This window comes from Palaemon carinicauda, chromosome 3 (genome assembly GCF_036898095.1).
Source record: "Palaemon carinicauda isolate YSFRI2023 chromosome 3, ASM3689809v2, whole genome shotgun sequence".
Taxonomy (NCBI): Eukaryota; Metazoa; Arthropoda; class Malacostraca; order Decapoda; family Palaemonidae; genus Palaemon; species Palaemon carinicauda.
In genome coordinates, this window is record NC_090727.1 from 125,750,495 (window position 1) to 126,000,494 (window position 250,000).

Here is a 250,000-nt window from a genome sequence, read left to right on the forward strand (position 1 = left end):
CTGTTTACAGGAAAGAACGCTGACACTTGACCAACCAGTAAAAATTGGACGGTCTGTGGCTCGTGCCAGACCATCTACGAGTAACGCCATTTTTGATTGCAAAGTTTTGTCTAGGAATCATGCTCTTCTGTGGTACGAAAATGGCAAGGTGAGGCTCTTGTGTGTCATAGTTTTGCATATGTTTAGTTGTAAGCTCTCATGGGTTTTTAGTATATACAGGAAACTAGGTGTAAAATTCTTTAGATTTTTATTAATATTTCCTCAATACATTATACTTCTCTCCTTTTTCCACCAATCTTTAATTTTTCTAAGTGCTTTCTTTATTTATAGTTATATAATCATGTTTTAAATGAAATCCTTATCATGATTTAGAAAATAAATCAATTGATTTAACATTTTAAGGGGGCGGTAATTGCAAGGAAGTTTTATTTTGGTTCTTTTAAGCAATTTTTTGTACTTTTGCCTGAAAATACTTTTATGACTAATATATTTTTTGGAAAAGCTTTGAAATAAAAGTAACGTTTAGAAGAGAGTTGATATTGTCATTCGTCGACTTACTGTATTATGTAATGTAATTCACCAAACAAATAAGATAGAGTACCAAATTCTCTGACAATTCATACTTGATTTATTGCATCACACAGTTGAATAACATGCTGCTTTGTGAAGTCTGTTCTCTAGTATTTACATGGGAATTCTGTGCTAAACACCTTTTAGTGCAATGTGTTGGATCTGAAAATAAAGAGTTATCGGAAAGATAACATTATGATTAGAAAATTTCCATTGAAATGAATGCTTTTACAGTAATTTTTTTTTTTTTTTATTTGATTGTTTAAATGTCAGTAAATGGCGGTTTGTAGGACCAACACTTGCAGAAAGGATCAGAGCTATTGCATATTTCCTTTAAAGCTTTCTTGTCATAAGTAACATTTGTACACAGTTGTAAATCAACATTTGATAATAGAAGTGTATCTGTCTATGAATTATTTATCATATAGAAGAGCTAGCGTTTCTTTAGACAACTTTTTAATGTTCAAGAACACAAGGTGTTAGCATAAAATTGATAAATTCACTTACAATAATAATTTTGCTCTATTGAGGGCCTAGAAAAAGAAACGGTTTGATTAATTGCCTAATCATTCTGGTGGGAAATATAACTTATTTTTCTCTTATTCCAGTTTTACTTGCAAGACACCAAGAGCAGCAATGGCACCTTTGTTAACAATCAAAGGCTTAGCAAAGGCTCAGAGGAATCTGCGCCAAGGGAAGTGTGCTCCGGGGATATTGTACAGTTTGGAGTGGATGTTATGGAGAACTCTAGGAAAGGTGAGATAATTTCAGTGTTTATATTTACGTATGCTGTATACAGATGCAAAATTTAGGGAGAAAGAGAACATATATTTTTTTAGCAATGTGCTTCAGTATACCTTAGATTGAGATCATTACTGATCATGGAGAGTCTTGTCCTTTGAAATGATATTTGTGAATTCAAGAAGTAAAATCAAAGAAGGAAAGAATTGTGTGGGATTGTTTACTTACGTACATAATTGTACAATTTTTCTCATACTTATAAAGTCCTTTATTTGTCTATAAACTCATTGTATATGGACACAGTACATGGCAAGTACTGTATCTATGTAACAAATATAGTACAGTACAACATTACAAAACTATTGTTTTATTTGATATATTTCAGTTACTCATGGATGTATAGTCGCTACTTTGAAGTTATATATGCCTGATGGACAGGAAGCTAAAGCAAGGTAAGAATGGAAAATGGTCATTATCACCTATTGTACAATTGGTTCCAGTATTATTGTAAAATTAGTTATCTAATATTGCATAACTATTCACTAAGTTAGTCTTCATATCCTGACACGCATTGTGTTGTAAAATAGATTGTCTTTTTTTTTTATAGTCCTTCAACAGTAGTTGGTGGGGCAGTCTCTAGTGTGTCCGCTCAAGAACTGTATCAGTTACGAACCTACCTTCAAGAAGCACAACATCGTGAACAGCAGATTGAAACCAAATTAGCTGCCTTACAGCGCCTGGTTGCATCAACTCAGGTAAGGCTATTGTTAAAGTAAGATGGTTTACCTTTAGATTACTTAATAAAAAATGTCCGGTTTTATGTAACTAGTTATAGATAAGAATATACAGTACTGTCATAGCAAATCATAGGTGTACAGGGTAGTTGTAAATTTTGGATCACAGTCAGTTCTTCACAATAACTGTGTGAGAAGTTTTAATAAATACATCAAATATTGCTACCCAGAAAGGTATACTGAAGATGAAGCTAGCACTTGTTTTGATAAATTAGCCAGTAAAGCTGGCACAATGGTCAAGCAGGTTCGTTGAGGCTCAGGAGCTTTCATGATACTGACAATGACAATGACTAATGACTGGGTGCAGAAGGACTTTTACACTAGTTACCCAAAACTACCAGATTCCATCCAAGAAAAGACATAATGCACAATAATACTGTTCAAGACAACACAGGGATATGTGAGAATGTGAAACTTGGAACAAAAAATTAACAGTAAAGCATGATTCCATTCAATAGTATATGTTACAATTCTGACAAAATCCTGTTCAAGAATTTTAACTTAACTAATATTCTAAGTTTACACAACCTTATGATTTTGGGAAGTGATTTGTATTTTTTAATTTTATGAACATTTTAAAACAGGAATCTCTTTATTACTCCTGTGAATTAAGATTTGTTGTTGGCCAGGTTACACTCAATACATTTGTGATTTTATCTTTTGGTTACAGGAGGCAGCTACTCATAGTTGGAATGCTATGATAGATGAAGACAGACTACTTCAACGCTTAGAGACGCTAGAAGGTCAACTTACTACATATGCTAAGGTAGGATTATTTTTATTTCAGTCTACTATGCATATACTGAGCAATAAATTCTTAACTTGAGTGTCATTATGGCGATCTTTGCTTGCCTTTTAGTGTTTTAGACATGAAGAATTTAGCCGGAAAATCTTTTGAATGACAAATGCCCGGTTATTTTAAACTGTAAATGATGGCAATTTATTGTTAGCCATTGGATGCCATGAACCTGTAGCTGTAAACTATATTACTGTATTATGATTTTGTGACCTAACAGAAGGCCAGATCTCCAAACCACCTGTTAACCTGGAGGGTTACACCATTGAGATTACGTTTGTAAGTGGGTAACTAATTGCCTTATGTTAATCAAGAAAAAGAGTTGTTCCTACAACAATACAAACCCTTGCCCTTTATTAAGAATATGTTTTCAGCTTACATGGAACTTGGTTATTAAAGTTTATTAGGAGGTATCGGGTGGTGGGAAAGTCCCGGACCCTAGTACAGATGTACCTCCTACGCTGTCAACTGTGTTGATATTTTGGTTTTTCATCTAGTGTATGACTAGCTGTTGTGCAAGGGGATTTAAGGAAGTCTTAAGGTTTTGCAGTTTTCCCTATAACTGTAGCTGGCAGACAGTTTCTCTGTTAACTGCTGGTACACTTTATAATCCTGTTTCACAGCATTCGTTATGCTGTTTGTTTGTTCTCTAGCCGCACCTTCGTCTCTTACCACCGACAGCAGATTCACACATTCATTGTACTTTGAGCACACTGCACTCAGAAAGAAAAAGGGCTCCATCCTTGCTTTCCCCTTTTTGGTGGATAGTCCTATAAGACTGATCAATAAAAGTTATATATGGTATACAGAACTTCTACCTTTTATCTCCTCTTGAGAGAGACAGTGTTGCCAAATTATTAACTGAGGACAAAGAAGGAGTCGATGAGAGTAGGCATTATAGTATTTTGCATGCCCATTATTTTACTACTACGCATTAGTTTGTTACTATGTGCCTGATCTGTTTATGATTACGTGCCCCTGTGGGAGTGCCATCTCACCTGTTTGGGATCGCGTGCTTTTACTGGATTTCCACCGCATTTGCTTTTGTTTGCGTACTCCCATTAGTACACCAGTATGCATTTGTATGCTACTATGTGCTCACATGCTACTAATAGTTCGCCATTGGAATTACACTCCTATGGGAGCTCCATCTCACTTGTTTGTATGATGCTCTCCTACTAGAGCGCCACCTCATCTGTTCGCAATCATGCTCTCCTATGAGAGCGCTGCCCCATCTGTTCGCAATCAGGCTCTTCTACGAGTGCATCACCTTATCTGTTCACAATTATGCTCTCCTACAAGAGTTCCACTTCATCTGTTTGCAATCATACTCTCCTATGAGAGCGCCACTTACTCTGTTCGCAATCACTTGCTCCTGTGGGAGCGCCACCTCACCCTTCCGTGTGCTCCCATTAGTATGGTACTGTGCATTGGTACAGTATGCTATTATGTGCTCACGTGCTGCTAATGGAGCGCCACCTCATTTGTTTGCAATTCTGTGCACCTACGGTAGTGTCATTTCACCTATTTGCGATTGTGCTCTCCTTTGGGTGTGCCACCTCATCTGTTTTGTGATTAACTTATTAGTAATCACTCTTGTATGTAAGTACCACCTTACCTATTTGTGATTACACTGCGCGCTCCTACATCTGATCTTGTAATTTCATGCTCCGAAGGGGTCACCACCTCACCTGCTTGCTATCTCATGCCACCTCAACTCCTAGCAATCATATGCTACCTCACCTTGGTGTAAAAATACAGCATATATTTTCCTGTGTCAGTAGCCTTTCTGAAAGGTAGAAGAAGCAGTTCATAGCAAGGACCTTGAATCTAAGCAGCTACAACTTAAATCTCTCTTCCTTTCCTCCCTAGTAAAACACCTAGTGGGGCAAGAATGACTTGCCTTCCTTTTTTTTGGGAGATACCATGACTTAAGTACAAAACTGTATTAGATAAAGATCCTGAAATGCTGTTTTGGTTGGGCTTCATGTGAATGGAACCATCTCGATCGTAGTCACACGAAATTAGAATATCGGATCTAACTTAGCTTTAAGGAAGAACTGTCAGTGGGGCATGTGCTAAAGGCTGGATTCTGGAAGTGCCAGGCAACCTTTACAGCTCACTATTCAAGGGAGTATACCCACAAGTCTTTAGATACGTGTGGTAGTTGCTCAGCAGGTTTTGTGGCTTGCTCTATCTCCTTATTGGACAAGGAGCATCTTTTCTAAGATGACAGTAATGATGTTAGTTTAGGATAAAAGGTGGAGTATATGACCCTTTTTTCTTTTTGTTCCCTCTTGGGGTGCAGCAGTCATTCTGTTATTTTCTAAATAGGATGCTAATGTGGGGGAGCTTTCATTTTGAGCAACTATGCTATATAAGTCTGTTATAGAAGTATCTCCCTCTTCTGCCTTACGATTGGGAGGATGGATAAAACATAGGATACATTACTCATACCTGGCCATATATTTTGACATCATATCCTTCTGAGGATAAATTATACTGTAGGTTCTTCCTCAACTGTCTGTCAGTGGACAGAAACTTAGCCCAATCCATAAGAATCTATTCTTAAGTGTTGGGATGGGAGGAATCAACACTCCCACACCTCAGTCAGGTCCGAGTGTATTGACATTTTGGAATTTAAAACCAACTAGTTTGTTATAGGGGCTTCTTCCCCCTCTAAGAGTAGGTCATTTATCCTGCAAGCCCTAATTGAAGGTCAAAGTGTCTACTCGGTGCACTGGGTGTGGGACAGGGCTTCTACTGACACCTCGTTATAGATTTTTACAGTTGAGTTCCAGCCAAGTTGAAAACATATCCTATTAAAGGTTTTGGGTTTGTATAGTTAGGAAAATAGAAATTACTTTAAATTTGGGATTTTTACTAGTTTTGCAAATCCATATACAGAATTACCCGAAGATAGTGTACGAGAAGAGATGCGCCGTTTGTTGGACGAGAAGTGTCAGTACGAAACGACTGCCAAAGAATCCCTACGACGAGTTTTGCAAGAAAAATTAGATGCTGTTACGAAATTAGCGGACTTAGAGCGGTAAGTGGTAGTGTAAACATTGTAACTACCATTGGATATTTGTGTAAAATACAGCGCTATACAATTAATTTTAATAAATGCCAGGAAGAGGTGTTGTGAGTAAAATTACTTTGTGATGAGGTTTCATTCATTTGGGAAGAAACTTGCTTATGAGGTTGTGCATTATATTGAGACTATGGCTAAATAATGATGTAATTCTTGTGGCAGTGTATTTTAGTTACTGAAAATGCTAAAGTTTTATTTTTCATTTTCTGTTAATTTTCCATTTCTCAGAACATTAAGTACCTCAGAAGATGAATTAAGTCACCTCAAGAATGTTTGTGAGACGTCACAAAGGGAGCTCAATGAGATGTTGGAGAAACAGGCTGCTCAAAATGAACAAGTGTCTCAGTTGACAGAAAAGCTAAAGGTAAGCTGAGATATCCTCAAGCTATGCAGCCTGAGATTAATGAAGTTTATTCATTTATTTCATACGAGATTGATTATGATGTCATTTGTGTTCAGATAATTAACATGATCTTGCAAATGCTTACAGGCAGCGGAAGACCAGTTGAAGGACACGGAGGAAAACTACGAGCAAGAGAAAAAGGAGCTTACAAGTAAGCTTTCAGAAAAATCAAGTGAAGAAAATAAACTCATGGCTAGAATAGAGAGTTTAACTGCAGAAATTGACTTCACAAAAGAACAATTAAGTGCCATGAAAGCCAAATATGAAAACATCAAGAATGGGGAAATTAGTGGCTTGATAAAGCCCTTGAAAGACTCCACAAGTATGTACAATTTTTTTTTCTTTTTTTTTCGGTTTCTTGGTTTGGTTTTATAAATTTGTTTCTCTTACTCTGTCCCCCACTAACTTTCAGTACAGTATTGTAATGGCACAAAAAACTTCTGCAAGTTGCTAACAAAAGGCTTTCAACTTTACTAAAAGTAGTTTAAAGTTGTCCTTGAAAAATTCTCTCTCTCTCTCTCTCTCTCTCTCTCTCTCTCTCTCTCTCTCTCTCTCTCTCTCTCCTCTCTCTCTCTCTCTCTCTCTCTCTCTTTCTCTCTCTCTTTCTCTCTTTCTCTCTCTCTTTCTCTCTCTCTCTCTCTCTCTCTCTCTCTCTCTCTCTCTCTCTCTCTCTCTCTCTCTCTCTCTCTCCTCTCTCTCTCTCTCTCCTCTCTTTTTTTTTTATTTGTCAATAATGAATTCCTCCCCTTGGGGGTTGATAAACAAACCAGGTGAGACAACATACTAGATATTGTGCTAACAACGGAAGAAATTTAGTATCCAGTGTTTCATTAAGGAAAATGTTGGCAAAAGTGACCACAAAATAGTTAGGTTTCAGGTAAATATTTCTCGTCTAAAAGAGGAAAATTATAAAAAAGTTAGACTACAGATGTAGTAATTGGATGAAACTGAAGGAATACAGCAAGAATTCAAAATATGACGAAACAGGGAACATCGATACAATATTGTACTCCTTTGTAGAATTATATTAAGAAAAAAGGGCCAAATGTGTACCGCATGGAAAAATTTTACCAAATGGAACTCCACAACCTAAGTGGTTCAACAGAGAAATAGCCAATGCAATAAGATGTAGAGACAGCAAACATAAATAAGTGGGTCCACAGTCTTCAATTCATGAAATTTCTGAGCACAAGAAGTTAAGCTGAAAAGTAGATAAACTAGTTAGAAAGGTCAAGATCTATGAAGAGAGAAGAGTGGCCTCAGCCAGGAAAGAAAACCGAAATTAATTTTTTTGCATATGTAAACAGTAGAAAACCAATCAAAAACAACATTAGCCAATTAAGAGATTCGGAAGATAATCGTATGACAAGTGATTTGGAAAAAAGCCAAACTGATGAATGCATATTTCACAACTGTATTCACTAGGGAAGAATCTACGACTTCCCGAACCAGCTATCAAATATGAAGGGCCCCAACCATTTAATAGAATCACCTTTACAACGGATGATGTCAAAAAGAAAATAAAAGGACTCGGTAAGTCTAAAGCACCAAGTCCAGATGATATTCATCCAAGAGAGTTTATAGAACTAGAAAAAGAGATAACCCCACTTCTACAAAATGTTCGAAAGACAGCCAACGAAAGAAAGGGACCACAAGGATGGAAACTGGACAATGTTCCTCCAATCTACAAGAAGAGCCCAAAAGAAGAACCTGACAACTATAGACCAGTGTGTCTAACTTCAGTGCCTTGCAAAATTTTTGAATCGATTAAAATAGATTCAATAGTAGACAGCCAACATGGTTTTAGATGAAAAAGATCATGTGTGACCAAACTTTTGGAATTTTTCCACATGTTTAGCATTGATGACAAAAGCATGGAAATAGACATCATATACCTAGACTTTCAAAAGGCTTATGACAAAGTTCCTCATAAAATATTATTGGTCAAAATTAGAGCTAAGGGAATCATCGATGAGCCAGTTGAATGGATCGAAGATGGGCTAACAAACAGAAAACAGATAGTTGTAATAAATGGAGAAGCATCAGAGTGGGCAGCTGTTACAAGCGGAGTACCAAACTAGCTCCAACACTAAGGCAATTTGGATATAGATGGAGGATGGAACGTTTAAACTTATTTGATCTACAAACTCGATGACTAAGAGGACAGTTATAAGAGGCATTAAAAATTCTTAAAGGCATAACAAATGTAGATTAAAACAATCTATTCACGATAACCACAAATCAGTCCAGAGGTAATGTACACCAACTGGAATTGAAAAGATACACCACCTACTCAATATGGCAATTTCTTTACATACAAAATAGAAAATACTTGGAATAGACTCTGTAGTAATCAGTAATACGGTAAACAAGTTTAAGAACAAGTTTGACAAGATCATAAGAACTCTCTAAATGCTTAACTAAATCGCTCTACCAAAGAGCAAATGGTGTCTCCGTGGATGGACTAAAAAGTCTTTGAGACATCCAAAATCCTTGTAACTCCTTGTAAAACACACTCTCTCTCTCTCTCTCTCTCTCTCTCTCTCTCTCTCTCTCTCTCTCTCCTCTCTCTCTCTCTCTCTCTCTCTCTCCTCTCTCTCTCCTCTCTCTCTCTCTCTCTCTCTCTCTCTCTCTCTCTCTCTCTCTAATTTGGTGGTGAAGGATTAGTCCAGGATTGCTCTTAGATAGTAAATTATACCCGTTACTGTATCTCTAAGGCTTATTTATGAGATGTTTTCCTGATCTTCCTCACAGCTTTACATTTATGTAAAGGAAATTTGCATGATCTTTTATAAAAGCTATTTATCTTTTCAAGGCAAGGTTATAGGAATGGCTCATCATTAGCTTCAATTGTTCAACAATTCATTGGTAATCGTATACAGAAAACAGGTGTGGCACTTCCTAAATTGTTCTTTTGTATGGATAAATCTGTCAGCAATGGTAGGCCTGCCGGTTAAGCTCTGTCTTTGGAAGAGTAATCGTTTTATTTATACTCGATGCCTCTCTTTGGATGTTATATCTTTTATTATATTGAAAGACAAGGTTAGATATTCTTTCATGTGTTAATTAGCAAATGGGTTCTTAGGTGCTAGTATTTTGCGTTACCTCTCAGACAAGACTTTTCAATATTGTTGGCTTGAAATCTTTTTCAATGGTAGTTACTTTAAGGTGTACATTTAAAAAGAAAAATTTAATTTTTTTTCCTTCTAAAGGTGTTGCAATTATTAGATAGAAAGTAGAATATGATTTTATGAGTCTTATAGCTATCCATTCCTCTTTACTTGTAGTTTTGTTTGTTCTCTGCATGCTTTGACTTTATCACTACTCGCTCTCCTTGGCACAGTTATGTTTAGGATGTTACAATCTTTCAAACCAGGCAGAATTTTCTTCTTCCTATAACTTTTAAATCTCTTCATTGTGATCTTAGTCCATATATGCATTCTAGTTTTGTTAACTCTTTCTTTGTTTGACTTTTTACCTTGATGAGAAGTGTTAGGGTTAGCTGTTTGTGTGTTGAAAATGTTTTCTCCTCTTTAATGCTGTACTGTTTAGTAATACAGTATTGATGTATTTTGACAGTAAGTATCACTCACAGTAGGCTCATATGGTGTACATAGAAATTTCTATGGTTTGGCTAATAAAAGGTAATTTCCCTTAATGTTTTAGTATTTGCAATCAACTTTATTACAGTATTACAGAAATATTGCTGTAATTATGCTGATTTTGTTTTTATATTATAAACTAGTTACAGTATACAGTTTTTTTGCATTCTGTATTCTTATGATTTATGCAGTACTGTAGAAATTGTCGTATATCATGTTGCATAGTGTACAGTTTTGCACCTTTATTTTCCTGCTCAATATTGCACTGGTTTTGCTAGTGGCTGTCTACTGTAGGTTAGTATATAATTATTGTTAAATAAAATGTATGCATGACTGCTATAAAGTTTTATATCCTGGAATATTCAAGAAGAGAGTTTATTGATCTATAACATCTTGAGCACTTCATTGCTGACGTCACTCAACTTCTTGGTACCATATCTTAGCCTTCAAGTTCAAGTGACATTTGTGATGATGGTATTGGAAAATTTCAGTGTTGTTCTCAGTACCTGAATTTCCAGTTTATTGGTTTTACTCTTTTTTCAGAGTACCATAACCCTAATTCTGTCGCATTGTTATCGTGTCACACTGCTACGTATCAGAATTAGTTTAGTGTTCCATCTTCATTGTCGAGTTGTGGAGCTGTCAGGGGCCATGTTGCTGATGGTCGTGGTTGTAATTTTAAAATTCTGCAGTGCTACCCTAACTTTTCATTTCTTTATTTTGTTAGCGTGGTCTTCCTCGCTGCCTGTAATTTTTTATTTGACAATGCTTCGATCTTTATTTTATACTGTATACTCTTATTATCTTTTATTTTGCCTTATTTTTTTTTGACTCAGACAATTCATTTTGTGGAAGCTTTGCTTGTGAAGTCAGGGGCTTTTGGGTTTGTTCCATGAGAATGTGCGCATGTTAGAAATAATGATAACACTGCAGCCTAAAATTTACAACTGTATGAAGATGCATAAATGTGAGAGAATAGGCACTATTAAACTATATTTAAACTCATTCCAACTGGAAGAATTATATTGTTAAAAAGGTTGAATGCTATTCTTATGATTTATTCTATATGTTTACAGCAGCCATGAAATTGGGTCTGTGGATGGGGATGTTATAGAAACATTATTATGTTTTCTACAAATGTAATTTGTAAATTAACGGTTTTGATCGAAATGTTTGATGGCATATCTTTAGTTTATGTACATGCCTGTATTGTAAAATTTTGCAAGAAAATTCCATGTCAGCCTCTTTAGTTTTAGGTTTAATTTTTCCTTGTTTTTTTTTTGTTTTTTATAGATATTACCAACTCTTTAAAATTGGAAGTAAACGAGACAAAAGGGGAGACTCGCTTGGAATTTTAATCATAGAGGATTTTGAATAGCTAGCATGGGTGGTAAAAATATTTCACTTGTACATTCATGATTAGTTGGACTGAGATTACAAGGTATTTAAGCTAGAACAGTGTACAGTATGCCAGTTTCCTTACTATACTTACAAACAGGAATAAGGAAAAGATGGTATTGGATGCAAAAATGCTGTAATGTACCACACAGTACGGAAAGACTATAAAAGTCCTGTGGATAAACCCAGTTACTCAGTACTCACTAGCCTAAAACTCATAAATCTAATCCATTCCTCTGTAGTTGCTTAAAGAAAAACTTATCACCGTACATCAGTTACATGATGGGATTTTGTAAACCTAAAAATTAGCCTGGGATATTTAAGATATTTTCTTATGGTAGCATATATGTTTCTATAACAATCATTTTGTACATTACAGCAGAGTTTAAACAGATTTTCAATATTTCAGGTTTAGACTCGTTAAGTATAGAATCTTCCGAGGTTAAACAGGCTTTGGAAACTACGCAAAGGGAAATATACACGCTTAAAGACCGCCTTCAGGCCGCTCAAGATGAACTAAGGCAAGCCGAGGCAAATGTATCTCAGCTGAAACGTAAGTACCGGGGCAGTTTATCTATGGATGTATGGTTAAACATTTGAGTAAGTGCATGAATAGTTGCCCTGTTAAATGACTTTTGAACTAATATGAAATTAGAAAATTCTGTAATTAATATTTGTTAGGTCTTGTTTTTAAAAAGTATTGTGTACTGTATGATATACCGGTAGTTTTTTAATTTTTCATATGTCAGTGATCATATTTTTACGTTGAATTTACCTCTTAAGATTTCATGGTAGCCAAGTGTTCATAGCATATGAGGTGTTTCCAGTTGTGTATGCGTGTATGTTTTCAGCTAAGTGTTAAATTCACATGGATAGTTTTTGGGTGTTTTGTATTTTTCAATATTTAACTTAGCCAGTGATTATATAAGCTGCAGCTCTGCTGCTCGACAGAAAACTCTACGTAAAAAATCCGCCAGCGATCGCTATGCAGGTAGGGGGTGTACTTCAACAGCGCCATCTGTCGTGCAGGTACTCAGTACTCATTGTAAACAAAGAACTCAATTTTCTCTCTGTCGTGCTACCGGCAAGACCTACTAATTCGCTGTAGCTAACTGGATTTGTTTTCACAACTATTTGGTGAAGTACACGTTTCTAGTTTTGAGCTTTCGCTGTGCAGGCTTTCTCTTCAATAAATCCTTGCATTCTTTTTTTGATATCGGATTATTTGTTGATGACTTTGGATAGTTTTTGAATTCCCCTTTGACCAATTCAAAATGGCTGACCCTTCTCAAGTCCCAAAATTCAGGAAGTGTAATGCTAGGGACTGTTCAAGGCGTCTTCCGAAGGCCTCTATCGATCCTCACACCGTTTGTTCCAATTGTCGGGATAAAACCTGTCAATTGGAAGATCGATGTGAGGAATGCGTTGGGCTTTCGGAATTCGATTTTATCCAATTCCAGAAATATACACGTAGGCTAGAGAGAGATAGAGTCAGGAGAAGTTCATCTCGTTCTGTTGATTTTTCCTCTCCTCATGCCCCACAACCTATTCCTTCCCCTGTAGTGGTTGCTCCTAATCCCCCTTCTGGCACTCAGGAACCTTCGATGGCTGATATGATGCGTGCCATCCAAGCTCTGGGTGAGAGAGTTGAGTCCTTGGCTAGTGACCGTAACCAGCTCATGGCGGACGTCAAGGAGCTGAAGTGTAAGAGTGCAGTGGGAAGTGATAAAGTGAGTGATAGTGTTGTGGATAGTGTTGCGCTTGAGGGTTCGTCTGTTCGTGCCTGTCGTCCTGCTAGTCCGGGACCTCTTGCAAGCTCCCAAGTCCAGGGGAGAAGCAATGTCGTACGACCAATGGGTTCGAGAGGCTTTAATCAGCGAACAGACGTTCCCTCCGTGGTTTCGGGCGTATCTACCCAAGATCGCCCCACCCACACAAAGACGAGAGAGCCCATTTATACCTCGTCTTCGGAAGGTGTTTCACGCAAGAAACCCTGGACCAAGGTCTCACGACCTCTTAAGCGCAAGTCGGTCCCTTCCGCGCAAGTCCAACGGCCCAGTTGTAGCCACTGGGTCAGTTCGGACTCGCTGCAGTCTTCCGATGACTGCTCACCTCCTAAGAGAGGCAAAGCGGTACCGCCTCAGGCAGTTACACCGTCTGTCGCCGCACCTGCTCCTGCAGACCCTAAGTGGTCTTTGCTGCAGACCATGCAGTACCAATTAACGTCTCTGATGCAGGACTTTCGTGCGGAGATGGTTGCTGCTGCACCAACCTCTTGCCTACAACCAACCACGGTTGTGCGTCCTGTGGACGCTGAGGCGACCTTCTTGCGCACTCCAGCTGAGAGAGTCCCGCCACCCATGCGTTCCAGTGTACCCTGCCAGCCGCATGTTGACGTTCAGCGACGCACGGAACCTTCCGTTGACGTTCGCGAGGTACAACAACCGTCAGAGTTGTTTTGTTTTGACGCGGTGCGTCAACCTCCGCAACCCAGTGTGGTTGCCTCTGCTCGCCCACATCAGACTAGACAGTCTGGAGTAGACGCTGTGCGTCCCCGCGCTGCTATGGTTGTTGCCAGCTCACAGACTGGGCAACAGTTCCATGACGTTGCGTCCGGTTCAGTCACGCGTGCACCCGTGCGACCGGACTCAGCTGACCAGCCGATACCTACTCCATTGCCGCTTCCTCCTCAATTCTCGGATGATGGACTCTCTGATGATGACGATGCGGCACACGTTGATGAACCACATTCGGACCTTGACGAGCCCAAGTCCACGCAACCCTCTTTGGACTTTAGAAAAGTTCTTGCTCTGTTCAAAGAGATGTTTACGGACCAGTTTGTGTCTGTGGCTCCGCGCTCTCCTCCGTCAGAGTTTGCTTTAGGTACGCAGTCATCCTCGCCTGCCTTTACTAGACTCGTCCTCGCACGCTCGTCCAAGAGAGCTTTACGAGTTTTAGGAGATTGGATGCAGTCCAAAAAGAGTCTAGGGAAGACAGCCTTTACGTTTCCCCCTGCTAAACTCTCTTCCAGATCGAGCGTCTGGTATGCCACGGGAGAAGTTCTCGGCTTGGGAGTTCCTGCCTCTGCCCAGGGCGACTTCTCAAGTCTTGTAGACTCTCCCCGCAGGCTAGCCATGAGACGCTCTAAGATATGCTGGTCTCCTTCGGACCTAGACCATCTGTTGAAAGGAGTATTTAGAGCCTTTGAGGTCTTCAACTTTTTGGACTGGTGTCTGGGAGCTTTGAGCAGGAAGATCTCCCCGACTGAGAAGGAATCTTCCTTGCTCATCATGTCCTGCATGGACAAAGCCATTCGTGACGGATCTAGTGAGCTTGCGGCATCGTTCGTATCCGGAGTCCTCAAGAAGTGTGAGAACCTTTGCTCTTTCCTGTCAGCTGGAGTGACACCGTGTCAAAGATCAGAACTTCTGTTTGCTCCTCTCTCTAAGTGCCTTTTTCCAGAGGACTTGATTAAGGAGATTGCTGCTGCTTTGATACAGAAGGACACCCATGACCTGGTTGCGTCCTCTGCCCGCAAAGCCACCCCTTTGCCTACCTTGTCAAGACCAAGGATGGACACTCCAGCGTCCCGATTTATTCCGCCCTTTCGTGGCAGAGCCTCCAGCAGAGGAGGTCCTCGTGCCGAAGGGAGACGTGGGAAGAAGAAAGGAACCAAGTCCTTTAAAGGCAGAGTCTGACTGCCAGCTTCTTCAGACAGCAGTGGGAGCCAGACTCAAGAACTTCTGGCAGACCTGGGAGAAGAGAGGCGCAGATGCACAATCTGTGAAGTTGCTCAGAGAGGGGTACAAGATCCCGTTTGTACGAAAACCCCCTCTAGCAACGTCTCCCATCGATCTCTCTCCCAGGTACAGAGAGGAAGACAAGAGACGAGCATTGAAACAGGAGGTGTCTCTCTTACTAGAAAAGGGAGCGGTAGTCAAAGTCCTGGACCATCAAACCCCGGGCTTCTACAACCGTCTCTTCTTAGTGGCAAAGAAGACAGGAGGGTGGAGGCCGGTGCTAGACGTCAGTGCGCTGAATGTCTTTGTCACAAAGCAGACGTTTGCCATGGAGACCACAAAGTCCGTTCTAGCAGCGGTCAGAAGGGAAGACTGGATGGTCTCTTTAGACCTAAGGGACGCATGCTTTCACGTCCCCATCCACCCAGACTCCCAACCTTTTCTGAGATTCGTTTACGAAAAGGTTGTCTACCAGTTTCAAGCCCTGTGCTTTGGCCTAAGCACAGCTCCTCTTGTGTTTACGAGGCTGATGAGGAATATAGCCAAATTCCTTCATTTAGCGGACATCAGAGCCTCCCTCTATTTGGACGACTGGCTTCTAAGAGCTTCTTCCAGTCGTCGCTGTCTGAAGGATCTAAAGTGGACTCTAGATCTGACCAAGGAATTGGGTCTCCTGGTCAATATGGAAAAGTCTCAAGTGGTCCCATCCCAAACTATTGTGTATTTAGGGATGGAGATTCACAGTCTAGCTTTTCGGGCTTTTCCGTCGGCCCCCAGAACAAGTCAAGCCCAGTTATGCATCCAGAACATGCTGAAGAAGGAACGATGTTCAGTCAGGCAGTGGATGAGTCTGATAGGGACACTATCATCCCTGGAACAATTCGTATCGTTAGGAAGACTACACCTCCGTCCTCTTCAATATCACCTAGCTGTTTACTGGAAAAAGGACAAGACGCTAGAAGCGGTCTCGATCCCCTTTTCCGAGAAGATGAAGTCTTCCCTGACTTGGTGGAAGGACAGTATCAGCCTCAGAGAGGGTCTGCCCCTGGCTGTTCAGACTCCCAACCACGTTCTCTTCTCGGACGCATCGGACACGGGCTGGGGCGCGACATTAGACGGTCGGGAATGCTCGGGAACTTGGAATTCGAGTCAAAGGACAATGCATATCAACTGCAAGGAGCTACTGGCAGTTCATCTGGCCTTGAAAAGCTTCAAGTCTCTCCTTCAAGGCAAAGTGGTGGAGGTGAACTCGGACAACACCACGGCTTTGGTGTACATCTCCAAGCAAGGAGGGACCCACTCTATGACGTTGTACGAGATCGCAAGGGACCTCCTCACCTGGTCAAAAGATCTAAACATTTCGCTAGTAACGAGGTTCATCCAAGGCAACTTGAATGTCATGGCAGATTGCCTCAGTCGGAAGGGACAAATCATTCCAACAGAATGGACCCTACACAAGGATGTGTGCAAGAGACTGTGGGCCACATGGGGCCAGCCTACCATAGATCTCTTCGCAACCTCGATGACCAAGAGGCTCCCAATATATTGCTCACCAATCCCGGACCCAGCAGCAGTTCATATAGATGCCTTTCTCCTAGATTGGTCACATCTAGACCTATATGCATTCCCCCCGTTCAAGATTGTCAACAAGGTACTGCAGAAGTTCGCCTCTCACGAAGGGACAAGGTTGACGTTAGTTGCTCCCCTCTGGCCCGCGAGAGAATGGTTCACCGAGGTACTTCGATGGCTAGTGGACGTTCCCAGAACTCTTCCTCTAAGGGTGGACCTTCTACGTCAGCCACACGTAAAGAAGGTACACCAAGGCCTCCACGCTCTTCGTCTGACTGCCTTCAGACTATCGAAAGACTCTCGAGAGCTAGAGGCTTTTCGAAGGAGGCAGCCAGGGCGATTGCTAGAGCAAGGAGGACATCCACCCTTAGAGTCTACCAATCGAAGTGGGAAGTCTTCCGAAACTGGTGCAAGTCAGTATCAGTATCCTCGACCAGTACCTCTGTAACTCAAATAGCTGACTTCCCTTTATACCTGAGGAAAGAAAGATCTCTTTCAGCTCCCACTATCAAGGGTTACAGAAGCATGTTGGCATCAGTCTTCCGTCACAGAGGATTAGATCTTTCCAACAACAAAGATCTACAGGACCTCCTTAAGTCTTTTGAGACCACGAAGGAGCGTCGTTTGGCTACACCTGGTTGGAATTTAGACGTGGTACTATGATTCCTCATGTCAGAAAGGTTCGCGCCGCTACAATCAGCCTCCTTTAAAGATCTCACTTTAAAGACACTTTTCCTGGTTTGCTTAGCCACAGCTAAAAGATTCAGTGAGATTCACGCCTTCAGCAGGAACATCGGATTTTCATCTGAAACGGCTACATGTTCTTTACAACTTGGTTTTCTAGCCAAAAACGAGCTACCTTCTCGTCCTTGGCCGAAATCGTTCGATATTCCAAGCCTATCAAATATGGTTGGAAATGAACTAGAAAGAGTCTTATGCCCTGTGAGAGCTCTTAAGTTCTATTTAAGACGAACTAAACCTTTACGAGGACAGTCAGAAGCTTTATGGTGTTCTGTTAAGAAACCATCTTTGCCTATGTCAAAGAATGCTTTATCCTATTTTATCAGACTGTTAATACGAGAAGCTCATTCCCATCTGAGTGAGGAAGACCAAGCTTTGCTGAAGGTAAGGACACATGAAGTTAGAGCTGTCGCAACTTCAGTGGCCTTTAAACAAAATAGATCTCTGCGAAGTATAATGGACGCAACCTATTGGAGAAGCAAGTCAGTGTTCGCGTCTTTTTATCTTAAAGATGTCCAGTCTCTTTACGAGAACTGCTACACCCTGGGACCATTCGTAGCAGCGAGTGCAGTAGTGGGTGAGGGCTCAACCACTACATTCCCCTAATTCCATAACCTTTTTAATCTTTCTCTTGAAATGTTTTTATTGTTGTTTTTGGGTTGTCCGGAAGGCTAAGAAGCCTTTCGCATCCTGGTTGATTTGGCGGGTGGTCAAATTCTTTTCTTGAGAAGCGCCTAGATTAGAGGTTTTGATGAGGTCCTGTGGTATGGGTTGCAACCCTTGATACTTCAGCTCCTAGGGGTCGCTCAGCATCCTAAGAGGATCGCGAGGCTCCGTAAGGAAGACGTACTTAAAAAGGCAGAGTAATTGTTCAAGTCGACTTCCTTACCAGGTACTTATTTATTTTATGTTTGTTATTTTGATAACTTCTAAAATGAAATAAAAAATCCTTAGCTCATAATTATGTAAACATTTATTGCTGGTCTCTACCCACCCCCCTGGGTGTGAATCAGCTTATATAATCACCGGCTAAGTTAAATATTGAAAAATGTTATTTTGATAATAAAATAAATTTTTGAATATACTTACCCGGTGATTATATATTAAAGGACCCTCCCTTCCTCCCAATAGAGACGCAGTGGACCGAGGAGAAAATTGAGTTCTTTGTTTACAATGAGTACCGAGTACCTGCACGACAGATGGCGCTGTTGAAGTACACCCCCTACCTGCATAGCGATCGCTGGCGGATTTTTTACGTAGAGTTTTCTGTCAAGCAGCAGAGCTGCAGCTTATATAATCACCGGGTAAGTATATTCAAAAATTTATTTTATTATCAAAATAACATGTTATGATTTTTTCTAGCCTATCCTAGAAATGGAGTTGGTTATATACTTGAACAAGATTTTCTTTTATAAACATTTAAGTGAAACATGAATGGATTGTTATAAAGATTTCTTATCAATTGTTAGCATTCGGCGTTATATTTAGTAGCTATTGAATGTATAGCTAAATTTTATCATAACTCATGAACACTATGAACACTGCCAATCAGACTCATCACTAGATCAAGGATTTTATAAGAAATCTCTTTACTATGTTTTCAAGAATATTGAAAGTAGTGATATTTCAACTGCCATTATTTACTGGATCTGGTTGACTAATATTGTTGATGGTGGTATAATGGTAATCTGTAGAACATAACTGGAAGGGAAATAATCATAACAATGGAATCCTGAATACATTACAATATAGATAAATCTAAAAAGTTACTATGCATTTGCATGCATATTGATTCCTTACTTTTAGGTATTTACTTAAGTTTTGACATTTTAAGGAAAAATTTTGTGAAAGGAAAAGAGAAGCCTTAAAAGATGACAATATTGTTTTTCGTTATAAGATAATGAAGGCATTGATAGAGTCCTGCAATTACAAGTGTGTTAAGTATACATGCAAACAAATAATGGAGTGTGCTGTATGTTATCCATGTGCACACTGTACATGATTAGCATTCCTTAATAACACTGCATTTGTTTTGGTAGTTTAGTTCACTCATATAAACAACCATAATACAGTACTGTACATGTTTCCTCATTTGTGTCTAGTGTTAATGAAAACCACAAATATGTTTTAACTGTGAAGATTGTTTTAACTGATGTGTGTGGTGTGATGTGAAATATATCCCCAAAAGAGTAACACACTTGCGCATATAATATACTATAAAATCAAGCACTTGCAACAAGCAGAAAAAATGCATACAATCTTAGTACAGTACTCTTCCTGATTATAAGAAGTTGAAATTAGAGAGTTTAGTTTTTTCTACTTATGTAGATAATTAATCCAATGAATTCACATGTCAAACAGAACAAGAAAATGTAAATTTTTTGTAGAAATTATCTATTTATAGGAGAATGGATTTTGCTAAAAATTTCCATCATCAATATATAGGTTTTATCATAGTGAATAGAAGCGGGTTGGCACTCATATTCATATGTAATTAAGTTTTAAAAGGGGGGATTATATATAGTACAGGTTCTTAGTTTTTGAAATGGTGTGTGAAAATGTAAGAAAACTTTTGAAATTAATACAGTATGTGACATTTTGTAGAAGGCCCCCTTTTTATACTGATGAATATTATGTAAGGTTTTGGAAGAAGTTATTTTTACAGTGGTAGATGCCATTACATTTCTTTTCATGGTTTATTTTCCTTAGCACTACAGTATGCACTTATTCTTATTTTCTTTTCTTACTTTAAAGTTTAAAGTATAGTGATACAGTAAAGCCTCGGTTTGAGAGTAACCAAGTGTGTGACCAAAATTTTTAATAGAATTTTTGTCGGTCAGTGACTCAGCGAAAGATATACCGGACAGTGTGCAAAAATTTTGCACCATAGTACAGTACTAGGCCGATGATTACAGTATGTACAATTGCCCATCTTAGTGATTACATTCTACTTGCTGGGTATTACTCTATGAAGAAGCATGACCACATGTGTGTGTATTCCTTAAGCAATTTGGCTCTATGTTATTACTTTAGTGCAGTGGATTAGAGAGTTATGACAATACCCTCAAGATGATTAAGAAAAGTGGTAAGAAGATGATTACAGTTGAACTAAAAAAATAAATTATCAAGTAGCCTGAACAAGGTGCACATTGTTGACCTTGAGAAAATACACAATTGTACAACATTGATGATTTGTACAATCTTGAAAAACAAAGAAGCTATCAAAGCAATAAGTGTTGAAAAGGGTGCTGGTATTAACAAATAATGTCCTCGTGATTTTAGATGATGTTAAGTTGCTTCTTGTTGCAGTTAGCAAGTGATACTGCCAAAAACCATTTTTGTGAAAAAGTAAAGTCCTTATACTGTAGCTGATTTTGTAAAGAAGGTGCCAGGTGCATCTGCAGAGCAAGAAGAAAAAATAAGATTAAAGGGGATAGTTCGAGAATTTTACGGAGAGAGCTGGCTTCCACAGTGTTGTGCTACACTGAGGCAAGCTCCGATGTCAGGGCACCACAAGCATTCATTGGCAATTTTAAAAGGGTTTACAATTCAGATAAGACTTGGTTGTTTTGGAAAAAGATACTGAAGGGGACAACAAAAGAGAAGGCAATTCCCATTAACAAGCACATGTAGGATCTTTTTATCCACCTATAATGTGCCAATGCCAATGGAAATTTCAAAATAAAACCACTCCTGGAATATCACTCGGAGAATCTACAAAGTAAAGAAGAATACTCTGAACATCATGTAGAGGTCCAACAGCAATGAACTATTCTTGTTCTTTGAGCAGATGAACAATGTTTTTGGTCTTGAAATCAAGGATACTAATAAAGCCTGGACTGGGAGACTCCAGGCTTTATTAGTTATGGATAATGCTGGTGTCCCGAGGGGGCCAATCTTACCTTCCAAGGGTTTTGTAAAGATCATTTCCATATTGTCAATTGCTTCAAAATATTTGGCTAAGCCTGGGAAGGATTTACCTGGAGAACTTTAAATTCTGAACACGGTTTTTTTAGGGGAATGAACCTGAACCCCTAGTGGATGCAGATAATGATGAAATTGTGTCTTTGAGGAGTATAGTGAGGAGGTTGGAGGTGGACCAGGATGATATCAGGGAACTGCTTGAGGAACATTACGACTGAGGAGCTCATGGAATTGCACAGGGAGCAGCCGCATGAGGCTGTGGAAGATATTATATTTGAAGAGGAGCAGGGATCAAAGGCCAATCCTCTCAAATATACTTGAATAAGGGAGATTTAAAAAATGTGGGAATCTAAAAAATTTTTTGAAAACCATCACTAAGATAATGTTATGGCAGGCAAGTAGCCAATAATTTATAGAATAATTAACTTTAAAAAACCTTCAAGTTAATTAAAATGTATATTTATGGGCATGAAGAATACATAGAGTGAATTTCCTTTATTTTTTATGTGAAAATTACCTCAGGATATGAGCATTTTGGGCTGTGAGGTCGTCCCCGGAATGAATAGAATTCGTATACCGAGTCTTTACTGTATATTGGTATAATTATTTTCAAACTTGTCTGGTAGTTTCATGGTTGTCTACTTGGATCAAATATGCATATATTTTGAGTTAGTTTTTCATGCAGGGTTTTTTATTTTTTATTTTTCATGCAGGTTTTTTTTTTCATGCAGGTTTTTTTTTTTTTTTTTTTTTTCATGGAGGGTTTTTTTTATTGTAATTCCATTATCATCCTTATCCAAATGGATAACTTGAATGAGTGACAGAACCCTCAAAGTTAGAACCATGCAAAGTATTTATTAGAAAACTTGCTTATTTGTAACTCAAATGGCTATTGATTTTTATGGAAATATTGATTTATTCTAAAGTAATACATGCTTATTTCAGTAACTTTACACACTGGTTGTGCTTTGTTTTTTGTATTTTTTATTGATTTTGATTAGCAGCTTATAGCTTGAAAGTTTTGATCTATAAGATTATGCAAGTTAAGTTTATGTAAATTATCTTAAGAAGTTCATTGCCTTCCTCCAGTTTTGCCTTGTTAATTTCTTGATAATTCTGTCAGTAATGCGTTTAGCCTTTGTATATTCAGTACAGAAATATAGTAATAATAATGAAGCTTGAATAGAAGTGTTTGATTTCATTTGAAAATAGTAATATGATAGTACCTGTATAATGTTTTTGGGTGTAAGTTTGTTGGTCTTAGTATGCCTGATGGTTATTCTTACTTTGCTTGTGATGAATGGAAGTAATGCCAGTGTTAATTTGGTACTCCTAATGCTGACGGACATTGAATGTCTGTGTACTTTAGATGAAGCTGAGCTGGCCGACACTGCAGAGGCAGGATGCTTGAGCACACGGGCCCGCCTCCAGGGTGAGTTACTCCCTTCAGCTTGGAATTATTGTTTTTTTTATGCTTTATTCTTAGGTTATCCTTGTATTGTATAGATTTATGTTTGTTGCATATGCTTTTGTATCTTTTATTTTTTTTTTTTTTATATTTTAAGAGCATATAATTATGCTGTAATGCTTGTAGTATTAATTTGCCTCACAATGGGAAGTGTTATAACAGTTAGTATATTATAGATTATTTCCAATTTCTCAAGGAAACTGAATATTTATGCATTTTTTTATTTAGTTTTTGTATTCTTAAAAGCTGTAATTTTCCACGATTTATTTTATCGCAACTCCACCAATCACTTGCACACTTATTTGGTCTTGAATGCCCTTAGACTGAATAGTTTTTTTTTTCATACCAGAACGTCATTATCCATGTGTTACCTTATCTCTGCAAGTAATTTTAGCTACACCAATCTGTTAAATCAAGATGGAAATGGTTCCTCTAATGACACTTTACATCAATCTACGTCATTTCTCATTTCATTATGCAACCAGGTTTCAGTTACTGCAGTTATCCATAAATGCTTGTGATATTTATTACAGTATCTTGGCTTTCCCGCCTAAATTGACATTTATTTGCATATATTATTGAAGGGGCTTTGATAAAACAAACTTTTTATTCATACTGTTGGTTTTTTCATATGTCCATCAATCCTAAAGTAATTTCCATTCTTCCAGTCCCAATGTTTTCTTAATCCTATTTCTTAGATACTTGAAAAGTGAGGGATGTGATTGGTGGATAAGTGTTCTGTGAGACAACCATTTTATATGGAAAAAATATTGAGTCAGGGATCATTCAAGTACAAATAAATGCTTATATGAGTGATTGATGGGTTTGTATAAAAAGACAAATTTTCTGTGTGTTTAAGAAATTGGTTTTGTTTATAATAGTAAAACCTTTATTTCAACCCTATTAGTTATGTTATTTGACTGGTATTATTAAGTTATTCTTTAATGATAGCTTTAATTATTTTTATGAACCTTACCTTTGGATTATGAGCTATTAACTAAGAAGTGACATATTTTCAACTGATGGAAATAAAGATACAGTAATAAATATAAAAATGTAGATTATATAAAATCTATTTTAATGTCCTATTCCCTTTTTAATTAATTTAGCCTATAAAAGGCAAAACAGTAGATGATGATAAAACAGGAACACAGTTTCTGAGGATATCCGATCTTCCAAGGTTTCTTTTTTCTCTGATATCGGAGCTTTGTAATAATGGAAGTAAATAAGCAGTTTTACAATAGGTGTCACAGAAATATCTCCGCAAATGCAATTGACAATGGTTGTTTTCTTTTATACCAGCAACAGATGTTTTCTATAAGATTTGAGAACGTTCATGGGATTCTTTACACAATAAGAAAGACTAGACATTGACAAAATTGGAGAAATTACCAGAAGCTCTTGTTTTAGAATACAATACCTTTGATTTACAAATCATGACATTTTTATCTTAACATAGATACTTAATATTTCAAAACAAAACTTTTCACATGTACTATAACATATACAAATTTAATTTACATGTAACAATGAATATTATATTTCTACGTCATCCTGTTCCTCCCACACTGGGCTTAATTCATACACATGAAGTGTTCCAGACACGAAATAGGGATATTCTCAAACAAAAAGACTTCCATCAACCAGGAAATTACTTTCTACTTGGTCTTAACCAGAGAAACTTCAACACCTCTGGCATTCCTCATAATTACTTAGCAGTCTCTCCAATTTCAATTATGATATTCTAATTAAGCATAATATCTTAGAGTGGATTGGCTCTCTTTAGGAAAAGTCTATTATGATTTTCCCATTAAGCATATATCTTAGAATAGATTGGCTCTCTCTAGAAAAAGGCAATTATGATTTTCCCATTAGGCATATATCTTAGAATAGATTGGCTCTCTTTAGGAAAAGGCAAATTATTATGATTTTCCCATTAAGCTTATATCTTAGAATAGATTGGCTCTGTTTAGGAAAAGGCAATGATATAAGCTGTTCAGTTATAAGGTGTATACATTTGCAGTTGGTATGTTTTTGTTTAAAAGGTGGTTTTTGTTTTTATTTGTTTGTTTTATTGGTTTAGTTTTTGTACCCACCTGATGAGTGAGGTATTCAAATGTAATATTAATGAAATTACATGGGATTTTACCCTAAAATATGTTATTTTCAAACATATCTTCTAAACAAATAATCTTTGTCCCTTACTCCCCATTTTTCATGGATTATGGTATTTTTTGCTTGTTTTATGAAGCTCCCATGACATAAGTTACACTGATATTCTGTTTGATGGCATTCTTCATGTTTTAGTCTATGCCTATCACCTGTCTGGGCAATTGACATGTGAATTAGGTGCCGTCCATGAGGGGAAGGCTTGTGTAGAGATTTGGAAAGTATTATTTTGAATTTTAATGAGATCTTGAGGTCATTACTTCTGATTTAATAGCTTATGATTTGAAGTTCATTATGGAAATAATAGATTTTAATATAAAGATACTGTTAACGATATGCATACTGTATATATTACTCTGCAGTCTGGTTATTCTTTTTTCCCTTTTTCCTTCCTTTCTTCCTTTGGTACTTTAGTGTAAATCTTTGTTGTTTTCCATTTTCATTAATACTGTATTTTAAATTCTTGAGAGTGATAATTGACACAGTGGATCTCTGTAGGGATGTACCACCTACTACTCTTTATTCATTACTTATGGTCTCTTCATGCTTAGCTTTTTATCTTTTTCAATATTATATTATGTATTAATCCAGTTTTCATCCAGGTGAGCCCTATTTAAGTCTTGAGTGGCTAATATTGTTTTGATAATACAACTATTGGTTCATTTTTTTAAACAGAGGAACTCTCAGAAAATAAGGCAAGGACTGCAGTCAGCATGGCCTTGACTGAACATCTTCAAGATCAAATAGCAACACTAGAAAATCGTTTACAGGAATACCAAATTATGTCTGAAACCCCCAAGATTTACGAAGACCTTGATGATGAAAACACTCCTACATTAGTTAGAAGAAAAAAGGTTGGAATCTAATTTTGTTTGTTAATATATACTCTATATATTATGTGTTTTATGGGTAAGGACACTTAAATTCTAGATTTGATTTGGAAGTCCCTTGTGAAACACTTTCTTTTTTTTTTGTAAGATGTTATGAACTTTTTTTACTCAGAACTAATTATATTTACAGGACACAAAGAAAAATAAAGACAAACTAAATGAAGATGATGATGATGATGCAAAAGACAAAACTTCGAATGAATTATTGGACGATTCCATGGAAGCCGACACGACATTGACTATTATTCCAACTAAGGAATCTTGTAAGGTCAGTGTGATGAGAATGATATGACAGCGATACAATTTATGTTAGTGATGGTATTGTACTTAGCTATAAATTTTTGAATGAAACTGTTGGACATGTGTTTCTAGTCAAATATAATTTGTTATTTATGGAATGTGTATGAATACTTTTTGAGTGTTATGAACAATCTGCCTCTGATGTTTCAATGTACTGTATACAGTATATGCTTATCTCTCTTGATATATAATAGAAATCATTATTTTCTTAAGGGACACTTCTAGCTTCAGAATCATGGAAAACCTATTTTGTTTAAGAATTTTACATTGAAATGTTTATACATTCCTGAATATATTTGAACTAGATGTGCTGGTTAAACAAATTTGAATTGTTCCTACGAATTTACAAAGCTTTCATCCTTTAAATAGTGGGTATTGTTTTCAGTGCTAGCTGGAATGACTGTTGGAATTGTTAATGGGGTTAAGGATAAGGGTGAGCATGGGCGAGAAACCACACCCCCCACTTGTCGGAAGTTCTTTGGCTTTTTTTTTTTTTTTGGTCCTTAACAAGTACAGACATAGTGTTGCACTCTTAATTGAACTTTATACCTTCACAGATACAAACCTTCGTTCTTTACTATTGATATAGATATCAGCGCAATTTGGCATGTGGTTCCAAAACTTTTAACAAAGTCTCAACAACCATTCCTGTTGTTACCAGTGGTAGCAGGTAGAATTTCACTCATCTTCCTAACTCTTAGATCTTAGCCATGTTTGGAGACTGACTTCTTCCACATTCACTGGCTATGGCAAATGAAACTTTTACTCCTGTGATTATTTCTGTTGATGCTTGCATCTAGGGATTTTATCCTTGAGTTGGAGACTTGATTAGCATTAGGATTTCAATAACTCCTTAGGTTGGTTAAAGGTGAACAACTGTCAGCTAGGGGCTTACCTATACCTCCTTGGAGCTAGACTAACTTGATATCTTTAGAAAATCTCTAGAGAGGAATTATATTCCGTCTGTCTACGACCATCCAACAGCGGACACACGCAAGCAACTAGCCTCATATTAAGTGCTGTTAATCAATGTTTGCGACCAATTGTCTGACTTGGTCAGCAGAGCTTTTAACAATTTTGGGAGGTTCACTTTATAAGCTTCCTCTCGGCACCCTCAGGCACTCAAGTGGTAGTTGGCCTTTCACTTAGGTGATATGCTTGCCTTTTGCTCCCTCTCAGTCTGCCAACCTTTTGGGTTCAGAACACAGATGCTACCACTACCTGCTGTCCTAGCGTGGTAGTTTATCTATCCATGCAGCTCAGAAGTGTTCTCACTTTTCTGATGAGAGAGTGCTCTAGTTCTTCGGAGCTCCTAGGTAAGCTTTTAGCCTATCTCAGTGGATGATGGCATTAGAGGGAAAAGCTAGCCTTTCACCTGAGAGTTTGCTTAAAGCAAGCTCTCTCTCAACCCCTCGTGATGCAATTAAAGCTCTAGTTAGTCTGGGTCATGGCACCAAAGGTGAAAGTTATCTTTTACCTGAGAGTTTTGCTTAAAGCAAGTGAACTCTCAACTTCTCATGATGTGATTTAAACTCTAGCAAGCCTGAATCGTGGCACCAAAGTGAAAGTTTTCCTCTTACTGGAGAATTTTGCTTAATGCAAATGATCTCTCAACTCCTCATTATGCAATTCATGTTCTAGTGAGCCTGCATTGGGGCCCAGAAGGTGAAAGCTTCCATTCACCTAGTGTTTTGCTTAATGAAAGCAATCTTTCAAGTCCTCATGATGCAATTCAAGCTCTAGTAAGCCTAGATCACAGCACCAAAGGTGAAAATTATCTTTCGCCTGAGAGTTTTGCTTAAAGCAAGCGAACTCTCAACTTCTTGTGACGTGTGTGTGTGTGTGTGTATATATATATATATATATATATATATATATATATATATATATATATATATATATACATACATATGTATATGTATATATATATATATATATATATATATACATACATATGTATATGTATATATATATATATATATATATATATATATAAAATAATGTATATACAGTCAGCGCGGATCGGTCTGTCCGGGTAGTGGGCCGGACACAGCGTTCCGCGTAAATCGGAGGCATGGGGTTTATCGGGGAAAAAATCGACTGGGACAAATTGACTAATTGGCATCTTTTTATACAAGTTGGCATCTACATATCTGCGTAGGTGGAAGCTAGTCAGTGTGTTTCCTGTAGTCGTGGAGTGAGGTTGTGTCAGGTTGAGAGGGCCGAGTTGCAATCGTTCTTTTGTGAGTTCGCGTGGCATTTTTGTCTATCAAACCCCCCCCCCAGTGATGTCTAGACCCCGTACAAGTCACGATGACATTGTTAGTGATAACCTGTCATAATTTAGGTCTGCAAATGAAGGAAATAGTGAAGAATACTGGCGTGAACGAGAGAACAGTGAGACGCTTGGTGGCCAAGTACAAAGCAAGGGGTAGCTCCGAGATCCCTTCTCACTCCCAGGCTGGTTCCCCCCCCCCCCCCCCCCCCCCCCCCCCGGAAGATTCCTGATCGTATTTTAGTTATTTTAAAGCGAAGCCTAGAAGAAAATCCAACATTAAGTGCTTAGCAACTGAAAGAACAGAACCCTAAATTGTTGAGCGACGTCAGTGTTCGTATGATTCAGGAAAACCTGTCGAAGCGCCTTGACTACGAGAAAGTGATCGCGAGAAAGAAGCCCGCTTTAACTGAGAAACAAAGAAAGAGTAGGGTTGCTTTTGCCAAGACATACAAGGATTGGACCTTGGAGCAGTGGCGAAGTGTCTTGTGGAGTGACAAAGCGACCTTTTGTGTGAGTGAGACGACCGGGAAAAAAGTGTGGAGGCGAAAGGGGTCAGATCCTCTTAAGCCTAATCTCACGGCCAAGACAGTTAAGCACCCAGCATCGCTTATGGTCTGGGGTTCGCTTGCCTACGGTGGTGCCCAAGCCTTGTTGTTTTGTCTAAAGGCATAACGGTTAATGCTGACCGCTATTTGAGCATTTTGAAAGACAATTTAGCGGATTGTTTTGCGGCTACAGGAGCGGAAATTTTTCAGCAGGACGGTGCCCCTTGCCATACGGCTAAAAAAGTGAAAAAGTGGCTGGAAAAAAGCGAAGTGAACTATATTCCTGATTGGCCAGGTCAAAGTCCTGATATTTCGCTCATTGAGAACCTTTGGGCGATAGTTAAAGCCCGCCTTCGTAAAGAAGTGACGACAAACGTGACACTTCTCGAGGCGGCGCTCCATAAGGTGGGGGCGGAAATACCTGCCGAAATACTCCAAAACCTCGCCGATAGTGTTCCTCGACGACTTTTGGAGGTCAAGAAGAGGAAAGGCTACCCTATAGACAAGTAGCAGGGATATTGGTGAGTGTTCAATTAAATTTTTATTGATTTATATTGTGTATTAGTGTAGATATGGGGGGGGGGACCAAAATGAATGCACGGCGGATGCTGCCCGGACAGACCGACCCGCGCTGACTTTATATATAATGTATGTATGTATGTATGCATAAATATATACATATACATACATATATATATATATATATATAATATATATATATATATATATATATTATATATATATATATATATATGTATATATATATATATATATATATTTATATATATATATATATATATATATATATATATATATATATATATATATATATATATATATATATATATATATATACAGGTATTGCTCGACTTACGACCGAGAGATGAGTCTTAAGTCGAGTTGGCCGTATGTCGAACTAGAAAAGTGAAGTTTCCGTAGATTTATTTTGATACGTTATGATTCGGCAATCATCTGGATCATATTTTGTCAATATTTTCTTACTGTATCATTATTCCATTTTCTTGTTTCATAGGATATCATATGCTCTATAAATGCATTATTGTATTCTATTCATCAATTTTGGAAGCATTTTACAATCGAGTACTGAAAATTTTGTTTACCTTTGGTTATGATCAGCTGATCTGAAAGTGCCGCTACCTACCGTATCAAAATATGGCGTACATACGTATGGCATATTTTTTTATCATTTCTTAACTTATTAGAAATATCTTCATGATGAATATTACATCAACGCCAATATGTTACAGGAAATCAGTTTCCATACAGTTCGTGTATTCATTAAGTATAATGCGAATTCGTTGTTGCTCTTTCTGTGTGTGTGTGTGTGTTCGCTCTCGCAATCGCATACGGGTAGTTCATTTTTGAAGCTTCATACAGTATTGTAGTTCAATATTAAGCCTTTATATTTCATTAGACATTACTGTGTTTAATTGTGGTTTATTAAAGAACGTTTATATTTTATTTTTCAATTTCTTGAGCATATCAATAATCAACAAATACTTTTAATTTACTTTCGGTTGGCATCAGCTGATCTCAAGGTCACGCTGCCGTATTACTATTATGAGCACATATATATAGTGCGAATAACACTGACTTATATAATTTTCTTGACATTCGAAATTTCTTCATAATGCATATTACATCAGCGCCAATATGTTATAGGGTATCACATTTTCCATACAGTTCGTTTATAGACCTTATTATTAGTTATAAAAGGAATACGCTCTCTCTCTCTCTCTCTCTCTCTCTCTCTCTCTCTCTCTCTCTCTCTCTCTCTCTCTCTCTCTCTCTCTCTGTATTTTGTTTTTAATTCAGTTGTATCTTCATATTTTTTTGAAAATTATTAAAAAATTCTATATATCATTATTCGATGTTTCGATTATGGGAATAGTAACGCATCGGAAGGAAATCACTTGATTTGCTTCTCGCCTTCCGCCAGAAATATGACGTCATCAGACTTTTTTCTTAAATTTACGGTAAGTTATACTAATCTTATAACTAATGATACTGACCACTAAAACACTTGATATCGTTACTGGGTGTTTCGATGATGGGAATGCTGTAATAAGATTACTCGGTAAAAATGCAAGGAAATCATTCGGTTTGTCAGCACGCTTCCGCCAGATTCATGACGTCACAAGTCATGTGACGTACAGTAATCTCTACAAAGAATGACTTGCAAAATATGTAAATTAATTTTCTTTGTTTCTTGCAAGAAATGAAAAGAAAATACTAACTTAACAAACAAAAGTATTTTATTTCTATAATGTAAAAGGAAATATATTATTCTCAAGAAAATATTTGCCCCAATAGTATATTTTCTTTAGATAAACATCGGTCCATTATCAGAGATTAAAAAAACTAGCGTACAGTCAAATTTACGCTACGCAGTACTCATGACAACCGATACAGACCCTCAAAATACTTTGTGTCGTTATTTAATATTTCGATAATGGAAATACTAATGTTAATCGTTAGCCTATTGGAAGGAAATCACTGTATTGCCCGGACGCTTTCCGCCGGTGATGTGACGTCACCAGACATATAATATGAACTCGACAGATATTAAAACTTTTCTTAATGTATTTTTAACTGAAAATAAATACTGAATATTAACAATAAAAGAAAATAATAATTTACCAAGATAAATCAGTTTATATGTATACAAGAAAATAGATTATTTTCAAGGAAATATTCGTCCTATTTCCGATAAACTTGTGATGTCATCACCCTGATAAAAATTGTCGTAAAGTCGAATAGTCGTATGTCGCATAGGTCGTAAGTCGAGCAATACCTGTATATATATATAAAAATTTTTTCATCTTATGGTTAGCTCTCTACTTCCCTCGAGTAAGGGGAGATAAAGTAGTGATACCCTGGTGAGAAGGGTGTGTGGATGTATATGTGTGTGTGTGTGTTGTGCGCATGTATATCTAAGTATAATTTGCCGTCATTGTTGGCGGGTCGTACACACTAGTATTTTACACAAGTATATTAGTATTATTAATCCTTTCCATGGGTAAATGTTTGCCTACTGTCATAATTTTCATTTATTGGCATTTTTCGCAGAATTTGTCATGCAAGTGTAAACTGTGTACTTCATACCAAAAACTGCAATTATCTAGAGTGTATTTGTCTAATGAACTAAATTTATGCAATATTCTCTCTCTCTCTCTCTCTCTCCTCTCTCTCTCTCTCTCTCTCTCTCTCTCTCTCTCTCTCTCTCTCTCTCTCTCTCTCTCTCTCTCTTTCTTGTCAGGAAACTTACATTTAGTTTTATGTCTTTCGATGACTATCTGTCATGCAATTGATACGCAATCACATAATCACATCACAATGAATACAGAACTTTTTACTTTGCACAGAATCACAGGGCTTTACTATCATTTAGTGTAGAATAATAATATAAAGTAAATTCTGAATAATTATTATATCATTTCATAAGGAATAGAAAGTTTTTTTTTTTTTTTTGAAATACCAACGAAAATAAAACAAACTTGAAAAATTAATCTTGTAATCTGCAGCAAATCAAATAAACATGAAATTGTAGGTAATCATAGAATAGGTGTGCATGTAGCTACTGAAGTTCTATCCCCTGCCTCGTAGTGAAAGGTTAATTTAAAGGAGTACCCACGAGTCCATTGATGCCTTTGTTCTTTGTCTTGTTGTGACTGCTTAAGTAGTTGTGAAGTAAGCCTAGCTTCCATGCGAGACAGTAAGCATCTTGTCCATGGTAACACATGGGTGTAAGTTTGGAATGAAGGTAGAATGACCAGTTCTTTTTCTTCATTCTTTCTGCCCTTCACTTGGGTTTGAAGAGGCTGAAACGTTACTTGTTGGATCTGACTTGATGCCGGTAAAATACAATTCGGAGTTCTGTTCAATAGAATCTTGAAAATGATCTCCTCTATCCTCCCTAGACAAGGGGGAGGATGGTGGAATATATACCAACCTGGACTGCTATCCCCTTGGTGGTAAAGGATCCTTCCTTTAACAATGTACCAATCTTCTTAGACAGACCATGCCCTATCAGTTTATTCATCCAAGGAAGAAAAAGAACCAACCAGTTTATTTTTGGGGTGACTTGCAGACCACAAATCAGTGAGTATCCTAATTTAACGGATAAGATGTTTACAGTGTACTGTATGCATGTAGGGACAAATAGAAAATTTTAAGTGATGATCTTACTGGTTGGGCAGCAGAGCTTCTTGCCCTCGCTCACCACCTGTCGTTAACAATTTCATCCGCCATTCCAGCTCATGCTGAAAACAATATACCCTATTGTATTTAAAGGACTTGTGTTCATATAGCTGGTAAAAATACAAATTACTTTTAAAATTAATTTTACTAATTTGGCTGGAACCATTTCTAGCCAAAAAATGTTGAACATTACCAATAGTTTACACTAAATGAAAATACATGTTTAGCCAGATTTTACTGTTCTCTACGCCCCAAAAACAAAGGTTGAAAATAGGAGAAAATTATTCTTTTCTCTACACCGACACCTTTTGGAGTTATGACAATTTTCTTCAGATATTAAAGTAATTCTCATCTCCCACAACTGTCAGAAAGAGCCCAAACTTCTTTAACTATAATTTTTTGGATACTGTACATGTTTTAGCTTGTGGAATAGCAAATTTTGTTTCATTATAGGCATAATAGAATAGGTATGCTAAGATTATTTTATGGCAAATTAAATCTTTCTTTTTTTTACCTCACCCTGCGTATGCTGTATACAGTAGAGTTTTTAAGTTTATACTGGAATGTAAATTGAAAGAGCTAAGAATTATAGTATTCTAATTGGCTTTTGAGTAGTAATACTTGAATATTTTAATCCCCATGATAGCTAGTTACCACAGGTAGTCATCAACTGACCGTTATAGGGACTGAGAGACTCGTAACTTTCTGGACTTGTGCTGAACTTAAAAAGTGAGGTATCCATAGATTTAGCATAATACTGTAATGATCCAAGTCTTATTTTATTAATATTTTTTTACTGTATATCATTATATTTCATTTTCTTGGTTCATAGGATATCATATGGTTTATTAAAGCATTTTTAAATTCTATTTTTCAATTTTGGAAGTATTTTAACAATAAACAATAGTTATAGCCTATTTTGTTTACCTTTGGTTGTGATCATTGATCCCAAGGTCCCGCTACCATATCGAGAGAATCCGCACATACAAATAACAAGGGATTTTGTTTATATAATATCTTGACATTTGAAACTTCTTTACGATGAATATTACACTAGCACCAATATGTTATAGGATATCATATTTTCATACAGTTCATTTATAGCCAGTATTATTAGTTACCTTACGAATACATTCAGTGTGTGTGTGTGGGTAGTTTATTATTAAGGTTTCATACAGTATTTCATTTTTAGTGAATTATCAAGTCTTCATATTTCTTTAGACATTATTGTGTTTAATTTTGATTTATTAAAGCATGTCTGCATCCCATTTTTCAATTTTGGAGGCATTTCAATAATCAACAGTTACTTTTGTTTTTCTCTTGGTAGTCATCAGCTGATCTCAAGGTCATGATAACTGTATTGCGATTATGCGCACATATAAATAACAAGGAGTATTGTTTATATAATTTCTAAACATATTCAAAATATCTTCTTTATGAATATTACATCAGCACCAATATATTATACTGTAGGATATCAGTCTTCATTCAGTTCATTTATAGACTTTTATTATTAGTTATCATATGAATATGTTCGTTCGCTCTCTTTTCAGGACTTATCTTTGGACGTTATTAGATATACTTGGTATCGTTGCAGGATTTTTCGATAATGGGAATACTGTACAGTACTGTACTAATATTACTTGTTAAAGTATGAAAAGAAAATGACTTGATTTACTGGCACGCCTTCTGCCAAAATCAGAATTATCATTTGTTGTTGGGTGTGATGAAGGAAATTAAGGAGAAAATTATAATTATGAGGCTTAACACAACTGGAATGAAAGAGGAAGCATGTAAATAATTTACCTGATAAGATTTTATCATCGTGCTATTTGCTATTGACTTGCATGTATCCATTGTTGTACAAGTAGAGAAACTATATAGCTTTAACATTTACATTTAATTTTATAAAGTAAGGATTTTAAGTGTTAAATTTAGTGAAACTTTAATAGTAGACTATAGGAATTTTTTAGTGTAGAATGTTTCCACTCCTATTGAACTCATTATTTATAATACTTGTATTCTAATCATGATTGATGGTAATTTTTTTTATTGACTTAATGTTAAACTCCTTAGGTTAGGGAATTCTTTGGAAATATAAGTGGATAAAAGGTTTTACTGAATAATGTGCTTAAAGCTGTGTGAACTATGCTTTTTTTATTTTATTTTTTAGATAATTAAACATTGTTCTGAATCTAGTTTTTCAAATGAAGCATCTGATCTAAGCATAGTCCTTTTTAATCTATTCCAGGACTCCAATGTAAATGGCAGTTTAGAAGATAAAGAAGACAAAGATCTTGAACAGGAGTCAACTTTACGATCAGACATTCTCAGGCTTCAAGGTAAGAGCAGTCGTAACACATTTTGGAGAACAAGAAGACAGTAATACTGTACATACATTGGTGTTGTTTTAAGATTCTATATGATTACAATATCTTTGTTTTTATCAAATGGCTGATAGTCTCTAAGAATAGGAGATACAGTACTATACATTTGCATTTATAGATTATGATTGTGCTACTTTTCTTTAAATTGAAGTGAGTACGCATGCAGTTTATCAGAATAATTGAAAATATCCGAGAAAATTTGTATAAACTAGATAATGATATTGCATTATTTCATATTGCTTCTCTATGTTCTTGCTTATGTTGACTCCTATCCCGGAAAATTAAACACTTTTCCTGTTTTATTTCCTTTCAATAGGCTTAGGCCCTCTTGTATTGAGACAAAAAAGAGGCTAATGGCTATAACCATAACCGTGGCATATGTAGGCTGTACTATCTTTTGTCTCCAGGTCTCTGCATCAACCTTTCTGTAGCAGGTCGACTTTACCCCATTGTAGATTCTCCCGTTCATAAGAGCTTTTTTTCACTTATTGATTGTAAGGGCAGTCTTCTAGTTTCGTTAAGTACAGCTGGTCCTTCCTATTCGCAGGTTCTATCCTAGCGGATTTGGTCATTGCGATACAGACAACTGTATAACCTACAAAATAAACGATAAAAAACACTCTCTCTCTCTCTCTCTCTCTCTCTCTCTCTCTCTCTCTCTCTCTCTCTCTCTCTCTCTCTCTCTCTCTCTCTCTCTCTCTCTCTCTCTCTCTCTCTCTCTCTCTCTCTCTCTCTCTCTCTCTCTCTCTCTCTCCCTCTCTCCTCTCTCCTCCTCTCTCTCCTCTCTCTCCTTCTCTCTCCTCTCTCTCTCTCTCTCTCCCTCTCTCTCCTCTCCTCTCTCTCTCCTCTCTCTCTCTCTCTCTTCTCTTTTTTTTTTTTTTCCCAAGTTACTGTATTACAAACTTTAGTTACAGGTGGTTTGCTACCAAGGGTAGACTAAATATTGATTTTAGGTGATTAAATTAGTTTATTTTTGGTCTATTTGTGACACATCTCTTTCCTTCATTCACCCACCGCCACCAGAGGGTGGGAATCAGCAGTATAAACATTAGGGGAAGCTCATAGAATAAATTTCTAAACTCGCTTGAAGCTCATATACAGGTCATACAGGCCCACTCTCTTTCCCACTGACTAGTGATGTAAAGAGGATAGGGATCAATTTTGACCTTCAAAGAGACGAAAAAAAAAAACTGTCCTGATTATCCACGCCACAGTTACTGTATTACCATTAGCATCTAGATGATCTCATTACTACACTAGAGGTCTGAGAAAGCCAAAATTTTTCAATATTTTTTTTTGGTACAGATCAATATAAGCAAGCTTTGATAAAAATCAATATAGACATCAGTTGAGTATATAGATAAATATTTTGTTATTAAAATTCAATTTTGTTTAAGATTTGACTGAGTCTTATTTTACTTTTGCTAATCTTGAGATCATTTTTGTCATTTTATAAAGACTGAATAGATGAGAATTAGATATTTTTTTGTCTTAATTTAGATTTGCAAGAAACCATTTTGAAAGCTCTTAACTTGAAGCCATTAGTATAGAATTATGTAAAGTTTACTGAATGGTGTTGAGAGATTAATGGATTATTAGGAAAAAAATATTAGCCTTCACAAAAGAAACTGGAAAAGTTTGTATACTTTTCTTTATGCTCTTTGTAAAAGTGTTAGTGTTAATTGCTGATTCTCTTCACAAAGGACTAGGAATTGTGATACAGTACAGTAAATATATATATCATTTAATTTTTTCTCTTTCTCTATTCCATTTTTAATGTATATGCACAAACTTTTAAACTTTATTTTTCACTTCACAGAACTCTTGGAGACCAGCAGGAAGGCACAGGAATCAGCAGATAAAGAAGTAGCACGGATCAGAGACGAGTTGGCTCAGGCATCCACTGCAGCTATCACTGCTTCCCACGAATCCTCAAATTTACGTCAGCAGCTAGCGGTGTGTACAGCACGCACTTTTCAGTTATGTTCTTTCAAGCATGAATAGTTTTTAGCACTTTTTACTTAAATGGATTGCCGATGGTAAGGAGATATAATTATCATTACAGTGGTTCAGGTTAAACAAAAAAAAAATCATTACAGTGGTTTGAAATACTTTAGAAAAATACATTTCAAGGGAACACAAGCGGCGATAACAAAAAACCAAACACGGATAAGAATAAATAAATGTCGCTACTTAGAAATCCCTAACAGACAAATATAATACTCAACTTGGGAGCAGGGATCTCTAAAATGTCGGACATCTTCAAAAACACAAAACAACACAGAGCAAAATAAAACACGTCTGACCAACGCAGGTGCTGATAGAAGAATGAAGATAAGGGGTGGGGAGATGTAGGGGTGGAAGGGGATGTTGATGAAGGAGAGGTTTAATTGGTGAGGGATCTATGGTCATGGTTCAATCATGCCCCAGTTTTTTATACTGACACTCAAGAGTGAGCGTGCTAGTTTTATTCCTGGCATTCCATGCATCTTTTTTTCTCTGGTATATTCAGCAATAACTATGCCTTAGAAATGGTGCTAGAGGAGTATTTCACTGGGCGACACAGGTTCCTCGCCCAGAAATAGATTTTTCCTTCGTCAAAATCTCTTTTCAGTGCAGTGGTTCAAATTAAACAAAAAATAGGGATTATCTTTTATCATTACTATACATACATACTAGTTAGTTTAACCCATTATATTAATGCCAATTGATGCACAAGGTTTTTGTAATTGAGAAAGTATAGTACTGTAATCTAGTTGATTGAAAAATAAAACTTGATTAAAGTAAGTGGCATCAGTACATCTCATGTGGTATACTTAAAGATCTTTGCTATAACCCTCTGTCCCTAAGCTGCACTCACTTTTCAGCCTTCTGCTATACCTCAGTTCCTGCTTCCTTTCTTCCATCTTTTTGTCCAGCCTCTTAACTTTCCATTCAAACTGCCCTCCCATCCCCAGTGTCATGTCTTCTTGCCCAAATACATAAATCCAACCCAATCCTATTCATAAAATTGTGGTTTACGAACAAGACTGCCCAAAAACTACCGAACCAATTTCAATGAAACTTGGTGGACACGTGGGGTACAACCAAAGGCCAAAGCCATTAGATTTTGAAGAAAATGTATTGAAGTATAAGTACACGCTGGAGTTGAGAGCAAAATAAAACTGCTTGGTATAGCCAAGGCATGCTCTCTACCGAGTGCCACTCTAGTTACATCATGTTCATCAGTTTTTATTCCTTGTTGAAGAAAAAATCATAAAGGCCATTATTTATCCTTTCAAACTGTGACTAGTCTGCTTGAACTTCATTGATATATGATAATGAAATACTTTTTACATGATCCAGATATTTTGTTATAGTTATTGTGAAGATTCACCTTCAATTTCTCCCTACAAAGAGTATTGTTGAGTAATTGCTGTGGTTCTTTTTATCAAATATAGAATATAGAAGTGTTGCATAATTCATACATTTTTATTTTCCTCTTTTCTCAGGCAAGTGAAGCTTCGATGAGTGAAAAAATAAAGATGGTTGGATCTCTGCAAAGTCAAGTTTGTCGACTGGAAAGTTCTTCCGAAGAGGTTCATACACACCTGTCAATGCTCACTTCAAAGCTAAAAGAGGAGCAGCTTAAAGCTCAGAGGGCAGAGGAGGATGCTCTATTATTGCAAAGTAAGCTTTATTTATTTTTGTTAGTCATTAGTGGATGCTTCGCCATGGTCAATTTAATTTTACTGAATATAACATTATTGCTTACTTTGTTAAGAATGCCCCAGCCACTTTGAATGAAATCGTGTTGAAGTTATGTCAGGTTGTTTTGTGTAGGCTTTAAAATTCTATGTCACAATAACAAACAAACATTTTCCATGCTTCTGTTTTGTTGTTTCCTATGACATTGTAATTATGCATATTAATATTGTGAAAATACTTAAATATCGGTCATCAGATAATGACCAAGTATTGAACAGATCTAGCTAAGAAATTGTCAAAATTTCAGCAATTCCTGCTTGTCCTATTATGTAGATTGTATAAAGCAGCGATTTATTAGGTTATATATTAATTTTATTCTCATAAGAACTTACCCTTCAGGCCAGTCCTTAGACTGACTATTCTGGCCATCTCTTAGAGGGTTAAGAATGCACTTTTGGTGGTCTGGTTATAGTAATTTTTATGACATGAATTATGGAAGAATTTTCAGGTAATTTTTAAATGTATGAAGACTACATACGCAAGTGATTTTTAGTCTTAATTTTGAATGTTTTGTATGTAAAGCTTACTGAGCCTTATATTGCTAATATGAAGTATGGGGACTATGAAAGGTATCTGTCTTTTTGAAGTTAACTGTTATCTTTAGTTATTTAAGGAAATTATTTTCTAGAATTAAAATAATGAAGTCCAACATATCAGTAAAACCACATGTGATATTTCAAGTGTGTCTCAAAAACAATATTTGGAGCTAAATCCTGTAGATACTGAGAATAGTCAACATTTTCAGAGAATCCAGTCATTGAAACTTTTGTAGACCTTTTATTGTTACTACCCTAGGGAATCTTTTGAAATAGATTTCTAGGTTTGATCTTTTGTAATTTTTTAGTTCTTCCTATGCAAATACAAATCCTCGCCTTATAACAGGAGTGAGTTTTCAGCTTGGCTTGAACTTTACTGTTAAAATTTGTAGCGAGGTGTCCATAGCTGCTAGTGGTTGGTAAGCCCTGCCTCCGAGCCAGTATACTTGAGTAACCATTTTGTTTTCAGCTGCTGGAGAGAATTGTTGGCAGTTTGTTGTATGCAAGGCTGATTAAGAAAGGTTTTGCAGTTTTTCCAATAACTATAGCTGACTAACTTTTTCCTGTGTAACCTGTCAATATACACTTCTTTTCTATTTAACATCATTCTGGTTGGTGATTATTCCTTTGTGAGTGTGTACTGGTGATAATGATGTCATGATGTCATCTTGATTGAGGAAATGGTACATCGTTACACACTGTCAATGGAAGGAGAACTTCAAGTTACTCCTTCACCTCTGCCACCCAGGTCTTCACCCTGCCAGTTTAAAGGAAAAAACCTTACTATTTGTCAACCTGTTAGAGAGACGGTGTTTCCCAAGATTCCCAGTGACTCCTTCACCAAAAATTAAATTAGAAATGAGACGACTCAGAGAGATGATGAGGTAATGCTCCTACACATTGGCGAGCTACCATGTGTAGAGCCTCACCTGTTGGTGTACTCCTTTAACTGTTTGCGCGTCCTTCCATAGGTGTGCCCTCCTCTTCTCGTGTGCACGCTACCACTTCTACAAGAGTTTCCTAACTTATTGGTGTGCTCCTCATCTGTTTGCTCGCACACTTATTAGTATTGCCATTAGCGTGCTATTATGTACAGTATATGCCCTCACTTGTATGAGGTCTCCTGCAGGAGTGAGTCCTTAGCTACTCGCTTTTGCATGGCCCAGTCTGCTCGCACGCATGCTTCACCTGTTCCTGCGTGCATTTTTACAGAACCACACCCTCATCCACTTGCACTTGGACTTGTGTCCTTCTACTGCAGCACACCCTCTATTTCACCTGCTAGGAAGCTACGCTTGCCTTCTTCTGAGAGCTCGCGTTAACCTTCCGGTAAGGCAAGAAACTTGATAGTTATGTGTTTGCCAGTGCATTTCACAAGGTGGAAGAATATTTATAGGGAACATTCCTTATGCAAAGATATGTATTGGTATGTGATGCAGGGGCTTACATACCGGCTACCTATACTCTTTTCTCACAAGAACAAGTAAGTACAATACCGGTAGTAATAAGGGCCTTGGCCTTCTCTCCCATTCTGGTATGAATCCTCAATGAGAACAGATATTGGTACACGCTGTTTGGCAACCATTGTTGTTCTCGTACCAGATGTAGTGCCCTCATATAATTGCTGTTACTAACCCCGAAGGGGAAGACATTGTCTAAATATGTTAATCACATACATATACCAAGGCACTTCCCCCAATTTTGGGGGTAGCCGACATCAAACAAATGAAACAAAAAAGGGGACCTCTACTCTCTGCGTTCCTCCCAGCCTAACAAGGGACTCAACCGAGTTCGGTTGGTACTGCTAGGGTGCCACAGCCCACCCTTCTGTTATCCACCATAGATGAAGCTTCATAACGCTGAATCCCCTACTGCTGCTACCTCCGCAGTCATCCAAGGCACTGGAGGAAGCAGCAGGGCCTACCGGAACTGCTTCACAATCGCTCGCCATTCATTCCTATTTCTAGCACGCTCTCTTGCCTCTCACAACTATCCTCCTATCACCCAGAGCTTTCTTCACTCCATCCATCCACCCAAACCTTGGCCTTCCTCTTGTACTTCTCCCATCAACTCTTGTATTCATCACCTTCTTTAGCAGACAGCCATTTTCCATTCTCTCAACATGGCCAAACCACCTCAACACATTCATGTGCACTCTAGCTGCTAACTCACTTCTTACACCCGTTCTCACCCTCACTACTTCGTTCCTAACTCTATCTACTCGAGATACACCAGCCATACTCCTTAGACACTTCATTTCAAACACATTCAATTTCTGTCTCTCCATCACTTTCATTCCCCACAACTCCGATCCATACATCACAGTTGTTACAATCACTTTCTCATACAGAACTCTCTTTACATTCATGCCCAACCCTCTATTTTTTACTACTCCCTTAACTGCCCCCAACACTTCGCATCCTTCATTCACTCTGACGTACATCTGCTTCCACTCCACCATTTTCTGCAACAACAGACCCCAAGTACTTAAACTGATCCACCTCCTAAAGTAACTCTCCATTTAATATGACATTCAACCTTGCACCACCTTCCCTTCTCGTACATCTCATAACCTTACTCTTACCCATATTAACTCTCAACTTCCTTCTCTCACACACCCTTCCAAATTCTGTCACTAATCGGCCAAGCATCTCTTCAGCATCTGCAACCAGTACAGTATCATTCGCGAACAACAACTGATTTACAGTACCTCCCATTCATGGTCATTTTCGTCTACCAGTTTCAATCCTCGTCCAAGCACTCGAGCATTCACCTCTCTCACCACTCCATCAATATACAAGTTAAACAACCATGGCGACATCACACATCCCTGTCTCAGCCCCACTCTCACCGGAAACCAATCGCTCACTTCATTTCCTATCCTAACACATGCTTTACTAAACTTTGTAGAAACTTTTCACCAACTCCATATAGCCTCATTACATTCCACATTGCTTCCCTATCAACTCTATCATATGCTTTCTCCAGATCCATAAACGCAACATACACCTCCTTACCTTTTGCTAAATATTTCTCGCATATCTGCCTACTGTAAAAATCTGATTCATACAACCCCTACCTCTTCTAAAACCACCCTGTACTTCTAAGATTGCATTCTCTGTTTTATCCTTAATCCTATTAATCAGTACTCTACCGTACACTTTTCCAACTACACTCAACAAACTAATACCCCTTGAATTACAACACTCGTGCACATCTCCCTTACCCTTATGTAGTGGTACAATACACGCACAAACCCAATCTACTGGTACCATTGACAACACAAAACACCTATTAAACAATCTCACCAACTATGCAAGTACATTTACACCCCCTTCCTTCAACATCTCAGCTCTCACACCATCCATACCAGATGCTTTTCCTACTCTCATTTCATCTAGTGCTCTCCTCACTTCCTCTCTTGTAATCTCTCTCTCATTCTCATCTCCCATCACCAGCACTTCAACACCTCCAACAGCAATTATATCTGCCTCCCTATTATCCTCAACATTCAGTAAACTTTTAAAATATTCTGCCCACCTTTTCCTTGCCTCCTCTCCTTTTAACAACCTTCCATTTCCATCTTTTACTGTCTCTTCAATTCTTGAACCAGCCTTCCTTACTCTCTTCACTTCTTTCCAAAACTACTACTTATTCTCTTTGTATGAATGACCCAATCCCTGACCCCACCTCAGGTCAGCTGACCTCTTTGCCTCACTTACCTTGCACTTTACTTCCACATTTTTCTCTCTATCTTTCATATTTCTCTACACTATTACTCTGCAGCCATTCTTCAAAAGTCCTCTTTTTTTCTGTTAATATGTTAATATTGTTAATTTTTATGACAAAATTAGTTGCTATGTTTCTTTCATAAATTAACTTGTAAGAAATTTTATAAGGTTTGGGCTTCTACCGAAATGTCAACATTCTTATTGAAAGTTATTTTCCTATTTGGTTTAAAGTCACCCTTTTTTTTAATGCTAGAGCTAGTTCCATACCGTCTTGAAACTCATCCGGCTGGCTTTCTTTGTGACCTTCCTCCTATTTTTTTTTATTTCATGTTAAACTTCCTCAGTGTTTACATTCTACAAAACTGTGATTGCCTACGCAATGTTAATCCTATCTCAAAAATACTAGCCCTGGGAAACACTCAAATAAGACCTAACCATGCATTCTACTACAGTATTCGACTTTAGTCACGTAACTGTGACAAGAAGGATTTCTGAGTATATAAGAACTATATATACACCTAGAGTAGTGGTATGTACCAAAAGAAGAAATATGTTCCAAGAGAATCTGAATGTACCAAGAGAAGTGGTACTGTACCTAGTAAGAGAAGTAGTACGAATCAAGATTGTACACAGCACTGAGTGGCTCATGATACAAGTGCTCAGGTGCTTGTTTTATAGTACTGTACTTACCCTTGTACAAAGTCAAGCTTTCGTTTTCTCAAATGGAAGAAAAGGTCCTTCACCAACTCAAGTAAGTTGGACATTTAATACATTCTTAGCTTCTACGTGAGGCGAGAGGTTACGTACCAGAAATGCTTGCTTGCTTTGAAAATTTTGATTGGTACAAGGTTCTAGTGTTTACCTCGTTTGCTCATTGCTATGTGATCAGACACTTCATGTGTGTATTTTAATGACCTTGATTCAAAGAACTTTTGGCATGAGCTTTGCCTTTTTTCTTTCACTACATGATACGATGGAAGAGGAACCTAGGACTGTTCTCATTAATTGTACATATTATGAGATCTTACTTTACAAATGCCTAGGTTTCCTTGTGTCATGGCCCTTAGTATTGCATCTTTGGGGGAACATTCTGATCATGTTATCTCCATTTAAGACAGGTTGCCTCGTGCTTGTCCTCCACGATCAGCGGCTATGTGCAGTGATCAGGAAACATGTAATCGGTTGACATGATCTGGAACCTTATGGTCAGTTAGCACGCTCGGGAACCTTACTATCACACACCATTATCGGGAACCTTATGATCCTGTACAGCAATTGCAAATCATACGATGGGGAACTACATTATTTGGAGTAACGATCTGAATTTACATTTGTCTCTTAAGAGTTTGTTACCTTTGAATCACAAGGAAACTAGTTCACCTGTTGTCATTACCTGTACCTTCACAGGGCTTATGCTGGCGAAAAGGAGGAGGAAGAAATCACCGAAGCACTGGACAATCAATATGATGTAGTATTTCGAGACTTAGGCCAATTCCTTGGCATGGTTTTTTGAGAGACGTAGCACTTTACCAAAAACCAAACCGAGGAAGGATTTTCATTACAAGATACAGGAGCTCATACTTCTGTTACCAGTTTCCGGTCGGTCTCATGTGACACCAAAGCATGAGCACTACCTGTCAGGACATTTGCAGCAGCCCTCTTCCCTCTCCTGCTTTGGGACATTCCTGAGACACTTCTGTGACATAGTTGCTCAAGATCTTACGACCCTTCAATACTACTACTCAATCTAGATCTTCCATCTAGACCTTATATCTTGGTTATGCTTTACGGGATGGAACAGATGACTTCTAAAATTTAATCTCGGCACTCCTAAAAGCACTGCTATGCTACCTCATCGCTATCGGCTGTTGGTAAGGATCGTCTCCAACCAAGTTCTCGTGTATTTATTTGAGAAAAAAGTGCCAGAGATGACTGCCTTTAGGGCAACTTAGCATGGCAGTTCTAACTTCCGAATAAGTTAAGTTATGCAGACATCCTCACCAATCGTTTGATCCAGAAGAGTCCATGCTGAAGTTAGGGACCCTGATGGAGAATCTTGTACGAGGACGTGACGTCCTGACACCCGAGCTGCCAGGGAAGCTACTTTCATTGCCAGCCTCCGAGCTGCATCGGTTTTTGATTGCTTGTGATTGCAGGTATGCACTGCACTAGAACTCAATTGTTTGTCAAAGCCCAAGTACAAGGAAGTACACAGATTTGAGCTAATAAAACTACAAAAATAATGCCCTCACGTGCCATTCAATTGTCCCGTGGGCCATTTGGAACCCAGAGAAAAGCAATACTGTTGCCTCTTGCTTTGCCAGAAGTTGGAGTCAAGAGAGCTTATGTCCCTTACAGAACACATTGGTATGAGAGCTACACTCCCATCCCCACGTAGGGAGCAGACTTCAGAAGGTAATGGGGGGAAAAGGAGAAAACAGGTCTACTCTTCCACCAATTAGTTACTGTTAAGGGCCCCGGCCCTTCAAATATAACTATTCAGAGATCCCGATTGGACTGTTAGCACCAAGGTCTTTAATGCTTCTCCAGTCTCATCCTCTCCTGGAAAGGCTCAGATAGCACTCTGTCTTTTTACCAGTAAGCTGGCCTTCCAGCTAGAATGGTAAAGTAAGGAAAGGCAGAAAGGATCATGGAATTCTATGACTTCTTGCAGCTCTTACTAGCCGGTCAGGATGACATAATTCTGACAATGTGACGGACCCCCATAGCTGTATTTGCTCGTGATCTACTAGAACCTGTCCCCTACTGTCTGAAACAGAGGCAATAAGAGGGCTGCCCAATAAATCCTCCTACAGCCTATTCTTACGAGTGGAATAGTCGAGAGAGAATTGGAAACCAGTCATCGTTCTTTCTGCTTGGTTCCCCAACGCCATTCAAGAGAGCTACTGCTACTAGCATACAGTCCGTGTTAAAACGATGACCACTCCCTCCCTGAAGACCTGAAGAATGCTCACCCTCTGGTCCATTCCTTCTGTCTTACAGGAGGTTTTCTCCACTTTGTCTTTGTAAAAAGTAGCTACCAATTCAAAGCCTAGTGTGCTGGGCTACCACTCACCAAGTATTTACAAATCTTTTGAGCACTTTTAATTGGCACTCTTGGTACTGACTTTTTAAGGTGATTGCCCCTTTCTGCTGTCCTAAAAGGGAATTTCTTCAGGATTGAGACAGATCACTTGCTTCTTGTCTTGATCTTTGGATTAGAATTTACAGGAGAAAATTCTTTAGGACTCCCATTCAGGGTGGAATATCGTGAATACCTTTGCATGACAGTTGCAGTGTATAGACAACGGTTCCCGCACTGTCTTCCTGATCGACAAAGATAATGCCTTCTGAGACTATCTCTGTCAACGAGAAAGATAGTTCTGCATGGCTTCCTCCCCAGCAATTGCTCATATAGTTCGTGACGTTTCACAGGTTAACCATAACTTTCCTTATCTTCGTGTTGGGTGACAACAGGAATACCAAGGTGATCTACACTAGTAGTTGCATGACAACTCCGTTGTGAGTACTCATCTCCTCTAGGAATCTATTGTCCACAGATGTAGTGGAAGAGGAATGAGGATGTGATCGGCATAAGGAATGCACCTGCTTCTCAACCTGCTGAGAATGCTGGCAGTGCTTCTGCTTTCAATCATTCCAAAAAGTTTGATAGACTACTGGGGAGTGATGGTGGTCAACTCCTTCCACCCGTGTCCAAAGTTACAAAGGTGCCTCATTCATAAACCTTTCTCAAGTAGGTGCACTCTAGTGAGTAGAAGACCCAATACAACTGTGCAAGGATCTTTTAGGCAAGAGTACTGTTTTAGCAAACACATTGTTGCATGACGGAAAGACTGTGAATCTGCTCGACATTCAATAGGACAGGAAACTCCCTAGATTCTCTTAGTTGCAGACTTTCTGCAATGTCAGAAGACACCTTCCAACATCAGTGAATCCTAGATGCCTTTCTGCCCCTTTTTCCCTCGTTTCTGAGATTCCTCAACAATTGGTTTAAGATATTGAGATTCAAGGGAAACTGATCGCTCCCAAACAATCACATACCAAATTTCCCCAGATTAGCTATTTGACTTTCTTCTTTCTCTGGGGAAGCTCCTCAGTTTAATTAGTAAAGATACTGCTCAGTCCCCTATCCAAGTATTCAACTCGGATTCAGACCCGAACACTTCATGAGAATTTACAAGGCTCTTGAGGAAGGTGATGTTTTGAGGTGACAATCTTGACCTCCTAGAGAGACTAGCTGCTTGGAGTAATTTTACGAGTCCTCAGGTCTCTTAAAAGGACCAGTAATGTGAGTGAGAAAACTGCATATCTCTTCCTCTCACTAGTCATTCTGAGGGATAAGTTTCCATTGCCTTGGTTCAGGAATTTGTGGCAAGTACCTAGAATCCAACTAACCATGACTTCAATCTTTCTTCCTCACCTCACTTCAAAGACTACTAGCGGTGATAAAAATAACTTGCCTTCCTATTCTTGGCAGGGACACCATGAGTCATCTTTCTTTAGAGAAATCCTGAAACTCTGTTTTGTTCTGACTTCATGGAACAATCAAACATGCACTCCCACAAGGGGATGAGAGGACCACCCTGGAAGCGACCACACGAAGCCAGAATACCAGATCTTCCCTTGCCTTTAGGAAGGACCTTTCAGTGGTGTAAATGTTAAAAGCTAGGGTCTGGAAGCACCAGGCAACCTTTACAGCTCATCATTTGTATGAGTATACCCACAAGTCTTTAGATATGTTTTCATTGGGACCTGTGGTAGTTGCTCAGCAGGTTGGTTAGCTTACCTAGCCTCAAATGAGACAAGAGATATCTCCTCTGAGATAATGGTTGTGATGTTAGTCTATGATAAGAGCTGGAGTGTCTGGCTTTTTTCTTCTTTTCCTTTCCCTCCCTTTTGGTGCAATGGCTGCACTGATATCAGCTGAATTGGATGTTAATGCTGGTTAGCTTATATACTGAGCATCTGTTCTATACAAGCCAGATAACATCCTTATGAGGGAGAAGGTGGATAGAATTTAGGACACATGGCTAATTGGTCATGCATTTGACATTATATCCTTCCGAAGTTATAAGTTTTTCCTTGACTGTCTTTTGCTCTACAGGAACCTAGTCTAACCCATGAGAATCTATTCTCAATTGTCGGGAGGTGGTTTGAATAAAAACTTTTGCATCTATACAGTTTCAGGTCCAAAAGTTTATTATTGACATAGGATTTTAAACCAGCCATTGTCAATATAGGGTCTTCCTCCTCCTAAGAATGAGTTTCTTATTAATGGACGAAGGTTTGTATTTGTTCAGGAACAAATCACAATTTAAAAAATTTATTTGTATTTTTCTTAACTTTACAAACTGTAGTCGAAGGTTAAAGTTGCTACCCGGTGTACTGGCTGGGGGAGTGTTACTTCCCTGCCACCCATCAGTAGCTACCGACATCTTGTTATGAATTTTATCTGCCAAGTTCTAGCGGAGCTGAAAACATACTCCCATTAAAGGACCCTGGTTTGTATAATTAAGAAAATACAAATTACTTACAAAATTTGTAATTATCTTGATGATTAGAAAGATTACTGTACTTTATATACTAAGATTTGGTATATGCAGAATCCATACTTTTAGTACTTTGAGTTTAGTTGCTGTTTAAATTTCACTTTGTTTTGTGAAAAAATAATATTTCTTTACCTTTCAGAAAAACTTCATGAAGCCGAGGAATTGGCAAAGCTTAGTGTTCAAGAAGCAGAATCACTCAAGAGTCGGATAGCTAATCTAGAAGAGAGGCTGCAGTTTGGAGAAGGTTCACAGAGTACTCCCCTTATTCTTCCGCCTGCCCCTCCTAGATACCCTCATCCTGGCAGCGAAGTCTCGAGAGAAGAGACACTGACTGAGAGTGAAAACCCCCAGTTAGCCCCGGAGAATATTTCCAGTTCTTCGGAAGCTAATGTAAATTCAAGCACATTACCAACTAGTTCTCAAGTTAGCTCTTTAGATGGTGCAGAATCACTTCCTCAGAAAGAAGCAGAGTTAGGAGCTCTGAAGAGCCTACTTGCAAAATTGCAAGATGATCTTGCTAAAACTAAACAAGAATACAAAGCCCTCAAGGATAGAGAGGAGTCTTTAGAAAAATTGTTGGATTTGGAGAAGAAAAAGATAGTTTCAGGACAGGAGTCATTAGATGGAGTCATACCTTCCATTTTGAGTGTAAGTGGTAATATTATAATCTAGCTACAATACTTGCTTGAATTACGTTGTCTTCACTGGACCCAAATGGTATTAGCACTTTTTGTAATTAGGCAAAACAGTGCACTAATTTTTTTATGTGTATTAAGTATTTACTTCTTGACATTTTTGTGGTGGAAATTGGAAATGAAAGAACTATAAGTACCCTGTACTATAATTTTAGTAACTAATATTGTAACTTCTTGGATAAAAAAGGCTCCTTACGGAAGTACAGTACAGTAACTATAATCTCCAAGTTGGCCAAGCTTATTTTACCCACGTATATCTGATGAATGCTGTATATAAACATGAACCAAGTCTCTGTACAATATAGCACACACAGTACGCTCAGTTCATTACTAAGAGTTAATCATATAAGGGGAATGGTCAAATTCTTTCAGAATCTTCAGCAGTTTTTTGCATACAGTTATTGATTTTTAAGAATTCAGATTCATTATTTGTTCTTATCCCAGTCTAGTTATTAAAACTTCAGATAACATAGTAGATAGATCCATTAAAATGAGGAAGGTGGAGATATATTGTCATTGATGTGTAAAGATAATTGTTTAAAGATTTCTTTTTACAGATCTGCATTTTCATTTTAACCAATCTCTCCACGGTTTCAAAATTGAATGAAGATTTTAGCGCAGTTAGTTTGATATGGTTAAATTACATGATATGATGAAGTTATTTTATCTGTGAAATATGTTAATGCAAGAATTTTATTTTTATTTCATGAAGTGTCACCATTTTTTCAGTACATTCCACATCAGTGTGCCCAAACCAATAGAGGAAATTTACCTAATTTAATCAATCCTGTTTATTTATAGCTATGTTCTCAAGTTGTAATGTTTTGTTTATACTGTACACCATTGAATTTATCTTTCAGGATGGCGTTGTGTCGGATAAATTAGAGGAGCTTCAAAAAGAATTATTCTCCCTGAGAGAAGAACGAGATGATTTGAAGAAGAAGTTGCATGTTGTAGATGAAGAATACCAAGTTCTTGGAGTCCAAAATAAGATGGTAAGTAATTGCACATTCTTCAGACTGGTAAATTTTTTTGTTTAATTCCCAGTTATCTTAGGTAGATTAGCAGTGTTCAGAAGCTTTCATCAAGATTAGTGTATTTTATATTTATACATTTTTCATGTTGGAAAAAATATCATTTAAATTTAGATTACCATTTGTGTTTTTTATTTTTCAGCTGTTTAAAATGTGCATTACTTAGCACTCTCTTAGCTCTTATGTGTTGTCCAATAGGGAAACTTATTGTTCACTATCTTGCATTTAGTTTTAAATATTTTACCTTTTAAATAGAGAACTATTGCATGTTTTTAAAGTTAGCTTTGCTCATGAGCTTTCATTCTTTGGATTTCTGCCATTATTTTTGTTAATAATTTCCCTCTTGCCTGAAAAGAGAATTGATAATGAGGGAACACTTTCATTTCTTTTTATGTTTTCCCATTTGCCTCAGCCAAGTCGTCTTGTTGTTGGATGTTTCCGTAATCCAAGCAATAGGTTCTATTCTTTCATTTTCTAATAGAAATACTTTTATGTCTTTAATATAAGATCACAAACTCCATTTTTATGTACAACATTTTGAAATAGAATTTTATCATGAAATAATTATTGTTGTCCAATGGTCTATTGCTTAGAATTTTTGCTATAATTTTTTATTCATATTTGACAATAATCCACATATGAATGTTACTTATTTCTTAAATTCATGCATATGGTTATCATACAAATACTAAAAAACCTTCAGCTTTAAATAATCCTTTTTAATTTGAAAATTCAAGTCTTAGAACATCCAGATTTTACAGATACTGTATAGAAATATTTGTTAAGTAACCACCAAGGGCAAGAGATCAGTAAAATTCTATATGTATGGCTTTGCAACCGAGAATTCAATAGATGCTCATCAAAGAAATTTCATTTATTAGATTATTAAAAAAGCTAGAATATTAGTAAACTCAAAAATAATTTTAATGGTTCCTTTTATTCAAACAGAGTTGACAAAATTTCTTTGATTATGTAAACATCAATGACAAACGATCAGATGGGTCGATGAAAGACGTTTAACACCTGCTATCCTTGACTGTTTTCCTTTTCTCACATTTCTCAAGATAACTTTAAAGAAATATCAATCTTTATTAGGCAACTGAATGTGGAGGCACTATTCATAACTTAACTCTTGGAGATATTTATCAAGCTTTAAGTTTCATTTTTCTTTGACGTGCTCTGGCATGCTGCTTCTATATTGACAGTTATCCTTTCCAGTAATATGTTTACATGCTGTGGAATGGCCGGTATGATTAGCTTAAGTGTTAAGCAATTGTAATCACTCTGTAAATGACTGTTTGAAGATGTTTTATATTAGCTTCAATGTCTAAAGTTCTAAATTTTAAAGATTTAACTTGGCTTGTAAATGGCTCGTTTGATAGAATATTATATTCGGTATCCTAAAATCCTAAGTTATTAATGTTCATGGGAGTTGTTAATGTAATAGCTTTGTAGATATTTATTTGAATTTTTTAAATTAATAAATCTTATACTATTTTAATCCGTTTTTCAGTTATTGAATATGGGTAACATACTATTGATGTTAATGTTGATTAATTCACATTTTCACAATTTGCCTTTTAAATGTTTAGTCGTTTGCAGCAATTCTGAACTTTGTTTGAATTGCCATTTGCATTAGAGTATTGTGTTTAGGTATTACGTTACAGTTTTTGAGTGGTTACATTTGCTTATAAAAGATTCTTAGTTCAACATACTTACCTTTAGAATACTCCAGATAATTACCTGTTTCTTTGCAAGATTTACATCATATTACTAGCTAAACTACAACCCTAGATAGAAAAGTAGGATGCTACAAGCTCTAGTGCTCCAACATGGAAAATAGCCTTGTGAGGAATGAAAATAAGGAAACAAATAAACAATATATAAGTAATGAATAATAAATATAACATATTTTGAGATCAGTAACAATGCTAAAATATATACCAGTATGTCATATATAAACTTTGGAGAGTCTCCTGTCAACTGTTTACCATAAAAAACATTTGCTACAACCTTGAACTTCTGAAGTTCCAGTGATTCAACCACCAGATTCTGAAGAACATAACACAATCTGGTCCCAGCAGGGGAAAAAGCTTCCAGAATACTGTGTAGTGTTGCCTTATGATGAGGGAGTCAAAACTGTTGGAATTAACTACATATCTAATACTGTGCACAGGATGGTACCATCTGGGAATATCTGAATGCAGAGGGTGGTCAGAATTATAAAAAAAAATGTATGCAGCATGCATAAATATATAACTGAATAATAGTGCCAGATATTTATGTAAAGTCAAAAGATACAAATTTCAATAGATTGCAAGTGTGTTTGTCCAACAAATTAAGATGAGATTTAGCAGCTGAAGACCAAGCAGTTGAACAATACTCATAACAAGGTAGAATGAAAGAATTGAAATATTTCTTCAGGATAAATTGAAGAAGAAACAGACCAAATGTATTTCTCAAAAGTAAATATACAATCAAGAATCGCACCTGAAATTTTAAGAGGTGTAGATAGTTAAAGAAACATTATCAATGCAAAGATCTGGATGTTGAAGAGTCACTGTCATGGACCTACTTACAATCATACTTAGGAGTTTTGTTAGGGTTCAACTTCATACCCTATAATTTGCACCATGCGCTAAAAGTAGCATCATCTGTATATGCGACAATCTTGTTTTCTAGATTAAACCACATAACACATGTCATGTATATATTATTTGAAAAGTAATGGGCCAAGAACACTACCTTGAGAACGCCAAATATTACATTCCTATGTTTCTACCAAATATTATATTTCTAGGCTCACTATGGTGCCCAGCAACAACTACTCTTTGTAGTATGTTCTGTAAATATTCAATAATGATATTAGGAAAAGACCCATCTACTGCCAACTATTCGAGTTTGAAAACAAGAACCTCATGATTAACACAGTCAAATGCAATCATACTAAATTCCTGACCACATTTGAGGGATTTCTGTACAGCATTGAAAAATGTAAGGTCATCATATGCTCCAAGACCTTTTCAAAAGGTAAACTACAAACTAGGGAACAGATCACTTTTAGCATACTTATTTAAAAAATTTTTCCAAAAGCCGTTCAAAAACTTTAGATAATACAGGAGTTATGAAAATGGCAGTAATCAGCAGGGTTATAGCTACCATAAACGCATATACCTAATGTAGTAAAATTACAGATACTCCAAAAAATGCAAAATAACTGCTTCTTGCTAACTTGTGAAAAATAAAAGACAACATAGGAGTTAAGAAATCTGCAGCTTTTTTAAAAAAACAAAGGAAAAATACCATTTGGGTCTACACATGCATAAGCATTAAGATCCATTGAGAGCATTTTAATTTCTCAGGACCAAAAAACTAAACTAGTTAGTTTAATCTCAGAAAAACATAAATGAGGAAGATAAGAGTTTTTCATTACATCAACCAAAGGGGTTCCTTTTCATTTGGGCATTGAGTGACAGAGCCATCAAGTTCAAGTAAAGGAGGGACTGAGTCTACACCAAAGAGTGCAGGTTTAAGGGTAGACCACCATTTATGTTCGTGGGTTTGTACCAGAAAGGGTTTTTTTTTTATGGTTAAATTGCATTCCATTTCAGTTGAAGCATAAACTCTGTGCAAAAGCTTTAACCTAAGTGTTGTTATTCCTAGTCAAATCTGATCTGTTACTATTCTAAAGAGGATAGGCCTCCTTCTTTTCCAAATAAGCATGTCTACAATCACTATTGAGCCAGAATTTCTTTCACTGTATTTTAGCACATGCAAAGGGATATGCCTATCAAAATTGTTGACCAAACTCATCCAAGAGAACAACAGGCTCAACACTTTTATATAACTGTGACCAATTCAAATGTAAAAGATCACTCAAAATGCTATTCCAGTATGCTTGAGATTTAATGTATTTCTTACATGAATATGACATAAGGGACAGGCTGCTCAATCTTAATTACTAACAAATCCAAAGCAGGATCAGATGTCCAACTGGAAAACAAGCCTTACTTGTTTTAACACCAGGCGTGTTTGTGTGTACTATGTCCAAGCTGTTTCAGAGGCAAAGATCAGTGCTCTCAAGTCTTGACAATCGTTATGAGAAACAGAATTTGACCACGCTCTATGGCGAGCATTGAAATCTCCAACAAACTCAAATGAAGCCTTTATGTCGTATTCTTATATCTTGACCAGAGTGGTAAGAAGACAGTCGAAGATAGAATCATCCATCTGGATTCCGATAGATAAAATTTAAATAAAACTAGTTGTACCTGGCGCAGACTTTTATGACCTGAATGTCAGGACATCAACATGCATAGCAGGTCTTCTGAGAAGCAGGGTACTCGGTCCTAATATGCACTGCCAATTCCCCTAGCCCTGTGAATGGCATCCTGTTTTAAATTACTGGTTTTCTAAAAATTGATGTGGGCAGCTTAGATGAGTGCTTCATTTAAGAAACCAAAGTTTCTTAGGATAATAGAATATCTTACTATCAGTAGGCCACTGTATGGTCTTTAATATTCCACGCAGTCCACAAATATTTCAATACATTAGACAACATTGGCAAAGTCTAGCACATATGGTCCCTGATTTTGTTTAATGTCTCATATAGAATAAGAATTAAAAGCAATAAGAAAGTCGCATCATACTTGAAAACAAACTTAACAATTATGACCGCCGGGCACATGGCTATTTATAAAATAACTCATAGACTAAAGACAAAATGCCAGATAAAGTGGTCAACATTGCAGAGCTGACACCATGCAAGGCTTTCTACCCTCCCTGATAACCACTTCAACTGAAGGGAAGACAGTAATGATGGTTTTGAAAATAAATACCAGATAGGATAGGAAGATAAGGACAGATAGGGAATAAACAATTTCTGGATAAAATACCAGCCATCCATGGCCCTTCTATTAAGCCTGCCTATCACGCAATATTACAAGAGGAAGAGAAAACAGATAGAAAAGTATATCAGTATACCCTCAAACTAGAGAACTCTAACCCAAGATATTGGAAGACCATGGTACAGAGGTTGTGGCAGTACCCAAGACTAGAGAACAATGGTTTGCTTTTGGAGTGCCCTTCTAGGAGAGCTGTTTTACCATAGCTAAAGTCTCTTCTACTCATACCAAGTGGAAAATAGTCATTGAATGATTGCAGTGCTGTAGTTACCACTTTAGTGAAGAAGAATTATTTGGTTAGCTTAGTATTGTCAGGTGTATGACGAAAGAGGAGAAAGTGTAAAGAATAGGCTAGATTATTAGGTGTATGTGTAGGCAAAGGAAACATGAGCTGTAGCTAGAAAGCGATCCAATGTAATACTATCTGGCCAGTCAAAGGACCCCATAACTCTCTAGCGGTAGTATCTTAACAGATGGCTGGTGCCCTAAACTCTTTAGTGGTAGACTGGTAGTATCTCACATAAGCATAATTGTAATAGTATTGGTCTTTAATGTAAAATTAGGCTGATCTTTCTTGAGCATAAAATGTTAAGTTTGTGTTCTGTTACAGTGTGGACATTTAGTGCCGTACAGTGTTGAAACACTAATGAGGCTTTATTAGAAGTGTTTTTCTAAATATTTTATATATTAGTACAGTATCTTTCAGAAAATGTAGATGTTGATTCCAGGTAAATAAGGTACATTCACCTTCATTAATGAATGGAACTGAGCACAAACCTTCACAGCTGAAACTACTCTATAAGCCATGACATCATGAATATTAGAAGCTAGGAAGGGGAGTCTTTAATGGATTTTTTAATATGATTTTACCATTATATTTTAGAAACATTTATTAGCACTAGGGTTTAGTGTCGTCTAATCAGAAATCGTGATCTGTCTAAAAGTTTTCTAAATGACTGCTGAGGACGAAAATACTTTTTGTAATCTTTTCTACCAATCAAGTTTTTTTCTCTTCAGTATTGTTTTTATAGGTTAGGTAATATACAGAATATATGGCCTTTGAGGTTATTTAAAGTTAGTGATAGGAAAGTCATGGCTAAAAATAAAATTTACGAAGTTTGTTAGAGGTGAATACAATAGTGAAAAATAAGAAAAAAATACAGGTAATTTTTCAAATGAGATAATTACATATTTTGAGTTTTCTACTTCCAAGATGTTTTACTTACTTTATCTCTAACTTTATGATGGATAGATTAAAAAAAATCATCTAGGATTCAGAAAAGGCTGGCAATTCAGTGTTTGCACTGGGTCTCAGTGTATGGGGAAATGATCCTGTTTCCTATATGTGGTAATTATTATTATTTTAATTGTTCTAGAATAGATTGATGAGGCAATCGAGTCACAGTTCTAAATCCTTGAAAAATGGGTAAATTTTTTTTTTACCAATTAGTAAAATTTTAGCAAGATATGGTTGAGGAAGTCGAGTAGCCAGCTGGAAAGAGACTAAGAAAACAAATGAGAAGGAAACTGCAATGAACAATGTAGGTGGTGCCAAATTGACAGTAACACAAATTGTGTACAGTACTCAATGCATGGTATGTTGTTGGTGGAAAGTTACCTACTCGCAGGAATCTACCCTGTACATATTTATGTATAGTTCACCAAACGTTTAGATGGGTTCCACAGTGCACAAGAAGAGTTGGAAGATCCAGGCCTATATGGCTGAGGACTGTGAAGCATTAAGTAGATGATGAATGGAAAAGTATTGAATTAAAAGCTCAAGATAGAGATACTGCGAAATCTAACCGAGACCCTTTGTGTCAATAGGCGTAGGAGATGATGATGATAATGAGAAATTTTAAAACAACAGCAGAGACAAGGATAGGATGACATATCAAATTTTCTCAGACATTTTCATGGCAAGATCATTAAAGATGTACTGTACAGGATTACAAGAGAAGGGATGAAATCTGTAAAAGCTTCTACAAATACATGCTGCCTGAGTCTTGTATATAGGTCATGTAAATGATGATGATTCTTCACAGAATATCAGGATGCATAATGTTTAAACAAGTGCATTTTATTTGCAATTGCCATATATTTCTGGTTTGAATCACACTAATAATCAAGTTAATTTAGCTAGGAAATTTATATTTACATATTTTGTATTACATCATTAAAAAATGAAATACAGTATAGAATTTGGAAGCAAAAGATTCAGGTAGTTATTTGCAGGATGACAAAGTGGAAGTGTGTGAGGCATCCTTCAAATATAAGATTCTAAACTTTCTCTCTCTCTCTCTCTCTCTCTCTCTCTCTCTCTCTCTCTCTCTCTCTCTCTCTCTCTCTCTCTCTCATATATATATATTTCATTCATCCTTGAAATCTTATCTATCCTAATTTTTTCCCTTGCATCCCCTTCTATCCTCCGTTCAGTCAAAGGTCTTTCACCGAAACTGAAGGTTGCACATGCTGGGGCAAAGTGGACCACACTCTGATATTTTGTTTTTTTATTGATTCTTCCCCAGATGATCCCAACTTGGGTCATGGTAATAGTGGTGATGGCTCTGGCTCTCGGATCTGAATTTCTCCCAAGCCTTATCTAGAAAAAAATGCTGTTTTATTTATTTTATATAAGTTTTTTTGCCTCCTGTTTTTATTTGTCTTTTGTCATTATTTTTATATTTGCTTTTTTCTAATCACACTTGGCTTGTTATTCTTAAAAAGAAAGAAAATATGGAATGAGCAGAGGCATGTTAATATTTTCAATTGATTTATTCTGTTAGATATATTATTAAAGTGCCAATATAATATAGAAATGTATATATGTCTTTGTATAGTAAGCTTAGTGTACAGTTCTTTAGATGTCGATTTCAAGTAATTCTTTGATAGTATAGGATACTACAGGTTATTGTATACACTTCCTTTTATGTATTGTATACTTGTCAGTGTAAATTATCCGTGTATATAATATATATATAGCAATATATTCTGTAAGAAACAAGCCTCTTTAGAGTATATATATAAAGTGAAATCCAAGCACAACTGAGAAGTTTAACTGAGCCTGGCGATATTAGCCATATTAAGCTGGTATGATGAGCCGCCGAAACGGCTGCTGCATTAGCTCAACCACAAGTCAAATAACAGGTAATTGTTTTTGCTGGTTTTGTGTATGTTGCTAAAAACTGTTTTTTGGTGTGTGCAAATGTGGTTATTTGGAAAATTTATTAATGAACAGTATTTGTATCAATTTAGGCCAAGCTGGTTATGGGTTTTTTTTTTAATGGAAATGCACTGTAGGTTAAATTGTAAATGTTGGAACCTTCATGTTTTCAAAATGCCTAAAAAATAATCTGACCTGTCATTGTTCAGTACGCCAACGTTTGCTATATCATGTAACTATTCTCCCTTTTTTAGAGCAGTGTAATAAAAGTAGCTTACTAAAAAACTGAACTTCGCACAATTTCTTACTGAATGTGAGGGCTGTTGTATTCATTTCTCTGAACCTCCCCAGCATTCATGTGGCTTCTCTCTTAAAGCTGGTTAAATGTCAATGTCTACCCTTAAACTAAATATTCCTGATTTCTTTCCTTGTAATTGCCCTTCCCCTCAAGTGTAATGGTATCATACTGTATTGGGATATGATGGTTTATGGCAATACTACCACGTGGGTAGATCATATCCCTTTCGCTTTCAGTTCTCTTGTCACCTCATGTCCTTCCTAATGTCAATACCCATTCTCCAGATTGTGATTTTTCGCAAGGAAGTTTCTTCAGAAACCCATTTTAATTGTTTATAGCAAAAAGTAACTCTGTTCAATTTGGTTGATACAGTATTGCACATCTTTTTAGTTTCTTGTTTATGAAAAATTCTTTCCAGTATCAGCAGTTAAAGTCTACCTTCCAATGCTTAATTCATTTCTTAAGCATATGTGATTAGACTTGTCATTCCAAGATCATCAAGGATTTTTTCAGAATTCAGAGGATGGGTATCATCAGTATGTCCTATTAAAGTTTTGTAAGTACATTATACACAAATAAAAGGAATTCAATTGGGAACAATGGGCCTAATTTGTCATGATTTAGTGATCAAACTCATTCCTTACAGAGGCATTTTCCTTCCTACTAGTCCCCTGATCTTTTTGTCAAGGGTTGAAACTACACATGGTGAGGAGAGGATTGACCAGTGGGAACCAATAGATTGTTTGTTCATATGCAGTAACTGGCTACAAATCAGCATCATCTTTCAGTACAAAAATTTAACATTTTGTGATAAACTGAATGAGTTTTTTTTTTTGTTTAATGCATGGATACTTTAATAAAAAGAAAAGAAAAAAGTATAAACAGGAACATACTTCTCTAAAATTTTGAAAAATTATATTATTGAGTTCGTGCTAGAGAATCGGTCATATAGATACATCGATGTGAAGTCTGAACAATGACAGGTTTTTTTATGGACACTGTGTATATAGCTCATAAAGACTTTTGTTTTGTTTACCTTACAGTGCATTTACCTGACCATTATTTTAATGTAATTGATACACAGATGACAATAGTAATGTATGTTTTAACATGTGGAAGGTAAGTGATCTTTATTTTATATTAACATCATAATTAAGGCTTGGTAATAGTTCATTCCTTTCCCTAACATTTTAAACAAGAAGTACGTAGTTTTATTATAAGATTATCTTATTATTTCTATGAACCTTTCCTGGTGTTCATGTTGCTGCTTCGCCAGAAACTTTGTTTAATCGACACAACCGTAAAACTTTAAAATGTTTGCATTTCTTTCCCTTTAACAAATACATGCCATTTACAGATACTCTAGTGGTAAGTGGTAAAAGGCCAAAAACTGTTGTCCAGATCTTTTTTACATACTGTGCATAAGGATGTCTTCCCTTTGTTTTGTTATTAATATTCTACTAGGAATGTCCCTGGGATTTGTTTCCGAGAGATCCACGTTCCCATTATGGATCGTGGTGGGGTATTCCTGTGGTTTAAGTAATTATTGTGAAGTGTGCGTTTCACTCACGGTACCCCTCATGGAAAGTATGTTTTAGTGGTTGCTAGTCATGTTAACAGTTCAAAGTATGAAAGGAAACTTGCTGTTAGTTCAGGGGAAAAGCCAGGGAAGACTAGTCTAGTTGAGTGTAGCAAGAATGACAACAAAAATGACACGTCTCCACCTTTGTACAATAGACAAATTCAGCCATTTTTCAATAGTGATGTTCTGTACTTCACAATCTCTTGATATCACTTGCTTTCTCCATTAAAAATCAAAAGTCCAGTGAATCCTCTTTTAAAAGTGGTAATTCTGGTTGATCACACCTTGTTTCCAAAACTAACTTAATATTAATGTTAATAGCATTTCCTTCAGTAAGGATTCTGAAAGTAAAATGCACATAACAGATTCAAAAGGCTCATAAAGAGTTTCAAATTCTTTGAATACTTCATTTCCTTTTACTTCTAAATCCGTGCAATACTGCAATCTTAGTCACGCTATAAGACAATTAGATTGTGAGGCGAAGACCGAATGGGTAGTCTTGATCCTAACATCCCTTCACTTCCCAATCACACATATTACCTATGCAGATGACATGGCATATCGAATAATTTCTTAAGATTCTTATGGGGTGAAGGAAATTTCAGCAAAAGGTGATTGTTTTCATCATGTTTCAGGTGAGAGTTCTCCGTTCGCTTGCAAGTTTGACCGCAGCTTATCACAAATCATAATTAGCAGGGTAAATATAGGTGTTAGTACATTTACGACCAAAACAAGTTTTTTGCGCCACATGCAGCTGCCTCCTTTTCAAATAGTAAACAAATGGAGAAATCAGCTGATTTTTCAGTGCTCATCCTATGGGAAGATAAGTAAGAAGAAAGCTCAAGAGATAGACTATGAATATGGGGAAGTATTGGCTTTTCAAACTTGGCATAAAGTTATTGCTCAGAAATACCATAATGAATTGATGAAGTTAAGTTTGGAAGCTTCCTATTCTACCTAATCTGAAGAAGTGGCTACTTCCAAGATGTTTTACTTACTTTAACTCTAACTTTGATGGATAGATTGGAATAAATCATCTAGGATTCAGAAAAAGGCTGGCAATTCAGTTTTACGTATAATACTTAGGCCCACTTTAACATAAAGATATGCTGATTTGTACAAGACTAAGCTTGTCTTAAATTTTGGTTTGATTGCCCTTCTTGACCTAGTCATTGACCCTCATGAAAAAGAAAGTCTAAATTCAGGTTAATCATGATAGTTAACCCCAGAGATATTATTTGTAGGTAAGCAAGTAAAGGATCAGTCTGCATTGGTAACAGGAAATTACTGGACCTAGAGTATGCTGAAGACACTATTCTTATTAGCAAAACGCCACAGGACTTGCAAAGCTTGCTTACCAGAATGCATGAAATATCACATGAGGTTAGGCTCAAGATGAATAGAAGATAGACAGAGTATGCAATGGAAGATGAAATATCATTGGAAGGAGAAAGGATTAATGAGGTGGAATCATTTAAATATTTAGGAACTATGATCGCTAATGCAGGATCTTTAGAATTTGAGTTTAATGAAAGATTAGAAAAAGCAAATCAGACAATGGCTTGGTTAATTAAAATTTGGAAATCGAATTGCCTGAAATTACATAAAAATCAAGCTAGATCAATTTAGTGAAATCAGTGTTACTGTATGGATATGAGTCGTGGTATGACACTGGAACAATATCCAACAGATTTTGTAGATTTGAGAACAAAGCCTGCAGAAGAATATTGGGAGTTAAATGGCAGGACGGGATTAGAAATGAAACAGTAAGAGAGATTACTTGTGCCATAATATTATGTGGATGAGATTATGGTGAGGGGTAGGGGGAGATGGTTTGGGCATGCTATTGGCTCTTTACAAGAGAGATTAGGTCGCCAAACTTTCAACTGGGCTCCACAAGGCACTAAAAGAGTTGGAATGAGAACTATGAAGCGTGAAGTAGGAGATGATGAATGAAGAAGTATTGATTTAAAACCTCAAGATAGAGACGACTGGCAAAATCTAACTGAGGCCCTTTGCGTCAATAAGCGTGGGACGAGGTGATGATGATGGAGGAAGTAATGAGTATGATTGAATATTTCCTTTGTAGATTCTATAATAAGGGTTATTTCTAGTCTCATAGAAGAAAAATTTTTAGGACATCAGAATTTGGAGGTAATTTTAGATTATCTGGCCTGCTTAGATAAAACTGTGTTATTTAGAACCACCTGGGTGTTATCAGCCTTGTGTGTTCTGCGATTAAAATAAGGGAACAGATATGTACATCTACAGTACAGTATAGTATCGGAGAGAGAACAAAAAAACTAATTTCTACGCCTATTTTGGGACCTGTTCTGGATGGAGTTAATATTAATAGATTACTAACTGAAGCAGAGAGCAGAACTTAACCAATGTCTTTAGGTCAGTGTCTTGAATAGTCCACCTTTCACCTATGGATCAAATTTCTCAACCTCAGATGTGCCAACAAGGAGGCCCTTTCATTCGAGAGTTAGCACCACAGTAGGAATTCTAACGATCTGAAAACATTATCGAAGAACAGTATTATAGTCCGTAACACTGAATTCCAGTAGGGGGAAGAGTCCCACTTCATTCCCATTTGGGAAAACATGCAGCCAGGCCCTTGAGTACTGGCTGTGCTCAAAGAGGACTCCTGAATTCCTTTTAGCTTCAACCTTCCCTCATCAAAGAAACCAGGTCTGTATCCAAGTTATTTTATCAATACAGCAAAAGCTCAGATGCTACAAATAGAAATTGTGAAACTTCTAGAGAAGGATGTGATAGAAGAGATCAAAAAAGCCTTTCCTGGGATTTTTCAACAGGTTATTCCTAGTTCCTGAAAGCTTAGAAGGCTGGAGATCAGCTCTGGGTGTCTCAGCATTCAACAAGTTCACTATGCTTACAAAGTTCTGGATGAATACATCCTTAACAGTTCTGGGAGCGATCTAACAAAGATTGGATGTTCTCGATAGGCCTATTGGATGCAGGTTTTCAAATTCAACTAAATTCAAGGAAACACCTTTGCTTTGACAGCGGATCAAAGGTGTATCAGTGCATATTTTGGGCTCACGGTGGAGCCCCAGATGTTCACCAGAATAGTGACTCCATCTGGAAATGGTTAAGATTAGTAAAACTAAGAATTCTTTTGTACCTGAGTGATTGGCTAATTTTAAGCAATTTATTGAAGAGGATTCGAGTTCTACAAGTTTGGTTACTCAGGTTGTTGGATTGGTTGGGGAGCCCAGTCAATTTCAAGAAGTCCCTCTTGGCTCAGAATCGGAAGATTCTATATTTGGGCATGGTAATAGTAGGTTTTTCTGTTGGAAAAGAGGATCAATTCTTTTCTCTTGCTATAAAAGTTCAAAGCTCTGAAGCCCATTTGGTGGATGAGGCTTCTAGGAACCATGGCCTCCTTAGGGAAATTTATCCCACTGGACTGCCTGAAAATGAGTTTTTCACTTTTGTCTCGAGTCACATTGGAACAGTATGCCGATTAAGATGCCGTGACTACTCCTATGATGTTAAACCATCCTCTACTTAGTTGGTGGCGCAATTAAAGTCGTTTGTCACAAGGAGCCTCCTTGGAGTTGATAATCCCAGATCTATCTCTGTTTACAGATGCATCACAGGAAGTGTGGGGAGCAACTCCAAGCCTTTAACATCTCTCAGGGAAATGGACCCTACAGGAAACAAAACTACTTGTGAAATGCCTAGAGTTTCTAGCAATATTCAAAGAAAATAGCAGTAGGGAAGGTGATGTTGTTATTTTTAAACACTACAATGCCACTAGCCTATGTCAAGAACCGAGGTGGTTCAAGATCTCCATCCCTGTATTGGATAATAGATGAACGGTTATTATGGGCTAGTCTGAGAGGAATCAGACTACTGTAGTTCATTCCAGGAAAATCAAACCTATTAGCAGACCACCTCAGCAGATTTTGCAAATAAATAGTCTGTGAATCTGTTATGGCGAGAGATTTGGAAGTGGTGGAATCATTAGAGCATAGATATGTTTGCAACATCACTGAAATAAAATCTAGATGTTTTTTGTTCACCTGACCCAGATCCCTTAGCTTGGATCTTTATGCATTCTATTTGCCATAATTCGGCAGGTGCTAACAAGTTCTGGGTCTCTGTGAACAGCAGGATAACTCGGGGAACAGAGAGAATGGTTCACAGATCTGTGGCCCATGTTGGAGCATCCCAGGTTTCTGTACAAAGTCAATCTGCTCAAACAACCAATCTCAAAAAGTGATACAGCTAAACCCATCTCTGCTACATCTGACCGCATCGAGGATATCCACAATATCCTCGGAAACATAGGGTTTTCTAGACTGTCTATTATTGGTTCTAGAAGACAGTCCATCAGTAATGTATCCAAGACTTTGGAAGATTCATTTGGATTGATGCAAAGCTAGATATAGGTTAATAAATACGATTGGCTTGGTTAATATTGTTATTTTTTCTGTTTCTTTTGTATGACAGGAAACTTTCTATTTCAGCCATTAAGATATAATAAATACTTTTACTCAAAATTATCCCTCTCTTTCCTTGAATTGTGCCCACCTTCAACAGTGTGTAGGCAGGCAGCAATATGGACATAAGGGGAGGTTCATAGAGATAAACAAATTTTAATGATAAGATTTTTTTATCATTTCTATACTCATCTTATGTTCATATATATGCCCACCCACCTTCCCGCCGACTCATTAAGAGGTAAGGATAATTTTGCCTTTGAAACTGAAGAGACAGATGTGGCGTGGTAGTTCTGGGCTTCTAACCACTCAAAAGTTTCATTCCTTTGTTAAGGGCATATATTTATTGAAGGGAAAGAAAATGGGAAAATTTCAAAATTTTACGAGAAAGTGTCGGTTAAACCAAGCTTCTAGAGAAGGAGCAATATGAATATCAGGTGAGTATAGAAATAAATTTTGTTATTGAAATAATGTTTTTGGAAAAGTTTGAGTCCATACAACCGTACACTTTTGAATAAACATTTTATGCTTTATTTTACAATTGTCAGGGAAAATATATAATATCAAGTTATTCCAGTAGTAATTATTTACTGTATTACAAAAAATGTTAACTAGTATTCTTATGCATATATAATACTATGCTTTGAGTGCCAGCTTTCAACAAGATGAAGTAGAAACGAAAGTTTCTACTGCATATAAATACCCTGTCCAGAAATTAACTAATCACCAGATTGGTGGTGTGAACAGAAATAAGAGTACTTACTTTTTTCTCAGTCTGGCTTCGATTTTATTGATATTATAAGTATTAATAGGATTACATTGCTTCATGTGAGCTTGGTATTGTTGTAATTGATTTTTTATTAATTCTGTTTTACAAACTTTTTTTGATTGGTTATGTTTTAGTTCAGTTAGGTATGGTGCCAGTCTTTGCCAGATCTAGATGTGTATCTTTAAGCACAACCATACATTAGGTGTAGAGGTAAAGTATGTGATTTACAGAATAGTGTGAAGAATGTATTGGTTGTTTTCATGATTGATTTTTAGTTTTTCTTAAGCTCAAAATTAAAAAAGAGAAATATAAAGCTCAGCAAATAACTGAAAGTCAGATGCATAGTTCGGTCTCTAACAACGGTTAGGTAGTTAAAGTTACTGTATGCTCGCTGATCCTTCCCCTTTACCTAACTTCATTCCATCCTGTTTCCTCTTTCTCCAGAACCTTTCCTCGATCAGCTAACATTAGAGCTAAGCATTGATGAATTATAAGCTTTTTAAGGTAGGGGCTGTGCTCACCTCCACTTGCCCATCTCTTGTGGCAGGTTGGTGTGCATTTGCACGTTGTTAGTGATTCCACCCATCTCAGCTCTTGTGTGTGCAAAAGGGAGAAATATGTTAGATCTTCTTTGGATATTTGATTTTTGTTAGTGGAATTTTATAGGTTGGTTAGGTCTTTCAAGACTTGCTTTTCAATAAAGAAAAACCTTGATAAGCCTCTTGAGACATTTAGACTTCCTCAGGCTTTTGTCCTCGATTAGGTATTCCAAAATCCTCCAACTTTCCCTACTAGCTTGCAGTCAAATGTCTCCAGCCTGAAACGATTTCTCTCGGCAATTGGCGTGACTATTCTATATTTTTGAGCCCTCCCATCCTAGATGATTTTAAATTTGTCGCTCCAACTGGGTTTTGAGGCCTGGTTTCTGACAATCTTTCTACCTGCACTTCAATTTTTGTCGGATAGTGGTCTTTCATCCACTTTAAGACTTCTTTTACTACCATTTAAAATAAGACTGCTGCTCATATATTTAATATTATTCTTGTTAGTGAAATCTAGATATAATATTTAAATATTTATTTGGTCATCTTTATGATCTCATTGATTTTTTTTATCCTAAAGAGCTAATAAGGAAAACCAATTATCTCATTGTCCTTGCTACAGCATAAGGACTTCTGAAGTGCAGGTATGGTCACACTATGCTGACATCACTTCTAGCAAGGCAGTTTTATTTCTCTTAGCAGACTTCCGAGTCAAAAATTACCATGAAGCCAAAGGTCTGTCCACATGTTGCCCTACATGCCTTGAACTCGCTTGTGGATAGGACATGAGTGAGAAGTCTCTGTGCCTTGTGTAAGCACTAATGTCTTATTTGATTAGAACCTTCCAGTGTGAAGTTTAGGAATAAAGCATGAATCTTGTTTTGTTCAATGAGGAAGGGACCTTAATGAAAAGTTTTATAGATATGGCACTTCTTAATCTGGATGAAGCCTTTTTACCTTTGTTAAAGGTAAAATCATATATTAAAGGGGTTGTTGGCCCTCTTAATTTTGCAAAGAACTTCTTCCTAGAGAAACTTGCTGCTCAGTGGAAGTGCAATTCTGTGTATATTCCCTTTTACAATATTTTGAAGATTCATATTTTTATGATTTGAGCCAGGCGTTAGGTTCCTTAATTGCTTCTGGGGACATAATAGCTTGAAATATTATTTCTGGGCTCAAGTCTTTGGTAATATAGATGTACACATTGCAGCATTTAGGGGACATAATATTGCATCTTTTGAGATTTAAGTTTGTTATTAGGCTGTCCTTTTATTTTGGACAAAGTCCTGAGTACAGAGACTAATACCCTTACTAATACAGTTAGTAAGAATTATCTAGAGTGCCTTTCAAGCCACTTGCTTTTTGAAGAGAATACTATGTCTGGCCACATCCTCAATCTAGGGCAAGTTTAGGCAGCTGAAAATTTAATTATAGTTAAGAATAATTCAATGAATTCTCTCCTTTATATGTCTTGTGCACATTCAGGGGGGATTTAGATATCACACCTGTATATTGTACTACCCTTGAATGTGGTAATCCACATATAAATTCTTGGGAAGATTCATAGATACCCTCCAGCTTCCTCACAATCTAGTGGGATTAGAAGTAGACTGAGAGGAGATTGTAAACATGCTCTAGGACTGTTCACAGTACTGGCATCCAGTGTTGAGGTGGTGTTAACTCATGGTTAGACAATTCAAATTTCTCAAAAACTTTTGTGTCCACCGTCTTGTCAAAAGCTGGCTCTTTAAGCTTATAGGCATATGAATATTGGTTATGTAAGGAAATAATAAATTTCACCATGAAATTTTATTTTTTACTGTTCTTAAATCGATATCTGATACAGTATTTGGAGTAGAAATTTTATTTAGACTTATTTTCTTCTAAAAAATATGTATACACCACAAACAATTAGGTAGTAAAAGGTGTAGGGTACATAAGAATGATGCTTAAAATGAAATAACATTATCAGGTATCAAAAATTAATTCCTTGGCAATAACAACAGTAGGTACTTTTATACACAGGGAATAATGATTTAGATACACCCTTTGTAATGCAAGTAATTTTCCATGAATTATATTACTGAGGACGTAGTTCTATTTGGGGCTACCATCGTCAATTATCAGATATGATTTTCCGAATTTTGTTGGAAATGTGCTGTGTACTTTTCTTAGGTAACTAATGGTTGTGCATCTTTCAAGAAAAGTACTGTTAATTTAAAATTCGTTTGCAAGTCCTGTAAAATTAAAACCTGTCTTGCAATTTAAGTTGCATAAGAAAGTATTTGGCTATCTAACTTGCAGTTCAAGATAATTTGGCCTTGCAAGTTATAAGCATTCTTTTGAAAATGGCTACTAATTTTGTTTGAGGTTTTTCTTTTATTTCTGGTGTTCTTTCTATGAGAAACTAAATTCATTAATACATGTTTTTCAATTTGTGTTTTTAATTTTTATCTTTGATTTTTTAAGAATATTATTTAGATAGATTTTGTAAATTGATATGTACAGTATATTTCTATTATCTTTATGCCAAATATCTCTAATTATTTGTAACACGTTCAAAATTAGATTTACCTTCCTTTTACTTTTACTGTTTTAATAACTTCTGCAAGTTTTTAAAGTGCTTTATCTTTTTAGTTCTTTTTTGTTTTGCTGCAAACCCCTCTAAACATATATTGTACTGTATTGAATATATTGATCCAAGATGTTATCATGATCACCAGCCTTTTGTCTGTCAGTCAGAAGAAAGTAGTTATACTGTGCCTATTAGACCTCCGGTATGTGTATTAATTGATTACCTCACTTTGTGTCGACCCGTTGCTACTGTTTCCAAAATGTATTCAAGGTCATTTTGGTCTCATTATTAATGCATTTTCCTTTGCTTATCATTCAAGATAACTTCAAATTAGTTTTTTCTGCCCCTGTCACCTTAGTGTGTGATGGAAAGTTATATATACATTAATTAGGTAATTTAATCACCTTGTTTGGTTTGCAGGCACCATAAGGAGTAAATTATTAATAACTACCTTTTTCATATTTTGATGTTGCTGATATTTCTATGAACCTCTCTTGATGATCATATTGCTTCTTCTCAGGAAGGTTGGCATAATCGACTTTTAACACATAAAAATTTAAACTTTTCCCTCTTTCTTCCCTTCAGTAACCACATGCACTTAGTAAATGAATGAGCATTCTAATGGTAAGTGGTAAATGACACACCATTTCTTAATTTTCATAGTTGCTGGAGACTGGTAAGATGATTGTTTGCGTATTACTGCGCATTAAGAATGTCTTTCCCGAGTTTTCTTAGCAGTTACTATTTGAAGTATGCACAGGAATTATTCCTAGAAGTGCGTTATCCGCATTCCCCTCGTGTCGTGCCAAATACAATACTTTGATTTAATTTACATTATGAAAAGATGTTTCTCTCATGGTACATCTTATGGGATCGTACGTTGTAATGGCTGCCTGTAAAGTTAATAGTGCAAACTTTGAAAAAGAAAACTTGCTGTTAGTTTAGTGGAAAAAGCCAAGGAAGGCTAGGCTGGTCGATTGTTGTGGGAATAGCAACAATAATGAAGTTTCCATATGATTAGCCAACTTTCAATGGTAATTGAGCTTCATAAGCTCCTCACATCACTAGCTTTCTTTGTTTAAGTTTTAGAGTTTAGTGAATCTTCTCTGGAAACAGTAACTGTGGTCCTACCCCCCTGTTGCTTTTTATGGGTAATCACTTCTAGCATTTCTATAATTTTTTATTGAGTTTTAATGAATTTTCCTGCTAGATTTGTTACCATTCTTACATAAGGAAGACAGTCTTTATTAATAAAGACATATCCTCTGTCCATTTAAGTAATTATAGTATTACAATTTAAGTTATCTAAGCTACTAGATTTGTTATTTTTTGTATAGGGAAAACACACTATTAAATACAGTTGTGGAGAATACAACATGGTAAACAGAACAACTAACATTAGTTTTCATAATTGCCGGAAAAGCTAGACAAGTTGATGAGTAGATAAATTAGTTATGTTTTACGGAGTGGATAATGATATGACGGGCAAATACTCTCTTAACTGTCAAGTCAGTTATGAGTTTTTAGATCTTAGTTTATTTAGATTCTTTTGTTATTCTCAGGTCAGTGAGCCTACTGATATACAAGTCTGACCTACCTGTTCGGTTGCTTATACTAGCCTGACTTCCATAGTTGGGTCTGGCACTCTAGTTACCTACTGTAATGTTCTTTCAGTAAGGGTTTTGAATGTTCACTGTGTCTTACAGAGTCGTGTTTCTCTCGTACAGTCTCCATTTCTTTTAACCACTTTAGATCCTTATGCAGCTAAACCCTTTAATTTTCCGCATACTGTACCTAGTCGCTAAAGATGGGTGATCATGTTATGTTCAGGGTGAGTGACAGTGCATTTCTTTTCACTTGCAAATCACAGGGTTGCTTTAGTTAGGTAAATTCTAACACGAGTGCTTTTATAACCCTTACAAGTCTGCTTATGATGATGTGGATATTTTAGTGGATTATTTGTACTCGGGGAAGAACTTTAGTCAAACTAAGAAAAAGCTCAATTTGCATTGTTACATCCCTATTTTTCGGGCGGTGACATTGCGTAGAATATGCGTTTCATTCAATAGTCTCCTTAGAAATGCATAATTAATGTGCCATTTGGAAGCATGTGCAAGTAGTTCTAAAAATTGTTAAAACTACCTTCTAAACATCTCAATTCCCCATTTTTATTGTGGATGTCTTTGTATTATCACTAATGAAGTACAGTATAGCTGTTATTTTAATTTCATTTAGTCTCTTAAATCTTTGCATCTTGTTATTGCTTATTTTATAATGTCCTCCTTCGAGTACATCATTACGCCTATTTACTACATTGTACATATGCAGACTGTATTAATTTTTTTACTTTCTTAGCAGGTAATTCTAATGTTTTAGAATTATTTATTTAAACAGAAAAGGCAAGGTGCATTGATTATAGAGGGAATGATGGCACTGCTCTCTCTTCAGGCTTTGTTTTTGATGCATAGTTTCTGCTATAGGGTATTAGGATTTAAAGGCCAATATCTTCTTTAGTGGTACCTCAGACATTCATGTAGTTCTTGGTTTGGAGTATTATTTCAAGCTCTAACCTAACTCCTCAAATAAAAACTAGGTGCTTTAATGCACTTTTCTGTAAAGTCTAGTGATACACAGAATCTACCAGATCCAACTTATTATCATTGGGCCTCGATTCTCTGTTTACTTTGCTCTTCAATAAAGATAACATTGGTCTCCCACTTTTCTAGCCAATCTTTTAGCCACCTAGAATTTGCAGGACGTTAACCGATATGGTAACCTAGATCCCTATATCTCTCCTCTCGATATTGTAAATACTTCCAGTACTCTGTTTTACCTTATTTGCCAACATATTTCGATACTGTAATTTAGTTGTACAATTGAGAAATAAGAGTGCTTTACATACCCCTACAGTTTATCATGATTCAGTAGGTGTGAAACAAGGTCATGTCTGCAAACAGCAGAATGATGTTAATAGCCTTTCTGACCATAGAAGGAATAGTTCACAGAACTGCGGCACCTGTTGTAGCAGTGTTCAAAAATGTTACTATACAAAGCTGTTATGCGCAATCAACTTTTCTTAAAGGTGATTCATCCAAATCCATCTGTGCTACATCTGGTCAAATTGAGACTATACACTGTATCTTCAGAAACAAAGGGTTTTGAAATCCTCTGACTGTCTTATTATAGGTTCTGAAGACAATGTAATTTTTATTTTGATTAGTGCAAAGCTAAGAGTTCTGTCAGTAACTAGTTGTATCTGGGATTTTGTTAAATGTTTTATAAGAAATATTCAATTTCAACCATTAAGGGATTTAGTCCAATGCATAATTCCTTGCTCAAGCATTTGGGAATTAGATATGTTCCTTTCACACATTATAGTGATTGTATTATAGTATATCGTTCAATATTTTAAGGGTTACAGTAGTAAGGATATTTTTGTAAAATTTTGTTGTGGTTTTTCAGTATTTAAAAGAAATTCTATTTGTCTTCATACTTATATTTCATATTTTGAAATCTATTTTTTGTATTGTTTCTGAATTTTGAACTTTTGGAATATTTCTATTAAAGATCTCATGGTTAAAACCCTTTTCCTGTTGGCTACTCAAGTTAAATACACAAGTGGGATAGTCTGTTGAAAAAGTCTGGGAAACACAAGATGATTTTGTCCCTTTTGTCTTCATTCAGAGCCAAAAAAAATTATATTAAGGCTAAGAATTTGACTCAAATTTTTCACCTTTATTTTCTTGAAAATGGATGAAGTATTCCAGCAAAAATAGGTTTATTTGGCTAGTAAGAGCCATTCAGTATTATTTGGACAATATTTCAGTTATCAGAGGTAGCATCCTTATTTTGTTTTCTGGGATTAAGGTCACTAATCCCCAATGACCTAAAATGCGATATCATTCATAATTTCAAATTTGGTCGCAAGGTTTGAAAGTGAAGGTACTGTATATGATTGGAATAGGCCATCAATTTCTTAAATTTTCTAGAAGTCTTTCTTTGAAATGAGTTTTAGCAGCAGCTCATTGGTATAACAAGTGAGGTTTTTGCTATACATTATCTTAAAGAATCATGGTTTGCCTATGAAATTTGCTAGGTTCTAATCCCCATCATGGCTGCAAAGCCATGGTCTTGAATAATTTCTAGTTTAGTTGATTTTTAGCTCTCTCTCCCACTGCCCCATGTTGTCAGAGGATAGGAATAATGTTGACTTTGAAACTCAGGTGACAAAGAGAATGGCGTGTCAGTTACCATTTACCACTAGATTGCTCATTCCTTTACTAAGTGCATGTGTTTTTTGGATTAAACTTTTAGGGGTTAAGATCAATTAAGCCAAGCTTCGGAAGAAGCAATATGAAGATTAAAAATTTTATTATTAAAATCGTCTTTGCTATGTTGGTTCAAACCATATTTATTGCCTCAAACTAGATTCAAGTAAATTTCACACTTTATTAACATTTTGCCTATTTCTTGTTAGGAGAATCCATTTTCAGGCATTGCATAACATTGACTACTCTACTTATTGAGTAGTTAGAGTTCAGGATTGTGTTCCATTTGCTAGATAACTTTTTCCATTTTTGTGTGAAAAGGCCCATGTTGTGCAGTATTGTATCCTCCTGGGGATGAAGGTTTTCTGAACTTTTAATTTATTTTCTATGCTATATCCTTTTTGCTTAAATATGTCTTCTCATTTAATTAGCTATTCATGCATTTTATAACAAGTTTTGTATCAACAAATAATGTTTTGGAAACCTAAAACTTATTTATCATTAGAACCCACTAATTTTAAGTTTTGTTGCCATTCCATAATATGAGTCATACTTTCCTCTTAATGTATTAGTTTTTTGTTTTAGTTTTTTTACAGCACAGAATTCACCCCGTCTATACCAGAATTCTTGCTGTCTGTGGCCACAGATGATGAGACTTGTCATTATGAGACGAGGAATAATGCTACATCTTTTATTCATTTCATATAAAGCAGAAGTACACAAGTTATTCTTAGTTCTAAGGTTTGCTTTTAGCTGACCATTTGTTGGTCGACAATCATGAAGGAATTGAAACTTTTTGCTAACTTGGTTGCAGGACTTTGTGACCGTAGTTCTCTGACTTTTATAGAACATGACCGTCAAAGATTTTTGGGGAATAATCTTAAGTACTACTTTCCAAACCGTACATCCCTTGTAAATCTAGCTGCATTTACGATATTTCAGATGCCACATCATTTAAGGGGTCTTTGATGTCTTCATGTTTTCTCTTACTTAATATCTTTATCGAGAAAATTAAGAGACATTATGAATTTTAGGGCTTACGATTATTATAGTGTTCTATTTTATCGCAACAAGGAATATTTCTCAGGTCTGTGTCCTAAGGAGATATCAACCCCTGTTCTCTAATGCCTTGAAGGAAATTTCTTGATCATTCATACTTGTGCTTTCTTGTATGAACTGGAAATTTTTTGCCTTGAAGGAAATTTCTTGATCATTCATACTTATGCTTTCCTGTATGAACTGGAAATTTTTGCCAAGTGGAGACATCGTTTCCTTCACTGTTGCTCAGAATGTCATGGTCATCTATCTTCATTTCATAGAAGGTTACTCCTTTGCATAGGTTGACACCAGTGGTGTCAGCGAAGATCATATAAGGAATTGTTACTCATTCCTGACTTTTCACAAGGATTCAGGTGACTGGTAGTCAACACCAATATAAAAATTTTGCCTTTCTCGCACCATTAAATGAACCGTCAAAACCACTGGTCTCTTATAATAAGAAATGCCATTTAATAACATAGCGAAGCAGGGTAACATTTTGCTCTCATCCTGGCTGTCTATTTTTAAAAGTATAATTAATGTCAAAGTTGATAGAATAATGTGTATGCTAAGTTCTAGCACATTTTTATCTTTATTACTGGTGATTTGGCTTACCTCCACTTGTGCTGGTAGTCACAATAGGTATTTCCACTTGGGAAGAGAAATTATGAACTCTGATCATCATTTGTCTTCACTAATCATTCATGGGTACTAAATAGCGAGATGTAGTCTTCTGAAGTATTGTTTACAGTACTCCTTCTCTTGAAAGTAAGGGTTATTTTTCAATCCTGGGGGAGTAAATTCCAGGATTTTATGAGTTTACTACACAGTAATGAAATCTACAGAATTATGTAAGCACTGGAATTATATGGAATCAATTAAGTACTTGAAACCTTCAGAATTGTGCAGACTAGAATTCTACAGAATTATGTAAAGACCAAAATTCTGCAGAATTGTGTAGACAATTTCTGCAGAATTAAGCACATATTGGAACCTTCAGTATTTGTGCCTATTACTCAAAGGGTTATGACAAACCTTAAAATAAGTAATTTTATATAAAGTTAGGATCATCAATATGAAAGACTTCCTGCCAACCCTGTCAATTTTATTCCCCCACTTAAAGCTGCCATAAAGAGTGAGGTTTTTGTTTAATACATATATTTAAGGGTCCAATAGGTAAACTAAAATTACATTTTGGTTGTCTTTTGTGGCTGGCGATAACGGCAATGTGGTGGACCAATTGATATGATAAAAAGAACAAATAGTTTCATTTATTTATGACAAGGACTTTATTATAAAGGTCAAAGCCATAATAGATTTTGTAACCCATTTATATTTTCTTGTTTCTTTAAACAGGCCGTGGCACTGAGTGTATTGCCATTGTGCATCTTATTCTTGGGCTTCATCACTGCTTTTTACGACACAATCTCAGCCATCACTGGAACTACCGAGTACCACCCACCATCATAGATGTGGCTTTGGTGTTTGGGAATCTGGTATGAGGTGAAAAGAGAATGACTAATATATTAGTGCAGTTTGGATGCCATAAGCCAGCTCATTTTGCTATCATCATGATCACCATTATCATTTTCATAATGTAAAGCTTCAGAAGTGTCACACTCATTGTTCATGTCACTAATAACTGCCATTTTATATATGTATCTGAGCAAAGAAGGGTACATTCATTTCATGAAATGGAATCACCTTTTGTCATTGATGGTGTTGATGATGGCATAGCATTCAAGGATCTGCAACCCTCAGGGAATATGCACACAAGGAATCTAAAAAAAGGTGTGCGTTAAGCTACTTGCTGTGTGCCAGGTCTTATTAATGCAGCAGCATCAGACCCTCATTTGTTGGCATTTTCTAGAATTTGTTTGAAAAGTTATGAAGTATGGATCTGTTAACAGATTAGAAGAATCTACCTATTTGCATGCAGGTAATGTTAGTTCTGATGTAATGTATCTTAGCATTTTGCTTTGGATGTAAGTCACTTGTGGCATTGTTATAGTACAAGTTCACTGAAATGTGATTATCACAACCATTTCATTTAATTGATGTCCCTTCTTCTTTCCTGTTTTAGTCCTTGAATTGGAAACAAAAGTTAAAAGGGATATCTTGACAAAACTATACATGAGCGAGAAATGTATGGATATTCATCACAGTACTTCCAGTTTGTGTGGTCTAGGTTTTTCATACTATTTTCTATGCTCGTCATCCTTAGGAGAGACTGCTATGGAAGAAATTACCGCTAGAAAGAATACCAAGATTTGTTATTACTTTTTAATAGAACCTTAATATATGTGTCTGATAAAAGGATTTATTTATTGCACAAATTAATGTAAGATTTATCATTTCTTATATAATCCATATTATACTGTTATGTTGATAATTTAAGATCATCTGTTGCAGTGCCACTGCAACTTCCCGTGGTATGTTTATCTGTTGAATTAGTATTTTTCTGAAAATCCTTTGTTTAAAAGTTCCTGCTGATGAACAGTTGTAATAGCTGCTTTCTCTAAATGATGGTTGATAGTTTTATTTTTTGTATTTCTGTGAAGGATGACATGTCTGATTATTTTTGAGTGGTGTTTCTATAACACACTGTTAAAGATGACTCAAAACAATTCTACAGAATTTTTCCAGAGATTTAAGTATAAATTCTTGGTTTTCCATAAAAATTTTCGTACTAAAATAAGGCCACATGTGGACAACTTTGGTAGGTTCAAGAAATATAAATTTTTTGGGGTATTAAATCATCTAGGAAATGCTATCGACTTTGACCTGTATCCCTTCAAGTTGTGTTCGTTATGTAAAATGCCCAACCTTCACATGATAGCATTAAAATCTGCTTTAGCCATTATGCTCTCATTCAGATATGTACTCGGATTTTATATAATGTTTTAGTAGTTATTAATATTTCAAAAGATTTATTTTATAATTTGATACCTTGATTGTCTCTCATTCTCCAAGTGTGTGTAAAACTATTTTAGAAATAAACTTTATCAGCAAGAGTTGAAAGAAGTGGATCATAACAAAATGATCACCATAAAGTAAAAATCAAAGCAAATATTATTCATGTACAGTAACATTAGTTTGTCAGAAAGCATATGAGGTTAATGTTAATATTTTGAAATGTTGTTTTTTGTCTTGTAACTGTAATACATTCAGCTTTTTCAGGCTTCCAAGACATTGTTCAGATCTCTTTGATTGATGGCCTTGTTACTGGGGAGGGATGCATGTAAGAAGGTGAAAGCGCTTTCTTTTAAGTGCTTAAATGAGGTTTACACTTGAATTCAGAAACCTTAGATGCAAGTCTTGAGTAATTATTCACTGTAGATGTCACTTTTAGCTTCCGAGGCATGGTGAATAATTATGCCCTTATACATAGCTGTTATGCTTTTAGTTTATGCTTGTAAAATTTGAAATCACTTCCCTGTCATGTTCACTATAATGGAATCTTTACATAGCTAATCGATAAGTTTTTGTTTTACACATGCCTTATCAATCTTAGAAAGGTTTGCGTATAGGTTTCAAATTGGGGACAATCAAATATTGGAACTATTGCTGTAAGTGATAGATGATTATGTTTTCAGATTTCCTAATTATAGTTCTAAATCAAAAGGTAAATTGTAACTTACTATTTTTTGCATGTATTATAACATTAACAGCTAGGTAAGCTTTTGTTCATAGAAATTTACTGAGAATTTATAGTTTTTTTTTTTTCTTTTTACAAAACCACACTTAATTTCAACGACAACTTTATAGTAGAAGTAAAATCACAACTGGTGAAAGTGTTACTGTATATTGGTAGTATTGAATGAAATTCTTAGGTTTTAAGACTAAAAGGTTTAAATAAAGTTTAAGGCATAGCATTATTTAAGGAGGGGATGTAAGGAAAAGAGAAAGTATTCAGCACCATCCTTTATGATTTTGGTAGGCAATGTGTAACACTTCAATTATGTTTTCTAAATGCTTGAGAAGTAAAAAAAAAACACGATTCGGGGAATATACATCAACTATAGGTATTACATTGAACTTTTTAAAAGCTTGTACCATCTCTAAAGGTGAAAATAACAAGGCAGTGTATTTGATCAAGTCATACAGATACAATTGTATCTTAGTTGCAGGAAATAATTGAAACATATTCCTTATTCTCAGAGGAAAGTTAGGCACTTGCCAAAATGAAATATGATAATCTTGATTTTTTTATTTTCCAAATTCCCTAGGATGTATAATGTTAGTTATTTTAGTGTGAAATTTCATAAATTCCATTTTATGAAAAGTGGTCTTTAAAGTTTTATACAAATAATGATACAGTATTTAGAATATCAGACAAGGGATTTTATATAAAGTATTATGTTGGGAGGAATATTGTGTTGAACAGACTTCAAAGCAAAAATAGTAAGGAACATATTGGGGTACTATTGTGCAATTTATTCAGCACTACAATTACAGGATCGTCCATAAGTGTCATAGTGCTATATTAGAAGAAGTTATTTAGAACTGAAATATTTACACTGGATGTTATGGCTAGAAAACTTGAAAACATTCAGCTTTGTCGGAAGATTTCCAAAGCATAAGATTTTTCCTTCTTTCTCTAATTTTGTGGGTGTTTTCACATGAAATCGTGTCTTGGAAAGCATGAACAGTTTAATGCCATATATATATATATATCTATAAATCATGTCTTGGAAAATGAATAGTTTAGTACTGTATATATAAATAACTGCTGCAGTAACTCCCATTTTGTTGAAAATGGGTATTGAGCATGCAAGTTCTGACCTAGTCCTTAAAATAGCTAAGAAAAAGAAATTTTGACAGGATTTTGTCTATAACTGCTTGCCAGGGAAGACTGAATTGAGCACTGAATGAAGTTGGGCAAAGATTTTTCATTGGTTTGCATTGATTATGTGTGCAGAAGGCATCTTTCGAGTGAGATTAAACTGCTTCCATAGGTGTAGTGGAGATAGAGATGCAGTTACAAAGCTTAGTCTTCCACATCTGTAAAGGGGCTCATTTGTTGGAATGAATAACATCTTATCCCATGGAACTGCCTTGCAAATATCAGTCACCTGGAATGTGGTATTCTTGAGATGTTGGTTTCAGATATTAAATTCCATGGCTTGTATGCACATGCAAGAGCAGTATGAGCAGTTATAAGATTTTTTGATTGAGTCATTGATTTTAATGAAAGAAATGTTCATGCTTGCAAGCTATGAATTGTTCTAAACAGTAACGTAAATTCTGGCGAAAGTTGTCAAGATTAGAATCATACCATGATGAATATACTGTATGTACCATATGTATAGGCAGCAAGTCCTATGTGCTGGTATGATGATTATGCTTTGTATCAGCTCATATTACTTTTGATTCACCTGTTTTGGCACTATGTGAAATGTTTATAGGTGTAGCCAATATGTTGCCGTACCTGGTTTTTTTATCTGTGATAATGAGTGTTTATTAATGCTGTATCCTACTTGTGTTTCTTGTGCCTTTTTTAAACAATTCTTTTGTTCTTAATAGCATATTGGTTACACCATCCCAATTACTCAATTCTGTAGGTTAAATACTGAAAAAGATACCAAGGTAGCCAGTTAACCATTAAAATTGTTTAGCAAAATGCAAAGCCATCTGCTTTGACCACTTGCTTCTATTTTTACCTTTTTTCCCCATATGAAGTGTATAATAATAGAATATTGACATTTCTGGTTCAGAATGGTGTCGGAAAGGTAAGGGTGACTTGTACATATATAGTATATACACATCTGCATATACTGTACTCTGTATACAGTTGCTAAACTACCTTTAATGACCCTCCTGAATTGCACTTCATATAGGATTTTAGGACCTAGTCACTTATCTGGTATTGCATTATCAACCCCCCTCCCCATTCATTATGATTGAAGTCAAGTCATGTATAGAAAATATTGTCATAGTTTTTTCTTGTATATAAAACAACAGATGGTCGGTGTGGCCCAGAGTGTATAAAGACGGAGTTGTATACTGCCATATTTCTGTAGTATATATATATATATATAAATATATATATATAGGACACTTTGTTATTGAATTTTTTGTCATGTATAAATTTACTTGTATTTCTTGTTTACTTCATACGATATATTTTTGGTCTTCCCATGGAAAAGTTTCTTTCTTATTAAGCTTGGGAAAGGCTTTTTATGCATGACCCTATTTCCTATGAGTTTGAACTGCCTTTATACATACATCAGTCTGAGAAGTCAGTTTTCTGTGGTATAGAACATGCCCTTTAACCTCATTATATAAGTCACAAGTACAGTATGTAATATTAGCACTTTTTGTAGAGTTCATATAAAGTATGTTGTTCTTTTTCAGTAAAATCACTTGTACAAATAAAGAAAAGCACACAGAGGCTACCATAACTGGCTGGTTTCAATAAGATGTTCAGTGAGTAGTAGTGTTCTGTGTTCAGTTATAAATAATAAGAACAACCTTCAAACCTATACTGTAGGTACTTTGTAAATGGATTGGTTATCTACTTCAATAATAAAATATTTTTGCTCCTGCTTTTGGGAAATACTTCATTATCACTTCTTTATTACTATTATAAATAAGATATCAAGGGAGAAGAGTATTGTTTGTATTATTTACTATATTTTTTCTATTTTTCTTTGGATCATCAAGAAACTGAATTGAAAAGTACCCTATGAGGCCCTGATTATTTTATTTGAAATGTTCATGACAGACTTTAAAAGGTACAGAAAAGGCAAATTTGTTAAATTTAATACCCATGTCAGTCTACATGTAATTAAAAAAATTGTAGCATTTCATTGGACCCGAGTATTTTCTGTGGTAAATCACATGTCTCTTAAGCAGATATGAAATGGAATCTTGTACAGAATAGCATTTATTCTGATTTATTCCTACACGAATACAAACTTTGTCTTTTATATGGATTTACTCCTGTGTTGATTTTCTATGACCAGACAAAAGATAAAGGGTTGCTTAACTGGTAACTATAATAGGTTGCAAAGCAACTGCACTGCCTGACAGTGCTACACTGCTGCGAGGCAAGCTTCACTCTTCTGGTCATCCTGTAAAGTGTATCTCTCCTCTAACTGCTCTACAATTACATTTTGCGCTCCACACTGGATTACCCTTACAGTGCTTTCTGTGATTTTTTTACTTAATGTCTAATTGCTAGAGTTATGCAGATTTCCTACAGCCGTGATGGTTGTCACCCTCGTGGCACCTTCATGAGTTGGGTCGAGGTAGATCCATATCTCTACTATCCTTCGTGCTGTGGTAAACGGTGTTACAGTATACTGAATCTCCATGCGAGTATTACAGAGAGTAGCTGTTCTCCCAGTAAGAGAAATATCATTCCTGCAAGAAATGAGCTACGAGGAATCTTGTCCCTTCCTCGTCTTCTTGTATCTTGTAGCAGTAAAAAACACAAGCTCTCTTCTGCGATGACTGATGTTCACCACTCCGTTCCTGCTTTTCCTGATCTCTTAAGGATTCCGGTAACTGATGATGAGGGCCATGATATACAATTAGCTATTGGAGTTATCACCCCCATGGACAGTGATCACGAGGTACTCAGAGATGGATCCCCTGGTTACGGCCTCTGCACTCATGGTGCTTGATCAAGTCTCATTGTCTTTGATACCCAATTATTCTGATTAACACAGATTTTCCTTGCCTCCCATTTATAGAAGTACTCAACAGTGAACTGTTTATGGTGGAGTTTCTGCAGGATAACTTTTCGCTTTGTCAGTGAAAGCGTTGAAAATCTCCACTTGTTCCCTCATGAGAGCAATAAACTCTTGTGTTGAGACTGCCATTTCCCCCCATGTACCAAGGCGGCCATTGGAAAATCCCTATTTTCCACCTACATGTTCATGCGAGTCTAGATTGCCTTGTACGCTTAGGGGTCCTTGGCATCACTCTCCTCATAAGAATTCCCCTGGCTCGTCCCAAATTCTCCACTTATGTTGACGTTGTTCAGACCTTTTTGGTAGCATCCAAAACTCCAATTTTTGTTGGACCATATTATCAATGTAGCTTCCTCTCTGTACAAACAGTTTACAGAAGGCCAAAGTATCAACCATCTCTACTCGTGCGTTGGTGCTGCACGTGTCAACGAGTATCACGGTTCTACCACGTACCGAGGCTAACATGTCTGTAAGTGAAGCCATTTCAGTTCAAGCTGACGTCACGGAATGTGCTGCCATTCCAGCACGTGAGCGTATTCCTCAGCACAATGGCTATGACGCCATTCCACGTCATAGAGATTAATGCGCCGAGTGTGCTATCCTTACCTAACTACACTTCTCAGGAATATAATACCAAGTCAACTCAGGTTGAATACTGTACCAGATAGCTTTTACCTTGAGAACTCAAGTACCCCATTTGGATCCTACATATTCAACAACTAAACATCATAAAAATAGTCTGCTATTTTACCTTTACAGCATATGTCTTCTGTTCATGGAATTACACATTCTATGGAACAATCAATTATCTGTTTCTGGTACTTCTAAGTAGAAGGTTAAGAATAGAAAAGAGCCCTGGAGGTATTACCCCCTTTTCGTCGTAGGAGGCGCCCTAAGTGTTTTTCTCAAAAAGTCTTGCTTGTCTCACAGGTCGAGCTCCCTCCTGCACCCTCTCATGGTTATAGAGGTAGAGTTCTTCATCAAAGGTGAGAACATGATTTCCTCCCAATCTTTCTCTGTCCCCTCCTCTCATCATTCATGAATGATCTACAAGAGACTAAGGACACGCAGGGAAGAATTAATTGAATCCTCCGGTGCTACTCCTAAGAAGGAGTCATCCCTTTAGTAGTAATAATATCTTAAAATAATTGGAACATGTTGTAAATGGTTAAGTTTACTGGGTTTCATGAACAGTTAAAGTAATTTTGTTCCAACACGGTTACTTACCTAGAACTACCTTCTTAGGAGTTACTGGTTAACTTTACCTAACCGACCAGCTTTTTGTATAGTTTACCCCCCTCTTCCCGTTTTCTACAGGGTCAACCTCTGGCAGTGTGGTACGTGCCCTGAGGCGACCCGGGGTCGGGCAGCGTGCTAGCTCAGGTCGAATCGCCAGTAAGGTTCTGGTCGCGACGTGATAAACACCTCGCCGCGCTCTCTCTTACCTTGTGCGACCCTTTGTGTCCCCCGATCCTTTGTGCTTACCGCGTGTTACCCACGTGTTTCCATTTCACTTTCCCTTTACATCCTTGTGTCTCTTGGTGTGTTAGCTTTGCGTTATGGAGCATCCTTGTCGTTGCCCTGGGCCTGTGGCTGGGAAGTCTTGCGGGGCTTTCCTTTCCAAGTCTGAGGTTGATCCCCACTCCTTGTGCTCCACGTGTAGGGGGAAAGCGTGTTCCCCTACCTCTACGTGCCAGGAGTGTGCTAATTGGACTGAGATCCAGTGGGTGCTCTTCGGAACGAAGAAGAAGAAGGCAGCTAAGAAGTCGCCTAAGGACTCCAGCTTATCTTCGCCTGTGGGTTCGCCAGACGCCTCGGCAGACCGTAGCGCCCGTCCTTCTTCCCCTACCCAGTGTAGGGGACGAGGTAAGTCCGTTGCGGGGAAGAGGCCCATTGCCCTTCCCCAAGAGTCTGATATTCCTGTGGGGGAAGTGTCCAGTGTGGGGCAGGCATGTGTGGGGCCTGAGTGTAGTGCGGAAGTGTGGGTAGGAGGCGAGGGCCTGGTGCCGGCAGGTCCCGTCGCCTCGGGAGATACAATGTGGGGTAGACCGAGTGCTGATACTTCCCCTGCCTCGTGGCGTGTTTCAGGTGCGTCAACCGCCGGGGGAGACACGGAAAAAGGTAGTTCGTCGTCTTCGGACCCCACGTGGGTGGCCCCTAGGACTCCCTTCAGGTCTCCCGTTAGAGGAGAAGAGGATGTGGAGAAATGGCTCTGTAAAGGGCTCACGCGGTCCCCTCCAGCTCCCTCGGCTACGCTACCCCCTGTGTTTCTGCAACCGCCCACAGCTGAGAAACGACGTGAATTTCCCCCCGCAGTCTTGGACGTGTCGGCCGGTCGGAGAGCTCCGTCCTCATCCTCGTCATCGGACTCTTCTTCTTCTTCGTCATCAGAGGACGAGGACAGGAACCTTAGCAAGAGGAAGAGGGAGAAATCCCGCAAGAAGAAGAAGTCGTTCCCGCTCGAGGCATGGTAAGAAAAGGTCGAAGTCCTCTAAAAAGAAAGCGAAGAGGAGTAAGTCCAAGGACTGGGTGAATGTCACAGTGCCCCGGAGCGAGCTGTTTAGGTTTTTCACAGCCGCAGCCGCTTCCGGGTGGCTCCCTACAGCCTCGCCTTCTTTGTGTCACCCTCCTATCTCCTCCTTCGGACCAGCCGCCCGGCAAGAGGGCTCGAACCGGGACCCCCGTGTAGTGTTTAACCCAACGGTAGCCTCCGCCCCTTCTTCCCTTAGGAAGGATATAAGGAGTATGAAGGAAGGCTTAGCGTCGACCACGGGCACCTTGTAGGCCTTCCTTAAGCACCAAGGGCGCCCGTCGGTCCGCATGGATCCCCCATCCACGGAGCCCCCCGTGGAACAAGGTACTCCCATGACGGATGCCTTCGTTTCCACGGGGCAGCCCATACCACTGGCAGGCTCGGAGGGCGTTGGTACTCCCATGACGGATGCCTTCGTCCCCACGGGGCAGCCCATACCACTGGCAGGCTCGTCGGGCGTTGCTTTTCCCACCGTCACGGTGTACCTCCGTACGGAGGAACTGGTGACGGAAGACCTGGTTGAAGGAGAGGAGTGCTCGACTGACGACATCTCCTCCTACCGTAAGGTTTTAGCCCTAATTCGGAGGCATCACCGGTTGGACGAACCCAAGCCCTCAGCTACAAAGGCCGTACTATCCGGACTGTCCAGGATGATCGACAGTCCGGTACAACAAAAGCCATCTTTGTCTCTCCCTCTCGCTCAAGACATGAAGTTGGGGATGGAGCAGATTGATGAATACTTAGCAGGACTAGCAGAGGCTCCCAGAAGCCAGAGTTCCTCCAAGCTTCTTCTGGGCCTGAAATCCCAGAAGCGCTTTTACGTTCCCGAAGGGCATCGCGGTGGTCCCCGTGCGGTAGAAGCAGCGGTGACCGTGCTGAACCAGGGAGCCTCGGAAGACAGGGCCTCCACTGCCCCCGTGTGCTTTTCCCCATCAGAAGCATCTATGATGGAGGACATGGCTCAGGACCTGGTCTACGTGTCCTCCTGGTTAGATTGGTGGTCGTGCGCTTTGGTGGGGTTTCAGGCATCCCACGACCTCTCCCTACCAGAAAATCAGACCATGCTGAGGGATCTTGTAAGCTCTGGGGGCAAGGCCTTTAGGTTTTTATCATCCCAGTCTCTGTCGATGGCTTCGAACTGGGTCCTGAGGAAAAGGGATACGGTTCTGAGCAAACTGGTGAGGAAGTTGCCGGACAGAGAAGCAAGGAGGCTGAGGAATTTCTCCGTGTAGGGGAATGACATTTTCCCCATCAATTTGGTGGAAAATACTATGGAGAAGGTGAGGAAAGTGAGAGAAACAGATCCTAGGCCCCCCCTATGAGGAAGGCCACGTTTAGGAGAGCCCCAACGGACGTCCCTCACCCCTCACAGGCCACACCCTTGCTGCCCCAAAGAGAACCTCCTTCAGCCCCTTGGCTTCAAGCCTCGCAGCAGCCCAACCGTAGGGCCACCGCAGGCCCTCAGTCAGCCTACAGACCCTCCTACGGTAACGCTAGGAGGGGTAGATCTGGCCGCTCCTCCAGAAGAAGGTAGGAAGAGAGGCCCCCTACTCCTTCAGGAGCCCCTAGTAGGGGGATGCCTCAGTCATTTTTGGCAAGCATGGCGGGATCTCGGTGCGGATCCCTGGACGGTGACGGTCCTGAAGGAGGGCTACAGACTCCCTTTCCTAGAAGAACCTCCCCCTCTCATCCCAGCCCAGAGGGACAAGTGGCTGGTTCCAAAGGACCCCTTGAAGAGGTCGGCGCTACAAGAGGAAGTAGCGTCCATGATCGACAAGGGAGCTTTGGAGACAGTGGAGAACCCCGGCCCGGGTTTCTTCAGCAGGCTCTTCCTTGTGGAGAAATCGACAGGAGGGTGGAGGCCAGTCATAGATCTCTCAGCCCTCAACAAGTTCGTCTCAAAGACGGACTTCAAGATGGATACCCCCAAGACAGTGATTGCAGCCTTGAGGGAGGGGGATTTCCTCATGTCTCTCGACCTCAAGGATGCCTATTTTCAAATCCCCGTGCACCCCTCCAGCAGAACGTTCCTCAGAATCAAGTGGGAGTCCAGTGTCCTGCAGTTCAAGACCCTGTGCTTCGGCCTCGCGACGGCCCCGCAAGTGTTCACGAGAGTGTTCGCCGCGATCTCGGCATGGGCACACGAGAAAGGCATACGTCTACTCAGGTACCTGGACAACTGGTTGCTTCTTTCTGCCTCAAGGGAACAACTGAAGGAGCAAGGCGTTATGTTGCTCGACCTCTGCAAGGTGTTAGGAATCACGGTCAACCCAGGGAAGTCCCAACTAGTCCCCAGCACCAGGATGACTTACTTGGGGATGGTCCTGGACACCCAGTTAGTAAGGGCCTTCCCCTCAGAGGAGAGGTTAGCCAACCTAGAACGTATCCTTCAACCCTTCCTGACGGGACAACCCAGGAGGGCCAAGGACTAGCAGAAGTTACTGGGTCATCTGGTTTCCCTGGAAAAATTAGTACCGCAAGGGAGACTCAGGCTCCGCCCGGTACAGTGGAATCTGAAGAAGTCGTGGACCCAAGGCAAGGACCCCCACAAAATAGTCCCAGTCCTCCCGAAGACGAGAGAGACCCTTCTTTGGTGGAACATCAGGTCAAACACAGAGAAGGGAATGCCCTTCGCCTCCGACCCCCCGGAGATGCTGTTGTTCACGGACGCATCGAAGGAGGGTTGGGGAGCGCACCTGCTAGGAAATTTGACAAAAGGGCAGTGGTCCAGCGGGGAGGCGTCTCTCCATATAAACATCCTGGAGATGGTAGCGGTTCTGAGGGCGTGTCGACAGTTCATACACTTCCTGCGAGGGAACACTGTGGTGTTAATGTGCGACAACGCCACAGTAGTGGCGTATGTAAAGAAACAGGGAGGCACGAAGTCAAAGGTTCTCTGCGCCCTAGCCACGGAACTGTTAGAGTGGGCTACAGAAGAAGGGATAGAGCTGACGGCAAGGTTCATTCCAGGAAAGAGGAACGTGCTGGCCGACGGCCTCAGCAGAGCGGGTCACGTGATAGGTTCGGAGTGGACCCTACACCCGGAGGTAGCTCGTGCAGTCATCCTACTGCGGGGCTCCCCAGTGATAGACTTATTCGCCACACGTCTGAATGTCCAACTCCCCGTGTTCTGTTCTCCAATCCCAGACCCGTCAGCAGCATTCAAGGACGCCTTCCAACATCCCTGGGACGGTCTCGATGTGTACGCCTTCCCTCCCTTCAGTTTGATCAGGCAAGTGTTGAACAGAGTGAGAGTGTCGTCCAACCTGTCGATGACTTTAGTAGCGCCCTGGTGGCCGGAGAGAGACTGGTTCGCAGACCTAAAGGAATTAGCTCTTTGTCCTCCTTGGCCGCTTCCGGACAGGCCAGACCTCCTGCGTCAACCTCACTTTCACAGGTGGCACGAAAACCCTCGATCCCTCCGCCTTCACGCGTGGAGGTTATCGAGAAGCTCCTGAAGAAAGAAGGATACTCATCGAGAACCGCGGCAAGGATGTCGGGTTATCTACGGCGTTCCTCCGCGGTAGTCTACCAGGCAAAGTGGGCAGTCTTCCTGAAGTGGTGTGCGTCCAAAAACATCAGGCCCTTAGGGGCGTCGATCCAAGACATTGCAGACTTTCTGGTGTACCTGAGAGACGACGTGGGTTCGTCCATCCCAGCCATAAAAGGAGTTCTAGCAGCCCTAGGTCAAGTCTTCCTCCTTAGGGGCAATGACTTGGGAGCCTCAAGGCACATCTCTATGCTCATCCGCAGTTTTGAGCAATCATGTCCCCCCCCAGGAGGTACGGGTTCCGCAGTGGGGACTAGCCAGAGTTCTCAAAGTTCTGTCAGAGCCACCCTTCGAACCTCTCAGGGACGTACTAGACAGAGAACTCACCCTTAAAACAGCTTTTCTTTTAGCCCTGGCCTCGGCGAAGAGAGTTAGCGAGTTACACGGCCTCTCTTAAGAGGTCTCACACTCCAAAGGGTGGAGGGAAATTGTCTTTAGGTTCGTCCCTAGTTTTGTGGCGAAAACGCAGAACCCAGCGTGTTGGGATCCTCGGTTTGAGGGTTTTTCGGTGCCAGCCATCCCTCGATCCGACAACTCGAAGGATCTACTCTTATGTCCCGTGAGAACAGTAAGAAAATACCTGGAGAGGACTGCAAAATACCGCCCTCAGATCAAAAATTTATTCATCTCAACAGGCCGAGTGAAGAAACCGGTCTCGAAGAATTCTATCTCTTTCTGGCTGCGACAGGTGATAAGGAGGGCCTACGAGGCTTCTGGGACTCCTCTCCCAGGAAAACCAAGACCTCATGATATCAGGGCTCTGAGCACCTCTCTGGCTTTCGAGAAAAACATGGCTGTGGGTAAGATCCTGAAGGCTGGGACCTGGTCTAGACAGTCCACCTTCACGGAACACTATCTCAAAGATTGTACGAGAAAATCCTTGGACAAGTTTTCCATTGGCCCAATCGTTTCGGCCCTTCAAGAGATCTAAGGTCATAGCCCCAGGGTAACCGGGGGTGTTAATGCCAAGAGACACTAGTTCCTTCCTTAACCTTACCCCCCCCCCCCTTTTCTTTCCTTCCCCGGATCGAACGGGCCAGGAAGATGTTGAGAAGACCTTGATCACTGAAAGGAACACCCTTCAAGAGGACATGTATCTGAGTTGGTTTTGAAAAGGTAAGCCATTTAGACACTAAGTGAGTTTTTGGATAGTTTTCCCCTCTTTTCGTGCAGTTTTCTAGTGGTCGTGGAACCAAGACCTCCTTAGAGGTTCCCTCTCTCGCGTGCCTCCCCGTCGAATCCTGATCCCTGCAGGACACTCTCACCTCCTAAAGTGTAAGTCTCCTAAGAAGGTAGTTCTAGGTAAGTAACCGTGTTGGAACAAATCACTAATTTTTAAGTAATTTGTATTTTTCCTAACATACTTACCTAGAACTACCTTCGGGGTATGGCCCTCCCATCCTTCCCCGAGAACCTGCAAGATCGAGTAATACCTATTCCAACGAAACTTACTGGCGATTCGACCTGAGCTAGCACGCTGCCCGACCCCGGGTCGGCTCAGGGCACGTACCACACTGCCAGAGGTTGACCCCGTAGAAAACGGGAAGAGGGGGGTAAACTATACAAAAAGCTGGTCGGTTAGGTAGAGTTAACCAGTAACTCCTAAGAAGGTAGTTCTAGGTAAGTATGTTAGGAAAAATACAAATTACTTAAAAATTTGTGATATCTAGATAGTTATTACTGTATAATGATTATAAATTACTTTTTTTGGGCTCAAGCCATGTCGTCCTGATGGAAGTTCCTATAGGGTAGCTTCCCAGGGTATATTACAACTACGGCGATATTCCCAGAGAATTTACCTTAAGGTACCCAGAACTCTAACTCCTGGAGCGAATATCCCTAATAAAAGAACCAGGGATATCGCGAAATATCAGAGGACGTATTCTTGACACGCCACATGGCAATCTGCACCCCGAACAGAGATAACACTTCGAAGGGGTCAATTGGCAAGAAAACGAAAACGAGAAAGAAAAAGGAGAGCCGCTCGCAAGGCTCTCTCTTCTCCCGTTTCGTAAGCGTGCATTGCGCCGATCCTGGCACCATCTGTATTCCTTTTTGCGTAGCTTAACAACTCGGTGTTTTTTCCTGTGTTTCTCGCAAAATCTTGGATTTAATCAAGTTATGCTTTCTCCAACTTCGTCTGCCTCTGATAAGTTGAGTATTATTTCTTAGTCTGAGTCTGTGTTTGTCTGGCTTGGGGTAGAGTCTCCCTCGCTAATCTGACACAGACATAGGAGGCTTAACCTCCTTAGGTCACTTCCGAAGGTTTCTGTACGAGATGATTCCTTCTTCTTGTGATCTAGCAGACTAGTCCTTGTTGCTGTTCTCGGTGGCGAGGATAAGATCCTTTCCCTGGGAGTAGCAACACCTTCCTTGCTTTGGTTCAGTGGGGGTTGGCAAGTATTGCTGGCCTCCCTCCTTGGATCTCCCTTAGGCTAAGATGAGTTTTCTTGGCTGCGGGTGATTCTTTACTAAAGCAAGGTTGGTAGGACCCTCTTCGTCCCTTCCCCCTCTTTTCTCTGTAATGGCCTAGCCGTTACAGTGCTGTACGTCATTCTACATCTGGACCTAGTATAGGTTAGGATGTGGAGTTGACTCAGTCCCTTGCCGGCCGGCAGAATGTGCCGGCCGGAAAAGGTCTTCTGCTTTGAGTGCTGCCCGGACCTCCCTTGGTCCCTCATCCATGTCTGTCTGTAGAGCCTGACGACATTGGTCAAGAAGCCTGAATTAGATTCTCCCCTTCCTTGTATGCACTCTTTCGGATTGCCGGGCTTTGAGGTAGTACACTCTCTTATCCCGGCATCCATTCTGTTTTCTTCTAGTGTTGTACCCTAGCAGGCTGCCGGCCTATGTGGCCGGCAGTCGGACAGTCGGAGTTCTCTGGTTTGCCGGCCGGCACATGCATTTGAACCAGCGTTCTGCCGCCTTATAGCTGTTAAGTAGTATACAGTACTTTAAAGCTAGTTATGGTGAGTGCCGGCCGGCACATTACCTTCTATACTGTACCAGTATTCTTCAGTATAGCATATACTGTAGGGAGAAAACTATAGTATAGTATTGTTACAACACTGTGTTTTCTAACACTTTTGTGTTGTCTTGCACAGCCCTTTGGTGTTGCCTTACAGATAAGAGAGTGAGTTCTTTCTTTTCTACTATCCGGTATTTTAAAATCATACCTTAGGTGTGAGCTACACCTGTTTCCTCTGGAAATTTTTCATTGGTTACTCTAGGACAGATTAACGATTTTTTTGGGCTCAAGCCATGTCGTCCTGATGGAAGTTCCTTAAAGGCAGCTTCCTAGGGTATATTACAACTACGGCGATATTCCCAGAGAATTTACCTTAAGGTACCCAGAATTCTAACTCCTGGAGCGAGTATCCCTAAAAAAGACCTTAGGGATATCGTAAATATCAGTGGACGTATTCTTGACACGCCTCATAGCAATCTTTACCCCGAATAGAGTTAACACTTCGTAGGGGTCAAATGGCAAGAAAACGAAAAACGAGAAAGAAAAAGGGGAGAGCCGTTCGTAAGGCCCTCTCTTCTCCCGTTTCGTAAGCGTGCCCTGCGCCGATTCTGGCGCCATCTGCATTTCCTTTTTGCGTAGCTTTACAACTCGGTGTTTTTTCCTGTGTTTCTACCAAAATCTTGGATTTACTCTCATATTATGCTTTCTCCAACTTCTTCTGCTTCGGATAAGTTGAGTACTATTTCTTTTATGTATAAATGTAGGCTCTTGTTTAAAATAAAAGTATTTATAAGAGTTATCTTGATACAAGAGCTGTTGCCTGCTGGAGGCGTCATGGACGCTGTCGCTCGCTAGAATAGGATTTATTTATTAGCAAGAGCGACGTTCCCAGCCCCCTGCGCTTTAATAATTAGCTGCTTAGCTTATTTAGGAATTCTGTTATGATGCGTTAGTAGTGCGCCTGGCGAAAGTTTTGCCTAGGCTGACCAACACTAGTCTTCGTAGCCTAGTTTTTGGTCCTTGTACTTCCTGCATGATAATTAGTCTTCCAAGTGTGATTTTAGATTGCTTAAAGCGTTAGGCAACGTTATACATACAGCCCTTTTCGAGTAATTTCCAAGATAGTATTGGAGTGAGTTTCGGTGATTTAGGTAATCGATTCTCTTAGTGCCTAGGCTAGGTTGTCTTAGGTCTTGATAATATTATCTGTTTCCCCGTTTGCTCCCTTCTCTTCGGGGAAGGGGCAAACCCTTTCCCTCTGTTTAAGCCTTAGGCTTAACTCTAGTGGTTTGTTTGAATTAATTTTCAAATATAACTATGCTGGAGTAGTACTGTACCTTCCTGCTCCAACTGAATTGGTTCAGAGGGGGACAGTACAGCAGTGTATTAGTCTGAGTCCGTGTTGGTCTAGCATGGGGCAGAGTCTCCCTTGCTGCCTGACACGGGCATAGGAGGTTTATCCTCCTTGATTCACCTTGGAAGGTTTTGGTAATTATGATCCCTTCGCTCGGTGACCCCTCAGACTTGTCCTCTTTGCTGTTCCGGGTTCGGGATATGTTCCCTTTCCGGAATAGCAATTCCTTCCTTGCCTTGGTTTAAGGGAGGCAGCCAGTAGTGCCGGCCTCCCTCCCTGGATCTCTCTGGCTGAGATGAGCTTTCTTAGTTTGGAATGATCCTTAACCAAGGCAAGGTTGGACAGGACCCTCTGTCCTTCCCTTCTAATTTTCCGTTTCCCTTGTGTCAGTCGTCTCACATCCGTACCTAGCATAGGTTGGGATGGGGAGCTGACGTGGTCCCCTGTCGGCCGGCAGAGAGTGCCGACCGGCAGAGACCCTATCCTTTGAGTGCTGCCCGGTCCTTCCTTGGTCCCTCAACCGCTGCCGTCTGTAGTTTCAGTAAGCTGTGGTTAGGAAGCTTGACTTAGTGTCTCCCCTTCCTCTCGGCACTCTTTCGGGTGTCGGGCGCGGAGGTACATAGCCTCTTAGCCCGGCACCCATTCTGTTGTCTTCTCTTGTGTTGTCCTTGCCGTCTGCCGGCCTAGTGGCCGGCCGCCGGTAGGGGGGTGTTCGCTAGTTCTCTTGCTGTCGGTCGGCGGTGGTCTTATGCCTTTGCTGGCCTTTGCTGGCCGGTCTCCTTGCTCACCTGCCGGCCGCTTTGAGTGGCGGCCGGCAGCCGGGCGCTACCTGGGGTGGATGCCAGCCGGCAGGGTTTACTCACCGCTGCCGGGCCGGCCTGCTACATCACTCGGTTGGCCGGCCACTAAGAGTGATGGCTGGCAGCTGGGTGCCAACCGGGTAGCTATGGATCGGCAACCACTACCGACCGGTTCAGGCATAAGAACTGGAGTTCTCCCCCGTCTGGGTGATCCTAAGTTGTATACTTGAGACCTACCCTTGGAAAAGGGGGTGGGGGTGCTGACCGGCAAGAGCCGGCCGGCACACCACCCTCATGTACTGTATCAGTTCTTCCCTGTTTAGTGTCTTCTACCAGGGGAGAACATGATGTAGTAGGTTACAACACTGTCTTTTCTAACTTACTTGTGTTGCCTTGTACAATCACTTGGTGTTGCCTTACAGGGATGAAAAGAGAACTCTTTTCATCTTTAGCCAGAATGGTAAAATCTTACCTTAGGTGTGAGCTACACCTAATTTCCCTCGGGAAATATGATCTTTGGTTATTCTAGCAAAGACTAACCATTTGATTTTAATGGCTGGTGGGCTTCCACAGGTGATTGTGGGGGATTCACAAGTATGCGTCTTTTCCTTATTCTTTGTGGTCTTGCACGACCCGTTGTTGTTGGCCTTACAGATAAGAAAGTGGGTTCTTTCTTGTCTACTATCCGGTATTTTAAAATCATTCCTTAGGGGGGGCTACACCTTCTTCCTTTGGAAATTTTCCATTGGTTAATCTGGCATAGATTAACTATACGATTTTATGATTTGGAAGGCTACAACAATCGGGTGTGCGGGAAATACAAGGATGTGTCTTTCCGTTTTGTTATGCTACTGTGCATATCCAGTGATACGTAGTTCACTTGATACTCATGGAAATTTCTTCTCTTTACAGGAGGACCATCCGTAGTGCGGATGTATTTCTGCAACGTCCGCAGTAGGGCTTCTGCGGACATGGTTCTGAAGGAGACGTGTGGCATGCGCTGTCTCCACGGATGTTCTCCGGTATTGGGTTCCCCAGGTATGTTTCATATGCACTAACCTATCTATTGAGGTTTTTTCTTTTCGCTTCGCTCAAAATCCGTTTTCGTCTCCCCTACAACGGTGGATTCAAGGGATATAGCTAGGGAGAAGCTTCGTACCTGGGTGAGGGGCTTTCAGAAGATTACCTCTGGACCTTATCTTCCAAATGAGAAGATGAGGGCTTTCTTTTTCTAGGGCATCAACTGTTACAGTGATTCCCCAACCTCAAGAGGAGGTCCCTTTATTTCAGATCCCGTGGATGCTGAAGTCACGGTCGCCTTGCTTAGCATCCAGTTGGACGACAGGATGCCAGACGTGTCCGAACGTCTGGAGGAAGACCTCCTGGCAGAAGGCCAGGATGAAGTTCGAGCTCCGGACAAGGTAGCGGAAGAGGCCGAGAGAGGTCGGCTGCTCCGGTTCAGGTCCTTCAACCTGCTCCCTCAACATCATCTGCTCTCGCAGTAGAGCAGGCCCTCCCTCCATTGTTGGCTTGATCCAACAAAGGTAGAGGGAGAAGAATGGGAAGGCAGCTGCATTGTAACTGCAGGGGCACATCCGGACTGCTAGGTCCGGTGGAAGGAGGTACCAGCTTCAAAGGAAGAGACAGAGCCGAAGGAGGTCGTAGTGATAGACCATGCTAGGCTCATGCCTTGCTTTCTTCTTCGATGAAAGATAGGGGCTTCATGAACTCAAAGGTAGCTGTATTTGAGTAAGAGGCTCCCTTCCTTTGTGTCCTCTCCTGCCACAGCCTTCTCCCTTTTTCGCTGAAAGGGTTTGCGGCGGTTTTGAAAACAGTCGAGGCTGGCAAGCCTTTCCCCTCCCTGCTGGAGTGTAAACCCTTGTTGCTGGCCTTTAGAAAGGAAGATTTAGTAAGCAAAACAAGGACTGGAAGGACGTCCATCTTACCTTCTCAGTCCAGATGTGGGAGGCGGATTTTGCCGGATGCCGGTTCGGCGAGATCCTCTCTAAGCTGTCTGGCTTTCTTTTGCGGAGAGAACTCTTGACAAAAGAAAGACTGGCTGCCTCTTTGTCTCTTCAGTCCACGTTTGAGACGATGACAAGTGATCCCAGGGTCCATGAAACGTTCATGGTTGTGATCAAGACTCATCTGGCCACTGTGACGAAGGATCTCTACAGCTCCGTCAGGGCGAAGAGAACCTGTAGGGAATTCGTGTTCGCCCGGGCTACGATGAGGCACGAGCCAAGGAAACTAATCTCCTCCAACAGTTGGGACAAAGACCTTTTCCCTAGTGAGTCGGTCAAAAAGGTTGATAGGGCCACCATGGACGATAGAAATCTTCTCCAGGAGTGGGGCCTGTCTACCAAGAGAAATTCTTCCCCGGATGGGGTCCCCAACCTTGGAGGAAGACTAAAAGGATTAGGATACTTTCTCGGCCAGCTAAGTCAAGTAGACATCAGCAGCAACGGCATTTGCTGATGCCCTCAGTGCCCCAGATGGTGGCAAAAAACCCCGACCACACTTCAGTGGGTTCCCCAATTCGTGTCGACACAGTCTCCGGCATTCAACCCATCGTTCGAAGGTCAGTCAACTGCCTGTCGAACAAGCCTAGAGGAGCAGCCAGAATTTCGTCTAGGCGCCCCTCAAGGAGAAGGGGTTTCATGGGTGGTCGCGGTCAGAGAGGCAAGACCTCAGGACAACAGTCCGAGCGAGATGATATTGGTAGAAGGGAGTCTCCAACGCTTTTGGGATCGGTGGACCTTCGATCCCTGGGTCCACAGCCTACTCAAGAAGGGACTGGGCTGGAGCTGGTACAGCACTCCATCCCCATACCCTCGGCGTTTTTCCGATACTCCACCCCCGTTCTGGAGGAGTTCATTCATGAACTGTTAGAGGAAAAGTGATCCGAAGGGTAAAGTCCATCTAATTCCAAGGGAGGCTGTTTTGTGTTCCCAAGAAAGACTCGGAAAACTCGGAGTCATTCTGGACTTGTCGCCACTTAACAAGTTCATAGCGAACTACTGGTTCAAGATGCTAACAATACAACACATAAGGACCTTACTGCCCAAGAGGGCATTTACCGCCTCCATAGTTTTGTCAGACGCCTATCGGCACGTTCCAATCTATTGTCGATTCCCCTCCTACCTAAGGTTAAGGCTACAACGAAGACTATACGTCTTCAAAGCCATGCCTCTCGGGCTTAAAATAGCCCCAAGGATTTTCACGATGCTTGCGAACGTAGTTGTCAGTCAATTACGCCTAAAGGGAATTCAGGTAGTAGCCTACCTGGATTTTTGGCTGGTGTGGGCAGCACCCAGGACAGAATGCTTGCAAGCTTCCCTGTATGTGATCCATTTCCTAGATTATCTAGGCTTCAAGATCAACAGGAAAAGTCTCAACTTCCTCCATCTCTAAGTTCCGGTGGGTGTGAATCCACTGGGACCTAATGTCACACCGTTTTCTCCGTCATGGCGGAGAAAAGAAAGGAGATAGCTGGTTCTGTCAAGAGACTTCTAGATTCCGTATGGATATCAGATGCGAACTGGAGAGTGTACTGGGGTCTCTCCAGTTTTCTTCGGTGACAGACCCGGTGCTAAGAGCACAGCTAAAGGATGCAACCGGAGATTGGAGTAGTTATGCATCAGATGCGCGAAGAGATCTGAGAAGACCAGTTCCGCTTCGTCGAAATACTCTTCTCAGGCCTTGGTCCCAAGCCAGACTCCTTAGGAAGTCGGTTCTTCTTCATCCACCTCCCCCGTCGGTGACGAGTCACTCAGACGCCTCGAAGGAGGGATGGGGAGTTCACTCTCATCAGAAAAAGGCCCAAAGGTCTTGGTCCAGTCTATTCAAGACCTCTCACAGTCATTTTTGAGAGACTATGACAGTCCTTCTTTCCTTAAAGAAAGTCTCCCCGCATCGCTCGATCCACATTAGGTTGGTGCTGGACAGCGGGGGAGTTGTGAGATGCTTGAATCGACAAGGATCAGGGTCGCCACCTCTCAACCAGGTGATGTTGGCCATCTTCCGATTTGGGGGAAGAAGAAATGGTACCTGTCAGCAGTTCACCTTTAAGGAGTCCGCAATGTGACAGCGGACGCTCTATCCAGGTTCACACCGATAGAGTCGGAATGGTTCCTAGACGCAGGACCATTCTCCTTCATTCTGAGTCAAGTCCCAGAACTGCGGCTAGACCTCTTTGCGACGAAAGACAACAAGAAGTTGCCCCTGTTTGTGTCCCCGTACGAGGACCCCTTGGCGGAAGCAGTGGACGCGATGTCCCTCGACTGGAACAGATGGTTCAGGATTTATCTGTTCCCTCCTTACAACCTTCTGTTGAGGGTCCTCAACAAACTGAGATCATTTAAGGGAGTAGCGGCAGTAGTGGCCCACAAGTGGCCGAACAGTGTGGGGTTCCCTCTGGCATTGGAACTACGATTGGAGTTTCGACCGCTACCAGATCCAGTTCTGACCCAGTGAGTCCAGAAGTCAATTGTCTGCGCTTCATCACAGAAAACCCGGACCCAGCAGCTCATGATTTCTTTCCTTAACAGGTGAGAAAGTGTTTCGGGATTTCGAAAGCCAGCATGGACTTCCTAGAGGATTATAAGTGCAAACCTTTTATAAGGCAATATGAGTCATCTTGGAGAGAATGGGTAGCCCTTGTCAGACGAAGATTCCGCAGGAGATCACGACGGACTTCTGCTTGTCTTTCTTCATCCATCTCCATGGTTATGGATCGGTAACTAACACGATTTTATCATGTAGGCCTGCTTTGACAAGACCCATTCTATATGCCTTCCAGGTCGACCTCGCTAACGAGATCTTTTATAAAAGTTCCGAAAGCCTGCGCTAGGCTCAGACCTTTAGCACCTCCAAAGCCCAATTCATGGTCTTTAGAAAAGTTCTTCATGTTGCTTCGCTGTTGAACAATAAGGAGTGTGCGTTAAAGGATTTGACCCATAAGTTATCCTCCTTTTTGCACTCGCGTCCGGGGCCAGGGTTAGTGAGACCATACCCCTCTCGAGAGAGGAAGGTCATGTTCAGTTCCTGGATGGGTGAACTGAACCTATTTCCGGATCCTACGTTTCTCACCAAGACCGAGTTACCCACCATCAGGTGGGGTCCCTGAAGAATCTGCCCTCTGAAAGAAGATGCATCTCTATGTCCAGTAGAATGCCTAAAGGTCTATCTTCGTAGAACTCAGACTTCAAGGATGGCCATCTGGCCAGGGGAGAAACGTCAGGCTCAAAATTTATTACTGAAACAACTCAGGGCGAAAATCACATATATTATTCGCAGAGCGGATCCTGACTGTTCACCCACAGGTCACGATCCGAGGAAAGTTGCTTCATCCTTAAACTTCTTTAGTTGTAGGGATTTTGGACATTTTCGTTCGTACACTGGCTGGAAGTCTTCCAGAGTGTTCTTTCGTCACTATGCGAAGCAAGTGCAGCAACTAAGAGGTTCTGTGGTGGCAGTGGGTTGCGTCGTTAACCCTGCTGTTTAACTCTGCGAGGAACAGTAGCTTAATTGGGACAATTAATTCCAGGGTGAGTATGTAGTCACATGTTGTACTACAAACTATGTGAGGGTACTGGGTGACCCACGTTGACTGTTCCACTTTCAAAGGTGAACCCAGCATAAGTGCAAAGATGTGTGCCGAGCGTTTCTAACGCTAATGTGACTGATTAGTAAAACAGACTTTTGACTTTGATACTTTGGTATCTTAAAAGTGGCTCCAATGTTTTTTCTTTCAGACAAACAAGTTTCTGTTTACTATCATACTTATGCTTAAAGTTTTAGTTATCCTCCTCTTATATATAGATATATATATATATATATATGAGTGTGGTTAACCTGTTTGTTTATTGTCTGTCAATAAATTGGTTCTTGAGAACCTTGCGTCTCCTTCACCTGTGAGCATTCATTCTATGTATATTTACCCGGGGATAATTCTAATAGAATGTTCCCTTATGCAAGCTAATACTGCATTGGTTTATGCTTCCCCTTAGCTGGAGGACTCCATCCCATAAAGGGATGGTGACGGATTTACGAGTTTCCTCCTAAGCGGATATGAACCTTTGCCCAATACGTGTTTTGAGCGGAGGACTGGTCGATATTTCATATTGACACAGTGATTCTTTTCGAACTTCGCTTACCCAGTATGGGGTGAGACCACTATACTTGCTTGCCTGGGGTTCATACTTAGATATATGTACTCTTCGAGACTTTCCCAGAGTCTAGTAAGACTCTTCCCTGTTGGGGGCAGGAAGCTCTATCATGGTTTATGATTAGTTGAAAAGATGTATGACGGTAACATCTTAGGTCTCTAGGTCGCGTCGACTGGGGGAAATACTTCTGAGGAGTACGGCACATTTTGAGAATCCACAGATACAGTAATGCTCTGGTATACTTCCATCAGGACGACATGGCTTGAGCCCAAAAAACGGATTTTGAGCGAAGCGAAAAATCTATTTTTGGGTAAGATAGCCATGTCGTCCTGATGGACCCGCCCTTCCCTTTCAATGAAAGGGCCGTAGGACCCCTCCCTACATACAGTATCTGTAGCACCTCGTGTTTCGCTACAAGGAATGCAGATGGCGCCAGAATCGGCGCAGGGCACGCTTACGAAACGGGAGAAGAGAGGGCCTTACGAACGGCTCTCCCCTTTTTCTTTCTCGTTTTTCGTTTTCTTGCCATTTGACCCCTACGAAGTGTTAACTCTATTCGGGGTAAAGATTGCTATGAGGCGTGTCAAGAATACGTCCACTGATATTTACGATATCCCTAAGGTCTTTTTTAGGGATACTCGCTCCAGGAGTTAGAATTCTGGGTACCTTAAGGTAAATTCTCTGGGAATATCGCCGTAGTTGTAATATACCCTAGGAAGCTGCCTTTAAGGAACTTCCATCAGGACGACATGGCTATCTTACCCAAAAATAGATTTTTCGCTTCGCTCAAAATCCGTTTATTATCTGGAAGGCTGCAACATTTGACTGTGCAGGAAACACAAGTGTGTGTCTTTCCTTTCTGTTTTGTTATGCTAAACTGTGCATATCCAGTGATACGTAGTTCACTTGATACTCATGGAAATTTCCTCTCTTTACAGGAGGACCATCCGAAGTGCGGAAGTGTTTTCTGCAACGTCCGCAGCAAGAACTTCTGCGGACATGAGTTATGTAGGAGGCACGCAGCATGCGCTGTCTCCAAGGGTGATCTCCGGTATTGGGACCCTCAGGTATGTAGCGTGGGCTCTAACCTGATTACTGAGGCTTTTGATTCCCCTAGGACGGCGGAATCAAGGGATTTAGCTAGGGAAAAGCTTCGTGCCTGTGTAAGGGGCTTCCAGAAGAACACCTCTGGACCTTATCTTCCAAGTGAGAAGATGAGGGCTTACCTTTTCCCCAGGGCATCAGCTGATACAGTGATTCCCCAGCCTCAAGAGGAGATCCCCCTAGTTCAGATCCCGGTGGATGCTAAAGTCGCGGTCGCCTTGCAGGACATCCAGTTGGACGACAGGATGTCAGACGTGTCCGAGCGTCTGGAGGAAGACCTCCTGGCAGAAGGCCAGGATGAAGATCAAGCCCCAGACATTGTAGAGGAAGAGGCCGACGAGGCGTCGGCTGCTCCGGTTCAGGTCCCTGAACCTATTCCCTAAACATCGTCCGCTCTCCCAGTAGAGCTGGGACAGGCCCTCTCCTCCATTGTTGGAATGATCCAACAAATGCAGAAGGAGAATAATGAGAAGGCGGCTGCAATGGAACTGCAGATGCAGAAGCTTGCAGCATCACGTGGGCCCCAGAAGAGGCTCAACGTGAAAGACCTTCCCTTGTGCTCAGATGCTAACCCGTGGAGATATGCTGAGCACATGCCGATGACGATCGGAAAGATCGTCATGTCGGATAAGTTGGGTTCAGTTCCCCTAGAGGAGGTGGAATTCTGGCCCAGCAAAGGGTCATATCCGGACTGTTATGTCCGTTTGAGGAAGGAACCAGCTTTAAAGGAGGAGACAGAGCCGAAGGAGGTCATAGTGATGGACCATGCTAAGGCTCAAGCTTTGCTTTCATCTTCAATGAAAGAGAGGGGCTTCACGAACTCAAAGGTGGTTGCATTGAGTAAGAAGCACCCTTCTTTTGTGTCCTCTCCTGCTAGAGCCTTCCCCTTTTTGCAGAAAGGGTTTGCGGCTGTGTTAAAAGCAGTCGAGGCTGGCAAGCCATGCCCCTCCTTGGAGGAGTGTAAACCCTTGTCGCTGGCCCTACCTATGGACCACAAGGACTGGAAGGACGTCCATCTTACCTTCTCAGTCGGGAAGTTGGAGGCCGATATTGCCGGACGTCAGTTCGGTGAGAACCTCCCTAAGCTGTCTGACTTTCTTTTGCGGAGGGAGCTCGAGACGAAAGAAAGACTGGCTGCCTCAATGTCTCTTCAGACCACTTTTGAGACGAGGGCAAGTGACCCCAAGGTCCATGAGATGTTCATGGTAGTGGCCAAGACTCATCTGGCCACAGTGACGAAGGATCTTTACAGCTTCGTCAGGGCGAGGAGAGCTTGTAGGGAGTTTGTGTTCGCCTCGGCTGCGGTGAGGCACGAGCCAAGGAAACTAATCTCCTCCAACATTTGGGGCAAAGACCTTTTCCCTAGCGAATCGGTCAAGGAGGTTGTTGATAAGGCCGCCACGGAGAATAGGAACCTTCTCCAGAAGTGGGGCCTGTCTATCAAGAGAAAGTCTTCCCTGGATGAGGGTCCCCAACCAAAGGGGAAGACTAAGAGGACTAGGCTACCTTCTCGGCCGGCCAAGCCATTTAGACAGCAACAGCAACAGCAATTGCCGATGCCTTCAGTGCCCCAGGTGGTGGCACAAACCCCGACCACATTCCAGTGGGTAACCCAAGCCGTGTCGACACAGTCCCCGGCATTCAACCCAACGTTCGAAGGGCAGTCAACTTCCTTTCGAGCAAAGCCTAGAGCAGCAGCCAGAGGCTCGTCTAGGCGCCCCTAAAGGGGAAAGGGATTCAGGGGTGGTCGCGGTCAGGGAGGCAAGACCTCAGGACAACAGTCCAAGTGAGATGATACCGGTAGGAGGGAGACTTCAGAATTTTCGGGATCGGTGGACCTTCGATCCCTGGGCCCACAGCCTACTCAAGAATGGACTGGGCTGGAGCTGGTACAGCACTCCACCCCCGTACCCTCGGTTTTTCCAACGCTCCACCCCCGTTCTGGAGGAGTACATCCAAGATCTGTTGGAGAAAAAAGTGATCCGAAGGGTAAAGTCCATCAAATTCCAAGGGAGGCTGTTTTGTGTTCCCAAGAAGGACTCGGAAAAACTCAGAGTCATTCTGGACTTTTCGCCACTCAACAAGTTCATAGTGTACTGCAAGTTCAAGATGCTAACACTGCAACACATAAGGACCTTACTGCCCAAGAGGGCATTTACCGTCTCCATAGATTTGTCAGACGCCTATTGGCACGTTCCAATCAATCGTCGACTCTCCCCCTACCTAGGGTTCAAGCTACAACGAAGACTATACGCCTTCAGAGCCATGCCATTCGGGCTAAATATAGCCCCAAGGATTTTCACGAAGCTTGCAAGCGTAGCTCTCAAACAATTACGCCTAAAGGGAATTCAGGTAGTAGCCTACCTGGACGACTGGCTGGTGTGGGCAGCATCCAAGACAGAATGCTTGCAAGCTTCCCTGCAGGTGATCCAGTTCCTAGAGTATCTAGGCTTCAAGATCAACAGAAAAAAGTCTCGACTTTCTCCATCTCAAAAGTTCCAGTGGTTGGGAATCCACTGGGACCTAATGTCACACCAATTCTCCATCCCGGCGAAGAAAAGGAAGGAGATAGCTGGTTCTGTCAAGAGACTTCTGGATTCCGAAAGGATATCAAGACGCGAACAGGAGAGCGTACTGGGTTCTCTCCAGTTTGCTTCGGTAACAGACCCGGTGCTAAGAGCACAGCTAAAGGATGCAACCGGAGTTTGGAGAAGTTATGCATCAAACGCGCGAAGAGATCTGAGAAGACCAGTTCCGCTTCGTCTACGTACTCTTCTCAGACCTTGGTCCCAAGCCAGACTACTAAAGAAGTCGGTACTTCTTCAGCCACCTCCCCCGTCAGTGACTATTCACACAGACGCCTCGAAGGAGGGGTGGGGAGGTCATTCTCATCGGAAGAAGGCCCAAGGGACTTGGTCCAATCTATTCAAGACATTTCACATAAACTTTCTAGAAGCTATGGCAGTGCTCCTTACTTTGAAGAAAGTCTCCCAGCGTCGCTCGATCCACATAAGGTTGGTGCTGGACAGCGAGGTGATTGTGAGATGCTTGAATCGATAAGGATCAAGGTCGCCACCTTTCAACCAGGTGATGTTGGCCATCTTCCGATTGGCGGAAAAGAAGAAGTGGTACCTGTCGGCAGTTCACCTTCAAGGAGTCCGCAATGTGACAGCGGACGCTCTATCCAGGTTCATACCGATAGAGTCGGAATGGTCCCTAGACGCAGGATCATTCTCCTTCATCTTGAGTCAAGTCCCAGAACTGCAGATAGACCTCTTTGCGACGAAAGACAACAAGAAGTTGCCCCTGTACGTGTCCCCGTACGAGGACCCCTTGGCGGAAGCAGTGGACGCCATGTCCCTCGACTGGAACAGATGGTCCAGGATTTATCTGTTCCCTCCTCACAACCTTCTGTTGAGGGTCCTCAACAAACTGAGATCCTTCAAGGGGGTAGCGGCAATAGTGTCCCACAAGTGGCCGAACAGCGTGTGGTTCCCTCTGGCATTGGAACTACGGTTGAAGTTTCTACCGCTACCAGATCCAGTTCTGACCCAGCGAGTCCAAAAGTCGACTGTCTGCGCTTCATTACAGAAAACCCGGACCCTGCAGCTCATGATTTTCTCTCCCTAGCGGTGAAAAAGCGTTTCGGGATTTCGAAAGACAGCATAGACTTCCTAGAGGAATATAAGTGCAAATCTACTAGAAGGCAATATGAGTCATCTTGGAGAAAATGGGTGGCCTTTGTCAAGGCGAAGAATCCGCAGGAGATCTCGACGGACTTCTGCTTATCTTTCTTCATCCACCTCCATGGTCAAGGGTTGGCAGCTAACACGATTTCAACGTGTAAGTCTGCTTTGACAAGACCCATTCTATATGCCTTCCAGGTCGACCTCGCTAACGAGATCTTTAATAAAGTTCCGAAAGCCTGCGCTAGGCTCAGACCTTCAGCACCTCCAAAGCCCATTTCATGGTCTTTAGATAAAGTTCTTCATTTCGCTTCACTGTTGAACAATGAGGAGTGTGCGTTAAAAGATTTGACCCAAAAGGTTATTTTCCTATTTGCACTCCCGTCCGGGGCCAGGGTTAGTGAGATTGTAGCCCTCTCGAGAGAGGAAGGCCGTGTTCAGTTCTTGGATGGGGGAGAGCTGAACCTGTTTCCGGATCCTACGTTTCTCGCCAAGAACGAGTTACCCACCAACAGGTGGGGTCCCTGGAGAATCTGCCCTCTGAAAGAAGATGCATCTCTATGTCCAGTAGAATGCCTAAAGGTCTATCTTTGTAGAACTTCAGACTTCAAGGGTGGTCAACTATTCAGGGGAGAAATATCAGGCTCAAATTTATCACTGAAACAACTCAGGGCGAAAATCACATATTTTATTCGCAGAGTGGATCCTGACAGTACACCCGCAGGTCACGATCCGAGGAAAGTTGCCTCATCCTTAAATTTCTTTAATTGTATGGATTTTGAACATCTTCGTTCATACGCTGGCTGGAAGTCTTCCAGAGTGTTCTTTCGTCACTATGCAAAGCAAGTGGAGCAACTAAAGAGGTCTGTGGTAGCAGTGGGTTGCGTCGTTAACCCTGCTGTTTAACTCTGCGGGGAACAGTGGATTTAATTGGGACGATTAATTCCAGGGTGAGTGTGTAGTTACATACTGTGCTACAAACTAAGTGTGAGGGCACCGGGTTGCCCACGTTGACTGTTCCACTTTCAAAGGTGAACTTAGCATAAGTGCAGACATGTGTGCCGAGCGTTTCTAACGCTAATGTGACTGATTAGTAATACAGACTTTTATAACTTTGATACCTCGGTATGTTAAAAGTGGCACTTATGTTTTTCTTTCAGATAAACCAGTTTCTGATTACTATCATGCTTATGCTTAAATTTTTGGTTATCCTCCTCTTATATATATATATAATATATATATATATATATATATATATATATATATATATATATATATATATATATATATATATAATTGTTGTTAACCTGTTTATTTATTGTCTGTCAATAAACTTGTTCTTGAGAACCTTGCGTCTCCTTCACCTGTGTCAATTTATTGATAATAATTGAGCATTCATTCTATGTATATTTATCTGGGATAATTCTAATAGATTGTTCCTTTATGCAAGCTAATTTTGCATTGGTTTACGCTTTCCCTTAGCGGGAGGACTCCATCCCCTAAGGGGACGGTGGCGGATATACAAGTTTCCTCCTACGCGGATATAAACCTTTGCCCAATACAGTATTGAACGGAGAACTGGTCGATATTTCATATTGACGCAGTGGTTCTTTACAAACTATGCTTTACATAATATAGGGTGAGACCACTATATTGGCTTGCCTGTTATTCATACATAGGTATATGTACTCTTCGAAACTTTTCCAGAGTCTAGTAGGACTCTTCCCTGTAGGGGGCAGGAAGCTCTAACGTGGTTTATGGTTAGTTGAAAAGATGTATAACGGTAACATCTTAGGTCTCTAGGTCTAGTCGACTGGGGAAATACCTCCGGGGAGTACGGCACGTTTTGAGAATCCACAGATACAGTAATGCTCTGGTATACTTCCATCAGGACGACATGGCTTGAGCCCAAAAAACGGATTTTGAACGAAGCGAAAAATCTATTTTTGGGTGAGATGGCCATGTCGTCCTGATGGACCCGCCCTTCCCTTTCTATGAAAGGGCTGTAGGTCCCTTCCCTACATACAGTATCTGTAGCACCTCGTGTATCGCTACTAGGAATACAGATGGCGCCAGGATCGGCGCAATGCACGCTTACGAAACGGGAGAAGAGAGAGCCTTGCGAGCGGCTCTCCTTTTTCTTTCTCGTTTTCGTTTTCTTGCCAATTGACCCCTTCGAAGTGTTATCTCTGTTCGGGGTGCAGATTGCCATGTGGCGTGTCAAGAATACGTCCTCTGATATTTCGCGATATCCCTGGTTCTTTTATTAGGGATATTCGCTCCAGGAGTTAGAATTCTGGGTACCTTAAGGTAAATTCTCTGGGAATATCGCCGTAGTTGTAATATACCCTAGGAAGCTACCCAATAGGAACTTCCATCAGGACGACATGGCCATCTCACCCAAAAATAGATTTTTCGCTTCGCTCAAAATCCGTTATATGGACCATTGAGTTCCAATTTCAGACTTGTACACCTTACCAAAGAAACATGAAAATTGGAGCCAGTTCAAGTTATAAAAACTGAGCCTATAACATGTGCAAATTCTTACATCACGGAGTAGTTATACCTGGATCTTCTGCTTTTGACAATGTACAGTACAGTATAACCTAGTTTTTATGCAAAAGCACTTTCTGGCAATCCACTATTCAATTTCTGGGCGAGAAGCTTAAACTTTCCAAAAATGATACATCTCCAGTTTCTCCAAAAAGGTTTGTCTACAGCAATGGTCGATACCAACTGTATTCCCCCTTTGACTGGTTTTCATGTTGCCATCCCTAGGCTGTTGAGACCTTGGATAAGAACCAGCACCTTGATGAATATCGATTACGTTTCTGGATTCTCACCCTTCGCTGGAGATGATCCAGCATCGGTAGTAGCTGGGTCCAAAGTGCCTTTAGGGAGTGGAGAAGTCTCGCCTTGCTCCGACCGTATCTCCTTGGGGGCTAGCCTGTCTATGTTCTGGCACTTGGACATTAACCCAATGATAGTGGGGGCAATGGAACTGGTTTCCCTCTTATTCCTCCTTTTATCATCATTTGCATAAGCCTTTGGTGACATGGAAGGGGACTTTACCTCTGAAGGGGTCATGGAAGGAGGCCGAGCAGACCTGCGATTGACTGCTTGTGTTGGTTTGTGAAGAAGTTCCTCAAAAAGATCTGCCTAATACTTTGACTTGGATTCTTTTCTTTTCTTTTCTTCCTTGCTATTTATCTAAGTGTGACTGTTGAGGGGAGGGGCATCGTGTTGCTAGAACTTTGGGTAATTTCTGCATCTGTTCCCGTGGTTTTGGGGAGAAGGGGAACATCTCTTTGAACACCCTAGCATCACAATTGATTAAGCAATCATTTGATGAATGAATCGTTGACAAAATACACCTATAAACACTACTGGCAAGCGAGAATTTTGGACTAGGAAAAATTTTAGAATTGGCAAACAAAATACAGTAATACCTTGACATACAAGTGTCTCAACATACGAGAAATTTGAGATACGAGGAAAATTTCAAGCAAATTTTTGCCCCGAGATAAAGGACAAATTTGAGATACGAGGATACGAGACAGTTCCCTATGTGGCCACTAAGTGGCCGAGTGTGCGAGAGGCTGCTCACAAGGACAGCATCGCTCGCCCTTTCCTGTCGGATCTCCGTCGCGTGATGTTATCTCCGAGCATCAGCCGTAGTGTTTGCATTTTTTACGTGTTTTTTTTTTCGCTAATCAGTACAGAATTATGTGAATAAGCAATGGATCCAAAGCAAGCGAGTGCAAACAAGGGTAGTGAAATGAAAAAGTGTATGATGACAATCGAGATAAAGCAAGAAATAATCGAAAAACATGAGAGTGGTGTACGAGTGACAACTGGCTTGCCAATATGAGCGGAGTACATCAACAATATGTACCATCCTCAAGTTGAAGAATGCTAAAAAGAAGGAAATCAGAGACATGTTAGCGAAGTGGCAGGAGTTTCTGATTTTATGGAAAATAGGTACCCGGACAAGTTGGCGTGTGGTCGTGCGTTTGCTATTTGTGAAGACACTTGTATACATCATTTTCGTAACATTTTGAAGGGGAGACAAAAGCAAACATCCCTAGATAGGTTTCTTTTAAAAAGGCCAGCAAAAAGTGAAGGTGAAAGTGAGTTAAAAAGCGAGGCAAAAAGAGCCAAGGCAGAAGAAGAAAAGTAAAAAAATGAAAATGAAAAGAAAATTAGAATTAAGTTTAGTGTAATGTTAGATTAACATTTATTTTTAAGTGTGTGTACAGTAAGCTATTTTCATTTAAGTTAAATTTAAAGTTCAAGTTATGTTATGTAGTGTTACAAAAGTGTAGAGTACTGAACGTGTTGCCATTAAGTCTCCCTCCTCCTCTGCACACACCGCCGTTAGCCGCCACCGTCTGTCTCGAAGGTAAGAACTCCATAATAATGTCACATTTATTGCACATCATAACCAGTACAGTACATAGGTATTTGTTATTTTGTGAGCGTAGGTTGTGAATTAGAACAATAAAAAATATGTTTTTCCACTGTAATATACTGTTTTTAGGTGTTTTTCTCAGAGGGTGGGAACAGATTAATTATTCTTTAATTATTTTATATGGGAAAAATTGATCCGAGATATGAGCGAAATGACACAAGATCTTGAGTCCCAGAATGCATTAAGCTTGTATCTCAAGGTATTACTATATATAGTACAGGATGCATCCAAAGAGATGTATAGGTCCATTGTCATTGCTATCCCCAAAGAAACCAAATGCCAGAGTACAGTCTACGCAGGACCATCAGTTTAATGAGCATAACAAAAATAATGTTAAGAGTAATACTAAATGGGATATAAAGTAAAATAAAATCAAAATTTGCAGAACAGTATAGATTTACAGAACAGAAAGGTACCAGAAATGCAATATTTAACTCATGTTACAGAGATGACAATAGAGGTAAAGAAAGATGAATTTATTATGTGTTTTATATGCTTAAAAAGGTATTTGTTAAAGTTAGACTCCCAACTTATAGAAATTTTAAAAAGAGCTTAAACATTGACTGTAAGGACATTTGGCTAATTAGCAAACTTTAAGGAGTTGGGAAGCTACAGTTAATATCAAGAATATAACATGGAGAAATCTTACCGAGAGGTATATTGGGTATGGAAGGATTCAGAGTTGAAGATAATATAAATATTTGATTTATAGATGACACTGATAATAGCTGACTCCGAAGAGGAACTCCAATCACTTTTTGACACACCGAGAATGAGAACATGGGACAAAAAATCAACATAAAGAATTCAGAGGTGGTAGTAGCATGAAAAACCTGGAACCTCCAAATTTCAACATTATAATGGAAGAGCAACAATAAAACGGATGCCTTTGTATATCGAAGTGGTAAAACACATAATGCAAGGTGTAATAAAGAAATAGAAAAAAAACCCTATTGACAAACAGCAGGATAGAGATTCAGACACAAGTTACAGCACTGAAAACCTATGTATGGTCCACAATTACTTGTAGCTCAGAGATGTCGACACTAAACAAGAACTTGTAAAATAAAATAAATGCAGCTGAATAATGGTTTTACAGAAGAACGTTGAAGATCCAATGGACAGAAAGTAACAAATGAGAAGGTATTGAAAAGGAGTGAACAAGAGAGATCACTTCTAAAAGTGATGAGGAGGAGGCAGATGGAATTTCTAAGACCTGTAATAAGAAAAAGATTGAACTTTTGTGCCTTACCGGTACAGGAAAGATAGAGGAGAGAAGTGCAAAAGGCTGGCAAAGGAAAAAAGTTTGTGGACAGCTTACTAGAGGATGTAAATGAAAATTTAACAATTGGACAATTTATACAGTGCTAGAAACAGGACCAGGTCAAAGACATGGCACCTAGGTAAGGTAATCTTCCATCTACACAGTAATGTAATACTTTGAGCCTATACTCAATCTGGTTTTACTAACGACCCATAATTCCTGCCACTTTAGGGCCCATACCCCCAAAACTCCATCCTTGATTCATAAAACATTTGAATGTGATAACTCATCTGCATTAGTCTGATTCAAACTACAGTTATTCCATGAGTCAAACTAATTCACAATAGGTAACTGGTTGGTTTAGTTTAAGCTACCTTTATGCTATAGCATTGGACCCTTGTCTTTAGCTTTATCAGGTGAGATAAGGTGAACCTCTGGGCTCTGCCTAATCAACAGACACTAATCCACATTACCATTAATATATTTATTAATTGTAGAACATATTGTGTTTATGAAAATTGGTCAAATTCAATATAGTATGAACCATATGTGCAGCTACATGGATGTGAAATTCTTGAATGATTGAGTTTTTGATGGAAAAGATATTCAAATTGTTAACAGTTGATAAACTGATTTTGATAAGATTTTAGTACACTGATAAGAGAAAGCAAAATAAATAATACAGTTCAGTACAGTACACAATGACATACAATATACATACTATTATTATTATTATTTGTTAAGCTACAACCCTAGTTGGAAAAGTAGGATGCTATAAGCCCAGGGGTTCCAATAGGGAAAATATCCCAGTGAGGAAAGGAACAACAAAAAAATAAAATATTTCAGGAAAAGTAACATTAAAATAAACAATTCCTATATAAACTATAAAAAATTTAACAAAACAAGAGGAAGAGACATAGGATAGAATAGTGTGCCTGAGTGTACCCTCAAGCAAGACAACTCTCATCCAAGATAGTGGAAGACCCTGGTACAAAGGCTATGGCACTACCCGAGACTAGAGAATAATGGTTTGATTTTGGAGTGTCCTTCTCCTTGAAGAGCTGCTTACCATAGCCAAAGAGCCTCTTCTACCCTTACCAAGAGGAAAGTGGTAATCTCAAGTGTTGTCAGGTGTATGAGGATTGAGGAGAATATGTAATGACTATTTGGTGTACGTGTAAGCAAAGGGAAAATGAACCGTAACCAGAGAGAATGATCCAATGTAGTACTGTCTGGCCAGTCAAAGGACCCAAAACTCTCTAGCAGTAGTCAATGATGAGATAATACTCAAAATATATAAGAAATTTACTGTATTTGACTCAATAATTATTTAGAAATAGTAACTAGATAATACAATGATATAAATTTATTTTACAATATGTACATAGTTTAACTTGTGCTTACTTCAAATTTAAACCATCATAGCTCACAGCTTTCACTTTAAATTGGTACAACGGGATGCAATTTTTCGAACTTGGAAAATACTGTGGTCCATAACCAGCGTTCAGCCAAGTCTATTGGAAAAAGGGCTACCCAGTCATCTCTGAAAGTAAAACATATTGAATAGTCAAATATTATTTCATCAATAAATATTACAGCAAATAATGAATAGTTAAACAATTTTATCAATAAGTAGTAAAACTACATAAATACAAAAATTCTCTATTGAAGTTAGATTTAGTATATCTTAGGGTGTGTCCACACGACTGGGCAGTGCCTGACATGCAATTCTCCTTATTGGAGAATGAGAGCGAATGGCAATGATTACCGACGTCAGGAAGCGAGAATACTTTGGGCAAACAAATTCAATGCTGTGTTTGTAGTTCAGGCAAGGAATGGTGACATTGGCAGACACACGCTTCCAGAAGTAACATGGTAACTATAACATCTGTCGATATTGGGAAGCAACACTGACAAACCATTTCGATTTCAGCCATCAGTGAATGTGCAAGTTACTGCTGGCTGGACTTTTTGGCAGAATTTTCCAACAATTTTGTCTTTTTCTTTTCAGCGTTTTGGTTTATGTGGCCGTTATGTGGAAATGTCTAGAAGTGTTGTTGAAGACCTGCAACACTTATAGGAGCACTCTTGAGCTCCAAGTCAATCAATCAATCAATCCTGAGACAGATCCTCATCGGTTGTACCCTTCATGAAGATGGCATGTCTGTTCTCAAGTTTCAGTGGCCATCCTCTCCCACTGGGAGAAGTATGGCAGGAGGAGGAAGAAGAAGCATGAGAGGGATTCTTGTTCTTAGGAGTCGTCCTCGAAGTCGAAGGTGGCGGATTGTTCCAACCCCGGTACTTTACTTTCCGACCCATCTCCTTTGGTTTCCTCCGGGGACCATATGAGCTAGAGTGGTGACCCTTTAACTTTTGAGCAAGCACAGAGGCAAGAAAGTCCTTCCGTTTTCCTTAGTCAAACGATGGGGCCTCTGAGGAATGATGCTCTTCATTTGCTGTGGTCCTCCTTGGGTACCCAAGGTTCCCCCCATCATAGGAAAGACTGCAGCAAGCCCTTGCTCTGAGACACCTTCCAGAGGTCATCGCCCATTCGGTGTCGGCCCAGGAGTCCCCAGCCATTGCCCCATCTTGCAGAGGAGGAGTTTGACCTGCTTCACCGGAACTTCATTCGCACCCTTCCGAAGTTTGGAAGCCTTCATTGCGAGCACATACCCTTCACCCTTCCAAGAAGTCCCCTCCTGTTGAACACCTTACCTCTTCAGAGCGTGCTCTCTGTGTTGCTGCACAACGTCGGCCTGAGTTCCTCTTCGGAGAAGAATTGTAGACCTGCTCGTCATAGGCAGTTGCTCTCTTCTTCCAAGGACAATACTCCAACGAGATGACAGACTCCGAGGATTGCAATTTCTAGACACCGAGCATCTTCCACGAGCGCCTACCCCCAATGCCCTTCTTGTCGTGGACCTTCCTCACAACTCCAGATGCCCTTCTAGGAGAGCTTCTACATCTGACTCTCCTGATGCCCATGCTTCATCTAGGCGCAACTGTTCCAATGCTTCTCCTTTGGACTTCCCTGATGCCCCTGCTTTGTCTTCACTCACTTATCCTGACCCTGCTCCCTATTGATGCAGAGCTCCTTTATAGTATGCAACTTCCTAGTGCACTTCTCCAGGAAGCTCCACCTCTCCTCTTCATGCTCGTCAACTGGATGCTCTTTGAGGCTCCTGTCTCCACATCAATCTTCAGATCAGCCCTACTCTTCACTTTCGCCTGCAAGATCTTCACTGGGACATGTCTCGCCCCCTCGCTCCTAGTGACGGACTTCCTCCAAGCGCGCTTCATATAGCCATTCCTATGTCTACAAAGTAAGGCTACTCAAGGCATTCACCACATCGGAGCGCTTGTATCCCTCTCTCATGGTAACAAAGCGGTTTTTGGACATATCCTCTTTAGAAGATAGCTATCATTCCCATCATGGATGTTCCCCATCTGATCACGCTAAGCGTTCATACACAGAACGTGCTTTTCATAGCTCTCCTTTTCGTGCCAGGCACGAGGATCACAATCGCTGACCAACTTCAGCTAGAACTTCAAAGGGCTCTTCACTTGATCATCACAAGCTCACATCACCAGATCACCATAGGTGCTCTTCTCTTGAAGAGTGAAGTCCAGAGCAAATGGGCTCCTTCTAATCCAACTTCACCTGAGAGGTCTTCAAAATCACGCCCTGGGCACACGGAGTGCTCTTCTTCTAGCAGTATTAGACATCCTATGGAGGATCAACCTTTGGCTCACAAGTAAGGACCGGTCTCCAGTTCTTGCGAGACACACCTCAGGTTAAGTCTCATCTCATGAGCCATCACCTTTTGAGGAAGGATCTCTTCAGCAATACGCCTAAGCAATATTGGGATCGTCTAAGTGGAAGAATCCAGTTTCATTCTGAGGAAGGATTTCTTCAACAACACTCCCAAGCAATATTGGGATCGTCTGTGGGAGAGACTAGTTTCTCCGCTTTCATCGCCGGACAGTCCCCATTAAGCCCAATTCCAGGTGTAATACGGATAGTGTGCCAGTTACACCCCCGAGGTGATACCAACGGTCAGACCCACATGGGAGTCACTCTCTCCTAAATAGATTTCCTTGTTGGACAGTTATCGTTTGTCATCAATTAAGTTCACAGCAGAACACCCGCCTTCCAAGAAGCTGAGGACAGATATTTGACCTGCTCATCCCCAACAAGACAACATAGCTCCAGAAGATAGGAGAACTTTATTTAGCCATCTCCATCCCTTTGCAACCAGTGCCAACAGGAGGGAGAGCAAGGACTGGAAGACCATCCCAAAGGTTTTCCAACCACTGGATCCAAGACAGTCTCGACAGCTTCAGGTCTCCTGTATCACAGATCAAAGCAAAGACCCAACAGCTGGCTGCCCTCCTCTCATCTGTCCAGGGAAGAAAACCTCTCTAGGGATTGGACAGGAATGTTCACAGAGGAAGAGGATGCAAAGTTCGAGTTGGAGGATTCTGAAGGGGAGCTTCCTCAACCAGTAGTACTGAAATCACCAGACGTGGAAGAAGGCGAGACGTATTCAACATTCGTCAAGGTCCTACACTATATCAGAAAGGTAAATGGCCTAGAAGAAGCTGTCTCTTCCACCTCGAAAGGCAGGAAAGAAACCATTGGCCTTCTCAATCACATCCCAAGTAGAGAGAGACCTAGACTTGAATTCCCTTAGTCAGCCTTAGCCAAGGACCACTTCGATAAGGTGGAGTCTCAGGTCCCTGAAAATAAGGACTCTTTGAGGGCAGGGGGATCCTCCTGCTTGATTCCTGCAGCTGTTACTAGGCAGAGAAAATATTGTAGGATACAGGGGGCTCTCCCTTCCCTTTTGTCCACTAGACCTTGCAGTTGTAACTTGGACAACGGATTGCTCAGAAGAATATCTTGCAGTGGTTCCAGTTTCCTTCTTGGCAACAGAGTCGTCAGGTATGGAAGTGATGGCCATGGCTACCATGGAAGCAGTCTCTTGGATCGACAACTGGTCGGGTACAAACGGATCGGCCGCCGAAAAGGACATACTCTATAAAAATCACAAATTTTAAGTAATTTGTATTTTTCCTAACAGTACTTACCTCGAACTACTTTCTAAGGAGTATCTGGGATTCTCCTCCCAACCGACCAGAATTTTGTTTAGTTTCCCCTATCTCCATTTTCTATAGTGGGTCCCTCTGTGGCGGATGAATACGCGCCCTGCGGCGACCCAGGTCAGTGAGCGCGCGTGGCCAGGTCTCGGTCACCAGCCCTCTCTCTTTTTGACAGCAGAAAAAATAACGAAGACGACTCGGGAATCTATCCTGCACCGTGCAGTGTTCTTTCAACAACCTCAATCTTCTACATCAAGACACAGAGTAAAACAGACTCAATCATCCCAGCCTTGAAAATCAGCTCAGCAAGATGGGATCCACCTGCAACAAACCATTCTTTAGAACTCATTAGCACAATCTTTCTCATCGCACCAGAACCAAGTCACAGTAGGAGATGGAAGAAAGGAAGAGACAAATGTCATCAATAGCTAGGGCATTTTCACCCTCCATCCTCACCACCCGAAGTCTGCAGGCCAATGGGAGGAGGTGGTGGTTCCATGATGCGGAGAGATAAGACGGTGCAGGTCCTTCGATTCGGTTACCTCCTCCCGTTCATCAGTTCTCCCCCTCCTCTAACTCCTCTTAATTCGCTGACATAGTCATCCTATTGCCAGGGGTCAGCAGAAGATCTTGCCCTGCAAGCAGAAGTTCAAGCCACGTTGGAGAAGAGCGCACTTCAAAAGGTCGACAACAGCTCCCAAGTATTCTTCAGTAGACTTTTATAAGGAAGGCATTTGGAGGCAGGAGACCAGTCATCAACCTCTCAGCTCTAAATGTTTTTATACGGCAAACATCATTCAGGGTAGAAACTGCAGCCATGGTCAGACAAGCAATAATGCCTCAAGACTTCATGATCACCATGGATTCGAAGGACACGTACAGTACTTCCAAAACCCCCTCCAGGAAGTACCTGCGAGTGATAGTAGCCAGAAAGGTGTTTCAATTCAAGGTCCTGTTCTTTGACCTGTATATGCCACCTCATGATTTCAAAAAGATCTTCAAGATTGTATCCTCATGGGCACTTGCCAACGGAATTCGCCTGCTCTGCTATCTAGATGATTGGCTGATGCTAGTAGAATCAGATGACAAACTTCTCCTCCTAAACAGTTCTCTCATTTTGTCAAGATTTGGGGGTCATAATAAATCAAGAGAAGTCTGTCATAACTAGCCCTCAAGATCAGTGTATTGGGGAATGGATATACACAGTATACGGGAAAGTTCCAGGGAAGAATTTCATGCATGCAAAACATAGCTCTTCCCTTCCTGCAGCAGTCCTTTCTTCAGTACACCAGTGGCAAAAACTTCTGAGGCACTTAAACATCATTAGAACAATTAGTTCCCGGAGGCAGATCTCGTCTTCAATCCTTGCAATGGTTGTTAAAAAGATCCCGGTCAAAGCATCTGGATATTTTGCTCTTTTTATTACAGAAAGAGGGAGAGTCCAGAAAGGAGCTTTGATGGTGGCTGGAAAAAACAAACCTACTGTACTGAAAGGATTGCTCTCTTTTGTTACCTCCACCAGAATTCTTCCTCTTTACAGACACATCCAGAGAGGGGTAGGGAGCTCACCTCGGTCAGCACATGGTATCAGGTACCTGAAGGGATCAAGATTGCTAGGAGCACATCAACATCAATAGAGATGAGTGTGGCCACTTTAGCCTTCCAGGAATTTGGCACTCTTCTGGCAGGACACTCGAGGGTGTTAACAAGCAACAGCATCACCGTGGTGTCCTACATAAACAAACAAGGAGGTACTATGTCTCTACAAGTGTGCCATCTATCCGTGAGGACTCTCGAGTGGGCAGAATTCAATGTGATTATGTTGTTGGCTCATTTCCTCGTGAGCAAAAGGAACAAAGTAGCAAACAAATTGAGCAGGAAGACTCGGATAGTTGGGTCAGGTCTTCACGTCCTTGAATAGTGACATACATCCGGACTTTGTGAGGTTCTTTGACAGTGGATCTGTTTGCAACCTCTCTGAATTGCAAGCTACTGATTTATTGCTTTCCAGTTCCAAATCCAGAAGTAGCTTTTGAGGACGCATTGCAGCATCCGTGGGATGGTCTTGACACAAATGCTTTTCCGTAGTTTTGCCTATTAGAAAGAGTCCTAAATGCCTAAACCAAGTTCAAGCAACACCAAACCTACTGAGGCCTCTCATAGCACCAAAAAAGGTTGTAGATGGAGTGGTATTTGGACCGTCTGCTCTTCCTAGTACAAAACCCCTAGAGAATTGCCCGGTTTCCCTTACCTACTATGCCAACCACATGTCAAGATCTTCTAGAATGAGGCATGATCCCTTGAGCTTCACTCATGGAGGTTATCCAGATTTCCTCTCAGAGAAAGGCTTTTCTTGAGAATCTGCGCAACAGATGTCTGGATACCTGTACCTCAGCAGATTCTCGGCAGCAGCACACCAGGCTCCAAGAAGAGCCTCCGTTCTGTTAATCGCTGATTTTTTATTCCATCTGGAAGTTGAAACTCTGCTCCGTTTCATCGGTAAAAGGCTATCGCTCTGCCTTCAGCCAAGTGTTTGGACTAGGGAAATTTCAATGCTCATATGAAGTTTTCAGCAGATGTCCTCCCCAGTGTTAGTGAGAATTTGTCCTCTGAATAACTAAAATAAAACTTCTCAATGAATCAAATTACTACCTTAGAATCTAAATACTACATTTGATTCCAACTAAGTAAATTAGATTCAGAAAGGTAGAAAACTCAAAATTCCAGCTCAATGAATTATAAGAAGAAAGATTGAAAACTCAAAAGTAATTAGGCTAAAAGATAAAAAACCATTTAAGATAAAAAAAAAATTTCTTGTTCCTCAAATATCATAAGAATTTAAATGACAATGTTTAGTGTAAAAAGCTTTCTTGCTCTACTATGTATCAACCTGTTAAAAAAAAGTGGGAACCAACCCCTCTGCAACCTGAATGTCTAAACTAATACATCTTCGCAGAATTGACATTACCTATGTACTCATCAGGGACCAAATCTTTGGAAATAACCAAGGCCAACAGCCTCCACAGGAAACAAAACTCCCAGCAAAATGTTCTTGAGGTGAAATCACTGAGAGGATTTTTTTTTAGGAAACAATTGCAAGTTTTATATGGTAAGTAAATCTTCAAAATACCTATAGAGAATAAAACACTTAAGTTCACAATACTTTCTGTTTAACAAAAAACTCAACTCGCAAACTTTACAGATGTGTGCGGCTGCCTAAGTAGTCCAGGAATTTTGCCTTCTTACAGGACACTCGGTGGTGTTGATGAGCGACAACCCCACTGTGGTGTCCTACATAATCAAACAGTCATTTGAATCTCACCTTAATATTTAAAACTTCCAATGGGTAATTTTGTATAAAATTCCTTGTTAGACAGTTGTAAGATGGCTCGCTTGTACAAGTAATAATGTGCGCCACCCACTGAAAAGAAAGATAAAAAATAACTAATCATCAGAGACCTAAATAAAAAAATTTTCTCCTGATTTTCCAGGCCTTTATCACTTACATAATAAAAATACTATAATAATTAGTATTATTGCTGATATCAATATCATTAATTACAATCATCATTATTATAATTACTTTTTGTTCCTATACGAATACAAACCATCATCCTTTACCTAGAGAATAGATAACAGCAAAGCTGGAGCATGGCAGTTAAGTTTTAACGAGGTGTAAACAACTGACAAGTATAGTACACCTATAAATAATGGGGAGGCAATCAGCCCCGCCAGCTCACTGACAACTCGCTTAGATTTCAGCCTTCAGTGAATGCACACCCTCTCACTAGCTGGAACAATTTTGGCAGAATTTACTATTGCTTTTTCTCTTTCCAGTGGATTTGCTTCTTTTGGTGATGCTACTGTACTTATGTAAAAATGTCTGGGAATGTCCCTAAGACCTGTGGCACTTTCATGAGTGCTTCAGAAATGGATTCTCATCAGGTCTGTACTCAGTGCTGAGGGCATGCATGTACATAAGTGTCACCATGTAATGAATGTCTTGAGTGAACATCCTCCCAGTGGGAGAAGTATGACAGGATGAGGAAGAAGCCTAAGAGGGATTCTTTGCTTTCTAGGTCATCCTCAAAGTTGAAGGAGGCTCGGCAGGCTTCTTCCATCCCCAGTACTCTTCCTTCTGATTCTTCTCCTTTGGCTTCCTCCAAGGACTAATTGAGCAAGTGGTGGCCCTTCAACTTTAGGGTAAGGGAGTTCATTCGTTTCCCCTAGAGAAATGGCAGGCCTTACTTCTCAGGGGGAGCCTTCTTTGCTTCCGAAATCTGATGATCCCTAGCTACTGTGGCCCTTCTAGAGTATCAAAAGTTCCCTGTTGGAGGACAAGCTGCAGAAAGCCTTTGTTCCACACACTTTCAAGAGATCATCGACCCCGTCAGTGTCTGGTCAGGAGTTCCCGGTTGTTGCCTGTCATCTGCAGAGGATGATCTTAGTCCTGCCTCTCTGGTGCCCCATTCCTGTCCTTCAAAAGAATGGAAGTCTTCGCTGTGGGCCAGTTATCCTCGCCCTTCCAGTAGTTCTCCTGGTGAGCATCGCTCTTCGGGACATGTTTGCCAGGTTGCTGTGCAGCCTTGGCACGATTCTTCCTCTTTGGAGGAGGATCGTAAACCTGCCCTTCCAAGGTGGTCTCTTTCTCAAAGAATGACTTGCCACCCAGATGACCTTCTAGGATCTCAGACCTTCGCCATCGCACTCTTCCATGAGTGCTTCCCTCATTGTCCATTTCATTGTAGACCTCCTTCGCCTCCTCGCAGTTCCAAACGCACTTCTAGGCAAGCTTCGCTTTTGGACTCTCCCATGAACCAGGCTTCTGTTTCGTGCACTTTGCGCACTCGTTTCAGTACTTCAGCTGATCCTGCTTCTCGTAGATCCAGAGTTTCGACATCGCAAACAACTTCCAAAAACACTTCTAGGTGAGCTTTGTCTTTGGCTCTCCTATGAATCATACTCTCTCTCTTGTGCTTTGCACGCTCGTTCTAGTGCTTAAGCTGATCCTGCTTCTTGTAGATAGAGTTTCTCCATCGCGCATCGTAAAAAATCTTCCTGGCAATCTTCTTCTAATATTTTTAACCAGCTTGGGGTAGCTGAAGAGTATATTTCACATCTATAACTAATTTTGGAAAAAATCAAGGCCTTGTATAATTTCAAGTTAGTATTGTGGTCTGCCCCCTACAATGTATGGGACAATACTTTTAAAAGACTCAGAGCCTCAACACATTTAGCTTTTAATGCTTTTAGGTGAGAAACCCATGTAAGTCTACAATCAAATATCAAACCTAACACTTTAGCATCCCCTACACATGGGATCCGTTGACCTTTAATGTATATATCCGGGTATGGATGTGCTCCCCGGATACGACAGAAATGTACAATAGTAATTTTACTTGTCAAGAACTTAAATTCATTCATATCGGCCCACTGGATAATTTTGTCAATTGAGAGTTGTAGTTTTCTCTCAACCATTGCCATTCTAGTTCCAGCAAATGATATGGAGAGATCATCCATAAATAATGTTGAGAGAACATCCCGGGGAATGGCTGAGGATATCCCATTAATTGCTAGTGCAAAAAGGGTTACACACAGCACACTACCCTGAGGAACTCCTTCTTTCTGGCATTTATTCTCTGATAAGTGTTTCCCCACTCTCACTTCAAAAACTCTATTTGAAAGAAATGCCTGAATAAATAGTGGCAGCTCTCCTCTCAATCCCAACTCATGAATTATTTTAAGTATACCATATCTCCAAAGTGGTATCATATGCCTTTTCAAGGTCAAAAAAGACTGTCACATGGTGCTGTTTGGAAGCAAACGCTTCACAAATAGAGGACTCAAGTTTTATCAACACATCAGTCGTTGAGTGCATTTTTCTGAATCCACACTGAATTGGTGATAAAATAGCCTTCTTTTCAAGGCACCACATCAGCCTTGCATTGACCATCTTCTCCATAATTTTACATAAACAAGATGTCAATGCAATAGGTCGGTAGTTTGCTGCTAAAATCTTGTCCTTACCACGTTTTAAAAAGGCTAAAATAATGGCTAGTTCACAAACACTTGGATAACTATGTTCATGCCATATTCTATTAATAATGCTTAAAATAAATAACTTTGTATTAAAATGTACATGTTTAATCATTGCAAATGGAATTCCATCGGGTCCAGGGGCTGTATCGTTACAAGTGGAAAGTGCCAAATCATATTCTCTTTCAGTGAAAGGAGAATTATATGACTCTTCCCTTCCTGTTGCAAAATTTAAAATTTTCTTTTCTTCAATGCTCCTGTACAGGTGACCAGGAGCTGCTACACTTGCCCAATACATTTGAAGAATGGTCAGCCAGGGCATTGCTAACTTCATTTCCTTCAGTCACATACTGACCATTCACTTTCAACACTGGTGGTAGGTTTGGGGTAAATTTGCCTGCAATCTTTTTTATTTTCCTCCATACAGAAGATGGTGGTGTTCTACTATTAATGGAGAAAACAAAAGCCATCCAAGATTGGTGTCTAGCTTCTTTCATGGCACGACGGAACTGTGCTCTACACTTTTTGTATGTTTTAAAATTTTCATCCGTACAGCATCTACGCAATCCTACATAAAGGCTCCCTAAATTTTAAACCCTAAGTTTACTAATACACTTAGAGTGAGGTTGTCATAAGTTGCCAACGGCCTCTCCTTGTTGCCAGAGTTTTGGTTAGAATGTTCCAGCTTTGTACTCTTTTCCATGTTTCCCTTTCTTCTTGGTTCTTTTATGCTGCTCTCTGCTTACTTTTATTATTTCTCTTATCTTAGGTAACATTGGCCTTGCTATAAAGTTCACGAGGACATTGTGAAAACACAATGTACATATGAACTGCAAGTAAGGAAACACACATGCATCATAACTTCTATACGTCTGGAAACTCCGGCTGGTCTTTTGTGGATCGTAGTTTGTCTTCACCTACCCTCTATCAATGCCTTCCATCTCTGCCAGATGTACAAGATTTCAAAACATAAGTGAAAAAACCTCTATATATATGCAAAAATAAACACGCAAAGTCAATTCTGTCAAACTCAGTCATGCAGATGACGCAGTAAGGATGATGTCATCATCTAAAGACCTCTTTATCTTCATTATTTGTAAAAATAATTGACTGAAACTTCTGGAGAGCATGTATGACATGTTTCTGCATACTGGATATAGAAACAAAACAATTTTCTATTTTTCAAAGTTGTTATATCAAAAACCATAGCAGTCAGTCCCCTTAATCGTCAACTTTTTGTACTACCTCTGTACGAAATGGGACAACTCATCGCCGCCATCTCATCGCCAGCCAACTCTCACCGCCAACTCATCTCCGGCCCAACTTATCCCCGGCCCAACTTATCTCCAGCCCAGCTCATCTCCAGCCCAACTTATACCCGGCCCAACTATTTGTAAACAAAACTACCGAACTATGAAATCAAAGTTTGTCAACAAAAACGTTAGTAATTTTTAGCCTTTCAACACATGACGACAATTACTCAATTACCAATTACAAACAAATGTACCCAAGTATGATATCAGATGTTTGTCAACAAAAACGTTAGTAATTATTAACCTTTCGATATATCACTTTCAGTTTTACATTCTTTCAGTAAACCCATTACAAAGGAGACAATTTTAAGTCAGAGAGGCAAAGCAAAATTTTCTCATGATGGCTATTTGTTCATTTTCGACAAATTCAGCAAAACCGCCAGCAATTTGATGTTCTGGAAATGTGATCAGCTCGGCAGGTGTAAAGCGAGAATACACACAAGATTTGGAAACGTAGATAAAGTCTTGAATACTCACACCCATGACTCTTCACCGATAAAAGTAGAAGTAGAAAGGACAACTACAAAAATTAAAACCAGAGCTGAAGAGACGATGGAAAACCCAAGTGTAGTGATTAATGAAGTTTTATGTAATGTTCCCCAAGCGGTGCAAGGATCACTCCCGAATTCGACGGCTCTAAAGAAAACTATTTGTCGGGAACGGAATCAGATTAGTGCCTCTCCGCCAAATCCAGTTGACCTAAATCATTTAGCAATCCCTGATGAATATTCGACCTACGAAACAGAGCCAAACCAGAAGGAAGATTTTTTATTAAAAGACAGTGGTCCCAGTGAAGATAGAATTTTGCTATTTGAAAGGAGAAGTTGGTTGCAACATTTGGTATGTAGACGGAACGTTTAAGATTGCTCCCACGCTATTTTCTCAGGTGTATATTGTAATGGCTAAAAAAATCAGGTGTCATTCCAGTGCTTTATGCTCTATTACCTAACAAACGGAAAGTTACATATTCAAGGCTATTTAAAATGATAAAAGAATGTCAACCAACAGTAAACCCAAAATGGGTTGTATGTGATTTTGAAATTGCAGCATTTTTGGCAATCAAGGAAAATTTTCCACAAGTCGAACTAAAAGGGTGCTTCTTTCACCTTAGCCAAAAGATGCAAAATCACACTGCAGCTTTGGGTCTAAGTTCTCGCTATAATAACGATAGCCAGTTTTCTTTACAAGTAAAGATGATACTGGCGCTTGCATTTGTACCTGTCAATCATATTGATTCATATATTGATCTCTTAGCTGATGAATTATCCCTAGAGCATGTGCCAATCTTGAACTGTCTTGAAGATAATTATATAGGTCGGATAAACAGACATGGAAATAGCAGACGTGCACCACTCTTTCCATTGGAAATGTGGAATTTGTATTTTCGAACTTTGAATCATGAAGATAAAACAAACAACCATGCAGAAAGAGCGAACAGAAGATTACAAATGGAATTAGGAATGGAACATCCTACACTCTGGAAATTCATAAATGCACTTAAAAAAGTTCAGAAAGGTAGAGATTTTTATTTGGAATCACTTATAGCAGGCAGTTCACCACCCGCCAAATTAAAAAAGTACAGGGATACTGATTCCCGCATTCTTAGAATTGTCCAAAATTTTAATGAAAGGACTCCCATTAAATATTTAAGAGGCATTTCTCGTAACATAAAATAAATTTTTTTTTTCTATATTTTCATGGATCTTTTGTCTTTAATTATATGGTGTTTAGTGTCATGAAAGTCATACTTGATTCTGAATAAAGGTGTTTTTAATATTTACTGAATTTCATTAATCACTGCCAGGAATGAGTTGGGCCAGGGATGAGTAGGCGGCGATGAGTTGGCGGTGATGAGATGTACCCCATTCCCTCTGTAAGGAGAAAGTCTGCTCTATTTCAGCAGTCAAAAGTAGAGATCAGGGGAAATTTCCATGCTTCTTCAGAGCTTTGAGCAGCCCTGCCCTCCAGTTGAGGCAAGTCCACCATCTTGGAATGTAGAGAAAGTCTTATGTTCTCTGAAGACAGCACCATATGAATCGTTTAGGCAAGCCTCGGAAAGGGACCTTACCCTGAAAACTGTTTTCCTTCTCACTGTACCCTCAGCTAAATATGTTAGCGAGCTCCACAGACTTGTTCAACATCATCCATTCAAAAGGGTGGAGGCAGGTCCCGCTCTCCTTCATCCCTGATTTCGTCACTAATCTTCAAAACCCTTCAATCACCGATTCCAGATTTCGACAGTTCCAGATTATGAGCCCTAGGGATGTGATGATGATCCTGATTAGCTTTCATTGTGAACTGTGAGAGCACTGAGGTGCTATCTCAAGTTTACGAGGGCCATTAGACCTTACCTACAGCATTTCTTTGAGAGCATGGGAAGATCAAAGAAAAAGATTTCCAGAAATACGATCTCATTTTGGTTGAGAGAGGTTAGCTCTTGAATGCTCACTTTGCCTTCCATGGAAGGCACAAGTAAAAGTTCATGACATGAAAGGTATTAGTACCTCTCTATCTTTTAAAAGAAATTCTCTGTTATTTAGGCTCTTCGTGCAGGTGTGTGGATGTGTCAGATGACATTCAGTGTTCACTACCTGTGGGATATAACTGACAGGTCCCTAGACAAGTTCTTCTTAGGGCCTGTTGCAGGTTTTCAGCAGGTGGAATAGCTATATCTCCTCTTACAGGACTAGTAACTGTGAATCGAGGGCTGAGGTTGCATATATGACTGGGATGGAAGTAAAGAAAATTACTTGTCTTTTCATTTCCTTTAATCTTCCTCTCTCTTGTGGTAAAGTATTAAAAGACTTCACCAGCTGGCCTTGATCTCACACTCGGGTAAGCCCATTCTGCACATTGCTATTCCTCACTCAAACACGTGACTTTTCCCCACACTCCTTATGAGGAGGGGAAATTTTCCTGCCATCACCTGCCCCTGAGAAAGTTCCATGCTTCACTCTATGCGAGTTGAAATGTGGGCCGGCTGAGGATGGGGATGTGGTTGCCTTCCCATTATTGCTATGTAACTACTGGTCGTTTTTTTACACTTATTATAATTTTTACTGCTGTTGATTACACCTCGTTATAATTTTAACTGCCATTGATTACACTTAGTTATAATTTTAACTGCCATTGATTACACTTAGTTATAATTTTAACTGCTGGATTCCAGCTTCACTGTTATCTTTTGTCCTAGGCAAATGACTAAAGTTTGTATATTTAGGAAAAATACAGATTACTTAAAAAATTTATATTTTGATTATCTAAAAGTTAAATCTTGAAAGCATTATACTAGCTTGAAAGTTTTCTATCTTAGTTATTTAACAAATTCATTACTGTGCAATTTCATATAAATGTAACGAATGGATACATGGAAAAAGTTGAAGAATGACAAAAACATAAATTTTTATAATAGAATGAATTATTTCAATACTTAACCATGAATCTCACTACTGCTGTATCCCCTTAGATCCAACAGCTCAAACTTAATATCAAAACTCGTCACCAACCTGGAATGCGGTTGAACACGAAAGTCAGGCTGAGAAGCAGATTTAACCTGTTAAGCGTCACCCACGTGATAAACCGTTCACCAGGATCTACTCGGTACCGCCTTCAACTGCATATTCCGTTCATGACTTTAACTGCCTTTATCAAGTCATCAGTCTCGTGATAATACGTTTACTCGTATAGTAAGTATAGGATCACACCTTGGCAACACTCTCAGCATATGGGGGCTGTAAACAGAAACTTATATGAGGTCTGGCAACTACTTTTCTGAAGGTAGCTTGATGTTAGAAAACTAGTTTCCTTTCAATGCGCTTCGGGCGTTAATGCGGATAAGGTTGTTTGTTGTTCCTTTAACAATGAGTGGTCAAAAGATGAAGGTTATTTCTTTAGATGAAATAAAATGATATTCCTGTTGAGGAATTTAATAATTATAACTTGTTTGATAATGAGAGCACTAGTTCTGAATCCTACAGTGATGAGGATATTGAAGAAGCAAAGTTTTCTTTCGATGCCGAGAGCAAAAATGACTTCTCATTGCTGAATGACAGGACAACGAGATTTCACAAAACTATATAGGAAAGGAAATGCCAAAAAAGAGAGAGAGAGAGAGAGAGAGAGAGAGAGAGAGAGAGAGAGAGAGAGAGAGAGAGAGAGAGAGAGAGAGAGAGAGAGAGAGAGAGAGAGAGAGAGAGAGAATAAAGTGGATAAATAATGTACAAATGTATGACGAACATATTTGAAAACTATACAGGAAACGATATGGAGAAAAGAGAGAGAGAGAGAGAGAGAGAGAGAGAGAGAGAGAGAGAGAGAGAGAGAGGGGAGACTTGTCCCTATGCTTTTATTGCTGATCCTGCCGTAAGATTTACGATTGAAGATAAAAAGAACCCATTAGAATATTCAGTATTATGTAGCCTTTTGAAATAAAATAATAGTAGTATTAATTGTTTTTTTTATTCCACCATTTAATTAATATCCCTACTTTTAACTATAAATATGAATTATTAGCATAAAGAAATGATATTAACTTTGAAAAACTATCATTCGTGAAATGACCGCTCAGGGCGAAAAAAGCGTGACGGTACGTTGGCGGCAACCTGGTCCAGGGGGGACACTTAACAGGTTAATTGCCAGGAGACCGTACATAATACCCTATGCCCAAGAATATTAGTTCTCCATGTTAAGCCAAGTCAGCACTTAGACCATAAAATTACCTTAAAAAGTATCCGAACATGTCCAGACCAAGTTTAAAATATTGATGATCATAACACTTACGATCCAATAAAATTGCTGTCAAAAAGAGTATGACCTTGATCGATAAATATTGTATTTTGTCCACATCTGTGACAGACAGTATTCACAGTACTGTATTTTCCAACAAGAATTTGATCTTGAAATACAAGCTCCTTAAACATCAATTGTCTTTTAAAGTATATTGTTTGTAGACCAATGTGTTAATTTCAAATACTACTCAGCATACTGTATGATTAAGATTTTGATGTAAAAATTTTTCATAGGTTTTGTATTATGTATAAATTAATAACTACAGCATTCAAATAAAAGAATATTTTTGTATAATTTAATTGGCTTACCACCATTTCAGCATTAGATATTGATTGATTGATTTGAGGTTTTCTGGCATCCTGATCTCTAAGGTCATTAATGCCGATATCATTTATTAAAAATAAAGAACAAAAGAATATTCAATTAAAACCATAGAAGAAAAGGTATCTTAAAAGTTGAATACCTTTCAGAAGACATGCTTCTGAAGTAAAGCTAAAAATACCGCTAGCATGGTAGGACACATCATGTCCAAGAATCTTGGCAAGGATGAACCTGCCATCCTCACCTCGAGCCTCAAACAGATATCTATTTCTTTTACTACTATAAGTGGGGCATTCGGTCAACATATGCCTCACTGTCAAGGGTACCAAACAGTCGTCACAATATGCCTGGTGTTAGCCCGTAAGCCGATATTAATGTGTTAACCGAGTGTAAGCAATGCGGAGATGACAAAGAGTGGTCTTCTACTTTTAGGGCATAATGTTATACTTCCAGGGGGATATAACATTCGTTACCTCTCGCATCTTATTTTCAACCAAACCATCCCCAGTCTGTTGCCAACTATAAGAAATCAAATTCTTAATGTTGGGTAAAAAATCATCACAAAGAATGGGATACCTTCTTGGTCGCAACTCAGCAGCAGTATTCTTTACGAATAAATCTGCCTTCTTGTTTCCAGACACACCTATGTGAGCTGAAACCCAGAAAAATTGAACTGTTATACCTCTCAGTCCAATAAATTCTAAATTCTTTAAAACTAAAGGGTTACTGGAATTAAAAACTTGTAAAGCTTGGAGGACACTTCTTGCATTACTAAAAACAATAGAATTAACCCCCTCTTCCAACGCTATTTGTTCAACAGCAGATAGTATGCTGTATATTTGGCCATAAATATGGAAGCTGTTAGGAAGTACACCTCTACAATTAAAAGCATTACTATATACTCCAAATCCAATGCCAGCACCAGATTTGGAGCTATCAGTATATATAAAAGTTGATTCCTTATGTTCTGCAACATGTTCCATAAAAAGAGACCTGGATTTTAAGTCGGTCATATTCTTTTAAACTCCAATAAAATACTTACAAAAACATACCTCTGGTAATTTCCATGGAAGCATTGATGATACCTTAAATGGGAGCACTTTATTTCTAACTATCTCAAGACTGTTTATCAATTGTTTTACCCGAAAACCATAAGGTTGAGGGGATTTCGGGTGCATCTCAAATTACGTTGAGTGCTTTACAAGATTTGCAGTCTGACCGGCTAAAAATTAGGAAGACTTTGCACCCTAAACCAATTCCTAATAATAGAAGACTTTCGGTAAAGGTTTAACAGTAATTCACCAGTGTTAACAAGGAGGCTTGGAATAGGCGAAGTTCTAAATGCTCCTGTTACCAATCTTATACCAATATGGTGTAAAGAATCTAAAATCTTTGGTTGATTCGGGGTGGCTGAGGAGTATATTTCACACCCATAACTAATTTCTAAAAAAAATTAAGGCCTTGTATAAACTTTAAAATAGGTTTGTGGTCTGCCCCCAATGATGTATGGGACAAAACTTTTAAAAGCTTCAAAGCATCAAGACATTTTGATTTTAATGATTTGAAGTGAGAAATTATATTTTCATATTAAAATAAATTTCTGGGCTCTGACCTGTGCCGCCCAGTGAAATACTCCTTTAACATCATTTCTAGGGTAATAACTGCTATGAATTTTACCAGAGAAAAAATTGTATAGGAATGCTAGGTTGAACCCAGCTCGCTCACCTATTAAGGTGTCGGTATAAATAACTGGGGCGTGATAAATCACAACCAGAGGTCTCGCACCATTTAGATAACTCCTGTCAACATCCCTGAACAGCGAGGAGCTGTTCACCAACCTAACTCCAATCGCTACTACGAACGAGCCCACCCACGCTAGTGACGTCACTCCTTTTCATAGCACCTGCTTGAACGCTGTTATTCTTTTGTGGTGTGTGTTTTCCTTTGGTCTACCCAGGATTTATCCCAGGATGTCGGATTCTACTGTTACTCCACATAAGTTAAGTACCAGATCTATGAGTTTTGAGTGTTTGGAGGTAGTCTTGCCCTTGGTTTTTTTTTTTAATTATCCCAGTTTTTATATTGTGACCCCGATCGGGTCCGCCATGCTGGCTGGCTACCTCCTCTCTCTCTCTCGTTCTTGACGCTTAGCAATCAGTCTTCTATACTGATTGTTTCTCGTCCTGAACTTTCTGGGTATCCACGGTTCACACCCCGTGTTATTTTATGCTATGGTATTTGTCTGTTATTATATTAACAACTAGTTATGATATTACGATATCTTGTTCATTAGGTTGGCATGCCTGGTCGCCTTCGGGCGTTACTAGTTCTACTTCGTTTACGTTTCACGTAGTTCAGTGAACGCCTCCACAAGCTACCGGAGTCCCTAATCAAGATAAAGTTTGAGACCCGGTGTTGGCTCAGTAGATCCATTAATTCTACTGCTCTATCAGAGATGACCGTTGCCACTTACGACGAGGAACCTATCTTTAAGGTCCTCATGAAGTCACTTCTGCAGACCTTATTGATCGACACATATGACTTCCATAACGCCAGATTCCGTTGCCGACGTTATGTATTGTCGGAGGCTACTATTCGCCATGAACCTAATAGGCTCATCAAAGCCCAGGTCTGGCGTCAGGACCTCTTCCCGGAGGATATGGTTAACACTATCCTCAGCGAGGCAGCTCGAGTTAACCAAAGCCTCAAGATTAGGTGGGGTCTAGTTCCCAAAAGGAAATATGAGTCTCCCAGTGCTCCAGTTCGTGGCAGGAAGAGGTTGAGGCCCTTCCACTCCTCACAATTCAGACAGCCTCTTCAGGTAGTGCAACCTGTCCCAGTCCAGTCTGTCCCTGTTTCACAGGGCTCCCAGCCTTCTACCTCTAAGGGCCAACCCCAACAGCAGTATGTGTTGGTTCCTCAAACACAAGTCGCATCGACTTCATTTGCTGCCTCCCCGGCTTTCAACCCCACTTATGAATCTCAAGGTTCTTTCCAAGGCTACCAGCGCCACAGAGGCTCCAGAGGTGCCTTTCGTAACCGAGGTAGCGGAAGGGGTTCCCACCGAGGCAAGACTTTCCGCGGAGGCAGAGGTGGCAAATCTTCATCAAGCCATTGAGAAGTTGCAGGTAGGAGGGAGACTATACAAATTTCGGGACCACTGGAAGTTCAGCAACTGGGCTTCCAGCATAATCTCCAAAGGTCTGGGGTGGAGCTGGCTACAGGGACCCCCTCCACCAAACAGTTTCTACCAACTCCCGACAGAAGAGCTATGTTCATTTACAAAGGATCTGTTGCAAAAGAACGCAATCCAAAGCATGCGTCGCTTAAAATTTCAAGGTCGCTTATTCAGTGTGCCAAAGAAAGGCTCAGACAAACGAAGGATAATCCTGGACCTGTCTCGTCTAAACTCCTTCATTCGTTGCGAAAAATTCCACATGCTTACCGTCTCGCAGGTGCGGACCCTACTTCCCTGTGGGGCCGTCACCACCTCCATCGATCTTACAGATGCTTACTATCACGTTCCAATAGCAAGGCATTTTCGCCCCTTCCTAGGCTTCAAGCTGGGCAAACAAGCCTATACTTTCAAGGTGATGCCATTCGGGCTCAACATAGCGCCCAGAATCTTCACCAAACTAGCCGAGACGGTGATTCAGGAACTTCGAACCCAAAGGATTCAAGTAGTGGCTTATCTCGACGATTGGCTGATCTGGTCGAACAACGTCCGGAACTTCCACTCGGCGACGCACAAGGCCCTCTCTTTCCTTCGACGTCTAGGATTTCAGGTCAACCTTGAGAAATCCCGCCTGGTCCCGGAGACCAAGTTTCAGTGGCTGGGGCTACAATGGGACCTCAATTCCCATACATTGTGCCTGCCCAAAGACAAAAGGAAGGAAATAGCGAGGAACACGAAACAGTTTCTCAGAGACAAGTTGACATCCAGACGGAACCAGGAAAGAATACTCGGTTCCTTACAGTTCGCCTCCGTCACAGACATCGTCCTGAAGTCCAAACTAAAGGACATAAACAGAGTGTGGCGTCCCAGAGCAACCAAGAAACGTCAAGACAGGCGAGCTCGCCTTCCCCCAATCCTGAGGAAAAGTCTGCAGCCTTGGACGAAGGTCTAGAACCTTTCCAAGTCAGTTCCCCTGCAATATCCTGTCCCGGGACTCGTCGTTCACACAGACGCCTCCCTCACAGGGTGGGGAGGTTACTCTTAACACAAGAAAGTCCAAGGGTTATGGTCTCCGATATTTCAACAAATGCATATAAATGTCCTAGAGGCCATGGCAGTCTTGCTTACCCTAAAACGTCTCAGCCCAGCCAGGAATCTCCATATCAGACTGGTCCTCGACAGCGCAGTCATAGTTCACTGCATCAACAGAGGAGGCTCCAGGTCAGCCCACATAAGTCACGTCATGCTGGCGATTTTCTCCATGGCAACATCATACAAGTGGCATCTGTCAGCAGTCCACCTGGCGGGGGTCCGGAATGTAGTGGCGGACGCACTTTCCCGGACGACTCCTTTGGAGTCGGAGTGGTCACTGGACAATCGATCCTTCCAATGGATCTCATCTCAGGTCCCGGGTCTCCAGGTGGATCTGTTTGCGACGGAATCCAATCGCAAACTAAAATGTTATGTAGCCCCCAACCTGGACCCTCAGGCTTATGCCATGGACACTATGTCAATAGACTGGAACACTTAGAAGACGATTTATCTGTTTCCTCCGATAAATCTCCTGCTGAAAGTACTGCACAAGCTCAGATCTTTCAAGGGCCGAGTGGCTCTGATAGCCCCCAACTGGCCCAAAAGCAACTGGTTCCCCTTGTTACTAGAGCTAGGTCTCCGCCCCCGGCGGATACCCAATCCTGTCCTACCACAGGTAGTACAAACGCGCAATGTGTTAGCTTCCTCAAGGATTCTGAATGCCTTAACTTTATGGACTTCATGAAGTTCGCAGCTCAAAAGGATGCAAACATCGACCCTCTGAATACCCTATTCCTGGAATCCGACAAAAGAGAATCCACTCTTCGTCAGTATGACTCAGCCGTCAAAAAACTGGCAAAGTTTTTGAAAGACTCACAAGTTGAGAAAATGACGATGAACCTGACTGTGATATTCTTTAGAACTCTCTTTGAATCGGGCCTAGCAGCCAACACAATTACCACGATCAAATCAGCCTTGAAAAAGATCTTCCATGTCGGTTTTGACATTGACCTAACGGATTCATGCTTCTCTTCCATCCCAAGAGCTTGTGCCAGATTGAAACCATCAACTCGCCCTAGCGCAGTTTCTTGGTTCTTGAACGATGTCTTAAAGCTAGCCTCTGACACTTTGAACGAATCTTGTAACTATATGGCATTGTTAAGGAAGACACTTTTTCTTTTGAGCCTCGCCTCTGGCTCTAGAATCTCAGAATTGTCGGCCCTGTCTAGAAACCCAGGTCATATCGAGTTCCTCCCTTCGGGTGAGGTCCTTCTCTCCCCTAACAAAGTATTCCTGGCTAAAAATGAAGATCCCCAGAACAAGTGGTTTCCCTGGAAGATTGTTCCACTTCATCGGGATCCATCCCTGTGTCCAGTTACCACCCTGAAATCCTACTTGAGTAGAACTTCCACTACTTCCACAGGGCCCCTGTTTATTAGAGAGAATGGAGGAACTATTACCCTTAAAGGAATTAGACAACAAATTCTTTATTTTATTAAACAAGCTAATCCCGAGTCATTCCCACACGTCCATGATATTCGAGCTGTTGCTACTTCAATTAACTTTTTTCATCATATGAAATTTGATGAGCTCACAAAATATACGGGTTGGAAGTCCCCTAGAGTTTTTAAACGCCATTACCTAAAACCTTTAGAAGCTCTTAAATTTGCAACAGTAGCAGCTGGGAATGTAGTTCCTCCTGAAGGCTATGAGTCCTAATTACAACGTCTTGCTCTGTCCTCTTTCTCTCCTGCCTGGCTTTCTTATTGTCCCTACCTGGTTTAGTTATCCTTTGCCATACGCCCCTATGGTGTATTTATTTTATTATTCATTGATATGTCCTACCAATTGTTTTGGTTTCATCTATGCTTAATCCCTCGAGTTGATTTTATTTTAATTTTGATATGTATTTTGCTATATTCACAGTTCTGCTTGTTCTATTACCATCCCTTTATGGGATTGTTTACCATGTATTGATTAATAATTTTATCTTGTGGATTACTTACCTTCGGGTTACTTTATTATTGTTTTCAGTGGATATTCTCCACTCATAACCATGTTTATCACTCGCCTATGGGATTCCTATCCCTCCTGTTTGTTATTAATGCCACCATGTACTGTATTACTATTTTTTGTGTTATTTTCTCCCCAGGTAGTTAGCCATATTGGGTCCCTATTCTCTGGTAGTATTTCACTGGGCGGCACAGATCAGAGCCCAGAAAAGGGATTTTGACGTAGGAAAAATCTATTTCTGGGCGAGAGACCTGTGCCGCCCAGTGAACCCACCCGTCCCTCCCTTCCGGGCCCCAGTTTGGGGTGCTATAGGAGTGACGTCACTAGCGTGGGTGGGCTCGTTCGTAGTAGCGATTGGAGTTAGGTTGTTGAACGGCTCCTTGCTGTTCGGGAATGTTGACAGGAGTTATCTAAATGGTGCGAGACCTCTGGTTGTGATTTATCACGCCCCAGTTATTTATACCGACACCTTAATAGGTGAGCGAGCTGGGTCCAACCTAGCATTCCTATACAATTTTTTCTCTGGTAAAATTCATAGCAGTTATTACCTTAGAAATGATGTTAAAGGAGCATTTCACTGGGCGGCACAGGTCTCTCGCCCAGAAATAGATTTTTCCAAGGTCAAAATCCCTTTTTTTAACATACTTACCCGGTGGATATATATATATAACTAACATCTCTGACGTCCGGCAGGAATTCAAAACTCACCGGCGATCGAAGATTGGGTTGCTAGGTGTACAACTAGTGCCACCACTCGCCAGGATACTGGAACCATTCCTCAAGTCCTCAGGTCTTCTCTGCCCATAGGGTCTCTAGAGGGGCGGAAGGGAGGGAGTTTAATTATATATATCCACCAGGTAAGTATGTTCAAAAATTTATTTTAATATGAAAATATCATTTTTAAACATTTAACTTAGCCGGTGGATATATATATAGCTGATTGACACCCTTGGTGGAGGGTAAGAGACCAGCAGTAAACATCATAGGAATATAACTCAAGAGTTTTGATAAAAACAAACTTAAGTGTTCGTACCTGATAAGGAAGCTGACTTTTATGATTCTCTGCCTCATTAGTCCGCTATCCTTATGAAGCCCAGCGATCCACTCAGGGGGCTGAAAAACCTCTAAGAGCTGTCATATCTGGGGTGACCACCCCTATGACAGGACCTCAACCAATACCCTTGATCTGGGCGCTCTCAAGAAACAAGTTTGACCACCCGCTAAAATCAAATGATTGCGGAAGACTGTCCCAGTCTCCACATACAACCAAAAAGACAATAGTTTCAAGAGAAGAATAAAGGTTTTAGGATTAGGGGAATGTAGTGGTAGAACCTTCACCCACTACTGCACTGGCTGCTACGAATGGTCCCAAAGTGTAGCAGTCCTCGTAAAGAGTCTGGACACTCTTTAAATAATGTGAAGCGAACACAGATTTACTCCTCCAGTAGGTTGCGTCCATAATGCTTCCTAGGGATCGATTTTGCTTGAAAGCCACTGACGTTGCCACAGCTCTGACTTCATGAGTCTTTACTTTCAACAATCAAAGGTCAGTCTCACCGCAGTGAGCGTGAGCCTCTCTAATTAAGAACCTGACAAAATACGATAAGGCGTTCTTTGACATCGGTAAGGAGGGCTTCTTGACCGAACACCATAAAGCCTCAGATTTGCCTCGTAGATTTTTGGTTCTGACAAGGTAAAATTTAAGTGCTCTCACAGGGCACAGGACTCTCTCTATCTCGTTACCAACCACATCTGACAGGTTGGGAATCTCAAAAGATTTTGGCCATGGATGAGAAGGTCGCTCATTCTTGGCCAAGAAACCAAGCTGCAAGGAGCATACTGCCTTACTAGTACAGAAGCCGACGTTCTTACTGAAGGCATGAACCTCACTAACTCTCTTTGCGGTAGCAAGACTCACTAGAAAAAGAGTGTCTTCAGAGTAAGATCTTTAAAAGATGCTAAGTGCAAAGGTTCAAATTTCTCAGACATAAGAAATTTAAGGACAACATCCAGGTTCCAAGCTGGCGTCACTATCCGATGCTCCTTGGAGGTCTCGAAAGACTTGAGAAGATCTTGAAGGCCTTTATTGTTCGAGAGGTCAATGTTCCTGTGTCTGAACACTGCAGCTAACATGCTCCTGTAATCTTTAATGGTAGAGGCAGAAAAGTTACGTTCATTCCTAAGGTGTAGCAGGAAGTCCGCGATTTGAGCTATAGAGGTATAGGACGGGGAAATAGAGGTGACCTTGCACCAATCTCAAAATACCTCCCATCCGGACTGGTAGATCCTGATGGAGAAAGGATCTCCTTGCTCTGGCAATAGCTCTAGCTGCCTCCTTCAAAAACTCTCGAGCTCTAGAGTCTCTCGATAGTCTGAAGGCAGTTAGACGAAGCGCGTGGAGGCTTTGATGGAACCTTTTCATGTGAGGTTGCTGGAGAAGGTCCAACCGTATTGGCAGGCTTCTTGGAATGTCCACCATCCATTGATGTACCTCGGTGAACCATTCCCTTGATGGCCAGAGGGGAGCAACCAACGTCAACCTGGTCCCTTTGTGAGAGGCGAACTTCTGTAGGACTTTGTAAAGGATTTTGAAGGGGGGAAACGCATAAACTTCCAGGTGAGACCAGTCCAGTAAGAACGCATCGATGTGGACCGCCTCTGGATCTGGAACTGGAGAGCAGTAAGTTGGAAGCCTCTTCGTTATCGAGGTTGTGAACAGGTCTATGGATGGACGTCCCCATATCCGCCATAGTTTCTCGCACACCTCCTGATGAAGAGTCCATTCTGTGGGGATGACTTGTCCTCTTCTGCTGAGGCAGTCTGCCATCCTGTTCCTTTCTCCCTGAATGAATCTTGTAAGTAAGGTGATGTTTCTCTCCTTCGACCAAACTAGGAGATCCCTTGCAGTTAAGTAAAGGGACTGCGAGTGGGTCCCGCCTTGCTTGGAGATGTAGGCTAACGCTGTGGTGTTGTCTGCGTTTACCTGCACCACCTTGTTTCGAATCAGTCCTTCGAAACTTTGCAAGGCCAAAAGAACTGCTAGAAGCTCCTTCTGGTTGATGTGAAGCTTTACCTGGTCTTTGGACCAAAGGCTCGAGCACTCTAGTCTGTCTAGTGTTGCTCCCCACCCCGAGTCCGAAGCGTCTGAGCAAAGCACATGGTCTGGGTTCTTGTGTGCAAGAGAGAGGCCTTCCTGAAGTTTGAGATTGACATCCCACCATTTCAGGCAAGTCTTGACCATTTCTGGAAGTGGAATGGACACTGCTTCCAAGCCCTTCTCCTTGTCCCAATGCTGGTTGAGGTGAAACTGGAGAGGGCGCAGATTGAGTCTTCCTAGGGAGACAAACTGCTCCAGTGACGAGAGTGTTCCCAGCAGACTCATCCACATCCTTACAGAGCAACTGCGCTTTTTCTGATAAAGACGAATCTTTAAGAGAGCTTGCTCTAGTCTTGTGGGCGATGGAAAAGCCCGAAAAACTAGACTCCGTATCTCCATCTCCAAATAGAGAATAGTTTGAGATGGGGTCAGTTGCGACTTCTCCTTGTTTACTAGGAGATCCAACTCCTTCGCTAGGGCCAAAGTCCATCTGAGATCCTTCAGACAGCGATTGAAGGATGACGCCCTGAGTAACCAGTCGTCTAGGTATAGAGAGGCTCTGACACCTGTCGAATGCAGGAAGCTCGCCACGTTCTGCATGAGCTTCGTAAATACAAGAGGAGCAGTGCTGAGACCGAAGCACAGAGCTCGAAATTGGAACACTTCCTTCCCATACACGATCCTTAGATAATGTTGGAAGGTCGGATGGATAGGGATATGGAAGTATGCGTCCTGGAGATTGAAAGAGCCCATCCAATTGCCTTCCCTTACTGCTGCCAGAACAGACTTGGAAGTTTCCATAGTGAACTTTGCTTTCAGGATGAATACATTAAGTGCGCTCACGTCCAGCACTAGTCTCCAACCTCCTGGGTTCTTTGGAACTAGGAAGAGGTGGTTGTAAAAACCTGGAGACTGATGGTTTAAAACCTTCACCACAGCTCCCTTCTCTAACAAGAGGGACACCTGTAGGTGCAAAGCTTGTCTTCTTGCTTCCTCTCGGTATCTGGGAGAGAGATCTATCGGCTTTTGAACAAGAGGAGGTTTCTTTACAAAGGGAATTTTGTACCCCTCCTTCAACAAGAGGACAGACCATTGGTCTGCTTCTCTCCTCTCCCAAGCCTGCCAGAAGTTCTTCAATCTGGCCCTTACTGCTGTCTGAAGTTGTGGGCAGTCAGACTCTGCTACGACTTGATCTGGCTCCCCTCCTTTTACCTCGTCTTCCATCAGAACGAGAGTTGCCTCTGTTGGAGGCTCTGCCACGAAAGGGAGGAATAAACCTAGAAGCAGGGGTATCCAACTTCGGTTTGTTGCTTGAAAACGACGACGGTAATACCTTGCGAGCTGTTTTAGAAACTAGATCATGGGTGTCCTTTAAGGCAAGGGATGAAGCTATATCCTTCACAAGATCTTGGGGAAAAAGAGAACGAGAGAGTGGTGCATAAAGAAGTTCCGACTTCTGACAAGGAGTAACTCCCGTAGCTAAGAAAGAGCACAATGACTCTCTCTTCTTAAGAACACCCGCAGTAAAAAGAGCAGCAAGCTCATTGGATCCATCTCTTACTGCTTTGTCCATACAGGACATAATCTGAACAACAGACTCATTATTAAAAGCAGACACTTTCTTGCTTAAGGCTCCAATGACCAATCAAGAAAGTTGAAGACTTCAAAGGCACGGAAGACCCCCTTGAGCAGATGGTCAAGTTCCGAGGTAGTCCATAATAGTTTTGAGTGTCTCATGGCTAGACGACGAGGAGAGTCTACCAGGCTTGAGAAGTCCCCCTGGGCAGAGGCAGGTACTCCCAAGCCGAGAACTTCTCCTGTGTCATACCAGACGCTCGAACGAGAAGCAAGTTTAGATGGAGGGAAGGCAAAGGTTGACTTGCCAAGACTTCTTTTGGTCTGCAACCATTCTCCCAGCAAACGCAAAGCTCTCTTAGATGACCGAGAGAGCACCAATTTAGTAAAAGAGGGAGCTGTAGCAGCCAACCCTAAAGTGAATTCTGAAGGAGGCGAGCGTGGAGCAGCAGGAACAAAATGCGAAGGAAAAACTTCCTTAAAAACAGTCATGATCTTCTTAAAATCCAAAGATTGTTGGGCAGATCTAGGTTCCTCTTCTTCAGACAAGATACCCAAAGGTACAGCTGTGGAAAGGGGATCATCCGCTTCCTCCTCAGAATAAACTTCATCCGAAAGTTCGATGTTCTTACGAGGTGGAGAATCAACAAGAAGTCGGGATGGAATAGCTTGACAGCTTGCATCAACCTGCTGATGAGTAACAGGCAGAGGATGAAGGTCGACGTCACGTCGGGACTGCATCGACTGACGTTCAACATCACGTCGAAGCTGACGATCGGCGTCACGTTTGGCAGCATGCCGAACACTAGGGGTCACGTCAGCGTGACGTGAAACTTCGCGCTTAGAAGTCTGATGAGAAGAGTCACGCTTATCAGAACCGTGACGCTCCGCAAGCGAGGGTTCCTGTCGATCAGGGGCTGGACAGTAAGACTGCATTAAGTGGACAGTTTCGACTGCATGTCCTACAGCATGCTAAAATTAGGATCTCAAACACGAGGATCAGAACGTGACTTCAGTAACGTCCATTCCGCAACGTCAGTGAGAATAACGGGAGCAGCAGCACTCACATCACGTCTGGAACGTCCAGACGAAACTGGACGTTGACTTTGTTCTGAAGGGACCAATTTCCTCTTGAGAGGTCTGGAATCCTGACGCCAGGATTTCTTACTGATGTTAATGTCTTCGGAGGATGAGGAGAACTTAGTCTCACCTCTCCCATGATAAGGGCGATCGTGACGAGCAACGTCAACCGCAACTCGTGAAGGAACATCTGTTCGTGGGTTAAAACCTATTGTTCCCTTTCGTCGTCTGACATTCCTTCTCCCAGGGGTTGGGGAGCTTGAAAGAGGTCTAGGACTGGGTGAACGGCAAGTATGAACAGACGAACCCTCCGCAACACTGAACACATTTTTTTGCACTTTTTTCATTGACACTGTCACTTTTTAACAATTTAACATCGGACATAAGCTGATTCCTATACGTAGCAAGCGATTCGACCTTGGCACCAAGAGCATGAATCGCCTTCATCATGTCCATCAGTGAAGGCTCGTTAGTGCAAGTAGGGGGTTCAGAGACTACCACTACAGGGGAAGGAAAAGGTTCAGGGACATGGGGAGAGGAAAATTCTCGAGAATGAGAAGAGCTTCTTCTGACCCTATCTCTCTCTAACTTACGAGTGTAATTTTCATACTCAAGCCACTCGGTATCTGATAAAATTACACACTCATCACATCGATCCCCTAACTGACATATCTTACCTCTACATTTGTTACAAATAGAGTGGGGGTCGATGGAAGCCTTTGGAAGGCGGGTCTTACAGCCTTTAGCACATTTCCTATACACAGGGGAAGGGTAAAAAACAGTCAAATCAAAAAGAGTTTCAAGAAAAGTCGTAAGAAAAACCAACCAAGCGAAAGCCATTAACCAAAAAACAAGTACTTCACCAAAGCTGTAGAAAACTTGACGTTAGCGCGAGCAAGAAAATTTCAATGTTTACGCCACAGCGGCAGAGAAGAACTGAGGGCTTGAGGAATGGTTCCAGTATCCTGGCGAGTGGTGGCGCTAGTTGTACACCTAGCAACCCAATCTTCGATCGCCCGTGAGTTTTGAATTTCTGCCGGACGTCAGAGACGTTAGCTATATATATATATCCACCGGCTAAGTTAAATATTTAAAAACCCATGTTAACCTGCAATCAAATATCAAGCCTAAAAACCTAGCTTCACATGCACATGTGATCCATTGACCTTTGATGTACATTTCAGGGTTTGGATGTACTCTCCAAATACGACAGAAATGGACAACAGTAGTTTTGATTGTCAAAAACTTGAACCCATTCATATCAGCCCACTGAATAATGTTGTCAATTGCGAGTTGTAGTTTTCTCTCAACCATTGCCATTCTAGTGTGATGTAAGGAAAGGAATTTCACATTGAATAAGTTAATATATGCACAGTATGTGATTAGCTATTTTGTAAGTTTCGTTTGATAGAGAGACAAATAAATTTAATTGATTTCATAAAAAGTGAGACTAGAATAGAAAAGAGAGAGCAAAGTGGTAGTGAAAAGCCATTATGCGTTAAATGTGTACCTTGCAGTTTCGCTAGACAAAACGGGATGTCGGGCACAGCACAAAACTATTGGCTCATTGCCACGCGATGTTCGCCATCATCGGAAATGTTGCAGAAAAGCCGGTAACAATGACATCACTAATACGTCAGAAGAGAGGACCAATAAAACACAAGAATAATCACATGACGTGACGTAATTACCATGCCTTGTATTGGGCTACTTATGACGATGGTGTGATAAGAGGAGCACACTTTTTCCTCTTAACCAATCGCCGAGAACAGTTTCCCCTTCTCCCCAATCCTGGGGCAAGGCCCCACACCAAGTGCCGACATGACGGGCACTTTATAAACCTCAAGAAAAACAGTCAAGTTGGCCGCAAGAAGAAACAAGAGAGAACTCCAGCTAGAGAGAGGCGATGTAGGAAGGATTTATCCAGACGAGGTGTTGATGGGTGGGCACCAGTTGAAGACTGAGTCCCTTCCTGCCCAAATAAGGGAACTCATGGATCCAGCAACCACAGCCATTAGACGTTCCAGTCCACGGTTGTAGCCCTCCACTCTTCAAGAGAAATTGTGTTATTCCAGTTTTGTGTTTTTAATTAATTCAACATGTAGAAGAGAATTGTAAAATTGTTGTACACCAAAATTCATTCAGTAAAGCAAAGAAGTAACCGGCATTTTACCTGCACCCCTATCTCTTCAGGGTCTTAAATAAATAAGTAAATAGTGCACTGAATAAATTACAGTAATAATTCAACATAACTCTTAAAATAATAACTAAAAAAAAATATTATAGTGAAGCTTGATATTGAAATGATTCTGCCCCAAAATCTTCACACTAGCTCCAGCAAATGATATGGAGAGATATTCTACAAATAGTGTTGAGAGAATATCTTGAGGAATGACAGAGAATATCTCATTAATTGCTAGTGCAAATAGGGTTACACTTGGCACACTACCCTGGGGAACTCCTTCTTCCTGACATTTTCTCTCCGATAGTTTCTCTCACTCTCACTTGAAAAAATCAATGAGAAATAAATTACTGAATGAACAATGGTAGCTCTCCTCGTAATCCCAAATTATGAATGGCTTTATGTATACCATATCTCCATGCAGTATCATATGCCTTTTCAAGGTAAAAAAGACTTTTACATGGTGCAGTTTGGAAGTGGAGGCTTCACAAATAGAGTACTCGAGTAGTATTACACGGTGCAAGTTTGGAAGTGGAGGCTTCACAAATAGAGTACTCGAGTAGTATTACACGGTGCAAGTTTGGAAGTGGAGGCTTCACAAATAGAGTACTCGAGTAGTATTACACGGTGCAAGTTTGGAAGTGGAGGCTTCACAAATAGAGTACTCGAGTAGTATTACACGGTGCAAGTTTGGAAGTGGAGGCTTCACAAATAGAGTACTCGAGTAGTATTACACGGTGCAAGTTTGGAAGTGGAGGCTTCACAAATAGAGTACTCAAGTAGTATTACACGGTGCAAGTTTGGAAGTGGAGGCTTCACAAATAGAGTACTCAAGTAGTATTACACGGTGCAAGTTTGGAAGTGGAGGCTTCACAAATAGAGTACTCAAGTAGTATTACACGGTGCAAGTTTGGAAGTGGAGGCTTCACAAATAGAGTACTCAAGTAGTATTACACGGTGCAAGTTTGGAAGTGGAGGCTTCACAAATAGAGTACTCAAGTAGTATTACACGGTGCAGTTTGGAAGTGGAGGCTTCACAAATAGAGTACTCAAGTAGTATTAATGTCGTTGAGTGCATTTGTCTAAAGTGAAGGCTTCACAAATAGAGTACTCAAGTAGTATTAATGTCGTTGAGTGCATTTGTCTAAATCCACACTGGATAGGTGATAAAATACTCTTCTTTTCCAGGTACCACATCAGTCTTGCACTGACCATCTTCTCCATGATCTTACATAAGCAAGATGTCAATGCAATTGGTCGATAGTTTGCTACTAAAATCTTATCCTTGCCGGGTTTTAAAAAGGCTAAAATAATGGCTAGTTCCCAAACACTTGGATAACTATAATCATGCAATATTCTGTTAATAATGCTTAAAATAAACAACTTGGTATTAACAGGTACATGTTTTATCATTGCATATGGAATTTCATTAGAACCAGAGGCTGTATCGTTACAATTAGCCAGTGTGGAATCAAATTCCCTTTCGATAAAAGGATTATTGTAGGATTCCTCCTTTTCTGTTGCAAAATTTAGCATTTTCCGTTATTCATTGTTTCTATACTAGTAACCAGGAGCTACTTTACACTTACTTGATACATTGCAGAAATGATCAGCCAATGCATTGCTAACCTCAGTTGCTCCAGTCACATACTGACCATTCACCTTCAACACTGGTGGTGGGTTGGGGGTGAATTTGCCTGCTATCTTTTTTACTTTCCTCCACACTCACACCGATGATGGTGTTCTACTGTTAATGGAGGAAACAAAAAACACCCAAAACTAGCGCCTAGCTTTTTTCATGGCATGACAGAAATGTGCTCTACATTTCTTTTATATGATTGAATTCTCCTCAGTACAGCGTCTGCACAATTGAGTTAAGGACCTTCTTGTGGCTCTGTGCAGGGCACTTAGTTCTGAAGATCACCAAGGGACTGGGTGTCATTTGAATATCCCTGTTGTTTTGGGAATGGAATTGACTCCTACTGTATGAAGAGTTCCATTAAGTAAGTCTGTGGCATTATCAACACTTTTAAACTGTTCTGCATTTCCTTCAATTTCGCTTAGCTTCCGAAATCTATCCCAGTCCGCCTTGTCAAGATTCCATCGTGGCGATCTCTGTAAAGGTAGACCATTGTTGATGTTTATAATGAATGGTGCATGATCATTAGTACGCCAATCATCTATTGTTCTCCAATTAAAATTGAGAAGACAGTTAGACCTTGCAATTGATAGGTCAATGCATGACAAAGTACCTGTCTGAATATGAAAGTGTGTGGGCTCTCCTGTATTAAAGTGTCCTACATTTTCATTCTCCACAATTGATGATATAATGATACCCCTTGCGTTTGCCAAAACATCACCATAAAGGATACCTAATATCAAAATCTCCTAGTAAAAGAAAAGGTTGTGGGAGTTGTTGAATCACCTCTAATAAATTATCATAAAAGATGTTATCATTTGGAGGCAAGTAAAGAGAGCAAATTGTGTATTTTCTCCCTATATTTATCTGTAAAACCACTGCCTGCAGAGGGGTACAGATAGGCAAAGATATTTGAGTAACATCTCGATGAATGTACATAAGACTTCCTCCATAGCTCCCTGCTTGTTGATCATGTGGTGTCCTATAGCTAACATATTCTCGAGGACAAGGATTATTAGTATCAAGCTTGTTCTCCTATAGACATACAATTATAGGGGAGTGCTCACGTATGAGGAGCTTAAGTTCTTCATACAGTATTTCGCTCTTAAACCCTGGCAATTCCATTGCAGAATGGAGGAAAAAACTATGGTTTATTTTTTGGAAGACACCTTGGATGAAGTCTTCCCATTGGCAATCTTTGATCTAGCACTATTTGGGTGTGGTATCTCGAGAGAGAATCTTGATATATTGGGTTTTGTGTTTATCTTTTTCTTTGTGTACTTCTGATCTAATTGTTGAGGTGGATGGTGGATCTCAACTTAAATTTCTGACTTATTTAAGTTGTTTTTCACTTGATCAAAAACACCAACAGACAAGACATCATATTTATTTGAGGTCATGACTTTAATGTTTCTTATGGAAGGAGGCGATAGAGATGGAGGTCTCTCTCTTTTTCTATTGAAAGGTCGTGAACTACCAGGTTTCTGCACCTTTCCCACTACAGGTTCACTAGGTAAATTGGTTTCAAGTGGAACCTCCATCAGATCAGGCAAGGACACGGCCTAAGAGAGGATTATACTATTGTTTGGAATGGGAGTAGATGGCTTTTGAATATCTTTCAGATCTTTAAGTATATGTTTCAATTTTTCTACACTTTCTGGATATAAATTTTCAATGGGACTTTCATCCTCTTTAACTACTTTCATGTCTGTCTTTATGTTAGGAGGGAGGCTATTTTCCTCAGTGTGCTTTGGCAAGTTATTTTTTCAAAACCATTGAAAAAGGTTGCCCTAGCCTTACCTGCTTTTCAAGCACTCTTTTACAAGCCTCTTTAAAAGTAACCTTTTCCATGGTCCTAATGGCCTGAATTTCTTTTTCAAAAATAAACTTAACACAGCTTTTAGATGTAGCTGGGTGTGCATCCCCACAATGTATACAACTTGGATTTTCTGTGCATGCTCCATGACTATTTTTTCCACAGTTGGCACTAACAGCCGACTTATCATTTAGTTTTTCCTTGCGCTTCTGGCTTAAGTGGCCATACTTTTGGCAATGATAACATCGCAATGGTGATGGGATGTATGATTTCACCCTCAAAGATAGCCAACCAGCTTTAACAACATTAGGTACTCTACATATACCACCAAAGTAGTGAGAGGAATGCATTGTTCTCCAACTGTTTTTCTCATTCTGACTACTTTTACTACTCCTTGACTTTTCAGTTCATCATAAATTTCTTTTTCCTCTATGGCTAGCAATTCTGGAGGACTTTGTTGGCTAGTAGATGATTCTAAGACCACTCGGACCCCACTATCTGAGTCACTCTGCTCTAATTGACTGCAAGCACATTCTTCTTGCCTGGAATGAAGCAAGCAGACAGGGACATCGAGTTGTCTTCCACCTATCTAATCATCTCTATGCTAGATGGCACAGGGGCTGCAAGAAGGTACCACCTTGCTTGTTTACGTAGGCTACTACTGTAGCGTTGTCGCTCGTCAAGACTACGGAGTTCCCTGTCAGGAACTGGTAGAACTGTTGGAGGGCAAGAAAGGCTGCTCTCACCTCTAAGAGATTTATATGTAGGTACCTGCCTGATGCGGACCAAAAACTGAAGATGGTGTTGTGCAACATATGTGGCCCCCACCCTTCTTTCGATGCATCCAAAGAGCATCAGTTCTTGGGGGGGGGGAGATCGACCCCTTTGCAGAGATTCTCGTTTTCTATCTCCCATCCGAGGTCTGCCCATACCTCTGATCCTAGTTAGACTACAATGTCCCAGGAATTGCCTATCTGATTCCACTGCAACTTTAGACACCATTGGCAGGATATTATCCTGAGGCAACCATTGGGTACTTGATGGGCCACGGATGATAGGTGACCTATGAGACGTAACCAACTCTGGGCTGGAAGCTCTTATCGCTTGAGGAAGGGCCCTGCTACCTTCCCTCAACCTCTGAATTCTTTCATCTGATAGAAATCCTCTGTACTGTATGGTGTCTTTTATCATGTCTAGATATACAGTACCATTCTTTGAAAGGGAAGCAGATGTGACTTCTTGAGATATACAGTACATTGATCCCCAAATCTTGGCAAAACCTCAGAAGCTTGTCTCGGTGTTGAAGAAGGGTAGATATTGAGTCTGTTACAATCAGCAAGTCATCCAGAGGTCCTGCGGACTTATCGTTTGTCTAACAATGTCCCCTGTCTCCATTTTGAATGAGGTTTGTTTGACAAACCTGATCAAGGCCAAGAGAGCGATGACTGGTCTTAAGCCTTTTTCACAAGAAAGAGTCGGCCAAAGAAATCTGGAGACCCGTTGAGGACTGCTTGAAGTCCAACCTACTCAAACATGGTCTGGACTTCACCCTGAAAGGCACCTCCCCCCCAGGTGGACAGGTGGAAGGAGCAGCCTCAGCCAACTCCCCTATTACCTCTCCCTCTACGGAAAGAACTTGACCCTTTCCGGTTGTCCAGAAAGGGCTTCTTCAACACCTTCTGCTGTTGTTTGGGAACCGTAGCCCTATTCGCCGGCGGTTTAGGTGAAGGTTGTTTCTTCTGTGGTGGAGGTTGGTAGGGTCGTGATGTCAAGGCCTACTGGAGCAAGGAACCCTGGTTGGACGTCCTCCACCTCTCCAGCACCCGCTCGACGTCTTTTGGGTCAAATAGGGACCTCCCCTCGAAAGAAAAGTTTCTAAGCCTAGAAATCTAAGCTTGCGGGAGCTGTCGAAGAAACCTTTCGATGATCGAGTCCTGTCTCTTCACAATAGTATTCACCCACAGGTTAACAACCTTGTGGGAGAGGAATTCGATTGTCCCGGTGCCAGACAAACGAAAGGTCTCCATCGATCTCCTGGTGGACTCACGTGACCAGTCCTCAGTCCTAATCAAGTGGCCCACCGATCCTAACCAGAGATCCAGGCATGAAGTAGAACTGCATGACATATATCGCAACATTCTCCTGATTGGTGATCAGAAGCCGAGAAAGTGGTTGAGTCCCGACAATTTTTTGAAGGGAACCCTTCTCGCAAGTGCCTCTATTGAGTGGTCTGGTAGCAATGCTGGAAGTGGCTCACTCATGACCTCATAATATCTCCTCTGTTGTACAAATGGCGGCAAGAGGAACTTGAAAGAGGAACCTGCTTGGAGGGAGCTAGGGCAGCCTGTAGTTTGAGACACTGCCTTCCTCCTGGCACTCTTCAACCCCTTTGACTAGGGCAGAGCTGAACTGGCCCTTGGGGATCTCTGAGTGCCACAGACATGGTCTAAGACTGTGTCTTTTCCACCTTGTGGGGTTTTCGATGAATTTGACAACCCATTGATGGATCTAATGCAGGCCAAGACCTGCCAAGACTATTTCTGCTCCACTTCTGTGAGCTTAGGGTTACCGGCTCTAGACAATAGATCGTCCTCAAAATCATATTGCTCTTCCACCTCTGAGCTCTTACCCATAGGAGCCCGGGGTGGGTCGTAGTTGTTAAGGTAGGCCGTTGACAGGGTGTCTCTTGCCGACATCCCCGGATGAGAGACTTCCCTCGGCCTCTCTTGCTGGGGGATGGAGGACTTGAATGGTAAATAAGTCCTTCAGCTCCCTGCGAGAGGGCAGGTATTCCTCCAAAAGAAATGGCCTTCAGGTCTTCTCTTTCCTGAGGGGACGATTGTCCTCTACGGAGGGAGGAATGACATCAGGTTGAGATGGAGGGCGAGACTCCAGTGGTACTACCTCAATGGGAGTCTGACAGAGAGAACGCTCTGTCCTCCCAAGAGGGAGACGGCCTAATCCTTTTCAGTTTCACCTTTGGTTTCGCCGGTGCCACACGTACCTGCAAAGGGCTCCCAGACTTATCTGTAACTTTCTCTTCTCGATTCTTCTTCTGGGGGAATGGGCAGAACCGTTTCTCCGAGGGAAACGGTACCGTCCCTCGATCCCTGAATTTGACCTTGAGTTAAATGGCTGCATTGCTACTCGGCCTTTCCCCAGGGGAGACTGATTGAGGAGCAACTTCAGGGGAGGACCCTAAAGACAAAAAATCTCGTTTGGACTTCTTTTGGTTACGCCCAATCCTCTCCCACTGGGAGGGAAAGTCATGTTTAGGTATCAGACATTATCAACTTAGCATATCATAATTCAATTGTTATCCTCTGAATTTGTAATTAAACTTGACATAAAAATTAAATATATCTCTTTCTCTCTTCATTCAGCTTTCTGTAAGCAATTAGTACTACGACACTTACCAATTCTTTGTACTGTAAAAAGTGCCACCATCCCAGGTGCCCAAATATAGATGTTTGGCTTCTGCCATTGTTGTTCCAAGGACCAAGTATGGAACCCTACAGAGAGGCCAAGGTAAATGACTGCTACAATAATGCACCACTGGAATTTGTGAACAAGTTCTCCGACCAATCCAGCCTGGAAATAAAAGAAATTGACTCAAGAAAGAAAGTTCAAAATATCCCATTATGAAATTACAGTAATTTGTATTTTTCCCAACTATACAAACCTGAGTCCTTTAAAATGATTTAGTAAAGCTACGACAAGCATTCCAATTTTAACAAAGTGGTAGCGAAAGGTAAGCTTACACACTTGGCAGTCATCAAAGCTCTACTGTTGACCTTAAACTTAGGACTTGCAGGGTGGCTGAGATGGGAGGTGTTAACTTAAAAGACTTGGATTTGTAGTGTTAAAAAATACAACCTGTACTTTAAAATTTTGTAATTTGGTCCTTCACAAATAAAAACCATTGCCTTTGGTATTTGTTTACAAGAGCACACACTCCATTTACTCCAAAATTATGCAGTCCTCTAGCTCTCCTCTTCTTGTACAGTAATTAGGAGATTCTTTGAATGCTGGGAAAGCAAAAAGTAGCAAGATATGTTGCGCAAGGGAGGGGGGAGGGGGAGGGGTTGGTGGAGGAGGTACTAAACGACCGGGAACTGACATCGTTAACCAAAGAGAAGTTTGTGATGTCAGCGTACATTTGGTATATATTCAAAATATATACTAAATTCAAAATGGAGTAATTACTCAAAAGTGTCACTATTTGTGAAACGTATGTTTTATTTGGTAAATATTTGGTGATAAATCCTATTAATGTGTTTTATTAAAGAAACTATTTTAAGAATGACTAATATTCCCAGACAACGTTTACTGCACTTACGCCATCTATTGACCACTGCCTAAGCATGCCTGCCAATTTCCCGCCAATGAAAACATAAGTTGCAAAAATAGTCATTCTCATAAAAAGTTTCTTTTAAAAAAAGGATAAGATTTATTGTCAAGTATTTACCAAATAAAATATACAATTCACAAATAGTGACACTTCTGAGTAATTACTACATTTTCAATTTAGTATATATTATGAATGTATGCCAAATGTATGCTGACGTCACAAACTTCTCTTTAATTGACTATGTTGATGATGTCAGTTCCAGGTCGTTTAGAACCACCTACACCAACCCCTCCCCCTTCCCGACCCTTGCGCAACATATCTTGCTACTTTTTGTTTTCCCAGCATTTAAAGAACCCCCTGATTACTGTACAAGAAGAGGAGAGCTGTAGGACTGCATAATTTTGGAATAAATGGAGAGTGTGGTCTTGTAGACACTTACCTTCCCTTTTAATAAGATAGTTATTTTTATGAGGGAGGAAGTCAAGTTAGCTGGTTCACTCCACCCAGATGTCAAGACACTTTGTCCTATAAAAGCTCCTTATGACCTCGGCATAGAGATATCACAGGTGTTAGGCTATGTCCCAATCAGGTAACTGGTAGGTGGTCATGCACTCTAGACTGGGTCAATCCTTCCCTCTCCTCACTTGCAAGATAAGCACATATAATTGTCTCACAGACCCAGAAAGCCACTGTGTTCTTGGATCTCTTCTCTATATCCTTCTGATGCTGAGAAATAGTCTCTGGTACTCTACCTAAAGCTCCGAGTTCTCTTTAGGAAGTGTTGTACTGTCCTCACATGACAATGAAGTAAGTAATTCTGAATCCAGCGTCTCGTAGAGAAGAGATAGAGAAGGATTCGAAATAAAGACGTGAATAACTGGGTTCTCGTTCTTGATCATTACTCCCAGAACCAAGGCAAAGCAAACCTTCTTCCTTCCATAAGAATGACTTCTGATGGAAAAACCCCATGCAATTGTATTTCCTTTCTCTGGTTTTCACATGGCCCATGAATGGTGTATCAAGATGATTTTGTTCTTACCTCTCAGTCCAATAATAAAAAGCCACTGTAAAATCTTTAAAATTACAGGGTTATTGGAATTAAAAACTTCTAAAGCTTGTAGGATACTTCTTACATTACTAAAAATGGTAAAATAGACTTTGTCTTTTAACACTATTTTCTCAATAGCAGTTAGTATGTCATATAGTTTGGCAGTAAATATTGAGGATACTAGAGAAGTGCACCTCTACAATTAAAAGCACTACTATATACTCCAAATCCAACGCCAGCATCAGATTTGGAGCCATAAGTATATAAAAGTCGATTCCCTATGTTCTTTAGCATGTTCCATAAAGAGCGACCTGGTTTCCAAGTCAGTCATGTTCTTATTTACACCAATAAAATATTTACAAAAAGATATCTCCAGTAATTTCCATGGAGGGGTTGATGATATACATGAGAGCACTTTATTTCTACCTATATCTAGACTGTTTACTAATGTTTTTACCTGGAAACCATAAGGTTCATGAGATTTTGGGTGACTCAAAATATCTACTACAATTCCCTACAAGGTTTGCAGTCTGATAGGCTAAAGAACTAGGAAGTCTTTGCAACCTAAACCAATACCGAACAATAGAAGACTTCCGGTAAAGGTCTAAGAGTAATTCTCCAGTATCAACAAGGAGGCTTGGGATAAGCAAAGTTCTAAAGGCTCCCATGGACAATCTGATATCAGCATGGTGTATTGATTCTAAAACTTTTAATCGGCTTGGGGTGGGTGCGGAGTGTATTCTACACCTATAACTAATTCTTGAAAAAATTAAAGCCTTGTATAATTTTAAAAGATTTTGCAGTCTGCCCTCCATGATGTACGGGACAAAACTTTTAAAAGATTCAGAGCCTCAAGATATTTTACTTTTAAGGCTTTAAAGGCCCCTGTGGCTGCTGTGGTTTTTTAATTAAATTGACTCCTGCTCTATGTAGAGTTTAATTCAGTAAGTATATGTCATCATCTACACCTTCAAATTGTTCTGCACTCAATGCAATTTCACTTAGCTCCCAAAATTTATTCTAGTCCTCCTTGTCAAGGTTCCATCGTGGCGATCTCTGCAAGGGTGAACCATTGTTTGTATTTATAATAATTGGAGCATGATCACTACTATGCCAAACATCTAACGTTCTCCATTCAAAATCGAGAAGGCACTTAGAGCTTGCAAATGAAAGGTCAATGCATTATTGGGTACCTGTCTGAACATGAAAATGCATAGGCTCTCCTGTATTAAGGAGTCCCACATCTTCATTTTCCACAATTGATGGAATGATATTTCCCCTTGTGTTTGCCAAAACATTACCCCATAAAGGATGTCTACCATTCAAATCTCCCAGGAAGAGAAAAGGTTAAGGGAATTGTTGAATCACCTCTACCAAATTATCATATGAGATGTTATCATCTGGAGGCAAGTAAAGAGAACAAATGGTGTATTTTCTTCCCATATCAATCTGTGCTACCTTTGCCTGCAGAAGTGTACAAATAGACAAAGATATTTGGGGAGCATCTCGACGAACGTATATAAGACTTCCGTCATGGCTCCCTACTCGTTGATCATATGGTGTCCTGTAGCTGATATATTCGTGAGGACAAGAAGTATTGTCATCTACCTTGCTCTCTTGTAGACATAAGTATAGGGGAATGCTCATGAATGAGGAGCTTAAGTTCATATTTAGCCCTCAGATCGTGACAGTTCCACTTTAAAATTGAAGACAAAATAAAGTTTACTTTTAGGAAGATTCCTTAGAAGTCTTCATATCAGTAGGAAGATTCCTTAGAAGTCTTCATATCAAGAGTTTTTTGAATTGGTAGGAGTCTCTGATACTCTCTTTGAAAAAGTAGGCCTTGCTAAGCTTGGTTTAAGGTTTTTCTAAGCAGCCTTCTTAATTATTTGTCGAGGGGGATGGTGCACCTTAACATTAATCCTAGATATATTTAAATTTCCTGAAAGTTCATCTTTTTCAAATAGAATATTGTATTCATTTGCAATAGGAATTTTTGTATTTCTTGTTGGAGAGGAGAGGGATGGTGGTCTCCCTTTTTTTTTTTGACTAAAAGATGGAGAGCTATTAGGATTATGTACCTCCATCATGACAAGTAAATCCAGAAGCTCTCTAGTATATGATTCCTCCCCTAGATATGGCAATGATGCTGCCCGAGATGAAAGCCTTGGGCTGTTTATCTGAGGTGTGGCAGACCTAGAGGAAGGAGATGGTGCCCTTTTGATGAGAAGCACTGAATCTAAATTAAAGAGGCTTGGTAAAAGCCTTAGGTGGTGATTCAGCAATAGGATGCTTTACATTACCTGGTCTAACTGGTGCTGCAATTTTTTTCTGGAGGTCGTGCATCCTTAGATTTAAAGGTTTTGGTGTAACTCTTGGTTTTGGCTAGAAGTCACCTAGCATTCCCCATCGTGATATGGTCTGCATCCAACTTCTGAACAGCTGCTTCTTCTGTTTGATATTGATGACATTCCCTGCCAGTTGGCTTGTGATCCTTGCTACAATTAGTGTACCTTGCAATATTAGTGCAGGGTTCATGGTCAGGATCAGAACAATTGTCACAGACCTTTATGTTTTTACATACCCTAGATGGATGACCAAATCTGAAATAATTGAAGCACTGCAGAGGTTTCTGTTTGTAAAGGGGAACTACAGTGGGGAGGGGGGTTGTGGGAGACTGCAGGTGTTGCGCTCAAAACCTCCCTGGCAAGCTCTGACGAACAAAGCTAGTCTGGCAAGTTACAGGTAATGCACCTCGCTGACAACTACAGGAGTCTGGCAAGAACCCAGCTGCGTGAGCACGCTGGGTTGCAGGATGATCATCAAGATCATCTGAGAGCTCAACAGAGCTTTGCTCCAGAGGGGAACAGTTTCCAAAACATGCTGTTGTTTCCGTGCTACCAGGGGAGTAGAACCCTACGGTGGAGACAACTTCTGATGCTTGCAAGGGAGGCCATCGAACCCTGAAGGTAGAAAGGCACAGAAGGGAAGGAAGACCAGGGTCTTCTTCCGGCTAAGCGAACTCAGCGAGCACTTTCTCCCCAGTTGAAGAAATTTTCTCCCCAGTTGAAGAAAGTGCTGAGGGGAACCCTGGCAAGAACCATCCTGAGGAACGTCCAATGGGAGAGAAGAACCGAGAAGGAAGAATGAATGAAGGAATGATTTGTAATTATCTGGCATCATAACATCAGTGGTCATTGATGCCAATGTTCATGCTTAATTAACAGTTGATAACTAAGATAAAAAACTAAAAATAAAAAACAAGTTAATAAATATATTAACAATGAAACTTTTAAAAGTTAATGCATTTAAAAATGAGTACGAAGGCCAGCTTCTAATATGAATTAGAAAATGCCACTAGGATCATAAAAAATGTCCCCTCAAAGAATCTTGGTGAGGATGTACCTGCCATCATCACCACATTCAATAAGTAAATGCCTCACAGTCAGAGGGGCCAAACAATCATCACAGAATGACTGATACCTGCCAGTCATCAGGAACTCGGGAGTCAAACGTGTGTGCCCTATTATAATGCGACAGAGAACACTCTCCCACCTTCTTGGCATATTTTCCTACTTACATGGAGGTATTGCATTTGTTATTTCCTTCATCTTATTCTGATCAACAGAATTCAAGAAGCGTTCCCAAACATTACTGAGACTTTTTGATATCAGGCAAAAAGTCATTACTAGGAAGAAGGTATCTTCCAGGAAGTAATTTGTCTACTGCCTCTTTTGCTAATTTGTCTGCCGCTTCATTACCAGGCACACCCACATGAGTCGAGACCCAGCAAATTATAACTTTTTTACCTGCACTGCAACAAATATAGAGCCACTACAAAATTTTTAAAACTAAAAGGTTGGTTGTATTAAAAACCACCAGTGCCTGCAACACACTTTCTGCATCACTAAAAATAGTAAAATTACCCTCTTTCATTACTGCTATTTTTTAATAGCAGTCAAGATACCATACAGCTCTGCTGTAAAGATGGAGCATTTTAAAGGGAGCGCACATTTACAACTAAAAAGAGAATTGTACACCCCAAATCCAATGCCAGTACTGGATTTGGAGTTGTCCGTATATATAAATCCACTATCCCTGTGTTGTTCTGCATGTTCTTAAAAGGTGGACTGAATTTCTTCAATTACCATGTTGCTTTTAGAGCCAGTCTAATAATTAAAGAGAGAGATCTGGAAATTTCCCAGGAGGGGTGACTGATAGCCTAAAAGATAATACCCCGCTCCTGGAAAGATTCAGGCTATTCAGAAGTTCTTTCACTCTTGAATTCATAAGGCTCTAGGGATGTAGAGTGAGCCTCATAGTATGAGAAGAAATTCTCTCTATTGGCAGCTTCAAATGCCAATGAATTGCAACACCTCTGTAACCTATACCAATATCAATCATCGTAGGCTGACGATATAAGTCCAGTGGCCACTCACCTGCATCAACTAACAGACTAGGGATGGGGGATGATTTAAAAGCACCAGTAGCTAATCTGATGCCAGTGTGATCAATGAAATCTAAAATCTTCAACTAGTTAGTGGAAGCTGAAGAATATACTTCACATCCATAGAAAAGTTTGGGTAAAATAAGGGCTTTATACAATCTTAAGAGAGTCTGACGATCTGCTCCCCATATACCCAAGTCAGCTTTCTGTCAAATGTTAAACCTAGAAATGGTGTTTCTTCAACATAGGGAATATGATGGTTTTTTATATATATATCTGGGTCTGGGTGTATGCCTCGAATGCGGCAGAAATGAATGCAACTGTTTTACTTGTAGAAAATTTGAAGCCACACAAATCGGCCCATTTCATAATTTGATTGACCATGTGTTGAGGCTTTCTTTCAATTGTTGTCATTCTTGCTCCTGGAAATGAAACAGAAAGGTCATCAACAAAGAGAATATGGAAAACGTCATCTGAAATCACGTAAGAAATCCCATTAATTGCTGGGGCAAATAATGTAACACTAAGTACACTGCCCTGTGGAACTCATTCTTCCAGGCACTTTCTTTCAGACAGAGTACACTGGAACCTTTATATATGATCTTAATTCGTTCCGAGACCTAGATCGTATGTTAAAACGATCGTATGTTGAGTGAATATTCCCATAAGAATACACTGTAATTTATATAATTTGTTCTACAGCCCAAAAAACTATGATAACTCCTTAATAAATTACTACACATAATTACACACAGCAATAATACAATTCCATTATATAATAGATATGTAAAAAAGAATAATTATAAAGAACTAATAAATAAAAAGGGGTTTTTATTGTCACTTTACCTTAGAGACAGGCCAACAAAGGTGTAGGCCTTGCTACGCAAGAGGAGATGGATGGTCGGTGAGGAGGTAGAGATGTTGGTACCGTAACTTAATCTAACTTACACTACGTGAACTTTAACCTAACTTGGGCTTATTTATTTTTATTCAATTTTTATATTTTATATTTTTTTTTACATTTTTTTTTTCTTTTTATTTTTAATTTTCATCACTTTCACTCACTTCAGTCTTAGTTTTCTTTGCTTCACCTTCTTTTCTCTTCATCACGATCACTAGACCGCTTCGTAGATTTTCTAAAGAAACTATCGAGAGAAAGTTGTATGGTACGGCTTTTCAGAATTTTTCTGAAATGGGTTAAGCAGACATCATCAAATTGCTCATGTTTTTCTACAATTTCTTGCTTCAATTCTAATGAAAGCATTGCCTTCTTCCTTTTCTCACCACTACTAATACCTGTAACGAAACTAAGCTTCTTAGGACCCATGATAATGCGTAAAATAAAAATTGAAACGTGAAAAAGGAAGATAATAAGCACTGTTAATAACGGACCGAACAGGGTACAACCCCACAATGCACACAAGAACAGAAAACTGACCAATGCGACACTCACTGGCATCCCTCTGACGTGCTGCCATCTACCAGCATAAACAAGAAACTACGACTGACGCTTCGAGAAAATTCTACGCGGATGGTCTACTGTCGGATGTTGGAGCATGATATCAGGTGTCGAGATGAGAATTCAATTGAATTTTACGTCGGATGTTGGAGCATGATGTCATGTGTCGAGATGAGAATTCAATTGAATTTTACGTCGGATGTTGGTACAATTGTATGTAGAGGTTCCACTGTAATACCTATTCTAACGTGAGAGAACAGCCTTTTTAAAAAGGCCTGAATGAATAAAGGCAACTCACCTCTTAGACCAAACTCATGGACAGTTTAAAGGATACCATACCTCCATGTGGTATCATATGCTTTTCTAAGATCAAAGAACACTGTCACATGATGTTTCTTAGAAGCAAATGACTAGCAAAAGAATAACTAAACAAACAAGTGCATTCATTGTACAGTGCATTTTCTGAAACCCACACTGAACTGTTGATAAAATACCCCTCTTTTCCAGTGTCCATACTAGCCTTGCATTGACCACTTTTTCCATGATTTTACACAAACAACATGTCAATGCAATTGGTTGGTAGCTTGCAGCTAAAACTTTGTCCTTTCCAGGTTTTAAAAAAGCTAAAATAATGGTTTGTTCCCAAACTGATGGGAAACTAAGGTCTCTCACCATATTTGGTTAATAATACTTATGATAAAAACTTTAGTGTTATTACACACATGCTTTGTCATTGCATAAGGAATTTCATCTGGGCCTGGGGCTGTATCATTGCATGATGATAATGCAGTCAAATTCTCTCTCTCTGTAAATGGGAGATTGCATGTCTCATCTTTATTTGATATGAAGTTGAGAGTCTTTTCTTCTTCTTTACATCTATACAGGTAGCCTGGCGAGTCTTCTTTATTTTGGGACACTCTCAAAATGCTCAGCAAGTGAATTGCTCACTTCTATAGGATTAGTAATATACTGATCATTTATTTTTAACACTGGTGAAGGATTTGGAGTATATCTGCCAGAGATCTTATACACTTTCCTTCATACGGCAGAAGGTGGAGTTCTTTTATTCACCGAAGAAACAAAAAATGAACTTAACTGACATCGAGCTGCTTTGATTGCTCGTCGAAATTGTGCTCTGCATTTCTTGTAAGTGATATTCTCTTCAGTATGATTTCTACGGCAACTTTTAAACAGAGTTCTAATAAATCTGTATAACACCTGAATTTCTGGTGACCCCCAAGGGACTGGTCGTTGACAGAACAGACTTCTTGTTTTTGGAAGAGAATGCACTCCAATTGTGTGAAGCGTTCCCTTTAGTAAATCATTAGCATCATCAATATTTTCGAATTCAACTACATTACCTTCTACTTCACTCAGTTCTTTAAATTTTTGCCAGTCAGCTTTATCCAAGCACCATTGAGGTGATCTGGATTCAGGTGGGCCATTGTTAGTTTTAATCAATATTGGTGCATGATCCCTTGTATATCAGTCATCCAATGTTCTCCACTGGAAGTAAGCCAGACAGAGCTTGCTATTGAAAGAATAATGCAGGACAAAGTACCAGTCTCATTTATTGATTGATTTAAAGTTTTCTGGCATCCTGACATCTAAGGTCATTGATGCCGATATCATTTATTTTATATAAAAATCAAAAGAATATTCAATTAAAACCATAAAAGTTGAATGTCACTATACAAGTTAAATAATTTTCAGAAGACCTGCTTCTGAAACAAATCTAAAAATGCCGCTCGCATGGTAGGACAAATCATGTCCAAGAATCTTGGCAAGGATGAATCTGCCACCCTCACCTCGAGCCTCAAATAGATATCTATTTCTTAAGTTATTATAATTGGGGCATTCGGTCAACAAATGCCTCACTGTTAAAGGTACTAAACAGTCGTCGCAATACAGCTGGTGTTGGCCCTTCAGAAGAAATTCATGTGTCAACCGAGTGTGACCAACACGGAGACGACAAAGTCATATCCCCCATTTACGGGGCATCATGTCATACCTCCAAGGAGGTATGACATTTGTTATTTCTCTCATTTTATTGCCACCTAGATTACTCCAGTGTTGTTTCCATTTATTACAAAACAATTTTTTGATGTTAGGTAGGAAATCATCACACGGAATGGGATACCTCCTTGGTAGCAACTCGGATGCAGCATTCTTCGCCAGTAAATCTGCCTTCTCATTCCCAGACACACCTACATGTGCTGGAACCCAACAAAATCGAATCATTATAACCCTCCTACCATTAATAAAAAGCCATTCTAAAATCTTTAAAACTAGAGGGTTACTAGAATTAAACACTTCTAAAGCTTGAAGGACACTCCTTGCATCACTAAAAATTGTAAAATTACCCTCCTTCTCCAACACTATTTTCTCAATAGCGATTAATATGCCATACAGTTCGGCAGTAAATATGGAAGCTGTTAGACAAAGTGCACCTCTACACTTATAACCATTACTATGTACTCCAAATCCAATGCCAGCATCAGATTTGGAGCCATCAGTATATATAAAAGTCGATCCTCTATGTTCTTTAACATGTTCCATAAAAAGAGACCTGGCTTCTAAGTCAGTCATATTCTTCTTAACTCCAATAAAGTATTTACAGAAAGATATCTCAGGTAATTTCCATGGAGGCGTTGATGATACCTTGAATGGAAGCACCTTACTTCTAATTATATCCAGATTGTTTGATAATTGTTTCACCCGAAACCCATAAGGTTGGGGAGATTTTGGGTGCAACTCAAAGTATGTTGAGTGCCTTACAAGGCTTGCAGTCTGAAAGGCTAAAGAATTTGGGAGCCTTTGCAATCTAAACCAATACCGAATAATAGAAGACATTCGGTAAAGGTCTAGAGGTAACTCTCCAGCATCAACAAGGAGACTTGGGATAGGCGAGGTTCTAAAGGCTCCTGTGGACAATCTAATACCAGCATCATGTATTGAATCTAATATCGTTAATCGGCTTGGGGTGGCTGAGGAGTATATTTAACATCCATAACTAATTTTGGAAAAAATCAAGGGCCTGTATAATTTTAAAATAGTAATGCGGTCTGGCCTCCATGATGTATAGGACAATACTTTTAAAAGATTCAGAGCCTCAACACATTTAGCTTTTAATGCTTTTAGGTGAGAAACCCATGTAAGCCTACAATCAAATATCAAACCTAAAAATTTAGCTTTCCCTACACATGGGATCCGTTGACCTTTACTGTATATATCTGGGTCTGGATGTGCTCCCCGGATACGACAGAAATGTATAGTAGTTTTACTTATAGAGAACTTAAATCCATTCATATCGGCCCACTGGATAATTTTGTCAATTGAGAGTTGTAGTTTTCTCTCAACCATTGCCATTCTAGCTACAGCAAATGATATGGAGAGATCATCCACAAATAATGTTGAGGGAACATCCCGGGGAATGGCTGAGGATATCCCATTAATTGCTAGTGCAAAAAGGGTTACACTCAGCACACCACCCTGAGGAACTCCTTCTTCCTGACACTTACTCTCTGATAGTTTCCCCCACTCTCACTTGGAAAACTCTATGTGAAAGAAATGACTGAATAAATAGTGGCAGCTCTCCTCTCAATCCCAAGTCATGAGTTGTTTTAAGTATACCATATCTCTATGTGGTATCATATGCCTTTTCAAGGTAAAAAAAAAAACTGTCACATGGTGCTGTTTGGAAGCAAACGCTTCACAAATAGAGGACTCAAGTCGTATCAACACATAAGTCGTTGAAGTGAGTGGGCTCACCAATGTTTAGAACCCCCACATCTTCCTTTTCTATTAGTGTCGCTAACAAGTTGCCCTTTGAGTTAGCTAAAACGTTTCCTCATAATGGATGTCTACTGTTCATATCACCCACAAGAAATGGTTGAGGAAGTTGGTTTAACACCTCAGCCACATCACAGGAAATAGTCATTAGGGGTAAATATAATGAATATATAGTATATTTTCTACTTAGATCTATTTGTATTGCTACTGCTTGTAGAGATGTACATAGATTTAAATGTTTTTGGGGAATGTCACAGCGAACATTCACGTGACTTCCCCCATTTACATCTAGGACATGAAAGTGGCACAGGAGCGGTCAGCCTTGCCTAGGCAAACAAGCATGCTGCACCCTCAAGCACAGCCACATATGAAAGAAAAGGGTTACATTTTTAATATTTTAGCCAAGTCTTTGACCATGGCTGACATCTAAATGAGAAAGGTATGCGTGAGCGGGGGAGGGAGGGGAGTTGTTTCTCCCTGCTGCCACTGGTTATTAACCAGCTAGTTGTTGACACCTCATTAAAAGGTTTTATAGCTGTATGTCAGCTACTGCTTTCTTCTATGGTGAAGAATATAGGAGTTGTATAGCGTAGGAACAAATTATTTTTTTTCAGTTTAATTGGTTCACCACCAGTAAAATTTCTTGATTCATTACTTTACATATTTTCTCTATGTCTCTTTCTCTCTGGTTTTACTTTACTTTACTTTCATACAATTTTCAACTATTATTCTAGAATTCTTTGGAATAAGGCTCTTCTACATGCAACTCAATGGTCTGTTTATGATAAGTAAAACATACATGAGTGAAACTAAACTTTGCCAGTTACATACCTGGGAGAGTGATGTTGAGAACAAGGCCAAAAAGAACAAGATAAGAGAAAAAACTAAGCACACATCTTGAATTCTAAGGGAAAAGCAAAAGTTGAGAATTAAACACCAGAAGCATGAAAACTATTTAGAATATATAACGACAATCTACTGTACTTCATTGACTTATTAAACTTATTTTTACTGTATCCTCTCAAGTTATACAAACAATTACGTATTATTATCATTTCTCCCTATAATTTTATTTCATTACAATTATTGTAAGAAAAAATCATTAAACTTTTAGTTATTCATATTTTCCTAATTATAAAAATCCGAGACCTTTAATACGAGCATTAATTCAGCAAAGCTCAAAACAACCTTTAAATATGAAACAAGGTAAACAATGTCTGTCTGTTGGGTGGGAGGTAGGCCTCACCAGCCATACAAGTAGTGCAAACATCACTTTGTCCTTTAACATGACAAATTTGAAAGAAATTAGTAATTTTCATACTATACAAACCTGAGCTCTTTACTTTGGATATTAGTTCTGGGGTAGCTGGAACCTAGCCATAAACTTTTTAATGCGAGGTATTAACGACCCTCCATTACAGTAGTTAGTGGGGGCAGCATTAAGTAGACAAGCTACACTTCTCATTAAATCACTTTTGGTTGTAGGTAAGACTTCTTAGGAGACAAGTGATGGTGGGCCAAGAGTAAAGACCTCAGGTTTGTATAAATAAGAAAAATACAAATTACTTCAAAATTTGTCATTTGTTCCTACGCAAATACAATCTTTTTGCTCTTTACTATGAAGACTTGCCCTTTAGGAGGGTGGAAGTCCGAAACCCACCTAGTTGGGAACTTGACCAGGAATGCAACTCTAAGCTTGTTCAGACGTGACAGAGGCACTCTGACATCTTGTAACTCTCCATCTGGTAGGCTGGGGAGATGACAGCACTATGACTTTGCCAGGTAAGAATAGTTTGTTGAAAATTACTTCATACTTAAACCTGGACAAAACTTGACTCCCCCTCGCAGAGAGAATGGGGGACATAAAAAAAATTTATATTACATTTCAGACCAAACAAGAGAAATGGTATTTACCCGTAGTTAGAGGTAGGCCAGCTTGCAGAGTCCTCCAGATGCTGTGCCGCAAGAGGGGAAGATGACTGAAGAAAAGGTTGAGATACTATCGCTAGAGAGTTATGGGGTCCTTTGACTGGCCAGACAGTACTACATAGGACCCTTCTCTCTGGTTACGGTTCTTTCCTTTTGCCTACACAGACACCGAATAGTCTAGCCTATTCTTTACAGATTCTCCTCTGTCCTCATACACCTGACAACACTGAGATTACCAAACTATTCTTCTTCTCTCAAGGGGTTAATTACTGCACTCTAAATTTCAGTGGCTACTTTCCTCTTGGTAAGGGTAGAAAAGACTCTTCAGCTATGGTAAGCAGCTCTTCTAAGAGAAGGACACTCCAAAATCAAACCATTGTTCTCTAGTCTTGGGTAGTGCCATAGCCTCTGTACCATGGTATTCCACTGTCTTGGGTTAGAGTTCTCTTGCTTGAGGGTACACTCGGGCACACTGTTGTATCTAGTTTCTCTTCCTCTTGTTTTGTTATAGTTTTTAAAGTTTATATAGGAAATATTCATTTCAATATTGTTACTATTCTTAAAATATTTAGTTTTTCCTTATTTCCTTTCCTCACTAGGCTATTTTCCTTGTTGGAGCCTTTGGGCTTATAGCATCCAGCTTTTCCAACTAGGGTTGTAGCTTAGCATTTGATAATAATAATAATGATAACAACAGGAAACATTGTAAAAGAAAGCCTGTTTAGGAAAAATACAAAATCTTCAAAATAATTTTATTTGTAATTTTATTATTTTACTATTCATTAGTTTTAGGAATTTAGTTAGCTCATGTCCTTATCCCTCAAAATTCTTTTTTACTTATTAGGTAGTTGGCAACCCGCCAACAGTAGATGGTAGCTTGAATTACAGTCACGCAATTTTAACAGTTCCTAATTTGTGCATATCCTCAACCTGTTTGGTATGTGGAATACTGGACTGACACATGAGGATCCAAAAGTGGAAAAGAAGGTGTTTGTTGATTCCATATACATTACAGACAGTAAGTGAAACTTGAGGGGAAATTATGCTTGAAGCTGGATACCATTTACTCTTAATTAGTTTTTTTATTACACAATGATGCTTATCAATAACAGACGTTATCTCATCATAGTTATTATTTTTTAATGTGACACTTAGATTCTCTAAAACTTCTTACAGGATCTATAGCACTACTCCAGTTCCAGTGCTTGTGTTGCATTTTGAGTGCATAATAATTCATTAAATTGCAAAGGTGCACTTCTTCCAGAACCACCCGTCTTTACAGAAAAATTGTTTGGCACTGACTGCTATTGAAAATATAACACTAATAGGAAACGTTAAATGTAATATTTTTTGTAAACTAATTGTGTCTTTCAGGCATTAAATATTTTCAAGTCAACAAGTGCTCATTGTTCTTTGGCCCACATCCTTGTTAAAAGCTGCATTCATAATCATCCGCATTGTTCATTCTATACATTTTAATACTGTCCGGTAGCTTGCATTTGCATATAGATAATCATCTTTGAATTATCTCTAATTGTGAGTACAGTGTGTTATATTGTTATGGGAGTGTTCAATGTGTGGGCAGTTTGTTTTTGGGGGTTTTCCTATCATTTTTGGTACAATTATTGTATGAGTGTAAATTCACATTCAAGGTTATTCTCAACCTACTTGTTTTTCATTTGGGAAATTAAATCACTTTTAAATACAGTAATACCTTTAGATATGAATTTAATTCGTTCCATGACTGCCGACGTATCTAAAAAAATCATATCTCAAAAGACGTATCTAAAAAAATCATATCTCAAAATAATTATGCCCATTTGAATTAAATGAAACATGATTAATTCATTCCAAGGGTAAGAAATATACCCCAAAAAAGCTCAAACTATGCTCGAAACACACTCAACAATCACTAAATGGAAATTGATATATAATAAATGTTAATAAAAACAATAAAAAAATAGAGTTGTACAGTACTCACCGCCTAGGCAAGTGCTAGCGTACGGGATGCATGCAAGGAGGAGGGAGGGAGAGAAGTAAGGCTACCACGCACACACACACACGATATGGTAGTTGTAGAAAGCGGCAAGATAAATACAATTAAAACGTTGTATGAGCATACTGTACTAAATCCTTAATATTTAAGGCTTTCATTTAAGCGGTAGACCACTTTCTGTTTGATATTTCTTAACAGCAGGACCAAAGGCTAGGTTCATCCACTCAATGAAGAACTGCCTTGTTACCCAGCCCTTACTATTAGCATGCCAAATGACCTATAACTTTTCTTTCAACACCTTATGGACTTTAAAGGCCCTGTGATTCTCTGAGTGGTACACCAACAACGGCTTCACCTTACAGTCCCCGGTAGTGTTAGCGCAAAGGGCGAGAGTAAGACTATTCTTCATAGGCTTTTGTTCGGGAAGCTTCTTCACCTCAGCGGTGATATAGGTTCTCCTTGGCATTTTTTCCAAAAAAAGCAACGTCTCATCACAATTAAACACCTGATGTGGTATGTAGATTTCCTGAGCAACAAGAGAATTAAGGCACTGAATAAATTCTTCGCAAGCCTTCACATCTGCACTTGCTTCTTCGCCATGCCTAACGACTATGTGGATGCCCGTTTGTTTTTTGAAATTTTCAAACCAGCCACGGCTGGCTTTAAACTCATCTCGTGCCTTGCGATGACTCTCTTCCCTATCAGCTGGGGAATCTTACCTATTATTATTATCATTATTATTATTATTATTATTATTATTATTATTATTATTACTAGACAAGCTACAACCCTAGATGCTATAAGCCCAAGGGCTCCAACAGGGAAAAATAGCTCAGTGAGGAAAGGAAATAAAGAAATAAATAAATGAGGGGAACAAATTAACAATAAATCATTCTAAACACAGTAACAATGTCAAAACAGATAAGTCATATATCAACTATAAAAAGACTTACCGGGTATGTCAGCTTGTTCAACATAAAAACATTTGCTGCAACTTTGAGCTTTTGAAGTTCTATTGATTCAACTACCCGATTAGGAAGATCATTCCACAGCTTGGTCACAGCTGGAATAAAACTTCTAGAATACTGTGTAGTATTGAGCCTCATGATGGAGAAGGCCTGGCTATTAGAATTAACTGCCTGCCTAGTATTACGAACAGGATAGAATTGTCCAGGGAGATTTGAATGTAAAGGATGGTCAGAGTTATGAAAAATCTTATGCAACATGCATAATGAACTAATTGAATGACGGTGCCAAAGATTAATATCTAGATTAGGAATAAGAAATTTAATAGACCGTAAGTTTCTATCCAACAAATTAAGATGAGAATCAGCAGCTGAAGACCAGACAGGAGAACAATACTCAAAACAAGGTACAATGAAAGAATTAAAAAACTTTTTCAGAATAGATTGATCACCGAAAATCATAAAAGACTTTCTCAATAAGCCAATTTTTTGTGCAATTGAAGAAGTCACAGACCTAACGTGTTTCTCAAAAGTAAATTTGCTGTTGAGAATCACACCTAAAATTTTAAAAGAGTCATACAAATTTAAAGAAACATTATCAATACTGAGATCCGGATGTTGAGGAGCCACCGTCCTTGACCTACTTACAATCAGACTTTGAGTTTTGTTAGGATTCAACTCCATACCCCATAATTTTCACCATGCACTAATTTTAGCTAGATCTCTATTAAGGGATTCAACAACCCCAGACCTACATTCAGGGGATGGAATTAATGCAAAGAGAGCAGCATCATCTGCATATGCTACAAGCTTGTTTTCTAGGCCAAACCACATATGAAAAGTAATGGGCCAAGAACACTACCCTGTGGAACACCAGATATCACATTCCTATACTCACTATGGTGCCCAACAACAGCAACTCTGAGATCTATTATTTAAAAAATCAATAATAATGCTAAGAAACGACTAACCCACTCCCAACTGTTTGACTTTGAAAACAAGGGCCTCATGATTAACACGGTCAAATGCAGCACTAAAATCAAGGTCAATTATACAAACTTCCAGACCACAATCAAGGGATTTCTGTACAGCATTGGAGATTGTAAGAGGGGCATCACATGCTCCAATGCCTTTACGAAAACCAAATTGCAAACTAGGGAGTAGATGATTACCTTCAGCAAACCTAATAAGACGTTTTGCCAAAAGACGTTCCAAAACTTTAGATAATATGGGAGTTATGGAAATTGGGTGGTAATCAGTTGGATTTGAGCTACCACAAACACATTTACATAGAGGAGTAACATTACCAATTCTCCAACAAGTGCTAAAAGCTCCTATTCTTGCTAACTTGCACAAAATAGCAGATAATTTTGGAACTAAGAAATCTGCAGTCTATAAAAATCAAAGGAAAAATACCATTTGGGTCTACACCTCCATAAGCATCAAGGTCCATCAACAGAGCTTTAATCTCACGAGATCGAAAAGCTAAACTAGTTATTTTAGCCTCAGGAATACAGGAATGAGGAAGTTCAAATTTTTCATTACTCTGTTTACTGTAAAAAACATCAACCAAAAGGGTTGCCTTTTCCTTTGGATAGTGAGTGACTGAGCCATCTGGTTTAAGTAAAGGAGGAACTGTTGCATCTACACCAAAGAGTGCAGATTTAAGGGTAGACCACCATTTATGTTCTTGAGTTGTACCAGAAAGGGTTTCTTTTATGGTTAAATAGTATTCCTTTTCAGTTGAAGCATAAACTCTCTGAGCAAAACCTCTAAGCTAAGTATAGTTATTCCAGGTCAAATCTGATCTGTTACTCTTCCAAAGATGATAGGCCTCCTGCTTCTTCAAATAAGCACGTCTACAATCATCATTGAACCAAGGTTTGTCCTTCACTTGGTACCTTAGCACCTTTAAGCTGATTAGATTCTCATTCAAAGGGACAACAGGATCAACAGTACTATATGATTGTGACCAATTCAAGCACAAAAGATCATGCAAAATCCCATTCCAGTCTGCTTGAGATTTCATATAAATTTTACAAGTGTATGATACATCAGAGATAGGCTGCTCAGTCTTCACTACTAATGAAATCAAGGCATGATCAGATGTCCTGACTGGAGAGCCAACCTTACATGTTATAACGCCAGGGGAGTCAGTGTATATGAGGTCTCAGCAATTACCAGACATGTGAGTAGCTTCACTTATGATTTACTCACAGACTGATTCAGAGGCAAAGTCTAAAGGTCTTAAGTTATGGCGATCAGTAGGAGAGATAGAACTTAACCCCTCCCTATGGTGAGCATTGAAATCACCAACAAAGACAAAAGAAGCCTTTCTATCATCATCTTGTATCTTGGCCTTAATGGTAAGAAGACAATCGAAGATAGAATCATCTATGTCTGGATTCGGGTAGATCAAACACAAATAAAAGTTATGGCTGCCACAAACTTCTATCACCTGAATCTCATAACATCCACATTCATAACAGAACTTATGAGAAGCTAGGTACTCAGTCCTAATATACAACGCCATTCACATGGCCCTAGGATAGCATTATGTTTCAACATTATTGGTTTCTTAAAACCAGTTATAAGGAGCTTAGATGAGTGCCTCAAATTAGAAACCAAAGTTTCTGAGGACAAAAGAATATCCTAACGTCTGGACGCGACTGTAAGGTCTTGAATATTTGCATGAAGACCATGAATATTGCAATACAGTAGACGACATTGACGAAATCTAGGACGTACTGGTCTCGGATTTTGCTCAATGTCTCCAGACAGCTTAAGAATTAATGGTAATAAAAAAAGAGACATCATATTTAAAAACTAGATTAACAAGAATTATAACAAAAACAAGATGTACAGAAATATAAAGTGATTAATCAGACCCATAGACTATAGTAAAAAATCGGAAAAACTGGTCAACATAGAGGAGCCGATCCACCATGCAAGGCTAAATACCCTCCAGGATTGCCACTTCAACTGAAGGGAGGACAGTAAGGATGGTTTTGAGAAGAAAAAGAATCTGATAAGGAAAAGACAACCTCTTGATAAACCACCAGGCATCCATGGCCCTTCTATTAAGCCTGCTAAACACACCATTTCAAAAAACAAGAGGAAGAAAAAAAAGAAGATAGAATAGTGTGGTCGAGTGTACCCTCAAGCAAGAGAACTCTAACCCAAGAACTCTAAAGATGAGGAGCTATTTATTATAAATTACTGATTTTCACCAGAATTAAATCAACGGTCATACTACCTGTTTATTCAGCAAGCTCAAGTCAAAAAAAGATAACAGGGAAATTTGAGGTTCTAGCTGGGTCCCCTTGCCCTGTATAAAAAAAATGAGGGGTGGTGCACAGTGCCCAGTTCTCTTGACTGTTTACCTTTTGCCCATATTTCTGGGTATTCCATTGTTTTATCTTTTTGTGGAGTGTGATCGGCATTCGGACACTAGGCAGTCTGCATGCTACATCTGGCCACAGTCCACAAACCACTATAACATCTTCCCTCGACCAACTGTTACTTGTCCTGTAAGGAGCTGAGATAGCTATAACACTTTTAGAGCAGCCACTACAGGACCCAGTGAGAATCCATCTAGGCTCCAAGGGTTACTTCTTGCATGTAATGTGCAGTGAAGGTGGTCTGACGTTACCAGACACCCACTTGTGAAACTTGCTCCACAGAGAAGTTTCGAATGAAGGCTAGAGACATGCTTGCACCCCTAATGCCATGAGCTCTGGGTCTACCATCATGTTGTGAGGAATCAGAATTCAAGGCACGATCAATGACCTTCCAAATCCATGCAGAGATAGTGTTCTTCATCACTTTCCTTTTGACCCTGGCTGTGCTGATGAACAAACATTTGTGATGAGGGAAATTAATTGATTTGAAGTATTCTGGCATCTTGCCATCGAAGGTTATTAACGCCGATATTGTTTATCATAAATAAAGAATAAAATAACATTCAATTAAAACCATAAAAGCAAAGAAGTCATTATAAAAGTTACATACCTTTCAGAAGACCTGCATCTTAAATAAATATAAAAATACCGCTAGCATAGTACGACACATCATGTCCAAGAATCTTTGCAAGGATAAACCTGCCCTCCTCACCTCAAGCCTCAAACATATCTATTTCCTTCCAAGCTATAAGTGGGATATTCAGTCAACAAATGCCTGACTGTCAAGGATATCAAACAGTCATCATAATATGGTTGGTGTTGACCAGTTAGCAGAAACTCATGTCATCCGAGTGTGATCAATGCGGAGATGACAAAGAGTAGTCTCCCACTTTTGGGGCATCATGTTATACTTCTAGGGGAATATAACAATTCATTATTTCTTTCATTTTAGGTAGAAAAATTTATTTTAAACCCATATCACCCTTCATTTATTATAGATAAAAAGAAATCTAGCATTAGTCTCAATGCTGTTGCCAATTATTATGAGTCAAATTCTTAATGCTGGGTAAACAATCATCACAGAGAATTGGATACCTTCTTGGCAGCAACTCAGCTGCAGGATTCTTTGCCAATAAATCTGCCTTCTTGTTTCCAGACACATTTGTGTGTTTTGGAACCCAGCAAAATCAAACTTTTATTCCTCTCAGTCCAACAATGAATAATAAATGGCCATTCTAAAGTCTATAAAACTAAAGGATTACTGGAATTAAAAACTTCTAAAGCTTGAAGGAGACTTCTTGCATCACTAGAAATGGTAAAATTACCCTCCTCCACCAACACTATTTTCTGAATAGCGGTTAGTATGCCATACAGTTCGGGAGTAAATATGGAAGCTGTTAGAGGAAGCGCACCTCTACACTTAAAAGCATAACTATATACTATAGTGGAACCTCTACATACGACTTAATTTGTTCCGGACCCTGCTTCGTATGCTAAAACAATCGTATGTTGGAGCAAATATTCCCATAAGAATACACTGTTAATTTGTTCTACAGCCCAAAAACCTATGATAACTCTAATAAATTACTACCCATAATTACACATAATAACACAATTGCATTATATAAGAGAGACAATTGCATTATATAAGAGAGATGTAAAAATGAATAATTATAAAGAAATAATAAATTAAAAAGGGGTTTTTATTGTCCTTTTACCTTAGAGACAGGCCAACGCAAGTGTAGGATTTGCTACGCAGGAGGAGATGTACGGTCAGCGAGGAGGTAGAGATGATGCCTGCGATAACGTACAGTAACTTACTCTAACTTACACTGGGTGACCTTTAACCTAACTTAGATTATTTATTTTTCTTAATTTTTATATTTTATATTTTTTTTTCACATTTTTTCTTTTTGATTTTTAATTTTCATCACTTTCACTTCAATTCAATCTTAGTTTTCTTTGTTTCACTTTGATCCCCTTCGATGGTTTGACTGCTTTAATGGCTTCCTTCTGCTTGATGATCGTCGAGATCGTAGACATATTCCGGCCATTTCGTTTAGCCAGATCACTCACACGCACACCACACTCATGTTTTTCTATAATTTCTTGCTTCAATTCTAATGAAAACATTGCCTTCTTCCTTTTCTCACCACTAATAATACCTGTACCGAAACTAAGCTTCTTAGGACCCATGTTTATATGTAAAATAAAAAATGAAAGGTGAGAAAAGGAAGATAAGCACTGTTAATAACGGACCGAACAGAGGTCAACTACACGATGGGCACGAGAACAGAGAACTGACCGACTCGACGCTCAATAGCGTACCTCCGACCTGCTGCCATCTACCAGCGTAAACAAGATCTACGCCGGATGTTGGAGCATGACTTTGGGTGTCGAGACAGAAATTTGATCAAATTTTACTTCGGATGTTGGAACAATCATATGTAAATGCAATCGTATGTAGAGGTTTCACTGTACTCCAAATCCAATGCCAGCATCAAATTTGGAGCCATCAGTAAATATAAAAGTTGATTCCTTATGTTCTGCAACTTGTTCCATAAAAAAAGACCTGGCTTCTAAGTAAGTCATATTCTTTTTAACACCAATAAAACATTTAAAAAAGATATCTCTGGTAATTTCCATGGAGGGGTTGCTGGTATCTTGAATGAGATAACCTTGCTTCAAACTATATAACAAAACTGTGTAGCAATCGTTTCAAACGAAAACCATAAGGTTGAGGAGACTTTGGGTGCAACTTAGAGTATGTCGTGTGACTTACAAGGTTTGCAGTCTGATAGGCTAAAGAATTGGGCAGTCTTTTCAACCTAAACCAACCCCGGACAAAAGAAGACTTTCGGTAAAGGTCTAAAGGTAATTAACTCTTCAGCATTAACAAGGAGGCTTGGAATAGGGAAAGTTCTAAAGGCTCCTGTGACCAATTTGATACCCATATGGTGTATAGAATCTAAAATCTTTAGTCGAATGGGGGTGGCCGAGAAGTATATTCCACACCCATAACTAATTTGTGAAAAAAGGCCTTGTATAACTTTAGAATAGTTTTGCAGTCTGCCCCCATAATGTGTGGTACAAACCTTTTAAAAGATTCAGAGCCTCAAGACACTTTACTTTTAAAGCTTTCAAATGAGGAACCCATGAAAGCCTATACTCAAATATCAATCCTAAAATCTAACTACCCTTACACATGGATCCATTGACCCTTGATGTACATATTCAGGTCTGGAAGTACTCCCAGAATACAACAGAAATGGACAACAGTTTTGCTTGTTGAAAACTTAAATCCATTCACACCTGTCCAATGAATTATTTTGTCAATTGCGAGTTGTATTTTTCTCTCAACTATTGACATTCTAGCGGCAGCAAATGATATGTTGAGAGAACATCTTGAAGAAAGACAGAGGAATCCCATTTATGGCTAATGCAAATAGGGTTACACTCAGCACACTTCCCTAATGATTTCCCTCTTCCTGACATTTCCTCTCTGACAGTTTCACCTACTCTAACTTGAAAAATTATATTTTCATTATAAAATAAATTTTTGAACATACTTACCTGGTAGTTATATATATAGCTTACGTCCCTGACGTCACGGCAGAAAATTCAAAACTCGCGCCAATCGCCGATTGGATAGCCAGATGTACCACCTGCGCGCCCCTAGCGAGGTACCTGGAACCATTCCATGATTCCTCAGATCTTCCATGCCTCTAGTCTCTAGAGGGGAGGAGTGTGGGAATTTAATTATATATAACTACTGGGTAAGTATGTTCAAAAATTTATTTTATAATGAAAATATCATTTTTAAACATATAACTTACCCGGTAGTTATATATACAGTATAGCTGATTAACACCTTTGGTGGAGGGTTAGAGACAGCCAATATAGTTAGAATTCTGCTTAAGAGTTAATAAAACAAGCTTAAAGGGTTCGTACCTGAAGAGGAAGCTGACTTCAATGATTCTCTGCCTCATTATGTCCGCTATCCTTATGAGATCCAGCGATCCTCCCAGGGGGCTGAAGACCTCTTGGGAGCTAATAAACCGGTGTATATACCTCTATGTGACAGAATCTCCTCCAATACCCAGTTCCCGGCACTCTCAAGGAACAAAATTGACCACCTGACTAAAATCAATGATTGTGGAAGACTGTCACAATCTCCACAAACAAACATAAAAAACAAATAAAAGTTCCAAGAGAAGAAAAACGGGTATTAGGATTATGGGAATGTAGTGGTGGATCCTTTCCCCACTACTGCACTCGCTGCTACGAATGGTCCCAGAGTGTAGCAGTCCTCATAACGAGTCTGAACACTTTTCAAATACTGTACAGTGGTACCTCTACATACGAATGTCCCAACATACGAAGTAAAATTCGACCAAATTTCTGCCTCGACATCCGAAGCGTTGCTCCAACATACGAAGTAAACATTACGCCATTGAGCGTCGAGTGCTCAGTTCTCTGTTCTTGTGTGTATCGTGTGGTTGTCCTCTGTTTGGTCTGTTATTAACAGTGCTTATTTTCTTCCTTTTCTCACATTTCCTTTTTGATTTTACCTATAATCATGGTGCCTAAGAAGCTAAGTTTCAGTACAGGAAGAAGGCAATTCTTTCATTAGAATTGAAGCAAGAAATTATAGAAAAACATTAGAGCAGTGTGCATGTGAGTGATACTGTATGGCTAAACAATATGGCCGGAATAGGCCTATGATCTCAAGGATCATCAAGCTGAAGGCAGCCATTAAAGCAAATAACCATCGAAGGGGATCACCATTATTACAAGACATCGTAGCAATACCCTTTTGTTGATAGGGATAAAGGACAAAGAGATTGTTGGCAACGATCATTTGTGAGAAGGGCCAGCATGATGAACAGAAAGAAAGAAAAAAGTGAAGCAAAGAAAACCAAGATAGCATTAACAAGCTCTTTTAAATAAGACTTCTCTCTTTTTCTGTTTCTCTCTAAACATAGCATTAACATGTTCTTTAAATAAAATCTCTCTCTCTCTCTCTCTCTCTCTCTCTCTCGTTCTTCTTCGCTGTTATAGTGTTAGATACGTCTATTATTTTTTTTCCGAGAGAGAGATTAAACAAAAATGTGTTTAGAGTACATATGATTTTTAACAGCGTCAACGAGTTGAAAAACAATTAAATGTAACTAAGAAAGTAATACTGTAACAGCTAATCTGAATTCCTTTATTAACTAAAACAAATATTGATACAAACACACTCGTGTGCGTATGCACAAACACACACACAGGTGCAAGAACTGCTACGCAGTAAGAGAGACGGTCGGGGAGGAGGTAGAGATGGTGACTGCGATAACATACCGTAACTCGTCACTGAAAGTGATGAAAATATAAAATAAAAAGAAAAAAAATGTAAAAAATATGAAATATAAAAAATAAAAAAAAAATAATTAAGGTAAGTTAGATTAAAATATCCGTAGTGTAAGTTACGGTATGTTATCGCAGTCACCATCTCCACCTCCTCGCCGATCGTGTCTCCTCGTGCGTGTGTGTGTGTGTGTGTTTGCGTATACGCACACGATATTTGTTTTAGTTAATAAAGGAATTCAGATTCGCTGATATTGTTTTTTTAGTTACATTTAACTGTCTTTCAACTCGTTAACGCTGTTAAAAATCATATGTACACAACACATTTTTGTTTAATCTCTCATTTTTGTTTAATCTCTCATTTTTGTTTAATATCTCTCTCTCTCTCTCTCTCTCTCTCTCTCTCTCTCTCTCTCTCTCTCTCTCTCTCTCTCTCAGAAAAAAATAATAGACGTCTCTAACACTAACAGTGAAGAAGAACAAGAGAGAGAGAGAGAGAGAGAGAGAGAGAGAGAGAGAGAGAGAGAGAGAGAGAGAGAGTATTTATTTAAAGAACATGTTAACACCATGTCTACCTTCTCGCCGATCGTCCGTCTCCTCCTGGCGTAGCAAATCCTACACCTGCGTTGGCCTGTCTCTAAGGTAAAGTGGCAATAAAACACATTTTTTATTTATTATTTCTTTATACAGTGGAACCTCTACATACGAATTTAATCCGTTCCAGAACCAACTTCGGATGTAGAAAATGTTCGGATGTAGAAAATGTTCGGATGTCGAAACGAATTTTCCCATAAGAATACATGGTAATTCATTTAATTCGTTCCTCAGCCTAAAAACCCATAATAAATCCTTAATAAATGGCTACACATAATTATGCATAACAATAACATAACTGCATAATATGAAAGAAGCATGTAAAAAAGATAAATATAAAGAAATAATGAATAAAAAATGTGTTTTATTGCCACTTTACCTTAGAGACAGGCCAACGCAGGTGTACAATTTGCTACCCAGGAGGAGACGGACGATAGGCGAGAAGGTAGACATGGTGTTAACATGTTCTTTAAATAAATACTCTCTCTCTCTCTCTCTCTCTCTCTCTCTCTCTCTCTTGTTCTTCTTCACTGTTAGTGTTAGAGACTATTAATTTTTATTCTGAGAGAGAGAGAGAGAGAGAGAGAGAGAGAGAGAGAGAGAGAGAGAGAGAGAGAGAGAGAGAGAGAGAGAGAGATTAAACAAAAATGAGATTAAATAAAAATGTGTTGTGTACATATGATTTTTACCAGCGTTAACGAGTTGAAAGACAGTTAAATGTTACTAAAAAAACAATATCAGCGAATCTGAATTCCTTTATTAACTAAAACAAATATTGATACAAACACACTCGTGTGCGTATTCGCAAACACACACACACACGCACAAGGAGACACGATCGGTGAGGAGGTAGAGATGGTGACTGCGATAACATACCGTAACTTACACTGCTGAAATTTTAATCTAACTAAGCTCATTTATTTTTTTATTTTATTTTTATATTTCATATTTTTCATGTTTTTTTCTTTTGATTTTTTATTTTCATCACTTTCAGTGACGAGTTATGGTATGTTATCGCAGTCACCATCTCTACCTCCTCCCTGACCGTCTCTCTTACTGCGTAGCAAAATTCTTGCACCTGTGTGTGTGTGTTTGTGCATACGCACACGAGTGTGTTTGAATCAATATTTGTTTTAGTTAATAAAGGAATTCAGATTAGCTGTTATTACTTTCTTAATTCAATTTAATTGTTTTTCAACTCGCAGTTAAAAATCATATGTACTCTAAACACATTTTTGTTTAATCTCTCTCTCTCTCTCTCTCTCTCTCGGAAAAAAAATAATAGACGTAGACGTATCTAACACTACAACAGCGAAGAGGAGAGAGAGAGAGAGAGAGAGAGAGAGAGAGAGAGAGAGAGAGAGAGAGAGAAAAAGAGAGAGAGAGAGAGAGAGATTTTATTTAAAGAACATGTTAATGCTATGTTTAGAGAGAAACAGAAAAAGAGAGAAGTCTTATTTAAAAGAGCTTGTTAACGCTATCTTGGTTTTCTTTGCTTCACTTTTTTCTTTCTTTCTATTCAACACGCTGGCCCTTCTCACAAATGATCGTTGCCAACAATCTCTTTGTCCTTTATCCCTATCAATAAAAGGCGCTCTATCTCTTCCAGGGTATTGCTACGATGTCTTGTAATAATGGTGATCCCCTTCGATGGTTATTTGCTTTAATGGCTGCCTTCAGCTTGATGATCCTCGAGATCATAGGCCTATTCCGGCCATATTGTTTAGCCATACAGTATCACTCACATGCACACTGCTCTCATGTTTATCTATAATTTCTTGCTTCAATTCTAATGAAAGAATTGCCTTCTTCCTGTACTGAAACTTAGCTTCTTAGGCACCATGATTATAGGTAAAATCACAAAGGAAATGTGAGAAAAGGAAGAAAATAAGCACTGTTAATAACAGACCAAACAGAGGACAAGCACATGATACACACAAGAACAGAGAACTGAGCACTCGACACTCAATGGCGTAATGTTTACTTCGTGTGTCGAAATAAAATTCGGGTGTAGAGTCAAAAATTTGCTCGAATTTAACTTCGGATGTTGGAAAATTCGGATGTAGATACGTTCAGATGTAGAGGTTCCACTGTAATTATCTTTTTTACATGCTTCTTTCATATTATGCAGTTATGTTATTGTTATGTGTAATTATGTGTAGCTATTTATTAAGGATTTATTATGGGTTTTTAGGCTGAGGAACGAATTAAATGAATTACCATGTATTCTTATGGGAAAATTCGTTTCTACATCCGAACATTTTCTACATCCGAAGTCGGTTGTGGAACGAATTAAATTCGTATGTAGAGGTACCACTGTAGTGTGAAGCGAACACAGATTTACTCCTCCAAAAGGTTGTGTCCATCATGCTTTGCAACGATCTATTCTGTTTGAATGCCACTGATGTTGGTACGGCTCTAACTTCGTGAGTCTTGACCTTTAAAAGTCCAAGGTCTGTCTCATTGCAATGTGCATGAGCCTCTTTAATTAAAAGTCTGATGAAGAATGACAGGGCATTCTTTGACATCTGCAACGAGGGCTTCTTGACCAAGCACCATAGAGCTTCCGAATTGCCTCGCAACTCTTTCGTTCTGTCCAGGTAGAACTTCAGAGCTCTTACTGGGCATAGGACTCTTTCCAACTCCTCGCCAACTACATCCGAAAGATTCGGAATCTCAAAAGCCTTGGGCCAAGGTTGAGAAGGGCGTTCATTTTTGGCGAGAAAGCCTAACTGCAATGAACAGATAGCCTTATTATCTCGAAAACCAACGTTTTTAGTAAACGCATGGATTTAACTGACTCTTTTGGCTGTTGCAAGACTAACCAAAAACAGTCTTCATTGTGAGGTATTTAAAGGAAATTGAATGCAAGGGCTCAAACCTGTCACTCATAAGGAACTTTAGGACAATATCCTAATTCCACGCTGGTGAATCCATGTGCCGTTGGTTTGATGTATCAAAAGATTTAAGAAGTTCCTGTAGGTCTTTATTATTCGAAAGGTCCAGGTTTCTGTGCCTGAATACAGTTGTTAACATACTCCTGTATCCCTTGATGGTAGAGGATGAAAAGTTCCGCTTCCTTCGAAGGTGTAACAGGTAGTCAGCAATCTGAGCTACAGAGGTACTGGATGAGGAAACAGAGTTGACTCTACACCATTCTCTAAAAACCTCCCACTTGGATTGATAAACCCTGATGGTCGAAGTCCTTCTTGCTCTTGCAATAGCTCTAGCTGCCTCCTTCGAAAAACCTCTAGCTCTTGTGAGTTTTTTGATAGTCTGAAGGCAGTTAGCTGAAGATTTTGGAGACTTTGATGGTACCTTTCCAAGTGGGGTTGTTTGAGTAAATCTACACTTAATGGAAGGCTTCTTGGTAGTGTCTACCATCTATTCCAGTACCTCTATGAACCATTCTCTTGAGGGCCAAAAGGGGGCCACTAGAGTCATTCTGGTCCCTTCGTGTGACACAAACTTTTGAAACACTTTGTAAAGGATCTTGAATGGTGGAAAAGTGTACGCGTCTAGATTGGTCTAATCTAACAGGAAAGCATCTATGTGGACTGCTTCGAGATCTGGCATTGGGGAGCAATAAGTGTCTAGCCTCTTTGTCTTCGAGGTCGCGAAAAGGTCTATGCATGGACGACCCCAAAGTCGCCACAGACTCGTGCAGATTTCTTGATGGAGTGTCCATTCTGTGGACATGATCTGACCTCTCTTGCTGAGGCTGTCTGCCATCACGTTCTTCTCCCCTTGAATGAACCTTGTAATCAGGACTACATTCCTTTTCTTTGCCCATAAAAGGAGATTCCTCGCAGTTTCGTAAAGGGACATCGAGTAGGTTCCTCCTTGCTTGGCAATGTAAGCCAATGCTGTGGTGTTGTCGGCATTGACCTGTACCACTTTGTTCAGAACTGACCCTTCGAAGCTTCTGAGGGCCAACAGGACTGCCAACAATTCTATTTGGTTGATATGGAAGTTCTTCTGAGCCTCTGTCCACAACCCTGAAACTTCCAACTTGCCCAGTGTTGCTCCCCACCCCGAGTCCGAGGCGTCGGAACACAACACAAGGTCTGGGTTCTTCTGTTCTAAGGGGTAACCTTCTTGGAACTTGTCCGGATCGTTCCACCACTGAAGGCAACTTCTGATGGATTCCGTAATTGGAATGCACATCGTCTTTAGGTCCTTCTCCTTGTCCCAATGATGATTGAGGTGGAATTGGAGAGGACGAAGATTCAGCCTTCCTAGAGAGACAAACTGTTTCAACGAGGAGAGGGTTCCCAACAGACTCATCTACTTCCTCGCAGAACACTTCCTTTTCCTTAGAAAAGATTGCAGTTTTAAGATGGCTTGTTCCGTCCTTTAATGGAGACGGAAAAGCCCGAAAAACCCGACTCCGAATCACCATCCCCAAATAAAGTATCTCTCATGATGGTGTCAGGAGAGACTTTTCCTTGTTGACAAGAAGACCCAATTCTTTTGTTAGACTCAAAGTTGTCTGGAGATCCTTCCGGCAGTGATCGTATGAGTGAGCTCTGAGAAGCCAATCGTCGAGATACAGGGAGACTCTGATGCCTCATGAGTGGAGAATTCTTGCTACATTGAGCATAAGCTTCGTAAATATTTGAGGGGCGGTGCTGAGGCCTAAACAGAGCTCGAAATTGAAAAACTTCCCCCTTGAAGACAAACCTCAGATAATGCATGAAGCTCGGATGAACGGGGATGTGAAAGTAAGCATCCTGGAGGTCTAATGAGACCATCCAGTCGCCCTTTCTTACTGCTGCAAGAACTGACTTTGAAGTCTCCATAGAGAACTTAGTCTTCTGGACAAACTTGTTTAGTGCACTTACGTCCAGGACTGGACGCCATCCCCCTCAGTTCTTGGGAACCAGGAACAGGCGGTTGTACAAGCCTGGTGAATGTAAGCCCCGCACCCTCTTCATGGCCCCCTTCTCCAACAATAGAGACACTTGAAGTTGTAACGCTTGCTTCTTTGCCTCCTCTCTGTATCTGGGAGAGATATCCACTGGAGCTAAAACCAAAGGAGGCTTCCCTATAAAGGGGATTTTGTAACCCTCCTTCAGAAGATGTACTGACCAAGGGTCTGCTCCCCTCTCCTCCCACGCTCGCCAGAAGTTGAGTAGTCTGGCTCCTACTGCCTGAAGGCGAAAGCAGTCAGACTCTGCTTCGCCCTGTTCTGAAGCCTCTCCTCTTTGCTCTTCTTCCATCGGGCCTGGAGCTACCCCTGCTGGAAGTCTTCCCTCGAAAGGGCTGAGAGAACTTAGGAAATGATGTTTCTTCCCTTGGTTTGCAGCTAGAGAAGGAAGTTGCCCTTAATGGAGACGGAAAAGCCCAAAAAATCAGACTCCGAATCACCATCCCAAAATAAAGTATCTCTTGTGATGGTGTCAGGAGAGACTTTTCCTTGTTGACAAGAAGACCCAATTCTTTTGTGAGACTCAAAGTTATCTGGAGATCCTTCAGGCAGTGATCGTATGAGTGAGCTCTGAGAAGCCAATCGTCGAGATACAGGGAGGCTCTGATGCCTCCTGAGTGGAGAATTCTTGCTACATTGAGCATAAGTTTTGTAAATATTTGAGGGGTGGTGCTGAGGCCAAAACACAGAGCTCGAAATTGAAAAATTTCCCCCTTGAGACCATCCAGTCACCCTTTCTTACTGCTGCAAGAACTGACTTTGAAGTCTCCATAGAGAACTTCGTCTTCTGGACAAACTTGTTTAGTGCACTTACATCCAGGACTGGACGCCATCCCCCTGAGTTCTTGGGAACCAGGAACAGGCAGTTGTAAAAGCCTGGTGAATGTAAGCCCCGCACCCTCTTCATGGCCCCCTTCTCCAACAATAGAGACACTTGAAGTTGTAACGCTTGCCTCTTTGCCTCCTCTCTGTATCTGGGAGAGAGATCCACTGGAGCTAAAACCAAAGGAGGTTTCCCTATAAAGGGGATTTTGTAACCCTCCTTTAGAAGATGTACTGACCAAAGGTCTGCTCCCTTCTACTCCCACGCTCGCCAGAAGTTGAGTAGTCTGGCTCCTACTGCCTGAAGGCGAAAGCAGTCAGACTCTGCTTCGCCCTATTCTGAAGCCTCTCCTCTTTGCTCTTCTTTCATCGGGCCTGGAGCTACCCCTGCTGGAAGTCTTCCCTCGAAAGGGCTGAGAGAACTTAGGAAATGGTGTTTCTTCCCTTGGTTTGCGGCTAGAGAAGGAAGTTAGTAGGACTTTTCTTGCCGTTTTTGAGACCAGGTCTTGTGTGGCCTTCTGAGTTGATGCGGACGAAATTTCTCTTATGAGTTTTTGTGGAAACAGCGAGGAATACAGAGGAGCATATAACAACTCCGATTTCTAAAAGGGAGTAACCCCAAGAGACAGAAACGAACACATCTGAGCTCTTTTCTTAAGGATTCCAGCTGAAAAGTGCCGCCAACTCATTAGATCCGTCCTGCAATGCCTTATCCATACAGGACATTATGTGGACTAAACAAGAAGTATCACCCTCTTTAAAGGCAGAAACTTTCTTGCCCAAGGCTCCTAGAGTCCAATCAAGTAAGTTAAAAACCTCGAAGGCTCTAAAGATGCCTTTGAGCAAATGATCTAACTCCGAGGTAGACCAGAAAATCTTGGTCTTCCTCATGGCCGACCGATGAGGAGCATCTACAAGACTCGAGAAATCTCCCTGGGCAGAGGCAGGAACTCCCAAGCCGAGAAGTTCTCCCGTCTCGTACCAGATACTAGATCTAGATGCTAATCTAGCTGGAGGAAACGTGAAGGCCGTTTTTCCTTGGTCTTTTTTGGACTCAACCCAGTCTCCCATCAATCTTAGAGCTCTCTTTGAGGACCGAGACAAGACCATCTTGGTAAAACGAGACTTCCTCGATGACTTCCCAAGAGTGAGTTCTAAAGGCGGCGAACGTAGAGCAATGGGTACAAAAGATTCTGGAAATTCCTCATTAAAAACCTTCATGAGTTTTTTCAGATCCACTGAAGGACGAAACAAGTTAGAGTCTTCTTCTTCTGATACCTCCTCAAACAATTCAACAGGAGAAAAGTGATCGTCAATGTCTTCCTCTGACAAAGCCCCAACGGGAGCAACGACATTGAGTTTAGGATCCATCTCATGAAGTTCCTGACTTCTGACATTAAGAGATCTTGGATCATCATGCTGTCGCCTTGTTGATCTAACGCTTGACGCTCAGCGAAACGCTCACGATCAAAGCGATCGGGACTAATGTGTTCTTGATCACGACATCTGATATTACCAGTGTCATCGTGAAGTGCGAGGCTCTCATCCTCATAATCATGTCTCACTTCTTGACTACTGGCAACATGGAAAGATGTTCGCCGCTCGGTGTCACGTTCTGCATAACGCTCGACGTCACGTCCTGACTGACGCTCAGCGCCGCGTACCACTTGACGCTCAACGTCCTGTCTGGCTGCTTGCCGCTTGACGTCACGTCCTAGAGAACGCTCGATATCCGGTCTTGTTAGACGTTCGACATCCAGTTTTGTAGGACGTTCGACGTCATGTTTAGCTGGAACTCGACGTCACGTTTTGCTGGACGCTCGAGATCACGTCCTGAACGATGTTTACTGTCACGCTTAGAAGGACGCTCGACGCCTTGCTCTATAGGACGCTCGACGTCACGTCTAGCTGGACACTTGACTTCGCTCTTTGCTGGACGCTCGAGATCATGTCCAGAAGGACGTTCAACGCTACGTCTAGAAGGACGCTCAGCGCCTTGTTCTGAAGGACGCTTGACATCACGTATGACTGTACACTTAACGTCACGTTTATCTGGACGTTCGGGAACACGTCCTAGAGGACATTCAACGTTGCATTGAGAAGAACGCTCGGCGTCTCGCACTGAAGGACGCTCGACGTGGTAGGACGCTTGACACTCAATGTCACATCTGGCTGCCTGACGCCTGGCGCCACGATGGGTTGCCTGACGTTTGAGAATAAGATTATGTCCACTTTCCTTATGAGGAACAGTGTCACGACATTTCACAGGCGAGATGAAAAGACGTTCGTCATCAAGAGCCTCTTGACTGACAGCCTTACGCCGCTTGGCGTTCAGAAGAGAAGCTTCCTGACGTTCAGGATCCAGGCCTGCTACTCTTTTACCGTCCGTAGCTTGGTAACTCTGCATGAACGAAGAGAGCCTCTGTTGCATCTCTTGTAGCATATTAAAGTTCGGAACAACTCATTGTGATATCGGGGATGTCACGTCTATCACAAAATCGTTCTCCCCACCGCTCAAAGAGCAATCAGAGCGTCCAGATGGTGATAACCAGTCTGACGACTGAGGGGGAGCATGAACCGAGGTCATGCCCAGTTCTGACAACTGATCAGCAAGTGAAAGATTCTTGACAGAATCCGACGTCCTAGCAGGACGTTTAGCAGGAGAGCTCTCAACGGAAGACGGAAACCGCTCTGGACTGGTCCAATGGCTACAACCAGGAGCTTGCGCTGTGCTAGAAGGACACTGGTTGACTTTATCTAATTTCCTTTTGAGAGGTCTGGAAGCTTGACGCCAGCCTCTTTTAGGTACGGCGTCATCCAAGGATGACAAAACCAACTTAACCTCACCTTTCCTATGGTGAGGGCGAACGACCTGTGAAACGACAACAGGTACGTTCGAGGGGACGTCTGCTCGGGAGCTAAAGCCTCTCATCTCCTTTTGCCTTTCGACATTCCTTCTCCCAGGGGTTGGGGAGCTTGGAAGAGGTCTAAGACTAGGAGAACGATAGGCCCGAGCAGGCGCATCCTCCACTGCACTAACTAAATTCACTGCACTTCTAGCACTGTCACATTTTAACTGCTTCTCATCGGACATTAGTTGCGTCCCGTCCGCCGCGAGCGATTCAACCTTTGCGCCCAGCGCTTGAATCGCCACCATCATATCTTTAAGCGTAGGCTCATTAGCAGTAACAATAGTGGGATCAGAAACTACCACTACAGGGGAAGGATTAGATTCAGTGACACGGGAAAAGGAAAAGTCTTTGGAAGAACGAGAAGAACTTCGTCTCAACCTATCTCTTTGTAATTTACGCGTATAGCGATCAAACTCTAGCCACTCATTCTCAGATAAAAGAATGCACTCGTCACACCGATCACCCAACTCACATACTTTACCTCAGCATTTAACGCAGAGCAAATGGGGATCAAGAGAGGCCTTAGGCATTCGGGTCTTACACCCACTCACACACACCCTAAAAGTTATAGGGGGGGTGGCCATATTGAAAAATTTTATGAGAGAAATCAACAAGCAAGGGTCAAAATATCAAAATCCAAACGTAATCCAAGAATATCCAAAAGCAAATCCAGACAAGCGGGAGTCAAAACCAAAGTATTGTACATCACCAAAGTAAACAGCAATAAATCAGGTAATTGTCTAGTAGAATATCCAATGATGTCGCCGCTAGCGACGGCAGGGAAAATCTGAGGAATCATGGAATGGTTCCAGGTACCTCGCTAGGGGCGCGCAGGTGGTACACCTGGCTATCCAATCGGCGATTGGCGCGAGTTTTGAATTTTCTGCCATGACGTCAGGGGCGTAAGCTATATATATAACTACCGGGTAAGTTATATGTTTAAAAAACCTATGTGATACATGGTACTGTTTCGAAGCAAAGGCTTAACAAATAAAGGACTGAACTCGTACCAACACATCATCGTTGAGTGCATTTTTCTAAAGACACACTGGATAGGTGATAAAATACCTTTCATCTCCAGGTACCATACCAATCTTCCATTGACCATCTTTTCCATGATCTTACATAAAAAAGATGTCAATGCAATTGGTCCACTGTTTGCTGCAAAAAACTTATCCTTACCAGGACTTAAAAATGCTAAGATAATGGTAAGTTCCCAAACACAATAACTATTATCATGCCATTGTATGGTAAGTTCCCAAACACAATAACTATTATCATGCCATATTTTGTTAATAATGCTTAAAATAAATAGCTTATCAATAACCGGTACATGTTTAATCATTACATATGAAATTCCATCATGTCCATGGGTTGTAACATTGGAATTAGCAAGTGTAGACTCAAATTCCCTTGCAATAAAAGAAGCATTGTAAGATTCCTCCTTTTCTGTTCTAAAATTTAACAGTTTCCATTCCATTCTACAGTGGAGAAATGTTCAGCCAAAGCATTGCTAACTTCAATTGCTCCAGTCATATACTAACCATTTACCCTCAACACAGGTGGTGGGTTGAGGGTAAATTTGCCAGCTATTTTTTTTCACTTTCCTCCATAGAGAAGATGGTGTTGTTTTACTATTGACAGAGGAAACAAATGACATCCAAGCCTGGCACCAAGCTTCTTTCATTGCACGACAGAACTGTGCTCTACATTTCTTGTATATAACTAAATTCTCCTCAGTACGATGTCTGCGTACCCGAGTCAAAGATCTTCTTTTGGCTCTGTGCAAGGCAGTTAGTTCTGATGACCACCACGGGATTGGTCGCTGTTTAAATAAACCTGTGGTTTTGGGAATTGAATGACTCCAGCTGTATATACAGTTCTATTCAGCAAGTCTATGGCTTCATCTACACTTTCAAACTGTTCTGCATTCCCTTCAATTTCACTTGGCTCACGATATCTATTCCTGTCTGCCTGGTCAAAGTTCAATCGTAGCGATCTCTGTAAGGGTAGATTATTTCTTGTATTTATAATAATTGGAGCATGATCACTACTATGCCAATCATCTAACATTCTCCATTCAAAATTGAGAAGGCAGTTGGAGCTTGAAATTGAAATGTCAATACATGACAAGGTACCTGTCTGAACATGAAAGTGTGTGGGCTCTCCTGTATTAAGGAGTCCCACATCTTCATTTTCCAAAAGTGATGATATAATATTACCCCTCATATTTGCTACATCTCCCAATAAAGGATGTCTACTATTCAAATCTACAAGAGAAAAGGTTGAGGGAGTTGTTCAACCACCCCTACTAAATTATCATACAAAATGTTATCATTTGGAGAAAAGTACAAGGAACAAATTGTATATTTTCTCCCTATATAAATCTGTACAACCACTGCCTGTAGAGGTGTAAGAATAGACAAAGATATTCGGGGAACATCTCAATGAACGTAGAGGAGACTTTCGCCGTGGCTCCCTACTCAGTGATCATACAGTGTCCTATACCCAATATATTCGTGAGGACAATGAGTATTATCATCAAGTTTGCTCTCCTGTAGACATAATCATGGGGGGAGTGCTTATGAATGAGGAGCTCAAGTTTGAGCTTAAGCTCTTCATATTTTGCCCTTAAAATCTGAAAATTCCATTACAAAATGGAGGAAAAAATTATTACATATTTGTTTTTTGGAAGACACATTAGATGAAGTCTTCCCTTTAACAATTTTTTATCCAACACTATTTCCCAGTGGTTTTATTAGAGAGGTTCTTGTTAGATTGGGTTTTATATTTGTGATTTTCTTTTGTCCTTTCAATCTAATTGTTGGAGGGGATGGTATACCTCAACGTGAATTTCCGATTTATTTTAATTGTCTTCCGGTTAGTCAGAAACCTCAATAGGCAAAACATAATATTCATTTGACATCATAACTTTAATCTTTATTATGAAACATATTGGTGGACTACCCTTAAATCTGCACTCTTTTGTGTACATGCGACAGTTCCTCCTTTACTTGAACCAGATGGCTTTGCTACTCACTGTCCAATGGAAAAGGCAACCCTTTTGGCAGATGTGTTTGACAGTAAGCAGAGTAATGAGAAACTCGAACTTCCTCATTCCTGTTTTCCTAAGGCTAAACTAACTAGTTTAGCTTTATGATCTTGTGAAATTAAAGCTTTCTTGATGGATCTTGATGCTTATGGAGGTCTTGACCCAAAATGGTATTTTTCCTTTGTTTTTTATCAAGACTGTAGATTTCTTAGCTCCAAAGTTATGTTATTTTGTGCAAGTTAGCAAGAAGAGGAGCTTTTAGCACTTGTTGGAGAATTGGTAATGTTACTCCACTATGTGAACGTGTTTGTGGTAGCTTAAGTCTAACTGATTACTGCCCAATTTCCATAAATCTCATATTATCTGAAGTTTTTTAATGTCTTTTGGCAAAACTCTTAATAAGTTTGCTGAAGGTAATCATCTATTCCCTGGTTTGCGATTTGGTTTTCATAGGCTGTGGAGCATGTGATGCTCTTCTTACAATTTCCAATGCTGTACAAAAATTCTTTGATTGTGGTCATATGATTGGCCTAATTTTAGTGCTGCCTTCGACATGTTAATCATGAGGCCCTTGTTTTCAAACTCAAACAGTTGGGAGTGGGTCAGTTGTTTCTTAGCATCATTATTGAAACTTTAATTAATAGATCACAGAGAGTTGTTGTTGATGGACACCATAGTGAATATAGAAATGTGATATCTGGTCTTCCTCTTGGCCCATTACTTTTCATACTATATGACATGTGGTTTGGCCTAGAAAACAAGCTTGTTGCATAGCTAGATCATGCTACACTCTTTACATCAACTCAATCTCCTGAATGTAGATCTGGGGTTGCTGAATCCCTTAATAGACATCTAGCTGAAATTAGTGTATGATGCAAGTTAGGGGGCATGAATCTTAATCCTAACAAAACTTAAAGTATGATTGTAAGTAGATCAAGGACGGTGGCTCCTCAACATACGGATCTCAACATTGATAATGTTTCTTCAACTCTGTACAACTTGCTATTCTCGAAAGCAAATTTACTTTTGAGAAACACATTAGGTCTGTGCCTTCTTCAATTGCACACAAAACTGCCTTATCGAGAAAGTCTTTCAAGATTTTCAGTGACCAATCTATTCTGAAGTGTTTTAATTCTTTCATTCTACCTTGTTTTGAGTATTGTTCTCCTGTCTGGTCTTTAGCTGCTGATTCTCATCTTAATTTGTTGGACAGGAACTTACAGTCTATTGAATTTCTTATTCCTGATCTAGATATTAATCTCTGGCACTGCCGTTCAATTGGTTTATTGTGTATGTTACATAAGATCTTTCATAATTCTGATCATCATTTACATTCAGATCTTCCCAGACAGTTCCATCCTGTTCATATTACCAGACATGCAGTTAATTCTCATAGTCAGGCCTTCTCCATTATAAGGCTCAATACTACACAGTATTCTAGAAGTTTTATTTCCGCTGTTACCAAGTTGTGGAATGATCTTCCTAATCGAGTAGTTGAATCGATAGAACTTCAAAAGTTCAAATTGGTCGATCTATGCTTCACTGCCATCTTCCTTGGCAGGCGTAACAGGTGAAGGATTGATCGTACATTCCACTACTCTCCTTCTTTTAGGTTCTTGATTCGGGAACTCTGAAAAAAGGAAGGGGATGAGGACAAACCCCACTGCCTAGGCTGAAGGTGGGCATCCTCAGTCTGAATTTGGACCAAGCAGATGTAGCAGGCTTGTGAATGCCAGCACCACATACCAATATGTATTCTTGAGGAAGAAAGCATTCCAAGTACATAACCTCTAACTCCTGCATACAAGGGAAAAACATACTAGGCTCGTTTTCCTGAGTAGGAACATTCCCTCCCACACTTCTGCGGGGGAAAATCGGGAAGGGGAGATTCTCATCACTCAGTTGAGTGAGAAGAACAATTCGAAGACAGACTTTATTGAAGTAATTTTTTTTTATTGTGTGCATGGTGATGGTACCACCCTAGTATCTCGGGAATGTCACAAAGCAGGAGAAGGACGAAGGCAGCTGCCTACATCCTAACCTGCAATGATTGTGTAGCACTGGTAGCACAAGCATGAACTCCTGTACCTCGTGCCAAACCACTCTACCATTTGGAGGGACAGGTTTAGTACAGCACTGCTCCTCCCATGAATCAATGCAGAAGAGTCAGTTGACTCTCAAGGGACTGGCTGATCGGTCATCCTGTGCTTTGGTAACTTTTTCCTCAGCTCTGAGCAAAGGATATATAAGCAGTAGCAGCACGTACCAAAATCTATTTGGTACACACCAGTTTCTCTTTCAAGAAAGAGAGAGAGAACAATCAGGAAGTAGGAAAAGAAGGGCGGTGCTTGCGATGATTGTGAACACAGGTGCCCAGTCCCAGTAAGAAAGGCCAAGCTCTGCAAACACCAACACCTGGCCAACAAAAAGAGTGGGCTATGCTTCTTCAACCAGCTACTGGTTGCGGTTAAGCTTGCCACTCAGGACACGGCCCTGGGGCACGAGGTTGCTGTGGGAACCACCCAGGAACCATACACCTACCCCAAAAGAGAAGTGATGTGAACAAAAGTACTTTGAGACCTCTTCAACTGGCATTCCTGGACTTTTACCAACTTCTTTTTAGAAGAAGAATCAGAATCCAAAGAGGAAGATGAGCACAACATCATCTTCCTCTTATCAACTTTCCTCTTACGCTCTACAAGCAGAGAAGTCGAGGGCTCAGCGACCAATTACAATGACACTCCCCTTGAGGTTGCTTGACAGGATCAACAACAATATGCCTACCATTTCCCAGTGTCACTGGGACTCATAATACAGACTAGAGGATGGAGTATCTGGCAAAGGGAGGGCGGTAGCCACAGGCCCCACGGTCACAGAAACAGGAGCATGAGTGACAGTACAATGAATTATGGTTTGTGTGAAAAAATAATTGTTTTTAATGTTAGAAAAAAATACCTAACAAATATGACAAATTCGGAGATAATTTGTATTTTTCCTAACCATACAAACCTTAGCTATTTACACTGGGTTTACTTTCGGCGTAGCTGAAATTGACGAGCCATTAGATTTTAACGAGGGTTTACTACCCCGCGCTAGTTAGCAGGGGTAGGGGGAGGGGTAGCTTGCTACCCTTCCCCCCTCACACACTGGTGAAATGTCTCACTTCACTTAGAGGTAGGACTTGACTTGGGGGACAGGGCTGGTAGCCAAATATGTGTAAATAGCTAAGGTTTGTATGGTTAGGAAAAATACAAATTATCTCCGAATTTGTCATTTGTTCCGTAACCGAAATACAAACCACGCTATTTACATTGGGTGACTTACCCCTTAGGAAGGGTGGAAAGTCCCCAGCCATACTGGCTTTGGCTTACCCGGGGACTCAGAATCCGAGTGAGTCGCACTCGAGAAAAGGAGTCCCTGCACCTCACAAGTTCCTTGCTCCGCAAGGAAACGTGTGGCCTACATAAGCTTGTGTGTGAAGGAAGAAAGTGTGACCCGTCCTAGGCAGTTGACCTGGAGTTCTAGAAGGAACTCTGGGTTAAAACGTTTCAGATACCACCTCGTCAGGGTATGAGGGACGCGACAGTATTGTCTCAATACTTGGAATACAAGGAAGCATGGTTTACCTGCAGAGGTTTGAGGTCAGCTATGCAGAGACCAGGATGCTGCTTCCCCAGTAGAGGGGGCGATGAAGAAAGAAGTAAGGGCCAGACATACTTCTTCCGTTCATGCAGTCTAAAACCTGGTAACAATGCCCTCAACCTTCTGCTACCTGTCCAAAAAGGAGCCTGAGGTTAGACCAGCTGTTGTGTAGCCACCACAGAGCGATAGAAACGTATCGATACCCCTGTGGGTCACGTCCTGCAGGAAGTGGGCTGCGAAGGTCATTATACGCTTCCAGACTCCAGCTTGTAGCACCTGCGTCACAGAGTAGTTCTTCTTGAAGGCGAGGGACGTTGCGATGTATCCGACATCGTGCTGTAGGGCGACGTGACGGGGGAGGGTCTGGATTCAGGTCGAGATGAATGCCCTTGAATCCGAGCTGAAAAGGCATACTGGTAACTCTCCCCTGTGTCCTTCCTGTGCTCCCAAACCGGGCTTGCACGTGAGGACAAACTGCAGCTGTTCTCAAAGATAACCCCTCAGTTCCTTTACTGGCAAGAAGGAGAAGGTCTGGGTCATCTGATACAGAACGGAGACTCAAAATCTTGAAGGAGTCGAACCGAAGGTCCGGGACTCCAAGATTCTGAGTCTAGAAAGCAACTCAGAAGCGAACCTGAATGTTACCTCACCCTATTCTCTTGAACGGGCGGAGTCGTACGAGACCATGAAGGTTGCTTACACACTGGCCGAGGCCAGAGCGAGCAGGAGCACCGTCCTCCAAGACGGACGACGATCAGAGGCCTGACGTAATGGTTCGTAAGAAGATCTCTTAAGGGACTTAAGAGTCCGAACCATGCTCCATGGAGGAGGTCTCACTCCGACTGGGAGGAAGGTACGTTCGTAGCTTCGCGGGAGCGAAGAGAGATCCAGCGGGAAGGAAAAAACCTATTCCTTTCAGCCTGAAGGCCAGGGAAAGGCTGAGCGATAGGCTTCACTCCCGAGAGCGGAAACGAGTTTCCTCCCGCCGATAAGCAATAACTCCGTTATTGCTGGAGTAGAGGCCTCAAGGGAAGAGGTACCTCTCCCACGACACCAACCACAGAAGACTCTCCACTTCGCCTGGTAGACCCCTGCGGATGACTATCGCAGGTGACGCGACCTCCGCTCAGCGCCTGTTGCGGGTTGTCTCTTCGTGAGGAGGCAGCGTAGTGTCTCCAGGCGTGAAGCCGAAGCGATGCTACTGCTTGTGAAAGATGTTGTAGTGTGGTTGTTTGAGTAGCCTGTGTCGTGGAAGAAGCTCTCCCGGGAGTTCCGTCAGGGGATGCAGAAGGTCCGGAAACCGTACTCCGTATAGTTGCAGCGGAGCTCTCAGGGCCATCGTAAGGTTGACAGACAACCTGGTCTCGTTGAGACCCCTCCTCAACAGACAACAATGGTGGGAAGACGTAGGCGTCGATGCTGTCCCACCGTCACCGGAAAGCATCTTGCCAAAGAGTCTTGGGGTCTGAGACTGGGGGGAAGTACAGCGGAAGCTTGAAGTTCCAGGCTGTCGAGATCAGGTCCCCCAGGCCAGGACTTGCTGGTTACTAGAGGCCAAAGACCCCCAGGTGCTCTCTATCTGTGAGGCTCTGCTCAGATTGTCGGAGAGAACATTCCTCTGCCCGGAATGAGCGAGCCGATAGCGGTATCGAGTGGACTTCGGATCATCTCAGTATCCCTACTGCAAGATGCGAAAGTATGAAAATGTACCTCCCTGCTGGTTGGAATACGCCAGTACCATGGAGTTGTCGCGCACGGAGCGACTCGGCAGGATCTGTAGGATCTGTAGAAGGGCCAGACTACGGCCTCTAAGCCTACCTGAATGATGAGGAGGTACCCTTCAGGTCCTGACCATAGACCTGAACATGCCCCCCCCCACCCCCTTTTCTTTGATGAGTCCGAGAACAGCATCAAATGCGGGGAAAGGACGAGAATATCCACTCACATTGCAGGTCTAATCGTTCCGCTGGTCCGATAGGGGCCAGAAAGTCCGGTTAATCGTTGCTTTGATTCCACCGGAACTTGGGCCGCCTAACAGGGAACTTATCCTGAGGCGCCCGTTCGGGATGTAGACGGGTCAATGAGGAAAGGAGACCCAGGAAACGTTCCAAGATAGGGCTGAAAGCTCTCCTTGACTGAGAAAAGGTTCTGCGACTCTCCTCAGCCTTGCCACAGTCAACTGAAGGGAAGGCTCGGAGAAGGAGTCAATATCATGGCTAGATATTCCAGATGTTGAGGCAGAAGTAGAGAAGGCTCCTAGCGAATTACCATGATCCCTCAATCTTGGTAAAGTCCCGGAAGCTTGTCCCGGTGTTGAAGAAGGTCGAACCCGAGACTACCAGAGTTGGCCAGACCTCCAAAAAGCAAAGGAGGCGGAAGCCTGCTCCTGAGCGGCCATGAGGAAAGCAGGGAGAGTTCTTTGGTGAAAACCTGCGATGCTGCGGCGGGATCGCCACACAGCATCTTAAGCAGAAACATCTGTAGTCTAGGCTGAATTCCAAGTGCTTCCTGGAAGATGGATGGAATGGGACCTGGAAGTACCCGTCCTTCCGATCCAGGGCATAAGGAGTCTTGCGGTCTCGTTACCAGTCTGATCGACTCTGCTGTTCCACGCTGGACGAAGTTTGTTCGACAAACTTGATCAGAGCTGAGAGGTCGACGACGGAACTCCCGTCTCAGATGCTTTCCTACAAGAAAGGATCGACTGAAGAAGCCGGGGGGGAAGCCGTCGACGACCCTATGGAGGACCTTCTCCTAAAGCATGGCTCCTGCCCAACGGGCAAACCTCTTGCCGACCCCGTGGCATAGAGGCTCAGCGACACTGAATTCGCTGACAGTGGAGGAGAGATGTTAAGAGCGAGGCCCGATATCCTTGGCTGATCACAGAGATCGTGCAGGAATCGGCATCGGGAAGCTGTTATCCGGACGAGTAACCTTAGGCATCCCCCCAGCGTGAGACCTGCAAGGGGGGGTGGCCAATTCTAGAGTTTGTGAACTCTGCCGCTCCCTCTAGGATTATGCCTCCCCGGAAGAACTTCCCGTCCTACCTGTCCCTGACAGGAGGGGAATGAATGAATGATTTAAAGTTTTCAGGGATCCTGACATCTAAGGTCATTGACGCCGGTAACATTAAATTTATGTATACAAAAGTAAAAAATTAAATAAAATAAAAAATTAAAGAGTATTCAATTAAAATCATAAAAATTGAATGTCATAAAAGTTAAATATTTTTCAGAAGACCTGCTTCTGAAAGAAATCTAAAAATGCCACTTGCATGGTAGGACACATCATTTCCAAGAATCTTGGCAAGGATGAACCTGCCACCCTCACCTCGAGCCTCAAACAAATATCTATTCCGCAAGATGTTATAATTGGGGCATTCGGTCAACAAATGCCTTACTGTTAGAGGTACTAAACAGTTGTCACAATACGGTTGGTGTTGGCCCTTCAGCAGAAACTCATGTGTCAACCGAGTGTGACCAATACGGAGACGACAAAGAGACGTCTCCCATTTTCGGGGCATCATATTATACCTCCAAGGAGATATGTCATTTGTTACTTCCCTCATTTTATTGCCATCTTGACTATCCCATTGCTGTTGCCATTTATTGCAAACCAATTTCTTGATGTCAGGTAAGAAATCATTACAGGGAATGGGATACCTTCTTGGCAGCAACTCGGATGCAGCCTCCTTAGCCAGTGAATCTGCCTTCTCATTCCCGGACACACCTACATGTGCTGGAACCCAACAAAATTGAACTGTTATACCTCTCCGTCCAATAAGGAAAAGCCATTCTAAAATCTTTAAAACTAGAGGGTTATTAGAATTAAAAACTTCCATAGCTTGAAGGACACTCCTTGCATCACTAAAAATTGTAAAATTACCCTCCTTCTCCAACGCTATTTTCTCAATAGCGGTTAATATGCCATACAGTTCGGCAGTAAATATGGAAGCGGTCAGAGGAAGTGCACCTCTACAATTAAAACCATTACTATGTACTCCAAATCCAACGCAGCATCAGATTTGGAGCCATCAGTATAGATAAAAGTTGATCCTCTATGTTCTTTAACATGTTCATTAAAAAGAGACCTGGCTTCTATGTCTGACATATTCTTCTTATCTCCAATAAAATATTTACAAAAAGATATCTCTGGTAACTTCCATGGAGGCGTTGATGATACCTTGAATGGAAGTACCTTATTTCTAATTATATCCAGACTATTTAATAATCGTTTCACCCGAAAGCCATAAGGTTGAGGAGATTTTGGGTGCAACTCAAAGTATGATGCGTGTCTTACAAGGCTTGCAGTCTGAAAGGCTAGAGAGTTAGGGAGTCTTTGCAATCTAACCCAATACCGAAGAATGGAAGACATTCGGTAAAGGTCTAGAGGTAACTCTCCAGCATCAACAAGGAGACTTGGGATAGGCGAGGTTTTAAAAGCTCCAGTAGACAATCTAATACCTGCATGATGTATCGAATCTAATACTTTTAACCGGCTTGGGGTGGCTGAAGAATATACCTCACAACCATAACTAATTTTGGAAAAAATCAAGGCCTTGTATAATTTTAAAATAGTATTGCGGTCTGCCCCCCATGATGTATGGGACAATACTTTTAAGATATTCAGAGCTTCAACACATTTAGCTTTTAGCTCTTTTAGGTGAGAAACCCATGTAAGTCTACAGTCAAATATCAAACCTAAAAATTTGTTTTCCGATACACATGGTATCCGTTGACCTTTAATGTATATATCCGGGTCTGGATGTACTCCCCGGATACGACAAAAATGGACAATGGTTGTTTTACTTGTCGAGAACTTAAATCCATTCATGTCAGCCCACTGGATAATTTTATCGATAGAGAGTTGGATTTTTCTCTCAACCATTGCCATTCTAGTGCCAGCAAATGATATTGAGAGATCATCCACAAATAATGTTGAGAGAACATCCTGGGGAATGGCTGAGGATATCCCATTAATTGCTAGTGCAAAAAGGGTTACACTCAGCACACTACCCTGAGGAACTCCTTCTTCCTGGCACTTACTCTCTGATAGAGTTTCCCCCACTCTCACTTGAAAAACTCTACGTGAAAGAAATGCCTGAATAAATAGTGGCAGCTCTCCTCTCAATCCCAATTCATGAATGGTTTTAAGAATACCATATCTCCATGTGGTATCATATGCCTTTTCAAGGTCAAAAAATACTGTAACATGGTGCTGTTTGGAAGCAAAGGCTTCACAAATAGAAGACTCAAGTCGTATCAACACATCAGTCGTTGAGTGCATTTTTCGGAATCCACATTGAATCAGTGATAAAATACCTTTCTTTTCAAGGCACCATATCAGCCTTGCATTGACCATCTTCTCCATGATTTTACATAAACAAGATGTCAATGCAATAGGACGATAGTTTGCTGCTAACAACTTGTCTTTACCGGGTTTTAAAAAGGCTAAAATAATGGCTAGTTCCCAAACACTTGGGTAACTATGATCATGCCATATTCTATTAATAATGCTTAAAATAAATAGCTTTGTATTAAAATGTACATGTTTAATCATTGCATATGGAATTCCATCGGGTCCAGGGGATGTATCGTTGCAATGAGCAAGTGCGGAATCAAATTCTCTTTCAGTGAAAGGAGAATTATACGACTCTTCCCTTCTTGTTGCAAAATTTAAAATTTTCTTTTCTTCAGTGCTCCTATACTGGTGACCAGGGGCTCCTTCCCACTTGCTGGATACATTTGAAAAATGATTAGCCAGGGCATTGCTAACTTCATTTGCTTCAGTTACATACTGGCCATTCACCTTCAACACTGGTGGTGGGTTGGGGGTGAATTTGCCAGCTATCTTTTTTACTTTCCTCCACACAGAAGATGGTGGTGTTCTACTGTTAATGGAGGAAACAAAAGACATCCATGACTGGCGCCTTGCTTCTTTCATGGCACGACGGAACTGTGCTCTACATTTCTTGTACATAGTTAAATTCTCATCAGTTCTGCGTCTACGCAATCGTGTTAGAGATCTTCTTGTGGCTCTGTGGAGTGCAGTTAGTTCTGAAGACCCCACGGGACTGGTCGTCGTTTGAATAACCCTGTTGTTTTGGGAATTGAATTGACTCCTGCTGTATGAAGAGTTCCATTCAGTAGGTCTATGGCATCATCAACACTTTCAAACTGTTCTGCTCTCCCTTCGATTTCACTTAGCTCGGAAAATTTAACACAGTCTGCCTTGTCTAGATTCCAACGTGGCGATCTTTGCAAAGGCGGACCCTTGTTGGTGTTTATAATGATTGGTGCATGATCACTAGTATGCCAATCATCTAATGTCCTCCAATCAAAATCAAGAAGGCAGTTAGAGCTTGCAATTGAAAGGTCAATGCATGACAAAGTACCTGTCTGAACATGGAAGTGTGTGGGCTCTCCTGTATTAAGGAGTCCCACATCCTCATTCTCCACAATTGATGAGATAATATTGCCCCTTGTGTTTGCTAAAATATCACCCCATAAAGGATGTCTACCATTCATATCTCCCAGTAAGAGAAAAGGTTGAGGGAGTTGTTGAATGACCTCTGCTAAATCATCATATAAAATATTATCATTTGGAGGTAAGTACAGAGAGCATATTGTATATTTTCTCCCTATATCAATTTGTACAACAACTGCCTGCAGGGTTGTACGTATAGACATGGGTATTTGGGGAACATCTCGACGAATGTACATGAGACTTCCGCCATGGCTCCCTGCTTGTTGATTATATGGTGTTCTATAGCTAACATACTCTCGAGGACTAGGAGTGTTAGAATCAAGCATACTTTCCTGTAGACATACAATTATGGGGGAATGCTCATGAATTAGGAGCTTAAGTTCTTCATATTTCGCCCTCAAACCCTGACAGTTCCATTGCAAAATGGAGGAGAAAACTATGGATTATTTCTGGAAGACATCTTGGATGAGGTCTTCCCATTAGCAGTTTTTAATCTAACATTATTACCTGTAGGTTTCTTCAGAGGTGGTCTTGTTATGTTGGGTTTTACGTTGGTGTTTTTCTTTGTATCTTTTTTATCTATTTGTTGAGGGGGATGGTGGACCTCAACTTGAATTTCTAATTTATCTAAATTATCTGCTGGTTGATCGGCAACATCAACAGACAAAACATCATATTTATTTGATGTCATAATTCTAGTATTTCTTATGGAAGGGGGTGAGAGAGAGGGAGGTCTCTCTCTTTTACGATTAGTAGGTAGTGAGTTACCAGGTTTTTGTACCTTCCCCACTACAGGTACACCTGATAACTTGGTGTCAGGTAGAATCTCCATTAAATCAGGCAAGGATATGGCCTGGGAGAGGTTAGTACTATCCTTTGTAATGGGGGACAAAGGTTTGATAGTGGTGGGCAATGTCTTTTGGTTGATACTCAATGATAAATCTTTAGGAGGAGATGTTCTTGTCTTATCTCAAAGAGTTGTTGTTGATGGGCACCATAGTAATTATAGGAATGTGATATCTGGTGTTCCACAGGGTAGTGTTCTTGGCCCATTACTTTTCATACTATATACACATGACATGTGGTTTGGCCTAGAAAACAAGCTTGTTGCATATGCAGATGATGCTACTCTCTTTGCATCAATTCCATCCCCTGAATGTAGATCTAGGGTTGGTGAATCCCTTAATAGAGATTTAGCTAGAATTAGTGCATGGTGCAAATTATGGGGTATGAAGTTGAATCCTAACAAAACTCAAAGTATGATTGTAAGTAGGTCAAGGACGGTGGTTCCTCAACATCCGGATCTCAGTATTGATAATGTTTCTTTAAATATGTATGACTCTTTCAAAATTTTAGGTGTGATTCTTGACAGTAAATTTACTTTTGAGAAACATATAAGGTCTGTGTCTTCTTCAATTTCACAAAAAATAGGCTTATTGAGAAAGTCTTTCAAGATTTTCGGTGATCAATCTATTCTGAAGAAGTGTTTTAATTCTTTCATTCTACCTTGTTTTGAGTATTGTTCTCCTGTCTGGTGTTCAGCTGCTGATTCTCATCTTAATTTGTTGGACAGAAACTTACGGTCTATTAAATTTCTTATTCCTGATCTAGATATTAATCTCTGGCACCGTCGTTCAATTAGTTCATTATGTATGTTGCATAAGATTTTTCACAACTCTGACCATCCTTTACATTCAGATCTTCCTGGACAATTCTATCCTGTTCGTAATACTAGGCAGGCAGTTAATTCTAATAGCCAGGCCTTCTCCATCACGAGGCTCAATACTACGCAGTACTCTAGAAGTTTTATGCCAGCTGTGACCAAGTTGTGGAATGATCTTCCTAATCGGGTGGTTGAATCAGTAGATCTTCAAAAGTTCAAAGTTGGAGCAAATGCTTTTTTCTTGACCAGGCAGACATAGTCTTTTTATAGTTTATTTATGACATATTTGTTTTTGATGTTGTTGATAGTTTATTATATGACATGTCTGTTTTGACGTTGTTTCTTATTTTAGAATGATTTATTGTTAATTTGTTCTCTTCATTTATTTATTTCCTTATTTCCTTTCCTCACTGAGCTATTTTTCCCTGTTGGAGCCCCTGGGCTTATAGCATCTTGCTTTTCCAACTAGGGTTGTAGCTTGGATAGTAATAATAATAATAATAATATGCAGTACTTTATCAATAGATGGTGAATTCCTTTTTCGAGAACTACCTACAGTAGTAGGTGGGTGAGATGATTCCCGAGGAACTTTTTCTCCTGTTTTAAATGTCTTTGCATAAGTATTAGATTTATTTAATAATCTCTTGGCATGCCCCACACTTACATGTTCAATAATTAATTTATTGAGGGCAGCCTCTTCTAACTTATAAAACTGGCAGCTCCTATCATTAGATTTATGATTAGAGTTGCAGTTTAAGCACCTTGCCTCAAGTGTACAATCCCCATGGTAAATATTGGAGCAAGTATTACAAATTTTTTCATTATTGCAAACTTTGGAAGGATGTCCAAATTTAAAGCAATTATAACATTGCAGTGGCTTCTGCTTAAAAGGTTGAACTCTGATCCTTTCGTTTTCTATGTCTATGTGGAAAGGTACATCAGCATCCTGGAAAGTAAGAACAATCATTGATGTTCCAGGTACTTTGTGTACTTTCCACACTGATAGAGGACACATGGCCAATATCTCCTCTTCAGTAAATTCATACAGATCCCTATTAAAAACCACTCCCCTTCCATAGCTAAAGTTTAGATGGGGTTTGATGTCCAATTTTATATCATCATTTACTGTCTTCAAATTAGACAGTATAACAGACTGTGTGTATGACTTGGCCTTTATCAAGAAACTTTTCTTCCCGAATCGAGATATATCTCCAGGTGCGATCGTACCTACCTTCCTCTGAAGAAATTTGCATATCTTGAAATAATTTTCCGTACCTCCTACAGATTTAGCAAGAAGCCACATTGGTGGTTTTGGCTTTCTTTGGGATGGAATATCTGCCTCTATATCTTTATCAGCCCAGTCTGCTGGTCTGTAGACATCCAGATCTTTAGGTGCCCCATCACACAGAGCACCCTTAACACTCCTATTACCTACTTTAATATCAACAATGTTACAGCTTGCATTAAATGCTTCCTCATGACAATTAAATGATAACCAAGATTCCCAATTATCATCTTGAAGTTTCATTCTAATTTCTTTTATTGATCCGTAACACTCAAATATTTTATGTAGCACATCATAATTAGCTTCTAAAGGGATTTGGGTAACGTGCAGGACTTTCAGTTTTCCTGTGTTGCCCAAATTACCCTTTTTCCGAATGTTTAAAGAACAGTCCTTTTTAGTTCCTACGTCGTCAACAGAGTTTTCTTTAAATGAATTGCCAGAGGTCGTCAACAGTGCCGGGGGCGAGTCAGCATATCCAGGGGAGGTGGGGTCATTCTCACAAGAATCCATTGGAATAAAGAAAAGAGAAGAGTGATTTTTTGAATAGTTTGATTTACCTGCTTGAGAACATTAAGGCATCACATGTTGGGAAGGAAATTTGCACTCTCCACTACCGGCACAGTGAGAGTATACTTCCCAGATGGTCCACTCCATACCCTACCCGAAGGATAGCATCAAAACAGATATAGAGGCACAGGTGTAAGCTGAACCCGCCTGTTAGGACTGAGACCAAGAAACTATGGAATCATCCTCCCCATATCTGTAATGACGGGCTTCCGGCCAGAAGCCGAGAGTCCTACCCCAAGCATTGGATCCCCCTGGATTCCGAAGACCCAACACTTGAGAATAGTTCCGCCAAAAAGGTCCAAACCATCTTCGGGATGGCTGAGACCATCCAATACACTCACATATAGCTTTGAGCACAAACACCTCCTAACCGTGACACCTTTCACATTCATCAAAGCAGGCAGCAATACCGGATGCAGAAACATCCGCCCAAGTGGCAATAACAGATGTAGAAACATCCATGCCATAAAGAGAGAGAGAAAAAAAAAATAATAAACATACATATATATGTAAAAATATACACATATACATATGGAAAATTTTACTCATAGGGTTGGGACAGCATCATGAAAGAAAGTTTATAATATTAGGAGAAGGTTGAAGCAATATAAAGAGGAAGAAAAAGATAAAGAGAGAAATTTAGATTCGAACTGGGGGAGCAAATTCCCCAAGTTCGAGAGCCCTCTTGCCCGTCACCAAGATTCAGCACGGGAATGAAATGCCATGCTGAAGCTCAGTGACTTCATCAAGGCATTCTCTCATTAAGAGGGTGACAGGAGGGGACTGCTATTGTACACCTTGTCTTAGCTGCCGTAGCCGGTTCCGATAACCTAAGCTGACGAGGCTGAATGAAGAGGCGTCGGAGGCTTGCAGGGTCTGGAAGTAAGCGCCTTGGAGGAGTGAAAATGGAATTCGACTTCCTCCGCACAACAGCTGTCCACGGATGGGACTCCCGAGAGGAAGCCCTCGGTCACTGCGTCTAGATGCTCCAACATCGAGTTTGCCCGCAAGTTCGAAACTTGGCGACGGAACGCAAAGGTGCTTGAGCCCGAGAGAAGGAAAGTACCCATGATCTTCCTGGAGCTTCCTTGTACAAAACTCGGGTCGCAACCGGGGAGGGAAAGGCCTGGTAAGCCCCTTCCACGAAATGGTGAAGAGGAAGGGCTAAACCAGTCACCCTCTGCCCGACGGAGAAATCTCGAAAGAAAAACTCCCTGGCAAGACCATTCCAGGGAATGGTGAGGAGGAGGGGCTAAACCAGGTTCTGGAAAGAAGAATGTTGCTCAGACCTCCCTGAAGATTCTTCCTGCTCTTGCACGTGCCATGCTCTGCATTTACGGGGTGAAGACCGTGTTCTGGAAATACGCGCTCCAGAAGACTCGGCAGGTTGCCCGTGTTGCGAAACCCCGACGGGAATCGCGGTCGCAATCGCCCTGGAGCTCACGCGATGGTAAATCAATGGTTCGCGCGTGGGTGAACGTGGAAGCGCCCGTGCGCGGGCACGCAGGCGCGTGGGCGCGCAGACGAAAGTGCGCGAGGGAGCGCAGAAGGAGGGCGAGCGTGGTTGGAAGGGCGAGAGCTGGAGGTCGGAATCCAATAGTGCGCAGGCGAGCGATGACGCATAGGCGAGCGATGGCTTACTGGCAGGAATCGCGCTGGCGCTGGCACGATGGAACACCGTTGGTTCGCGCGCGGGAGAACATGGGTGCTTATGTGCGTGGGCGCGCATGTGCGCGTAAGAGACTAGAGAAGGTTGACGGCGAGAAGGCGACAGGAAAACTTCTTGCCTGCGCCCAGGTCTGATAGATCGTGGGCGAGAAGGCGACAGGAAAACTTCTTGCCTGCGCCCAGGTCTGATAGATCGTGGGCGAGAGGGCGAACGTTAGCGCGCATCACGCTAATCAGAAGGCGCGCAGGTGTATCAGGAAGGAGAGCGCTGATGCGAGCTGTCAAGCAGGCGATCCTGAGCGTTCAGGAAAACCGTTGGCGCCCATTGGCGCGTAGCAGGAAAGGGCGTGCAGATGTGCGCTGGCGAACTGAAGAGAGCTGGCGCACAGAAGGACAGGTGAGCGCTGGCGAGCAGGAAGAAGATCTACGACGAGACTCAGCTACCGGAGATCGTGGTCCACAGCAGGCGAGCTCATGGGCGCGCAGGAAAAAAACCTGGCACTTAAGGGACTTACCCACACTGTGGAATAAGCCCCTTAGACCCGAAGGTACCGGTGCCCGTTGTAAACGGGGTGTGTTGGCGCCCACTGCGCATCTGCGTCCAGGAACGGAGGTGAAGACTAGAAGGTCTGGCAGGAGAAGCAGCAGCAACGGTCGGTACTCGTCGAGGAGGGTCCTCTGCGGAGAACGTTGAACAAAGATGAAGGCGACCTCAGACAGGTGCAACACCCTCCGACCTCCGAAGAGGAGTCTCTGAACGTGACCTCCCGCGAAGGGAAGAGTCACTTGCAGGAGAGACCGTAGGCATCAGCTGTCCCCAAAGGGAAACTGAGCTCTCAGCAACAACAGTAACAACAGCAGGAGGAGTCCTCTGAAGAGGAGTCTCTGTGGTGAACTCCCCCACAGGGGAGAAGCACTCGCAGGAGAGACCGTAGGCTCAACTGCCCGCCGAAGGGGACAGAGGCTTCAGCAACAACAGCAGACGGAGGCCTCCGAAGAGGTGTCTCTGTGGTGCACTCCCCTTCGGGGGAGAAGCACTCGTGGGAGAGACCGTAGGGCTCAGCTGCCCCAAGAAGGGGATTGAGCCTTCAGCAACAACAGCAACAACAGCAGACGGAGACCTCCGAAGAGGAGTCTCTGTGGTGAACTCCCCCCCGAGGGAGAAGCACTCGCAGGAGAGACCGTAGGGCTCGGAAGCCCCCCGAAGGGAACTGAGCCTTCAGCAACATCAGCAACAACAGCAGAAGAGTCCTCCAAAGAGGAGTCTCTAGGAGTGTCCTCCCTCGCGAACGAAAGAGGAACACTTCGTAGAAGAGACGGGTCAAAGCCAATGACCTAAAAAGAGCAATCCTCCGAAGAGGGGCTCCTGCAGTTGCTCAGCCCCTTGAGCGTAACTGCAGGTGCGACCGCTCAGCACCAAGAGCATAGTCGCACGAAAAAAGGCAAGAGGAGTTATCCCCGAAGGGAAAAAACTCAAGCCTGGATGGGAAAACTTCCCTCGGAAGGGAAGTTACCCACCTAAGGAGGCGAGCCTCCTGAGTGTTCTAAAATGAACTGGAGAGCTTCCAGGAGAAGGAGACACGCCCCTGACGAAGATCTATAGAGGAGGCAGCAACAGCAGATTCCCAAGTCCCCAACAAGACAGCTCGCTTCATTGCCACATTACAGAAACGAAACTAAATCGTTAACTGTGAAAAATAAAAAACAAAAATCATTAGCTAACATTCATTCCCCCGGGAAGACTCCGAAGAGGAATCCTGAGGGAAAAGAAACAAGAATAACACAACAGGCACGTGCCCTCAAAACCACTTACACTCACGGAAGGAGAGCTGTAACAAACACAGAATTATAACAATTATGATTATGTAATTATGTAATTTAAATATGAATGTTCACTAAATAAAGAACGAAAACCCCGAAAGGAATCGTTCTACAAAAACTGAAAAGTCAACAAATACAATTAGATTCATAAACTAATTGAGACAAAATGTACGGCGTAGCAACCCCACCCACACGGGAAGGAAGCTACTCAGACGTAGTAAAGGTAAAACGTAGTAAAGGGTGAACGACCTCAAGAGAGAGAGAGAGAGACCGTAGTCAAACTCGATCGCAACCCATGAAATTACACCGTGGTGGCCTAACTGCCAAGGGCTCCACGGAGATATCGTACACTACACACACAAGCACGAACTCTGAAAAGGAAACTTGATGATTTCTATACTCAAATATATACATAAAGACAAAAAAAGGTTTACATATATATTGAGTATAAGAAAAGTAAGTGATTAAGCAAAGACAAAACAAATAATGGCTGCCAAGCGAGGACGAAGACAGGTACGTCTGTCCATCGTCCGAGCCAAAAATGAAGTGGGACATTTCACCGGTGTGTGAGGGGAGGAGGGGTAGCAAGCTACCCCTCCCCCTACCCCTGCGAACTAGCGCGGGGTAGTAAACCCTCGTTAAAATCTAATGGCTCGTCAATTTCAGCTACGCCAAAAGTAAACCCAATGTAAATAGCGTGGTTTGTATTTCGGTTATGGAACAATGTCAATTTAATTATGTTTCAGTATTTTTGTTAACCCTCATGTGCCCCACCCCCCAAAAAAAAATGACTTGATCTGTTATTGTTTCTTTTAACAGGTAATGACAGCAAGACTCTAGCCCCAGTAGGGAGACAAGTAGAGGTACTAGAATAGAAGTAACATTGCATAATCCTGCACCTGTTTACGTCACTGGTCAGCCTGGTGAAGACTGTCAAACGCAGGTATCTGGGTAAATTATCTGACTTGATAAACAAGGGAGAACCTGTTAAAGATAGGCGGCGAGAGTGATTTGGACTCCCCTTTGCTTTTGAAAGTGATAAAGACTTAAGCTGGTGACTACAGTTTCTAGTTTTCTAACGTGGGTAATTCTTAGGGTATTAGTGCAATGGACACTTTGGTGGAAGAAAACCCTATGGTTGAATATACTGGTATATTCAGATATCTTTTTACCAGACTCTGTTCACTCACTGTGTGGATCTTGAACTGTAATGTGGTGGGGCTCTCCATTAAGCTTGAAGATTTCTTGTGCTGCCAGCTGGAAACTATACAGTATTTGATAGGCTATTTAGCTGTCCCCTCTGGGTGTAACACTGAGGATTGTAAGCTATGTTTGTTTATTACAATATTTTAGTATTTTTGAAGTGAGGTGAGAATGTAGAGTCCAGTCTGATGTGCTGCCTTGTGCAATAATCCCTTTGATCTTGATGCAAGCTAATTCAAATTATATTTGAATTTAGCCCAAATAGATACACGGTTAGGTGTGCCTTTGTTTATACTTGTACTGTATATGGAACCTATATGAGTGTCCAACATGTGAATAGTTCTTGTTTATTTTGGTTATTCAAATCATTTTTTAATCTTGTTATTGTGAGGCTGGAGTGTAAAGGGATACTAGTTTTTCTTTACATTATAAATTATTTACATTGGACAAAAAATGTTACTGTCGACCTAATTATTTGTCTCTTTTTTTTTTTTCTTCTTCTTATTAAATCTGTTTCTAACAAGTCTCTTTTATTATACTTTTTTTTTCTCCCACGCTGTCTCCTGTTGCCAGCCTAGAAATTTTTTCCCTTTCACCTAATGTTCTGAAACTTTACCTAATCTTGAAGAGATCTTACCTAAAGAAAATAGAGCTATTCATTAATTCTGATAACTTCTCTGAAATGGATCAACGGTCATATCACATGTTTATTCAGCAAGCTCAAGGCAAGGGAAGATAGGGAGAAGTAAGGTTCTTGCTGGGTCCCTTCGCCCAGTATAAAATGAAGGGGTGGTGCCCAGTGTCCAGTTCATCCTTGATTGTTTGTCTTTTACCCAGATTTATGAGTATTCCAACATTTTATCTTTTTGTGTAGTGAAGATTGGAGTGTGGTTGGCATTCAGACACTAGGCAGTCTGCGTGCTACATCTGGCCACAGTCTGCAAACCACTACAACAGGAACAGGGGTGACAGGTGCACGGGTAAAGGGCACAGATAAATTGCATGGAAACAAACACGGGTGACAGGGACAGGACGATATTAATCAGTTACTACGGCCCAGAGGTTTCTTATGCACTTTTGGGTTTAGTGCTTTCACTGCTACAAGGGCGGGAGCCTTATTAGCAAGCGTAGCTGCTTTCTTATGATTTTGTTGCACTGCAGATATCACCTCCAAGGTCACTGGTGCTAGAGTCACAAACAAAGGGGCCATTGGTACTGGAATCACTTTTCACATAATTGTTATCACCACTGGTGTTACTGCCACTGGGGACATTGGGGCAAGGTAACCTTAGCTATCAGCTCACTCAGACAAGACATAGAGGACCTATCTACTCATTGTCAGCGGTCTGCACAGCAACAGGAGAGCTTCCAGCGTATGCTGGTGTGTGGCAACCACTAGAGGAGCCCCATACTCCACCAAACCCTGAAAAACTCTCTAATGCATATCAGAGGTCTTCTTGCCTCTGAAACATACATCTTGGAAACCAAGGCACAGGCGTATGCCTAGGAGCTTTAGTGACTGACAACCTCAATGGGGAAAGAAACGTCTTTAACATCACCTTTGGCATTGCCAAGGATGGTGCTGGAAAATACTTAGCCTTCCTTTTTCATTAAAGAAAATGTTTGTCATAGATGGAAAGGTAACTATCTGCACTTGGTGCATGGGGATGACTGGGAACAGTCATACCCCCTACAAGAAGCACTAAGTGTGGATCTATGGCAGGTCTAGCTATAAACCGGTTGTAGCACCCACCCTTTCACATTCATACTTGAATCAAATCAAAACCATCTACTCTGTTAAGAGAGAGAAAAAGGTTAGAGCCTCTAGACATATCTCAACACTCAACGTTAATAACCATTGCAGCCCAAGACAAAAGTGAAGTATTTGACAGAAAAGTGGGCGGGATTACTCACTCCAGCTTGAAACCTGTTGTTAACTACCTCTTAAATTAACTAAAAGGTTGTTCCAGCTCTGCTAGAGAAACTCTCTATTTCAAAGGACAAAAGGTTTATATACTTGTAGGAATAAATTTGTATTTGATCATACTGTACAGTACATCATGAATAGAATAACAGAGATACTCACATGTATATCAGGAGAGTTACCAGTGTGTCATGATAAAATAAAAGGAAGAGAGAATTACAGATGAGGTCTGCCAGTAGCAATCCTAAAGAAGCTCCACTCAACCATCTGTATCGACCAACACTAGCCGGGGCCATTCTAAAAATAACCTAAAACTCAAAAACATTAGTAAACTACAGCTTAAAATTTCTTAGGTTAATACTGCACATTCCTATTAAAATTATTGCATACATTTCTTAAATACAGTACTATATCCTTTTTTTTTTTAAATCTTTATGTTTCATAAATGCATACTTATGACATTATTAAGAGCATTTTGTAAAAACAAAGTCTTATTACTAATTATAATTCATTAAAAGTCCTCAGGTTTGTATGACTAAGAAATATATGAATTACTTAACCCTTTGCCGTTTATGCCCTTATAAAAGTCGGGTTGAGGTACAGCGCCTATGGCCTTAGCTAAATAATGACGTTTTTTAAATTCTTTTCTTTTTTTAATCGGTACATCTAAACTATAACACATTAAGGCTTCTGAATTGTTGTATGATATTGGCAAAAGACTGAACTTTGTACTAACGTAAAAAAAAATGTTATTTTTATTAATAAAATAAATTTTTGAATATACTTACCCGGTGATTATATAAGCTGCAACTCTGTTGCTCGACAGAAAACTCTACGTTCAAAATACGCCAGCGATCGCTATGCAGGTAGGGGGTGTACATCAACAGCGCCATCTGTCAAGCAGGTACTCAGTACTCAATGTAAACACAGAACCAATTTTCTCCTCGGTCCACTGGGTCTCTATTGGGGAGGAAGGGAGGGTCCTTTAATATATAATCACCGGGTAAGTATATTCAAAAATTTATTTTATTAATAAAAATAACATTTTTCAATATTAAACTTAGCCGGTGATTATATAAGCTGATTCACACCCAGGGGGGTGGGTAGAGACCACCATTACTTGTTTACATTATTATGAGCTAAGTATTTTGTATTTCATTTTAGCAGTTATTCAAAATAACAAACATAAAATAAATAAGTACCTGGTAAGGAAGTCGACTTGAACAATTACTCTGCCTTTTTAAGTACGCCTTCCTTACGGAGCCTCGCGATCCTCTTAGGATGCTGAGCGACCCCTAGGATCTGAAGTATCAAGGGTTGCAACCCATACAACAGGACCTCATCAAAACCTCTAATCTAGGCGCTTCTCAAGAAATGACTTTGACCACCCGCCAAATCAAGTAGGATGCGAAAGGCTTCTTAGCCTTCCGGACAACCCAAAAACAATAATAAAACATTTCAAGAGAAAGATTAAAAAGGTTATGGAATTAGGGAATTGTAGTGGTTGAGCCCTCACCCACTACTGCACTCGTTGCTACGAATGGTCCCAGAGTGTAGCAGTTCTCGTAAAGAGACTGGACATTCTTAAGATAAAAAGACGCGAACAATGACTTGCTTTTCCAATAGGTTGCGTCGATTATACTTTGCAGAGATCTATTTTGTTTAAAGGCCACGGAAGTTGCGACAGCTCTAACTTCGTGTGTCCTTACCTTCAGCAAAGCTTGGTCTTCCTCATTCAGATGGGAATGAGCTTCTCGTATTAACAGTCTGATAAAATAGGATAAAGCATTCTTTGACATGGGCAAAGATGGTTTCTTAACTGAACACCATAAAGCTTCAGACGGGCCTCGTAAAGGTTTTTAAATAGAACTTAAGAGCTCTTACAGGACATAAGACTCTTTCTAGTTCATTTCCAACCATACGATAAGTTTGGAATATCGAACGATATTGGCCAAGGCCGAGAAGGCAGCTCGTGTTTGGCTAGAAAACCAAGTTGTAGAACATGTAGCCGTTTCGGATGAGAATCCGATGTTCTTGCTGAAGGCATGAATCTCACTGACTCTTTTAGCAGTGGCTAAGCATACCAGGAAAAGAGTCTTTAAGGTGAGATCTTTCAGGGAGGCTGATTGTAGCGGTTCGAACCTGTCTGACATAAGGAATCTTAGTACCACGTCTAAATTCCAACCAGGTGTAACCAAACGACGCTCCTTCGTGGTCTCAAAAGACTTAAGGAGGTCCTGTAGATCTTTATTGTTGGAAAGATCTAAGCCTCTGTGACGGAAGACTGATGCCAACATGCTTCTGTAACCCTTGATAGTGGGAGCTGAAAGAGATCGTTCTTTCCTCAGATATAAGAGGAAGTCAGCTATTTGAGTTACAGAGGTACTGGTCAAGGATACGGATACTGACTTGCACCAGTTTCGGAAGATTTCCCACTTCGATTGGTAGACTCTAAGGGTGGATGTTCTCCTTGCTCTAGCAATCGCTCTGGCTGCCTCCTTCGAAAAGCCTCTAGCTCTCGAGAGTCTTTCGATAGTCTGAAGGCAGTCAGACGAAGAGCGTGGAGGCCTTGGTGTACCTTCTTTACGCGTGGCTGACGTAGAAGGTCCACCCTTAGGGGAAGTGTTCTGGGAACGTCTACTAGCCATCGAAGTACCTCGGTGAACCATTCTCTCGCGGGCCAGAGGGAAGCAACTAGCGTCAACCTTGTCCCTTCGTGAGAGGCGAACTTCTGCAGTACCTTTTTGACAATCTTGAATGGAGGGAATGCATATAGATCTAGATGTGACCAATCTAGTAGAAAGGCATCTATATGAACTGCTGCTGGGTCCGGGATTGGTGAGCAAAATATTGGGAGCCTCTTGGTCATCGAGGTTGCGAAGAGATCTATGGTTGGCTGGCCCCAGGTGGCCCAAAGTCTCTTGCATACATCCTTGTGGAGGGTCCATTCTGTTGGAATTATTGTCCCTTCCGACTGAGACAATCTGCCATGACATACAAGTTGCCTTGGATGAACCTAGTTACTAGTGATATGTCTAGACCTTTTGACCAGGTGAGGAGGTCCCTTGCGATCTCGTACAATGTCAGAGAGTAGGTCCCTCCTTGCTTGGAGATGTACGCCAAAGCCGTGGTGTTGTCCGAGTTCACCTCCACCACTTTGCCTTGAAGGAGAGACCTGAAGCTTTTCCAGGTCAGACGTACTGCCAGTAGCTCCTTGCAGTTGAAATGCATTGTCCTTTGACTCGAGTTCCATAATCCCGCATTCCCGACCGTCTAATGTCGCACCCCAGCCTACGTCCGATGCGTCCGAGAAGAGAACGTGGTTGGGAGTCTGAACAGTCAGGGGAAGACCCTCTCTAAGGTTGATATAGTCCTTTCACCAAGTCAGACAAGACTTTATCTTTCCGGAAACCGGGATCGAGACCGCTTCTAGCGTCTTGTCCTTTTTCCAGTGAAAAGCTAGATAGTATAGAAGAGGACGGAGGTGTAGTCTTCCTAGTGACACAAATTGATCCACGGATGACAGTGTCCCTACCAGACTCATCCACAGCCTGACTGGGCAGCGTTCCTTCTTCAGCATCTTCTGGATGGATAGCAGGGCTGGGGGCTGATCGTCTTGTTCAGCAACGTCCTCATCAGAGGGTTCCTCATCCGAAACTGATGAGGAAACGGCAACGGAGTGGGCAACGTCTGACTCGCTGAATCCGGTCTCACTGGTGGATGCGTGACGGAGCCGGACGCAATATCATGGAACTGCTGCACAGTCTGTGAACTGTCAACAACCATGGGTGCGCGAGGAAGTACAGCGTCAACCCGAAACTGTCTAGACTGTCTGGGTTGTGCAGTCAACACCCTACTGGGTTGCTGAGGTTGACGCACTGCGTCACAACAAGTCACCTCTGCTGGTTGTTGAACGTCCTGAACGTCAACAACCACCTCCGAGCGTCGCTTAACGTCAACGTGCGACTGGCAACCCACACTGGGTCGCATCGGTGGAGGAACCACCTCAACTGGCAGACGCGAGAAGGTTACCTCAGCGTCAACAGGGCGCACAACCGACCGGTTGGAAGGTTGTTGGCCAGAAGGAGGAACCACCTCAACTGGCAGACGCGAGTAGGTTACCTCAGCGTCAACAGGGCGCACAACCAACCGGTTGGAAGGTTGTTGGCCAGAAGGTTCTTCTCCGCATTTAAGTCCTCTATCAAGGACGCAAGCTTGGACTGCATGTCTTGCAGCAAAGCCCATTTAGGGTCTACGGGAGCAGGTGTGGCAACAGACGGGGTTAGCGACTGAGGCGGAACCATTTACCATCCCTGAAAGCCTTGTTATGTGTGACACAATAGTACAGCAAAACTTCAAAGGCTCGACAAAAGTTGAGAAGTTGACCTGTAAACAACTTGGAGCGTCTCCTGGCTAGGCGCCAGGGCGAGTCTACCAGAATTGAGAAGTCTATCTGGGCAGAGGCATGAACTCCCAAGCCGAGAACTTCTCTCGTGTCCTATCAGACTCTCGCTCTAAAAGCCAGTTTAAAAGAAGGGAAATCAAAGGCTGTATCCCTAAAACTCCTCCTGGTGCAAAAACCAGTCGCCTAGCCAACGTAACGCTCTCTAGGAGAGCGAGAGAGCACTAGCTTAAAAACAACGGCTTCGAAGTAGCTAGGCCTAGTGTAAGTTCTGACGTTTAGGCGAACGAGGAGCAGCAGTTACAAGATCCGGACGAAGATCCTTAAAAAAATCATCATGATTTAATTAAAGTCCATAGGAGGCTAAGCAGCTTAAGGCTCCTCTCCAAATGACAGAGTCCTCAAGGGAATATCAGTAGGAGGGAGAATAGCACTTTCTCATCTACAGGAACCTTGTCCGATAAAAGCTAGGTTATCTCAGTGAGTCTCTCACTGGTGCATTAGTAGCAGATCAGAAGGCAACGTCATGTAACTGCTTGACAGTCTGTGAACTGTCAACAACTGAACTGTCAACCACAACAGGTGCGTGAGGACATACAGCACTGGTGCATTAGTAGCAGACCAGAAGGCAACGTCATGTAACTGCTTGACAGTCTGTGAACTGTCAACAACTGAACTGTCAACCACAACAGGTGCGTGAGGACATACAGTGTTCACTCGAGACTGCTTTGACTGTCTATACTGAGCAGTCAAAACAACTCTAGAATGCGGAGGTTGACGCACCGCGTCAAAATAAAACAACTTACTGTTGTTGTACCTCGCGAACGTCAACGGAAGGTTCCGTGCGTTACTGAACGTCAACATGCGGCTGGCAGGGTACACTGGAACGCATGGGTGGCGGGACTCTCTCAGCTGGAGTGCGGCAGAAGGTTGCCTCAGCGTCCACAGGACGCACAACCGTGGTTGGTTGTAGGCTAGAGGTTGGTGCAGTGTCAACCTTCTCCGCACGAAAGTCCCGCATCAATGACGTTAACTGAGACTGCATGGTCTGCAGCAAAGACCACTTAGGGTCTACAGGAGCAGGTGCGGCAACAGACGGTGTGACTGCCTGATGCGGTACCGCTTTGCCTCTCTTAGGAGGTGAGCAGTCGTCGGAAGACTGCAGCGAGTCCGAACTGACCCAGTGGCTACAACTGGGCCGTTGGACTTGCGCGGAAGGGACCGACTTGCGCTTAATAAGCTGCGAGACCTTGGTCCATGGTATCTTACGAGAAACCTCTTCCGCAGACGAGAAATAAATGGGCTCTCTCGTCTTCGTGTGGGTGGGGCGATCTTGGGTAGATACGCCCGAAACCACGGAGGGAAACGTCTGTTCGTTGATCAAGGCCTGACGAACCCATAAGTCGTTCGACATTACTTCTCCCCTGGGCTTGGGAGCTTGCAAGAGGTCCCGGACTAGGTGAACGACAGGCACGAACAGACGAACCCTCGGACGCAACACTGTAACACTTTGCGCATATCACTTTATCACTTCGATTTTCTGTTTTGCACTTATTTCACTGAAATCGAAACTTTTACTGATTTCTACCTGAAACACGCAATTCTACCCTCATTAAAAGGTAGTAATTGCGAAATCAGTCGTATGATGCAGCTCATTAATACTAGCAAAAAACAGAAAACATATATAAAGATAAAAAATTCAGTGGCTGGGAAAGAGACTAAACACTAGTTCAAATAAACTACGTTTACAATCTCTCACCGCACATAGCCTGGGGACAAGAATAAAACCCTAGAAACGTTTTACCTTCTTCCCCGTACAGCGACTAGGGACGAGAGTAACACGAGAAAAACGTTACCCGCTTGAACGGAACGTTTTCTCTCCTCTCTCTCCCTCCGTCTCTATCTCTCTCTCTCTTTCTCTCTTGATTTCGCACCTAAGAGAAGAGCCCAATTATATATCGTCAAAAAAAAGGGATTTTGACGTAGGAAAAATCTATTTCTGGGCGAGGGACCTGTGCCGCCCAGTGAATAAGCTCCTGTTAGCACTTATTCTTAGGTAATTTACTGCTAAATATACCAGAGAAAAAATGTAAAGGAGTGCTAGGTTAACTAGCTCGCTCACCTATTGGTGTCGGTATAAAATTGGGCGTATAATCCAGAGGTCCCGCACTATTTAGATTCATCCACGACAAAGACCCCAATAGAGGAGAGCCGTTCAACCTCACTCGGTACTACTAACACTGCATCCGCTCAGAACCCAACTCCTTAGCACCCAAAGTTTGGGGACTCCAAGGGAGAGGAGCTGGGAGGGTTCACTGGGCGGCACAGGTCCCTCGCCCAGAAATAGATTTTTCCTACGTCAAAATCCCTTTTCTGGGCTCGAACCTGTGCCGCCCAGTGAATCTATACAAGAGAAATGTCACCAAACTTGCAAAATAAAGGAAAAAACATAAGCGTAAGGGAAATACAGGATGCTTTAATCAGAGATGAGTACCAAAAAACAATTATGAGGGTATCTTAAATATGAACATAAATCCACTTGGTAGACAATTGACAAATAAGGTAGGTATAATAATGCCGTGAGTGATAATATATACAGATACTCAGGAGTTTTAAAAATTTACAAATATAATAACAGTATTCAGGTGCGAGACCAACGAATACAATAGGGTATAAATGAGGCAGGTAAGAGGGAGAGATAAAGAGACAAGGCATTAACCTGTGAGTTACCTGGGAGTAACTACGCTCCCTGCAGCTACTGTAGAAAATTTTAGGGCTTCCAAATGTTTAAGGTAGTGTTTCTTGAACACTGACGGTGATTTCCACCCTGTATACCTGGAAAGGTCCGTAAAATTCATGTGGTGAAAAAAGTTCACCGAAGTAGCAACCGCTCTGATATCATGTGCAAGAGGAAAAGAGTCAGGGCTAGCTTGTTTAATAAAATACAAAATTTGTTGCCTGATCCCTTTAATAGTAATGGTACCGCCTTGTTCTCTAACGAATAGAGGCCCCGAGGAGTTAGAGGAGGTCCGGGATAAATAAGACCTAAGAGTAGTAACAGGGCACAGAGACGGGTCTTGCGTGAGGGGAACAATTTTCCAGGAGGACCATCTGTTCTGAGGGTCTTCGTTCTTAGCCAAAAAGAATTTGTTAGGTGAAAGAAGGACCTCTCCCGAAGGCAGGAACTCAATATGACCCGGGTCTCTCGACAAGGCTGCCGGTTCAGAAATTCTTGCCCCGGAAGCCAAGCTCACCAGGAAAAGTGTTTTCCTGAGAAGGGGAATGTAATCGCAAGAACTGTTAAGGGTATCAGAAGCCAATTTGAGTACATCATTAAGGAACCAGGTAACCGGGGTAGGACGAGTAACCGGTTTCAGTCTGGCACAGGCTTTCGGAATTGAAGCTAACACAGAGTCGGTTAAGTCTATGTTAAAACCCACTAGGAATATCTTTTTCAAGGCAGATTTAATAGTGGTGATAGTATTGGCTGCCAGACCTGATTCTAATAAAGTTCTAAAGAAAGTGACTGTAAGGTTCAAGTTCATACAGTGTACGTCTGAGTCTATCAAAAATTTAGCCAACTTTTTAACCGCAGAATCATATTGGCGGATGGTGGAATCCCGTTTATCTGATTCTAGGAACAGGGTGTTTTGAGGATCGATATTGGCACCATGCATGGCCGCAAACTTCATGAAGTCCATAAAGTTAGGGCGCTCTGAATGTTTGAGAAAGCGTACACAACGCGTGTTTGTACTATCTGAGACAGAACCGGATTGGGTATCGGGTGAGGATGTAGTCTCAACTCTCGCAGGAGAGGATACCAATTGCTCTTGGGCCAGTTGGGTGCGACCAAGGCTACTCGTCCCTTGAAGGATCTCAGCTTGTCTAGGACTTTCAGTAAAAGATTCACCGGGGGAAAGAGATAAATCCTTTCCCAGATGTCCCAATTCTGTGACATAGCGTCTGTGGCGTAGGCCTGAGGGTCTAGATTGGGAGCCACATATACTCTCAACTTGTGGTTGGACTCCGTGGCGAAGAGATCCACTTGGAGACCCGGAACCCGAGAGAGAATCCACCGGAATGACTTTAGATCGAGTGACCATTCCGATTCTAGAGGGGAGGTCCGGGAAGAGGCGTCTGCCACTACGTTCCGGACTCCCGCCAGGTGGACAGCTGAAAGATGCCAACGGTTCGAGGCTGCTAGGGAGAATATGGCTACTAGAACATGGTTCAGAGGCCCTGATTTTGATCCGCCTCTGTTGAGGCAGCGGACCACCACTTCGCTGTCGAGAACCAGACGAAGGTGTTGTCTCTTGGATGGAGCGAGACGTTTCAGGGTTAGAAGAACTGCCATGGCCTCCAGCACATTGATGTGAAATTGGCGGAATAAGGGAGACCAAAGACCTTGAACTTTCCTGAGCTGAGAATAGCCTCCCCAACCTGATAGGGATGCGTCCGTGTGAATGATTAACTTCGGAGGCGGAAATCGAAGGGGAACTGACTTTGACAGATTGTTGGCCCTTGTCCAAGGTAGAAGTCTTTCCCAGAGAATGGGAGGAAGGTGGACTTTCCTGTCCCGGAGCTTCCGGTTCGCCCTCGAACGCCAGACATGATTGATATCTTTCAATTTTGCCTTCAGAAGTAGATCCGTCACTGAAGCAAATTGAAGGGACCCTAGGATCCTCTCTTGGAGTCGTCTGGAACTTACTTTGTCTTTGAGAAAGCGTTTGGTGTTCATTGCAATCTCTAACCTCTTGGGTTTGGGAAGACACAGAGTATGAGATATAAGATCCCATTGCAGGCCGAGCCATTGGAACTTTGATTTCGGAAGAAGACGGGACTTCTTGAAGTTGATCTGGAAGCCTAGAGATTGAAGGTATTGGATGACTCTGTGAGTGGCTTTTAGGCAATTTTGGGAGGTGTCTGACCAAATGAGCCAGTCGTCCAGATAGGCTACTACTTGAATCCCTTGATTTCTGAGTTCCTGAACAGCAACTTCTGCTAACTTTGTGAAGATCCTTGGGGCGATGTTGAGCCCAAAGGGCATCACCTTGAAGGAGTAATTTTTGTCCCCTAGGCGGAAGCCTAGATACGGACGGAAGTGTCTCGCTATCGGGACGTGATAATAGGCGTCTGTAAGATCGATAGAGGTGGTGACGGCCCCACGGGGAAGTAAGGTCCGCACCTGCGAGACGGTAAGCATTCGAAACTTGTCGCATTGAATGGACAAGTTGAGAAGGGATAGGTCTAGAATCACTCTTCTCTTGTCCGAATCCTTCTTCGGGACACTGAACAGCCGACCCTGAAACTTCAGGTGTTTCGTTTCTTGTATGGCGTTCTTTTGTAACAGGTCCTGGACAAATTCGACTAGGTCCGGAGTGGAATGTTGATGAAATCTGTTCGGAGGTGGAGGTCCTTGAATCCAACTCCACCCCAGTCCCTTGGAGATGATACTGAAAGCCCAGGGACTGAACCTCCATTTGTTGCGGAAGGCATAAAGCCTCCCCCCTACCCGCTGCACCTCAGTATTGGTTTGAGGAGTTGCCTCCACGTCCGCCTCGGAAGTTCTTTCCCTTGCGAAAGAATCTACCTCTACCTCTGTTCTGGTTTGAACCACGATGGTAGCCTCTACCTCTGTTAGAACTCTGGGAAGAGCCTTGAGCCTCATAAGACTGGTTAAAGGCTGGAGAGGTGGTGGAGGCACCGGGAAGCTGGCTCTTAGGGAGCAGAACGGTGACATAGTCGTCCGATGAAGGAGCCCGAGAGGTGGAAGGCTGTGCAGGAGCAGCAGGAGATGGAGGAAGAGGCTGACGGAAAACAGACGAACTACTCTGCTGTTGCCGGAACTGGGTGGAGGTATACGGGCGGAGCTTCTTCCTACCCCGGGCTTGGTAATTTGCGGGATCATATTTCCGCTTAGGAGTCAAACCCCAACGGGTTTTAAGGCTCTGATTAACCCTAGTAGCCTCTGCCAAGACTTCCTCCACAAGATCCTCAGGGAAAAGATTTGAACCCCAGCAAGAGGACCGGATAAGTTTATTAGGCTCGTGCCTAATAGTCGCCTCAGCCAGGACGTGTTTGCGGCACCTACGTTTGGCAATAGCAAAGTCATATAGATCGAAATATAACGACTGCAAAGTAGCTTTATTGAGAGACTTAAAGATACTCTCAGTATCATAAGTTAAGGCTATCGACTCCGTAGACGTGGCCAAGTTCAAAGTTCGACCAACACGTAGGCGGGAATCATACTCCTGTTTAATAAGGGATTCCGGGAGACGGGGAAGCCGTTCGCTAAACATTACCGACGCACAGTCGGCTGTTAGCTTGCCAGAAGTAAAGGTGGTATGGACATTGTCCCAACACTCATTACCTGAAGGAAGAAGGAGGGAGATCGGGTCTACCTCTCGGATGGGAGGCAAGGGCTTCTCCTCCAGAGCATATTGAAAAGCCAGTTCTGCAACCTTATTGACGCATGGAGTCACGGTATTCTTGTCCATTAAGAACATTGTGAACGAACTTTTATGAGGCGTCAACATGGTATTGGTGCAACCAATATCATTCAGAAACCTAGCCCAAACAGATTGGGCTTGTTCCTTTGGGAAAATGACAGTCTCTTTGGGGACCTTATCCAGCCGAACCAGAGCTTCCTCGGTAAGCCTGGCATAACCATGAAATGGAAATGCGAGACCAGGAGGAAAGAATTCAAAGTCCTCTAGGGGACGAGTGCCAAGACCTTCCAATGTTAACATCCCGTCTGAAAATGGGGAATGAAGAGCCATGCGCCAAGGGTTATTCTTGGTAAACGGCGGAAGCTTAGAGGCATCCGGGATGAGAGAGCTTTGAACTCGCTCCGGAGCACCCTGCTCTAATGCCCCAAGTCTCTGACCAATGTTAGAGAACAACGTGTCCATCTTGGCCTGCATTTCCGACACCAACTTAGCTTGCATCTCCGACACAATGCGAAGCATGGCTGATTCGGAAAGGCCCGGATTAGGAGCAGAAGTGGCGGATTGTACTCCCGGGTCGTGAGACTTAGAGGAGGAGCCGGAAGCCTTAGATGACGGGTTCGTATTAGACTTGGAACTATGGGAAGCCTTGTGGGGCTTACGAGCTTTTGGCAAAGTCCTAGATATAGACTTATCTTTGGGGGGAACCGGGTGTGATCGGTGAGACGAATCACGGTCCCCAGAAAGACCATGGAAAGAAGAGAGATCAGATGAAGAAGAAAGAGCGGGGCTGAGGATAGGAATCTCAGCGCCGGTAACACCTGCCTCACTTACCACCCTACCTGCATCCGGATCATCCAACAACATAGGTTCGACGTCCAAGTTCATGGAGGCAACATTGTCTTCCAGATCTCCGGGGGCATCCAACGGATCTTGTTCCTGGTCTATGAATCCCGCAATAGTGGCATCAATGTGGGCAATGATGGGTGCCGCAACATGCCTAGCCACAGCGGCTGAAGACTTGGCATTAGGGTAGATCATTGCACAGTAGTCTTCAGACAGGACGTAAGGCTGTTTAGATTTGACGTTTCTGGCAAATCCCCTAACCCACACTTTCAGTGTGGCCCGAGCCGCAGTCTTCTGCTCCGGGGATGCCTGAAATAATAGTGGGAATTATAAAAAGGAAGATTCCCGGTGGTCCTTCGAGGCCATAGAAATCTTACTAAATAGTGTATGTATACCAAAAAAGGTAAAATAATTAGAAAGGCAACATAGCCAACGGGACTCACCGAATCAGATCCGAGGGTGGTGATGAGGTCAAAACAGACCATACAGTTATCAGGGTGCCAGACCACTATGTCCTCCAGCTGAACTCCGCAGAGGGCGTGAGACCTACATACGGTATGGCCACAAGGCTGATGAAGAACAGCCGCACAGGCCGTCGTCTGACAATGCACCATCTATAAAAAGAATAGTATATGAGAAACTGTAATTCTCTTAAGTAGGGGCGGGTCCAGAGGACCCGGGACTAACATAAGTCTAACTTAAGACTAGAGCTTAACTGTAATACTCTTAAGTAGGGGCGGGTCCGGAGGACCCGGGCCTAAACATAAGTCTAACTTAAGACTAGAGCTTAACTGTAATACTCTTAAGTAGGGGCCGGACCCGGGCCTAAACATAAGTCTAACTTAAGACTAGAGTATAGCTATCCATTCCGGTCGAGCCGGGATCATAAAAAAGGATGCAACAACAAAGAATTAAGACACATGGTGTCTGATTTCCCGGAGCGAGGTTAAGCCCCGGGCCGGGAAATAAAGGTAAGAATTAAGACACATGGTGTCTGATTTCCCGGAGCGAGGTTAAGCCCCGGGCCGGGAAATAAAGGTATATCCATAAACCAATACATATAGGAACTCCGGGATAGTGATCTGTCATATATAATCCTATATAATCATAGGAACTGTTATAAATTAATAGGGGGGCGGAACTGTAGATAAGAACCGCCAACCGAACCCGGAGGGTTTCGTATAACATAATAAAATTGTGATAGGTGAATATAAAATAGGGTGCACCGGGATCCTACTCTGTTGAAAGGTGGCCAACCCGTCTAGACAGAGACGAAACCGCCGGGACACCCGGAGGACAAAGTCCATAAACACTGAACTACCCCCTCTAAAAGGAGGGAAGGCAACGGTCCCCTAGGAGAGGGGGGAGAGAAGCCTAGCCACCAACCTAGCGAGAGGGGGAGCTTGGGGGAGGATCACGTGATACGGAGCAGCAGGGCTACCAACTGACGATCCCCAAACACTACCAAAACAGATCATACGGAGTAATAAGCACAAATATTCATTATAAAAGTAATAGCGTTGAAAAATATATGAATATACACATAAAAAATTAGGGCAAGGTATGCAACATAATAAATAAATCCCAAAGGACAGCAACCTGATGGCTTAAATAATAAAAATTGCCGCCCAGTAACGAAGGTCGGCAAGCCATCTACGATACGTAACTGATATCGGCCCTAAATATGAACCACAAGGGTTCTAAACGCTAAATAATGAATATCCACAATAAAACAAATAAAAAATTTAATTAATAATAAAAATAATACACTTAGTAACACCGCGAGTGAAACTAAAAGCTCTCAAAACAGGAGTGCCAACTGTAAGCGGAATCAAGCAAGATCGATATGATCGAAGAGAATAAACTCCTATAATTTAAATATTAAACGATCTAGATTGCTCAAAACACAGCAAAACATAGCTTGGTACTCAACTTAGACGGTGTCTCCTGGGAAACCGATGAAGAAGCCATAATCCAGTGGAAAATAAGCAAAATACGAGAGCACAAAAAAAAGCGGGTTACAACACAGGCGTGCTAAAAAAGGAGTTGGGTTCTGAGCGGATGCAGAGTTGCTGGTGCCGAGTGAGGTTGAACGGCTCTCCTCTATTGGGGTCTTTGTCGTGGATGAATCTAAATAGTGCGGGACCTCTGGATTATACGCCCAATTTTATACCGACACCAATAGGTGAGCGAGCTAGTTAACCTAGCACTCCTTTACATTTTTTCTCTGGTATATTTAGCAGTAAATTACCTAAGAATAAGTGCTAACAGGAGCTTATTCACTGGCCGGCACAGGTTCAAGCCCAGAAAACATGTTATTTGACTAAAGGAAAAAAACTGAAAGGTTTTCCAAATAAAAAGTTCCTTTAAATTAGAATTTAAAACATTAAAGCTAAGAAAGAATGAACAAAACGTCAGAATCGATTTACTCTTACTGCAAAGTGAAATCGTGATACACTCTCTCTCTATCGTAACAATAGAGCGCATGTTGAACGTCCTGAACGTCAACAACTGCGTAGTCTAAAAAACTAAACGTTAGTTCATCTTTGAAAACAGTACGAAGGCTATCAAAGAAATTCTTTCATAAAACATTAAATTTAAAAAGTTTTAAATTCTTTAAAGGCTAAATACGATATAACGGGCTCAACGTTGATTAACTTCGGTTCCAAGTTAGGACCGCCTACTCTCAGGAAAGGTCGCATATAAACAAAACATAAAAATTATCTTTATATGTTTATAATAAATGGAAAGTTAATCGAAGAGGCCTAATAAAGGCGGAGAGATATAAAATATATAGATCTATAACGTGTTAAGCAAAATTACTAAAAACCTAAACACACTTCCGTCTAAGGGAAGGGTCGGCCATTTAAAAGTGAAAGAGAGTCCATACTCTCTTTGTCACCCTAATTAAATCTATCCAAAATGAGTTCAAGTTTTGAGATGAAGATAAAACACCTGCATAGCAAAAGCTCAAAACTAGAATAGTGTACTTCACCAATAGTTGTGAAAACAAATCCAGTTAGTAACAGCGTATTAGTAGGTCTTGCCGGTAGCCCGACAGAGAGAAAATTGGTTCTGTGTTTACATTGAGTACCGAGTACCTGCTCGACAGATGGCGCTGTTGATGTACACCCCCTACCTGCATAGCGATCGCTGGCGTATTTTGAACGTAGAGTTTTCTGTCGAGCAACAGAGTTGCAGCTTATATAATCACCAGCTAAGTTTAATATTGAAAAAAACGGATTTTGAAGTAGGAAAATAACTCTTTTTGGGTAAAATAGCCATGTCGTCCTGATGGAAGCTCCTTTAGGCAGCTTCCTACTGTATATTTCTGTGAATGATATTACAAGAGAATTACCGTCAGGTATAACGGGGTTCTAACCCCCGGAACGACTATCCTAAGATATCGTGTATAATCAGGGACGTATCCGTAGATAACCATAGATATCTGCACCCCAAACAGACTTAACCCAGTCTAGGAAGCTAAAGAGGAGGATATGTGAGGAACCGTCACATATCCTCTCCCTTCATAGTACTACTCGTCCCTGATAAACTCATTCTACACGACAGGCAACTACCGTGAGAAGAGGCATCAGACAAGGCATCTGGGAAGGACAATGTAATGGGCGAGCCATCAGGACAACATGGCTATCTCACCCAAAAATAGATTTTTCCTAGGTCAAAATCCGTTTTTTGGGCTCGAGCCATGTTGTCCTGATGGAAGTGTACCAGAAAATTACCTATGCCTCGGTAGGAAGCCTCAAAGGGAGAGGTCCTAACATCGAAATGCACTTACAGGATTACTCCGACAAGGCATAGGTATCACTCTCAATTATATATCCCAGAACCGTTCGGAGGCAGAATTGACAAGTATGATGGTCCGACAAGGTGGCAATAAAGACCCAAGGGACTGCACCCCGCAATTGGAAAAACACCTGATGCTATAGTCAGGAGCTCAAAGGAGGCCGAAACTAAAGGAGGTGTAAGGACATCACTCCCTCCGTCGTCCAGCATTCTCATCGAATTCTCCATTTCATTTAAATTCTCTTTTCGCCACACTGTGGCTCACTGTACAGTATATATTTATTCCGCTCCCTCAGAGCTACAATTTTATGCATTTATCATTTCGCTACCTATTTCTATTGACTTGTATTTCAAGCATTTGTACGTGTGAAAAAACACACATTGTGGCGGTTAGTTCAAGCCAGATTGGCGCCTGCGCGCATGCTACTTTTCCGTCTGCACCTTGTATTATATTCTCGCACATGTTTGAATAAACTGTCAGTTGTTGTTTGTGATAGCTCGTCTCACTGTCCTTACAACTGGTGACCCCGTAGTTGAAGTAGCATCAGCGGTTTTGGTTTTGCCATTAGCGGACTTATTACGGCCGTGCTACCTTCTTTTACTCCATTACCTTAGGCGTGACCTTCGGCCTTTGGTGCTCCCACACCTCGGTGCATTGTAAGGCAGTAGGATGAGCTTAACCGACATATCAACTTCCCACTCTTCGCCGACTCGTGGACTGACCACAATGGTGGATTCAACCCGCCCATCACGCCCTCGCCTCCACGCCCAAAGTCAAACTGCCGCCGTTTTCTCAACACAACACCGATTCCTGGTTCCTGAGAGAGGACGTACTCTTCCGAGTCGCTAGGCTCAGCGATTCCTGCGCCAAGGCCGACATCGTTCTCACCTCCATCCCAGAGGAGGTATTCGACAAGATTTCCCCATGGCTCGACGCCCGGGCTGGCCAAGTTTCCTACGATGACCTGAGAACGAAACTTATCAGTATCTACTCACTCTCCGTTTCAGCAAGGGCACAGAAAGTCCTGGACCTCGCCGGCAAACCCATGGGTGACACCTCTCCTGTCGAGGCGTGGGACGAGTTGACCGGCCTGCTAATGCTTCCCGAGACCGACAGCAACGGCCGACGGCGCGAGATTAGCCTATCTCGCGAGATTTTCCTTTGACGCCTGCCGCAGGACGTAAGGGCCCAATTGACAGACGCCGACACACTTCCAATGAACGAACTCCTGTTGAAAGCTCAGAAGCTCCCCGAGGCCTCAAAAGCATCTCGCCTCGGGGCATCATCAGTATCGTCTTCGTTTTCCTCCTTCAGCTGCTCTTCCATACTCTTCAGCAACGCCTCCTGACGACGACGACGAGATCAACGCTCTGGCAAGGAGGAAACCGCCGCAACCGACACGTCCGAACCCTAGGCCTAATCCAGCATGGTGCTTCTACCACCAGCAGTTCGGCAGCGACGCCAAGAAATGTAGGGCACCATGGAATTTCCCTAGAAGATGACACCAGAAGAAACCACCTATCACCATCGCAGCTGCAGGAAACCAAAGCAAGAATGGTTTCTATATCCTCGACACCGTCTCCAACCATAGACTCATGGTTGACACCGGCGCTATGCAGTCAACGTTCCCGCCGTCACAAGCCGACCTAGACCGTGGTCCCAGCAAAGACGCCCCCTCACTCGTCGCCGCCAATGGGTCTCCCATACGGTGTTATGGGACTAGGATCCTCAGGATATCTATCCTGGGCCGTTCGTATTCCTGGCCCTTCTCCATCGCTGACGTCAGTCACCCCTCCTCGGTGCAGATTTCCTCGCTCACCATGGACTACTTGTTGACGTTGCCGGGAAACGCATCATCGACACAGGAACCTGCCGGTCCCGCGCCCTGAGAGCCAGCCCTGCCACAATGTCCGTATCCGCTGTAATGAGGCAGCCCTACGCCGACCTTCTGCAAGAATTTCCTGACGTTTTTAAGCCCGAGCTCCGACAATAGCCGGGATCACCCTCCAAGCACGGGATCTACCACCACATCACGACGACGGGACCTCCTACACATGCCAAATTCCGCCGCCTCCCGCCCCAGAAGCTGAGGGACACCAAACGCGCCTTTGAGGACGTGGAACGCATGGGTATCTGTAAGAAAGCATCGAGCCCCTGGGCATCTCCCCTACACATGGTAAAGAAGCCTGACGGGACCTGGAGACCTTGCGGCGACTACAGGCGCCTCAACCTCATCACAACGCCCGACCACTACCCTCTGCCCAACATGCAAGACCTGACGAATGCGTTGCATGGCGCGAAATACTTCACCAAGATGGACCTTATCAAGTCTTACTCCCAGGTCCCAGTATTTCCAGAGGACATTCCGAAAACTGCCATTGTGACAACGTTCGGATCCTACACCTTTGCATACTCAACCTTCTGTCTACGCAATGCGGGGGCGACCTTCCAACGCCTAATGGATAGCATCCTGGGCGACCTACCATTCTGCGTCTGCTACGTTGAAGACATCCTGATATTCTCAAGGACCAAGGAGGAACACCGGAGGCACGTCCGCGCCGTCCTCAAACGCCTGCAGGAGAATGGCCTAGTTGTACGTTTCGACAAATGCACATTCGGCGCTGAAGGAGTGGACTTTCTCGGTCATCGCGTATCCTCGAGTGGGGTAAAAACCATGACAACAAAGGTGGACGCCATCAGAAAGTTCCTGACACCTACGACCACCCGCCAACTTCAGGAGTTCCTGGGGATGGTCAATTACTACAGGCGCTTCATCCCCAACATCGCACAGACCCTGACACCCCTCGACGACGTCCTGAAGGGAAAGACGAAGAAACTTCAGTGGGGTTCCCCACAACAACACGCATTCACCCGGACAAAGGACGTCCTCGCAAACGCCACCACCCTGGCTTATTTCGACAACAACGCCCCTCGCGACTGACGACCGATGCCAGCAACGTCGCCTGTGGGGCTGTGCTGGAACAGCTCGTCGATGGTTCTCCTTGACCATTGACATTCTTCAGCAGAAAACTGAAACCCGCCGAAACAAGATACAGCACCTTCGATAGGGAGCTCCTCGCCGTCTACCTCGTCGTCCGCCACTTCAGGCACATCCTGGAGGGCACACCCTTCACCATCGCGACGGACCATCAACCCCTCGTACACGCCTTCACAAAATTGACAGACGCATGGTCCTCCCGACAACGTCATCTCGCAGCAATCGCCGAATTCGGGTGCACCATAAGCTACGTTCCCGGAAAGAAAAACCCAGTCGCAGACGCCCTTTCAAGGATTGAAATCGACGCAATCCACCTGGGAATTGACTACGCCAACCTCGCATCCGAGCAGCGCACCGACCTAAAGGCACAGGATCACCTGACGGGGCCATCTGCGCTCAAGATTACTGCAATTCCCCTCGGGCCAGCAGGAGTAACTATCCTCTGCGACACCAGCACCGGCCGCCCACGTCCCTGGATTCCGGCTTCCTGCAGAAGAAAAATATTCGACATCATCCATGGACTTTCACACCCCTCGGGACGCACCACTGCTCGCCTTCTGTCTGAAAAGTTCATCTGGCCAGGGATCAAAAAGGACACCCGGGAATGGGCGAAGACATGCATCAATTGCCAGACAAGCAAGATAAGCAGTCACACCGAATCGGGGATAGGTGATTTTCCCCAACCGAAGACGTTTCGGTCACATCCACATCGACGCCGTGGGACCTTTGCCGCCTTCGGGATCTGCTCGCTACCTGCTGACAATCATCGATCCCTCCACGAGGTGGTTGGAAACATCACCGATGACCAAAGCTACGACCCAAGCATGCGCCGAAGCCCTTTTGTCAAGCTGGGTGAGCGGATTTGGCGTTCCTGACGACATCACGACAGACAGAGGCCCCGCTTTCCTGTCAGAGATATGGCTCGCTCTGGCAAACCTGATGGGAACGACACTCCACAGCATCACGGCATACAACCCCGCAGCAAACGGCATGGTCGAACGAACTCATCGCGCCCTCAAGGCGTCCCTGATGGCGAGCTGCACCGACGGGGACTGGAAATCACGACTTCCTTGGGTACTTCTCGGCCTTCGCACCACCCCTCGCGCAGATGGCGAGCCGTCGCCCGCTGAAAAGGTTTACGGAGAGGCGCTCACAGTTCCCGGCGAATTCTTTCCCGCATCAACCGACGACACGCAGCTGGATCATCTCAGGGACATTGCCAGAAAGTTCAGGCCATGTCTTAAAACTTACCAAGACAGAACTAAGCATTTCAAGCCGAGGAACCTGGACGACTGCGGGTATGTTTTTGTCCGTGTCGACGCTCATCGACAGCCGCTAACCAGACCCTATCGAGGCCACTACCGAGTAATCAAGAAAACGACAAAAGCCTTCCTTCTCGACGTGCATGGCCAAGAGGACTGGGTCTCAATAGACCGCGTGAAACAGGCGTTTCTCGAAGGAAGCGACACTGCCTCCGCGGGACCTGGCATATCCAGAGTGCCACCTCAAAACAAGGCGCCCAATGAGAAGAAAAGCAACAAACGACGACGAAAGGTAGCGATCCATACGCCGACCGCCAACACGCCCCTCCGTTCAAGAACAAGAGGAACCCTCCGACGCCCGAAACGATACGAAGACTAGTCTCATCAGCCCTCTACGCCGCCTGATGTCTTGGGGGGGGGAGTACTTGTAAGGACATCGCTCCCTCCGTCGTCCAGCATTCTCATCGAATTCTCCATTTCATTTAAATTCTCTTTTCGCCACACTGTGGCTCACTGTATATATTTATTCCACTCCCTCAGAGCTACAATTTTATGTATTTATCATTTCACTACCTATTTCTATTGACTTGTATTTCAAGCATTTGTACGTGTGAAAAAACACACATATTGTGGCGGTTAGTTCAAACCAGATTGGCGCCTGCGCGCATGCTACTTTTCCGTCCGCACCTTGTATTATATTCTCGCACATGTTTGAATAAACTGTCTGTTGTTGTTGGTGATAGCTCGTCTCACTGTCCTTACAGAGGCATCAAAGGTGAGGCGTATGTAACCAAAACTCACCTTGAGATTAAATCCAATTATGTTCAGAAAGAATAATAATGAGAAGGCACACTAAGATAAAGCCACTACAGTAATTATAATTATAACAGTAGGGCGTAAAAGTAAAAGTCACGGAACAATTCACAGCCTTTTACTCACAATAATCAGTGCCAAGGTTAGCAAGTAACCATCATTGACCTCACATGGAAAATTTTTGTCCAAAATAAATGCATTCCGTCCCTACCTATACATAAGGTAGCATAAGGGGGGGGGGGGAAATACATGATATAAGGAACCATAGGAAACTTATGACAAGGTAAACCTGATCAAGAGACTTAAAATTTTAAGCAAAAATTAAATTCCAATGTCAAATTATACTAAAATTCAATGGTATAACAACGTTCTGGTTTGGCAAAATCGAACAAACAAATAAAAAAGAAGACTTACAGTACGGTAATAAACAGTAATCGTTGTAATTTGTAATCAATTATATAAAAAAAAAAAAACCTATTTTTCGCAGAAATGATAAGCTGGCCATATGTGTTTGACAAGAAATGTATCTGCCATGTAATTACCTCAAGCGCTCAGATGAATCAACCCCTACAAATGAATTGACACACCAGTGAACTGACACCAGAGTTCATCAAGAGTGTTTCAAACTTTGTGTCAGACCGAAAATTCACAGATGGAATGTCAAGTTGTCAACAAAACAATATAGACCTATCTAATGATTGCCCTGCGATCAACAACTAAGTTCACACTTTCTCTGCCATCTTTGTAAGAGACTTCATTGAATGCTATAAGCCCGAGCGGACTACAACAGGGAATATAGCCCAGTGAGGAAAGGAAATAAGGAAATAAATAAACTACAAAAGAAGTAGTTAACAATTGAAACAAAATATTTTAAGAATAGTAACAACATTAAAATAAATCTTTCATATATAAACTATAAAGAATAAAAAACAAGGAAGAGAAAGAAGATAGAACAGTGTGCCCAAGTGTACTCTCAAACAAGGAAACTCTACCCCAAGACAGTGGAAGACCATGATACGGAGGCTATGGCACTACCAAAGACTTGAGAACAATGGTTTGATTTTGGAGTGTCCTTCTCCTAGAAGAGCTGCTTACCATGGCTAAAGAATCTCGTCTACCCTTATCAAGAGGAAAGTGGCCACTGAACAATTAAAGTGCAAGAGCTAACCCCTTGAGCAAAAAAAAAAAAAAAAAAAAAAAAGAATTGTTTGGTAATCTCAGTGTCGTCAAGTGTAGGTTACGAGGACAGAGGAGAGTATGTAATGAATAGGCCAGACTATTCGGTGTATGTTTAGGCAATGGGGAAATGGACCGTAACCAGAGATAAGGATTCAATGTACTAATGTATGGCCAATCAAAGGACCCAGTAACTCTCTAGCAGTAGTATCTCATCGGATGGATGGTGCCCTGGCCAGCCTGCTACATACAGGACAGGCCGTCATTTCTTTTACCTGGCTGCAGTTATTCTAAGTTACATAATATAGTGTTTTCTCCCGAACAGTATAGTTTTTGTGTCCATTTAATAACCATTTAGGACATGGACCTTAGCTTTTGTCCTTAGTTTTGCATATTTTGAACGTCAGGTATTTAATAGGCATTACGAGACAAATCTACAACTAACCACCATTCTTTTATGGGTATGTTTATTGTGTCTAACCTTCATTTTCCATGTTCCACAATGTAGTATGCTTTGCAATGTTTTGAATTGGATTTATGATTAGGCTCATACGACCCTTTAGGCTACTGGAACCTGGGAGGCCATTCGGCATCCATGTGCAACTGATAGAAATCGAGTCAGTCATAGTATGAAGGCAAAGTTACGACTTTAGACAGCCAGATTTAAAAAATGTGTTGATCGGTAGGCCCAACCACTGGAACTCAGATAAGATCATCATCTCCCACGCCTATTGACGCAAAGGACCTTTGTTAAATTTCGCCAGTCTTCTCTGCCTTGCGGTTTTAAATCAATACTTCGCCATTCATCATCTCCTACTTCTCGCTTCATAGTCCTCAGCCATGTCATTCTTAGTAATCATGAAACCAATGTGGAGGAATCGTGATTATTAAGAATGATTTTAGAGTTTTAATAAACCCACTAGCGGATTAAGAGAGAGGGGGGGGGGTCGTGGGGTGTCACGTCAACTCTCCCCTCACCTCGTTTTAAGGAAAAAAAAAAGGTTTGACTGTTAATCTTGGGTTTTTAAAAAAAGTTGTTTCTCCTCACCCCCCTTTTTTTTTAACTTACTGGATCCGCACTTGAAACTTTGTGGCTTTTAAAAATAATTTTAGTCGATTACTACAAAGACTTGCAAAATTTACGAATTGTGTGATTTCATGGTCAAGTAAATGCATTGTGATGCTGGTAGCTGGGTATTTTTCAACATGTTTGAATATTGTCACTTTTTCTATACATTTAAAATTTGATTTATATGAAAAAATAGTTCATTTCTATAACCTCCCATTATGATTGTTTAAACTCCAGTGCTAAGTATTTAATGTTTAATGTTTCTGTTTTTTTTTTTCTTTTTTAACTTTTTGTAAGAAATAATCCATCTTCATCCAATTTCAGTTTTTTTTTTCTTTTTTGTCCGCAAAAATGTTTGTCCTTTTTTATATTAATGTCATTATATCAACCTCCCCGTTATCCATAATCCGGTGAAATTGTGTATCATCTGTGATACCCTTACTTTTCTCAGACTTCCATAAATGTTGTTGTATCCTGCATGCCAAGATCTGGTCCCATATGCCCAATCCGCAAAACTAGTTTGCAGGCACTCTATCGCAAAATTTCTAAGCTTGTACTATCAATTGTAATTCAGATTTTCCTGTACTAGATGCAGGTCCTACTTCTGTATTCATTGAACTCCCTACAACATACCTACATATTGTACTTTTAACTTTCCTAATTTTGTGCATGAAAATAAATGTTCTGTATTTTTTTTCTTCTTTGCACGGGTCACAAATCATCAGGGTATTTTCTCTGTGATTTGCTTTTGGTTTGAATATGTTTAACCTTGCCTTGCCCATATCCATTTTATTATTATTATTATTATTATTATTATTATTATTATTATTATTATTAGCTAAGCTACAACCCTAGTTAGGCAAGCAAAATGCTATAAGCCCAAGGGCTACAACAGGGAAAAATAGCCCAGTGAGGAAAGGAAACAAGGAAATAAATAAATGATATAAGAAGTATTGAAAATTAGAATAACATATTTTAAAAACAATAACAACATCAACATTAAAACAGATATTTGATATATAACATAAACTATAAAAGGACTCATGTAAGCCTGTTCAACATAAAAACATTTGCTGCGAGTTTGAACTTTTGAAGTTCTACTGATTCAACTACCCGATTAAGAAGACCATTCCACAACTTGGTCACAGCTGGAATAAAACTTCTAGAATACTATACTGTGTAGTATTCAACATAAAAACATTTGCTGCGAGTTTGAACTTTTGAAGTTCTACTGATTCAACTACCCGATTAAGAAGACCATTCCACAACTTGGTCACAGCTGGAATAAAACTTCTAGAATACTATACTGTGTAGTATTGAGACTCATGATGGAGAAAGTCTGACTATTAGAATGAACTGCATACCTAGTATTGCGAACAGGATGGAACTGTCCGGGAAGATCTGAATGTAAAGGATGGTCAGAATTATATATATATATATATATATATATATATATATATATATATATATATATATATATATATATATATATATATATATATATATATATATATATATATATATATATATAATATTGAGCAACATGCATAATGAACTAATTGGAAGACGGTGCCAGAGATTAGTATCTAGATCAGGAATAAGAAACTTAATAGGCTGTAAGTTCCCGTCCAACAATTCAAGATGAGAATCAGCAGCTGAAGACCAGACAGGCGAAAGATACTGTACTCGAAACCAGGTAAAATGAAAGAATTATAACACTTCCTCAGAATAGATCGATCACCACAAATCTTGAAAGACTTTCTCAATAAGCAATTTTTTTGTGCAATTGAAGAAGACACAGACCTTATGTGTTTCTTAAAAGTAAATTTACTGTCGAGAATCACACCTAAAGTTTTAAGAGTCATACAAAGTTAAAGAAACATTATCAATGCCAAGATCTCGATGTTGAGGAGCCACTGTCCTTGACCTACCTACAATCATACAGTACTTTGAATTTTTTTAGGATTCAACTTCATACCCTATAATTTGCAACATACACTAATTTTAGCTAAATCTCTACTATGGGATTCAGAACCCCTGATCTACATACAGGAGATGGAATTGATGCATAGAGTAGCACCATATGCATATGCAACAAGCTTGTTTTCTAGACCAAACCACATGTCATGTGTATATAGTATGAAGAGTAATTGGCCAAGAAACTGAGGAACACCAGATACCACATTCCTATACTTACTAGGGTGCCCATCTGCAACAACTCGTTGCGATCTATGACTTAAAAATTCAACAATGATGCCAAGAAACGACTAACTCACTCCCAACTGTTTGAGTTTGAAAACAGGGGCCTCATGAATACCACGGTTAAAGGCAGCACTAAAATAAAGGCCAATCACACGAACTTCCTGACCACAATCGAGGGATTTCTGTACAGCATTAGAGATTGTAAGAAGGGCATCACATGCTCCAAGGCCTTTACGAAAACCAAATTGCAAACTAGGAAACAGATGATTACCTTCAGCAAACCTACGAAGACTTTTTGCCAAAAGACGTTAAAAAAATTTAGATAATATGAGAGTTATTGGAATTGGGCAGTAATCAGTTGGACTTGAGCAACCACAAACACATTTACATAGTGGAGTAACATTACCAATTCTCCAATAAGTGCTAAAAGCTCCTCTTCTTGCTGACTAAGCTGACTTGAGTAAAATAACAGACAAATTTGGAGCTAAGAAATCTGCAGTCTTTATAAAAAACAAAGGAAATATACAATTTGGGTCTACACCTCCATAAGCATCAAGGTCCATCAACAGAGCTTTAATTTCACGAAATCGAAAAGCTAAACTACAGTAGTTAGTTTAGCCTCAGAAAAACAAGAATAAGGAAGTTCGAGTTTCTCATTACTCTGCTTGCTGTCAAACACATCTGCCAAAAAGGGTTGCCTTTTCCTTTGGACAGTAAGTGACAGAGCCATGTGGTTTCAGTGCAGGAGGAACTGTTGCATCTACACCAAAGAGTGCAGATTTAAGGGTAGTCCACGAATTATGCTCCTGGATTGTACCATAAAGTTTCTTTTATGGTTAAATTGTATTCTTTTTCAGTTGAAGCATAAACTCTCTGAGTATAGTTATTCCAGGTCAAATCTGATCTGTTACCCTTCCAAAGATGATAAGCCTACTACTTCTCTAAATAAGCACGTCTACAATCACCATTGAACCATGGTTTGTCCTTCACTTGGTACCTTAGTACACGAGAAGGGATACGCCTATCAATTATGCAGACTAGATTCTCATTCAAAGGGACAACAGGATCAACACTACTATACAATTGTGACCAATTCAAACCTAAAAGATCATGCAAACTCCCATTCCAGTCTGCTTGAGATTTCATATATATCTTACAAGAGGAAGATACATCAGGGACAGGCTGCTCAGTCTTCACTACTAATGAAATTAAGGCATGATCAAATGTCCTAACTGGAGAACCAACCCAACTTTCTCTGATATAAGAATGTGAGCCATGAAGGAAAGATAGTTCCTGGTTATGTTCCATCCCCACCATGAAAAGATACAGAAAAAAATAACTAGATAAAGGGAAAATTAAGATCAAATTATATAAGAGTGGATCTAATGTAAAATTTTAGCAGAAAGCAGACGGAATACACAAGACAAACAATAAATCTGAAAGAAGATATCAAGAATACCACATTCGACTATCAAAAGTGATAATAAGATATCATCCTATCTTATTTCAAAGTATAAATGAATAAAAGTGAAACGTGAGTTTTTCATTAAGATAGTTGTTTGTTGTTGCAAGACTATTCCCTACTGCAGTGCATGCAGTCAGTCTTTATCCTGCTCTCGTACGAATGGTTCTCCGTATATTATACTCCTCGCTGAAAATTCGGAGTTTCATTGCAATCATACACCCTGGTTCTTGGTACCTAAGTGCTCACTCATAGATATCTATGAGTGCTCACTGTGCAAAATAAGCTTGCTGGCACTATATCACTTAATAGATAGGTGTAAAGCTTCTAAGCATAGACCTGTTACTGTAATTGAGCCTTTTAACTGTACCATACACAAAATTTTTAATGAAAATCTTAATCTTTAATTCCATCCCCTTCTACCTTGAAATCAGTTGGGACAATACTTTGTCATCAGTTTTGGCAACATGTTGTGGGAAGTGTGGTATTTTAAAATTCTTCTTTCATATGCATTGCCCTACTTATGTACTGTATATTACCAGATCCTTGCTGGGATTTTGCTGCATACCTACGCTTATACCTTCTTTCATACACTGTCTTAATTTTGGGCATTAGAATAAATGTTCTGTAGGATCCTTTTCTTCTTTGTATGTCACACAAATCTATATACTTTCCCCTGAAATTTGCTTTTAGCTTGAACATATTTAACCTTGCCCTCATTACAAGGATTGTCTTATCAGTATCCATACACAAATCTATATACTTTCCCCTAAAATTTGCTTTTAGCTTGAACATATTTAACCTTGCCCTCATTACAAGGATTGTCTTATCAGTATCCATACACAAATCTATATACTTTCCCCTAAAATTTGCTTTTAGCTTGAACATATTTAACCTTGCCCTCATTACAAGGATTGTCTTATCAGTATCCATTTCTCTGATATAAGGCTGTGCCATTTCCTTCTATGAATCGCATCTTTTCATCCCTTTCTTTTTTTCCATAATTCTTTTCTCCATTTCTTTTTACAGGGCCCTTTCCCATAACTTACTTGTTTATTTCCAATCGATATTTACAACAAATTTCTTCAATGCTGCTATTCCAGCAATTTCCATATGGGTTCTTCAATTGATCCTCAATTATCTCTCTGATTGATTTCTTTTCATCAGTGTTTATGATGTTAAGGAGGAAAATTAATTTTTTATATTCTATTCCATAAGAAACTGGCCATATTCATGTTTCAATAAGGATGTCCCAATATGGAGTACTTGCTGGTTGTTCATACATATTTCTTATTATCCTATATTAAAGATTTTCCAAATCTTCCATATCTTTATCTCCCATTTCACTCCAGGTCTCCACGTCAGCAAATATTCTTGATACAACTACTTTTCTCATATCTCCATATTTTTATAATTTCTTTGGTCATATACGGGATCTTTTGGCTTTTTTATACTCAATTAAGATGGCTTCTACTTGATAACTTTTTTTCTGCCTTGCTGGATCTCACTCTGTCACTTTCTGACAGCCATTCGCCAAAACAAGCTATTGATTTCTTAATCAGGGAGTTGACGGCCACGATCACCAAGTTGCTCTGAAGAGTAGAGTGAGAAGGCGGGGGTTCGCGAACCCACTTATGACGACCTTAGGAAGGCGAAAGCCTAAATACTGTAAGTCCATCCTCCTGGGGTGGCGAGTGAAATGATCCTCCACATAGGGACAAGGATCACAAGGATTCTCCAACTGAGCGGACTCGGCATAGGCACTCCATCCAGGAGGTGTATACTTTCGGCTGGAACTCCACAAAGAGCCAGCCTGCAACTCCTCAGGTGGGCAAGGAATTGTGGAGGAAGAATCTGCCAGGGCACAAGGCTGACTGAAAGGGACTTCCCTCCCGCAGCTCGGAGGGGAAGGTTGTGACTAATCCCTGACGAGACAACTGTGTGCTCCTGCAGTATCCCAAGTTTCAACACTTCCATAAGCCGTTCCTTGGTAGAAGGAAACTGAAAGCCCCAAAGAAGGGCACAAATGATGCAAAACGTCAAGAGAGTGACTCTCCACAGGTGGAAGATGCCTGCACTTCCCTAGGGAAAGCGGTGGGGTTCTCCAGTCCTGAAAGTTGTCCAGGGGACCAAATGGACATTGCTCTTAGTCGACAGGCAATCAACAAGAAGCAGAAGAGAGGGATTAAGGCACTGGAGAATGTAGTTGGGTCTTCGACCTCGAGGGCGAAGAATCCCTTTTAGACTTCTTCCTCTGTCTCCTACCATACTGCTCCCACAGGGAGGGTGGTCACTCCCGAACACTCATCACATGGAGAAGTCTGTGTGCATGAGTGTTGTCTGTACGCAAGGCAAATGTGGTGAGGATCCGTCTCAATGGTGGACATAAATGTGCAACAAGAGTGGCCCGTTATGCTAGGGAAAACCCTCATGGTTGCACGTCCTCAAGGCCAATCACACCTGTAGGAGAAAATGGATATTTTCATAAGTTTATGGCCAGTAAATAATGGGTTAACAAGAGAGCAAGACAGCACATCTTCACTTTACTGAGCCAAAAACAAAATTGAGGGATCTCGCTGGGTGTGTATGAGTGTGGTGGTTGATCTGTTCTGTTAACTAGCGGAGGGTTGTTGGCTTCTCACACAAAATTTTATGGCTAGATTCTAGCTACGCTAAAAACAGCACATATGTGAAACCATGTTTTTATTTAAAAAAGACCAAGTGTTCATAAACAATTTACTGTAATTGGTATATTTTAGGTGGATGATTTACTACAGACCTGTCGCCTGAAAAACATCATCATTAATGTTTAATAGATTACTGTACAATATATGGTAGGAACCCATTATTGAAATAAATGAATAGATAAGAGGGAAAAAAGAGAAATGGGAGTCACTTGAGAATGAATATGAATGCTGAGAAAAGGGAAAACTTCCATATGAGTATTTACAGAAAACTGTTGTTATTTACTCAGAATACTATTTGAGAAATATCAAAAGGCCATAAAATATAAGATTGAAATTCAATAACTTGATTCATTGGCCAGCACTCCAAGGGAATGTGTTGTCACCAATGTTGTTTATGCTCTTCATGGATTTTGTAATGCATAGAACAGCTGGGGATGGAGGAGAAGGATTGGGCTGGAATGGTAATAGGAAATTAGTAGGCCTGAAGTATGGTGATGACCATGTCCTTATTAGCAAAACGTCACAGGGCTTGCAAAGCTTGCATACTATAATGTATGAAATATCACATGAGGAAGGGCTTAAGATAAATAGAAGAAAGACAGTGATGATGAGAACGGAATATGCAATTGAAGATGAAATATCATTGGAAGGAGAAAGGATTATTGAGGTAAAATCATTTAAATATTTAGGAACTATGATCTCCAATACAGGGTCTTTAGAATTAAAGTTTAATGAAAGATTGAAAAAAGCAAATCAGACATTGGCTAGGTTAAGTAAAATTTGGAAATCAATTGCCCTAAATTGCATATAAAAATCAGGCTATACAATAGTTTAGCGAGATCGATGTTACTGTATAGACATGAGTCACGGTGTAACAATGAAACAATCTTCAAAAGATTTTGTAAGTTTGAGAACAAACCTCTCAAGAAGAATATTGGGAGTTAAATGACAAGACAGGATTAGAAATGAAACTATAAGAGAGATTACTTGAGTGCCATATGTGGATGAGATAATGGTGAGGGATAGATTGAGATGGTTTGGGCCTGCTCTTTGCACTCCCTAAGAGAGATAAGTTCACCAAACTTTCAACTGGGCTCTACAAGGCACTAAAAGAGTTGGAAGACACAGGCTTACATGACTGAGGACTGTGAAGCGTGAAGTAGATGATGAATGGAGAATTATTGATCTAACAGCTCAAGATAGAGACGAATGGCGAAATCTAACAGACGCCTATTGCGTCAATAGGCATAGGAGGAGATGATGATGATGGAGATTGGCCAGCATTTTCTAATAAAGGTAATCTCAAGGAACTCCTATCACCAAAATTAACAATTCAATATCTACATTTAGTCTCTGGCTGTCCAGAAACATAATAAACAATATAGAATAAGAACAATCTTTATAACTAACTAATTGCCACGAGTAGCTCAAAGTAATGTTATGAGCTGATGAATGATTTCCAAACATAAATGTGTCAATAATTAATAATCCCGAACAATACATATGATATGTAAAGATATATGAATGTTATTGACTGTATTAAATTACTATTAAAGAAGTTCATACTTAAGCATGAGCAAAATAACAGCAACAGATGGAAGTGCCTATATGAAAAATCATCCTTCCACAGTAGAATATTGAAACAAAAAAACACACTAGCATTAAAGAACAAAGCTACATTAGGGTAGTGCATAGTCAAAGCAAGAGTTCAAAACAGGGACCTCATACTTCATTCCAGTAAGCTCCCTATCTTTGACTCTAATACCGCCAATCTAAGAAATACATGTGCAGTACAAACATCTTTACATCTCCAAAACTTTGTCATCACCAAACACACATTGTCGGCAAAATAAAGGGATAGCGGACATTCGATGCCTCGGCAACCTGAATGAAGAAAGGATCAACGAATCCCAGATAACCATGTTTTCTTTATATCTAAAGCAATATCTCAAAGAAGGATTCACCATACACATACCAGAATAAAGTAGAACATCCCCCCAAAAAAGAGAAGTATTATTGATGTATAAATACTAAATATTCTCAAAATAAATTGCAATAAAAAACACAAAATAAAAACTAGAGGTGTTACAATGGCAGCGACCACTTAATCTGAAGCGGTTTACCTTTTTCCAGGGCTAACCCAACCAAAACTGTCCTGGCTGTCCCTCTTTTCTCAGCAGCCAAGAAAAGTTTCGGTGGCTAATTTGGAGGAAGGCTTATACGTTCTTCAATACTTTATTTATAAGTTACCAATTTAGCCCACTTAATTAGCTGCTCTATTCAGAGGTAAAATTCATGGACATATCAAATCAGTGTTCAAGCCAATTAGTGTTCTAACGGTCTTCTGGAACAAATTAAATTTGATCTCCATGTATCCACTTTTCTTGAAAACACATTTTATATGTATCTAGAAATACAGTACCTGTATTAGCTTACCAAAGAATGAATCTTTGCTATTCAAAGATAACCCAATTATCTATAAAATGCTTTTAAAATTTTAATAAAACATCTGAAAATGCTTGTAAAAAACTTTAAAGGTAGATTTATCTTAGATTTGTGAATGAAAATACTGTATGAAAATATTCATTTAATAATTTAGTGATAGAGTACATTTTCTAAAGTAACTAGAATACTTCACAGCCCTTATGTCCAAATTTTAAAACCACATATTCACAATAGCAGTGACAAAAATAGACTTTCCACCATATTTTACAGAAAACAGTAACTACCCATATAACTAACACTACTATAATATCTTTAGCAATAACAAAAGTAAAGTGAATAAAACAGACTTTACTATGTAATCCACAATCCAACCTAAGAGGAAAAATAAAAAAAACTGCAATAGTTTTAATGGATTAATAAATCTTATAAAAATCATTGCTAAAATTATATGCAAGGCACAGACACTAACCCAAAGAGATAGTTATTCTTGACCTCCAAGGAGGGAAACCCTAACAACTTATTTCACATTCCACAATCTACTTGATAAAAGGTCAAATACTGTATAAACTAAATCAATTCTAAAGTATCAGCTTAAGCAAACTTATTAAAGGATTGCACATCACATCAGAATTTTGAAGTCTAAATGTACCAACAGTATTCATAGCAGCCTCACTATGATCTATACTTTGAGCTTAAAAAATTACTTTTTAAAATATACAAACCCAAATGACTTGTAAAAATCACAACCAATGACATTTCTAAAATTTTTGCCAACTTCAAATGTAATTTTTTAATAACATCTAGATGATATTGTCCAAGGTATAATACCTCATGATATACTCCAAATAATAATAATAAAAAAAACAAGGTACAGAACTCTACTAATAATAATAAAAGAATTACTGGCATTCCTTTCAAATAACATCAAGCTGATGATACAGCAATACAAGAGTACCCCTCATCCATCCTTGCCAATTCAGCTGTCTTTTCAGACTTGCCTCTTACCATATTCTTCCACAGACCTGAGTTCCCATCTTGCTCCTTCACACTTCCTGTCACCAAACATTAGCTTCAATGCAGTTTTTCGGGAAGAGGATATCGGCAAGATGAATTGTTGACAACTTGTTTGGATTGCAAAAGGGTTATGTCAAGTACAAAATATTTTCTTAAATGTTTCAGATTGATTGATTAATATTCTAGGTGAATCTAAACATCATCCTATTCTTAGTAACTTGAAAGACTATACCATGCTATAGGGTCATGTCTTGTGATGCAATCAATTGGAAGTTCATCATACCTTCGCAACAAATATTCTATACATATTCAATTTTCATGGAAATATTAATGATTTATAAGACATTCTACTTCATAACTTAAAATATATGTTGTATAAGGTTACAGAGTGGGTGGGAAATGTTTACAAGTCAAGTACACTATTCCTATTTTCTCCAGGATAGATTAACTTCACAATTAATAATGATGGATTCATCAGAATCACTGCACCTAGCCCCACTGTAATGCTGTACTAACAACAAAAATACCCTCCTTTTAATTACAGATTTCATCTGATTAAAAAAGGACTTGTCTTACATTTGAAGAGACTTGATGACATGATGTCAGATGGCAGTTTTCCTGTTAATAACATCGACCAGCTTTCCAATGAGCAACAGATATGAGTATAATGATAATTAGTTAATACCAAGGAAGGCTATAATTAGATGTTGTTTGACAAGTTCCCTTTTGCAATGCTATCTCATTTCCTCGAACATGGCTAATAGTTGAAGGGTACTTTCCATTCCTGGAGTGCACAATCATCACAGCATGGAAATAAGTATCTACTGGTATCTCTGCTGCTGGTCTTTTGATATCATAACTTTGAATAACAACATATTTTACCCAGTTTATTTCAACATTTGCATGAATGAAAGAATGACTCCATTGGATATTACTGCTCATATTACAAATACAACTTGCTGAAATGTGGATTGACTATCAGCCTAGATCTGTGCCTGAAGAGATGCTACCAAACTGTCCCAAATACTTTATAATTTCATGTAAAAGCATTGTTGAGCAGAATGAAACAAATAGGCATGAACCATAAAAAGTAATCAGTCATACGCATAGCTTTGTTGTATTTAAGTAAAAAGCTTTATTTTCCACGATCATATAAATACTGAGATGGTTGGTAGGATGCTACCTGCACTGAAGTATGCATTTCTCGATTAAAGTTTTTTTATATTTTATCTTTGTAGATTGCCTGGCCCTTGTGGAAAGACACAGGCTCTATCAAATATGAAGACTGTAGCTTTATTTTGAGCCACTAACAGCATGAGCCAGTTTTGATTCTATTGTACCTTGCATGACCTTGCTTGAACCTTTAAGGACACCCAATATGTTATCTGTGTTTGACCTGCAGCAAATTGCAGGGAAGAATGCAATTGAATCTTGTTCACCCCTACCTGCAAGAAATCACTCGCCAGCTTTTAGGAAAAGCCTAACTACCCCAACCAGCAAAAAAAATTACGTCTTGTCCTGATACACAAACTAATATATTTCAACAGTCACAAATAGGTGACCCCAACTTGAGCTTGAAGGTCAAGTTCCAGCCAGATATCCTGAATTCCAACCTATGCGACTTCCATACTTGCATCTTTCCCAGACTGGCATTGGTGCATATGTAGAGGTAATTTTTCTTGGACATGTAGGTAAGATTTTGTTTCCAAAAATCTTTTTGTAAACAGTTACCTTAAAATAGCCTTCCAAAAGGTATCCTTTAGTTTCAAAATGCTATCCTAAGTTTATCAAACACTGTTTACTGTGATCTGTAACTCAAAGTTTATCAAATGCTGTCTACTGTGCAGTGCAGTTATGTCAGCTGATACTAAACTGAAATACTACACCATGCTATACGACTGACATAGTATAAATGTAAAAAATTTACATACCTGATTATTTGTTCAATTAACATCAAATGATAAATTACTTGTTGAAGAGTTTAGTTAATAGAGGAAATGCTATTGCTTGCCTACTTTACAATTCACAAAACAAACCACTCATTCTTTGGCTTTGAGAACAAAAGCTGGTGATGTTTACTTGTTCAACAGATTTAAGATTGTATGGACATATCTTTAATTCTAAGTAACTATGTAGATAATATTCCTAACTATTTTCTTGACCTTGACCTCCATCATCTTTTCTTTTTTTTTAAAGTTTCAAAACCCTTAAAATAAAAATTGAGTAATCCCTTATAGCATTCTATTTCAAAGTTTAAAATAATCATATAATTACATACTACCAGTTGCATATTGTAAACAAAAGATGTACTAGCAAACTACTCACACCATTATTTCTTGAATGCACCCTCTTACCAGAAATAGGATAAAAATATAGCCTGACACTACATACAAAGTGAGTTATCATATAGTAAATACCAGGGATATTTCTTCATTTCTACTAGTTTCCTTCAAGAAAGAAAAAAGGTGTAACCTGGTAAAGTACAGTTTGTTTTTCTGCTTTAGGCTTGCCAGTTGTACACTGCTTAGATGAGTCTCACTGTCTTTTCACAAGAGGGCTTCTTCTCGAGAAGTTCTAGGTCAGCAATAATCAAAATTTTATGCATACATATGCTTTTCTACTAAAAGACAAAAGGTCAGGATCCTAATGTGTAACCTACACACAATACATTATTATGTAATAAATAAAAATTTAATACAGTTTATGATACATGGTTCAATTATCAAGGTTCAATACTGTACTTTCATTAAAACAACTTTCTTCTTAAGTAATTACTACCCTCACAATACATCTGTATATACTCGTACAGTAACACGCCACATAAACCTCTGACAAGTTAGTAAATAATACACATGTTCTAGAGAAGACATAGAGCACGAAAAGCCAAGAATCGAGAATTTCCATCAAACTTTAATAACAATGACTGTTTAGCACCTAAAAATAAGACAGAACCCCGCTGAACTTCAGTTGCTTGAGTTACTTCTCCAGGAGACGGAGGAGAAATAGTTAGGTCTTTTGCTTGCCCTTCAACAATGATGATAATGCTGGCCGAATCAATTGTTCTTAAGGAGTACTCAGGCACACCTTCAGGTATCTGTGTAAGAGTAGCCAAGACAAGAAATCGATTAATAATTCATAACTTGAAAAATGGGAATTTCTCTGTAATGCAAAAACAATAAATTATTGCAACAAATTATATAGCTAAAAGGGGGATACAGTACTTAATTCATTAATACAGTGTACCAATGCAGCAAAAATATAAAAAAAGCAGTATACTGTATAAATAATGTATATATATATAATATATAATACATAATACATACATACATAGATGTAAATATCACCCACGAAAGGCATTTAATACCGAATTCTATCTAGGGAATATATATCCACTTGGAATTCATTTTATGGTAACGTGTGCTTGTGATATATGTTCATTTAAAATACCACGTGTAGCAAACTCACAATTCAGCTATCATGGTGGAGATGGGTTTATTTCAAAGTCTATGAACAGATTCCTGAATTTGACAGGAATATGTACGGGGACTTGTCATAAACTTTTATCTCTCTTGATAGCTCAGTCGATAGAGCCGTTGCTGGCATGGTTTCCGGCCCACAGGTGGGGGTTCGAATCTCTACCCGGCTAGAAGCTGTTACCATAAAATGAATTCCAAGTGGATATATATTCCCAAGATATAATTCGGTATTAAATGCCTTTCGTGGGTGATATTTACATTGATTAAAATCATGTGTACTTGTGATATATGTTCATACATACATATATACATATATACATATATATATATATATATATATATATATATATATATATATATATATATATATACAGTAATCCCTTACCTATCGCGGTTAATGGGGACCAGAACCGACCGCAATAGGTAAAAAACCGCGAAGTAGGTTCCCTCCCTATTTTTGGAATACGTACATATTTTTTTGTGTACATGTATATATAATTGATTTTGAGCGAAGTGAAAAATCTACTTTTAGGTGAGATGGCCATGTCGTCCTGATGGAAGGTTCCTATAGGTAGCTTTCTAAGGGATATTTGGCTACAGTGATATTCCCAGAAAATTGACCTTAAGGTCTCCAGAATTCTAACTCCTGGAGTGAATATCCTTAAAATTTCTCTTAAAGATATCACATAATATCAGGGGACGTATATCTTGATACGACACACAGCAATCTTCACCCCGAATAGCGTTTTCGTTTTGAGGGAGAAGAGTGGCGAAAAACAGAAGGGGAGCCATTATCAAGGTTACCCTTCCTCCCGTACTACTACAAGTATCCAAGATGGCATTCATTCCTAGTAACATTGAGCATGGTGCTACAGATATAGTAGTTTCGGGAGGGATCTTGCCTAAGCCTTTTCTATGGAAAAGTAGGGCGGGTCTATCAGGATGACATGGCCATCTCACCCAAAAATAGATTTTTCGCTTCGCTCAAATTCCGTTTTTGGGCTGAAGCCATGTCGTCCTGATGGAAGTTTACCAGAGAATTACTAGAAAGTACTGCATCTGTGGATTTTCATAGGTGCCTTAACCTTGGGACAATTTTTCTATGGTCATCCGGACCATTGAGACAAATGACGTTACCGTTATCCGTCATTACCACTAATCATGGACAATGTTAGTGCTTCCTGGCCCCTGCAGGGAAGAGTCATACTAGACAGTAGAAAAGGGGTCTCAAGGTTTGCATATACAGTATTGTATGAACAAACATAAGTATCAACTAGATATCTCACGGTTTGTATATGTTGTCGGAACGACTAAGTATCAACTATATCCATCGTTTGTAAGCATACAATAATATGAGGTTTACTTAGTTAAATAAGTAAGAGAACTCTGGCATATTTATTGTGCTAATTGCAGGGCGAAATAAGACGCAATTACACTCAAATGGACATTTATTTCGAATAAATGACCAAATGAAATAACGAGTAACGTGTTTAAGGGAATTATACGTACAACGTATACAGAAAATATTTTTCTCCTTGACAGGAAAGAAATGATGAGTGCCACTCTAAATTTGAAAATTTTTGATAAAATTTTCCAATATAATTTTCTGTAAATATTGTATACTATCAACACTGTGTACTATGTACACACGGCACGAGTGTTATCTGTATAATTCCACACCTGAGATTTTGAACAATCTTAGTGTCACCATGGTGACACTCGCTTAAAAGGTATCGCACTGGAAATGTCAACACCTTTTCACCCTAATTGATAGTCCCAATCAATTAACTGTTCATCTTAGCACTAGACGACAGGTTTTAATAAACTACCTGCCGCCACCACATAATGGTGGATTTGCTTTGCTTAGTGTTTGTAGAACACACTGGATGACTTCCATCCAGTATATGAGCGAAGATGCTGAAAGTCCATATACTGAAAAAAGTTCAGTGATGAAGCAATTTTTCTCAGATCATGACCTGCGGGTGTACTGTCAGGATCCGCTCTGCGAATGAAGTAGGTGAGCTTCACCGCCAGTTGTTTTAGGGATAAGTTTGATCCTGAAGTTTCCCCTTTGAAGAGCTGTCCTCCCCTGAAGTCTGAAGTTCTATGAAGATAGACCTTTAAAAACTCTACTGGACACACAGAGACATCTTCCTTCAGAGGGCACATTCTCTAGGGACCCCATCTCTTAGCGGGTAGTTCATTCTTGACGAGAAAGGTTGGATCAGGAAAGAGATTCAGTTCTCCTACTTCTGTGAACTGAATGTGGCCCTCATTTCTTGATAGGGCTACTATTTCACTAACTCTAGCCCCTGAGGCTATAGCGAACAGGAAAATAACTTTCTGGGTTAGATCCTTTAGAGACCAATCTTCATTGTTCACAGATGAAGCATAATGTAGGACTTTGTCGAAGGACCATGAAATGGGCTTCGGAGGAGCTGCAGGCCTAAGTCTAGCGCATGCCTTCGGGATCTTGTTAAAGATCTCGTTCGTCAGGTCCACTTAAAAGGCGTATAGAAGAGGTCTAGTCAGGGGTGACTTGCACGTAGTTATCGTGTTGGCTGCCAGACCTTGACTAGGAAGGTGGATAAAGAAGGACAGAAAGAAGTCCATTGAAATTTCTTTCGGTCCTTTTGCTTTAACAAAAGCAACCCACTTTTTCCAAGACGATTCATATTGTCTTCTAGTTGACTTAAGACTTGTATTCTTCTAAGAAGTCTATACTGCCTCTTGAGATCCTAAATCTTTTCTTAACCGCTATAGTGAGAAAATCATGAGATGAAGGTTTTGGGTTCTCTGTGATGAAGCGAAGACAAGTCAACTTTTGAACCTGTTGAGATAGTGCTGGGTTTGGTAAAAATACCGGCCTCAGCCTCAATTCCATCACTAGGGGGGACCAGTTGCTCTTGGGCCACTTGGGGGCCACTAAAGCTGCCGTTCCCTGGAAGGATCTCAGCTTGTTGAGGACCTTCAGCAGGAGATTGGATGGAAGAAAAAGGAAAATCCGGGTCCATTCGTTCCAACCTAGGGAAATGGCGTCCGTTGTTTCCTCTAGAGGGTCCTCGTATGGGGCTACATATCGAGGTAGTTTTTTGATGTTGCTCGTCGCGAAGAGGTCGATCTGCAGTTCTGGGACTTGTTCCAAGATGGAGGAGAATGAGTCTGCGTCTGGGGACCATTCTGACTCGATTGGCTTGAGCCTGGATAGAGCGTCCGCTGTCACATTGCAGAACCTTTGTAAGTGAACTGCTGATAGGTGCCATCTCTCTAGACAAAGGATGGCTAATATCACATGGTTGATATGGAACGATCTCGAGCCTTGTCGGTTCCGACATCTCACTATTACTTCGCTGTCCAAGATCAGCCTGATGTGGACTGATCTGCGAGGGGAAAGTTTTCCCAACGTCAAGAGGACTGCCATGGTTTCCAAAATGTAAGTCCCTTGGACTTTCCTTTGATGGGAGTGAACTCCCCATTCTTCCGTCGAGGCATCCATGTGGATGGTCATCGACGGCAGAGGTGGTTGCAAGGGCACAGTCCTCATTAGGCTCTTGGCCTTCGACTATGGGTTGAGAAGTGATTGTAGTAAGGCCGGTATCGGTCATTTTAGATCTCTTCGAGCGTTTGATGCGTATCTTCTCCAGACTCCTGGCGCATCTTTCAGCTGTGCTCTTAGCACTGGGTCCATTACTGCTGCGAACTGGAGAGAGCCCAGTACTCTTTTCTGTTGGCGTCTTGAAATCCTGTCGGATTTCAGTAGTCTCTTGACAGACCCTGCGATCTCCCTCCTCTTCCCTGAGGGAATGGAGAGAATGTGACCTCAGGTTCCAATGTATTTCCAGCCATTGAAACCCTTGAGCTGGAGAGAGTCGAGACCTCTTGAAGTTGATCTTGCATCCCGGATGTTCCAGGAACTGGATCACTTCTTTGGATGCTTGCAAACAAGCCGTTTCGGATGCTGCCCGCACCAGCCAGTCGTCCGGGTACGCTGCTACCTGAACACCTTCTAGGCGTAGTTGTTGCATGACTGCGTCTGCAAGTTTCATGAAGATACTTAGGGATATCTTCTGTAACTTGAATCCTAGGTAGGAGGAGAGGGGGCGACTGACTAGAAGATGCCAATAGGCATAGAGGGGGGGACTGACTAGAAGATGCCAATAGGCATAGAGGGGGGGACTGACTAGAAGATGCCAATAGGCATCTGTCAGCTCTATCGAGACTGTGAACGCCCCTTTTTGTAACAGGGTCCTTATGTGTTGAAGGATTAACATCCTGAACTTGCTGTTTTCTATGAACTTGTTGAATGGCGACAAGTCTAGAATGACTCTGAGTTTGTCTGAGTCCTTTTTGGGAACACAAAACAGCCTTCCCTGGAATTTGATGGACTTTGCTTTCCTTATAACCTGTATGCTCAAGAGCTCTAGGGTATATTCTTCTAATGCGGGGGTGGAGTGTTGGAAGAATTGAGGAAATGATGGTGGAGACTTGTTCCGTTTCCATCCTAGTCCAATCTTGATTAGGCCATGGGCCCAAGGATCGAAGGTCCAACGATTCTGAAAATGTTGGAGCCTCCCTCCTACCGGAAGCGTCTCCTTGCTTCAATTGACCGGAGGGTTTACCTCCTCGACTGCATCCTCCCCTACCTATTGAGGGATGTCTAGAGGAGTCCCGTCTGGATCCTTTACCTCTCAACCGAAAGGTAGTGGTCTGCCTCTCAAACCCGGGGCTGAATGCTGGTGACTGGGCAACCAGCTGTTGAGGCACCACTTGGAAGGTGGTCTGTGTTTGGGCCACCACTTGGGGGACATCGGTCATGGTGACTGTGGGATGTTGTTGAGCAGGCCGATGGGGAAGTCTAAACTTCTTCGTCTTCCTTTTAGGTTGGGGACCTGCATCCGGGGAAGACTTCCTCTTTGAAGAGATGCTCCACTTCTGGAGAAGGTTCCTATTCTCCGTGATGGCTTTCTCAACTACCACTTTGACTACTTCGTTCGGGAAGAGGTCTTTACCCCAGATGTTAGAAGATATCAGCTTCCTGGGTTCATGTTTCACTGTTGAAGCAGCGAACACGAACTCCCTACAGGCTCTCCTAGTCTTCATGAAAGCATACAGGTCCTTTACTAGGGTGGCCATATGCATTTTGGCCAGGACCATGAGCAAGTCTGGGGTACTTCTTTGACCTGCACACATCTCTATGCAGTTTTGTAGGGATAAAGATGCTGCAAGTCTCTCCTTCGTCTCTTGTTCCTTGCGCAAGAGATAGTCAGAAAGTTTAGGGAGATTCTCGCTAAACTGTCGTCCAGCGTTGTCTGCGTCCAGTTTCCCTACTGAGAAGGTTAACTGGACTTCCTTCCATTCTTTCTCTTGTATGGGCAAGGCTAACAACAGAGGCCTGCACTCCTCTAGTGCAGGGCATGGTTTGCCTGCCTCCACTGCCTTGGCAACAGATTTAAATGCCTTCAACGTAAAGGGGAAGGCTATTGAAGCAGGAGCAAGAAAGGTAGGGTGTTTCTTGCTCAAGGCGGACACTTTCGAAACCGAATAGCCTGCCTTTCTCAGGCTACTCGACAAGAAAGCCTATGCCTTATCGTGGTTGAAAACCATGACCTCCTTCGGTTCTGTCTCCTCTTTTGGTATTGGTTCATGCTCCAGTCGAATGAAGCAATCAGGGTAAGCGTTAAAGCTTGGCCAAAACTGGATGTCGTCTAAAGGGACGGCTCCCATTTTCTCCGAGATGTAGAGTTTGCCATTTATAACCAGCATAAACTCCGCATACCTCCAGGGATTGGTTTTTGAGCAGGTTGGGAGGTCTTGGACTCTGGGTCGCTTGTATGACCCTCGGGGGCGGTAAGTGGAGCTTCACGGAGCTCTCTCTCGATTCTCGCTTCCCTTGCTTTGCCTTGCTTGCGAATATTCTCCATTAAAGCCGCATGATAGGCCAGTGCCTGGCTCATGTTGTCCAATGGAGGGGTAGAAGCTGAAGATGTCAAGGGTAACGGCTCCGGTGCCGGCACAGACGGAAGGAACTCCGACTCGACACCATCATCTTCCAGAGGTAGAGTAGACTCCTCCTCGGGATCATCCTTTAATAGATCCTTTTCAGTTTCCGTAGATACTGTAGTTCATCCAGCATGTTGCCGGCAGGGCCAGCATCTGGTGGCACAGTCCGGTTGGCATGTCGCCGGGTGGACTAGAACTTAGGAAAGACACATACTTGTGTATCCCTCCCAGCCAACTGCTGTGACCTCCCCCACCCACAATATTAAGACTATAGAGTTTCCTGATCTGGGAAAACTCAAAAGAGAAGGGTTCTAACCTCTAGGGATAGAGAAGTGTAATACCAATGACCCCTCTAAAACTATTTAATATTGTAGGGTAAGTTATTAACTGATTTCTAATCAGAGTATTGAAGGAATACTATTCTTTCAATATAGGATTGGTCTCAGCAAAGGACTGTGCAAGGATACACAAGGTATGTTAGGAAATAACTACTGTATAATATATACTATAGTTTTCTGTCTGCAGTATATACTACACTGCAAATATACTGGCTACTGTATACTCATATACTGTAGTTCAGCCGGCATGTTGCCGGCAGGGCTAGCACCTGGCGGCAGAGTCCGGCCGGCATGTCGCCGACTGAGTAAGTACCTGACGGCAGCGGCCGAGCCAACATGCTGCCGGCTGGGTTAGTACCTGGCAGCACTAGCTGACAGAGAGAGAGAAAGCATGGAGTGAAGGGCTGCCTGATTAAAATATATGTTTACAATAAATAAGGGTGTAAGTATGTAGCCTTACCGCCTTCCTCCAGAATGAGGGTCCAAATGGAAGTGGAGAATGCATCATTCAAGCTTCCATCCAGCCACAAGATCCGTTGCCGGCATTGCCGGTTTCAGGAATGTGGATGGCAGTCCAAGAGAGGATTGAAGAACCCTCGGCAGCAGAAGGGTCTCCCACCGGCTGCCGTCATAGCCGGCACAACCTTTCCCGGAGCCTTACGTCCATAGGGGAAAGACTGAGTGACTAAACAGCTGCTTATGTAGGAGCCCGGCCGGCACCACAACCTACCTGGCAAGCGGTGAGATTGCAGGACAATGGCCACAGAATTGCGATGGCTAAGTCATCGCTGAAGGACAGAGAAGGGAAGGGAAAAGGGTCCTGTATCAAGTGTAGAAGGCGGCGGCAGGACTGCCGCCACTTCCACACAAGAGTGAAACAATGTTTCAGTATCGGCGCCATCCTAGGCGGCAGAAGAATATCTATTCTT

The 250,000-nt window shown here is 40.9% G+C and overlaps 3 protein-coding genes and 1 pseudogene across 7 annotated transcripts in view; 2 read left to right on the forward strand and 2 right to left on the reverse strand.

The window, feature by feature from the left end:
* Positions 1-81,102, forward strand: part of Slmap (Sarcolemma associated protein) — a 173,869-nt gene extending 92,767 nt beyond the window's left edge. Inside the window, exons 8-27 of the mRNA XM_068366299.1 lie at positions 11-148; positions 1,179-1,326; positions 1,697-1,763; positions 1,919-2,066; positions 2,215-2,349; positions 2,776-2,871; positions 3,122-3,180; positions 5,789-5,950; positions 6,224-6,359; positions 6,486-6,720; positions 11,808-11,951; positions 22,742-22,804; positions 25,685-25,863; positions 26,030-26,167; positions 35,495-35,585; positions 37,450-37,586; positions 39,122-39,299; positions 49,354-49,862; positions 50,770-50,904; positions 75,911-81,102. Of these exons, the coding sequence (XP_068222400.1) occupies positions 11-148; positions 1,179-1,326; positions 1,697-1,763; positions 1,919-2,066; positions 2,215-2,349; positions 2,776-2,871; positions 3,122-3,180; positions 5,789-5,950; positions 6,224-6,359; positions 6,486-6,720; positions 11,808-11,951; positions 22,742-22,804; positions 25,685-25,863; positions 26,030-26,167; positions 35,495-35,585; positions 37,450-37,586; positions 39,122-39,299; positions 49,354-49,862; positions 50,770-50,904; positions 75,911-76,024 (3,012 nt within the window). The 3' untranslated portion in view covers positions 76,025-81,102. The remainder of the gene's footprint in view (positions 1-10; positions 149-1,178; positions 1,327-1,696; positions 1,764-1,918; positions 2,067-2,214; positions 2,350-2,775; positions 2,872-3,121; positions 3,181-5,788; positions 5,951-6,223; positions 6,360-6,485; positions 6,721-11,807; positions 11,952-22,741; positions 22,805-25,684; positions 25,864-26,029; positions 26,168-35,494; positions 35,586-37,449; positions 37,587-39,121; positions 39,300-49,353; positions 49,863-50,769; positions 50,905-75,910) is intronic.
* Positions 81,103-109,253: 28,151 nt separating this feature from the next.
* Positions 109,254-227,899, reverse strand: LOC137638475 (transmembrane protein 138). 2 transcript variants are annotated; one of them, XR_011044140.1, is made up of 7 exons: positions 227,745-227,899; positions 206,793-206,938; positions 161,253-161,325; positions 148,741-148,915; positions 118,580-118,678; positions 111,559-111,697; positions 109,254-109,644 (listed from the first exon to the last, which is right to left on the reverse strand). XR_011044140.1 is itself a non-coding variant. In XM_068370556.1 (6 exons), exons 2-5 carry the CDS (start codon positions 206,924-206,926, stop codon positions 118,581-118,583), a joined length of 480 nt encoding a protein of 159 aa, XP_068226657.1. In that variant the 5' UTR covers positions 206,927-206,938; positions 227,745-227,899; the 3' UTR covers positions 111,386-111,697; position 118,580. The 2 variants fall into 2 exon arrangements, 1 of the variants encoding a protein (XP_068226657.1); XM_068370556.1 differs by lacking the exon at positions 109,254-109,644 and having other exon boundaries at positions 111,386-111,697.
* Positions 131,560-132,667, forward strand: LOC137638869 (uncharacterized; annotated as a pseudogene).
* Positions 227,900-240,900: 13,001 nt separating the features above from the next.
* The window catches only part of Mpi (mannose phosphate isomerase), a 169,035-nt gene continuing 159,935 nt past the window's right edge, over positions 240,901-250,000 (reverse strand). For all 4 annotated transcript variants that reach the window (XM_068370558.1, XM_068370559.1, XM_068370561.1 and 1 more), the window contains exon 8: positions 240,901-242,351. In XM_068370558.1, coding sequence (XP_068226659.1) covers positions 242,115-242,351 — 237 coding nt within the window. In that variant the 3' untranslated portion in view covers positions 240,901-242,114. The remainder of the gene's footprint in view (positions 242,352-250,000) is intronic.

What these genes read in the sequence shown, in the direction of transcription:
- LOC137638475 (XM_068370556.1), bottom strand. Translation starts at nt 206,926, where the DNA reads ATGGCCCCGGCTAGTGTTGGTCGATACAGATGGTTGAGTGGAGCTTCT. An exon ending in TCTCAACATCACTCTCCCAG is followed by an intron (nt 148,916 to 161,252) that starts GTATGTAACTGG and finishes TTTTATTTCCAG; the next exon opens with GCTGGATTGGTCGGAGAACT. An exon ending in TTTTACAGTACAAAGAATTG is followed by an intron (nt 118,679 to 148,740) that starts GTAAGTGTCGTA and finishes CTTTCTTTTCAG; the next exon opens with TGGGTGGCGCACATTATTAC.